The sequence below is a fragment of the Papio anubis genome, chromosome 1 (assembly GCF_008728515.1).
Source record: "Papio anubis isolate 15944 chromosome 1, Panubis1.0, whole genome shotgun sequence".
Classification (NCBI taxonomy): Eukaryota; Metazoa; Chordata; class Mammalia; order Primates; family Cercopithecidae; genus Papio; species Papio anubis.
Window position 1 is genome coordinate 26,227,255 of NC_044976.1, and position 288,358 is coordinate 26,515,612.

A 288,358-nucleotide genomic window follows, 5' to 3' on the forward strand; every position below is an offset into this window, starting at 1 on the left:
GCACAGAATCCCCAGGGGCTAGGGTGATGCGCAAAATGCCAATAGTTTTCACTTCCACATTTGCATTTACTCTTGGCACAAAATTGAGCAAGATGAGTAATAAAGCCACAAAAGCAGGGGTAAAAGAGGGCTACCAGTTCCTATAAAATGGGCTCAATAGGCTGGGTGCAGTCGCTTACGCCTGTAATCCCAGCACTTTGGGAGGCCAAGGCAGGCAGATCATGAGGTCAAGAGATTGAGATCATCCTGGCCAACATGGTGAAACCCCATCTCTACTTTTAAAAATACAAAAAAATTAGCTGGGTGTAGTGGCACACACCTGTACTCCCAGCTACTCGGGAGGCTGAGGCAGAAGAATCGCTTGAACCAGGGAGGTGAAGTTGCAGTGAGCGGGGATCACACCACTGGTGAAAGAGCGAGACTCCGTCTCAAAAAAAAAAAAAAAGGGCTGAGTAGCCAAATGCTGCAGTGAGAAAAATTTCACAGCAGCAAAAGCTGGGCTTGAAAGCCACACCTGTGAATGTTTTCTCGTTTCTTGTTTTTTTGAGATGGAGTCTCTGTGGCCCAGGCTGCAGTGCAGTGGCACCATCTTGGCTCACTGCAACCTCCGCCTCCCAGGTTCAAGCGATTCTGACTACCAAGTAGCTAGGACTACAGGTATGTACCATATCCAGTTAATTTTTGTATTTTTACTAGAGACGGGGTTTCACCATGTTGGCCAGGCTAGTTTCTTTTTTCTTTTTTTTGAGACGGAGTCTTGCTCTGTCCCCCAGGCTGGAGTGCAGTGGTACCATCTCGGCTCACTGCAAGCTCCACCTCTTGGGTTCACGCCATTCTCCTGCCTCAGCCTCCCGAGTAGCTGGGACTACAGGCACCCGCTACCACGCCCGGCTAATTTTTTGTATTTTTAGTAGAGATGGGGTTTCACCGTGTTAGCCGGGATGGTCTCGATCTCCTGACCTCGTGATCCACCCGCCTCGGCCTCCCAAAGTGCTGGGATTACAGGCGTGAGCCACCGCGCCTAGCCCTTTTTTTTTTCTTTTGAGACTGAATTTTGAGCCCAGGCTGGAGTGCAATGGCACAATCTCAGCTCACTGCAACATCCGCCTCCCAGGTTTAAGCAATTCTCCTGCCTCAGTCTCCCGAGTAGCTGGGATTACAGGCATGCACCACCACGCCCCGCTCATTTTGTATTTTTAGTAGACATGGAGTTTCTCTATATTGGTCAGGCTAGTCTCGAACTCCTTTCACATTTATTATTTAGAGATGGCGGGTCTTGTTATGTTGCCCAGGCTGGTCTCAAACTCTTGGCCTCAAGTGATCCTGCTACTTTAGCCTCTCAAAGTACTGAGATTATAGGTGTGAGCCACTGTGCCCAACCCCATATTGATTTTTAATATTCTTTCTCATTTCTTTGAATCATTATATTTAACATACCAATACAGTAGTAGACATAATTGCTATACAAATGACTATAACCTGGAGATGGATGCTCAAAAACTTATCAATGGGTTGGACTTCTGCCAACTGCATTTTTAAAATCAAATCTATTAATCCACACCAGACACTAATTCTTAGTGGTTTTCCTCTAGTTAAACCCAATAAAGTAGTACGATTCTCCAAGGAGTCTCATTTCCCACCTGTATATGTAGGGATTCTTCCATGAGCAGGCTGGCCCCATTGCAACCTGGGTCACATGGCTATCTCAACAATGGGCCAAGAGAACACTGTACATTTGACCTATCAGGTGGATCACAAATGCCCAAGATGCAAGTTTGTCCTGCCTGAGCAGAGCAGAAGCTCTACAAAGGCTAGAGTTTCATTCTGAGAAGTGGCAGGCTCTCCTGGCTGTGCTCATCCCACAGGTCCCAGCAGCGGTCAGAAATCACACAACTCCGGTGAGACTGGAAATGGCGAGATGGCAGGGAATCCAGCACTGCCGAGCAACTACTCTGTGCTGCTGGGAATGCTGAACCAGCCGGTCCCGTGACGCCAATCTCTTATTGTGCTTGATATTCCTAGTACCTGACCTACAGGTTGATACAGCAGGTGTCCAACAAGCACTAAATTAACAAGCAGTTGCTAACTGCTAAGTTGTCATCAGATTTTTATAAAAATATAACCAGTCAGGCGCGGTGGCTCATGCCAGTAATCCCAGCACTTTGAGAGGCCAAGGCAGGCGGATCATGAGGTCAGGAGATCGAGACCCATCCTGGCTAACACGGTGAAACCCCGTCTCTACTAAAAATACAAAAATTATCCGGGCATGGTGGCGGGCGCCTGTAGTCCCAGCTACTTGGGAGACTGAGGCAGGAGAATCACTTGAACACGGGAGGCAGAGCTTGCAGTGAGCTGAGATCCGGCCACTGCACTCCAGCCTGGGCGATAGAGCGAGACTCCGTCTCAAAAAAAATAAATAAATAAAATAGAAAACCACTTCCACCTATAGAAGTACTGCTACTGCTTTGCCCATTTGAGGGCACCAGCTTGATAACTAGAAAGAGAAGTTTACCAGCCATGAAAGTATCCTGTCATACATTCCAAATTCAAATATATATGATTTTACTTGTTTTTAGCCATTGTTCTTTCTTTGAGAAAATAACCAAGAACGAACACACTTGCAAATGAACTGCTGCTGCGTTTCACACATTTGCATAGTTCCGCAGATGTTAACAACTCTGCATGTATAGAAAACAACCACACATTTATTCACTCTTAGAAACCAAGTAGGTGGGGCCTTCTCTACACAGCTGCTAGATCTCATTTAGAAAGAGTTAAAGCAGAGAATTCTTTTTTTGTGTGTGTGTGTGAGACAGAGTCTCACTCTGTCGCCAGGCTGGAGTGCAGTGGTGTGATCTCCGATCACTGCAACCTCTGCCTCCCGGGTTCAAGTGATTCTCCTGCCTCAGCCTCCCGAGTAGCTGGGACTACAGGCAAGCGCCACCACGCCCGGCTAATTTTTGTACTTTTAGTAGAGACAGGGTTTCACCGTGCTGGCCAGAATGGTCTCGATCTCTTGATCCGCCCGCCTCCGCCTCCCAAAGTGCTGGAATTACACGTGTGAGCCACTGCGCCCAGCCTAAAGCAGAGAATTCTTATTTGGATGTTACACCTTGCTAACTTTATCTCAAAATTGGTTCTTTTATTCAAGATGTAGATTACTTTCAGGAGTTGTCAAAAACATCTTTGAACTAGTTTCTTTTTCTGTAAGAAACAGCCGATCAAGTTGGCCAAAAAATGACTATAGGCTCATCTTGAGGCCAAATGGGTAGCTATTTGATTCAGTTACATGATCACACACTGCCAAAGAGTTCACATTAAGGTCCATTCTCTAATCCCTTTAAGTGGCAATGCCAGATGTAGACGCTTTACAGACTATGTGTTTTATTCAATCTTCATAACAAACCCAGGGGAAATGACGTTGTTTTCTTTTTGTAAACGAGGAAATGGAGGTTCTCAGAGCTGACATAGCCTGCTCAAGATTCTAACTAAAAAGTGGGAAAGCCAGAATTCAAATCCAAGTTTCACTATGTTACACTGCCTCAGATGATATAGTCATTACACTGCTCAGAAAGAAAAAATGAGAACATTTTTACAAGTTGCTATAATAGAACTGTTTTATTAAACATACGAATGTACTTATTTTGTACAAAACGCAGTAACACTTCTTCCTTTCCTCTGCCCCTGGAGGCCACCACTGCAGCACTTCATGTTCACAGAAACACACGTCATGACAAGTGTGTCAAGCAGTCATGACAAGCAGGAAAGTGCAACTCTGAAAGTAATGCCACACAACCAAAGTGGGAAACAAAAACAGGCAGAGGCCAGCAGGTTTCTCAGCTAGGGCTCTGCCTACAAGGCCCTGGTCCTGCTCATCTTTCAGCAGCAAACATTTTAAGAAGAGAAACTCCCGAGCACTGTGTAAGTACTCTCCTGGTAGCATCCTTCCAATTCCACCTATCTTGCTGTGGTAACAAGCTTATTTGTAACTTCCTCAAGAAACCCCACCCTGGATTGCATCCCTGTCAATTGCCCATCTCCCTCTGAGCTTCAAACAAAACAAAACAAAACAGAAGAGCAGTAAGTTTCAAAAGGATGTCAGAGGAGACCTTTAGATAGATGAAACCTACTTCCTAGAAGCCACGTGGCCAAACATATGCAGAGCCGGAGACAACAGATTGTGAAACTAGGTCCAGCTGTAAAATATCTCAGGTACCCAATTAGATCCAGTTATTCTGCATCTGTGGATTTAAAATGGTCATCATCCACAGTAGAATAGATGTGCCCCTCATTGCTCAGAAAATCCACAGCTTGCCTAGAAAGAAAGAAAAAAAGTCATTTTCAGGCCAATTCAGAAGGAAATTGCCTTTTGGATATGGCCAAATATGCAAACTTTGCTTATCTCCCAACTCTCTACCTTAGCTAAGAATTCACAAGTATTTTGTACATAGAAAGCTCTCACAGGGAGAAATGCCAGTAAAATAGCAAAATAGAGCTTATTCATGGAGACACTAGCTATTAGGGCTATCTTGGATCCCTCTCCCAAACTGTGTAAAGGAAAGACAACAGGGCCTCACTTAAACACAGTCTAAGCAGGAAATCGAGGATCTAAAGCTGTAGTCACACTTGCACACAAAATCTCCTGGTAAAAAGAGCTGTCTTTAAAAGTTCCCCTTTTCCAGCCACACAGTGAAATCCCTTTGGTCCCCTCTGGGAAGTAAAGTTGTGGGAAGCAAAGGAAACACTGAAACCTTCAAACTCTTCAAGGTCCTCAGGGTTAGTGTCAGTAACGTATTTAATAGCCACAATCTACAGAGCACCTAAGTGACAGCAGTTCTCTACCTCATCAGCACAGTAACTCTGAGATAGGAATTATTATCCTTATTTTACAGGACAGGAAATGGAATTAGTCCTGAGTATTCCTTTTCTATCTAGGCCTGGCAGGTCAATTGATTTATAGTAACAAATAACTATCACAAGCACCATCACCATAAGTCAGTGTGTTTGACTGGTTTACTACACTGGAATCAGGAGGCTGCTTGTCTAAGATGGAATCAGGATAAGGGTGTTGGAAGGACTGGTTGTTTCATAAGGTCCAGATAGTCTAATACACTCATGTCCACAATGGGGACAGTAACAGCAACAGGACTGTACACCTGAGGACCAGGAGCTAAGGACTTCCCTCCTCCAGTCTAAATCCCATAAGGAAATCAGGTCAACTTTTTGCTCAGAATTATTATATATCCCTTACATATAACGGTCCTTAGTGTCTGCTGAATGAAAAAATTTGCTGAATAAGTGATGTGATGGGTAGCACCATTTTGGTGCATAGTCTTTTTCCTGTTTTTCCATAGCTGAACAATTTCCATTCTGCCACCAGGGTTGCAGTTAAGTTGTTTTTGTGTGACAGTCTCATTCTGTCATTCAGGATGGAGTGCAGTGGCACAATGATGGCTCACTGCAGCCTCGACTTTCTGGGCTCAAGTGATCCTCCCACCTCAGCCTCCTGGGTAGCTGGGACTACAGGCATGCGCCACTGTGCCCAGCTAATTTGTTTTTATTGTTTTTGTAGAGACAAGGTTTTGCCACGTTGCCCAGGCTGGTCTTGAACTCCTGAGTTTAAGCAATCTGCCCACCTCAGCCTCCCAAAGTGCTAGAACTATAGGCATGAGCTAGTGCCTGGCGAACTTTTACTTTTTTTTGAGATGGAATCTCACTCTGTCACCCAGGCTGGAGCGCAGCGGTGCGATCATTGAGTGCCACCACGCCTGGCTAATTTTTGTATTTTTAGTAGAGACAGGGTTTTCACCATGTTTGCCAGGCTGGTCTCAAACTGCTGACTTCAGGTGATCCACCCGCCTCGGCCTCCCAAAGTGCTGAGATTACGGGCGTGAGCTACCATGCCCGGCCGCCAAGTTTTACTTTTAAAACTCACTTCTCACTATCAGGAAACCCTTGTGAGGTGAAACAGGTACAATTCCAGAGCCTGAGCTCATGAAAATCAAATACTTACTTGATTGAAGATACAGACATGTGTTTCAGCTGGTTCTTGAGATCCTGAAAGTTCAACCCTTCAGGTCTTGGACAAGCCTTAATCAAATTCAACACCTGAAGATTCAAATCAGAAAGATTTTTGCAATTATTTTGGATCAGCCACCCCTTTGCAAACCTGAGTCCCTTTATAGGAAAGAAATAAACCAGGTATTCAAACAATCTTAGCTCATCAAAGAAATAACAAAATTTAAGACTGTCTGTGTTTTGTATTTCTGAAGCCACTCTGGTGGAGTTTACCTGGTTTTGGGCCACAGTGAGGCCATTTGCTGGCATGAAGCTATTCCCACCGAAGTTCCCTGCTTCACTCATTCCTGGATTGCTGATAGGTGCTCTCCCTGCTGAGGGCTGAATTAAGAAATAAGTTAACAATATTAGAAAATCCATCAAGTTAAACAGTCTTTACAACTTCAAAGAGCTCGGTAAGCAGCTTACAAAAAACAATTTATAAACAGTTTCCCAGTAACATTGCTTACATTGGAATGGACAGCTATTATCTAAAGAGTATTTCATAGGAAGATAAAGTAACTCCCCGAAGCACATAAATATCAAAAAGAGACAGATCCTCTTGGCTCCTTTTGTTTCTGATGTGAGAGGAACCAGAGAAGAGTAGCAGTGAGAAGAAAATTACCCAGAGTCTGCTATTTTGGTATCCGTGTGGCCCAATCACTCAAGCATTCACTGAGTGTCTATAGGCATGAAGCACCACAGGCAGAGAAAAGGAGACACAGTCCCTATCGTCCTCTCTCTTTCTTTTTTTTAAAACAAATTCTTAAAATGCTCTGCAATCACTATTTTCATTTCCTTTCTCCCCAGTCACTCCTCAGCCCACCATATTTGGGTTCTCCCCAAGTACACCTCTGAAACTCTTTTCACCAAAGTCACCAAAGACTCTTCAACCAATTATCAAAAAGTCTCTTTCAGTCCTCCTAATACTTGACCTCTCAGAAGCAGACACTGCTGACCACACTCCTCTTGAAATGTGTTCCTCCCTGGGCTTCTTGACACCACATTCTTCTGCTTCTCCATCTGACTCTCAAACTGAACCTTCTCAGTATCCCTCATTAGCCTCTTCTATCTGTCTCCCAAAAGGCTGACAGAGTCCCCAGGATTTCATCCCAGACTGCCTCCTAGGCCACAAATCCTCACTGCCAGCCGGATTGCTAACTGGACGCCAACATGGTGAAACCCTGTCTCTACTAAAACTACAAAAATTAGCTGGGTGTGGTAGTGCGCACCTGTAATCCCAGATACTGGGGAGGCTGAGACAGGAGAATCGCTTGAACCCGAGAAGCGGAGGCAGCAGTGAGCTGAGATCACATCATTGCACTCCAGCCTGGGTGACAGAATGAGACTCTGTCTCAAAAAAAAAAAAAAAAAAAAAGGCTGGGCGCAGTGACTCATCACTTTGGGAGGCTGAGGCGGGCAGATCACGAGGTCAGGAGATTGAGATCATCCTGGCTAACACGGTGAAACCCCTTCTCTACTAAAAATACAAAAATTAGCCAAGCATGGTGGTGGACGCCTGTGGTCCCAGCTACTCGGGAGGTTGAGGCAGGAGAATGGCGTGAACCCGGGAGGTGGAGCTTGCAGTGAGCTGAGATTGCGCTACTGCACTCCAGCCTGGGCGAAAGAGTGAGACTCCATCTCAAAAAAAACAAAAACAAAAACAAAAAAACCCCCAAATAAACAAAATTTTTAAAATTTGAATAAAGGCAATCTTTACTATGGCCTCCAAAGCCCCACATAATCTGGGCCCTGCCTCCTTGCCTACAACCCTCTCCCTCTCCCCTGTCATTTGCTTCACTCCAGACTCTGGCCTTGCTGGTTTCAGAGATGTCACGCTTACTCCACACTCCTGCTTCTTGCACTTCCTAGTCCCTCTGGTTTGGAATGTTCTTCCCCATCTAAAATTGTACCATTCTTGGTTCCCTCCATCACCCTCTTCTCCTATTTTGCTTTATTTACTTCAAAGCACCTATATAACTACCTAAAATTATATATATTTTTTGTTTATTGCTTCTTTCTCCCAAGAATATAAGTATATCGTGTTCACTGCTATACTAGAATGATTGGGACTATCAAATCAAAGTAGGCGCAATACATATTTTTCTTTTTCTTTATTTATTTTTTTGAGACAAAGTTGCTCTGTTGCCTAGGCTGCAGTGAGTAGCACAATCACAGCTCAATGCAGCCCTGACCTCCTGGACTTAAGTGATCTCCCAAACTCAGCCTCCCAAGTAGCCCATCGAATTCTTTAATTTTTTTTGTAGAGACAGGGTCTCCCTATGTTACCCAGGGTGGTGTCTCGAACTGGGCTCAAGTGATGCCCCCATACCAGCCTCCCAAAGTGCTGGGATTTCAGGCCATGAACCACCACACCCGGCCCTGAGGGCTTTCTTTCTTTTTTTTTTTTTTTGAGAAGGAGTCTCGCTCTGTCGCCCAGGCTGGAGTGCAGTGGCCGGATCTCAGCTCACTGCAAGCTCCGCCTCCCGGGTTTACGCCATTCTCCTGCCTCAGCCTCCCAAGTAGCTGGGACTACAGGCGCCCGCCACCTCACCCGGCTAGTTTTTTGTATTTTTTAGTAGAGATGGGGTTTCACCGTGTTAGCCAGGATGGTCTCGATCTCCTGACCTCGTGATCCGCCCGTCTCGGCCTCCCAAAGTGCTGGGATTACAGGCTTGAGCCACCGCGCCTGGCCTCTGAGGGCTTTCTAATACTAGAGTCAACAAACCTTTTGTGTGGTCCTAGATGGACTTGCCAAAGTCAATTCACACAATGGAAAATACTATGAAGAAATTTCAATATGAATCAATAAATATAATTTCAGGGAAAAAATAATAGTACATAATTATCCCTACTTAGCCAGTAAGTTAGAAGGAAGACAGCAAAATGCTGTCCTGAAGGGGGCTACTCTCTGAATATGCACTGACAATCCTTGGAGCTAAGAGCTCAGCCTATAATTACATGTCTGCACCTAAGGGTTGTCACAGGCCCCAGCTGTCCAGGCCAGTGTCAGAGGAACTCTTAATTCTGAGAGAAACATCAGTGTTTCATCTGAAATAAAATACGGTGACAAAGCTAATGAAGAAAGTGTTCTGAGGACTTAGTGATGTCTTTCTCTGGCTCGGCCTTCAAAATGTCAAGGAAATCAAAGCTGGAACACAAAAGTAACCTGTGTTCTTCCAAGGAAGAGAAAAAGCTAGGAAAGTGAGGCTACTCACCTGGCTGTTGGCTTTGCTTAGTACCATGTGTGCATTGATCACTTCCAGAATATGTGTGGTGAACTCATTCATATCCTCCAGGGGCATGATCTTAAAGGCTACCAGGCTCTTTTTGTTCTATCAAAATGAAGAAAAAAATGTGAATAAAATATGAACATACATTAATTTCAGGTCAACAATGTGGCTCTTTTCTTGGTTATAATATTAATATTTTGCCAATATGAGAAAAATGTTATATACTCTCAGAAGTAATCCAAATATGGTCAAACATGAGAAAAACACTAAAATTAATAGCTAAGGGACATTAATAATTTTCCCAAGGTTGCATAACGGAGCAAAATCTAGACTCCTGACTCCGAATCTAGTGTTCTCCTTTCTCCAACTAATGAACGCCACAGATGGCAATTGTAGGAGATTCTGTTCTTTCTTTACTATTCTGTCAATTTCATGTTAAGGTAAAAAAAAAAAAAAAAAAAGAAAGAAAAGAAAGAAAGAAGAGTTATTTCCTTTTGAAGAAGAGAGTAAGAAATAACTTCCCATTAAACAGGGGGACTTAAGTATTTTAACTATCCAAAAGCCATGACATGAATCTAGAAACTGCTTCATGCAAAAACACTTTAACTGCTATTTTATTCTGACTTTACCTGAAAAGATCTCAGGTGGCCTGCCACTTTCACATATGTTTCTGGAGGAACCACAGTGTTTTCACTGCTGGTGTCCTAACATAAAATACAAACATGTCATTAAGGTTTTAGTGATGCTGGTGAAAGCCTCTTTAACATTTCTATATTATGTAGAGAAAGAGAAAGTTACAAAGTAGAAGAGTTAAAGGATCCTAAAATGGCATTAAGGAGTTTGCCCTGCCTTTTACAACTTACTTTTTTGTAAAACCAGGAATTAGAATAAAAATATCTCTAAAGGTAATTCTCGGTTCCAGAGTTCTGTAGCACATCATAAAAAAGCAAACAATTATGACACTCTCATTCAAGCTCTTAGGCACACAGTTTTCTTTTTTTTTTTTGTGAGGGAGTCTTGCTCTGTCGCCCAGACTGGAGTGCAGTGGCATGATCTTGGCTGGCTGCAACCTCCCCCTCCCAAGGGAGGGTTTGAGTGATTCTCCTGCCTCAGCTTCCCCCGTAGCTGGGATTACAGGCGCCCGCCACCACGCCCCGCAGGCACACAATTTTCTGGTGGATATACTTATTGGCAAAGCAATTCTACTTTTGGGAATTTAAGGAAGTAATTAAGAACAGGCATTAAGATTTAGATTTATCATAGTACAGAATATTAAAAATTTTAAAACAACCTAAATATCCAACATAAAGTACACATTTCTATATAATAGGATACTCCACACTGTTGCAAATGACAACACAGAATTCTATTTACTGTCTGGAAAAACAAGTCATGACACATGGAAAAAAGCTGATTTCCCATTTGGGACAATATACACTAAACTGTTTAATGGTTGACTAGCATAATTACAAACTATTTTAATATTTATCAGTTTCCTAGAACATGCACACATTATTTATAAGAAAAATACATTAGCTGATTTTTTTTTTGAGACGAAGTGTCTTGCTCTGTCACCCAGCCTGGAGTGCAGTGGCACGATTTCAGCTCATTGCAACCTCTGCCTCACGGGTTCAAGCAATTCTCCTGCCTCAGCCTCCCGAGTAGCTGGGGCTACAGGCACGCACCACCATGCCAGGCTAATTTTTAAATTTTTAGTAGAGATGGGGTTTCACCATGTTGGCCAGGCTGGTCTCAAACTCCTGACCTCAGGTGATCCACTCATCTTGGCCTCCCCAAAGTCCCGGGATTACAGGCATGAGCCACCGCACCTGGTCAAAAAGACTATTTTTTAAAACAACTATCATACTGGCAAAAATTTAAGACAAAAACCCATTGTTAGGCCGGGTGTGGTGGCTCACGCCTGTAATCCCAGCACTTTGGGAGGCTGAGGCAGGAGGATCACCTGAGGTCAGGAGTTAGAGACCAGCCTCAACATGGAGAAACCCCATCTCTACTAAAAATACAAAATTAGCCGGGCATGGTGGTACACCCCTGTAATCCCAGCTACTCAGGAGGCTGACGCAGGAGAATTGCTTGAACCTGGGAGGTGGAGGTTGCAGTGAGCTGAGATTGCACCATTGCACTCTAGCCTAGGCAACAAGAGCGAAACTCCGTCTCAAAACAAAACAAAACAAAACAACAACAAACAAAAAAACCCATTGTTAGAAAGGGTATGGAGGATGGGCACAGTGGCTCACACCTGTAATCCCAGCATGTTGGGAGGCTGAGGTGGGAGGACTGCTTGAACCCAGGAGTTTGAGACCAACCTGGGCAACACAGTGAGATCCTATTTCTTTAAAAAAAAAAAAAAAAAAAAAAAAAAAAAAGGTTAAGGGTATGGAAACTAACTGGGCACTCTCATGCATGATTGAAGTGTAAACTGGTACCTTTATAGAAGACAGTACAAAAATGCAAAAATTAAGATGTTAAAAAAAAAAGTGAAGTGTGTATTTCCCCCCAGAAAACCTACTTTCAGGAATATATCTTATGATTATTTTATTTTTTTGAGATGCAGTTTTGCTCTTGTTGCCCAGGCTGAATGCAATGGCACGATCTTGGCTCACTGCAATGTCTGCCTCCCGGGTTCAAGCGATTCTCCTGACTCAGTCTCCCGAGTAGCTGGGATTATAGGTGTGCGCCACCATGCCTGGCTAATTTTGTATTTTTAGTAGAGATGGGGTTTCACCATGTTGGCCGGGCTGGTCTTGAGCTCCTGATGTCAGGTGATCTGCCTGTCTTGGCCTCCCAAAGTGCTGGAATTACAGGCGTGAGCCATGGCGTCCAGCCTTATGATTATTTTATAATCATGAAGAAATGTATGCAAAGATACTCACTGGTGCATTGTGTATAATGGCGAACGACTGAAAAGAAGCTAAATGCTGTTCCCTGATTGGGTCTACTGTTAAGTAAGAAACGATGTATTCTTACAATGGAATAGGTGGTCATTTAAAATGATAGATGTAAATCTTTACAGATAACATTAAAAAATCAGTTCCTGGCTGGGCCATGGTGGCTCAAGCCTGTAATCCCAGGACTTTGGGAGGCCGAGGCAGGTGGTTCACCTGAGGTCAGGAGTTCGAGACCAGTCTGGCCAACATGTTGAAACTCCGTCTCTACTAAAAATACAGAAATTAGCCAGGTGTGGTGGTGCACGCCTGTAATCCCAGCTATTCGGGAGGCTGAGGCAGGAGAATCGCTTGAACCCGAGAAGCAGAGGTTGCAGTGAGCCAAGATTGCGCCAATGCACTCCAGCCTGGATGACAGAGTGAGACTCAGTCTGAAAAAAAAAAAAAAAAAAAAAAAAAAAAATTGGTTCCTCACCAGGCATGGTGGCATCAGTCTATAGTTCAGCTACGTGGGAGGTTAAGGTCAAAGGATCACTTGAGCCCAGCTTTGAGGCCAGTCTAGGCAGCAAGCCAAGACCCTGTCTCTATTTAAAAAAAAGGCCTGTGGCTCATGCTTATAATCCTAGCCCTCTGGGAGGCTGAGGCGGGCGATCACCTGAGGTTGGGAGTTTGAGACCATCCTGACAAACATGGAGAAACCCCATCTCTACAAAATACAAAATTAGCTGGGTGTGGTGGCACATGCCTGTAATCCCAGCTACTCGGGAGGCTGAGGCAGGAGAATCACTTGAACCCGGGAGGCAGAGGGTGCGGTGAGTCGGAGATCGTGCCATCGCAACAAGCCTGGCAACTCCAGCCTGGGCAACAAGAGCAAAACCCCGTTTCAAAAAAAAAAAAATCAGTTCCACAACATAATTTTTAGTGAAAAGAGCAAATTACTTAGCAGATGCATAGCATATTATCCCTTTTACAGTAAAAGAGGTATGTGGACATCTGTATGTACGTATAGGCAGAGACAGATGTCTGAAAGGATATTTCCCAAAATGTGTTATAACAGTTCTTTAAGGGACATGAGATTTCAGGTGATTTTTAAAATGCTTGATGGCAGGGACTGTGTCTACTTCATTCTTTTTATACCTGGAATCAGGCACAGTCTGGTTCAGAATTGGTACTCCAACAATAACTGCTGAATGAATTATCCTTTATTTTTCTGAGAGGCAAAAAATTAAAAAATTACATAACTACCAAGTTATTTCTCTATGGTAACTTGTGGTTTTTGAAGGAAAAGTCTTTTTTTTTGAGTCAGAGTCTCACTCTGTTGCCCAGGCTGCAGTGCAGTGGCGCGATCTTGGCTCACTGCAACCTCTGCCTCCTAGGTTCAAGCAATTTTCCTGCCTCAGCTTCTGCGTAGCTGGGATTACAGGTGCCCGCCTCATTTTTGTATTATTAGTAGGGACGGAGTTTCACCATGTTGGCCAGGCTGGTTTCAAACTTCTGACTTCAGGTGACCCGCCCGCACTGGCCTCCCAAAGTGCAGGGATTATGGGTGTGAGCCACCGTGCCCAGCCTAAAACAGTCTTTATTATCCAAATTTTGTGTAATGAATGTATTTCAAAAACAAAATACAAAACACCAAGAGGCCTTCTGCACAATTAAAAATATAAAAGGATAAAAAGTATATACTGTATTTCAATCTATTTTATCCATGTTTATAAAGACACTTATATACACATGCTACTGTGTAAAAATTGGGTCAAATCCTGCATACCATATTGTAATATGCTTTTTTCAACAATTTATGGCAAACACTTATTTGTGACAATACATGCTTTTCTATATCATTTGTAGTATGTTATAAATATGTCATGGTTTACTTAGTAATCCTTTATTGCTAGTATTTTGAGATTATTTTTATTTATTTATTTTGAGACAGAGTGTTGCTCTGTTGCCCAGACTAGAGTGCAGTAGCATGATCTCGGCTTACTGCAACCTCCGCCTCCCAGGTTCAAGTAATTCTCCTGCCTCAGCCTCCTGAGTCGAGTAGCTGGGATTACAGGTACGCACAACCACGCCCGGCTAATTTTTGTATTTTTAGAAGACAGTTTCACCATGTTGGCCAGGCTGGATTTGAACTCCTGACCTCAGGTGATCTGCCTGCCTTGGCTTCCCAAAGTGCTGGGATTACAGGCGTGACCACTTCACTGGTCTAAATCTTTGTACGTGTCTGTAATTCTTTCCTTGATGTAAACTCCTAAGCCATGGAGTTTTGCTAGGTCACCACTGTTTTGTTTTGTTTTTTTTTTTTTTTTTTTTTAGACAGAGTCTTGCTCTGTCTCCCAGGCTGGAGTGCAGTGGCACGATCTTGGCTCACTGTAAGCTCTGCCTCCTGGGTTCACGCCATTCTCCTGCCTCAGCCTCCCGAGTAGCTGGGACTACAGGTACCTGCCACCATGCTCGGCTAATTTTTTGTATTTTTAGTAGAGACGGGGTTTTACTGTGTTAGCCAGGATGGTCTCGATCTCCTGACCTCGTCATCCATCCACCTCAGCCTCCCAAAGTGCTGGGATTACAGGCGTGAGCACCCGGCCGTTAGGTCACCATTTTTATGACTGATGCTTTTGATACAAGCTGATGTTTGAGAAAGGTTATACCAATTTATACTCACACTATAAGCCTACTTTCTTGGACAATAACAAATCACTCAATATTTATTAAGTGCCTACTACTAAGCTAGGGCACTGTGTGGTAGCTGCTGCTCTTACTAGAACTAGACATTGTCATTCTTTGTTTTCTTTGCAAACTTAAGCTAAAAATGATATCTCAATGTTTGTTAAGCCTGCTTTAGTTACTGCCACTACCATTTCTACTGTCTTTTATGAATTATCTGTGCATCCTGTTTGGTCATTTTTCTAAGGTGCAGTGGTTTTCTGGTTTTATAAGAGCTTTTTGGCTGGACGCAGTGGCTCAAGCCTGTAATCCCAGAACTTTGGGAGGCCAAGGTGAGCAGATGACTTGAAGTCAGGAGTTTGAGACCAGCTTGGCCAACAGGGTAAAACCCTCTCTCTAGTAAAAATATAAAAATTAGCCAGGCATGATGCCACAAGCTTGTAATCTCAGCTACTCAGGAAGGTGAGGCGGGAGGGTTGCCTGAACCAAAAAGGTGGAGGTTGCAGTGAGCTGATACTGAGCTACTGCACTCCAGTCTTGGAGACAAAGTGAGACTCTTTCTCAAACAACAACAACAACAACAACAACAACAAACAAAACAAAACTCAAAACCAGAAACAACAAAAAAGAGCTTATTTTGTTGTTGAGACAGTCTCAGTGTGTCACCCAGGCTGGAGTACAGTGGCACAATCTCAGTTTCACTGCAACCCCTGCCTCCCGGTTCAAGCAATTCTCTTGCCTCAGCCTCCCGAGTAGTTGGAATTACAGGCGCCCACCACCACGCCTGGCTAAGTTTTTATATTTTTTAGTAGAGATGGGTTTCACCATGTTGGCCAGACTGGTCTCGAACTCCTGACCTCTAGTGATCCACCATGCCAGGCCAAAAAGGAGCGTTTTATTAATTAAAAATTTAAATGTTTGTAATATGTTGCAAATATTTTCCGCACTCATTTAAACAATATTTATTCTAGGACCACTGTGTGACTAGCACTGCTCTAGGTGCTAAGGCTACAGTGGTGACCAAGATAAAAATCTTTGCTCTAGGCCGGGCGTGAGGGTTCAAGCCTGTAATCCGATCACTTTGAGAGGCTGAAGTGGGTGGATCACCTGAGGTCAGGAGTTTGAAACTAGCCTGGCCAACATGGCGAAACCCCATCTCTACTAAAAATACAAAAAATTAGTCAGGTGTGGTTGCAGGTGCCTGTAATCCCAGCTACTTGGGAGGCTAAGGCAGGAGAATTGCTTGAACCTGGGGCACAGAGGTTGCAGTGAGCTGAGATTGCGCCACTGCACTCCAGCCTGGGCAACAGCGCAAGATTCTCTCAACAACAACAAAAAAAGCAGGGGCCGGGCGCGGTGGCTCAAGCCTGTAATCCCACTGCTTTGGGAGGCCAAGGCGGGTGGATCACAAGGTCAGGAGTTCAAGACCAGCCTGACCAAGATGGTGAAACCCCGTCTCTACTAAAAATACAAAAATTAGCCAGGCATGGTGGCAGGTGCCTGTAATCCCAGCTACTTGGGAAGCTGAGGCAGAGAATCGCTTGAGCCTGGGAGGCGGAGGTTGTAGTGAGCCGAGATCCCACCACTGTACTGTACTGCCTGGGCGACAGAGTGAGACTGTCTCAAAAAAAAAACCAAAAAAACAAAAAAAAGCCTTTGTTCTATTGGAACTTAACATTCTACTGTCTCCTGTCATTTGACTTTTAATTCTATTTTTGGTATATCCGGAAGGTATATAATCAAATCTATTAACCTTTCACTTTACAGTATCTGTCTTTGATGTCTTTTTGTATTATTTTTATAAGAAAAAACTTTAAAAAGACTAAAAAAGTTCAACATCTCTACAGTTCCAAAGTAACCCCATCATGATTCAAAAACAGCCACTTACATCTGTGTCAACCCACTGGCGAACGTCCATGGGTGCAGCTGTCATGTCATCTATTTTGTAAACAATGTTGGTTGGAGCCTTCTCTGCATGTCTAATGATCCCCACAATAGTGACCTAGGTTAGAAGAAAGAAAAAAAAAAAGGCTGTTTCCCCCGAAACCAAGGCTACATTTTTGTATTTTTAAACATAGTCTTATTTCATTCTTTATTATGAGTAAGTGATTCCTTTACAAATTATTTGACATACCTGTGAAATCTCAACATTCCCAATTCTGAACACTTCATCAACCAAAGTGGCAGAAAGCAGCTGAGATATAGTACAGGGTACAATGTGCTGGGCTCGGGCTCTCTAAAAAGAAAAAGCATGCAAAATTCAATTAAGAAAGTAATAACTACCACTCATTTGACACCTGCCATGTGCCAAGTACTTTAAATGTATTAGAACACTGAATTTCAAAACAAATCTCATTATCTTTGCTTCAGAGAGATGGAAACCAAGGCCATATAGCAAACCAATACCACACTTTTAGACTCCAAACCCAGGTTTGTCTAACTCGAGTTCCTGCTGAATACATGTGTTGCCCCGAGAATTCACCAAAATGAGTAGGTCAGAGTGGGGGACAGGATAAGGAAGAACGACCTGCTGCTGCCAGAACAGACCTTCAAGAGGAAACCCCAGCTTTAGGGTGTAGACAGGCTGGTGCTGCTGTTCAGGTCACTGACAAAATGAGATGGTATGGGGAAAAGGTTTGAGAAATGACTAATGGAGACAGAACTCTGGGATTGCTTGTAGGTCTTGTGATGAACTATAAAAGGTAGAACAGCTTCTTGTAGGACAGATTTTTTGACAATCAAATGGAGCTCCTGGGGAAATGGAATAAGAGCTTGGACATGTTGGACATCTTTTAAAAAAATTTTTTTTTTTTCTTTTGAGACAGAGTTTCGCTCCTGTTGCCCAGGCTGGCGTGCAATAGTGCAATCTCAGCTCACCGCAACCTCTGCCTCCCAGGCTCAAGTGATTCTCCTGGCTCAGCCTCCTGAGTAGCTGGGACTATATGTGTGTGCCAGCATTTTGCATTTGTAGTAGAGACGGGGTTTCTCCATGTTGGCCAGGCTGGTCTGGAACTCTTGACCTCAGGTGATCTGCCCACCTCAGTCTCCCAAAGTGCTGGGATTACAGGTGTGAGCCACTGCCCTTGGCCACATTTTATGTTTTGAGATGGGGTCTTGTTCTGTCACTCAGGCTGGAGTGCAGAGGCATGATTATAGCTCACTGCAGCCTCAAACTCACGGGCTCAAGCAATCTTCCTGCAACAGTCTCCTGAGAAGACGGGACTACAGGCATACCACCACACCCAGTCAATTAAAAAAACATTTTTTTTTGTAGAGATGGGGCTTTGCTATGTTTCCCAGGCTGGTCTTAAACTCTTGGTCTCAAGTGATCCTCCCACCTTAGCCTCCCAAAGTATTAGGATTACAGGCATAAGCCACTGTGCTGGACTCATGTTGGACATCTTAGGGGGAAGAGGCAGGATAGGGTAGGCAGAACAGTATCTAGTGAGTACACTCAAATCATATCCTTTTTTTCGAGATGGAGTCTTACTCTGTTGCCCAGGCTGGAGTGTGATGGAGCGATCTTGGCTCACTTCCGTCTCCTGGGTTCAAGCAAGTCTCCTGTCTCAGTTCCCCAGGTAGTTGGGATTATAGGTGCATGCCACCACACCCAGCTAATTTTTGTATTTTTTCTAGAGATGGGGTTTTGCCATGTTGGCCAGGCTGGTTTCGAACTCCTGACCTCAGGCAATCTGCCCACCTTGGCCTCCCAAAATGTTGGGATTACAGGCATGAGCCACTGCACCAGGCCCAAATCATATCTTAAACCAGCCACACAACAGTGTAAACTTATTTTTGCCTACCAGTGGCAAGAGGTAGTCTGGGTGACATAAAGATGAATACAATGGGACAGGATTTACCCTCAACATATTCCTAATCTAGGGGAGGTACAAAGGTAAACAATAAACCTGATCTTGATATACCATAAAATGAAATGTGCCATGTGGGACCTCAGAAAAACTTATTGGCAAAAGAGGGAGGCTTTAGGCTGAACTCCGAAGCACGAGAATTTCAACAGTGAAAAAGTAGCAGGTAACAGGCTGAGGGCAAGTACGTACTCCCAGTCTCCCAGAGGGAATATGTACAAGGCGGAAAAACAATGAGAGCTCTTCCTGTCAGAAGCCAAGAGGAAGTGGACCAATACCTGTACTGCATGGAAGACTTAGAACACAGTAGACTCTTGGCCTTCATGGATTTATCAGTTGCAACTCTGACCTGAACATCCATGACACTGCCATGCTGAAGCATGATTTTAAACGGTTAGTATTGCCACAAAGGGATAAAGCAAGCTCAGTCAACCGCTGGCATATATGCCACAAAAGGCAGCAGCCAAGCTTGAGGGTTAAGACTGTGGCTCTATTCTCAAGAGCAGTTGCTCGGCCAGGCGTGGTGGCTAACGCCTGTAATCCCAAGGCCGAGGCGGGCGGATCATTTGAGGTCAGGAGTTTAAGATCAAGCCTGGCCAACATGGGGAAACCCTGTCTCTACTAAAAATTAAAAAAAAAAATTAGCCGGGTGTGGTGGCGTGTCCTGTAATCTCAGCTACTGGGGAGGCTGAGGCAGGAGAATCACTTGAACTCGGGAGGTGAAGGTTGCAGTGAGCCGAGATCTTGCCACTGCACTCCAGTCTGGGCAACAGAGACTCTCCTCAAAGAAAGGAAAAAAAAAAAAAAAAAAAAAAAGAGCAGTTGCTCTTGGTCACATTTATTAACTCATTTGTACCTTGGTTTCCTCATCTGCAAAACTAGGAATGATAAATTATAAAAACTAACTACATGGTAAAGGCTCAGAATACTACCCAGCACACAGTACTCAATAACAAATGTTAGCTATTATTATATTAGCTATTGTTCCTCATTTTTTACATCTGCAATAGCTTTTAATAACAATGTGATGGGATCAACTGTTTTTCAATTTTACTTTATGATATTTTATAGGTAAAGTTACATGCTATGTTAATATTTATAGTTTTAAAATTTGCAGGGGTCCCAGGATTTACCTCTCACAAACTACTATATTTCTGTTTTTACCTATCACAGCTGAGATTTTCATTGTATCTTCAGCATAAGAAAACTTAAGAACCAGTAAGGTAAAGTGGCAAGAACATGAGGTTTGGAGCCAGAGAGTCCTATAGACCCATGCTCAAATCCCAGCTCCAAAGCCCTGGACACAGGACCACCTTTTCTGAAAACTGGGGATATATACCTCTTCAGTTGTAAATGAGACACATAATATATACGAAGTGCTAATACTAACCTCTGCATGCAGTGGATGTTTGACAAGTATTATTACCTCTCAGGTAAAAAAGTTATATATGGATAACAATTGAGATGTTAACAATGCCTTCAAATTCATCTCAAATCAAGTATCTAGTTTTTATTGAGCACATATTTTATGTAGGAATTGATCGCAAGGAATTCCTAGTTTGCTCCGAAGAGATTCACAGAGTGTCAATACAAGTATGCTTAATTTTGGGGGAAAAAAAACCATTTTCAGACTAAAAAAATTTTCATAGCTGACTATGAACTACAGGCTATTCTGACAGTACTTCATGAAGGTACCATTATTACAGATTAAAAATGGGTCACTATTTGAAACTTCACATGGTTCAATCACATTGAACAAATATATAATCAACAGGAAACATTTTGGATAGTTTTTATCAACCAGGGATGGTGCTGCACACCTGTAATCCTAGCTACGTGGGAGGATCCCTTGACCCCTGGAGTTAAGAGTCTGCAGTAAGCTATGACTGCACCACTGCACTCCAGTGGGGGTGAAAGTGAGACTCTGTCTCAATTTTAAAAGAAAAAAAGAATAGGGTGTTTACCTAACTTTTAACTGTGGAAAATACTAGATTTAAAAACAAAACAAGGCCAGGTGCAGTGTCTCATACCTGTAATCTCAACACTTTGGGAGGCCAAGAAGAGCGGATCGTCTGACATCAGGAGTTTGAGACCAGCCTGACCAACGTGGCAAAACCCCATCTTGACTGAAAATACAAAAATCGGCCAGGCATGGTGGCATGCGCCTGTAGTCCCAGCTACTTGGGGGGCTGAGGCAGGAGAATCGCTTGAACCCAGGAGGTGGAGGTTGCAGTGAGCTGAGATCGTTCCACTGCACTCCAGCCTGGGCAACAGAGCAAGACTCTGTCTCAAAAAAATAAAAAATAAAAATAAAAACAAAAAGACTGTCCAGGCATGGTCGCTCATGCCTGTAATACTACCACCATGGGAGGCAGGGGTGGGAGGATTGCTTTAGCCCAAGAGTTTGAGACCAGCCTGGGCAACATAGTGAGACCCTGTCTCCACGAAAAGAAAAAAAAATCCAGAGACTGGGATTGAGTCTCCAACTTACAAGCATTCTTCTCTGAAAAGCTATCTTAATACCCAGCTTTTAGGAATTATGAGATAAAAATTCTAACAATCAGAATGGAGAAAAATAGTTAAGCTTGGGAAGAAAAGATGAGAACCAATCATCTACCTTGTTTTCTCCTGCACGACCTCAAGAAAATCAAAATAGAAAATTAAAATCCCTTGAGATCTTCTAGGACAGAGAAAACTACAACAGGGAGAAGTTGTTGCTCATCAGATGTTGGATTTGTTCAGCATCATGTGTGTACTGTCTGATTCTAGTTCCTTATTAGCTATGTAAGCTTAGGCAGTCCCTTAATATACCTGAGTCTTTGCTGTATGCTGGAATAAACAATAAATTCCTTACAGAATTACGTAAAATAATTTATATGAAAGTTATAAAGTGGCCAGGCGCAGTGGCTCACGCATGTAATCCCAGCACTTTGGGAGGCCGCGACGGGCGGATCACAAGGTCAGGAGATCGAGACCATCCTGGCTAACATGGCACAACACCGTCTCTAATAAAAAAATACAAAAAATTAGCCAGGCATGGTGGCGGGTGCCTGTAGTCTCAGCTACTTGGGAGGCTGAAGCAGGAGAATGGCGTGAACCCGGGAGGCGGGGGTTGCAGTGAGCGGAGATCGCGCCACTACACTCCAGCCTGGGCGACAGAGCGAGACTCCGTCTCAAAAAAAAAGAAAGAAAGTTATAAAGCAATGTTCAAATATACCAGAATATCAATGAATGTTTTAACCTGCTCACACTGAATCTTAACACATCTGAGTGACTCCTAAAGAGAAGTCAAATTAACCCCACATTTATAGAATGAAATTGCAGTTGTTAAATGCAAACTCAGCTGGGAGTGGTGGCTCACACCTGTAATCTCAGCACTTTGGGAGGCTGAGGCGGGTGGATTGAGGCTAGGAGTTTGAGACCAGCCTGGCCAACATGGCCAAACCCTAACTCTAAAAAAAACCACAAAAATTAGCCTGACACGGCAGTGCACATATGTAGTCCGAGCTGCTAGGGAGGCTGAGGTGGGATGATCACTTGAGGCTGGAGGTCCAAGCTGCCATTAGCTGTGATCACGCATCACTGCTCTCCAGCCTGGCAGACAGAGACCCTGTCTCAAAAAAAAAGAAAAAAGGCAAACTCATTTCTGAGTGACTAATCAACGTTTAGACAGCTTTCTATAGATTGTTTTCCTACACAATGCCTTACTTGTCAATTCTCAGAACCACCCTATGACATGAGTACTACTAGTATCATCAGATGAGAAAAACCAAGGGCCACAGCCTTCAAGCTGCTTTCCTGAAATCACAATGGCAGTTAAAAGGCAAAATGGATTCTGGAGTCCCCGTGTTCTGGCTCCATAGCCTGTATTCTTTGTATATAATATAAGTCTCACATGACATTTTAAGGTATGTTAGCCCCTCTTCATAGGTGCAAAACTGACTCCCAAGCCAGTTACGAAATGTGTCCAGTGACACCCTGCAAGTAAAGCAGCATTGCAATAGCAGAACACGTCTATGACTTCAAAGACCACATTTCTTTTTTTGAGACAGAGTCTACTTCTGCTCTATTGCCCAGGCTGGAGTGCAGTAGCACCATCTTGGCTCACTGCAATCTGTCTCCCGAGTTCAAGTGGTTCCCTTGCCTCAGCCTCCCTAATAGCTGGGATTATAGGCACCCACACCACGCCTGGCTAATTTTTGTATTTTTAGTAGAGACGAGGTTTCACCATGTTGGCAAGGCTGGTCAAGAACTCCTGATCTCAGGTGATCCACCCGCCTCAGCCTCCCAAAGTGCTGGGATTACGGGGTGAGAAACCGCGGCCGGCCCAAAGATCACACACTTTTTTTTTTTTTTTTTTGAGACAGAGGAGTGCAGTGGTCCGATCTCAGTTCACTGCAAGCTCCGCCTCCCGGGTTTACGCCATTCTCCTACCTCAGCCTCCCAAGTAGCTGGGACTACAGGTGCCCGCCACTTCGCCTGGCTAATTTTTTTTGTATTTTTTAGTAGAGACGGGGTTTCACCGTGTTAGCCAGGATGGTCTCGATCTCCTGACCTCGTGATCCGCCCGTCTCGGCCTCCCAAAGTGCTGGGATTACAGGCTTGAGCCACCGCGCCCGGCCAAGACCACACTCTTGATGTCGCCTCACATTTAATTTAAAAGCGACTTTGGGCCGGGCTCGGCGGCTCATGCCTGTAATCCCAACACTTTGGGAGGTCGAGGCAGGCGGATCACCTCAGGTCAGGAGTTGGAGACAAGCCTGACCAACATGGAGAAACCCCGTCTCTACTAAAAGCACAAAGTTAGCCGGGCATGGTGGCGCATGCCTGTAATTCCAGCTACTCGTGAGGCTGAAGCAGGAGAATCCCTTGAACCCGGGAGGCGGAGGTTGCGGTGAGCCAAGATCAGGCCACTGCACTCCAGCCTGGGCGATAGAGCGAGATTCCAGCTCAAAAAAAAAAAAAAAAAAAAAAAAAAAAAAAGTAAAAGAGACTATTAATACAAGTACAGGCCAGGAGCAGTGGCTCATACCTGTTACCCCAGCACTTTGAGAGGCTGAGGTGGGAGGATGGTTGAGCTCAGGGGTTCGAGACCAGCCTGGGCAACCCCCAGGTGAGACCCATAGTGAGACCCCCATCTCTATTTTTAATAAAAATAAAAAAAAACAAGTTGAGAGCGTTCACACAAGACTGATTCATTGGCTACACTAATCAATTTCAAAATAAAGCCAATGAGGGGAAAAGCCAGGGCAACAGGAGGTGCAAAATTTGGCAAGATTTCATTTCTGAAACTTACAGCACTTAATTATGAGAGATGCGGATAATAATAGATCATTATCGCATCAGTTCATGTTGAAATCTTCCTTCAAAGCATAAAGTTTCTGTCATAGATGACTTAGGGACTTCAGGACAGGATAAAACAAAACCAAATACTCCTTTCAACCTACTGATTTCTTTTCGGCCTGAGAAGGTGCGGGCGATCCAAAGCCCCCCGGGGACTGCGTGTAGCCGCCGGCTCCCCCATATGAGGAGCTGCCATAGCTTTCGAATCCACCTGTTTTGAACAACAGGATTAGTGCCTGTGCCACGTCCCGCGCCTCCGAGAAACCTGCAGGCTCCCCGAGGCTTCGCCCCTCCAAATACTGCCCGCGTCTCCCTAACCTTCCTCGCCGCCTTCCTGCGACCCCCAAACGCCCCAGCTCCGCTCCCGCCCTTCCTCTCCGGCTGCCACACGCCTCTCGGACCCCAGGCTCTCCCTCTTGCTAAAACCTCCTGCGATTCTCTTCCTCCTCCACCCCGCACCCCCATCATTACTGTTCCACATCTTGGTCGCGATTTTCCGCAAAGAGGCCGAGAAGGTTCGGGTCTGGGGGAATCACGGAAAACCACAGAACGCGGCCCCTACTGCGCCGCTCTAGCTACTTTTCTCTGGCGCCACAAACTCCTTCGCGCGAATGACGGAGCCAGTCAGCTCCCGGGGAGCTTCTCGCTTCAGCCAATCGGTGCTCACGAATGCTACGCTTGTTCCTGTCTTCTCTGCCTATGCTCCGGAAAACGCACACCGCGCTCCCAGTTGGCTCCAAAAGCCTCCGCGGCCATCTTTACGAAGGGCAAAACCCTCCGCACTAGCGGAAGCAAGGAGCTGGCAGGGCGGTATCGCAAGAAATCAACCAATCAGAGCAATACTACCGCGACGCAGCGCCGCATGATTCCACCTTCGTCAAGTGCGCGACTTCTGACGTCACTTCCTTTGTTCGGCGTGCTCGGGTTCCCGCCAAACTATCACCAATCAGACGACGCCTTCAGCTAAAGGGCCGTAGTGGGGTTTTTGGCTTCGGTGTTCCCACGCGCGGTCGCGCGGGAATTGCGCACCTCAGGGACTCGCAGCACTAGCCGCACAGCACCGCGTGGAGTTGCTTATTCTTTTACATAGGAAGTCCCATTCTCTTCGTGTAATGCCACCAATGGTCCCGATTCTCCCCAGTGGGGCTGTGAGACTCCTACGCCCTTTTGCCTATGACGGACTTGTAAAGATCTGAGGGTGGCACCCCTCGTCCCCCAGCTGTCCCCACCCCAGTCTCATCCAGGCTTGGCCTCTCCAGTCATTTCTACCATTTTTCTTAATTCTTCATATGACGTGCTGGTCTTTTCCTCCCATAGGGAGTGGAACCTTTTGTCAGTTCCTTCCTCAAAATATTAATGCATTGTTAGAATTTTATGTTCATTTATGTATTTAAGAAAAATTAGCAGGTGCTGTGGCTCATGCCTGTAAACCCAGCAAATGGGGTCTGAGGTGGGAGGACCTCTTGAAGCCAGAAGTTTGAGACCAGCCTGGGCAATATAGTGAGACCTCCTCCCAAAAAATGTTTTTTAAAATGTCTGATGTGGTGACCAGTGTCTGGGGTCCCAGCTACTGGGGTGGCTAAGGTGGGAGGATCACCTGGGCCTGGGGTGTCCAGGCTGCAGTGAGCTGTGATGCAGCCACTGCACTTCAGCCTGGGTGACAGAGACTGCGACTCAAAAAAAAAAAAAAAAAATTGCTGATGCTTTCTTTGTTCCTGGCCCTGTGCTGATGCCTGGGTTTCACTGTGATAAGAAAGAAACGGGCCCTTGGGGCCCCCACTGTGTGTTTTTTCTTCTCTTTTTTTTTTTTTTTTTTTTTTTTTTTTTTTGGAAATGGAGTTTTGCCCTTGTTGCCCAGGCTGGAGTGCAATGGCGTGATCTTGCCTCACTGCAACCTCCGCCTCCTGGGTTCAAGCGATTCTCCTGCCTCAGCCTGCCGAGTAGCTGGGATTACAGGGATGCGCCACCACGCCCGGCTATTTTTTTTTTTTGTATTTTTAGTAGAGACGGGGTTTCTCCATGTTGGTCAGGCTGGTCTTGAACTCCCGACCTCAGGTGATCCACCGCCTCGGTCTCCTAAAGTGCTGGGATTACAGGCATAAGCCTCCGTGCCTGACTTTTTTGTTGTTGTTTTGTTGTTAAAAACAGGGTTTCTCTCTGTCACCAAGGCTGGAGTGCAATGGCGCAACCTCTGGGATTACAGGCCCAACTCCCTTCCCCTTCCTTCTTTTTTTCTCCACCTCTCTCCTCCTCCTCCTCCTCCTCTTTCCCCCTTCTGCCTCCTCCTCTTTGCTCCTCCACCCTCCTCCTCCTCTCCTCTTCCTCCTTTCTCCTGCCTCAGCCTCCTTCGTAATCCTTCTGGGATTACAAACCCAACTCCCTCCCTCCCTCCCTCCCTCCCTCCCTCCCTTCCTTCCTTCCTTCCTTCCTTCCTTCCTTCCTTCCTCCCTCTCCTCCCTCTCCTCCTTCTCCTTCTTCTTCTCCTCCTTGTCCTCCTTCTCCTTCTCCTCCTTGTCCTCCTTCTCCTTCCTCCTTCCTCTTCCTCCTTCCTCTTTAAAAATAAATCAGATGGTGGCGGGCCCCTGTAGTCCCAGCTACTCCGGAGGCTGAGGCAGGAGAATAGCATGATCCCGGGAGGCAGAGCTTGCAGTGAACCAAGATCATATCATTGCACTCCAGCCTGGGCGTCAGAGTGATACTCCATCTAAATAAATAAATAAATAAATAAATAAGAAAGAGCCAAGTGCAGTGGCACACCATGCAGTCCCAACTACTTGGGAGGCTGAGGCTGGAGGATCGCTTGAGCCCAGGAGTACAAGGCTACAGTGTATGATGATCTTGCCTGTGAATGGCCAGTGCACTCCAGCCTGGACAAAGGAGCAAGATCCTATCTCTTAACAAAATAAAAAAGAGAAAGAATTTAAAATGTCTTAAAATATAACACATTGCCAAACATCAAAATCAGATTTTTGCCCAGAATTTCAAGACCTGGGTGATCTGGTAAATCAAATGGAGGAGTCAGTTCCCAATAAATGCGAAAGTAATTGGTATTTACTGTGTGTGTGGATGTGGTAGTAAATTCATCTCTTAATTTAGCTTTGTCGAGTTGAAGTCTTCCTGTCACGTAAAAGGAATTTCTGGGAGGTCTTCCACTTCCCTCTCCAGGTAGGTTGTACACTTTATTCCCAGACTGGGGGCTGTCAGGGAAATCTAAAGTAAGACTGAGAAGAAGAGAAATCGTCATCTTTTTTTTTTTTCTGAGTCAGGGTCTTGCTGTGTTGTCCAGGCTAGAATGTAGTGGCACGATCACAGCTCACCACAGCCTTGACTCAACCTCTCTGGTCTCAGGTGAACCTCCCACCTCAGCCTCCTGTAGTCAGCTGGGACTACAGGTGTGCGCCACCACACCTGGCTAATTTTTGTATTTTTTGTAGAAACGGGGTTTTGCCATGTTGCCCAGGCTGATCTCGACCCCCTGGGCTCAAGTGATCCACCCAGCTCGGCCTCCCAAAGTGCTAGGATTACAGTTGTGGTCCAGCCGAAATCATCCTTTAAGACCAATCTGGTGACACGCCCATTAGGATTGCCACTCTCAAACAAAATAGAAAATAACAAACGTTGGTGAGGATGTGGAAAATCAAAACTTTCGTGCACTGTTACTGGGAATGTAAAATGGCACAGCAACTATGGAAAACAGTATGGTGGTTCCTCAAAAAATTACAAATAGAATTACCATATGACCCGGCAATTCAACTTCTGTGTCTATACCCAAAAGAACTGAAAGGGAGGACTTGGAAATATTTGAACACCTGCGTGCATAGCCGCATTATTCATGATATCCAAAGATGGAAGCAGCCCAAGTGTCCATTGACACATAAAAGGATAAGCAAAACAAAATGTGGTATAGATATATAGTGAATTAATGTTCAGCCTTAAAAAGGAAGGAAATTCTGAGACATGTTACAACGTGGAGAACCTCAAAAACTGCAAAGTTAAATAAGCCAGTTACAAAAGGACAAATATTATTTGATTCCACTTATATGTGGTACCTTGAGTAGTCTAATTCATATGCACAGAAAGTCAAAGGGGCACAAAAATTAACCAGCCATGGTAGTGCCCACTTGTAATCTCAGCTACTTGGGAGACCTGAGGTGGGAAGATGGCTTGAGCCCGGGAGGTGGAGGGATAATGCCACTGCTCTCCAGCCTGGTTGACAGAGCGACCCTGTCTCAAAACAACAATGACAACAACAAAAGAGTCAAATAGTGGCTGTAGAGGGCAATAGAGAATTAGTATTTAATGAGTACAGAATTTCGGTTTGGGAAGATGGAAAAGTCCCAGAGTTGGATAGTGGTGATGGTTGTACAGCAATGTGAATATATTTATTGCCACTGAACTGTACACTTGAAATGGTTGAAGTCCTAAATATTATGTATATTTTACCACAATTAGAAACATTATTTTTTAAAGAGAGAGGAAAAAATAGCCCAATCTGCTATTTGTTCAGTACATACCACCTGCCAGGTGCCTGCATTATGTGCTCCGCTAAGTGTTTGATATATGTCTCAATGTTTTGGACCTGCCATTTTAACCTCCAGTATCATTTTGCCTCCATTTCCTAAATATACATATTTTAATCGGATATGACCCAATATTGGTCAATTTCCATTTATACTTGATTCTCTGTTCAATATTCGGTACAGTGTAAGTTACCCATTTCCAATTTTTGCCATTTTAATTCTGCAGAAATCATTTTTGTGTAGTACTTCCTGGGCAGAGTTTACAGCGAAGATTTATTTTGTCAATAAAAATTAGATCCCGATCAAATTTTACAAATTTTTTACATCTGCCACTGTCACTTTATGGGTGCTCCTTATTTGTATCAAGTATAATTTGATTTGGAGTGATTTTTTCTTTTTTTCTTTTTTTTTTTTGAGACAGGGTCTCACTCTGTCACCCAGACTGGATATCAGTGGCACAATCTTGGCTCACCCCGCCTCTCATGCTCAAGCAATTTTCCTGCCTCAGCCTCCCGAGTAGCTGTGAGTACAGGTGTGTGCCACCACGCCCAGGTATTTTTAATAGAGATGGGGGTTTCACCATGTTGGCCAGGCTGGTCTCAAATTCCTGACTTCAAATGATCTACCCATCTCGGCCTCCCAAAGTGCTGGGATTACAGGTGTGAGCCACCATGCCCGCCTGACTTTTTTTTTTTTTTTGAGAGGGAGTCTCATTCTGTGCAACACAGGCTGGAGTGCAGTGGCATGATCTCAGCTCACTGCAACCTCTGTCTCCTGGATGCAAGCGCTTATCCCACCCCAGTCTCCCAAGTAGCTGGGATTACAGATGCCTGCCACCACGCCTAGCTAACTTTTTGTAGTTTTAGTAGACGCGGGGTTTCACCACATTGGCTGGTCTCGCACTCCCAACCTCAGGCAATACACCTGCTTTGGCCTCCCAAAGTGCTGGGATTACAGGTGTGACCCACCGCACCTGGCCTGGGGTGATTTTTTAAAATAATTTTCAGTGTTAAACACATGTGATTTTCCAAAAATTTTTTTGGTCTAAGATAATTTTACTAGATGGAGTTTTAGCTGTTTTCAGTTTTAAATGACACTGATTATTTCTACCAGTAATACTCATTACAAATGGATAATACTGATAGAATTACTTTCAGTATCAGAGAGGCCTTTCTATGTGGAGCAGAACATTTCATTCACAACTACATTTGTTCCTCAGTATACACAAGGGATCAGTTCCAGGACCACCAGTATACCAAAATCTGCCCATATTCAAGTCCCATAGTTGGCCCTGTGGAACCCACTAATATGCAAAGTCAGCCCTCCTATACTGGGTTTCGCGTTCTGAAAATACTATATTTTCAATCTGTGATTGGTTGAAAAAAATCCGTAAAAGTGGATTGGGGCTGGGAAAGGTGGCTTACGCCTATAATCCCAGTACTTTGGGAGGCTGAGATGGGCAGATCATGAGGTCAGAAGTTCAAGACCAGCCTGGCCAACATGGTGAAACCTCGTCTCTACTAAAAATACAAAAGATTATCCAGATGTGGTGGCAGACACCTGTAATCCCAGCTACTCGGGAGGCTGAGGGAGGAGAATTGCTTGAACCCAGGAGGCGGAGGTTGCAGTGAGTGGAGATCCTGTCATTACACTCCAGCCTGCGCCACAGAGCAAGATTCTGTCTCAAAAGAAGAAGAAGAAGAAGGAGAGGGAGAAGGAGAGGGAGAAGGAGAGGGAGAGGGAAAGGGAGAGGGAGAGGGAAGAGGAGGGGAAGGGGGAGGGGGAAGAGGGGAAGAGGAGGAGGCGGCCAGGCGCGGTGACTCATACCTGTAATCCCAGCACTTTGGGAGGCCAAGGCTGGAGGATCACTTGGGGTCAGGAGCTTGAAACCAGCCTGGCCAACATGGTGAAACCCCGTCTCTACTAAAAATACAAAAAACTAGCCAAGCGTGGTGGTGGGCGCCTGTAATCCCAGCTACTTTGGAGGCTGAGGCAGGAGAATCGCTTGAACCAGGAGGCAGAGGTTGCAGTGAGCCGAGATTTCGCCACTGTACTCCAGCCTGGGTGACACAGCGAGACTCCATCTCAAAAAAAAAAAAAAAAAAAAAACCATGTAAGTGGACCCGTGCAGTTCAAACCTGTGTTGTTCAAGAGTCAACTTATTGTTCAGTGCTGAATTTATTAAACTCTAATAGCTAATAAAACTTGAAATCAAACCTTTGGGTATTTAAACATTGCTTACACATTTAATTAAATACGCTTAAAATTTTAAAGTGCAATTAAAGTTTTAGGATGGCTCATTCTTATGAATACTTCACATATCTTAAAGAGCAGACAAAACATACAGAAACAATGGTTTACTGGGAAGCTGGTGAGGTTTAAGCTTCAGGGCCCCTCACTTGCACAGCCTCTTCCAAGGGTCTACATTCATACTTACATTTGTATCTTATTTTGCGTTCTTTTTCTTAAAGAAAGCTGCCCAAATTATGTAATCTTCCAGCCCCACAAAATCTAGGTCCTCATGTCCCATTCTTCTTTGAATCCTTGCTTTATTTATTTTGTTATCCTCCTGAGGCTTCTGTACCATTATTTATTTATTTATTTTGAGACTCAGTTGCCCAGGCTGGAGGTGCAGTGGCATAATCTCAGCTCACTGCAGCCTCAACCTCCCAGTCTCAAGCCATCCTCCCACCTCAGCCTCCCAAGTAATTAGGACAACAGGTGTGCACCACCATGCCCAGCTAATTTTTGTATTTTTTTGTAGAGATGGGATTTCACCATGTTGCCCAGGCTGGTCTGGGACTTCTGGGCTCAAGCATTCTGCCCACCTTGGCCTCCCAAAGGGCTGGAATTACAGGCATGAGCCACCACACCCCGGTGAAAATATTGTATTTATTTATTTATTTATTTATTTATTTATTTATTTATTTTGAGACAGAGTCTCACTCTCTCGCCCAGACTGGAGTGTAGTGGTGCAATCTCGGCTCACTGCAACCTCCACTTCCCGGGTTCAAGCGATTCTCCTGCCTCAGCCTCCTGAGTAGGTGGGATTACAGGCACCCGCCACCATGCCTGGCTAATTTTTGTATTTTTAATAGAGACAGGGTTTCACCATGTTGGCAAGTCTGGTCTTGAACTCCTGACCTCATGATCTGCCAGCCTCAACCTCCCGAAGTGCTGTGATTACAGGTGTGAGCCACTGCGCTCGGCCGAAAATACTTATTTTTTAAGGTTAGATGCAGATGTCCTGCCTGCCCCTGCACTTTACCTGTGGACAGCAGCCAAGGACACGCTAGGGCTGGCTGGGTAGGACGTGGCCACTCCCCACCTTGTCCTTCTCTCATGGTGAGAGGGGGCCTTGTAGAACGCCCCCAGGAACCAAATGTGGAGTAACCACTGCTTCCCATTTACGGTGTTCTGTTCATCATCTCACATTTCTCATTTTAATTCTCATGAGGGCCCCAAGGGGTAGGGGGCGCTGTTATCTTGATTTTACAGAAGAGGAAACAGGCCCGGGGGAAGGTTCCGCTGTTCACACAGCTATGGGGTGGTGCAGCAGGATTCCTCCCAGGTCTGTGGCCTCAGCTACTCACTGTACTCAAGATCAAATTGATTTATCTTCTCAGTAATAAATGAATAACAATGATAGCGGAGATTGGTATACCTTTCTAGAAAACTGAAGTTACAGATGAATACTGTCTTGATGTGAAAGGTCCAAGCAGTGCGAATGTAGAAAGCCTCTTAGCTTTAATGAGATCCCCAGTGAAGCATCTGGACAGTAACATTTGAGAAGTTCTGGTCTAAACGGTAAAGCATTAAAGCGCCCAGGCCCCCACACCTCCCCAGTCTCACTCCTGGCCCCAGGGGTAATTGCAGGTAATGGTGTGGTGTGTTGGGATTGTCCTGTATAAGCCCTTTCTCCTTCACTATCTTATCTGATGCTCACTGAGAGGCAGGCCAGATGTCAACATCCTGTGGCTCAGTGAGGCCTGGTGGCTTGCCCAGAGCCCCTAGGCAAACACATGGAAGAGCCTGGATTAGAAACCAGATCTCCCACCTCCCCATCCATGGTCCCGACATGCTAATTAGAGCTTAATTATTTTGATGTAGGGCCTGGAAGCTGGTGGATCCCATATTCTTACGGAAAACATGTATTATTACAGCCACCTTCTGGAGGGGGAGTTCCAAGTCAACAGGCATGACAACATTGTGTCGCAGCTTTGGGGTCAGAGAGGTCTGGGTTTGAGCCTTAGTTTGCTCATCTATGCAGTGGGCATAAGAATCCCCATCTCACAGACTGGTTGCCAGGATGAAATGAGATCAGTGTATGAAAGCCTGGGCACCTAGCCAACATGGTTTGAGTGCCTACAGTTCTAACTGGCCTCCCCACAGCCTTGTTCATTCATTGAATGTGCATTTGCACGTCTTCCACGTCCCAGACACCCTTCTAGGCACTGAGAACATAGAGATAAACAAGATGGGCTTGGTGCTCTCATGGAACTGACATTGTAAACAGGGAAGATGGACAATAAGCAAGCCAACAAGGTAAGTTCACATGTGAGAGTGCTCTGAGGAAAAGGAAGCTGGGGGAAGCAATAGCTAGTGACCAGACAGGCAGGGGAGGTGGCACTTGAGGTGGTCAGGGGAGCCTTCTGAGGAGTGACCTTGGGGCAGAGGCCTGAATGAGGAGGAGACAGTCGCATGATGATGTGGGAAGATTGGGTAATGCCATGGCGTAGTCAGGAAAGAGGCCCTGTGAGGAGAAGCAGCTTGGCTGAGGGTGGTGGGTTGGGCTGAGCTGACAAGGTCGCTGGGATCTGCACCCCCACAATGAGGAGGCTGGACCCCAAGGAGGTGGAGCTGCCCGCCTGGACCTCTAGCTCTCTCCACCATTCTGTCCACTAGCCTGGCCTCTCCTGGAGTCAGCACACGTACACACACAGACACACATGCACACACACATAAACACACATGCACGTACACACACCTTTCAGTAGGATGTGCCAGAGAGGCTGGAAAGTAGTTTCAGTTCTACACACTGGCTAGAAAACGACAACTGACACGTGAGATGAGGAGTTTCTGGAGTGTAGAAATGTTCCTGAATACTATGGGGGCTGACGTCAAAGGGGCCAAACTGCTCAGTGTTTGTAGTTAACTGAGAAAGAGCCAGCTTGAGGTAGGGGAATAGCCTCTTTCTCTGTCTGCAGAGGAAGCGTGAAGACCATGTGCCTGAGAGAAAGGCAAAGGGTCTCCCACCACATCCATCCTGGCCAGCCTGGCTCTGGGCTTGGAAGCAGGTGAGAGCCAATCACAGTCTCAGCTTAGGGACTTGGGATGCCCACCAACTCTGCCCAACTCTGCCCCCCAACTAACTGGTATGAGGCAGTTCATTCCTTTACTCTGGCTTGGGTTTTTGTCACTACAGGAATTATTTCTGTTCCTGTTTTTTCCTTTTTTTTTTTTTTTTGGGACAGAGTCTTGCCATGTCACCCAGGCAGGAGTGCAGTGATGCAATCTCGGCTCATTGCAACCTCCGCCTCCTGGGTTCAAGTGATTCTCCTGCCTCAGCCTCCCAAGTAGCTGTAGCTGGGATTACAGGAGTGCACCATAGTGCCCAGCTACTTTTTGGTTTTGTTGTTGTTGTTGTTGTTGAGACGGAGTCTTGCTCTGTCGCCAGGCTGGAGTGCAGTGGCTCAATCTCGGCTCACTGCAACCTCCGCCTCCTGGGTTCAAGTGATTCTCCTGCCTCAGCCTCCTGAGTAGCTAGGGCTACAGGCGTGTGGCACCACACCTAGCTAATTTTTGTGTTCGTAGTAGAGACAGGATTTCACCATGTTGGCCAGGATGGTCTTGATCTCTTGACTTTGTGATCCACGTGCCTTGGCCTCCCAAAGTGCTGGGATTACAGGCATGAGCCACCATACCTGGCCTTATTTTTTGTATTTTTAGTAGAGATGGGGTTTCACCATATTAGCCAGGCTGGTCTCGAACTCCTGACCTCAAGTCATCCACCCACCTTGGCCGCCCAAATTGCTGGGATTACAGGCATGAGCCACTCTGCCCAGCTGAATTTTATTTTCCGTACAGATGAAGTCTTGCTTTGTTGCCCCTGCTAGTCTTGAACTCCTGGCCTCAAGCAATCTTCCTGCCTTAGCCTCCCAAAGTGCTGAGATTACAGGTGTGAGCCACCATGCCACCGTGCCTGGCAGGAATATATTAGTGATCACAATATGTGTGGAAAGGTTAAATTTTCCCCATTGTAAACAAAGACTCACTTTGGATAAAAAATAAAAATGTGGGAATATGCTGTCAGCAAAAAGACCCATCTAAAATAGAAAGGCACTGGTTTTAACCCCTTTGGCCATCACATCTTTCTGGGAGGGATTGGAGCCCGGAGACCCCCATCATTTACCATGTGATCTTAGCCATGTTAACCTCCAGACCTTAGTTTCCTTATCTGTAAAGTAGGGATAATGTTCCCAGGGCTGTGCGGAGAACACTGTAACAATGCATGTGGGAGGGATAATGATTTGCTTCATCAGTCATTTACACTTTAGTATGAACATGTTTCAGATCCTTTCCTGAGACTCAGTTTAGATCAAGAGAGGTGGGGAAAAGCTCAAGAGCATCTGGGAGGGAAAGTCAAGGAGTGAGGGTCAGCGGCCAGCCTTTATCTGCAGGCCATTGTCCACTAAATGTCCTGTGGCCTGAGTGGGACCCTGGCTATCCCACCCTGAGATCAAAAGAAGTCCAGTCTCCCAGGCCCAGACACAGCTTCCTGGGGCCAGTGATGTTGACTTGTGGCTCTAAGTGACACAAGAAATGGAGGAGGAAGTGATTGCAACAGCAGAGGGTGAGGAAATCCTGGGCCTCACTCTTGTTTTAGTGAGAAACAGGATGAACAGAGGCCAGATCTTCTCAACTCTCCTTCAGTAAAGTCATTGAAACAACTTGTGCCGGCCAGGTGCGGTGGTTCATGCCTGTAATGCCAGCACTTTGGGAAGCTGAGGTGGGTGGATCACCTGAGGTTGGGAGTTCGAGATAGCCTGGCTAACATGGAGAAACCCTGTTTCTTTTTTTTTTTTTTTTTTTGAGTCGGAGTCTCGCTCTGTTGCCCACGCTGGAGTGCAGTGGCGCAATCTCGGCTCACTGCAAGCTCCGCCTCCCGGGTTCACGCCATTCTCCTGCCTCAGCCTCCTGAGTAGCTGGGACTACAGGCGCCCGCCACCGCGCCCGGCTAATTTTTTGTATTTTTAGTAGAAACGGGGTTTCACCGTGGTCTCGATCTCCTGACCTTGTGATCCGCCCGCCTCGGCCTCCCAAAGTGCTGGGATTACAGGCGTGAGCCACCGCGCCCGGCGAGAAACCCTGTTTCTACTAAAAATACAAATACAAAAAAAAAAAAATTAGCTGGGCCTGGGGGTACGTATCTGTAATCCCAGCTACTTGGGAGGCAGAGGCAGGAGAATCGCTTGAACCCAGGAGGCAGAGACTGCAGTCAGTCCAGATCACACCATTGCACTCCAGCTTGGGCAATAGAGGGAAACTCTGTCTCAAAAAAAAAAAAAAGAAAGAAAGAAAAAGAAAAGAAACTACTTGTGCCAGGCCCCACATGGGGTTCGCATGAGAAGTCTAGTCCATCTCACCTGTCTCTCTGGATTCCTTTCTCTTTATTACACCGTAAAGTTTTTTGCCACTTCAGCCTCCTTTGGTTGGAAGCTGAGTCTAGCTTTTGGTCAATCACTTCAGCAAGTAGGACCACTCCCAGCTGCTTGAGCCACACCCCGGATCCAGAATCACCAGCAAGTATACCTACCGGAGGAGGTCAGCCCAATCTGAAGTGGCGTTCCTTTTTCCCTGGTCTAGTACTCTTACACTCACTTCCACATGTAGTCCCCAGTTTTTGCTGTTTTTTTGTTTTGTTTTGGAGACAGGGTCTTGCTCTGTCATCCAGGCTGGAGTGCAGTGGCATGATCATGGCTCACTACAGCCTCCACCTCCTGGGCTCAAGAGATCCTCTCACCTTAGCCTCCTGAGTAGCTGGGACCACAGGTACATGACCCCATACCCGACTAATTTTCTAAATTTTTTGTAGAGATGAGGTCTCCCTATGTAGCCCAGGCTGGTCTTGAACTCCTGGCCGCAAGGAATCCTCTTACCTTGGCCTCCCAAAGTACTGGGATTACAGGCATGAACCACTGCACCCAGGCTTTGCTGGTATCGCTTAGCAAGGTTTTCCAGCTCATTTGGTGTGTAAACCTTCTCCATCCAGGTCAGACTTTTTTCTTTCTTTCTTTCTTTTTTAAATTTTGGAAGACATTCCAGGACAGGTCAGATTTTCATATGTAGTTATATTTCCCTGCAGCTCGAGAGGATCTAGCTCTAGTTAATGGGCTTAGAAAAGTGACATAGCCCAGATTACACAGCTCCTAAGTGGCTCAGAGCCTGAGCACTTAACCCATACCCTCTCCTGCCTTTGCTTTAAAGCAAGCCCCCTCATTAGAATGCCTGAGCTCTAATGCTGTGGCTGCCCATCAAACGTGGGGAGAAGGACGGGGCCTTGCCAAAGGTCAGGGGTCAGGGATGGAGCTGAGCCTGTTCTCTGCTCTGTTCAATGTGTCCCTGGGCAGAGCCAGGCCTGTGGGCCTTTCTCTGAACCCGGGGTGCTCAGAGAAGACTTCCGTTTGCCTGTGTAATGCCCCTGCCCCAGCCCAGGGCTGGCCTGGACTTCCTTGCTTCCAGGCTGAGAGAGAGACCAGCTTGAAGGAGGATGTCTTTTCTCCTGCAGGGAAGTTCTGGCACATCACTGACCTGCACCTTGACCCTCACTACAAGGTATCCAAATACCCCTTCCAGGTGTGCCCATCAGCTGGATTCCAGTCAGTGCCCAACGCAGGCCCCTGGGGTGACTACCTCTGTGATTCTCCCTGGGCCCTCATCAACTCCTCCATCTATGCCATGAAGGAGATTGAGCCGGAGCCAGACTTCATTCTCTGGACTGGGTGAGTACAGTCGAGGCGGCAGCTACCCTTTGCCGGGCATCTTCTATGTGCTACATACCAGATGGCCCTTTGCCCACATCATCTCCTTTAATCCTCACATCAGTCTCACGTGAGGCTGAGGAACCTAAAGCTCAAAGGAGTTTTGTAACTTGCCTGGGGATCCCTGAGTCCAAAGATTCCAAAGTCTGTGTCCTCAACCTCCATGTCTCCTGGCTGTGGCAGAACGCAGCTCTCACTCAGGCTTTGGTTGTGGTCCTGGCATGCCTGGGCACCTGGAGAGTGCCCGGGTTTTAAGCTACGGGTGGACACTGGAGCCCTTCCCCCTGGGGCTTAGGGACTCTAAGTCTGAGAGGTCCAAGTGCAGGGAGGGAAGAAGTTATGAGGGCTGAAGGTGGCCCAGCCTGTGGTCCTAGTGTCCTGGCCGGCTGCTGGCCACCCCTGGGCTGCCCAGTGGCCCTGGAATGTCCTCACCGGTCAGAACTCTGCTCTACACAGTGACAGCTTGAGGGCTGCTCCCAGTCATCGCAGAGACCCAGTTTCTGCTTCCTGTCCAATGTTGCTGCTCTAATTCCTTCAACTTTCCTGGGAACTTGCCTCCTTATCACTCAAGATCCCCCGATTCTGGCCGGGCATGGTGGCTCATGCCTGTAATTCTAGCACTTTGGGAGGCTAAGGTGGGTGGATCACCTGAGGTCAGGAGTTTGAGACCATCCTGGCCAACATGGTGAAACCCCGTCTCTACTAAAAATACAAAAATTAGCCTGGCGTGGTAGTGCATGCCTGTGGTCCCAGCTACTCAGGAGGCTGAGGCAGGAGAATCGCTTGAATTCTTGAGACGGAGGTTGCAGTGAGCCGAGATCACACCACTACATTCCAGCCTAAGTGACACAGCAAGACTCTGTCTCAAAAAAAAAAAAAAAAAAAAAAAAAGAAAGAAAGAAAAGAAAGAAAAAAAGATACCCCAATTCCCTCACTTGCTCCCTCACTTGGCAGGGCAACAAGTCATGCTCAGTTGTGGGGTAGATGCTAGGGATCTGAGATGATGGACACCCACACTTGGCTCCAAGGAGCTCATGGTCTTGTGGGCAATGCAGACAAACTCATTGACCTTACATCCCAGCAAGGAGAGAGGGTCACCTGGGGGGATGTGGGAGCTTCACAGAGCACATGATCCCATCTGGCAGGATTAGGGGAAGGACATCCTGCAGGAACTGGTGGAGCAAGGGAGCTCTCGAGGAAGGCTGGAAGGAATTCTGACTTTGCGCTCCCTCTACCAGCCTCAGTAGATGCTTCTATAAGGCAGGGTGAAACCCATGACGCCCCTAGCTGTGATGTGGTTTGTGGGTGTGACCAGGAAAGATCTTCAGATGAACCTGCCAGGCTGGACACATAAGACACATGACATCGTCTCAGAAGGAGCCTGGACGGCTCTGGCTTCCTTGGGCTCAGGAATCAATCTAAGAAGAGAGTGAGCTTTGGTCCATGACCTTGGGCCTGCTCCCTCGAGGGGCCTCGCTGGGGGAGCTTCTGATTTCTCTGAGAAGGGAGAGCATATGTAGCATTCTGACAGATGACAGATGGGATCCCTCGGGAAATTCATGACCCTTTAGCAGATGCACATTTTTTTTTTTTTTTGAGACGGAGTTTCGCTCTTTTTGCCCAGGTTGGAGTGCAATGGCGCGATCTTGGCTCACCGCAATCTCCGCCTCCTGGGTTCAAGCGATTCTCCTGCCTCAGCCTCCCGAGTAGCTGGGATTACAGGCATGCGCTACTACGCCTGGCTAATTTTGTATTTTTAGTAGAGATGGGGTTTCACCATGTTGGCCAGGCTGGTCTCAAACTCCGGACCTCAGGTGATCTGCCCGCCTCAGCCTCTCAAAGTGCTGGGATTGCAGGTGTGAGCCACCGTGCTTGGCCACAGATGCACATTTTTTTCCTGGGGAATCTCTGAAACCTTGAAGAGGTCTACAGCATCAGATAAGAAGATCTTTAGGACCCTTTACAATTCTTCAATTATAATGAAATTTGACTTCCTTTTTTTTTTTTTTTTTTTTTTTTGAGATGGAGTCTCACTCTGTTGCCCAGGCTGGAGTGCAGTGGTGTGATCTCGGCTCACTGCAAGCTCTGCATCCTGGGTTCACGCCATTCTCCTGCCTCAGCCTCCTGAGTAGCTGGGACTACTGGCACCCGCCACCATGCCCAGCTAATTTTTTTGTATTTTTAGTAGAGACGGGGTTTCACCATGTTAGCCAGGATGGTCTCAATCTCCTGACCTTGTGATCCACCGACCTTGGCCTCCCAAAGTGCTGAGATTACAGGTGTGAGCCACCACGCCCGGCCGAAATTTGACTTCTAAGAGAGCTGCAGTCCCTTTGAGGATGGCCATTAGAAATTAGGTGTGTTTTGCTACTCAGGAGGCTGAAGCAGGAGAATCGCTTGAACCTGGGAGACGGAGGTTGCAGTGAGCCAAGATCCCGCCACTGCACCCCACCCTGGGCGACAGAGTGAGACTCCATCTCAACAAAAAAAGCACCTAAAAAAATTAAAAATGCACCTGGTGTGTTTTTTATCAGACAGAATTAGATTATCCAATCTAGAAATAAAAAATGTGAAATTTTGTCCCTTTGTCTTTGGGTTTCTGGCCTGTCCCCAGGGAGTTTTCAGGGCAAAACAGCCCCTCTTGCTGCCCTCATGTAGGTATCAGAGACACTGATAGGAGGCAATGGCTGTGAGCATAGACTCTGGGGCCAGGCTGACTGGGTTCAAATCTTGGCCCCACCACTTTCTAGTGGTGTACACTTAGCCACAAATTTTTTCTCCCCTGTCTCTGGTGCTTGATTTAGGATAGGCACAATTCTTAATTTTTCTGTGTCTTGGTTTCTTTATCTGTCAAACAATAAAATCTAACAATAGAATTTACATTGCAGTGTTATAGTGGGGAAAAAATTAGTGGCTATGGCAACAACACACAGAAAGTACCTGGCAGAAAGTCAGCCAGTGTGAGCTTCTAGCGGCAGTATCAATATTATTATGCTAATTAGTTTCACTGGGGGAGTACCTGGGCAGCAGAGGCCTCAGGATTTTGATTGTCTGGACATCTCCCCATCCCTACACCCCACTGCCACCGTTTTCCTCCCCTTGCCGAGCATTTCTAAGGTGGACCCAAGAATTTAGATTCATGGCATGGGGGGCACAATGGTCCCAGGGCAGAATCAGTACCTGCCCTGGAAAAGATCTGAACCCTAGACTCTGAAGCCAGCTTCAAACTCTTTTGAACTCTTCGGGAAAGGAACATAATTCAGAGATGGCTTCTCAACCCTGAGCTCTCTTGGGGTTTGCAGATGGGACTGGAACTCCAGAGCTTTCCTCTTTAAATAATAATATTAATTACAACCTAGCAGCTACTCTTACTGTACTACATTATGTATATAATTTTCCTCCTTGATGGATACCTAACAAGCACTCTGCAAGAACTGTATTATCCCAACATTACAGATGAGTTAATAGAGGCTCAGAGAGGTTAAACAACCAGTCAAGGGACCCATAGCAGGAAAATGGTGAAGCCTAGCTCTCAGCTCTGTCCCATCTGACTCCACTCTAGCCTGGCCATTCCCCCTCAAGGGGACATCTGAGGCCCAGGTCCACAGGTTTTCCTCTCACTGCAGAGCTGTCCCTTCCTTTTCTTCTGCCTCTTCCTGAGTTGTCTGCCCCAAATTGGCTTGGTGGTGTTTCGTAGTGATGACATGCCTCACGTGCCCGATGAGAAACTGGGAGAGGCAGCTGTACTGGAAATTGTGGAATGCCTGACCCAGCTCATCAGAGAGGTCTTTCTAGGTAAGACTGTGCCATTGGTCCCTCCACAGTGTTCTCTGAACTCCAGGCACTGTCTGGCACAGTGGGACAACAGCAGCAGCGAGTGTCCTGGTGACCTTCATCCATGGACAGCGATGGCTGTTGGCCAGGTCTTCATGGTGACCATTTCTCACCTTCCTAACAAGCCGGAAGGCAACATGCAAGCCCATGGGCCTGTGGATACACACAGAATCCTTTCAAAGGAAATGCCCTGCATTTCACTATCTTCTGCTCCTGCCTATCACCAGACCCATGAACCCTTCTCCAGGTGTCTAGAGCTGCACACAGCAACTGGGTGAGTCTCACACACAGCCCATGTCCTGCTCTGGAGTTGGCATCCATCACCCTCAAACTGTCCTGGCTGCCAGGGTCTCTGGGAAATGCTAATTTCTAGCCAAGGTGCTGCTTCCTGTTGCTTCCAAGGACTTCAGAGCCTGGCAGAGCAGGCAGGGACTGGGGGTGAGTGAGGCAGCAGCCCTACAGGACAGTGTAGGGTGAATAGGGTCTGCGTGCCCCATCTAATGGCCCTTGCAAATGTTTTAAAGCAGTCTGCACCGAAAACAACATCCTGGAGGCTAAATCAGGCTGCCAGGCTGCCAACTGGGCACCTGAGAAAGCAGCCCACAGCCCCCAGCCCACCTTTTTCGGGTTCCAGTACATCTGCCCCCTCTACAGATCTTCATCATGTGCTCCCAGGACACAGATATGGAGTAATAATCGAAATAAATAACAGCACTAGCAGCAGTCACTCTGTGTCAAGTGTGAAGGGTCAGGCTGGCTCGAAGAATTTTCAAACCTTAGCTGCTTCACTGTCACCATAAGCCTCGGGGGAGGTGCTGTGACCTCAATTTTACTGATGAGGGAGGTGAGCCTTAGGGTTAAGCAAAGTAGTGAAGGTCACATTTACTTAAGGGGTCCAAATCCTGGTGTGGGCACTGCCCTTACTGTCTGTTCCCGCTGCTTCCTTCCCTCAACACAAGTCAATCTAGGCAAAGAGATGCCTGGATGCTTCCAGCTTATCTAACCCAGCCCAACCCAAGTCAGGCTGCTTGGTTTCCTTTGTCTTCCAGTAGGGGTCACTAGTTAGGGTCAAACCAGGACATTCCCCCGACCCCAACAGCAGGCACCATTTTTCCCAATATATACAAAAGGAACCTATGGCTCCAAGCTAGTCATTTCCTAGGGAGGGACTCAAACTCAGATCCAACTGGGAGTACTTCTCCTTTGCTTCACATGGGACTTATGGAACACAAGTCAAATACTGGGTAAGAAAATGCTTCACTGACTGTTTTGTTTTTTGAGAGAAGGTCTTGCTGTCACCCAGCCTGGAGTACAGTGGCACGATCAAGGGTCACTGCTGCCTTCATCTCCCAGGCTCAAGCAATCCTTCCATCTCACTCTCTTACGTAGTTGGGATTAGAGGCACACGCCACCACTCCCTGCTAATTATTTTTATTTTCATTTTTATTTATTTATTTATTTTTAAGACTGAGTCTTGCTCTGTCACCCAGGCTAAAGTGCAGTGGTGTGATCTTGGCTCACTGCAACCTGCACCCCCATGGGTTCAAGTGATTCTCTTGCCTCAGTCTCCCAAGTAGCTGGACTACAGGCGTCCGCCACCACGGCCCACTAATTTTTGTATTTTTAGTAGAGATGGTGTTTCACTATGTTGGCCAGGCTGGTCTCAAAGTCCTGACCTCAAGTGATCCGCACGCCTTGGCCTCCCAAAGTGCTGGGATTACAGGCGTGTGCCACTGCGCCTGGCCTGTTTTCAATTTTTGTAAAGATAGAGGTCTTGCTGTGTTGTGTAGGCTGGTCTTGAACTCCTGGGCTCAAGTAATTCTCTCCCTCAACCTCCCAAAATGTAGGGATTACAGGCATGAGCCACCATGCCTGGCCTATTGACTATGATTTAACACACAAATGTAAATTATAAGATTTTGTAGTTTCTACCACACTTGCCCATTTATTGAATTTCCTAATATCCAAGATGCCATTGACTGAAAGATGCATCATTTTGTATAACTAAGAAAAAACAGCTACCAATTATAATCTGACACAGCACTTTCTCATGGCCACACCTCACTTTTAGAGATGGTGCTATGAGAACAAATGGGAAGGGATGAAATGAAGGTGTTATCTAACTGACAATTCTAAAAACACAAGTCAAGCAGAACACTCCCATTTTATAGATAATTAAACCAAAGTACAGAGAGGTCGAGGAAGTGGCCTAAGAAGAGGAAGGGACTGAAACTCGAGATTCAGGGTTCCACATCATGTGTTCTTCCTGCTGTGTTCAACTTTACCCACCAGAGTCGGCCATGAACACTGGTCCCCGCTCATCAGCACAGTCAAGTGGTTGACAACACAGGCATGCAAAGCAAACAAATCCAGGGCCCTGGGCCAGGTGCAGTGATCATATGCCTGCAAACCCAGCACTTTGAGAAGCTAAGGCTGGAGGATTGCTTGAGGTCAGGAGTTTGAGACTGGCCTGGGCAACATAGTAAGACCCTGCTTCTACAAAAAATAAAAAAAAAATAGCCATGTATGGTGGTGTGTATCTATACTCTTAGCTACTTGGGAGGCTGAGACAGGAGGATCACTTGAGCCCAGGAATTTGAGGTTACAGTGAGCTATGATTGTGCCACTGCACTGCCGCCTGGGCGGCAAAGCAAGACCCTGTCATGTAGGGCCCAGTTCTAGCTCTGCTATAGTTTAGCTGGGTAATCTCATAAAGACTCAGTCTGCTGCCTGTGAAAAAGGAAAGTCATGGTACCTGTCCATAGGGTTGTTATGAGGATTAAATAAGGTAATTCATTCACTCATTTAGTCAATCAACTAGTAGTTATTGAGCATTGACTATGGTAGAGACACCATTCCAGGAGTAGAAGACGTGGCAATGAACAAGACACCAGGTCGCACCCCCGTGGAGCTTATGTTTGCGAGGAGCTGGGCACACAGAAGCAGTGAAAACACAGGAGTGAGTCCCTCCCTTCTCAAATGCCCTTGGGATTCAGGGATTTTTTTTTTTTTTTTTTCTTAAATGGATTCTTAATGGCTGCTGGCATTTACTTTAGAGAGGTGAGGTTTTTCCAGGCAGTTACAGTGATGCATTTCACAACCTCCTACTTTGGCAGAATTCTCAGCATTTCCAGGTCTTGTAGGCTGTACCAGGCAAAGGGTGTGTTAGAGATATTTCCCAACCGGAATGGGAGACTCCAGCCTCCCTCATTTGTTCCAGGTCACGCCCTGTGATAGACCAAGCTCATATAAGGGCCCGGCCCTGTTCTGAGTCCAAGAGTTTTTGTGGAGTGTCAAATATTTATTGAGCACCGATTAGGTACCAGACACTGAGCATAAAATAAAAACAGAAATGAGGCTGTTCATGTGGAGGAAATGAGTCTAATGGGTTTCCCTACACCTCCAGGCCTCATTCAGAGGCCCCTTCCTCAGGGAGGCCTCCCCAAACCCACTCCTACCGTCTGTTGTTACTCCCCATAGCAAGTGGCCATTCCCTTTTTGTGACATCCCTTACACCTCTACTCAATACCTGTCAACCCTATCGAACTGCAGGACCTCTGGGGCTGGAAGCCTGGTTTCCAGCTCTGTGCATTGGCTCATAGTAGGTGCTCAATAAAACATTTGCTGACTGCATGGATGACTGAAACTCCTAAGGCCTCCTAGAGTGAAGCAGACCCTTTCCCTAACAGTAAGATGGATCTGGAATCACCAGGAATTGGGAACACTAAATTACCAAGTGGCTGACAGTGATCGGAATCATTTAGACCTAGTTCTCCCCTTCTCATCATCTGCTGCTTTCCTTCTAACCAGGAAACTTCCTGCTGGGAATGGGTTTAGGGACTGCGATGAAAGCAGCCACTGCTCTTCCTCCCAAAGCCTAAGCAAAGTTCAGTCAGATTCTATCAAATGTGGGTTTCCTATCTGCGTCTTTTCCTCATCTGTGCTATCGCTCTTCCCCTTGAGCTCTGCTGGCCAGTGGCCAACAGAAAATGATTAACTCCCCCGAGTGCTTTTGCATATATATTTTGATGTTTCACCCTTGCTTCCCAGATACTAAAGTCTATGCTGCTTTGGGAAATCATGACTTTCACCCCAAAAACCAGTTCCCAGCTGGAATTAACAAGATCGACAATCAGATAGCAGAACTATGGAAACCCTGGCTTAGTAACGAGTCCATTGCTCTCTTCAAAAAAGGTACCAGCACCATCTGCTCATATCAGGAGCACTTACTGTATGCCAGGGTCTGATCTTCGTCTTCACAACAACCCCTTGAAATAAGTACTGATTTTATCTCCAATTTACAGATAAGGAAGCCAGGGTCATACAACTTAGAAAAGGGAGTCTTGGGAGCAGAATCCAGAACTAACTCCAAAGCCCTTGCTCTAAACCCCACGGCACTCATGATGCTCCTAAGTTCATATCTACTGAGCCTTTACTGTGTGCCAGGCATTACCCTCAGCCTGGTCCTAGACACTTCACAACAGCCCTTGGAAGGAGTGGTTTCGCTTCCAGCAGGTGTGAACCTTGCCACCACTGACAGCATGGGCTGGATGATTCTGTCGCAGAGGACTGCCACGTGTGTTGCAGAATGTTGCAAACACCCACTAGAGTGATACCCTCAGGAACACCCCCAGTTGTGACAACCAGAAATGTCTCAGACATTGCCCAGTGTTCCCTGGGGCCAGAAGCACCTGGTTGAGAATGACTGGTCCAGAAACACAGCCAGCCCAAGGTAACTGTGACCCTACTCTTCCCTTTCCTCGGTCTCCTGCTGTTGGGACTCCCCAGTGGTCAAAGCCAACCAGAAGCCTGTGGCACAGAGGCCTGTTGATTTAATCCACGTAGATCAGCTCTTGGAAAAGACAGCTGAGCGGTGAAGGGTGGACAGTGGATCTGGATGGGCAAACACACATCACTGTTATTCTCACTATACAGATAAGGAAACCGAAGTACAGAGAGGTGAAGTTACTCTCCCAAGTTGCACAGCGAATGAGTTCCAGAGCCAGGATTTCAATCCAGGCCTTCTGGCTCCAGAACCTCTGACCTTCCAGATTGAGGTCCCACCCATGGGAAAGATGGGAGGGGAAGATGCAAGGGAAAAAGAAAGTGGGACAGTGAAGTGGAAGGGGCAGAAGCCTGTCTGGCCAGAGGTGGGGGCCTCCTTCATATTGTCCCTGGCTGTGACAGGTGCCTTCTACTCTGAGAAGCTGCCAGGTCCCAGTGGGGCTGGGCAAATTGTGGTGCTCAACACCAATCTGTACTACCAGCAATGAGCTGACAGCAGACATGGTGGACCCTGGCCAGCAGTTCCAGTGGCTGGAAGATGTGCTGACCAATGCCTCCAAAGCTGGGGACATGGTAAGAGGTCCTGCTTCTTTCTTTTCTCATCTAGGGTTATTTTCTGCACAAGTCTCCCGCTTGGCACAAACTCACCCACCCACCCAAAGATGCCCACATCCCAGAGGGTCCTTCATCAGCCTGGCACCAGCAGAGGGCTTCCTCCATCCTCACCACAGCCCTGTGTGCTGGGATCCGGAGCCCACTGCAGATGAGGACCCTGAGGCTCATAAAGAGTGGTGACAGTCCCAAGTCATATAATAAGTGATGAAGCCCAGACTAGAAGACCAGTTTCCAGACTCCAAGTCCAGTGCAGTTTCTACTCCCACCACATGTGCAGCTGCAGCCAGGACTGTGTGCCAGACCTCCAGGGGATGCCCTGCCCTTGAGTGTGTCCAGCTAGTCTGCTGGCCTGACAACTCCTCAAGAACTGGCTCAGTGTCCCATTTGCCCAAGTCCTCCCACTGACTAGCCTCTCCCAAGAGGATCTCACAGCTGGTGCCCATGAGCACGCACTATGTCAACATTGGGCACGTTGTTTAGGACATTATACAGATGATCTCAGGTAGCAGAACTATGGAAACCCTGGCTCAGTAACGAGTCCATCATTCTCAAAACCCCACCAGCTAGGTATTATTCTGGATGAGAAAACAGCAGCTCAGAGAGGTGACACACAGCTGGTGTCTAAACTGCAGTCTGACTCCAAAACCCATAGAGTTAACCCTGTCCCCTGTTCTAACTCCTGCCATGGTGGCCAAGTGCCCAGGTGTTGTCAGCTGAGTGACTCAAGGAATGTAAGAAACGAATGCACATTACCGTGTAGCATATGAACACAACCATGCAAGAATGGTGTTGTTGCAGTGTTCAAGCTCTCCAAGAGAGGAGTAGTCTTGGAAGGATTAGGAAGGCTTCATTGAGGAGGTGCTCTTTGAGTTAGGTTTTGAAGTATGGGGAGGATTTACAGAAGTGAAAAGGAGAAGGGTACTCCAGGTGGCAGGCATGGAGGTGGGAAGGTATGTGGTGCATTCATTGCAGGGCACAGGGAGAATGCCTGAGTCTGCCTGGTAGATGGAATCCGGGAGGCTTTCAGGGAGGAGATACATTTGGGCCCATCTACCTGTCTTTGGGGCAATTTGCAGGTTTTGAGAAGTAGAAATGAGGGTCTGGAGAGGGTATCTGTGAGCCTTTTCTGCGAACCCCTCCCTTGTAGGTGTACATTGTTGGCAACATGCCCCCAGGGTTCTTTGAGAAGACACAAAACAAGGTATGGTCCCAGGAGGGCTTCAACGAAAAATACCTGAAGGTGGTCCGGAAGCATGGTTGCGTCATAGCAGGGCAGTTCTTCAGGCACCACCACACTGACAGCTTTCAGATGCTCTATGATGACGCAGGTATTCAACCTGGAGGGCAACTGCCAGCTCCGTCCCTCCTTCTCTCCCCAGACCCTCTCTGTCCTGCTGCTCTTTCCTGACAGGTGCCCCCATAAGTGCCATGTTCATCACACCTGGAGTCACCCCATGGAAAACCACGTTACCCGGAGTGATCAATGGGGCCAACAATCCAGCCATCCGGGTGTTCGAATATGACCGAGCCACACTGAGCCTGAAGGTCAAGAGTCCTGTGGAGGCCAGAGGAGGAGGGTGGCAGGGGCTTAAATGCATCACCACCTCCCCTAACGCTCAGCTTATCCACCCTCCCCTGACCACTGAGCCTCAGGAAGGTTGATCTCCTTCCACCCTTCTCCAGCTCAGGATCAGAACCCTGGCGGCACCTGCCACCAAGTCAGGGCAGTGCTTCCCCAAGTCTCCTTTTCCCCTGGATGACTGGCACAGCCTCATACCTGGTCTCCCTGCCTCTGGCCCTGCCCTGCTGTGGTCCATCTGCTACACAACAGAGAAGAAACTAATCTCCTATAGCACCACTTTCATCTTGTCTCTGTCCTGCTCAAAAAATTTCAATAGCTCCCCAGTGCCTTCAAGATAAAGTTGTGTCTTCTTGGCCTAGTACTCAAGGCTTTCCACAGTCTGACTTCAAGCCCATTGTCCACCTTTTCCATACACAGACAAGGCTCCAGCCCCTAATTCTTTGAGCAATTCCTCACCTGGTAGGATGAGCTTGTGGTTGTTGAGATGAAAAATAGTATTCCTTTATTTATCCATCAAAATGCATAAGTCTGTGCCATGGGCCAGGCCCTGTTCTAATCTCATGAGATACGTAAATGTACAAAAAAAAGTCACCCCTCTCCTGGACCTGACATCTCACAAGAGAGGGACAATAAATATGTAGAATTAATTCTAGTACTGAGAGAAGGGCTAAGGAGAAAATGAAAACAGTGAGGTGACAGAGTGATGGCTATGGGAGGTGTGTACTGTGTTAAATAAGTGGGAAGGGGAAGTGTCCACATAAGGTGCCATTTGAGTTCTGAGTGTATTGAGGGAGTGAGCCATGTGGGTATCTCAGGGAGGTGGAGGGAAGAGCAAGTCAAAGGCCGGGGTGGGAATGTGCTTGGTGGGTCAGGGGAAGAGCACGGAGGCCAGGTGGCCACAGGGAGAGGCCCAAGGGGAGAGTGGGAGGGGAGGTCCGATCTTGGAGGCATCAATGAGGACTTTGGATTTGGAGGGTTTGGCGCAGAAGAATGAAGTCCTGTGACTTAAAATTTTATGGAATCATCACGTCTGCTGTGCAGGGAACAGGCTATAGGGGCAGGTGGGGAAGGAGTGAGGCCATTTGGAGGGAAGGACAAACCCCGGATGACAGGATGGTGGCTTGGCCAGGGAGGAGGCAGTGAGGTGGTAAAAAGTGCCAGGTCCTGGATGAATTTTGGATGCAGAATTTGCTAGAGTGGATGTGGGCTGTGAGGGAAAGGGACGAATCCAGGAGGCTTCCAAGGCTTTTGGCCTGCGCAATGGATAGGCTGTGGCTGCCGGTTATTAAGAAGAGTGGCAGGGTGATCAGGCTTCGGGGGGTGAGTCAGAGGTCTGGTTTTGGACCTGCTAACTTTGGGATGGCTGAATGGCATCAAGTGAAAGTGGTCAGGGAAGGGGCAAGTTGGAGCTTGAAGAGGTGGCGATAGAAATGTGATCTGGGAGTGGAGAGAGGACATTTAGAACCAACGACTGGATGAGCTAACCCAGGTCCTTGATTCTAATGAATGTAGATTAAGAAGAGGTCTGAGGGGTTTTAAGAGTGGCCCGTTGTCCACATGGGCACTCTGAGGGTCTGAGCAAGGGGAATGGCAGGCTGAGGGACCCCCACCATCACCCGCGAACGGGCCCTACATTGTCCTCAGGGAAGGAGTCAGCCCTGAGCTTGAATCCTGACTCCACCACTCAAGCTTTTTGATCTTTTGACCTCTGTGTCTCACTTGCTTCACCTGTAAAATGGGAGTAACAGAACCTCACAGGGTTTGAGGAGGACTCCGTGAAATAATGGAATGTGCCTGGCACAGAGTGGCCATGCATACGGGCAGCTCGTCTTACCCCATCTGCAGTGGCCTGAAGCAGGTTCATAAATGTACCTGGAACCTGTTGGACTGATGAACCCCGCAGAGCCTAGCCGTGAACATGCACCTGGGTCCTAGGAGTCTATAGTTCATGATCTCTCTTATGCTTAATGTCGCTCTTTTTATGTTGCTTTTGTCTATTCATTATGTAAATATTTACTGAGCATCTTCTGTGTGTACCCTAGCATGGTGGGACCTGGGTAAACAACCTGGGGGCCAATCCTGCTACCACTGAATACCTGTATGACTACCTGTATGACTACCTGTATGAATACCTGTATGAGTACCTGTATCAATACCTGTATGAGTACCTGTATGTATGAATATCTGTATGACTACCTGTATGAGGACCTGTATGACTACCTGTATCAATACCTTTATGACTACCTGTATGAGTACCTGTATGAATACCTGTATGAGTACCTGTATGAGTACCTGTATGAGTACCTGTATGAATACCTGTATGACGCTGGCCAAGTGAATTAACCTCTTTAGGCCTCAGTTTCCTCATTTGTGAAACCAGGGTAATAAGCGCAGTTACCTCATTCAATTCAGAGGATGTCTGCCAAGCACACTGGGTGCACAGCTAAGTGCTCAATAACTACTAGTGGTCATGATCACTACTCTAAAGAACGTGGGGGCAAATGCAAGGTGCAGGATGGGGATGGAAGCAGACAGCTGCTCACAGCCGGCCTACCCCAAACCCTTTCTCCAGGACATGGTGACCTACTTCATGAACCTGAGCCAGGTGAATGCTCAGGGGATGCGGTGCTGGGAGCTCGAGTACCAGCTGACTAAAGCCTACTGGGTTCCCGACACCAGTGCCCACTCTGTGCAGGCAGTGTTGGACCGCATCGCTGGCGACCAGGGCGCACTACAGCACTACTACGTCTATAACTCAGTCAGCTACTATGCTGGGGTCTGCGACGAGGCAGCAGGTGTGTGCCATGCGCCAGGTGGAGGTTGACGCCTACACCACCTGTCTGTATGCCTCTGGGGACCACACCTGCGCCCCAGCTCCCGCTGCTGCTGATGGCCCTGCTGGGCCTGTGCACGCTCGTGCTGTGACCCGCCAGGCTCACCTTCTTCCTGGTAACGGGTAACGGGGGTAGTGCCCGGGATCACCCAGAACTGGGCTTTCCACCATTTCCTCCGCGCCTGAGGAGTGAACTGAAATAGGACAACCGAATCGGGAAGTGAAGCCCCAGGACCTGCAGTGATCCGTGATCGCGCCACTGCACTCCAGCCTGGGCGACAAAACCAGACTCTCTCCAAAAACAAACCAGAAACAGAAAACAAATGATGACCCAAGACCCCCCACAGCATATTTCTTTTGCGTTTTATGTTTCGTTCACAAAACAAAGCTCATGGTGCGTTTGATTCTTTGTTGTATTCCTTTTCTTTTCTTTTGAGACGGAATCTCGCTCTGTCGCGCAGGCCGGAGTGCAGTGGCGACATCTCGGCTCATTGCAACCTCTGCCTCCCGGGTTCATGCGATTCTCCTGCCTCAGCCGCCTAGGTGGGATTACAGACGCGCGCCAGCACGCCCGACTAATTTGTATTTTTGGTAGAGACGGGGTTTCGCCATGTTTGCCAGGCTGGTCTCGAACTCCTGACCGCAGGTGATCCTCCCGCCTGAGCCTCCCAAAGTGTTGGGATCACAGGCGTGAGTCACTGCGCCCGGCCTCTATTCCTTTTCGTATGGAAATGAGGTTAACTCATTTGCAGGGACCTAACGCCCGCCCTCCCCCAACTCGGATCGCCGGCGTGAACCCAGCCGCCCCGTGCTCTCCGTGTATCCCCGGATCGAGGCGCACGCATTGTTGCAAAGTCCTGTACTTAGGGATGAGATGTGCCTTTGCGTTTCGTTGTTTTGTTTTGCAACAATGCAGGTGTGAGGGATCGCAGCCCCAGTCCAGGCTCCAGTCTCCCCGCCCTCTCGCTTTCTTGGGCCTCCGGGCGCCTCAAACTTAAAACTAGGCCATTTGAAGTCTGCGAAGCGAAGGGCAGTCAGTCTTCAGGCCTAGCGGACTTGGCTAGGCTGGGTCGGGGGACCCCTGGGCTGGCGGTGGGAGCAGAGTATCGAGCGCCATTTAGGTCACGGGAGGGTTCGGGTGGGGGACCGGGGACACCGCAGGCCTCGCTCCTCCCCGGACGGGGCGGGACGGCGAAGTCCCGCCCAGCAGGTCCCCGCCCCGGGCCGCCCCGAGGGCTGCGCCCGCCTCCTTCCTGCTTCGGCAACCCCGGGCCCTGAGGGCAGGCCCCAACCGCAGAGGAGCAGGAGAGGGCAGAGGCTGGAGGGCCATGCCCTGGTCGTCCCGCGCCGCCCTCCTTCGGGACCTGGTCCTGTGCGTGCTGGGCACCGCCGCCTTCCTGCTCGACCTGGGCGCAGACCTTTGGGCCGCCGTCCAGTATGCGCTCGACGGCTGCTACCTGTGGGCGGCGCTGGTGCTGGCGCTGTTGGGCCTGGCCTCGGTGGCGCTGCAGCTCTTCAGCTGGCTCTGGCTGCGCGCTGACCCTGCCGGCCTGCATGGGTCACAGCCACCGCGCCGCTGCCTGGCGCTGCTGCATCTCCTGCAGCTGGGTTACCTGTACAGGTAAGTGCTTCGCCCCGGGAGGGGAGGAGTGTCGGAGCTCAGCACCTGCGTCAGCTGGTCACCTGTACAGATGACACGTCATATGCCGGGAAGGGGACTGGGAGAGGGAACCAAGTCCTGTGGGCGCCTGGCCTACAGGTGAGCCTGCAGCCCTTTATGGAAAGGGAATCCAGGTAGACTGCCTTCATCCTAGCCCTAGCTTTCCTGGCACAGGCGAAGAAACTGAGGCCCAGGGAAGAAAGGGAGGTGCATGGGCTTTGAAGTCAGACCTCTCAGGGATCCACTTCTGGCTTTGCCCTCTCTCACCTCACTTCTGCATTTCTCTGAGCCTCAGTTTCCTCCTCCATAGAAAGGCGGTAGTCACCCTGAGACAGGTGTGACGAGCAGGCCTATTGTGAGGAGTGAGCGAAAGAGTGAGAAAGTGCCTCGCACAGTGCCTGGCCTGTAATGGCAGGGGCTGCGGACTCAGTTCAGCACCCCATGTTTCAGCACGGGCGGGGCCTTGGGAAGGCACTGACCTCTCAGTGGGGCTGTTTGGTTGCTGTTCCCGTTGGGATGGGGATAGTGCCTGCCTCTTTGGTGAAGATGAAGTGAAATGACAACTGTCCACTGCCCTGGCTCGGAGTGAGCACTCAGCAACCTCAGCTCGCTTCGTGATGACCTGGGCCTCCCTGCGAGTTTCAGCAGCCCTGACCCCACGACAGCGCTTGTCCCTCACAGAGGCCACCTCTCACCCTGTCTGCCTGGTTATATTCTTCCCCTGAACCTTGGCTTCCCACCCCAGACCCAGCAAGAGGGCAGAGATGGCCTCTGACTCATCCACGCCTGTGGAGCCAACCAGGGTTGGGCACAGGCTGGGTCTTGGAAAATGTGTGTGGATTCTGCTCCTGTTTGGACCTGGTGGAGCCTCGTAGAGATGGGGAAACAAACCCAGGGGTCGAAGGCATGTGATGAAGTCAGGGCAGAGGGTGGTGTGGGTTGGGAGGGGGTGGCCAGGGCCAGGATCCGCTCTTGAATCCGTTTTTACAAACTCTTGAGATCTTGCTTTGACAAAGTTGCACGGGGTCTCCAGGAGTGGAGCTTTGAATGTGGCAGTTTTGCCTGAGGGATTGTAGAGATATCAGAAAACCTTGGGTGGGCATGAAGGGGTGCAGTTGTTAAGTCCTGGGCAGGCCTCCACGAGCTGTGCATCTTCGCTGCCTGTATTTCTGCTGAGCTTCAGTCAGGCAGACTGGACTGGCTTTGGCTTTGGAAACGGGGTCTCTGTTCCTGCATGTGAATAGGCCGAGGCCGGGGCCTCTGCCAGGTCACTGGGGGACCACAGGCAAAGGCTCCCGCTGAGGGAGAAGCCCGGTCCGCCCTGCCTGCCTGCTCCTCAGTGTGTTCCTGGGCCCTTCCAGGGGAAGTGACAGTACATGGCTGGTGAATGAGCTTGTAATGAGTGAACGGGATTCCCTCCCAATAGGCAACTGAGAGCAGAGTTCTGGGTGGAGGGTCCTTGGTGCATCCTCCACTTACTCTTCATGCCAGTCAGTACCCCAGGCCTGTCTGTCCAACCTCTGGACTCTCTTAACTCTGCCTCAATCTCCATCCTTAACCACTCAGGGCCAGCCTCTTAAATGGGATCCCTCCTTCCAATCTAACCCTCCTCCAGCCCCTCCCCTGTGTGGCTGGGGCAAGGCAGAGTCTGATTCCAACTGGCCTGTGCCCAGAAGTGCCCAAGAGGCAAATGTCATCTTGCCCACAGGATCCCAGGAGATCTTGGGCACGCTAAAGTTTGAGAACTACTGCCTCAGGCAACTTTAGAGCATGCCTTTCCAATTCAGGTTTGGATCCAAATCCTCATTCCAGTACTTATTAGCTGCTTATAATTTTTTGTTTGCTTTTTTTTTTTTTTTTAAAAGAGGCAGGGTCTGCTCAGGCTTGGTGGCTCATGCCTGTAATCCTAGCAGTCTGGGAAGCAAGATCACTTGAAGTCAGGAGTTTGAGACCAGCCTGCCGAATATGGCAAAAGCTCATCTGTACTAAAAATACAAAAATTAGCCAGGTGTGGTGGCGCATGCCTGTAATCCCAGCATCTCAGCTATTCTGGAGGCCGAGGCAGGAGAATTGCTTGAACCTGGGCGGTGGAGGTTGCAGTGAGCCGAGTTTGTGCCACTGCAATCTAGCCTGGGCGACAGGCGACAGAAGCAGACTCTATCTCCAAAAAAAAAAAAAAAAAAAAAGAAAGAGAAAGGGCCTCTGTTGCCTGGGCTGAAGTGCAGTAGCACAGTCATGGCTCACAGTGGCCTTGAACTCCTGGACTCAAACAATCCTCCTGCGTCAGCCTCCTGAGTAGCTTGGACTACAGGCTTGTACCACCATGCCTAACTAATTAAAAAAAATTCTTCGTAGAGATGGGGTGTGCTGTGTTGCCCAGGGTGGTCTCAAACTCCTGGCCTCCAGTGATCCTCTTGCCTTGGCCTTCCAAAGTGTTGGGATTACAGGCGCGAGCCACTGCCCCCAGACCTTATTAGCTTCTTGATCCTGTTTCCCCATTTGTAAAATGGGCTTTCGTGAGAAGTAAACAGGACAAGGTTTGTGATGAGCTTAGGACAGTGCTTAGCCAGCCGGAGTAGAAGGTGTATTGATCCCCATTTTTTTTTTTTTTTTTTTTTTGAGACGGAGTCTCGCTCTGTCGCCCAGGCTGGAGTGCAGTGGCCGGATCTCAGCTCACTGCAAGCTCTGCCTCCCGGGTTCCCGCCATTCTCCTGCCTCAGCCTCCCGAGTAGCTGGGACTACAGGCGCTTGCCACCTCGCCCGGCTAGTTTTTTGTATTTTTTTAGTAGAGATGGGATTTCACCGTGTTAGCCAGGATGGTCTCGATCTCCTGCCCTCGTGATCAGCCCACCTTGGCCTCCCAAAGTGCTGGAATTAGAGGCGTGAGCCACCGCGCCCAGCCTCAATCCCCATTTTCCAGATGAAACAAGTTCAGTGAGGTTAGGACATGGCCGACGGTCCCATAGCATGGATGCGAGGAGCCAGGTTGGGGCCTGTGTCCATTCATTAGATGGGTGGGAGGCTGAGGAATTCACAGGACACTAACCTGGCCCTCGGGACATTTGTGTATGGTGCCTAGGTGCATGCAGGAGCTGCGCCAGGGGCTGCTGGTGTGGCAGCAGGAGGAGCCCTCTGAGTTTGACTTGGCCTACGCTGACTTCCTCTCCCTGGACATCAGCATGCTGCGGCTCTTCGAGACCTTCTTGGAGACGGCACCACAGCTCACGCTGGTGCTGGCCATCATGCTGCAGAGCGGCCGGGCTGAGTACTACCAGTGTGAGTGAAGGCCAGTGGCTGGCCCCCCTGTCGTGGCTTGGGGGGGTCTCTCTCAAATGTCGGAACTGTTTTTATTCTTTTATAGAGGCTGCTTAGAAAACAGGAGAACAGGCTTTAGTCAGGCAGATCTGGCTTGAGACCTAAAGTCACTCTGTAGCTGTTTGAGTTTGGACAAATGCCTTGACCTCTCTGAGTATGTTTGTTCTCATTTGAAAAATGGACTTAAATCCTTCTGCCTCATAAGGTTGATGAAAGGATTGAGTGAGGTGATGCAAAGAAAGCCCATTTCCTGGTACACAAGTTCCTGGTACAGTCTCACTCTGTCATCGCCCATAGTGGAGTACAGCGGCCTGATCATGGTTCACTGCAGCCTCGACCTCCCAGGCTCAGGTGATCCTTCTGTCTCAGCCTCCTGAGTAGCTGGGACTACAGGTGTATGTCACTATGCTGGCTAATTTTTCTTTCTTTCTTTCTTTTTTTTTTTTTTTTGTAGAGACGAGGTCCCACTTTGTTACCCAGGCTGGTCTTGAACTCCTGAGCTCAAGTAACCTGCAACCTCAGCCTCCTAAGGGCTGGGATTACAGGTGTTGGCCATTGTGCCTGGCCCAGAAGTCTTAATTATAATTTTTATAATTTTGAAGATAATAAAGTGTGTAAGGTGCCTGATGCAGCGTAGGTAACTTTTTAGTTAAGAAACAATTTAATACGTTGGGAGGCCAAGGTGCACAGGTGGCTTGAGGCCAGAGTTGGAGACCATCCTGGGTAACATAGTGAGACCTCATCTCTTCAAAATTTTAAAAAAGAAACAAGAAACAACATATTGAATGCCTTCATCCAGTCAGGTTTTCATTGCGCATCTCTTCTGTGCCTGTTACTGTGCTGGGGACACAGCAGTGAACAAGATGAACCCAGCCCCTGCCCTGCCAGGGTAATAGACTAAAACAAGTAGCTAGGGTACAACGTGCTGAGTGACTGGAAAAGGGAGAGGCAGGTGGCGGAGGCTCACAGGGCCCCCTAAGCAAGGGTGAAGTTTATAGTGAGGAGCTTTGGGAGGGTTTTTGTCCATAAAAGGAAAGTGACTTGCCCATTTTCACAGACCCAGACAGTGGCCAAGCTGAATAGGGCCCCGACTCACATCCAATTCAGGGTCCAAGCCTTCCCCTTTGCCTTCCTCCACCCCTGCCATAAATGCCACAGTCTCTCAAGGAAGCAGTCCTCACTCTACCGTCACTCACTGTGTGACCCGGAGAGCCTTCCTGTGCAAGATGGAGGTTGGATTCGATCTCCAAGGGCCCTTTCGTCTTGCTAGTCTGAGTCTATATATTGATTGAAAAAACAGCCGGGCGCGGTGGCTCAAGCCTGTAATCCCAGCACTTTGGGAGGCCGAGACGGGTGGATCACGAGGTCAGAAGATCGAGACCATCCTGGCGAACACGGTGAAACCCCGTCTCTACTAAAAAATACAAAAAACTAGCCGGGCGAGATGGCGGGCGCCTGTAGTCCCAGTTACTTGGGAGGCTGAGGCAGGAGAATGGCATAAACCCGGGAGGCGGAGCTTGCAGTGAGCTGAGATCCGGCCACTGCACTCCAGCCCGGGCGACAGAGCGAGACTCCGTCTCAAAAAAAAAAAAAAAAAAAGAAAAAACAATAATAGCGGTTGTCACAATCGAGGGCCAGCTATTAGCTGGGCCCTGTGGGAAGCACTTACAGTCATCATTGCTCAAGTTCACAGCAGCCCTGTAGGTCTGTGCTATATTGATCTCCATTTTTAGGGAGGTGCAGAAAGGTGAGTGACTTGCCCTGGGTCACTGGGCACTCACTGGGCACGTGTTTTTGTCTGTTGAGGGTTGGGGGTGTCTAGAACCAGGGCCAAGTGCAGACAGTCTGCACTGCGAGTGTGGCAGGGGGTAAGGGGGAAAGACAGATTTTCCCTACTTTTTATTTAGCAAACATCTCTTTCGCTGCTGTTATGTGCCAGGTACTGGGCTGCTGGGGGATCCCAAGTGAGCAGAGTCTGTTTTCTACCCTGGAGGAGCTCAGAGATAAGGAAATAGATAATTACTGTGTGATGAGACTCCAGACAGAGGTGGGTGGCATGTGACAGGGATACCTGACACAGCTGAGTGGGTGGCGTGGGGCCAGGGTGGGTGACTCCAGGGGCTCTTCAAGCTGGGGCCTGTGGGGTAATGGAGGAGTAGGCCGGGGAAGTGGGGCATGTGCTTCTGGCTACCTAACAGCCTGGGCAGAGCTTGTCAAGGTCACAGAAGGTGGCATGCTGGGCAAACTGGAAAAACATCAGCCCTGCTGAGACCTGGGCGAGGCTAATGGGCACAGATCTGTTTCCAGGCTAGGAGTGGGTTCTGGGCACCTAATAGATTCCCAGTAAACATCTGCCGGATGACTGCGGTGGACAGGAACAGGGGAGGAAGCAGTCGGGAGACGTGCTGGTGCCACTTCCATCCCTCCCTGGAGGCCCTTGTGCCTCTGCTCCAGGACTGGCAACCAGGAGGTGGGATAGGACCCTAGGACCCCTGTTGTAAACTTCTGGATCTTGGAAAATCAAGACTAGGGGTCAGTCTAATGGCCTCTGGTCTTGGAGGAGAGGGGAGGGAAGTGGGGAGACTTTCTGTTCACACAGCAGGGACCTCTCTCCTGGCCCTGAGGGCAGCTTTAGCCAGAGCCTGTGGCCACCCCATGGGATTTTCTACTCCCTTTTTGAGACTAAGAAAGAGGGAATTGAGGCTGTTGATTTTCAGACACAAGAAAGGCTTGTGTTCTTCCCAGAAAGGGTTATGGGGCCCTGGAAGATGCCCAGGGTGCAGCCAAGGCCCAGGGGTGCTGAGTGCTGGGTGGGCCAGAAGTCACACCCTCTCACCTTTGACAAATACCACCTGTGCAGCAAAGCACTGTGGTGAGGGGCAGGCTCTATATTAGGAGTCAGAGCTTTGCTTTTGGTTATGGGAACTCACTGGCTCTTCTCCAGCTGCAGATTTGCTTTCAGCAAATGAGGGATTCTGATACCTACTCCAGGGTTGCTGGGAGGGGCCCCACGGTACCTGCGACCCCTGGGGAATGCCAAGCAGGCTGGCCCCAGGACTCACGGTTCTGTCCTACTCTTTGCAGGGTTTGGCATCTGCACGTCCTTCCTGGGCATCTCGTGGGCACTGCTCGACTACCACCGGGCCTTGCGCACCTGCCTCCCCTCCAAGCCCCTCCTGGGCCTGGGTTCCTCCGTGATCTACTTCCTGTGGAACCTGCTGCTGCTGTGGCCCCGAGTCCTGGCTGTGGCCCTGTTCTCAGCCCTCTTCCCCAGCTATGTGGCCCTGCACTTCCTGGGCCTGTGGCTGGTACTGCTGCTCTGGGTCTGGCTTCAGGGCACAGACTTTATGCCAGACCCCAGCTCCGAGTGGCTGTACCGGGTGACGGTGGCCACCATCCTCTATTTCTCCTGGTTCAACGTGGCTGAGGGCCACACCCTAGGCCGGGCCACCATCCACTTCGCCTTCCTCCTGACTGACAGCATTCTCCTGGTGGTCACCTGGATGACTCATAGCTCCTGGCTGCCCAGCGGGATTCCCCTGCAGCTGTGGCTGCCTGTGGGCTGCGGCTGCTTCTTTCTGGGCCTGGCTCTGCGGCTTGTGTACTACCGCTGGCTGCACCCTAGCTGCTGCTGGAAGCCCGACCCTGACCAGGTAGACGGGGCCCGGAGTCTGCTTTCCCCAGAGGGGTATCAGCTGCCTCAGAACAGGCGCATGACACGGTTAGCACAGAACTTTTTCCCCAAGGCTAAGGATGAAGCTGCTTCGCCAGTAAAGGGAGAGGTGAATGGCGTCCTTTGAAGCAGGATCAGACCCAGCTGGCAGAGATGGAGAGTGACTCTGCTGGCAGAAGGCAGGTGAGGATAAGCTAATGATGCTGCTGGGGCCTCCATGCACTCAGCAATAATGGGACACCTGTGCTGGGCCGGGCACCAGGGATGGTGCTGAGTGGGGCAGAGGCCTGCCTTAAAGGAGTTCACAGTGAACAAGATGAGAAAGGCTGGGCTCTGCAGGGTCAAGAGCCCCAATTATGTACAAGACACTTTGGGAGGAAATAAGACTACCTTTTCTTTTCCCCCTGCCATTGGTATAGCTGGTGCCCCAAAACTTCCACCTCCCTGGCCACTTCTAAAATGACTGGTATAGGTGCTGCCCCACTCCTTAGCTCCCCTATCCTGGGCTAGAAGGCCACAGGGGCTGTCCTCTAGAATTCTTCCTCCCCTCCCCCACACCATTCATTCAATTCATGAAAGAAATCTTCGTGGAGAGCAGTTTATGTGCCAGGAACATCATTCTGTCCTTGCAACCTGGAAGAAGACCAGCTACCACCCCAGCTTCATCCCCTACTTGCACCAACCAGTCCTGGGTTAGATCTCAAATGCCAGAAGCCAGGGATGCCCAACTCTCGGTGGCCCCAGTTAGAACCTCTGGGATCTCAGTGAAGCTGGCCTGGCCTCTGCTCCTGCTCTCAAGGGGCTGCTTTTCAACCGAGAGCCTTGTGAGCCTGGTCTGAGCCTTGTACAACCACTGAGTATTTTTTATTCCTTAGCCAGTGTACCTCCTACCTCAGAGTCTGTGTGAGAGGAAGAGAATGTGTGTCCCTGTGGGTGTCCACAAGTGTCAGACGTGTTGTTTTTAACAGTATTACTAGGTTATGATTAAAGCCTCATGAAATCCTCCAACCTAGTCTGTGTCATCAAATGAAATCTCTTTTTTTTTTTTTTTTTTTTGAGACAGAGTCTCGCTCTGTCGCCCAGGCTGGAGTGCAGTGGCCGGATCTCAGCTCACTGCAAGCTCTGCCTCCCGGGTTCACGCCATTCTCCTGCCTCAGCCTCCCATGTAGCTGGAACTACAGGCGCCCGCCACCTCGCCCGGCTAATTTTTTGTATTTTTAGTAGAGACGGGGTTTCACCGTGTTAGCCAGGATGGTCTCGATCTCCTGACCTCGTGATCCGCCCATCTCGGCCTCCCAAAGTGCTGGGATTACAGGCTTGAGCCACCGCACCTGGCCTCAAATGAAATCTCTTATGGAGTTCAGAGCCTGAACTGGAAGAGGTCAGGGGCATAAAATCTACCTCTCAAAATTAGTCAGCGTCCATGAACAGAGAGGTCTGGCTTAGGTGGGGCTTCTCAACCTCGTGTTTGAAGTTTCAGGAGCTGGTGAGCCAGCATGGGGTTGACAGCTCAGCTGGAGATAAGAATCCAGATCTGGGCTGACTTAGTGCATCCCTCTTCACCACCAGCTCTGCTGCTGGGCCCAGCAGGAGTGGCCACAAACACATTTAGGGCCAGGAAGTGAATATAGGAGCCTGGTGAAGAAAGGTCTTGCTGGGACCTCTGAGACGTTAAGTAATGAGATGCCTTAGGGGATGCGAATGTGGTGGGTGATGGTGCTGGGGAAGTGGAACCTTTTGCTGTTCTAGGAGGTCTGTGGTTTGGAGAAACAAGGGACAGAAACATCTCTTGAGATAGAGAAGAAAAGGTTCCAGTCACTGCTGTGATGGGATCCAGGATAGTCTCAGCTCTGTTACTATTCTGGTGGAGACACAAAAACCAGGATAAGTAAAACATTTAGTATATCAGATAGTGTTAAGTGCTGAAAGAAAAAGGGAAAGGGATAGGGAGAGAGAGTAGGTGTTTGTGTGTTGGGGGTGGGAATTACAACTTTATATAGAATGGCTGGGGAAGGCCTTCCTGCAAAACGGGTAAGCTAAGCTGGTTAGCAGTGACTTGGGGGTGGCCTATAAATGTCATGAGAAGGAGCAGAACCTGGAGTCACTGGTAGCTTGAACCACTGTGACGGAAGGAATGATGCAAACAGAATTCCACAGGATGAAGAAGCACTTGTAACCACTCTGTTGGCCCAGAGATGAAGGGTGGGGGCAGGAAGAGGATCTGGGAAGACGATGCTAGTGACTTTTACATACAAGCAATGGTTAGAGGCAGAAAGGATCCTGCAGATCATCCTGTCTAGTGATTTTCAGACTTTTGAATATCATGTACCTATAAAATGGCCAACATGGTTGAAAATTTTAACAAAGAAAGGGCATTAAAAACTACCACCATTTGGCTGGGCATGGTGGCCCGCACCTGTAATCCCAGTACTTTGGGAGGCCAAGGCGGGTGGATCACCTGAGGTTGGGAGATCGTGACCAGCCTGACCAACATGGAGAAACACCATCTCTACTAAAAATACAAAATTAGCCAGGCGTGGTGGCGCATGCCTGTAATCCCAGCTACTCGGGAGGCTGAGGCAGGAGAATCGCCTGAACCCGGGAGGCAGAGGTTGCGGTCAGCCAACATCGTGGCATTGGACTCCAGTCTGCTCAACAAAAGCAAAACTCCGTCTCAAAACAACAACAACAAAAAACTACCACCATTTATTTTCATCATCTCATAAAAGGATGTACCAATCTTAGAACAAAGGACCATTCTTCTAATTGAATACATGTAAACATACACACACACCTGAAATTGCAGGAAGAGATGGAGATGTTTATCTCCTCTGTGCTTGGAAATCAATACTTCTAGTATTTGTACTTATAACTGAGTAAGGATATAGCAGCTAACGGGTTTGCTAATGTGCACCTAACAACTAATGTGCACCTAATGAGGAAAACATTTAATTACTAGAATAGGCAACTTCCTCTTTTCTGGGGAATTTTTGGAGAAATACATCTTATAGTCTGACATTTATGGTACTTGGAAGCTAGAACCCAATTCTGTTTTCCTTCATTGACTAAAAGGCAGAAAGGCTTCGTGACTGTTTTCCAGACCAGAGGGATGCAGCCAGACCCAAATCAGAGAAATGAAATGAGAATAAGTAGTTGATGTGACATGAAATCAGGGCAAATCAAATGAGGTCTGATATCAGTTTGCTAGTTTTATCGCTTTTGTGGTTTAAGTGCAGTGCGGCAAGGTACTGATTTCTCTCCTTAATAATTAAATTTCAGCACATTTGGCAGCGAGTGAAATCTTTTCTCACTCCAGTTCTAAACTTTAAAAGCAAAATATATTTTAGAAACAATACATGCTCCCATGCAAATTACTATAAAACATTTTCCCATGTATATTTATACCAAATGGTTTTTTACTTTTTTGGTGAAATGACCCAGTTACTGAAAGGGTGACATCTTTCTAATGAACTCTTTAGAATTTTTATGAAGCCCTAATTAGGACCCCACATAGCTGGGCAACTATGCTGATCCTATTCAGAAAAGACACAGGAGCAAACTATAGAAAATAAAAACTTTATTTTTTCAAGTTTATAAGATAGTTCCCATTACATATAACATTATGGTCACGGATTCTACAGCCACAAATGCCCGCAGTCACATAAATATATCCAATCCGATCAATGCCTTTTCCTGCTAACAGAGGCATCTGAAGTCCAGAGGGAGAGTCGCATTTTGAGTAGAAGTCGTCCTTAATGGGAGGGCTCCTGTCAGTGCATTAGGAACTAGCCAAGGAGCCTTGCTTGCCAGAGCTGTCTGACTCAGGAGAGGAAGGGACAGATGGCCTGCTGACTGGGGCCGGGGCAGCACTACATTTTCTCTCTTGTGGTTTAAGATATTTTAGAATCTCGGAATTCAGACCCTATAGTGTGAATATCTGGGGAGTTCTAACTTCTGGATGAAAAAGGAAACCAATTTAGTGGTAAGAAATAGAAGCCTGCTTAAGAGGGACCCTAACTGCCTCCTTGAGGAGTAAGGAGTCAGAGGAAGACCCTAAGCTCACCACTTGTTAGCCTAGACCATTGCTCTACCCCATACTCCTCTCCCCCGTGGTTCAGTGACACTGACAATCATTCAAGATAGTAAACATCTAGAAGCTCCACATGCTGCAGCTAGAGTTTGTCAATCAGATTCTATTTGGAGCTTTAAAGCTGAGTTTGTGTAAACTGCGAACAAGCTGTGGCATCAGTCTCTTGGGACAACTCACTAGCTTTACGCTAGACAGGAACACCCCAAATCAAACAAAAGCCCAGATAGGCATCTAAATCTGGAGCAGGTGTCCATTCTTCTGGACACTACCAGCTGCCCCAGGGGCATTGGACAGGGTGATGCTAAGGCACAGTCAGTTTTACATTCGAAAGTCAAGCCACCTCCTCAACCCAAGACACACCTCACTCCAGACCTACTACTAGAGAGAGCCCTCACCGTGACATTACAGACCCATCTTGTGGAACCCACAGTGCCTGGCCGGGCGCAGTGGCTCATGCCTGTAATCCCAGCACTTTGGGAGGCCGAGGCGAGCAGATCACCTGAGGTCAGGAGTTTTGAGAACAGCCTGGTCAACATGGTGAAACCCCGTCTCTACTAAAAATACAAAAATTAGCTGGGTGTGGTGGTGGGTGCCTGTAATCTCAGCTACTCAGGAGGCTGAGGTAGGAGAATCGCTTGAACCTGGGAGGCAGAGGTTGCAGTGAGCCGAGAGATCATGCCACTGCACTCCAGCCTGGGTGACAGAGCGAGACTCCATCTCAAAAAAAAAAAAAAAAAAAAGAGAACCCACCATGCCCAGCTGGGGAAGGACTCATCATTTGGCTAATTTCATGAGGACTCTAATGAAGAGGGCCTTCCCCTTGATGAATGGACTCACAGTGTCCTTTGGCCCTCTACTTCCAACAGCTCTTAATCCTACCCACTTATTTTCCTTTCCAGATTTTTGTGTTGGGGTGGAGAAAAAGGCAGGGTAATTACAGACAGCACCGTGTTCCCTGGACAATTCATTTTGGCAAAAAGCCAAGAAGCTCCTGTTTTCTCTTCCATCTAAATGAGGGTGGCAACAACCAGGAATGAGCAGAGACTGCTCTGCTCAGCCTCCTTACCTCTCTTGGTCAAGTTCAAGTTACTTTTGGAAAGAGCTAAGCTAGGAAGTCAGAGCAAGAGGAAAAAAGCCATTGATAAAAGTGAGTCCAAGTGCTATTCTAAAATAAAGAGCTCCCATAAGGGTGGAGAGGGAAGTATCTGTGTGTGTGCTTGTGTGCATGGTGGGGGTACCACTCCGCAGCCTCACAAACCTGAAGCGCAGCACAACAGCTGTGGCCTTTGTCCAGGACAAAAACTCAACAGCTATACTGCATTAGGGGGAGGGTTTGAGGCTTCAAACCCTCTTAGGAAGTAGAGCTTCCTAAGATCAACCATCAAACAAGGCAGAGCAGCATCTAAGGAACTATGCTGAATACAGACCAAGGGAAGGCCTACCTCACACTACATCTCCCTCCTCCCAACCCCACAGGAAACAAGGCCAAAGAGGCAGCTAAGTAAAGGAGCACTGACTTCAGCTACTCAGCAAAAACTTACTCCTTTAAATCGTGAGTCATGAGCACTTTTCAATGAGTTCTGAAGGAATGTGTATACCAGCCTCTCTCTGTTGCTATCTGGGTGGCCTGGCATTGAAAGGAGTCTTGCCTCTTTGTGCTGCAACATCTTTGGAAATGGGTATGCAGAGTCTCTGGCGACAAGCAATTATAGCTGGGGTTGGTCAACGATGCCTCCTTCTGCGGACCAATCCTGCATCTCAATCTGAGATGCTTGTATCATCTGTCTCTTTGCAGCCTGGGAAAGGCTGAACTTCCTCAGCTCTAGGGAATTTTATCCTGCCTGAGCAGATGCCCAAATTGCTCTTGGAGGGATGGGGCATCCAACAATCATGGCTGGGCTGGAAGGCTGTGACTAGTGCCTGGGCACCCACCAATCTGCCCAGAGGTCGAGAGATGCTCCTGCATTTGGCCCAGGATTAAGTTTTGGGCCATGAAGTAGGGAATGATGCAGCACTCTCATTTAAATCAGGAAAGTCTGGCTGAGCACAGTGGCTCATGCCTAGAATCTCAACACTTTGAGAGGCCAAGGTGGGAGGATCGCTTGAGGCCAGGTGTTCGAGACCAGCCTTGGCAACAAAGTGAAACCCTGTCTGTACCTCCCCTCCCCCCACAATCAGCAAAGTCTTTCTGGCTTCCTACTTTAGAATGGGATTTGAGAAGCAGGGTTTTCCACGGGAAAATTTAAATACAGCAATCTGCTCTTCAGTTTCAGGCAGAGATCTGGATAAATATATACCTGGGACATCCTTCATATGGCTTAGGGCTTCCACAAAGGAAGTCAAATACACTGGCAGTTTTGGCCAAAATGTAGTTATAAGCATGTTTTTAGATTTGATTTGAATTCTTGGGTCTAATACCTGGGGACTGGCCAGAGCTGCCTGGAGGTGGACATGAGGTGCAGAGGGCAGGAAAGGGGTAAGAAACTAGCATTATGATGACTAAGAAGGAAGAAACTGCAGGGGCGAGCATCTGATGGGAAATGGGTACTTCTCTGCAGGAGGAACAGGTAGAACCTTTCGGTCTCAAGAGCCAAAGAAGCTGAAATTCATAAGACACTTTAGTTCCTTCTCTCCAGTTTGGAAGCTAAGCCTTCTGGGATACAGTCTGAATGAGAGTCAAGCTGAAAGAGTTTTTAGGGTTGTACCATTTGACTAACGGGAAAAGGGACTGGAAAGAAGACTAAGGCTTCTAGATGGGAAATGCCAAAGTTTAAAGTTACTCAGTGTTCAGTGCCCCACAGTTCACCAGCTAGAAGATGGAAGAACAGGAAAGGAATCGTCCTAGAGAACAGACCACTGGAGCAGCTACAGAGGTGCTACTGCCACAGAGAGGTATTTTAGATATTTCAATTACTATTTTCAAGACTTTACACACTTTCTTGCTAGAAAAAGAAAGTGGTGGAAACCTGTGTCAGAGATCAGACCCTTACCTATAAAAATAACATACACATTCGCTGGAAATAAGTGAGATTCTAAGCTAAGGAGACTCTAAGACTGCAAGAGATGTTATCATAAAAGTCTGCTGCATTTATCTGATCACCACAAGTTATGAGTAATTCTCAATCTTGTCATGGACTAAGAGTGCAACTCTGCCCCAGGAATTTCCTTTTCTTTTTCATTTTTTGAAAAAACAAAAACAAAAACAAAAAACAAAAAAACAAAAACAAAACACAGAAGAATTAAAAGCACTGTAGCTGCAGTGAGTCCATTGTTCTGTCTATCCAACTGTCTCCTGCTTCTGTATGGAGATGAACACGGGGCTGCAGCTCACTCTTAGCAAAAATTGCAGCTGTTGGTTCTGATTGTGTTCTCGCCAGCATTCCATGGATAAAGACAGACAGAGAAAGGGAAGGAGGGAGGGAGAGACAGAGAGAGAGAGAGGGAGAGACAGAGAGAGAGAGAGGGAGAGACAGAGAGAGAGGAAGAGACAGAGAGAGACAGAGAGAGAGGGAGAGAGAGAGAGACAGAGAGAGACAGAGAGAGAGACAGAGAAAGTTCTCAGTTGGTTCCAGTCTCCAGCTCCCTTCAGGAGTGAAAAGGAGCTCAAGGGGAAGGCTCCTCATTCCAGTTCTTAGAGAAAATCAAGCTCTAAAGCCTGGTGAAGGGATACAAGGTCTCCGTGGTTTGTGATCCTCCAGAAAGGCATGTTGTGCTGGAAAGAGAGTGGGGATAGCTGGTTAATCCAACTTCTTCTGAGAGCTTATATTAAATATTTGCCCATACGCTTTCCTTAGCACACCTCTCCCCAAGGTATATGGTAACCCTATCTATCCCTGCCTCACAGGGCTGTAATAATGATCAAATAGTCATATGTATAAGGACCTTGTACATTGCACACTTTATAAATGTGAGAAATTTTTAGTAAGTTTCAGTGGTACTTTGTGCTTTTGAGAGATTACCTGTTCTAGCTATTATTTTGAAGACAGGGTCTTGCTGTGTCACCCAGGCTGAAGGGCAGTGGTGTGATTATAGCTTACTGTGGCCTTGAATCTGGGCTCAAGCAATCCTCTTACCCCAGCATCCTGAGTAGCTGGAACTACAGGCATTCCAGTTATCATACAGGGTCTTAAGGATCAAATAAAATGGCCCAGGTGAAAAATTAGTATTTGATATAAGATTATATTGTCTTATGGATGGTTAATTTCTTGTAAGTTTCAGAACTACAAGACCTAAATCTTATCTATGTCCAAGACGGAGAATGTACAGATCTGGGAAATAATAATCTCATTATATTATGTAGTCAGAATCATGTCCAGAATACTGTGTGCTGTTCTGGAGGCCATATTTTACTTTTTTTTTTTTTTTTTTTTTGAGACGGAGTCTCGCTCTGTCACCCAGGCTGGAGTACAGTGGCTGGATCTCAGCTCACTGCAAGCTCTGTCTCCCAGGTTTATGCCATTTATTTTATTTTGAGACAGGGTCTCATTCTATCACCCAGGCTGGAGTGTAGTGGTATGAACATGGCTCACTGCAGCCTTGACCCCCTGAGCTCAAGTGATCCTCCCACCTCAGCCTCCCAAGTAGCTGGGACTGAAGGCATGTGCCACTACACCTGGCTAATACTTTATTTCTTGCAGAGATGAAGCCTCACTATATTGTCCAGGCTGGTCTTGAACTCCTGGGCTCAAGCAATCCTCCCACCGTGGCCTCCCAAAGTGCTAGCGAAAACAGGCACGAGTCACTGTGCCTGGAGGCCATATTTTTAAATTAAGTTAAATTTATTTTTTATATATTTTTTGAGACAGAGTCTCACTCTTTTGCCCAGGCTGGGGTGCAGTGGTGCTACCTTGGCTCACTGCAACCTCCACTCCCAGGTTTAAGTGATTCTCATGTGGAGGCCATATTTTAAAGGAGGGCTTTGATAAACCCAAGTGTTGGAAACCATGTTCTATGAAGCTGAGGAGATTAACGTTCCTATCATCTAGTTGAAACTGGTTCCAAATTACTCAGAATATTGAGGTCCTAGAACACAGTTGTTTTGGCATATACCCTAGTTGTTTTTTAAGCCAGCTGCTCACACATAATATTTAAAAGGCTATTAACATACAGAAGAGGAAACCGATTTGTTATGTTCAAGAATGCCAGACTAGAGGCCAGGTGCAGTGGCTCATGCCTGCAATCCCAGCACTTTGGGAGGCTAAGGTGGGTGGATCACTTGAGGTCAGGAGTTTGAGACCAGCCTGGCCAACATGGCAAAACGCTGTCTCTACTGAAAATATAAAAATTAGCTGGGAGTGGTGGTGTGCACCTATAGTCCCAGCTACTTGGGAGGCTGAGGCACGAGAATTGCTTGAACCCAGAGGCGGAGGCTGAAGTGAGCCAAGATCATACCACTGCACTCCAGCCTGGGCAACGGAGCGAGACTCTATCTCAAAAACAAAACAAAACAAAAAAAAAGAATGCCAGCCTAGTATATGAAGGTAGAGAAATTTTTGCTCAGTAGAAGGGGGAACACCCTAACAGTTTGGTTGACCCCTCAGTGGAACAGGCTACTGGGAACCAATGCCCTCATCCTTGGGCATATTCAAGCAAGGACTAGAGAGACTTCCGTCAGAAAGGCTGCAGAAAAGATCCTTCACAGAGTATAGCTTGAACTGGATAAAGTGGTAATGCATTTTCCAGTCGGTATATACTTTTTTTGTTTGTTTTTTTGAGACAAGAGTCTTGCTCTGCTGCCGAGGCTGGAGTGCAGTGGCGCAATCTCGGCTCACTGCAACCTCCGCCTTCAGGGTTCAAGCAATTCTCATGCCTCAGCCTCCCGAGTAGCTGGGATTACAGGAATGCACCACCATGCCCGGCTAACTTTTATATTTTTAGTAGAGACAGGATTTCATCATGTTGGCCAGGCTAGTTTCTAACTCCTGACCTCAGGTGATTTGCCTGCCTCGGCCTCCCCAAGTGTTAGGATTATCGGCGTGAGCCACTGTGCCCAGCCACAATGGTGTATTCTATTGTAGATGATTCTAGACATTGTCAGAGTTACCAACTCTGCTGATGACTTGAGTTGTTCTTTCTCTCCCCCATACCCTTCTTCAGACCAGGAAACACTGATGCGTACACCCACTAGTGTCTTTCCCAAAGAGGGCAACAAGAAGCACATTAGAATTAAAGCTTCATAACATATGCGAAAAAATAAGGATCCCTGAATTGCTACATAAAGTAGCAAACGGAAACGAGATAATAATGCTGACTGATTACCAATCTCATACTTTATTATAGTTGCTAAGATTTCTACTTAACTGGATGAAGAGTATCAGGGCAGTTGGTTCTAGCTGGCAACCCAATGCCTCCAGGTCTAAGAAATAAGAGTTGCTGGAAGAAAATAAATTGGGGTAGGGAGGGAAAGAACTTCTACAGATCCATTTAGCAGATGAGGATAATTGTTCAAAGTCATATAGCTGATACACAGATGGGATTTTAGGTTCTATAGCCAAGACTCTTTCATCTACTGTTTCGTATATCAAGAAGGGGTGACCTGGGTTGGGCGTGGTGGCTCAAGGCTGTAATCCCAGCACTCTGGGAGGCCGAGGCAGGTGGATCACAAAGTCAGGAGTTCGAGACTAGCCTGGCCAATATGGGAAACCCCGTCTCTACTAAAAATACAAAAATTAGTTGGGCACGGTGGCAGGTGCCTATAGTCCCAGCTACTTGGGAGGCTGAGGAAGGAGAATTGCTTGAATCCAGGAGGCAGAGGTTGCAGTGAGCCAAGGTCATGCCACTGCACTCCAGCCTGGGCGACAGAGTGAGACTCCGTCTCAAAAAAAGAAAATAAATAAATAAATAAATAAGGGGTGACCTGAAGTTGGGACCTGTATAGTGATGGGGTTAACATCAGAGCAATCTTTCCAGGGCTCAAAGGCAGGAAAGACGTTCTCTACAGAAAGAGCTATTGGTTGTACTGTCTGAGAACTTGAATAATGGAAAGGAAAGAAAGATTAGCCTTTTTGCAGTCAAGTCTGATGCTTGAGAAGGCACTGTCTTTGAAGATGGAAGATGGGGCACATCTCAGGTTGAATGATGGGATCCCTGTAGAACGGCTTAAAGATTTTAAGATTCTTGAGTGACAGGGAGGAAAAGGAAGGGATGGATCTAAAACTTAAAAGGAAAAACTCCATCTGGAGAAAAAAAGACCCTCTTTTTCTTTAAAGAAAAATGGGAAAGGAAGAAAGAGAAGATACTATAAATGCATAATAGATTGCTAAGATTTTGTAGTTTTTCTCATTTTTTCTAATTACTTGATGTACAACCACATAGACTATTTTTCTTTACCATGGTTACCTGTTTGGCTGCAATTTCTTCATCTCGTCCATCTCCAATCACTACATATGTGACTTTCTTTCCAAACCTTGACACAATCCTCTCAAAGCAGCTCTCCTTACCTGATGAGAAAAAGAAATTTCCTGTTAGAATACTCTTTTCAAAACCAAAGAAGAGGGCTGCTGCTAGGTTCACCTGCCTGTGCTTAGGTGGACTAAATGACAGCCCACGTAGTTTGCTTTCTGGGGAGTAGGGATGGGAGCTAGAGATCCAGTAGACCCTCTACCCAAAGAATGTGAAGTTGTGCCATTAAAACAACTTGGCCAGGCACGGTGGCTCAATGCCTGTAATCCCAGCACTTTGGGAAACCGAGGCAGGTGGATCACCTGAGGTCGGGAATTTGAGACCAGCCTGACCAACATGGAGAAACCATGTCTCTACTAAAAAACAAAATTAGCTGGGCGTGGTGGTACATGCCTGTAATCCCAGCTACTCAGGAGGCTGAGGCAGGAGAATCGCTTGAACCTGGGAGGCAGAGGTTGCAGTGGGCCAAGATCGCACCATTGCACTCCAGCCTGGGCAACAACAGTGAAACTCTGTCTCAACAAAACAAAACAAAACAAAACTTATTTTAACCTTCACATTGAGGGTGAAGTCCGTAAGATCTTAGTGGGAGGGAATTTCTATAAGTGGGAGGGATTCATAGGTTTAGTAACTTGCCCCTAGATCACAAACAAGCAAGTAGCTAGAAGTTGGGGCCCCTGACTCCAAATCTAGGCTCTGATCATTGTACCATAATGAATGAATGATTTGAGGTGAAATGTTTTAGGGTAGAAAAGAGAAATGAAAACACAAGGCTCTGATTTCTTGTCAGAAACAATAACAAACAAAAAGCCATTTCCTTCCAATTCTTCATTTCCCAGAAACAGTCCTGTGTAGGGGCCTTATGTCTTTCAGTGAGAGAAGAGCCCCAGAATAGAATTGAGAACAGTGACCAATAAATACGGCAGCAACATTTGTCATATCTGGAACCTCCTTACTTACTACACCTTGTAGTTGTAACCAAGATATTGCATCACTGAAACTGACCTTGGGAAATGGGTGATTTAAATCCATTTCTCAGAACTGCAGACGGTTTTGAGAAACATGGCAGTGTTGTATCAAAACTCAAATCCCATCTGCAATCAACAACTAAAACATGCACAGATCATACTGCTGTGGGAAAGATACTTTATTTGTATAAATAAAAGGAAGTTATATCCCTTGCTCTTTTTATCTCCCTGCTTCTGCCACCTTCTTCAGTTAAGCAAGGTCCTAACTTTGGCATTCTTCTTCATCCTGCTCTATCAACCTTCTTGTTCCTTCCCCTTGCCCAATACAGTGACTTAGCACCAGGGTTCCTGTGTAAATTAAGATAAAAGCTGCCTCTTCCTCAAGACACTTGACTGCCATCTGCTGGAAAATCATTATAATATATAAATACACAAATCTAAGATAACATAATTGGCCAGAACTTATATTTTCATACTCAGAAGTCCTACTTGGCACAGGAGAAGTCATGCAGATATATAACTGCAAATTTCTGACATCCTTACCCCAGTGGCACTTCAAAACAGATGGACTAGTCAACTGGACAAGATACTAGTCTACTCTGGGCTCAGCTGGCCACTTATAATACAAGGCTTGGCTTAGGCGCACTCGGGTCTCTCTTAGTGCTAACATTTTACATAGCATTCTCTTGCCTTACATTCATATGAGGGATTCAATCAATGTTTGCTGAGTAAATTCATATTAATCTCACAAATGATTCAGTAGAGGACTGTAGTACAGGTCTTATGCCTCAATTCAGTTCAAACTAATAATAAATTCTTATTATGTTCAAGGTGTTGAAGAATTCTTTAATTCCATTTCACCCATTACAGCTTTACAAACTAAGCCAACCTCCACCAGATGCACAGTCTACTAGGATCTGTCTGCAGCAAAAAAACTCTTTTAAGTGAGTCAGATTTGACTTTCTTGTAAGACTCAACAAAGGCAGTAACTCATATTTTGAGGGTAAGAACACAGACATTTTCATTGTCCTGGCATGCAATGATCCAGGATGAAACATACTCTGTAATGTCTCCTTTAAAGGGATTAAGAGGCCAAGAGAGTTATTAACAGCTCAAAGTAAAGCAGCAGCTCCATGAAAACAGGACTCACTCCAATACAGTTGGTAAAATACTTCCATTTATACTCTCAAAACAATTCTGAATACGAGCTTTCCTGTTCAGGAGGATGAGGCCAATGACTAATCAGTTAACCAAATGTCAAGCAATCGAAGCTGGTGAACTGTAAGATCAGCCAAGTCTTTGGAGAATATTAGTCCCTGGGTTGTCTCTATTAAAATATTTCTGGCCATGGGCAGTGGCTCATGTCTATAATCCTAGCACTTTGGGAGGCCTAAGGCAGGAGGATCACTTGAGCACAGGAGTTTGAGATTAGCTTGGGCAACACAGTGGGATCTTTTCCCTATAAAAAATTTAAAAATTAGCTGGGTATGGTGGTGAAGCACGCCGGAAGTTCTGGCTACTCAGGAGGCTGATGTGGGTAGATCGCTTGAGCATGGGAAGGTTAAGGTTGCAATGGGCTATGATCGTGCCACTGCACTCCAGCCTAGGTACCAGAGTGAGACCCTGTCTCAAGAAAACCCCCCAAAACAAAAAAAAACTTCTGACATTTTCAGAAATTATTTTGAGAGTTCTCTTTAATGTCCCCAAATCACAGAATGGCCATTAAGAGAACCATATTTTGCTATCATTTCAGAGGAAGTGAAAAAGTATTTCTTCTCCTTGCTCCCATTTCACAGTTCTGTGAAGAAAAGCCTCAAGCCTTGGTAACTGTGGTTACCATGGCACCAGATCCCACTGCAACCTTGCAAATTAGCTCTGGATGAACTGAGACTGAGGAAAATCACCAAATAAGCACACTGACTGACAGAGGGAATGAGATCATTTACATAAGCCTGATGAGCCTGCGGGTGCCAGGTCTCAATACAATAAGCACTACAGAAAATCTATCTTTCAGATGTGGGAGACTCAGTGAGGGCTCTGGGTTCCTATGATATACATAATGCAACCGGCAGCAGTAACAATATCTGAAGGGAGCTCTCATATATGTTCCCTTCCACCCAATCCCTAGGAAATGAAGTAATTCAACCATACAAAAAAGCATGGAGAATTACCAGCCTTGACAACAAAGTGAGACCCCATTTCTACAAAAAACAGGAAAAGTTAGGCATGGTGGTGTGCACCTATAGTCCCAAGCTACTTGAAAGGCTGAGGTGGGAGGGTTGCTTGAGCCAGGGAGGTCAAGGCTGTAGTGAGTCGTGATCACTGAACTCTAGCCTGGTGAGACCCTGTCTCAAAAAAAAAGAAAAAAATGCCTACCACCAATGAAGCTTTGTAAAATCTTAACACTTCATAGTTGCTGTATTTATTTACTTATTTATGAGACAAAGTCTTGCTATGTCATTCAGGCTGAAGTACAGTGGCACAATCATAGCTCACTGCAGTCTCAAACTTGTGGGCTGAAGTGCTCCTCCCACCTTAGCCTCCAGAGTACCTAGGATTGTAGGTACAAGCCATCACACCTGGCTAATTTTTTTTTTTTTTTTTTGAGACAGAGTCTTGCTCTGTTGCCCAGGCTGGAGTGCAGTGGCGTGATCTTGGCTCACTGCAACATCTGCCTCCCAGGCGCAAGCGATTCTCGTGCCTCAGCCTCCCAAGTAGCCGGGACTACAGGTGCCCCCTACCATGCCCAGCTGATTTTAGTAGAGACTGGGTTTCACCACATTGCCCAGGGTGGTCTTGACCTCCTGAGCTCAGGCAATCCGCCTGCCTCAGCCTCCCAAAGTGCTAGGATTACAGGCGTGAGCCACGGCTCCTGGCCACACTTGGCTAATTAAAAAATTTTTTTTGTAGAGATGGGGTCTATGTTGTCCAGGCTGGTCTCAAACTCCTGGTCTCTAGTGATTCTCCCACCTCAGCTACTCAAAGCCCTGGGATTACAGGCGTGAGCCACTCCACCTGACCCTTATAGTTGCTTTAGATTAAAAAAAAAAAAATCAAGACATTACAGAACTTCTCAAATACCCCTAAAATGTAAATATTTTAAATCTTTATATAAATATTACATACTGTACATTTATCTGTCTACAATGTTTTTTGTTCATCAGTTTCTTTTTTTTTGAGACAGAGTCTTGCTCTGTTGTCCAGGCTGGAGTGCAATGGTATGATCTCGGCTCACTATCATCTCTGCCTCCTGGGTTCAAGCGATTCTCCTGATTCAAGCGCCCGAGGAGCTGGGATAACAGGCGCACACCACCACACCCAGCTAATTTTTGTATTTTTTTTTTTTTTTGAGACGGAGTCTCACTCTGTTGCCCAGGCTAGAGTGCAGTGGCCAGATCCAGCTCACTGCACGCTCCGCCTCCCGGGTTCACACCATTCTCCTGCCTCAGCCTCCCGAGTAGCTGGGACTACAGGCGCCCGCCACCTTGCCCGGCTAGTTTTTTGTGTTTTTTTTTTAGTAGACACGGGGTTTCACCGTGTTAGCCAGGATGGTCTCGATCTCCTGACCTCGTGATCCGCCCGTCTTGGCCTCCCAAAGTGCTGGGATTACAGGCTTGAGCCACCGCGCCCGGCCTAATTTTTGTATTTTTAGCAGAGATGAGGTTTCACCATGTTGGCCAGGAAGGTGATCCACCCACCTTGGTCTCCCAAAGTGCTGGGATTACAGGCGTGAGCCACCGCACCCAGCCTACTGTTTTTCATATTAATCCTTATGAGTATATGTAATTTTACTTCATCCACTTTTAACTGCAATATAGCATTCTGTTGTTTGATTATATGTATCAATTTTCTGTTCATGGACACGTTTACAGACCAGTTATTTTCTATTATGAATAAGGGTGCATCAAAAAAATCCTTGTACATGTCTCCTTGTGCATGTGAGAATTACTCAAAGGTAGAGGTTAGCAAACTTTTTCCATAAAGAGTCAAACAGTATATAGTATATATTTCAGGCTTTGCAGGCCCTATGGTCCCTGTTGCAACTATTCAGCTCTGCTACTATAGTGTGAAAGCAGCTGTATAAAAAAGTGGGCATGGTTTCAATAAAAACTTACACAAACAGCCAGAGGGTAGGATTTAGCCCATGGACTGTAATTTGCAGACCCCTGTTCTAAAGTATATATATATATATATCTTAAAAGTGGAATTGCATGATCAAAGGGTTATATACACCTCAAACTTCATTAGACATTAACGTTCTCCAAAGCAGGTTATATCCATTTTCAATTCCATTTGCAGAGTCAGAGTTCCCATTACATTGTTAGATTTTTTTTGTCTATCTGATGGCTGGAAAATGTACCATATTTAAATTTGCATCTTCTTAATTTGCATTTCTTTAATTTGTGAGGTTAAGGACTTACTCATATATTTACTGACAGTCTTGTTTCCCTTTTCGGCAAACTGGTTGTTTCAAGGTTTTTACCTATTTTTCTATATTCAAAATTGTCTCTTGCTTACTGATTTGCAGGAGTTCTTTGTAGATTCTGCATTCTTTTTCTTTTTTTTTCTTTTGAGATGGAGTTTTGCTCTTGGTGCCCAGGCTGGAGTGCAATGGTGCAATCTTGCTTGGCTCACTGTAACCTCGGCCTCCCGGGTTCAAGCGATTCTCCTGCCTCAGCCTCCCGAGTAGCTGGGATTACAGGCATGTGCCACCACGCTCAGCTAATTTTGTATTTTTACTAGAGATGGGTTTTCACCATGTTGGTCAGGCTGGTCTTGAACTCCTCACCTCAGGTGATCCACGCACCTTAGCCTCCCAAAGTGCTGGGATTACAGGTGTGAGCCACTGAGCCCGGCAGGAGTTCTTTATAGACTCTGTATTCTAACTGCCAATTAAATGTGTTGTAAATACCTTCTCCCAAAACGTGGCTTGTCTGGTTACCTTTTTTCAAGAGACAAGGTCTCCTTTTGTTGCCCAGGCTAAAGTGCAGTGCAGTGGCACAGTCACAGCTCACTGCGGCCTCCTTGAACTCTTGGGTTCAAGTGATCCTCCTGCCTTAGCCTCTTGAGTAGCTGGGATTATAGGTACTCGCCACCACACCTGGCTAATTTTTATTTTTGTAGAGATGGGGCCTCACTATGTTACCCAGGATGGTCTTGAACTCCTGGCCTAAAGTGATGCCTTAGCCTCCCAAAGTGCTGGAATTAAAGGCATGAGTCACTGTGCCCAGTTTGTCACTTTATGTTATATTTAACGTATGTAAAAATAAAAGTTCCATGTAATCAATGATCTTTTTTTTTTTTTTGGCTTTTTATACTATCTTTTGATTCTTAAAAGAGGTCCATCCTCACCTTAAGATCATACAGATACTCTTCTATATTTTCTTCTAAAAATTAAAAAACTTACCTTTCATGGTAAGTTTTTAATCTACCTGTAATTTATTTTTGCATATAATGTAAAGAAGGAAAACAATTCTGCCTTATTTTTCTATATAGATAATCCAATTATCGTAGCATCACTGATTGAAGGTAAATTCCATGAGGACAGAGGATTTTTGTCACTGCTGTATTCCTACTGCCTTGGCGTTGCCTAGCACACAATAGGCACCATTATTATTTTTCCTCATCTAGTGGATCGTTTCCATTTGCATATAAAATAGATATATTTTCTCTTATGAATCTTATAAATCCTCTGAAGTCCATATACCTCTAGAGCCACTACTTCATTTTTTTGTTCTTCTCCAAACAAACCTCCTCTAAAGAGTTGTATAAAAGTTCCCTTCTCCAACTCTCTTTCCATTCTCTCGCATTTACTAATAAGTTAGTAAAAATATTAGAACAGGTCGAATAAAAATATTGTTATACCAGTTCTATAAAATTTCAATTCTCTTAAACTACTTCCAATTAGGGTTTAATCCTGGTCACTCCCCTAATCAAACTGCATGTCAAAGCTATTAATGACCTTCATGTAGCTAAAAATAGTCTTCAATTCAATTCTCAAGTCTTTTTTTTTTTTTTTTTTTGAGACAGGGTCTCACTCTGCTGCCCAGGCTGGAGAACAGTGGTGTAATCACGGCTCACTGCAGCTTTGACCACCTGGGCTCAAGCAATTGTCCCACCTCAGCGTCCCAAGTAGCTGGGACTACAGACATGCTCCACCACTCCCAGCTAATTAAAAAACAAACAAACAAACAAAACAACAACTATGTAGCCTAGGCTGGTCTTGAACCCCTGGGCTCAAGAAATCCTTCTGCCTCAGCCTCTCAAAGTGCTGGGATTACAGGCGTGAACCACTGTACCTGGCCCTTGGGTCTCATTTGACCCATCAACAACATTAGAATGAATCGATCAGTCTTCCTTCATTCTTTCAAGACACGATTCTTCTCATTCTCCTCCTGCCTGCCCAGGCGGGAATGCAGTAGCGTGATCTCGGCTCACTGCAACCTCCACCTCCCAGGCTCAAGCAATTTTCCTGCCTCAGCCTCCCAAGTAGGTGGGATTACAGGCTCACACCACCATGCCTGGCTAATTTTGTATTTCTGGTAGAGACAGCGTTTCACCATTGTGGCCAGGCTGCTCTTGAACTCCTGACCTCAAGTGATCCACCTGCCTCAGCCTCCCAAAGTGCTGGCATTACAGGTATGAGCCACTGCACCTGGCGTCTCTTAACAATTATTATTATTATTATTATTTTGAGATGGAGTCTCACTTCATCACCCACGCTGGAGTGCAGTGGCGCAATCTCGGCTCACTGCAACCTCTGCCTCCCAGGTTCAAGGGATTCTCCTGCCTCAGCCTCCTGAGTAGCTAGGACTACAGGCATGTGCCACCACACCCAGCTAATTTTTTGTATTTTCAGTAGAGATGGGGTTTCACTGTGTTAGCCAGGATGGTCTCGATCTCCTGACCTCGTGATTCACCTGCCTCAGCCTCCCAAAGTGCTGGGATTACAGGTGTGAGCCACTGCACCTGGCCTCTTAACAATTTTTAAGTGTAAAGTTCCGTCATGTTAACTATTGTATAACAGATGTCTGGAATGTTTTCATTTTGCATGACTGCAACTCTACATCTGTTGAACAACTCCCATTTCCCTTCCCTTCCAGCCTCTGGCAGTTATCATTCTACTTTCAGTTCTATGCATGTGATTACTTTACAAGTCTCATATAAATGTAATCACATAGTATTTGTCTTTTTGTGATTGTCTTATTTCACTTTTAGCATGTCTTCAAGGTTCATCCATGATGCTGCCTGTGACAGAATTTCCTTCCTTTTTAAGGTCAAATAATATTTCACTGTATGTGTATACCACAGTTTGTTTATCCATTCATCCACATTTGACATTTGATGTGCTTCTAAGCTCTGAACTATTGTGAATAATGCTGTTATAAACATGAGTGTGCAGATATCTCTTTGACACCCTGCTTTTGGATATTTGGATATATTTCAAGAATCTGAGACCCAATTCTTTTAGATATTTACCCAGAAGATTACCCTGGCTGACCTCAAACTCCTGGGCTCAAGTGAACCTCATGCCTCAGCCTCCCAAATACCTGGGACTACAGGTATGCACCACTGTGTCTATCAACAGTTGCATCATTTTACAATCTTACCAACAGTGCACAAAGGTTCCAATTTCTCCACATCCTTGTCAATACCTTTTATTTATTTATTTAGAGACGAAGTCTCGCTCTGTCACCCAGGCTGGAGTGTGGTGGCGCAATCTCGGCTTACTGCAAGCTCCGCCTCCTGAGTAGCTGGGACTACAGGCGCCTGACACCATGCCCAGCTAATTTTTTGGTCAATATCTGTTATTTTATTTAAGACACAGGGTCTCATTCTGTCAGCCAGGTTATAGCACAGTGGCAAGATCACATAGCTCACTGCAGCATTGAACTTCTGGCTCAAGTGACCCCCCCACCTTAACCTTCCAAGTAGTTAGGACTACAGCTGCGTGTCACCACGCCCAGCTAATTAAAAAAAACTTTTTTTGTAGAGACAGAGGTCTGCCATGTGGCTGAGGCTGGTGTTGAACTCCTGGCCTCAAGTGATCCTCCCGCCTCAGCCTCCCAAAGTGGTGGTAATACAGGTATGATTCATCTTGCCTGGCCACCATTTTTAGGTATACAGTTTAGGGCTTGCTTTTTAATCTAGTGCTTTTTCTATTATACTACATACTCTCTGTGAAAAAGAGAAATTTGAAATGAGGCAAAAATAGATTTCTAAGCTAGATATTATGTTCTTTCAAATATTATCAAAGAGCCTGCTTATGTAACTTACTACCTATGAGAACTTGAGCAAGCTATATAACTACTAAGCCTCAATTGCATTACCGAAAATATTAGAAGACTGTTGTGAGGATTATAGGTATTACATATAAAGTGTCTAACAGAGGGGCTAGAAAATAATAGGTGCATCATGAGTAGAAAGTTTTATTGCAAGGTCAGTAACAAGAAACAGCATAGAAACCATACCAATTTTGGTAGCACTATAGATGTTCTCAATAGGAAATATTTCTCCTAGTCCATATAGGAGAACCTTGGCCAGGGCTGGAACCAGCTGGGTGGTAGTAATCAGAACATTCACACAATTCTTTCTAGAAGGGAGTAAAAGGGAAAAGAAAAGGTGAAACTAAACCAACCTGGGAGCAAGAATTCATATGTGCCAACTCTTTAGAATTTAATTATTAAAAATTAACCTTAAAGGACCTGGTATGATACTGTTCAGAGCCAATGTTCAGCTACTACTCATTATTTCATGTTCATTTACTTTCTATACTAAAGGGCAGAGGTTCTACTCATTTTTGTCTCTTAGTGGACACAGAGCAGCAACTTAGTTAATTCTTGCCTTATTTCCCCTCTAACCATTCTAGTCACAAATACTTGTTGAAAAATACCACCAACCCATGTCACTGATGTCGTATTTTAGAAAACAACAAAAAGTTCTGAGCTGTACTCTTTCATCTTAATGCAAGTCAGTCCATGAGATATGATTTGTGTTTGCTTTGTTCTTTATACAATAGCAACACAGATTGCAGAATACACATTAATTTTACATGTCCTTTACCTTCACCAGATATCCACTCCTTGGTGTCAGTTTTACTGTTTACTACATTGTGGATCTGGAATTCCTGCTTTGAGGGAGGGAGCAATAGGGTATCGGTGCAGACACAGACTGGTGCATTTATTTCCCAGTCTAAGCTTCATGTTGAAATCTCCTTAATCTGCTTAATGTACCCTTTTTCTTTTGAATCTTGCCTTCTTGAGTGGGTTTGGATACACTTCTTGGAGCTTCCTGTACCTAGGATATTCATAATACATCTCCTCCATGTATTCTTTGACGTCACCAGGCCCAAATTCCAGACTAGAGATTATGGGTTACTGAAGTTTTAATTTCTTGAGCAAAAAGTAAGGAGAAAGAAAAAGGATTTCATATATAAATATTCTCTTAAAACTAGAAGGTGTGCTGTTAACATAAAATGACCTTGCTTCCCACCTAACACAAATACTTCCCTACATCATTTAAACTCCTCTCTACCCCATCTCAAACCCTGTTTTAGAGAATGGCTCATCCTGAACTGGAGTAAAAGAATATGTCTCTGAGAGGATGAGACCTAAAAGAACCATTTCCATACCTGGATTGGATGAGAAGTAAGGACTTTAATGCAGTTCCTAACCAGGAATCTGTTAAAACTTCAATTTCTGCTCTTAATCTCTGCAGTGCTTCCTTCCTCTGGGGACTGAGGAGGCCTTTAGGAATAAAAGCAAACACATTTATCATTTGACAACATACATTTGCTGATACTGAGAAAGCAACTTCTCAATTCAATTTAAAAAGTGTGAGTCACTGAAATACTCTACTGAGTTTATATATATACATATATATATACACACACACACATACATATATATATATATTTTTCCCATGAACACATGTGCTTTATTGAATTCCACTGTAGACAGGCGAATATAAACTGCTGTATATAGGGGTGGGGTCAAGAGGGCAGCACCAACAGCCCCAGGATGCAGGGTCATCAGTGGAGTACATGGGCTCTACTACTGGCCTTGGAGGTCCTTTATCTTCTGAGAAATTGCTTGGAAGATTATCACTGAGCTAGTGGTGAAAAGCATGAGTGCAATGACCACAGGGATGTTGAGGAACAGGGTACAGATGTTCAAGCACTTAGTGGTGGAAGCACAGGCCTGGGCCCTAGTCACGTCACCCACCATCTTCCTGTCCCTAGACTTCATGCAGTACGCTAATGCTATGAAGCCCATGAAGCACCAGTTCATGAAGAGCATTTTGAACAGGGTTCTGGCATGGAGATCTCACTGCGGATGTGGATCACAGAGGACATCGAGGGAGCAGAGCTATGGGGTGCCCCCAGCATGGCAACCTCGTGTTTCTCCTTGAACATCTCCTAATTTGGCGGGAGGCCAGTGTTGGCGTGAGTGAACAAGGATTTGGAAGTGTGGTTCTTGGTGTCAAGACAAGACCAGTTGCCTTTTTTGTTTGAGATGGAGTCTTGTTCTGTTGCCCCGGCTGGAGTGCAGTGGTGCAATCTCAGCTTACTGCAACCTCTGCCTCCCGGGTTCAAGCAATTCTCTGCCTCAGCCTCCCGAGTAGCTGGGATTATAGGCAGCTGCCACCACGCCCAGCTAATTTTTGTATTTTTAGTAGAAACAGGGTTTCATCATCTTGGCCAGGCTGGTCTTAAACTCCTGACCTCATGATCCACCCGCCTTGGCTTTCCAAACTGCTGGGATTACAGTGTGAGCCACTGTGCCCGGCATTTTTTTTTTTTTTTTTTTAATTTCTCTTCTTGGAGAAACCTTAGAGTAGTGCTACTCAGAATGCCATTTTTACTTTCTTTATCAGAGTGTTTTGGGGATGTTCAGGCAAAAATAAATTTTTAAAGAAGTGTTGTTACAGGGACACAATAACAACAATAAAATCAGCTGACAGAAATAAGAAGATTCTGGTGCAAGCTCCTTCTTTCATCACCAACCAATAGCATATCTTTGGCAGACTGGTGGACCACATTTTGAATTGCACTGCTTAGAATATGACATCAAGGACCAAAGTGTGAAAAATTAGTGTTACAGCTAGAAGAGTCCTCAGCATTTCTAATCTCTCTGTAAAGAAACCAAACCCAACGAAAAAAAGGGCCCTAAGATTACACAGTAAGTTCGTAGCTTTTGGTCTTAAGAAGTCTTTCCATTACTCCACACAACTTCTATGGTGACTACATGTCCGCTTGCTTCAGAACATGTTGACATGAAATTCCAGGTTGAATAACTAATTCTCTGTACTGTACTTCTGAAACAACTCCAACTGATAACACACTAAAACACTGCCCAAGACTAGATATCTAAGCACAAAAGAGAACTCATATGAATGGGAGCCTGCTCTCAGACACTTCAGTTAAAATATTCAAACAGTAAATCTGGATCTGAATTTTCTATAGTGAAGGTTAAAAAAAAAAATCCTGTATTCTATTAGTAATACTCCATAAAAGCAGATGGCATTTTTGTGAGGAGGAGAACTGGAGTATAATTTGTTTTCAGATTGATGGTTCCACAATGCAAGTCTAGAACTAGACGACTGTCTTAACATTTTAGATAAAACGACAACAAAACCAGTACCTATATATGATACACTCAACTAATACATGATGTGACACTTTCATCAATTCATATTGGTACAAAACATACAGCTGGCCATTATTTTAATCTGTTCTCCAAAGTAGGCTCAGAGGATTCTCACACAGGGTTACATCACTTTGTTCAGGAAACCAGGTCCAGGCATTGGGCAGGAAAAAATAAGAGACTCAGGCTGAATATGGAAACTAACAAAAGAAAGGCTAATGTTTGTGAGAAAGAAAGTGCAAAAAGACTTGGAGTTGCCAAAATAAGAAATACTGGCGTTGAATCATGAGAAAAAATAAGCAATAAAAAAGGGAATCTGAAAAAAGTAATTAGATTCCTAAAGTCTGGAAGCCCATGATTTTTATCTGGTATTAGAGAGCTGTTAACTGAAATGAACCAAATTGATCTTTAAAGTCTTGTCCCTACTTTCTGCACCATATTGTAAGGCAGCATATTATAGTACAAGGGCTCTTGACCTTGAGTAAAATACCTCTAGTCTAGCAGTCCTCAACCTTTTCAGCACTAGGGACCAGTTTCGTAGAGGACAATTTTTCCATGGACCCAGGTGGGGGGCAGGGGGTTTCAAGATGAAATTGTTCCATCTCAGATAATCAGGCATTAGATTTTCATAAGGAACATGCAACTAGATCCCTTGCATGTACAGTTCACAATTAAGATTTGTACTTCTATGAGAATCTAATGCCACCACTGATCTGACAGGAGGCCGAGCTCAGGCAGTAATACTCACTTGCCAGCCCGCTTACCTCCTGCTATGTGGCTGTGTGGCCTGGTTACCAACAGGTGGCTGACCAGTACCAGTCTGAGGCCTGGGAACTGGGGAACCCTGCTGTAGGCAGTCTATGTAATCTCTGAATCTTCGAGCGACATTTTGTATGTATGTATATCTTTGAGGGTGATGGTTTACAGTTTTAAATATTTTCTCAAAAGGGTACCTCACTAAAAAAGGAGCTGCATGAAAGTACACTGGACCAAAAAGTTAGGGAATGTGAATTTCAAACATGGTATGGTTACAAATCTGCAATGTGACCATGAATAAGCTGCCCCCACTACCCCTATGATGGACATCACTTTTCTCAACTGCAAAATGAGGAATTTAGATTAGACTTCTGTCTCTTTTAATTCAAACAATCTATGATTAATTAATTCTAAATAATAGAATTTTAGGCATAGTGGCATCTGGCATTTGAAATATTTCTGGTCAGAAAGAATTTCCAAGATCCTTCAAATCACAACACATTGATATTGCCAACCTACAATCCTGGACCTAGATTTCCATCCGCGAAAAGTTACTAGCTAGTTCTATTTGACTTGTCCTGATAGTTACATAAACCAGCCCAAAAAAAAATGTGGCACCCTATTACCTAGCATTGACAGTAGTTGTGATACATGTCATCAAACATAGTCTACAGAACACGTTTCCTTTAAAAAGGCATTTGTCCAAAGAGAACAAGAGAACTTTCCAAAATTATGCTTAGAGAAGCCCGTTAGAAATATAGAGCTTCCTCCCAAAAAGTTTCAACCAAACCTCTATTTTTTTAAATACAGAGTTTAACATGTTACTGTGGTATAATTTATAAGCAGTTATGGGGAATCTAAGGAATCCCTGGAAAGGAAAGGAAGAAACCAGGAAGAAACAGAGAATCAGACTGGTTAGATGCCACACTTACCACCCACGTTGCTTTTATGCTTATCATAGATTTCTCTCACTTTCCGGTAGCGGAAAGCTAGTTTCCTCATCCAGTCCACACCTCCCTGAACACCCACAGAGGAACCATGGCTGCCACTACCTCCTGAGCCACTGAAACCATCTGTTGAGAAACTGTAGTTGCTGCAAGGAGAGAAGACAATAAAAATTAAAATTTATACAGCATAAAGTTTTTGTTTGAGTGCTATTTGGTTGGGTTCTTGGTATCTGATAAATAAGGCCAATGGCTTTAAGGATCTTCTTCCTTGGTCTCTGTCAGAGTCTATCTTTCATTAGTTCTCTATCTCACACTTATTACTTTTATCAAAGAAAGGATTGAAATGAGAGAGGGAAGGAAAGGTAGAAACAATTCAAGCACCAGCATTCCTTAGAGGTTGACTTGGGATAAGGCATCTTTTTCACTAATGACAGAAAATAACCACACAGTGAAAAAAGCAGAATATAAAATTTTGTGAGTACACATACACACACAGTGATGGCAACTATGTAAAAAGGAGAAACATGAAAAAATAATGAAAGCAAATAGTCTAAAATGCTAACAAGGGTAAGATAATGGTAGATACTTTCTCAAGTGATCTGCTGGCTGGTTTATGTTCATAGGTCACTGTGGTAGCTTCAAAATATATCCACAAATTATCTGATATTCTTCTCTTCTAATTCTGCTCCCCTTGGGTATGGACTATACTTAGAATATAAATAGAATGTGATAAAAGTGATAGTGTTAGGCTTCAGAGACTAGGTTTCTTCTGCTCTCTCTTGGAGCACTTGCTCTGGAAGAAGCCAGCTGTCACGTGAGAACATTCAAGCAGCCCCATGGAGAGGCACGTGTAATGAGGAACTAAAGCCTTCTGTCATCAGCCACATGTCAGAGATTGGAAGCACATTCTGCAGCTCTAGTTAAGCTTTCAGATGATTAGAGTTCGAGCCAACATCTTGATTTCAACCCCAGAAACTCTAATTGAGAATTACCTCTGGGGCTGAAATGTGGTAGCTCACGCATGTAATCCCAGGCTTTGGGAGGCCGAGGTGGGTGGATCACCTAAGGTCAGGAGTTCCAGACCAGCCTGGCCAACATGGTGAAACCCTGTCTCTACTAAAAATACAAAAATTAGCTGGGTGTGGTGGCGCATGCCCGTAGTCCCAGCTACTCGGGAGAGTGAGGAAGGAGAATCGCTTGAGATTGGAAGGCAGAGGTTGCAGTGAGCCAAGATCGCACCACTGCACTCCAGCCAGGGGTGGGGAGGGAGGGGGTAAGAACTACCCCTGGCCAGATGCAGTGGTTGATGCCTGTAATTCCCAACTATTTGGGAGGCTGAAATGGGAGGATTGCTTGAGGCCAGGAGTTTGAGACCGGCCTGGGCAACATAGCAAGATCTCATCTCTAAGAAAAATTGTTTTTAATTAGTCGGGTACGGTAGCATGTACCTGTTGTCCTAGCTACTTAGGAAGCTGAAGTGAGAGGAACACTTGAGCCCAGGAGGCTACTGTGAACTATGATCGCACCATGGCACCTTAGCCTGGGCAACACAGCAGGCCCCGTTTCTTTGAAAAAAAAAAAAAAAAAAGAACCACTTCTGTACACTTAAAAAATGACAAAGATGGTAAATTCCATATGTATATTTTACCTTGACAAAATAAAATTTGTAAAAATAAATTAATAATAGATTTTCTAGATTTAAAATCCTTTAATTTAAGTAGGCTGAGTGTGGTGGCTCATGCCTGTAATCCCAGCACTTTGGGAGGCCAAGGAGGGGGCATCACTTGGGTCCAGGAGTTCGAGACTGGCCTGGGCAACACAGGGAGACTCTGTCTTTAAAAAAAAAAATGGAAAAATTAGCTGGGTGTGGTGGCATGTGCCTGTGGGCCCAGCTACTCAGAAGGCTGGGGTGGGAGAATCACTTGAGCCTGGGAGGTTGAGGCTACGGCAAGCTATGATCACAACACTGTACTCCAGAGCCTGGGTGCCAGAGCAAGACCCTATCTTTTTTTTTTTTTTTTTTTTTGAGACGGAGTCTCGCGCTGTGTCACCCAGGCTGGAGTACAGTGGCGCGATCTCGGCTCACTGCAAGCTCCGCCTCCCAGGTTCACGCCATTCTCCTGCCTCAGCCTCTGAGTAGCTGGGACTACAGGCGCCCGCCACCACGCCCGGCTAGTTTTTTATATTTTTAATAGAGACGGGGTTTCACCATGTTAGCCAGGATGGTCTCGATCTCCTGACCTCGTGATCCACCCGCCTCGGCCTCCCAAAGTGCTGGGATTACAGGCTTGAGCCACCGCGCCCGGCAGACCCTATCTTAAAAGGAAAAAAAATTTAAAAAAAGAAATTGAGTACAAGCCGGGTGTGGTGGCTCACACCTGTAATCCCAGCACTTTGAGGGGCTGAGGTGGGTGGATTGCTTAAGCTCAGGAGTTTGAGACAAGTGTGGGCAACATGGCACTCATCTCAAGAAAAATACAAAAAATTAGCCAGGAGTGGTGGTGTGTGCCTATCATCCCAGCTATTTTGGGGGCTAAGGTTGGAGGATCGCTTGAGGGAGGCGGGGACAGTGGTTACAATGAGCCGAGATGGTGCCATTGCACTCTAGCCAAAAATAAAAAAAGAAATTGTGTAAAGAGTAATAAAATTAATAAAATAAAATTAAAAATGTTAAGTATTTTTTTAAAAAGAAAAAACTAGCTAGGTCACTTTTAAGTTCCTCACCTACAGAAGCTGTGAGAGGATAAATGTTTCATTGTTTGTTTGTTTTTCAAGATGGAGTCTCACTCTGTCGTCCAGGCTGGAGTGCAGTGGCATGATCTCGACTCACTGCAACCTCTGCCTCACGGGTTCAAGCAATTTTCCTGCGTCAGTCTCCCGAGTAGCTGGGACTACAGGCACATGCCACCACGCCCAGCTAATGTTTGTATTTTTAATAGAGACAGGGTTTCGCCATGTTAGCCACATTGGTCTCAAACTCCTGACCTCAAGTGATCAGCCCGCCTTGGCCTCCTGAAGTGCTGGGATTACAGGCATGGGCCACTGCGTCTGGCCATTTAACTGTTTTAAGGTACTAAACTTTGGAGTAATTTGTTGCATAGCAACAGATAATACAATCATACAAACTAGGAAGGATTAATATTTCATAAGTAAAGATCTAAAAATGACTGAACAACTTGGTTCAATCAAAAGTTAAAATAGATCCCAATATGCTAAGAGTGAGATTCTGTGCTTAAGAAAATATAGCTGCTAAGATATGATAGGTTAGCCACACGTATAAGAGAAGAAAAAAACACAAAAAACTGGGATTCAGAGCAGAATATAAACTCTTCAGATCAGACCTTTCCCTGAAAAGAACAGTAAAGTGTCATAAGAATTATGCCCTCCATGACCATGTACCAACACAACATGTACAACTGGATGCTGCACCTGAAAGTGAAACCTTCCAATATTCTCAGCTCTACCTGACTTGGTCCTTATTAAGGTGGTATGTCCAGTTCTGCTCCGCATTTGAGAACTCATGGATGGAACACTGAATTTTGGGGTAGTTACTGGGAAGAACATTTTACTTATAAAAAGGAATAAACATTAAAACAAACTAATATGAAAAGATGTGACAGGTTTTTTCTTATAAGTCTTTAAGTTAGATAAATTTTTGGATCCTTCTTAGCTAAGGCTACTGGGTCAAAAGAAAGAGGAATGAGAAGCCTGAGCAAGCATTTTGCCACTGAGATCTCCTTGGTTTAGCTTTCACTATAATAAAATGTGGAAGACTGCCTTACAGAGATGAGGTCGCCCTATGCTATCCAGGCTGGTCTTGAACTCTGGGACTCAAGTGATCCTCCCACTTCCAAGATGCTGCAATTGCTGTGTGAGCCACCGTGCCTGGCTTGCTACCCATTCTTTAAGGTTCTGCTCTAATGCTACTCCACTGAGCAGGCCTCTCCAATGTTGGCACCACCCACTCCCTATCCCCACCAGAATTCTTTCTTCTCGTGCTCCACAGCATTTTCTATTGTCACCTTCTCACACTGTACATCATGGTTAATTGTGTTTGTTTCTGTCTCCTAACAGGTTGTGAGCTCTTTCAGAGATATATTCTATTTATCTTTGTTTTCCTCCAAACCTAGACAGATCTTGCACATAACAAGTGTACTGGTGTCCAAGAATCATTATGTTTATCACCTCAAGTCTTGGCCATTGTCATCAGAAGCCACATCTTCCACATGTACCTGGTCACACTCCTGTTAAAAGACAAAACACACTACTTCAGTCCAGGGAGTAGGAGTGGTATTACCATCATGACATACTATAAAAAGACTACATACAGTGTCAGGATAATGAAATGCCTTATGGAATCGCTTATGTGTGAGTGATCACTCTCATACCCCTTGCTGTCCAATTCCTTTAAGAACTGATTCACATCCCACAGTCTTCATGAATTCTGTAACTATCCCATCCCTTATTTCTACTCCTATTTCAATATTTCATTTCTCCAACAGCTCATGGGAATAAGCACAAGCTCCCTTACACTTCAAATGTTCTTATGTGCTACACTAGACTGTAAGTCCTATTACAGTGCAGGTCTCTTGGGGCAGGAGCCACATCTCACATCTCCTTTGCATCTCTCTGATCTAGTCCAGTATCCTTATGTAGGTTGTGCCCAGTAAATTTTTATAGACAAAACAGATGCTGGTAGAGTGTGGTATCAAAACCGAGAATGACTGAAATTTCTAACTTCAAAGTCAGGAGTTAGAAGAGGTCATCTAAGTCAATCTCCTCATGTTTTAAAAGTGAGGTGAAATTATTTTCTCAAAGTCATACAATTAGTGAGTGGTAGAAAGAGACTAGAAATAACCTAGGTGTTCTGCTTCTTTTTTTCCCCCTGCTTCTAATCCAAGGTTCTTTCCACCAAGCCCATTCTACTACTAACATAAAATGCCGCCCACTGCCTAATTGATGGATGTACTCCTCTGATACCACCTAGGGTACCTGCATCAGAATCCTCTGGGGAAGTTTTTTAAAAATGCATATTCTTGGGTCCATCCCAGACCTACTTGAATCAGAATTTCTGAGAGTGAAGTCCTAGAATCTCCACTTTTAAGAAGCTCCCCAGGTGATTCTTATGCCCCCTAAAGTTGAGAAGCACTGACCTGGGGGGCAGGAACACATTCAGGTCAAATTCTTCACAGAACTTTCAGTCCCTGAGTGAGGACTATGTCTAGAAAATCATTACAAATACAATTGGCAATAATTATTGGCATGTAGTAGGTTTTCAATAAATGTTTGCTGAATAAAAACTATGATGTCCTAATTTATCAACATATGAAGTTGAGGGAAGATTTAAGCATTATGGAGTTTAGACAAAAGTACTGGAACTTGGGGCACTACTGATTTATTGAAGAATTGTCTGTTGAGTAGAACAGACATTTATTTTAAAAGAGATGGGATTACTTTTGTTGGCTGGGTGCAGTGGCTCATGCCAGTAATCCCAGTACTTTGGGAGGCCAAGGTGGGAGGATCACTTGAGCTTAGGAGCTTGAGACCAGCCTGGGCAATACAGTGAAACCCCATCTCTATTACTAAAAAATAAAACAAAATAAAATAAAACATAAATTTAAAAAAAAGATTTAAAAAATGATTACTTTTCTTTTTCTTTCTCTTTTTTATTTTTAAAAAGACAAAGTCTCTCTCTGCTGCCCAGGCTGGAGTGCGGTAGTGCAATCTTTGCTCACTGCAACCTTCGCCTCCTAGGTTCAAGCAATTCTCCTGCCTCAGCCTCTTAAGTAGCTGGGATTACAGGTGTGCGCCACCATGCCCGGCTAATTTTTGTATTTTTGGTAGAGACGGGGTTTCAGCATGGTGCCCAGGCTTGTCTTGAACTCCTGACCTCAAGTCATCTGTCTGCCTCGGCCTCCCAAAGTGTTGGGATTACAGGCGTGAGCCACAATGCCCAGCCTATAAAATCCTATATTATTTTACTTGAAAATTTTCACTCTTTTTAAAACTAGGTAAATATGTAGTACACAGCTCAAAATTCAAAGGACATGAAGTGAAACATGTGCTCCCTCCCACCTTTGTGTCCTAGCAACTCATCCCTCTCCATAGATGGTAATCACTGTTGGTAGTTTCCTGTGTAGGATGATTGCTTAACTGAGGCCCAGAATGAGAACATAACTTTCCCTATGTGAGATTCACATTCTGGTCTTCTGACTCCCTGTCCTGTGCTCCTTCCACTACACCATGTTCACCTCAAAGGTGAACTCAAATGTCAAAGCCAAAAAATTTCACCATGAAGCTCTTAGTGTTTCCTGGTTTTTCCGGCACGTAACTATAAAATTATTCTGAATATCAAGGTTAACCTATATATGAACAACAAACATGTATAAAATATGATGGGTTAGAGACAAATCAGGAGGCTATCCTTTAAGAATGTAAAATGGAAGAAAAGTCAAAATATAATTGAGAGTACAAATAATCAAACTCACTTTATATATATTATTTAATATAGATTATTAAGTTAGAATATTGGTTTATATGTCAGTGTTTTGCCTGATGCGTTGGCCTTTCTCCTAGTACTAGATCACCTTCAAATAAACTAACAAAAATCAAATTTTTGAGCTAATAAAATTGAAGGTCAGAATCAAAACCGTGGTGACTCAACCACAAGTACTATTTCTCTAATACTATGTATGTATGCCTTAGTGGCCAGCTGGCCTCTCCATATCCACCCTATCTAACCACATATTTTCTAAATATAATAAGTAAAAGTTCTAAATAGTTATTGAATAAAATGTCTCACTGAAGCACAGAAACAATTTAAAATACTTACCTCTAAGTCATTGAAAAATAGATGAGTATCAGCCACTTCAAAAATCATTTCTTCCATTGTTAAACCTGAACCAATCACTACTGTTGGGTCCTAGAAGACAATAAGAAAAAATCAGCTTGACTTGGTAGTCACAGTCCTCATTCTAATCTTCAAATTTCAAAATTATTTTAGGTCAAGGCCAAAACACATGAGTTCCCAACTGTGCTTCAAACTATCATTGATGCAATTTCATTCACAGTTATGAGAATCTACAATTGTAAAATAGAGAAGGTATGGACACTTACAAATTTCAGGACCTTAGTTTCTAGAAATTAGTAGTTTCATAGAGATAAATGAGGACAGAAAATACGTTTTTTTTTTTTTTTTTTGAGATGGAGTCTCTCTCTGTCGCCCAGGCTGGAGTGCAGTGGCATGATCTGGGCTCACCGCAAGCTCTGCCTCCTGGGTTCACGCCATTCACCTGCTTCAGCCTCCTGAGTAGCTGGGACTATAGGTGCCCGCCACCATGCCCGGCTAGTTTTTGGTATTTTTAGTAGAGATGGGTTTCACCATGTTAGCCAGGATGGTCTCGATCTCTTGACCTTGTGATCCGCCCGCCTGGGCCTCCCAAAGTGCTGGGATTACAGGCGTGAGCCACTGTACCCAGCCAGAAAATATGTTTTTAAAAAGACACAATGCTGGCTATGCAAGGCAGCTAGCTCACACCTGTGATCTCAACACTTTGGGAGGTTGAGGTGGGAAGACTGTTTAAGGCTAGGAGTTCTAGACTAGCTGGGGCAACAAAGCAAGACCCCCGTCTCCACAAAAAATAAAATTTGGCTGGGTACAGTGGCTCACGCCTATAATCCTAGCACTTTTGGAGTCCAAGGCAGGAGGACTGCTCAAGCCCAGGAGTTTGAGACTAGCCCCAGCAACATGGTGAAACCATGTCTCTATAAAAGTTAAAACAGAAACAGCTGGGCATGGTGGTGCACACCTGTAGTCCAAGGTACTTGGAAAGCTGAGGTGGGAGAATCATTTGAACCCAGGAAGCGGAGGATGCAGTAAGCTGAGATTGCACCACTGCACTCCAGCCTGGGTGACACAGTGAGACTCTGTCTCAAAATGTTTGTGTGTGTGCACGTGTACTTATACACATATATATCACTGTATATATTTATATAAGATATATACATTATATATACAGTGATACATAATTTATATAAATTATATCACTATATAAGTAAATACATTCACATATATGAATATACTTATTACATTAATATATTATTTTAATATATATTTTATATAATGATACATATAATACAAGATATATATATTGTATTTTCACATTCTGGTCTTCTGACTCCCAGTCCTGTGCTCTTCCCATTATATCTTCTTCACCTCAAAGGTGAACTTAAATGTCAAAGCCAAAAATTTCACCATGAAGCTTAGTGTTTGTTTATAATGTAAAAAAAAAAGTTTTTCATGTAATGATATTATGTGTATATGTAAATACATAAAATTTTTTTTGGCCGGGCACAGTGGCTCACACCTGTAATCCCAGCACTTTGGGAGGCCAAGGCAGGTGGATCACGAGGCCAGGAGATCAAGACCATCCTGGTGAACATGGTGAAACCTCATCTCTACTAAAAATTCTAAAAATTAGCTGGGTGTGGTGGTGAGCACCTGTAGTCCCAGCCACTCGGGGGGCTGAGGCAGGAAAACGATGTGAACCTGGGAGGTGGAGCTTGCAGTGAGCCGAGATCGCACCATGGCACTCCAGCCTGGGTGACAGAGCGAGACTCCATATCAAAAAAAAAAAAGAAGTCTCGCTCTGTCACCCAGGCTGGAGTGCTGTGGTGCAATCTCAGCTCACTGCAACCTCCGCCTCCCGAGTTCAAGTGATCCTCCTGCCTCAGCCTCCCTAGTAGCTGGGATTACAGGCACGTGCCACCATGCCCAGCTAATTTTTGTATTTTCAGTAGAGACGAGGTTTCACCCTGTTGGCCAGGCTGGTCTCAAACTCCTGGCTTCAGGTGATCCACCCACCTTGGCCTCCCAAAGTGCCGGGATTACAGGCATGAGCTACCATGCCTGACCAATATATAAAATTTTTATGCACATTTGGGATTACAGACAAGAGCCACCATGCCTGGTCTCTCTCTCTCTCTCTCTCTATATATATATATATATATACACACACACACACACACACACATATATATATATATATTTTTTTTTTTTTGAGATGGAGTCTCACTCTGTCGCCCAGGCTGAAGTGCAGCAGCACGATCTCAGCTCACTGCAACCTCTGCCTCCCGGGTTCATGCCATTCTCCTGCCTCAGCCTCCCTAGCACCTGGGACTACAGGCACCCGCCACCATACCTGGCTAATTTTTTATATTTTTAGTAGAGACAGGGTTTCACCGTGTTAGCCAGGACAGTATCGATCTCCTGACCTCGTGATCCAACTGCCTCGGCCTCCCAAAGTGCTGGGATTATAGGTGTGAGCCACTGCGCCTGGCCTGTATATTTTTATAATCAGTTTAGTTATATAGCTTATCAGCTTATGTCAGCATGCCAGACTAGACACTAAAAGCCTGCAGAAAATACGAACAGAGGCTGGGTATAGAAGCTCATGCCTATAATCACAGCACTTTGGGAGGCCGAGGCAGGAGAATCACTTGAGCCTCAGATTTCAAGATGAGACTGGGCAACATAGCGAGATCCCATCTCTACAAAAATAAAACAAAATTAGCCAGGTATGGTGGCATGTGCCTGTAGTCCCAGATACCTGGGGGACTGAGACAGAAGGATTGCTTTAGCCCAGGAGATCGAAGCTGCAGTGAGCTGTGTTTGTGCCACTGTACTCCAGGTCTGCATGGCAGAGTGAGATACCATCTCAGGAGAAAAAAAAGAAAAAAAAAACCCTCCTGGCCGGGCACAGTGGTTCACACCTGTAATCCTGGCACTTTGGAAGACCGAGGCAGGCAGATCACTTGAGGCTGGAGTTTGAGTCCAGCCTTGCCAACATGGTAAAACCCCATCTCTACTAAAAGTACAAAAATTAAGGCTGGGTGTGGTGGCTCACGGCTGTAATCCCAGCATTTTGAGAGACCGAAGTGGGCGGATCATGAGGTCAGGAGATTGAGACCATCCTGGCTAACACAGTGAAACCCCATCTCTACTAAAAATACAAAAAAAAAAAAAAAAAAAATTAGCTGGGCATGGTGGTGGGTACCTGTAGTCCCAGCTACTCGGGAGGCTGAGGCAGGAGAATGGTGTGAACCCAGGACGCGGAGCTTGCAGTAAGCCGAGATCGCGCCATTGCACTCCAGCCCAGGCGACAGAGCGAGACTGCGTCTCAAAAAACAAAACAAAACAAAGCAAACAAAAAAAACCCCAAAAATTGGCCAGGCATGGCAGCAGGTGCCTGTAACCCAAGCTACTTGGGATGCTGAGGGAAGAGAATTATTTGAACCCAAGAGGCAGAGGTTGCAGTGAGCAGAGATCATGCCACTGTACTCCAGCCTGGGTGACAAGAGCAAGACTCCGTCTCAAAAACAAAAAACAAAAACAAAACAAACAAAAAAACACACCTCCTAACAAAAACATTAGTAACAATATGAAATAACTGGAAGTAATAGGACAGGCAAAGGAGGCAGATATTTTTATTTTTAGAGATGGGGTCTTATTAAGTTGCCCAAGCTGGATTCGAACTCCTAGGCTCAAGGAGTCTTCTCACCTCAGCCTCCTCAGTAGTTGAGACTACAGATGCATGCCACTGCACCTGGCTGGGGGGCAGATATTTGTATAAAGTTTATTCATAGAAACTGAAAAACATAAGCTTGGAGGTATTTAGTATAGAAATACACAGCCTAATAGTCTCAAAACAGCCCATCCTTCTGTTAAAACTCATATGTACACTGAAGATATAACAGGTTTTGTTTGGTGTATTTAGTTTAAAAAGGGATGTAATCTATTTTAGAAAGATATTTTATCTATATATTTTACTTATATATATCTGGCATATATTTAGCTAAATAAAATGCTCAATTTGGGCTGTTAAAAGTGTGTTAAGGAATAAGACATCAGTCTCTGGAATTTATTAATGTAATCTTGAGACTCTGCTCTGTTTTGAGCCTCATTTCTATACTTTAATCTTTACAAAATGCCATTCTCCTACAACTTCAGCTTTCAGCACTGGTTCTAGTAGTTTCTAGCTTTACCATCAATTCTGCCTAACCATGTAGCCTGCCTAATACAAGCTATTTGCAAGCCATTTGTTGAAGTTTTACATGGAAAGTAAAAAGCCAGCCAACAGGGGTAGCAGAGAAATAATTTCAGTTATGTGTCAGAAGAGGGACTGACTATATAGTCAGAAGAGGGACAGTTACAACAAAGAAGACTCAAATTACCTTTCCATATTTCTGGGCATAGGATCCAGTAAGAAGTGAGTGGAAGATGATGATGGTTTCATCCAAGTCCCACAGAAATACCCGCTGAGGAAAGAAAATATGAAAAAGAGTATATTTTCCAATTACAACAGAATGAAACTAGAAATCAGTAACAGAAAGAAAACTGGGAAATTCACAAATATGTAGGAATTAAACAATACAATCCTAAACAACCAATGGGTCAAAGAAGAAATCATAAGTGAAATTAGAATATACCTTGAGGTGAATGAAAACAGAAATAAAATATTAAATTCATGGAATACAGTGAAAGCAGTACTATGAGGAAAAATTATAGCTTATTTTATATATACAAATATATTATACATATATGTATTTTATATATACATTAAAAAAGACAAATGATCTCAAATCTATGGCCTAACTGCATATCTTAAGGAACTAGAAAAAGAGCAAAATAAACATAAAGCTAGCAGTAGGAAGGAAATAACAATGGTTAGAGCAGAGATAAATAAAAGAGAGACTATAAAAACAACAGAGAAAAATCAATGAATCAAAAAGTTGGTTCTTTGAAAATGTAAAATTCACCACCTTTAGCTAAATTGACTAAGGGGAAAAAAAAAGAGAAGATTCAAATGACTAAAATCAGAAATGAAAGTGGGGACATCACTACCAGTTTCACAGAAATAAGGATTACAAGAGAATACTATGAACAATTGTATACCAAAAGATTGGGAAACTCAGGTGAAATGGTCAAATTCCTAGAAATACATAGCATGAAGTACCAAAACTGTCTCAAGAAGGAATACAAAATCTGGTAAGAGCTGTAACTAGTAAGAAGATTGAATGCATAATTAAAAACATCCCAACAAAGAAAAGTCCAGGACAAGATGGTTTTAATGGTGAGTTCTTCTAAACATTTAAAGAATTAACACGAATCCTCCTTAAACTCTTACAAAAAATGGAAGAGGAGGGAATACTTCCTGACTAATGCAATGAGACTGGCATTATCCTGATACCAAAGTCACACTAAAGCACTGTAAGAAAACTATAGACCAACATCTCTTGTGAAAATCAATATAAAAATACTCAACAGGCCAGGCACAGTGGCTCACACCTGTAACCTTAGCACTGTGAGAGGCTGAAGCAGGCAGATCACTTGAGCCCAGGAGTTTGAGACCAGCCTGGGCAACATGGCAAAACACCATCTCTACAAAAAACACAAAAATTACCCAGTTCTGGTGGTGCATGCCAGTAGTCCCAGCTACTTGGGAGGCTGAGGCGTGAGGATCACTTGGGCATGGGAAGTCAAGGATACAGTGTGCAGGGATCACACCAATGCATTCCAGTCTGGGCAACAAAGTGAGACTCTGTCTCAAAAAAAAAAAAAAACCCAAAAACCAAAAAAAACCCCCAAAAACCACACAACTACAAAACTAAACAAAATAGAGGTAAACCAAATTCAGCAGCATATTAAAAGAATTAAACATCATGGCCGGGCATGGTGGCTCATGCCTATAATTCCAGCACTTTGTGAGGCTGAGGCAGGCGGATCACCTGAGGTCAGGAGTTTGAGACCAGCCAACATGGTGAAACCTTGTCTCTGCTTAAAATAAAAAAATTAGCCAGGTGTGGTGGTACACATGTGTAGTCTCAGCTACTTGGGAGGCTGAGGCAGGGAGGCTGAGGTAGGAGAATCACTTGAACCCAGGAGGCAGAGGTTGTAGTGAGCCGAGATTGTGCCACTGCACTCCAGCGTGGGCAACAGAGTGAGGTTCTGTCTCAAAAAAAGAAAAAAGAATTAAACATCATAACCAAGTGATATTAGTTCCCAGAACATAAGGATGTAAGGATAGTTCACTCAACATAAAAAATTAATTAGAAGTGCAAAAGGCTTATTGGAAAAAAAATTACACAAAGTAATGCATCACATTAATAGAACAGAGGGGAAAAAAGCTACATGATAATCTCAACTGACGGAGAAAATGCATTTAACAACATTCAACACCCTTTCTATTCCTAGCTTGAGTATTTTTTCAATCAACTAGGGATAGAAGTGAATGTTATCAATATGATAAAGGCCCTACATAAAAAATCCATAACCGGCTGGGCACGCTGGCTCACTCCTGTAATCCCAGCATTTTGAGAGACCGAAGTGGGCGGATCATAAGGTGAGGAGATCAAGACCATCCTGGCTAATATGGTGAAACCCTCTCTCTACTAAAAATACAAAAAATTAACCGTGTGTGGTGGCACGTGCCTGTAATCCCAGCTACTCGGGAGGTCGAGGCAGGAGAATTGCTAGAACCTGGGAGGCAGAGGTTGCAGTGAGCTGAGATCACGCCACTGCACTCCAGACTGGGCAATAGAGCGTGACTCCGTCTCCAAAAAAAAAAAGGTCCATATATAGTATCATACCTAGTGGTGAAAGACTGAAAGTTTTACTCCTGAGATCAAGAATAAGACAAGGATGTCTGGTTTTACCACTTCTATTCTTCTATTCAACATAGTACTGGAAGTTCTCGCCACAGAGATTTGGCAAGAAAGGGGAAAAAGACATCCAATTTGGAAAGGAAGAAGCAAAATTATCTCTCTTTGCTGATGACATAATCTTTTTTTCTTTTTCTGAGAAAGAGTGTCGCTCTGTCACCCAGGCTGAAGTGTAGTGGTGCAATCTGGGCTCACTGCAACCTCCACCTCCTAGGTTAAAGCGATTCTCCTGCCTCAGCCTCCCAAGTAGCTGGGATTATAGGTGTGCACCACCAGGCCGGGCTAATTTTTTTTTTATTTTTGTACTTTCAGTAGGGACAGGGTTTTGCCATGTTGACCAGGCTGGTCTCAAATTCCTGACCTCAGGTGATCTGCCCACAAAGTGCTGGGATTACAGGCGTGAGCCACCGCGCCTGGCTGGCTGACATAATCTTATATGTAGAAAACCTTAAATAACCCAGAGAAAATTGTTAAAGCTAATAAATAAATGCAGAAATCAGCTGTATTTCTTTATTCCACCCCCCCCCCCCCACAAGACAAGAGTCTTGCTCTGTTGCCCAGGCGGGAGTGCAGTGGCACAATCTCGGCTCACTGCAACCTCTGCCTCCCAGGTTGAAGCAATTCTCTTGCCTCAGCCTCCCGAGTAGCTGGGGTTACAGGCGCCTGCCACCATGCCCAACTAATTTTTGTGTTTTTACTAGAGACAGGGTTTCACCATGTTGGTCAGGCCAGTCTTGAACTCCTGACCTTGTGATCCACCCATCTCAGCCTCCCAAAGTGCTGGGATTACAGATTGCGCCACTGCGCCTGGCTAATCAGCTGTATTTCCATATACTTGCAATGAATAATTTGAAAAGTAAATTTAAAAACCAATTCCATTTGTGATAGCATCAAAAATAAAATACTTAGGAATAAATTTAGCCAAGGAGGCAAAAGACACATACACTGAAAACTATAAAAGATTGCTGAGGAAAATTAAAGAAGACATAGCTAAATAAATGGAAAGACATTCATGTTCACGGATTAGAAGACTTAATATTGTAAAGATGACACTACTACCCAAACCAATCTACAAATTCAATGCAATCCCTACCAAAATCCCAATAGTAGTTTTTAAAAATATAGAAAATTGCATTCTAAAATTCTTACGAAATCTAACCCCAAATAGCCAAAACTGTTTTGAAATAGAACAAAGTTGAAGGATTCACACTTTCTGATTTCAAAACTTACAGTAACCAAAACAGTGTGGTACTAGCGTAAGGACAGACATAGAGACGAATGGAATAAACTGAGAGTCTAGAAATGAAGCCTGAAAAATATGATCAATTTTTCTTTTTCTTTTTTTAGTTTAGTTTTTTTACTTTCTTTTAGTATTTAACCCACAGCCAACATCATAAGTTAATTTTTAATAGGATGCCAAAACCATTCAATAAGGAACGTCGTTTCAGCAAACAGTGCTGGGAAAACTGGATATCCACATGCAAAATAATAAAGTTAGACCATTATCTTACACCATATACAAAATTAACTCAAAATGGAGAACTTAAATTTAAGAGCTAAACGACGAAAATCTCAGAAAAAATACATAAATCTCCATAACCTTGTATTAAGTATTACACTAAGAAAAACAAAACAAAAAAGAAGTATTAGACCAAAAGCACAGCAATAATAGAAATCAGACTTCCTAAACATTAAAAATTTTTGTGCTTCAAAGGACAGTACTGAGAGTGAAAAGATGACCTACAGAATGGGAGAAAATATTTGAAGATTATATATCTGATTAATATAAGGGATTAATAATCTAGAATATTCTAGAATATTAATATAGAATATATAAAGAACTCCTACAACTCAACAGTGAAAAACCAAACAACCCAGTTTAAAACTGGGCAAAGGGCAGGGCGCAGTGGCTCATGCCTGTAATCCCAGCACTTTGGGAGAAAAGGATATATTTTCTGTGATTCCACTTATATGAGATACCTATATCCTGAGGTCAGGAGTTCAAGACCAGCCTGGCCAACATGGTGAAACCCCATCTCTACTAAAAATACAAAAATTAACCAGGCGTGGTGGCATGCGCCTGTAATCCCAGCTACTTGGGAGGCTGAGGCACAAGAATCGCTTGAACCTGGGAGGCAGAGGTTGCAGTGAGCCAAGATCGTGCCACTGCACTAGAGAAATGCAAATTAAAGCCACAATAAGATACCACTTCACATCCATTAGAATAGCTATTATCAAAAAAATGGGAAATAATGAATGTTGCTGAGGATGTGAACAAACTAGAACCTTTATGTATCACTGGTGAGAGTATAGAACCGTGCAGCCACAATGGAAAATAGTTTGGTGGTTTCTCAAAAAGTGGAGCACAGAATTACAACAGCATTCAGCAATTCCACTCCTACATATACACCAAAAAGAACTGATAAAATGCACTCAGATAGACAATTGTACACCAATGGTCAAAGAAGCATTACAATAGCACAAAGGTGAAAAACCCCAAGTGTCCATCAACAGATGAATGGATAAACAAAATGTTGTATACACATATAATAAAATATTCAGACATAAAAAGGAATGAAATTCTGATACGTGCTACAACATGGATGAACCTTAAAAACATTATGGTAGGCAGGGCGTGGTGGCTCACACCTGTAATCCCAGGACTTTGGGAGGCCAACGCGGGCGGATCATGAGGTCAGCAGTTTGAGACCAGACTGACCAACATGGTGAAACCCTGTCTCTACTAAAAACACAAAAATTAGCCAGGCGTGGTGGTGTGCACCTATAATCCCAGCTACTCTGGAGGCTGAGGCAGGAGAATCACTTGAACCTGGGAGGCAGAGGTTGCAGTAAGCCGAGATCGTGCCACTGCACTCCAGCCTGGGCGACAGAGCAAGACTCCATCCCAAAAACAAACAAACAAACAAACAAACAAACAAAGCCATTATGGTAAATGAAATAAGTCTGACACAAAAGGATACATTTTCTATGATTCCACTCATATGAGATATCTAGAATAGGCAGTCACAGACAGAAAGTAGAATAGAGGTTACCAGAGGTTAGAAGAAGGGGAGAATGGGGAGGTATTGCTTAACGGGTACAGAGTTTTCATTTGGAATCATGAAAAAGTTCTAGAAATACACAGTGGTGATGGTTATACAATATTGTGAATGTATAATGACACTAAATTGTATACTTAAAAACAGCTAAAATGGTAAATTTTATGTATATTTTAGACAATTAAAAAATGAGTTCTCAGTTTTTCCTAAGAAATATATCAGAAATTTACTTTCTTCTTCACTCCAAACCTCTGAAAAAAAGAGAAAGAGAGGCTTCAAATACAGCCTCAGTTCACCTATGTCTTAAGAGCATTTATCAATGGATTCATAGTTAAATATATATTTTCCCCTCATTAAATAATAGCACTATAGAAAAACTGAAAACAGAAAACAAAAATACAAAACTTCACTATTTTTAGCACTCTGCATGACCTTTATGTCTTTAATGATGAAGTCAAATGTATGTCCATAATAAACTCATATAGCACTTACACTACAGAATAAATCAGTGCTAGTCTCATTAATAAGTTACCAGATCTGTGTGTGTCTTACAGAAACTTGGCTAAAAGCACTCTAGTCCTTTCCTTTTAAATTTCTTTTCTTTTCTCTTTTCTTTCTGAGACAGAGTCTCATTCTGTTGCCCTGGTTGGAGTGCAGTGGCCCGATCATAGCTCACTGCAGCTTCAACCTGCCAGGCTCAAGTGATCCTCCCATCTCAGCCTCCCAAGCAGGTGGGACTACGGGTGTGCAGCTAATTTTTGTTAATATATATTTTTAGAGATGGGGGGTCTCACTATGTTGCCTAGGCTGATATCAAGCGATCCTCCTGCCTCGGCCTCCCAAAGTGCTGGGATTACAGGTGTGAGCCACCGCACCTGACCCTTTTACAATATTAGATAGAGAACAGTATGACATGACTTGTAATTCCCTCTGCTTTCTGAATATGATGAATTATTTCTGTTCTCTTCTGGAATATACAGAATAATTTGTTCTTTTTGCATTTTTCTTTTTACATGGCCAATTCAGTTTATTTTGCTCAGGAATTAAAGGGCACATAACATAGTCTACATTATCTCTGTGAGCTTCAAAAGCATTTTTGATAAACTTAAGAAGTGAGAAAAAACAAAGTAGGTAACTCAAATGGGTTTCTTCTCATACTTCTAATTCACTGTCTTGGGAAGAAGTGGCATCAGCTTTCCTCTTGCCCCGGTTCTTGCTAGTCATGTTTTTCCTGGACTGATCATCAGCATCTTTATTTGGTGTAGTCTGGGACAAAGATGGGCTTGTAGAAGGGTCTCCTGGAAAGAAAAAGTGAGACATATGCTGTCAGGAGTCATAGGCTATAAGAATCAGGGTAGGAAGAGGGTTAGCGGACTCTCTGCCCTTGTGAGTCATAATGCAGGGATAAAGGTTGGAAAGCTAAACCTTATGTAAGCAATTAGGAAGTGTACATCTAGGCACTGAGCATCAGCGCTGGCTAACATCAGAAAAATTATAACCAGACTTTATATCCTTACCCCATGATGGAAGAAAATATCAATGAAGTTGTTTTGTCAAGAAAAAGCTGAACCTGAATCTTCACGGTCAAACTTCGAGATCAGAGTTTCTCAACTTGGCACAACTAACATTTTGGATCAGATGATTATTTGTTGTGGGGGGGGTGTCTTGTATATTATAGGATGTTTGGTTAAGCAGTATCCTTAGCATCTACCCACTAGATGCCAGAAGCACCCCCCCACCTAGTGTAACAACCAAAAATGTTTCCATACATTGCTAACAGTTGAAAACAACTGTTTATTCACCAATTTAAAATAAAATACAGAAGGCAGCAGGACATGTTAAACCACCTTATGAGGATATAACTGTCAAAATTCAGACTGGGAAATGGTATAGGATCAACACTCCAGTTTCTTCAACAAACAAACTACAAGGGGGAGAAAAAGAGATGGGAGGATTTATAGGTTAAAATAGAGATGAAACACAAAATACCCATAACCACCAATCACAATTTATGGACCTTATTTGGATCCTAATTTCCCCCCCTCAAATTTTCTATTTATTTATTATTTCTATTTACTAATGAGATAAAAAGTGTATATGCTTTATGTTGTTTTGAAATATGTATACATTGTGGAATGGCTTGGATCCTACTTTAAGCAAAAAGAGAAACAAAACTCGTAACATTTATGAGAAAGCTGGAAATACAAATACATTTTGGTACTTGATAATAAAAAATTAAGATATTATTAGTATTGAACTTTCAAAGATGGGATAATGCCATTGTGGTTATGTTAACGAGTACCATACTTATTGTTTAGAGAACAATGCCTGGAATCTGGGGAGGGAACTAGATGATGTATACCTGAAACAAAATTGTCTATAAGTTGATATGTTGAAGATGAATGATGGATGTAAGTGTTCACCACACTAGCCTTGCAACTTTTCTCTATGTTTGAAATTCTCCATTATTCAAAAGTTAAAATTGTTAAAATAACAAAGATATTTAGAAAAATGACTTTAAAACCTTAGTTTTTAATCAACACTGGTAATTATTTCAAATTTATGTAAGTTTGAAGTAGCGACCATTTGTATGTCCACTTATTAGACTGGTAGGGTGAACAGCACAGAAAACTGTTCACTTGTTATATAGCACTGTTTCTAAACATGCATCAGTGCCAATGATAAACAGTGCTTTCCTTGAACCACATGATGTGAAAGCCAACTACCAAATTTTCATTAAATATAAAGTATGTATATATATGTTTATTAAATGTGTGTCTAAGCTTTTATGTCAAAGGTTTTTAAGTTGGACATTGTAATTCATTGATGCATTTCAGAGCTGTGAACCTCCTGAAATTGTAGGTTAAATTGTATGTATTTCTCTGAGGGAAAAGGACCTGCTTTCCTCAGAATCTTAAAGGGATCCAGGACATAGAAAGAACTATGGCTCTGAGGCCTTAGCAGCAGTTCAAAACCTGCACAAGACTAAAACTGGAGTCCTCCAACTTTTACAAAATATTACAACATGCTGAAGCTCCCTGTGACAAGTGGGTTAAAGCTACAGGGAGGGCAGAGTAAGAGTTAGAAACAGTCTTTTAGTTCTTGATACTTTTCTGTTCTGTTCTCAGCATCAGGTATACATTAAACCTACCAACGACTCATAGTCTGCTTCCAATACTCCTCGCCTGAGAGGGAAAGCCAACAGACTTAAGCCAGAACAAAATCATCCTTACCATTGCCTAAAAACACCTGTTGAATGAAGTGACCTTAAGCCAAATTTTTCAGAGCTGCAGTGCTTACCAGAGGAAAGTCTCTGTGCTGCAGGTGCAGGTACCATGACACTAGGCTTCTCCGACTGGTATGTGGTCGCTGCTAATGTGGTGCTCTCTGCATCAGTGTTAGTCTGACCCGTGACTCCAAAGCTGGAGCTGGGGTAGCAGGCCTGGTACTGATTCTGACCAAGGATAGTATAGGTGGGATAATCCTGCAGGCCAAAGGAAATAAGAAAACAAGACTCTTAGAGCATACATTAATCTCAACACAAGAGGTTTTCTTCTCCCTCTTTCTTATTCATAATTATTTTCCTAAAACATTAACTTGACTTCTCATCTACCTATCTAACAGTCTCCAATCTAAATTGATGATTTTCAAAATGCATTCTGTGGAAACCTAAGAGTCAAGAGATGTCCCAGGAGCAGGCTTGGAATGAGGAGAATGCTGAGAGGGAAGGGTCCTCTTTACTCTCATAAACATACACACAGTGTCCCTTTTTCTACTCTAACAGCCTCTTCCCCCAATTTTATGTACACATTTCTGCACAGAATTTGAGGGAAAGATTCTACTCTAAGGTTTACAAACTGTTGCACTAGATAATAGCACTTCTAAGGACAACAAAACAAAACTTAAACTTAAGCAAACAAAAAAAGCACATCTCCTACATTAAAGTGTCTTAATTTAAAACCTGATTATCAGCTGGGTGCAGTGGCTCATGCCTGTAATCCTAGCACTCTGGAAGGCCGAGGTGAGTGGATCACTTGAGGTCAGGGGTTCAAGACCAGCCTGGCCAACATGGTGAAACCCTGTCTCTACTAAAAACACAAAAATTAGTCAGGCGTGGTGGCACATGCCTGAAATCCCAGCTACTTGGGAGGCTAAGGCACGAGAATCGCTTGAACCTGGAAAGCGGACACTGCAGTGAGCTGAGATTGCACCACTGCACTCCAGCCTGGGTGACAGAGTGAGACCCTGTCTCAAAACAAAATGAACAAAAAACAATCTGATTATCTACCTAAAACAATCAGGTTTTCTTTAAAAATAGTTTCCTGGCTGGGCACGGTGGCTCACGCCTATAATCCCAGCACTTTGGGAGGACGAGGTGGGAGGATCTCATGAGCTCAGGAGTTCGAGACCAGCCTGGCCAAAATAGTGAGCCCTTCTCTCTACTAAAAATACAAAAACATAAAAAAAAAAAAAAAAAAAAATCCAGGCATGGTGATGCACACCGGTGGTCTCAGCTATTTGGGAGGCTGAGATGGGAGGATCTCATGAGCTCAGGAGTTCGAGACCAGCCTGGCCAAAATACTGAGACCTTCTTTCTACTAAAAATACAAAAACATTAAAAAAATAAAAAAAATCCAGGCATGGTGATGCACACGTGTGGTCTCAGCTATTTGGGAGGATGAGATGGGAGGATCACTTGAGCCGAGGGGGCCAAAAGTTGCAATGAGCCAAGATCGCGCCACTGCACTCCAGCCTAGGTGACACACTGTTTCAAAAAAAAAAAAAAAAAAAAGGCCAGGCACAGTGGCTCACGCCTGTAACTCCAGTACTTTTGGGAGGCTGAGGCAGGCAGATCACATGAGGTCAGGAGTTTGAGACCAGCCTGACCAACATGGCGAAACCCAGCCTCTACTAAAAATACAAAAATAAGCCAGGCATGGTGGCATGTGCCTGTAGTCCCAGCTACTAGGGAAGATGAGGCACGAGAATCGCTTGAACCTGGGAGACAAGAGGTTGCAGTGAGCTGAGATCATGCCACTGCATTCCAGATTGGGCAACAGAGCAAGACTCTGTCTCAAAAAAAAAAAAAAAGTTTTCTTAAAATATTGGGATAAAACTTTTGGTTTCATAGGCACATATATGGCAAAACTTTCTAAACTGTACAATTTAAATCTGTGTAGTTTGCTGTATGTCAACTACTCCCTAATAAAGCTATAAAAAAACTGGGTATGACAGCTCAAATACACACCTAATCCATTGACACTGATATTGGTGGCAAGTAAGAAAAAGCTAACTGATCAGATAAATTATTTCTAATTAGTCACTGGGTATCTCTACTTATAAACCAAATATAATTCTATGTATGTGTGTATTTGTGCATGGGCAGAAGAAGGAAATATTAAAGAAAAGAGTAAGTCACACTAGCAGAACTCAAGGGAGTTAAAAATCTAGCAGGAGAGAAGACAGACAACAAAATGTCAATAAAATATATCTCAAATGATTGAAATACAGAACAGACAACTATCACTGTAGAGTGTGATGGTGAAGAAGCTTTCTGAGATTAATAGGCAGAGGAAGTAAGAACATGAATAGGCTCTGAAGAGATTTTATTCAGAGACCACAGATGCTGAGTCTGGTTGAAACAAAGGACCTCTGTAGGCATGAATGATTGGTAAAGTAATGAGACTTGGATTCTTCAGGCAATAGTATATAGCTTGTGGGCTAGGGAATAGGGAATGGGGACTCTCAAATTCAAACCAACAAATAAAAACACGGAAAGAAGGAGAAAAGAAGGTGAACCCAGGAGGCGGAGCCTGCGGTGAGCAGAGATTGCGCAACTGTACTCCGGCCTGGGCCACAGAGCGAGACTCTGTCTCAAAACAAACAAACAAACAAACAAACACATGAAAAGATTCTGAGCAGGTCAGTAACATGATAAAAAGTAGAATTTAGAAAAAATTAATGAGAGTATTTTAGAGAATGAACAGGCACAAGGGGGAAAAAAACTAGAAATAAAATGAGCAATTAACCATGGTAATTCAGGATTAAAGGGGAAAATACCAAAACATGGGAGATGACAGCAAAAAGGAAAAGAAATTCTTCTCAAAGATTCTGAGAAATGACCAGACTGGGTAAGGTTGTAAGAAAAATAATGGAAGATATCTTGTCTGGTTTTAGGCCTATGTTTGTTAAGAAAAACATAGTATCACTGACGAGAATTAAGAAGTCAGGGAAAAGTGGTTTTACTTCTGGAAGACAAAGAGACATAAAAAGGGCTGCAATAAAAGTCTGATTTTAGATACGTTGAATTTAGGGAAACAGCAAGACATTAAAGAAAAAAATGTCAATCAGTTGGAAGCCTGTAAATATCATGAGGGAGGATTAGAATCTTCGGCAACAGTAAATGGACATTACGTGGTTAAACATTCCTGTGAATGAAGTAATTAACACGTGGAAAAACTAAATAGAGACCACCACGTTCAAAGACAGGGTCAAAAAGAAGAGCTACGAGAGGGAAAGAGACAGTCCTTAGAAAAATACCAGGTACACAGGTGGGAACTCAATAAATATTTGTGGACTAAAAGAAAAAACAGGGCTGGCCGCAGTGGCTCACACCTGTAATCCCAGCACTTTGGGAGGCTGAGGTGGGCAGATCTCTCTAAGTCAGGAGTTTGAAACCAACCTGGCCAACATGTGAAACCTCATCTCTACTAAAACCACAAAAATTAGCTGGGCATGATGGCACATGACTATAGTCCCAGCTACTTAGGAAGCTGAGGCAGGAGAATCACGTGAACCTGAGAGGTGGAGGTTGCAGTGAGCCAAGATCGCACCATTGTACTCCAGCCTGGGCGACAGAGTGAGTGAGACTCCATCTCAAAAAAAAAAAAAAAAAAAAAAAGCAAAAACAGTATAATACTAAAATAAGAACCAGAATAGTAATGTTAACTGTAGCCAGGAAAAGATCCAAGGAGACATTGGTGATGATAATTGCTGTAGAGAAAACAGCAAATCAAAACAAAAATAAAAAACTCTAGAACACTGAAGGTGTTACCAGTGATCTCCTAAGCATAGTTAATATAATGGTGATCAAGAATAGACCACAAAAAATTAATAATGAGTTGTTCATTCCATATATATTTATCAAGTGCCTTTGATGTAAGCGGCAGGCATTTTTCTATACTCTGGGAATATGTAAATGAACAAAATAGAAAAATAAATCCCTACTTTTATGCAGCTTACATTCTAGTAGAGGCAGAGTAGGAAGTGAAGACAAACACTTACAAGGAACAGACATAACCATATTCTAGAGAGACTCAGCAGAGGAACCACAAAAACTAGACAGTAGCCTAAGATACCATCCTGGCTCTGAGTTCTGAAGGTATCCAGAAAAAAGTCTCCACAGCCCATACTCTTCCTGGTTTTCTCTTAGATAGGCAAACTGACCATGGAAAGAAGAAAGAGTAAGCTAGATGAACTCTATTAAACAGGATGAACAAAAGTAGCATCATACCTGGTTTGAGATGCTGGCTACTGCTGCTGCTGGAATATTGGCAATTGTAGAAGAAGTAGATATCAGGCTGGCATTTGTGCTTGAAGCTAGAGGATTGATGGGGTTAAAAGATATTAAAGATATTACGTAAAAGGTTAGAAGAAACTGAAAATAGATGTGTTTTAAGTGAACAGATTTATAAGGAGATAAACAACACTGGCAAAGGAAGCAAACACTCATTTTGCTTTTTTGCATGGGGTAGCTACATTTATACTTGGTTAAAAACAAAACACTTGAAACATCTTTCTGTTTCAACTTGAGTCTTCAATTCTTCTTACTAAAGGCCTAAAAGGATAAATATACAATTCACAACTCATACTAATAATATCAATGAAATCACAGCTAAATCCAGTTCCTCCAGTCCATCTTCTCCAGAGGCTGAAAAATGACTCACCTGCAATGTGATCTACTGTGAAGCAGTAGAGCTCTGGTAAATCTTACACTGTGATCGTTTCCTGTCACTTGCCCCAAGTTATGCCTTTCCTAATACAACATAATTACTGGAGAAACAGAGCTGGTCCTCCAAATTCCAAAGCATTTAGAATTGTTTCTTGAGCTCTACTCAAATAATAGATTACTAATGTGGATCAATAAACACAATGATGTGGCATTTAGAGACTTTAGCAATGAGCCTGGAAAAACTCAGAAAATATTAAATATTACTCTGGTCAGGTAAAAATGTACCTTACATGCTACTTGGGCTGTCTTAAGACAAGTAATTTGAGGCTAGATGCGGTGGCTCATGCCTATAATCCCTGCACTTTGGGAGGCCGAGGTAGGCGGATCATTTGAGGCCAGGAGTTCGAGACCAGCCTTGCCAACATGGTGAAACCCCATCTTTACTAAAAATATAAAAATTAGCTGTGTATGGTGGGCATGGGCCTGTAATCCCAGTTACTCAGGAGGATGAGACACAAGAATCACTTGAACTCAGGAAGTGGAGGTTGCAATGAGCCAAAATCGCACCACTGCACTCCAGCCTGGGTGACACAGCAAGACTCTGTCTCAAAAAAAAAATTAAAAAAAAGAAAGAAAGAAAATGCTGATTCCCATTCATATAAAACAATAAAAATAAAAGACAAATAATTTGGGTTAAGTTTTAAGCTTCTATCATAGGTTCACTCTACTAGGGTTTTAATCAAAATCTCAATGAGCAGCATTAACCACAGTGACTTTTCTCAGGTGAACAATGTAACTGACATTATCAGTACTGTTCTCAAACTCCTTGTCCTCACTTATCATAAACACACTTAGACATGGTTCCTACAGGTAGACCTAACTGACTACCTGTCCCATTAACAACAAAGTCCCCCAGAGGGAAAATTAGTAAGAAAACTTCCATTGAGAACAGGGCAGGAGAACAAATGGAACAGAAACTTAAGTGCTCTCTGGTCAAAATGAGAGAATTTTCATCCCTTTCCCTAAGGGTACTCTGCTTAGAAGACAATCTAGAAGAGAGTAAGTTCAGTTATAGCTATTGCTGCAACCTCAGCTTTAAGATGAAGAACCTAGGACAAAGAAGAGTTAAAGTAACTTGTCCACAACAGCAAAACTAATGGAAGATAACCAAAATGACAACTTGGATCTCTCCCAATTCTTCATCCAGTGCTTCTTCCTCAGGGTCAGCAGCAAAGCTAGGGTTCAAATTTCCTAACTACAGCTAGGTGTGCGGTGGCTCACACTTGTAATCCCAGCACTTTGGGAGGCTGAAGTGGGCGGATCACCTGAGGTCAGGAGAGTTTGAGACCAGCCTGGCCAACATGGTGAAACCCCATCTCTACTAAAAATACAAAAATTAGCCAGGTGTGATGGTGCGTGCCTGTAATCCCAACTATGCAGGAGGCTGAGGCAGGAGAATCACTTGAACTCAGGAGGCAGAGGTTGCAGTGAGCTGAGATCACGCCACTGCACTCCAGCCTGGGTGACAGAGTGAGATTCCATCTCAAAAAATAAATTTAAAAAAATTTAAAAAACAAAACCAAAAACAAATTTCCTAATTACCCAGAATAACTTTATTTTCTACAGTACTCTTTGCTTCAGGGGAACTAAAGGACTCTTAAGGGCTTACTTTCTTAACCATAACAACTAAATGAAACAGGTTTTTTAACTTTACAGATGGTATTTTCTTTCAACCAATATTCACCTTCTTTCCTACTGTGGCTTAACCCATCCTTTTTTTTTCTAAGAGGAAGTGCCAAAACATGACAATACACAAGGTAACTGTCTCTGTAAATGGTTTTAATCATTCTTGTGGGAAAATAATTTTGAATAGTTTCCAGATGCTGTTATTGGTACATATCCTAGGCAGGCCTGCAATAAAACAGACTGAACATAGGTGATTTAAAGGTGGGAAATAAAATAAAGAATCAATTTAATATTTTAAGTTTATCTTCCCCAGCAAGTCCATTTTTAGTTCAGTTTTCTTCTGGCCCTGGTCCTGGCATACAATCCTCTTTTTCACCTACTGATCTTTAATTCTGTCCTACCCTCTCCATAACTTCTTTTTTTTCTTTTTTTTTTTTTTTTAGACAAGTATCACTCTTGTTGCCCAGGCTGGAGTGCGATGGTGTAATCTCGGCTCACTGCAACCTCTGCCTCCCGGGTTCAAGAATTCTCCTGCCTCAGTTTCCCAAGTAGCTGGGATTACAGGCATGTGCCACCAAGCCCGGCTAATTTTGTATTTTTTTTAGTAGAGATAGGTTTCACCATGTTGGTCAGGCTGGTCTTGAACTGCTGACCTCAGGTGATCCACCAGACTCAGCCTCCCAAAGTACTGGGATTACAGGCATGAGCCACCATGCCCGGCCACTTCTCCATAACTTAATAATGGTGGGAGGTACAACTCAGTCATATCTGATCTCTGTATAAATGGGGAAAAATGTACTCTGATTGACAAGGTGGTTTTAGAAATTCAACAATTTTCAAACCACTTAATGAATTGTACTGGAGGTAAAATGGTAGACCTTAAAAACAACTGGCCATGGACTCTTATTCCTGCTAGAAAGTTTAATGGCTTGATTAGCGTTGATAGAACTCTGAGTTTTTAACAAGTACTTTACTAAAATCAAAAATTTCTCTGAGCAATAGTTGGTTTCTATTATAGAGGATCTTGGTCTGCTGACCCAGAAAGTTCACAGGGCTTAATAACACCTTTTTTTCTCCAACTAAGCCAAACTATTTCTAACATGTGCCACTCATTCATTCAGCAAACCCATTAAGTATATCAGGGTCAACTATGTGCCTAGAACCCATTTCAGCCACTTAAGGATAAAATAGTAAGACAAAGTCCTGGCCCTCAAGGAGTTTAAATTCTAGTGAGGGAAGTTAGTCAATAATTAAGTAATTTTTTTAGGCCCTTATAACCACCACAGAACCCAAGACAAACTCACCTAAAAATGTACACAACCACTGCCTGCCCTACACCATATACAGCTATGACTAAAAAGCCAGGCACTTTTTAAAAAATATAGATCGTGTCTGTGTGTGTGTGTGTGTGTGTGCAAAAATAATATTCAATTGCAGGTTTAAAAACAAAAGCAGCAACAATGAACTATGCAACAAAAACAACAAATTTAGATAATCAAGTAAAACTCAAGTGGTGGCTCCTATTACTATATATTTAAAGGCTGCTAGGTCTCCAAATGCTAATGGCATGATCAACTGTTTTTGGACAGCCGTCACTCCTGTTTTGACAATGGAGCTGCAAAAACTTGAAAGACAACACTTTTGAGAACCAGGCCCCATTAAATGTCCACTTAATATAGACAATATACAGATATAGCTTTGAACAGAATACCACAGTTACAGAATGGTAAGTGACACAGCTGCACTAAGTGACAGTGCTACAAAGCTAAAAGGTTAATTCAAGCATTAATGGCACATAAAAGTTTGTGCAAGATTTAGTTTTTACCCACCTCTCTAATTTTAGATCATGTCACTCTACCTCTTTTGCTCATACTGGTTTTCTTTGAGTTACTTAAAACCAGACAAGCTCTTTATCATTTGAGGACTTTTGCAATATTGTTCTCTCTGCCTAGACTGTTCTCTCCACCCCTCTTGCCCTCCTAGCATGATGGCTCCTCAGTATGACTCACTCCCTCAAAGAGGGTCTCTTTGACCTCTCTATTAAAACCAAGACCTTTTCTGTTTTCTTAATCACAGCAATTTTTTTTTTCAGAGCACTGTTCAAAATCTGTTAGGTATTTACTTGCTTGTTTTCTCCTCCCACCCCACTAGTCTGTAAGCTCCAACAAGGCAGAATCCTGCTGTCTTATGATCTCCAGCATCTAGTAAAGCACCTGGCATACAGCAGGTGATGGTCAATAAATATTTGTGGGATTCATATATATCAATCTTGTGTGCACTAAGCATGAAGGGCAAAATCATTCTTCTCTCTCTCTTTTTTTTAGACGCACTCTCACTCTGTCACCCTGGCTGGAGTGCAGTGGTATGATCTCAGCTCACTGCAACCTCTGCCTCCTGGGTTCAGGCAATCCTCATGCCTCAGCCTCCCCGAGTAGCTGGGATTACAGGTGCCTGCCACTACTCCCAGATAATTTTTGTATTTTTAGTAGAAATGGGGTTTCACCTGTTGGCCAGGCTGGTCTCAAACTCCTGACCTCAAGTGATTCGCCCACCTCAGCCTCCCAAAGTGCTGGGATTACAGGCATGAGCCACCACGCCCAGCCTAAAATCATTATTTTCTGCTAAAGGTTGACAGGTGGGTTCCTAAAACTTACTCTCAGTATGTGACTAATATAAATGACAATTCCTGATCCAGTAGAAGCTGTACACATTTTGGTTAAAACTGATGGCCTAAGTGGGTCATTCATTCACTTAATCCTTTATCAAATATTTATTGAGTGCCTTCTATTTGCAAGCACTGCTCCCCACAAGGAGCTTAGTAAATCAAAGCAATAAAAATCTTCTAATAAAAGATTATTATTATTTTTTGAGACGAAGTCTGGCTCTGTCGCCCAGGCTGGAGTGCAGTGGTGCGATCTCGGCTCACTGCAAGCTCTGCCTCCCGGGTTCATGCCATTCTTCTGCCTCAGCCTCCCGAGTAGCTGGGACTACAAGCGCCCGCCACCATGCCCGGCTAATTTTTTGTATTTTCAGTAGAGACAGGGTTTCACCGTGTTAGCCAGGATGGTCTCGATCTCCTGACCTTGTGATCCACCCGCCTCCGCCTCCCAAAGTGCTGGGATTACAGGCGTGAGCACCGCGCCCGGCCTAAAAGATTTTTTTTTTTTTTTTGAGACGGAGTCTCGCTCTGTCGCCCAGGCTGGAGTGCAGTGGCCGGATCTCAGCTCACTGCAAGCTCCGCCTCCCGGGTTTACGCCATTCTCCTGCCTCAGCCTCCCGAGTAGCTGGGACTACAGGCGCCCACCACCTCGCCCGGCTAGTTTTTTGGTTTTTTTTAGTAGAGACGGGGTTTCGCCGTGTTAGCCAGGATGGTCTCGATCTCCTGACCTCATGATCCGCCCGTCTCGGCCTCCCAAAGTGCTGGGATTACAGGCTTGAGCCACCGCGCCCGGCCCCTAAAAGATTCTTATTGCTGGAGTGGAGATTTACAGATCAACAAGGGATCGGGTATAGAATTATCTATGTAATAATGAATCAGAGCTCAAGAAATCAGTAAGAACTCATGTTTAACTTAACACAGATACAGATTACAACATACAGAAATAGTTATAGATATGTGTATTTACATAGGTTAGTATATCCACATATATTTCTTTGCTCTGTCAGCTGAGAAAGCCTAAAATAAATGTCACTGACACCCCAGTAGCAATTAGCATCCCTCAAGCTCAGATCTTTTTTTTGAGACAGGGTCTCACTCTGTTACCCAGGCTGGAGTTCAGTGGCACAATCACAGCTCACTGCGGCCTCGACCTCCTAAGGCTCAGGCAATCCTCCCACCTCAGCCTCCCAAGTAGCTGGGACTACAGGCATGTACCACCACACTTGGCTAATTTTTATATTTTTTGTAGAGATGGGGTTTTGCCATGTAACCCAGGCTGGAAGCCCAGATCTTGGTTTTGAATACCATTCTTTCCAATAAAAGGAACCAGGACTCCTTAAAAAAAAATGGTTGATAATAGGGCTTGAATAGGTAATATACAAGATGAGCCTGGAGCATCTTGTAGTGCCAGGAAGTAAGGAAGTGCTGGGGGGAAAAAAAAAAACCAAAACCAACCAAAAACTAAAAATGGGAGTATGTCAAAAGGCATAGGAGCCAACTAAAGAGCTCCCAGCGGCCAAACTGGAACAAAATAAATAAAGTAGTATTGGATTATAACCCAAAGTATAAATTAAATATCTATGAGTCCATAAACAAATGAATGAAAAAATTAACCAATTGGGGAGAAGAGACAAATCTGGGCAGAAGAATTCCAAATACATTATGTAGATATTCTACCCTAAAGAAGGGGCAGCATGATTCCTTAACTGTGGGCTGCACATAGTGACTTCTATCTAAAGAATACAGTACAGAAAGCGAGGAAAGAATAACTTTATGGAGAAAACTGACAAACACTACTTCAACCAGATAATCAAGGTCAATGTCAAGAGTCATAAATGATGATGATAGTATGGCACCTTACCTTTGGGACCTTCCTCCTTAAAATCCATAACCCCATCATAATCATGAGAAAAAAATCAGACAAATTCTAAGAGTGGGTCATCTTAAAATATACCTGGACTCCTCAAAACTGTCAAGGTCATTAAAAGCAAGGAAAAGTCTGAGAAACTAAAGTCTAGAAGAGCCTAAGGAGACATGATAACTAAATGTAATGTAATATCCTGGATGAGATCCTGGAACAGAACAAGGACATCATATAAAAACACAGGAAATCCAAATAAACAACGGACTTAGTTAATAATAATATACTCATACTGGTTCATTAATTATAACAAGTTTAATATACTAACATAAGATGTTAATAACGGGAAACTGTGCAGGAGGAGGGATATATGGGAACTCTCTGCACTATCTGCTCAATTTTTCTGTAAACCTAAAATTATTAATACAAAATAAAGTCTAGGCCAGCCATGGTGGCTCAAACCTGTAATCCCAGCAGTTTGGGAAGCCGAGGCAGGCGGATCACTTGAGGTCAGGAATTTGAGACCAGCCTGGCCAACATGGTGAAACCCTGTCTCTACTAAATATACAAAAATTAGTCGGGCATGGTGGCATGTGCCTATAATCCCAGCTACTCAGGAGGCTGAGGCAGAAGATGCGCTTAAACTCGGGAGATGGAGGTTGCAGTAAGCTGAGATCGCTCCACTGCACTCCAGCCTGGGTGACAGAGCAAGACTCTGTCTCAAAAATAAATGAATAAATAAATAAATAAAACCTATTAATAAAAATTTTTTTAAAAAATCTCCTGGTCAAAGATAGATTATTGTGTGTTACCAATGATACTAGAGTACAAAGACATTCATTAAAAGATTGAATTAGGGCCAGGCGCAGTGGCTCACACCTGTAATCCCAGCACTTTGGGAGGCTGGGGTGGGCAGATCACGAAGTCAGGAGATCGAGACCATCCTGGCTAACACGGTGAAACCCCATCTCTACTAAAATTACAAAAAATTAGCCAGGCGTAGTGGTGGGCACCTGTGGTCCCAGCTACTCAGGAGGCTGAGGCAGGAGAATGGCGTGAACCCAGGAGGCAGAGCTTGCAGTGAGCTGAGATGGCGCCACTGCACTCCAGCCTGGGTGAGAGCGAGACTCCGTCTCAAAAAAAAAAAGATTGAATTACGCAGGGCGCAGTGGCTCATGCCTGTAATCCCAGCACTTTGGGAGGCTGAAGCAGGCAGATACTTGAGGTCAGGAGTTCAAGACCAGACTGGTCAACATGATGAAACCCTGTCTCTACTAAAAATACAAAAATTAGCTGGGCGTGGTGGTGGGTGCCTATAATCCCAGCTACTCGGAAGGCTGAGGCACAAGAATTCCTTGAACCCAGGAGGCAGAGGTTGTAGTGAGCCGAGATCACGCCACTGCACTCCAGCCTGGGCAAAAGAGCAAGACTCAATCTCAAAATATATATATATATATAATTAAAATTAATTTTGAAATTTCTGAAATTAATTTTGCCACTTGAATATTATTTAACCAATTAAAACATCTCAGCTGAAGAAAATGACCAAAGATAAGGCCACATAGTCAACAGATACTCTAGGAAAAGGATGATACTACAGAAGTCAGATCTACTCATTCAGAACATTTTTATGAGCAAACAAAGGCAGTCTCTTCTCATTATGGCACCACTGAAGTACAAACTAAAGAAAAGGTTCTGATTAGAGTTAATTAAGCCAGAAGCGGATTAGGTTTTTGAGATAATTTCCCTAACTCCCCCAGCGAGGATGGGCTGTTGTCAGTTGAAGAATGCTTGGGGTGTAAACTTAAAAAAATTGGGTAGTTATGCAGGGGGAAAGAAACAGCCCTGGATAGCTAACATGCATTATCCATGCTAAAAGGGAAGGGAAAAGTAGGAGCAAGGAGAGTAATACTGATAGTGGTGAACTTAAGTAATTTAATACCAATAATACACGTTTCATTTCAGCCAACTGTTTTTCTAACAATTTTTTCATCAGAATAAATGGTAAAAATTGATAACTTAATGGTTAACTTCTGCCTTAATTTCTACCCTGTGCTAATTAACCAGAAAATGGGCCAATAGATTAACCAGAAAACCGGAGGATAAGTGAATTTAGATATTTGTTAGTATAGGTTCTCAATTATGGGAGAGTTGATATTGATACCATTACCTCAATACTGAAAAGGAGAAATATTGTACTCATGCTCTGGGGTCAGAATGCCCAGCTAATGTCCTGCCTTCTTAATTACTTGCTAATTTTGGGACTATGGATAAGCTACTTAGCTTTTCTGTGCCTCAGGTTCCCCCTCTGTAAAATGAGGTTTGTGGTGTTGTGAGGATTACATGAGCAACATCTATCCACGGCTTAGAAAAACGTCAAGAGTATAGTAAGCACTTCATAAATACCTGCAATTGTCATTAATAGCAAAATGAAGGAAGTCAGGTTAGCCAATCCAAAGGAAAAAATCTTCTAATAGATAACAAATAAGAACAGTGGTTAGTGAAGTTTAAGGGATATTTTCACGACTCTCAATTTTTAAAATTTCTATTTATTTTTTCGAGACAGAGTCTCACTCTTGTTGCTCAGGCTGGAGTACAATGGTGCGATCTCGGCTCACTGCAACCTCCGCCTCATGGGTTCAAGTGATTCTCCTACCTGGGCCTCCTGAGTAGCTAGGATTACAGGCATGCGCCACCACACCCGGCTAATTTTGTATTTTTAGTACAGATGGGGTGTCTCCATGTTGGTCAGGCTGTTCTCCAACTCCTGACCTCAGGTGATCCGCCCGCCTCAGCCTCCCAAAGTGCTGGGGTTACAGGCATGAGCCATCGTGCCTGGCCTCATGACTGTTTTAAAGCAGTGGGTCCTAACAGACCCCAAAGAGGTGATTCCTCTTGTTTTATGAGGGAGAAATAAGCATAGCTACCACGGTCCTCAAATTCTAGACATAACTACAGAGGAATGGTGGTTTTACATTTTGGTAGAGCATTAAGAGAACCCTTGGTCTTCTTTGACAACCTAGGTGTAAGTTATCAGAGATACACCTGTTTAGAAGAGACTTGGCAACTAGACTTACCTGTGGTTGAACCCAAAAGGCCTATCAACATAGAGAAATACGAGGCCAAGTGTGGTAGCTCATATCTATAATCTCAACACTTTGGGAAGCTGGGGTAGGAGGATTGCTTGAGCCCAGGAGTTCAAGACCAGCCTGAGCAACATAGTGAGATCCCACCTCTAAAAAAAAAAAAGGAGAAAAAAATAGCTGGGTGTGGTGGTGCGCACCTGCAGTCCCAGCTACTGGAGAGGCTGAGGTGAGAGGATCACTTTAGCCCGGGAGGTGAAGGCTGCAGTGAGCCATGATCACTCCACTGCATTCCAGCTGGGCAACTGAGTGAGACTCTGTCACAAAACAAAACAAAAAACCATAGAGAAATACTCTATAAAAATGAAAGGGAGTGGTGGAGAAGACAGGCAAAGTCATTCTCTCCAGTTTTTCCCTCCTGGTTTGTTCCCATCTTAGAAAGAAAGAAGCGGGAGAGGACGAGGGGAGAAAGAAAAAAAAAAGAGGAGGAAACAAGTGAAGAAAAGAGGAGACTTGGTAAACAACAGGAGGTAAAGGTAGCTCAGAGGAAGGTCTCAGAACATAGAGACCAGTTCTGTTTCCACTGGACCAAGGAGAAGTAGTTTTCAAACATTTCTGAAAACAGTTAAAACTGAAAATCAAAATCTAATTAATCTACATTAAAACTTTTTTTATCACCAAAGCTTATACATTAAGAGTACCTCACATAGGTTTTTGAGGTCCTATACTAATCCCTCTACTATCCATTTTATAAGAAATAAAATTTAAAAGCTAGGAAATATCATGAGAAAAGAGGCAGATGAGAAGCCAGGTACAAGGATACTAGTCCCAGTCTGGAGCAATGACAAATTGCCTGCACTGGATTTGGAAGAATAGACAATTAATTCCACAGTGCCTTTTGAGTTTTTTGTCTTCTTTCCTAATAGTCCTGTCATAATTCTAACTCTGTTACAGGAAGAACTTGGAAGGTAAAGATGTTTAGAGCTTAAGCTTTAATACTATGCTTTTTATCCTGAAAGAGAAATAAGAATGAACTTCTTGAGCAAGAGAAATGCTCTCATCAAGTAGTAAACGGGATATAAGTGTGACAAAGACACAGCAGAAAAGCAGCACACACCTCACATACCACTATGACAATTCATACAGGTCAGCAAAATTCCAACCCACGGAGTCTTTTGCTCATTTATAGGACAAAATGTCAATGAAAATCGACTAGAACAAAATCAAGGGGTTTTCTGGACACCAACATGCAAAAGGGAAGGCTTCAATTCTATTAAGCAGCTCACATTCAAAGGCTAAACTACTTATAAAGCACACTCCTAAGCCGTGGTTTGCCTAACACAAAAAGCATGCACAAATCCAAGTATCACCCCCTTTCTATTTTAGAAGACAGAACTCCTATATTATCCAATTTGTTTGTTTGGAGATACAGGTAGGTTAAAAGCAAGAAACAATAATAATAATTTAAAAACACACACACAACCATGCCTATTTACCTTGAATGGGATAAGAATAATGTGCTGGGCTTGGCTGGCTTGTGGTTAACCCTGTAGTGCAGGTAAGAACACTGTGTTGACTTGGAGATGGAGTCTGAATTAAACCACTTTCAGGTTTCATACCTGGCCACAATGCACCTGAATCAGATAAATTGGACCAATTACAAACAATACACTGGGACTGAGGAGCATGGTTATGCTTTCAAATATCAGCCAGTAGGTTTAAAATCTAAATCTTAAAAATAAATTTGCTTGTAAGAGAAAATTATTGAATCTCCCACTTGTAATACACCACAAGCAAATAACACTTTCAAAGAATTAAGGGATAAGGGCAAAGAAACAAAAAGCTTGCCACAAATCCCAATATGTATATAAATTCATTTCATTTCAATGATTGGGGGAAACTGACCAGGATTCAGAAAAAAGAGTTATTGACACCCAACTGGAGTATCTGTTATGAAGACTGCCTGATGTCCAGGTACAGTGATAAATAATTTATCCAAACTGTCAAGGTAGGAGACATTCCATATAAGTTTAAAATCCACTTACCCATTAAACAGGGACCAAATTTTTCTAAAATATATTAAACACTTCTCTGCCTTCTTAAGCTGGTTATTTTGTTACTTTTGTTTCTTCTGATTAGGAAAGACATACCTGCTTATTTTGTAAATTAAAAGCATTACAGAAATACATAATTTAGAAAAAAATACAGTCATATATAATCCCATCATCCAGACTTAACCACTATTAACAGTTTGTAGAAGAGTCACCCAGATGATTTCTTCTTCCTTTTTTTTTTTTTTTTTTTAAATAAGATAGGGTTTTGCTCTGTTGCCCAGGCTGGTCTTGAACTCCAGGCCTCACACGATCCTTTTGCCCCAGCCTCCTTTAGTGCTGGGATAGGCATGAGCCACTACACTCAGTCCAGATTTCTTCTATGTATTCACTAATCATCTTTTTTAACAAAAATGGGATTGTCGTTTTTTGTTGTTGTTGCTGTTAAGAGACAGGGTCTTCCTCTGTCACCTAGGCTCAAACAATCCTCTTGCCTCAGCCACAGGAGTAGCTGAGACTATGGGCGTGTGCCACCTTACTTGGCTAATTTTTTGTAGAGGTGGGGCTCACCACATTGCCCAGGCCAGTCTTGAACTCCTGGCCTCAAGCAATCCTCCACCTTGGCTTTTTAAAGTGTTGGGATTATAGGTGTGAGCCACTGCCAGCCAACGACTGTTTTATACACAGTATACATAATTTGCTTTTCCACATAATACCTCAAGATTCATCTTTCCAAGTCAGAACATATAAGTCTATCTCATACTGACAAACATCACAGCTGTTCATTTTTACTTTCTTTTTATCATAATGTTCCTGAGTGACAATCTTTCTAAAATATATTTATATCCTTTCCTTCCTTCTTAGCAGGGAGGAAATAGCACACATACCTTTAGATTTTCTCAGTTACTGTTTCAAAAATAAAAACTGTGCTGTGCTATATATATTACAGAGATACCGCGGAGGCTATTGTGATGTGTAAAGACAATTGTTTAGTATTAAATAGAACTTAATTATAGTTCTGATTTTTAGGTTCTAATTTCACTGTTTTTCCTCAGTGGTCTGTCGCTTCTTGACTTCCTTGGCTATATCTGCCTTTTCATTTGCAATAAACTAGGCAACCATAAACAAAACTTTGCATCTGCATGAGAGCCCAAAGATATTCTTTATGAGCGAAACACTCTTAAGTGCATGGTTTTGGTGATAATTTTGGCTACACAAAAGCCTACTTTAAAAAAAAAAAAAAATCTTTTTTTTTTTTTTTTTTTGAGAGGGAGTTTTGCTTTTTTGCCCAGGCTAGACTGCAGTGGCATGATGATCTCAGCTTACTGCAATCTCCTCCTCCCGGGTTCAAGCAACTCTCCTGCCTCAGCCTCCCTAGTATCTGGGATTACAGGTATGCACCACCATGCCCAGCTAATTTTGTATTTTTAGTAAAGATGGGGTTTCACTATGTTGGTCAGGCTGGTCTCGAACTCCTGACCTCAGGTAATCCACCCACCTCAGCCTCCCAGTGTTGGGATTACAGGTGTGAGCCACCACGCCAGGCCCAAAAAATCTTAATGCCTGGTTGTTCACTGTGTTCTGAATAGCTATGGTTACTGGGTTAGTGTAGTTGAAGCTGATAATTAGGTCTAAGAAGGTTCATCAACCAAACACATTCCATGTATGACATAAGGTTAGCCATGACTTCAAACTCAACATTAACTCATATCATTTATTTGCTCCTACTCTGATAAACTAGGAGTGATTGAATTTATAGCCAATGAACAGATATATGCAATCAAAAATATAATACTTTGAGAATGAGAACCTCTGCTTCACCAGGGCACTGAGATACTTCAGTGCAGCAACTCAGATCTGTCCAATTTATTGATAAGTACATTTAGGAATAGTAAAGAGAAATGTGAAAGTCTTAAACAATAGTGGGATATGATAATCACTTTTTAAGTTTTTTGAGACAGGGTCTTGCTCTATTGCCCAGGCTGTAGGACAGTGGTGCAATCACAGCTCATTGCAGCCTCAACCTCCTGGGATCAAGGGATCCTCCTGCCTCAAACCCCCGAATAGCTGGGACCACAGGCATACAACGCCTGGCTACTTCTTGTATTTTTGCAGAGACGAGGTTTTGTCATATTGCCTAGGCTGGTTTCAAACTCCTGGCCTTAAATGATCCTCCTGACTTGACCTCCCAAAGTGCTGGGATTATAGGCATGAGTCACTGCACCCGGCTTTGCCCCAAACTCTTAATGCATAAAAAGAAAATGTAATATTTTTTTCTCATCTATTAATCACATGAAATAACTTATTTTAAGAGACTGAGGAATACTGACACCGGTAGCATGAATTAGAAGCATTTGCCCTATCATAATTCATGATCATTTAAATATGTCCTATGTCATTTAAATTTAATTAAGATTCTTGCTATGTTTGATTTTCAACAATAAAAATATTTGGGAATATCATTTTTTAAACATTTATGATGTAAAATGTGAGTATCAGTGATATGATTCCTGCTGCTTGTATATCACACTTTTTGGTAAACAAATTGCTATTTCAATGTCACAATAACTTTTCAGATTTATTGTCATCACTGTGATTTCTTTTTCCAAATAGGTTTTGACCCTAAGGGGTTAGATTTATAAACATATTTTTATACTATATGAAAATAATACCTTATTATTAACAATAGTATCAACTGAGAATGTTTTGACAGTGTCCCTCTTATAAGATCAAAAATTAGAACACAAATGTCCAAAATAAGTAGGAGATAGCTAGTTGTGAATATCTTTGGCCAGAAACACAAAGTAGATGTTTAACATATAATTATTTTATGAGGAATAAAAGACAATATGGACAGTGCCTCCAGCATCACTGTAGACCTGGCTCTTCAGACATGCAAATCATCTTCCTCTAAAAGCACCCCTCCCAGAATTCCAGATAACAGGCAGCATGACGACCCAGTAGTCTGACTCCACGGCACTACTGCTCATAGCAAACAAGGAAACCAAACCCTAATTACCTGACTCCCAGTCCACTGCTCTATACCAACAACTACCAACTTTCTTAAGTACTTTTAAGTATCAAGAGCCTGCTGTAGACAAACTGTCAGGTTAACAATGGGAAAGCAAGTCTGTCTCTGAGTGCTTTCCTGCTGCCCCCAGAGTGGGGTCTTATCACAAACTCTACCCAAGTTTCTCAGCACAAGTACTTCACTATTGATTACTCACTATCCAAACTAATCTCATCAGTTCAATTTATAGTAACGCATATAGTGATCTTTAGAGATTAGTCTGGTGAGGAACTAAAGTATACACCAATGCTAGAAAAAGCACATGAAAGGACATTTTGGCTTGCTGATTCAGCAGCTCATTTGGATAAGCTATTATAAATAGTAAGTAATTTAATGTAAGTACTTTTCCTGATTATAAACAAAGTATATGTATATATTTTTTGAAACATCTGTAGGAAAAACAGCCACTTTTTTTGCTTCCAATTATTCTTTATGCACAATTTTTTTTTTTTTTTTTTTTTTTTAGAGGCAGAGTCTCACTATATTGTCCGCACCAGAGTGCAGTGACTATTCACAGGCATGATCCCACTACTGATCAGCACTGGAGTTTTAACCTGCTGCTTCTAACCTGGGCCAGTTCACCCTTCCTTAGGCAACCTGGCGGTCCCCCACTCCCAGGAGGTCACCACATTGGTGCTGAACTTAGTGCAGATACCCAATCAGCATAGTGCACTGTAGCCCAGAACTGCTGGGCTCAAGCGATCCTCCTACCTCAGTCTCCCAAGTAGCTGGAACTACAGGCATGCACTACCATACCTGGGTATACACATATTTTGTAAAATACTAAATTGGTATTACAACATTGTGTTTTTGTTATTATATACTGCTTTTTTCAATTAATAATATACTGTTTTCTCAAGACCCTAAATATTTTTCAACAATATGATTTATAATGGCTATGCAGCAGTCATATAAAATTTAACACATACCTTAATATTCAATTTTTAGGTTTTCAATTTTTTCACATTATAAATAATGCTTCAATGAATATGTTTGTCAGCACATTTTTCTGGGTATCTCTAACTAGTTCCATAGGATACATTCCCAGAAGTGAAATTACTGAGGGAAATGAAATGAACATCCTTAAGGCTCTTAATGCATATCACCCACTCCTCCAACTCACATTAAAGTTCTTTTAAAAGAAATCAGAACAGTTGGCACCTAAAGGCATATTTTTTGAAACCCACTAACATTAAACAAGTACCCTTTTCCTTACACATACTCCTTCAGATTCCTAGAAGTTAAACTTCTAATCCCCTTTCTGCCATCCCACCCCATTTGTATACAGCTCTGGAAAGAATATGATCAGTATTTCTTTAAAAGATTATTCATCATATAGTCTTCTTAGATTTCTTCTAGTCTTTTCTCCTTTCTTCAAGAGGAGGAAGCTTTTTAATTTCAAACTCAACTCTGAGACCATCTTTTTGATATAGACCTAAAGTTATGAGCATTTCTGGAATGAAACAAACCGGGGTTCAATTATAATCCCAGGCGTTTACTAATTGTATGAACTTTGGGCACATGATTTAACTCTCAGTTTCTCCCCTATAAAAAGGGAAAGCACTTACCTCTTAGGACTGTTCTGAGGATTAAATGAGACAATACTATGAAGTGTGAAGTACTTATTCTTAGTACACAGCTTGTTATAGTAAATAATAGAGATAAGGTAATGTTATTATAATGAATTTTTCTGAAGCCCTATTTGCATCTGAAATAAAACAAATTAGCTAATCTGAAAACAGGCAGCACTAAGATGACACGACGTACCAAAATCTTGATTTCGAAAGAAAGAAATCAAGTGTTTTCTCCTACTTAATTTAACACATTACCAAAAAAAGCCACAAGATAAAACACAAGAAAACATCTTTTCAAAATACAGTCATTTTTAAAAGTTTTACAAACCTCTCTTACAATTTCTCTGGTAAATTGTGAGAATATGCCATCTCTATCATTCACATTACCCCAACCAAAATCTCTCTCCAATAAGTCTCATACATTACTTAAAGTCAAATTTAAGCTAATGATTATCTCTCTCTGAATTACTGATAGAAGAAATTATGAAACACAAGTCTTCCTTGCCCTCAAATATTAAACAAAACCTGATTATTAAAGGAGCCTGTTATTAACAATATTACCAACATACAATATAAACATGCATCCTTCAAGGTTTTAACAGAGATCTATTTACTTTACAGAATTTTTTTCTTTTTTAATGTATTATTATTATTATTATCATTATTATTATTATTATTTTTTGAGACAGTCTTGCTCTGTCACCCAGGCTGGAGTGCAGTGGCACCATCTCGGCTCACTGCAACCTCTGTCTCCCAGGTTCGAGTGATTCTCATGCCTCAGCCTCCTGAGTAGCTGGAATTACAGGTGCCCACCACCATGCCCGGCTAATTTTTAAAATATTTTTAATAGAGATGGGTTTCACCATGTTGGCCAGGCTAGTCTCGAACTCCTGGTCTCAAGTGACCTGTCCAAAGTGGGCTGGGCATGGTGGCTCAGGCCTGTAATCCCAGCATTTTGGCAGGCCGAGCTGGGTAGATCACTTGAGGCCAGGAGTTTGAGACCAGTTGGCCAACATGGTGAAACCCTGTCTCTACTAAAATACAAAAATTAGGCAGGCTTGGTGGTGCACAGAGCGAGACTCTGTCTCGAAATAATAATAATTTAAGGGAAATATAGTGATCATTTAAAAAATTAATTATATCTAGGATCCATATGCACACAGAATTATCTTAGGTATTCCATAAATCATGCTCAGAGATATAATAGGAGTAGTATTTAATATTGAACAGCAGGAATGATCAACTGTTGTAAACGGCTTGGGCTTGCTAATAATTCAAATCAAAACAGAAGATTTAAAAAACTATGTGAAAATAATTATAATTGCTAGCCTATTATTAGTCAACTGTTGAAAAATCAGCTTTAAATAACCAAAAAGAAATCAACACAAACATATTCACAGAGGGGTCTCCTTTCAAAAGGTCCATTCAGTGTTGGCTGGTTAATCATATCATAAATACAAGATCTGAGTACGCAGGCTGGTACTAACAGGCATGGAAACATGGATGTACAAATGAGGAAACAAGAGAATTTGTTTCCCATCTCACATGAAGTTATCAACCCCACTATTATTAAACATAACTCCCAATTCTTGTTTCTAGCAGTTACCAGGAACCAAAGAATTCTAACAAGCCTAAAAGTAAGAAGGCTGACAATATCATAAAAGAGTAGCCAAGCGGGTCAGGAGAAACAGGAATGTGGAAACTAGAAGCAGGTACATTAATACATCCAGAATCTGTGTGGTGATATGTCTGGAAAACTTTTCTAATTCATAGCTTGATTAAATAAAGTCTACAGAAATATAGTTTTGTTACATATTACATATTTTTAAATAATACAGTATTCTTTTAATTTTCTGACACCCATTTCAGGAAAGCAGGGAAGGAGCAATGAAGCACACTGCGTTTACACACACAGAAAAATAAGCACAGATATTAAGCACCCAAAGAACCTTAAAGGGACGTCTGATAAATCATTTTAATTTATAGTTCATGTCCAAGACACCTAAAACCAATGAAAATAACTCCCTAGGCACATAAGGCTATAAGAAAATTGGGGATTTCTGGCATTCTAAAATGACTTTTTGGTTCAGCAGAACAATATCTGATCAGTTTTAGGTGGGGTTAGGGGAGAAAGGAGAGAGAGAGATTGGCCAAAAAACAAAAACAAAAACAACACACAAAAACAAACAAACAAACAAAAAACCCCACAGAGCAAACTATGATACATATTCAGACTACCTGGTTTTAGCAAGAAATTGGCCACCTCGAAATATATTTATTAAGCTTTTCTAATGATAGTACCATATTATATTGTATATAAAGTAAGTCAAATCAATAGCAAATCCTCAAAGAATTTACCAAACACTTAAAGATTCCAAGCTTCAGGGTCAGGACTTAGAACACACAAAATAGATAAATGAGTACTAAAAAACTACGATTTTTTTATTACATACATCAAACATACTGTTGCAAAGTTGCATACCCAACCACATATGTAACTAAGTGCTCTTAAAGAATGATGCATGGCTGATCAAAGTTTCTGGGGAATAAAATCAACATTCTTAGAAATTGTTTACAATAGAGTACCTTACCAAAAGGAGGTAGTCCATACGTTTGGGTTGCCTGAGGGTAGACAGCATAGGGTTGAGTCTGCTGTAGTGTCTGGTATTGAGTCTGCCCAGGGTAAGCAGTTTCCGAAACAGGAACTGAGAGAATATGTGCATAAGGTCTAGAAAATTTCAAGAAAACAAAAACTTTTGTGTGATTTACTTTAGTAATGAAAAATAGGTAAAATAGCTACCACCACTAACGGCAAAGAATCTGCAACAAGGAGACTAATCTTCCACATAAAATGGCTCTTTTTAAAATTTTTTTATTTTTGAAACAGTCTTGCTCTGTTGCCCAGGCTGGAGTGCAGTGGCATGATCTCGGCTAATTGTAGCCTCCGCCTCCCCAGTTCAAGCTATTTTTCTGTCTCAGCCTCCCAAATACCTGGGATTGATTACAGGCACCTACCGCCACGTCTGGATAATTTTTGTATTTTTAGTAGAGATGGCATTTCATCCTTGTAGGCCAGGCTGGTCTCAAACTCTTGACCTCAAGTGATCCACCCGCCTCGGCCTCCCAAGGTGCTAGGATTACAGGGGTGAGCTACTGTGCCAACCTAAAATGGCTCTTATGATCAGAAAGTAGAAGCCTTTCCTCCTTTCCAGGTTCTACTATCATCAACCCGAAGAACAATTTTATGAAAAATTTAAGTTTCAAACATCCCTCCAAGTTCCAATTATCCTACAAACATTTCTAGTGTGCTACAATCATGGCCCTATGTGAGACACAAGGATGGATTAAACGTGTTCATGCTGTTAGCCTACATCTAGAATAAAATCCTAATATAATAGAAAACTAGATAGAACAAGATTGGCAATTGGTTTTCATTCTCCACTCTGCCCCTTGAACCAAACCAAAGTTCTGAGAGGGAAAGTAAGACTGGAAAAGAGGGTGAGGCTGGTGGAGAAAAGGCAAGCAAACACACCAAAAAAACGGAAGTAGAGATGGGTTCCAATATCCTTAAATCAAGCCTACAAAACAGAACCCAGGTAATTAACAAAGTCTGGGAAGTTCCAGACAGGACTCAATCTCCTCAATGATATTTAAGTCAGGGCATACTGCCACAAGTTGGTGCCACCATATCAGCGATAGCTAGAGATTTCAGCAGAGAAACTCCTGGGACTTTACAGTAGCTAGCAGATATAACCATTTCATCCATGATATTGCACTGAATTTTTAGATACCAATTATTTCATGTGGTGAGTTACACTGTATATATAACATAAAAAAGAAAATGCTATTCGTACCATGTAAGCATAATAAAATATGGCGGGGGCGGCAGGGGTGTTTTAAAGGGGAAATTTTTTTTTCACCTTTGGGGGAAGAGGAAAATGAAGAAAGGCCATAAAGAAGTGATATAGTAGATAAGAGGTACAGAATTGGGAGAGAAAGGGTGTTCTAGCACAAGAAAAAAGTCCTGCCAGGGAACAGAGGAAGGAAAGCAAGGGCTTCAGCCTGTAAAGAGCATAGATAACTGAGGGAAGTATATTAAGAGAAGTAGTGAGAGAAAGGAAGCAAAGACCTTGAATGCTAGGCTAAAAGGCAAATCTGAAACTGAGAGCCACTGAAATTATTGAGCAAAGAGTGACAAGATCAGAGCTGTTCTTTAATAAAGATTATTTTGACAATGCTTTGTAAATTGTTTAGAAAGGGAGGAGAAACTCGAAATGGAGATCCAGTTAAAAAAACAGTTCAGATAAGTAATAAAGAGGTCTGAATTAAGATAGATGGTATAGCTAATAAGGTATTCTGAATGTAGCAGGTATGCAAATACTTTCTGAATGAATAAATGAATTTGGAATCTGTAACATATCCACATTTCAGTAGATTCTAAAAAACTGAATTTAAAAATGTCTATTCTTCTTAGACAGATCTGAGTCCAGGAAATAGCTCAGGTTAGAGTTGTTACTCAAGTCTCATGGGAATGATTTACATCTTAGTGACCTTAAATGGATTAATCTCCAGATATGGTAAAGACCATAATGTCCTTTTTCATGCAGAGTCTTTGTAGCCCAAAGCTCAAATGTGTTTCCACATTTAGTATCTAATTTCTTCATAATAATCTCAGAGAATAGGTTCAGTCATTTCACAGAAGAAAGTCGCATGAAAATGATTAGCCCAAGCACACCATCAGTGTTAATACCAGATTAAAATTAGAAGAACTCATTGGGTTGACTTTTTAATTTATTTTTTAACTAATGCAAAATTCAAAAGGTAAAAATGGATATAACCAGGGAAAAGAAAGACAGTTTCCTTTTTATAACAGCCCCATAAAGTATCTCTTGCTTTTGTTACCAGTTTCTTTATGTATCCAGCAGCTGTAAGCACATAAGAATATATCCTGGCTTAATAAATGCACTTGTATGTGTCTTTGTATGCATAGGTCCACTCTTTATTATGCACAATAGGTAGCTTGGTATACACACTGTTCTGCACCTACCTACCCTGGAGATGAATAACTTGGCTGATATTAATGCTGATATTACCCCATGAAGGCCCAAAACATAACCTCTTAGTGACTTTCCCACCAAACCTATCTAACTTCAAGCCCAGTTCTACTCTGAGGACATTTTTCCTCAATCAAGAAACTGAACACAGGCCAGGCGTGGTGGCTCATGCCTGTAATCCCAGCACTTTGGTAGGTAGGCAGATCACCTGAGGTCAGCCGTTTGAAAACAGCCTGGCCAACATGGTGAAACCCCATCTCTACTAAAAAACACAAAAATTAGCTGGGCATGGTGGCATGCCGATAGTTCCAGCTATTCAGGAGGCTGAGGCAGGAGAATCACTTGAACCCGGGAGGTGGAGGTTGCAGTGAGCCACGATGGTGCCACTGCACTCCAGCCTGGATGACAGAGCGAGACTCTGTCTTCAAAAAAAGAAAAAAAAAAAAAAAAAAAAAACTGAACACAGATTGGACTGAGAAATCCAGTCTTGTTTTTATTAATCTGTATGCTATATGTCAAGGTACAGGACAGACAGAATGACCAGAAGTCAATCAATGATATGGTTAATCACTAACACTATTTTGCATGTTCAGTGCCTACTCATTTTAGAGTAAGCTTTTGTGTAAAATGATCCATTGCAGGCAACCATCTACTTTTTAAAAGGATACTACATAGATTATATTTAGAGGGAATTAAAAATTGGAATGATGATAGAATAAGAGATGTAAAAATAATTTAAATATCTATTATTTTAGAGGAAAAATAATATTAAATTTTGCAATGAATCTACAGAAAAAGCATATGCATTTTGGAAACAATTATTCAACTTACTTTGCAGAATACATCTGTGAGGTATAATCATTGGATGAGCGAGGGATGTAATCGGTGCATGTCATAACTGAAAGAAAGATAGTATCACCAGGTTAAAAAGTTAGAACATTTCAAAGATGGAATGGGAAAACTGCACATCTCACTGTATAGTCTTTCAAACTAATTAATAGAATACAGCTTGGACACCAGATAGAAAGACTACGTGGTAGAAAATATCTCTTTTTGTGTATACACCTGTTATAGACTTCCAGAGGCAGTAAAAAAAGAAGGGTGGGGTATGGAAAAGAGCTGAAGGTTGGTAGGGATCTCTACCTTTACCCATTACTGATCTAAAATAATAGATGAAGCAACCTCCTAAGCTCTCAGCTATGCTGATAGGCAAACAAAAAGCAAGCTCTGTGTCTAGAAAACCACATTATTCTACTTCAGCTTATTTGTTCTTTGAGTGCTTACTATATTGAGTAAAAGCCTTAAGAATGACTTTCAGGAAAAGATTTAGGGGAAGCATCCAATCTTATTTTAAAACCACTGCTACTGCTATGCATAATCAACAGCAGAGTAGATGCAAGTATATTTCTATACTACTATTTTTTCTGTTTTGTAGTGAAGGCTTTGATTTTGGCAAACCAGAGACAGATATGAGGAACTGATGTGATGCTCTGACAAACTCTCAAAGACTTTTCCAGCTATTGTCCTCTTGACCCCCATGACTTCATCTGGAATAGCTGCTATGAAGGCTTGACCCTCATGATTACTACTTCTGGTATGAACACTGTAAATATCTGATTAAAAACGAACCAATTAACTTTATGTCTAATTAGGTTCCCTGGAAGAGCACCTGATCCAAAAAGAGAACCTTGATCAAAAGCAGATGAGGGGCCAATTCAAATGCTCAAGAGTAAGACAAATCAACACCTGTGAGTTTATTACAGAAGAGCTTGTCCAATGCTACTGTTTGAGGTATTTAAAAATAATTATTGGAGATCACATTTATCTCTAATCATTTTGACAAAAATGAAGGAAATGTCAATTAGATCTAAAGTTCTGACAATCCATTGCAAAGAATGTAACGTAAGTTTATTTGAATTCTACACAATGGATCCTCCTCAGTTGACACATACATTAAAAAACCCAAACCCTTATCTTCCTCCCATTTAATTTAATTCTGGAAGGGATCAACAACATCCTAGAAGACTGAGGTCAATTTTCACTTCTCTAGAGAATGAATGAGCCTTGATCTTGGCAGTACTTGGGAACCACAAAACAATTATAAAGAGTCAAGGTATAATATCCTATTATACTATAGGAGAATCAAGTAAGTAATATGCTGGCTTGGACTAGAATACCAACAGTGGGGATGAGGCAAAGACTTTGAAATATATTCTGAAGGTAAAACGAACAGGACATTCTGATGGATTTGATGTAGAGAATGAGGAAAACGGGGAATACAAGATGGTTCCTAGGTTTTTAGTTTGAGCAACTAGAGGGAGAGTGATATCACTTCCTAAGATGGGCAAGTTTGGGAGAAGAGAGTATGTCATAGGGGCTAAAGGAATTGAAAGTTCTTTTTTGAACATCTTAGGTATGATTTTCCTTCCAGTAAAGATGTCAAACAGGCAGTTTGATACACAAATGAAAGCATGGGAGAAGTCAGACTGGAAATATCAATATGGAATTCATTAACCATGTATAAGATATTTAAAGTAACGTAATGGGAGAATCCAGAAAGAGGAAAAATGGTAGCCTAGACCTAAGGCCTGAGGCCCACCAAAGAAGGGCCATCAAAGGAGAAAGGTGGGAGGAAAAGTAATGACAGGCAGAATGTGAGGAGAAATGTATTCTAGAATTTGCAACATGAAAACAACTAATGGCCTTGACGACAGCAGTTTCATTGGAAGAGTGAGGATAGAAGCTAAATTTGAGAAGCTGGAAAAGTGAATGGGAGGTGAAAAAGCAAGTGAGAGCAACTCTTTCAGAAGTTCTGATATGTCACTTATGTGTCCATAACTAGTAGGAGATGTGGAGCCAAGGGTGGGGGTGCAGGGGGAGCAGTGTTTATGTTTTAAAATGGTAAGATGTTTCTTTACTGACAGGAAGGATAAAAAGAGAAGACCGTGATGACACACAAGTGGTGGCAGGAAAACTACAGTACCCAAGTCCTTGGGCAAGGTAAAAATAGATAGTATATGGAACACAAATAAAAGGCTCTACATCTGACAGGAGCAAGTATACTGCTTACATCCTGACAAGAAGGAAACGGCTGGATGGCTCATGCCTGTAATCCCAGCAGTTTGGGAGGCTGAGGCTGGCAGATCACTTGAGGTCAGGAGTTTGAGACAAGCCTGGCCAACATGGTGAAACCCTGTCTCTACTAAAAATACAAAAATTAGCCGGGGTGATAGCACGTGCCTGTAATTCCAGCTACTCGGAAGGCTGAGTCAGGAGAATGGCTTGAACCTGGGAGGCAGAGGTTGCAGTGAGCCGAGATCTCACCATTGCATTCCAGCCTTGGCAACAAGAGCGAAATTCCATCTCAAAAAAATACAAACAAACAAATAACAACAACAACAACAAAAATACAAAAAGTAGCTGGGCATGGTGGCATGCGCCTGTAATCCCAGCTACTTGGAAGGCTGAGACAGGAGAATCACTCAAACCTGGGAGGCGGAGGTTATAGTGAGTCGAGATTGTGCCACTGCACTCCGACCTGGGCAACAAAGCAAGACTCCATCTCAAAAAACATAAAAAAAACAAAATAAAGACCAGAATGAATAGGACGACAGTCTAAAGTAAAAACAGAAAGGTAGGGGAAGGTATAGATGTAGACTTCAAATGAACCAAAGTTTTTATTTATTTTATTTTATATTTTGTAGCGAGGAGGTCTCACTTTGTTGCCCAGGCTGATCTCAAACTCCTGGCCTCAGGTGATCCTCCTGCCTCAGACTCCCAAAGTGTTGGGATTACAGACAAGAGCCACCATGCCCAGCTGAACCAAAGTATTTGAAGGAAAAAAGGACATTATTTAGAGGGAGCAAGAATATTCAACTTACTTCCTGACCCAGAAGTATGTAAAGCTTAAGATTTTAGGGAACAGGTCTTTTTCTTGGGGAGAGGAGACGTTTTATTGATTAGAGTGGTTTTCTACAATATGGACAGTTTCCCATATGGACCAGAATCACCTGGCTAACCTGTCAAAACTGCAGATTCCCTATCCACATCAGATCTACTGAATGATAATCTTCGGAGGTGAAACTAGAATTCTACATTACAAACAAGTATTCCAGATGATTCTTATGTAGACTAAAAGTCTGAGAACCACCAGAATAGAATCACCTTTGAGGAAATACTATATAGAACTCAAGATACACCTTTTAAAAAAAAGTTACACCTTTTAAAAAAATATACATGGGAAGTATATATGGTTAAGTATAATTGTCTCTGATTTTCTATAAGACATTATTACCTTTAGAACACTCAATCTCAAAACGAAAATAAAATCACGGGGTGTGACTCCTTGGGTGAATGGATTCCATGTGATCTTTTCTCAGCTGCTCTGTCAATAAAGCTTACAGGAGGGCTCAAGGATAAACACCCACAAAAACAAGGATGGGAGAGCCTTCTGGATATTTTGGGACAAACAAGGCAATTATGAAAAACCAATTCTATAAGAAAAGCATTACTAGTTATAGGAATATCTGTTCAATCATGCACAGAATACGGTACTTACTTTCCTCTGATATGGGAAGGTTTGAAGTAAGGCTTGAAGTTTCAGGCTTCTGATCACTGACATCTGGATTGCTTACTTGACTGGGAGAACCAAAACGAACACATTAGCCCCTGATTGATTTGCTGCATTGCTAAAAGTGATGAGATCAAACCCATTTCCTCCTAGGCTATACAAGTAAGAGGCAAAGTAAATCTTCATGATATCCTTATTGTTGATTTTTAACAACTTGAAGAGAGCTCGGGCCAGGGCCAGTACCCTCAGCATTCTACAGTTCTTGTTTTTTTTTTTTTTTTTTGAGATGGAGTCTCCCTCTGTCACCCAGGCTCGAGTGCAGTGGCGCAATCTTGGCTCACTGCAACCTCTGCTTCCTGGGTTCAAGCGATTCTCCTGCCTCAGCCTCCTAAGTAGCTGGGATTACAGGTGCATGCCACCATGCCCGACCTACTGCTCTTTCTTATATCTCTAGATCCCTTTAGTTTTTATATAATTCAGAAATTCCAGCTAAGTCACTGGCACGTCAGATTTTTCTTTAACACCATATGGTAAAACAGTGCTCTGTCACTGTTTAAAAATTGTACATATTATATGTTTATGGGGTACAATGTGATTTTTGATATATAAAACACCTTTCACTTTTTTGTGAAAAAAAGTACATAAAAACACTTAAATTCTATGCTTTTAGCAATTTTGAAATATACAATGCTATATTATTTATGACAGTCACCATTCTGTGCAACAGTGCTCTGTTACCTTGCTCCCAAAGTACCACAGGAAGGTAGGGAGACGTTTGATTTCAGACAGCGGATCTCCATCAGCTACAAATCATAATCATATGAGAAGTGTTTTCAAATTACACGTTTGGGCCAGGTGCGGTGGCTCACTCCTGTAATCCCAGCACTTTGGGAAGCTGAGGCAGGTGGATCACTTGAGATCAGGAGTTTGAGACCAGCCTGGCCAACATGGTAAAACCCCGTCTCTACTAAAAACCAGGCGTTGTGGTGCACGCCTGTAGTCCCAGCTACTCGGGAGGTTGAGCCCTGAGAATCACCTGAACCTGGGAGGCAGAAGTTGTAGTGATTGGAGATGGCGCTACTGCACTCCTGCCTAGGTGACACAGCAAGACTCTGTCTCAAAAACGAAACAAACAAAAATTATACGTTTGTTTCCAAGTGGGGGTTCTAAACCCTTAAGATTCATTCTACCATATTTCTCTTCTCTCCTAGTTAAATAAAACACAAACACCTCATTTTCTATTTTTTATTATAGCCAGGACTAAGCAACATCTTTTTTTTTTTTTAACTTATAAGGGAAATTAAGAGAAATTGCGAATGATAAGTCACATAATCTGGGAGGACAAGTCATTATGTCAGATAGTTTAATGCTGGAGAGATTCCACAGAAATTCTGGAATGAAGATTGTTCTAACTTTAATTCTTCACAATGTTCTCCTTTTTCCATCTACTTTACTTTTCATTCTTCAGTTATTATCTCCCATTATAGCACAGTGGTTAGGAGTGTTGATTCTAGAGTCAGACTGTGCAAGTTCATATTCTACTCTGCCAATAACTAGCTCTATGACCTTGGACAAGTCACTGAACTTATCTGTCCCCCCTTTCTACATCCATCAACGAGAATAAAAATGAAACCTATTTCATAGGGCTGTTATGAGGACTGATAAGTTAATGTTTAGAGCAAAGCTAGAACATAGTAAGCACACTTTAACTGTAACTGTTATTATATTAAAACTTCTTCAAAGCCCAGGCATCATGCCTACATTCATGCACCCTAGAAAGAAACCTGCTTTGTTCTTCTACACTCTAGGGAGAGGTGGAAGACACTGTACCAGAGGCTCTATATATCTGGAAAGATAATGCTGACTAATCAAAGGTAAAAGTAGTTTCTACACAGCAAAATTGCAAAAAGAAATATTACTTATATAAAAAATACATAGCACCAAAATTTATAAAGTTCTTGTATCATTTTTGAAACTGGTTTCTAATATTCAAGCCTAAGAGTTTTCTTAAAAATTGTATATATGTTTTGTTTGGTTGGTTTTTGTTTTGTTTTGTTTGAGACAGGGTCTCACTCTGTCGCCCAGGATGGAGTGCAGTGGCTCCATCATGGCTCACTGCAGCTTTGACCTCCTGGGCTCAAGTGATCTTCCTACTTCATCCTCCCGAGTAGCTGGGACTACAGGCATGTGCCACCATGTCCAGCTAAATTTTGCAATTTTTGTAGAGATAGGGTTTCACCATATTGTCCAGGCTGGTCTCAAACTCCTGGTCTCAAGCAATCCGCCCACCTCAGCATCCCAAAGTGCTGGAATTACAGATGTGAGCCACAGTGTCCAGCTTTAATGGTATATTTTGAATGTTCAAATAATTTTTCCTCATTTGTAATTAATTTTAAAGCTAAATCCCCAAGTAAGGTTCATTTTTATCTTGTTACTCAAATGTTTATATTTTTGGAATAGAACTTAATGTACTAACTAAGATGTGATTATGGAAATTGAAGGGTAAGGGCAAGAAATTATATGGAGTAGTTGTGTCAGTTTCCCAAACTGGGTGATTTATTATAATTACCTAATAGTTAATAAAAATACAGACTTCTGGACCCCATCTCACACCTACTTACATAGAATTCCCAGGGGAAGGGCATAAAACTGAACCAGAACTTCACATTTCAGACATCAATAACTAGTTTGACTTCTACATGTACCTGGTTAAGTCTGGGGTTCACTGTTATACCCACTGTTGAAGACTATTTCTAGATCCTATATCTTAGAAGCTGGTGATATTTCTATGATTCAGTATACACTGGACCAGTTCCCAAAATCCAATGGTCCTAGAATATTATGTTATAGCAACATCTCCTACATACTCAACTGAGCATCTAGAGAATAAATAGAAACAACAGCACCAAGACAGTGAATTAACTCTAGCACTTGTTAAATATTTAAATTATTATCCTTAGAGAAATGACATACCGCCTCAAAATATAATTATTTTCAAAGTCATATAAACATAAATTTTGCTTAACAATGAATACACCATGAAAAAACAATTGTTCTAAAATAAAATGACCAAAAGAACCCAACAACATACAAGTCCATAAAGTGGCATGACAAATACCTCCTTCTCATTCAACAGAATTATTAACGACACAAACAACAGATAATGGATAAACAAAATGCGGAACAGACATAAAATGGAATATTATTGAGCCTTAAAAAGAGGAAATTCTGAAACATGCTACAAATGGATAAACCTTGAAGACATCATGATGAATCACAAAAAGACAAATACTGTATGATTCCATTTCTGTGAGGTACTCAGAGTAGTCACAATCATACAGACAGAAAGTAGAATGGTGGTTGCCAGGGGCTGGAGATGTGGGAATGAATAATATTGTTTAGTGAACATGGAATTTCAGTTTGGAAAGATGAATAAAGTTGTAGAGATGAATGGTAGTGATGGTTGCAAGACAAAGTGATTGTACTTAGTGCCACTAAACTGTACACTTAAAATGGTAAATCGTATATTGTGTGTATTTTATCATAGTAAAAAATTGCTGAAGGTAAAAGAAGAGATAATTGCAGGAAAAGATGAAGGTGATGGGTTCTTTCAAACAACTGGAGACGTTAGCCTTAGATAAGAGCAAAGGAATTTCAGAGGAAAGAGAAACAATATCCAAGAGAAGCAGATTAAGTAGGCAGATGTGGTGACAGAGAAGGGAGATGTTCCTAATCTCTTTGAACTAGGGAGCAAGATCCACAGCTGAGTGAATGAAAATAGCAGGAAAAGAAGGGAAAGGGGAGAAGGCAGGGGGCAAGGAGGGAGGGAATAAAGGAATTAAGATGATTTTAGAGGTTGGGAAATCAGACATACCAGGAAGGGGATTTAAGTGCCTGTTTTAGATCTAATCATGAATATAAATTAAGAATAGTTAGCACAATTTTGTGTTTTTCTCTCACAATGTACGAGTGATTGGGAATAAGTATAGAATAGGTGGATAGTTGGGTTTAATCAGGGTTGTGGTTTTGCTAGGCAAGTATGACAGAAAAAAGTGAGGAAGTTAAGAATGTTTGTAAGGAACTAATTACAATAGATCCTATAGTTAAGTTTCTTTTTCTTTCTTTTCTTTTTTTTTAAATGAGACAGTGTCTTGCTCTGCCACCGACCCAGGATGGAGTTCAGTGGCGCAATCTTGGCTCACCACAACTTTTGGCCCCTGGGCTCAAGCAATCCTCCTGCCTCAGCTCCGAGTAGCTGGGACTAAAGGTGTGCACCACAATTCCTGGAAATTTTTTTGTGTTTTTTATAGAGATGGGGTCTTGCTAAGTTGCCCAGGCTGGTCTCAAACTACTGAACTCAAGTGATCTGCCCACCTGGACCTCCAAAAGTGGAGCCACCACACCTGGACAGTTAAGTTTCTTTTTTTTTTTTTTTGAGACAGAGTCTTTCTCTGTCGCACAGGCTGGAGTGCAGTGGCACATTCTTAGCTCACTGTAACCTCTGCCTTGTGGGTTCAAGTTATTCTGCCTCAGTCTCCCAAGTAGCTGGGATTATAGGCTTGAGCCACCACGCCCAGCTAAGTTTTGTATTTTTAGTAGAGACAAGGTTCCGCCGTGTTGGCCAGGCTGGTCTCGATCTCCTGGCCTCATCGGCCTCCCAAACTGCTGGGATTACAGGCGTGAGCCACTGAGCCTGGTCAAGTTTCTTATAAGGAAGAAACTAAAGTTCTTTTTTAAGGGGTGAGGGTGAAAATATGACAGATCATTTACTTGATGGTTTAAGACATGGCTAGCATGGCAGTTCTAGAATAAAAGAGCTGGGATGATAGTGTGTGGAGGTAAAAGTGTAGGATTCTTGAAATTAATGTGGTAAAGGTGATGCAGTTACTGGCTCATATGGTTGGTGCACAAACGAAAGAAGGTAAGAACTGTGGAAAATTGAAAACCATGGTATGAGGAAGCCAAACTGTGAGGTGCAAACAAGCTGCCTCTTTTCTATAAGAGGAGTGGGGTTAATGACTAAGTCATTTCATAACCATCTGGTAATTAATACCAAATCACTTGGACTTTATTTATTTTGCTTATGCTTCCTATTCTGTATACTGTACGTTTGACTGAAGAATATGGTGCTTTTCATCTTTACCATTGAGTCTCCTCTATGTAGTACAGAGCCTAATATACAACATGAGTTTGGTACATATTGTGGAATAAATAATGAATGCATAAGAAAAAAATCAGTGCACATGTTTCAGGAAAAAACTATTTGGAAAAGAAATTTTAATCTTAAATCGAATAGTTTCAAAGTGTAACAGTTGATGGTAAGACCAAAAAGAGGGCAAAGCATGCCCATACACTAATCAGCATACGAAGGAAAAGAAAAAAAAACAAAACCTATGAGAAGTTCATTAAAAAGAAAGTGAACTTTACATACCTTATAGTTTGCTCTCCTGATTCCTGCATCTTGGCTTTTTTCACCTGCAAAAATAAATATACAAAGGTATCAATGTACTGATCTGTTTTTTAAATCATTTAGCTACTCAAAGAACAGGCTATTAACTATTACAGGGTAACTGTTTAATTTTGTTTAGTTTAGATTTAATTAACCCTTGTTATATTTTAGAGCTAGAAATGAAGTTTGTTTTTTAAATGGAGCTCTTCTTTTTAATGAAAGAAGTGTTCTTCTGATTTAAAAAAAAAAACTGCTTACCAGAATTTTTACTCAAGGTAGACAGAATGTTTACTAGGATAAAGTATCCAAGCTTTGATACAAACTATTTGGTTTTATACTGTAACAGGCAAATTACATTTAAACAAACAGCAAAGATGGCAATCTAAGTATCATCTACTCATTTATTTAACAAAAATGGCTTTATACTTAAGTTAGTTTAGTGTCAAAAATTAATATGAATTCTTATCAAGTTACCAGTAATTTAGAAAATACTGTTAACCCTGTATTTTTTTTTCATTTTTCACATTTTCTATTTCCTTCTGGGTAGAAGTCACTTCCATTGAAACAGTGTAAGAATCCACAAATGAAAGATCAATGGTTAACACTAATGGATTTTTCTGTTTTCATATTACAGGGAATCTGATTTTAGAGCTCTCTGATTAGAATTGGCTGTAGTAGAAACATGTTTAATATGCTTAGCCATTCAAACCACGAATATTTAAAAGTATTTCAAGCTAATAGAAGAAGGCAGAAACTCTAGATAATTTGAAGCAAATGTATCAGGTGGAATAACAGATATTTAATATTACATTGAATATTTCAGACAAGACAAATCATAAATGCAAGCCCCATAAAATTTCTCATGGCCATATACTCCTCATGAGAATACACAACCATGAAATAAATAAAACCAAACATTCTTGGTTCCTTGTTTATGGCATGTGAAAATGTGTTCCATTCAATGTTCTCTTAATTTTCATAGGTATCAAAAAGGAGAAAATAAAGAAACAAAGGCAATTTAAAAAAACGTTTCTAAATTTAAAATAAAAATTACATTAAAGCATTTGAAGCAAAAACAAAAAACAAAACCTTGAGGTGGGTAAATCCTGATTAAGCATGACATTAAATCCAAAAGCCATAAAAGAGAAAATAGATATGATTACACAAAAATCTTAAACTTCTATATGATAAAAGACACCATAAAACAACCAGGAGGTTGAGGGATTCCAGGATAGTATGCAGACTGTGACAAAAAAATCTAACTGTAGGCCGGGCGAGGTGGCTCACGCCTGTAATCCCAGCACTTTGGGAGGCTGAGATGGGCGGATCACGAGGTCAGGAGATTGAGACCATCCTGGCTAACACGGTGAAACCCCGTCTCTACTAAAAATACAAAAAATTAGCCGGGCGCGGTGGCGGGCGCCTATAGTCCCAGCTACACGGGAGGCTGAGGCAGGAGAATGGCGTGAACCTGGAGACAGAGCTTACAGTGAGTCGAGATCGCGCCACTGCACTCCAGCCTGTATGACAGAGCGAGACTCCATCTCAAAAAAAAAAAATCTAACTGTATTACCAATGTATATGACAATCTCACTGAAAGAGGGGAGGGAAATATGATCTGACCTAGATAATATAGGAAAATAGTGTTTTGCCTGGAAACTATAAGGCTAAAGACAAGAAAAATTCAACTATCTAGTTTATCTGCCTGCCATAATTTCACAAATGACAAAATATAGCCTCTTTTTGTAAAATATTCTGCCCTTCCTACCTAAAGATGATAGTAGTTACATATGGTCAGATAATAATGTACTCTTCCAATAGTGGAGATGAATTTATGCTTAGCTCATCCAAAGACCCTTTGCTATCAAAGAAATGTAATTATGAGCTGGTTAGCTGAGTAACTGAAACAGTCTATACCCTTCAAACAGTAATTTAAACAAAGAAAATTAAAGCACTGAGGAGTCTAATTTATCATAGTCTTCATTTATTAGAGGTATAGAGCAACAAATTTAGCTTATCACCTCCAAAAGAAAAAACGAAAAAAATAAAAAAGGTCCTGGAGCAACATTTTTAAATTTACTTATTATTATTATTATTATTATTTTATTTTTTTATTTTTTTTGAGACAAGGTCTCATTCTGTCACCCATGCTGGAGTGCCGTGGCATAATCTCGGCTCACTGCAACCTCTGCCTTTTGGGTTCAAGCAGTTCTTGTGCCTCAGCCTCTCGAGTAGCAGGGACAACAGGTGCACACCACCATGCCCAGCTAATTTTGCTAACTTGTCTATTTTTAGTAGAGACGGGGTTTCGCCATGTTGGCCAGGATGGTTTTGAACTCCCGGCCTCAAGTGATCCGCCCACCTTGGTCTCCCAAAGTGCTGGGATTACAGGCATGAGCCACTGCGCCTGGCCAAAAATGTATTTACTTTCAAGGAAGAACTATGCTTCTTTACGCTCCTTCACTTTTAATTTTTTTCAGTGCCAACCCAGTGCAGAGTACATATTCATAAATAGAAAGGGAGAAAATGTATCTTAAATCATATCTACCAAGCAGAAAAGTCTGGGGAAGGAAAAGCTGTTACAATGTTTTTTTTTTGTTTTTTTGTTTTTTTGTTTTATCTCATATGGCCCATTGTTTGTCTTGATTTGAGCAATTATGTCCCCCTCTAAGGCAGGGATATGAAGCATATACTAACCAGGCAGTAGAGGCAGGTAAATTTACTAAAGACAGACAGATTTTACTCAATTACAGAAGTGTCGGTTCAAACAATACAAGCCAGAAACTGACAGAAAATGATTCCTAGTTCTTAAGAGAAATAGCAAAGATTGAGCAACAATTTTCTGGAGAGTTTACAGAGTAATATAGTACTTGCAATAATGAATACTGAAAACGGCCGGGCGCGGTGGCTCAAGCCTGTAATCCCAGCACTTTGGGAGGCCGAGGCGGTGGATCACGCAGGTCAGGAGATCGACCATCCTGGCTAACATGGCGAAACCGGTCTCTACTAAAATACAAAAACTAGGGGCCGCTGGTGCAGGGAAGGGCCAGAACCCTGTAGCCATACCGGAGGCTGAGGCGGAAGAATGGCGAATCCCGGAGGTGGTGGTGTGAGTTTTGCAGTGAGCCAGACGCGCCACCGCACCCGTTGTTCGGCGATGAGCCGGTGGACTGGCCTCAAAAAAAAAAAAATAAATGAATACTGAAACTGTCACAGCAAAGCAAAGACCATAGCAACCGGTCCTATAGGGAACAATTTTCTTTAACAAAACCAGTATAGATTATTCAAGCAACTGGTATCCAAGGAATTAGGGCCATATCAGGACAGTAGTAGAAGGACAGTAATACAAGCTGCCAGTGAGTAAGAAAGCAATAAAGCTGAAAAAGCTCTGGTAGGGTTAAAAGTGAAAAAATCTGAATCTCTTTTTATATGACATGATTTTGTATACAGAAATCCTAACGAATCCATTAAGAAACCACTAGAACTGATAAACAAGTTCAGCAAGGCAGCAAAATACAAGACAAACATACAAAAATTAATTATATTTCTATATAACTTGCAATGAACAATTCAAAAATGAAAAACAAAATCCATTCACAGTAGCATCAAAAGGAATAAAATACATAGGAATATGGCCAGGTCCAGTGGCTCACGCTTGTAATCCCAGCACTTTGGGAGGTCGAGGCAGGTGGATCACCTGAGGTCGGGAGTCCAAGACCAGGCTGGCCAACATGGTGAAACCCTGTCTCTACTAAAAATACAAAAATTAGCTGGGTGTGGTGCTGCACACCTGCAATCCCAGCTACTCAGGAGGCTGAGGCAGGAGAATCGCCTGAACTTGGAAGGTGGAGGTTGCAGTGAGCTGAGATTGTGCCACTGCACTCCAGCCTGGGTGACAAGGTGAGACTTCGTCTTAAAAACAAAAACAAAAACAAAAACAAAAAAAACACTTAGGAATAAACCTAATAGAAGAAAAAGTACATGTTAAAAGAAATTTAAGAGTTAAATGCCAATCATCCCACATCCAGGGACAGAAGAATTCATCTTGTAAAGATGGTAATACTCCCCAAATTGGTCTACAGTCAATCCAATCAAAATCCCAGCTGGCTGCATTCAAGAAATTCACAGACTGATCCTAAATTTCATATGGAAATGAAAGTGACCCAGAATAGCTAAAACAATCTTGGGGAAAAAAAAAAAAAAAAGAACAAAGTTAAAGGACTCACATTTTTCCATTTCTTTTTTATTTTTATTTTTCAAGACAAGAGTCTCACTCTGTCACCCAGGCTGGAGTGCAGTGGCGTGATCTTGGCTCACTGCAACCTCCGCCTTCTGGGTTCAAGCATTTCTCACGCCTTGGCCTCCCAAGTAGCTGAGACCACAGGTGCGTGCCACCATGTTTGGCTAATTTTTTTGTACGTTTAATGGAGATGGGGTTTCACCATGTTGGCCAGGCAGGTCTCAGACCTCAGGTGATCCGCCCACATCGGCCTCCCAAATTGCTGGGATTACAGGCGTGAGCCACTGTGCCCAGCCCCATTTTTCAATTTCAAAACTTACTATAAAGCTAGAGTAATCAAGACGGTGTGGTACTGGCATAAGGATGGATACATGGATCACTAGAACAGAACTGAGAGTCCTGAAATAGACCTCTACATTTATTGAGTCAACTGATTTTCAACAAGGGTATCACATTTATAGTCAAATTATTTTCAACAAAAGTGCCACGACGATTCAACAAAAAAAGTTGAACTCGTACCTCAAGCCATATGCAAAAATAAACTCAAAATGGATCAAAGCACTAAAAGTAAAAGCTAAAGCAATAAAATTCTTAGGAGAATATGGATGCTCTCATCACTTGTAAAAATATAGGCGGGAGGCAGTGGCTCACACCTGTAATCCCAACACTTTGGGGGGCTAAGGCGGGTGGATCATGAGGTCAGGAGTTCAACACCAGCCTGGCCAAGACAGTGAAACCCCGTCTCTACTAAAAATACAAAAACTAGCCAGGTGTGATGGCGGGTGCCTGTGATCTCAGCTACTCGGGAGGCTGAGGTAGGGAACTGCTTGAATCTGGGAGGTGGAGGTTGCAGTGAGCCGAGATCACAACACTGTACTCCAGCCTGGGTGACAGAGTGAGACTCCATCTCAAAAAATTAGCTAGGTTTGGCAGCATGCACCTGTATATATATATATATATATATATATACACACACACACACACACACATACACATATAAAAATCTTCACCACCTGGATTAAACAATTTCTTAGATATGATAAAAGAAAAAATAAAAATGATTTCATTAGAATGAAAAACTTTTATGCTTCAGCTGGGCATGGTGGCTCACACACTTTGGGAGGCAGAGGTAGACAGATCACTTGAGCCCAGGAGTTTGAGACCAGCTTGGGCAACATAGTAAAAACCCCATCTCCACAAAAAGTACAAAAAATTAGCTAGGTTTGGCAGCATGCACCTGTAGTCTCAGCTACCCAGAAGGCTGGGGTGGAAGGATCACTTGGGCCTGGGAGGTCAAGGCTACAGTGAGCCATGATCGTGCCACTGCACTCCTGCCCAGGCGACAGAGTGAGACCATGTCTTAAACAAAAAAACCTTTTACACTTCAAAGAACAGTATCAAGAAAACGATAACCCACAGAATGGAAGAAAAATTTTGCAGATCATACGTCTCATAAGGGACTAGAATATATAAGGGACCAGAATACATAAAGAAGATAACTCAATTTAGAAATAGGCAAAAGATCTGAATAGACATTTCTTCAAAGATGTACAAATGACCAATAAGCATATGAAAAGGTGCTCAACATTATTAGTCATAAGAGAAATGCAAATCAAAACTACATTGAGATGCTACTTCCACCCAGACGGCTATAACAAAAAAGCTGAACAGTAACAAGTGTTGGCAAGGACGTGCAGAAACTGGAACTCTCACTGCACTGCTGGTGGAAATGTAAAATAGTGCAGCTGCTTTGAAAAACAACCTTGCAGTTCCTCAAAAAGTCAAACATAGAGTTATCATATGACTCGGCAATTCCACTCCTCACTATATACATGTCCCCACAAAACTTTTATATGAATGTTCATAACAGCAAAAAAGTAGAAACCACCCCAGTGTCTATCAACTGATTAACAGATCAATAAAATGCAGTAGTATATCTATATAATGAAATACGGGGCAATAAAAGGGAATTAAGTACTGATACACGCTGTAACATGGATGAACTTTAAAAACATTACGTTAAGTAAAAGAAACCAGTCACAAAGGACCATGGTTTGTATAACTCCAATTTCTGTTTGTTTTGTTTTGGAGACAGGGTCTCACTCTGTCGCCCAGGCTGGAGTGCACTAGCTTGATTTCGGCTCACTGCAGCCTCAACCTTCCCGACTCAAGCGATCCTTCCACCTCACCCTCCTGAGTAGCTGGGACTACAGGCATGCACCACCACACCTGGCTAATTTTTCTGTATTGTTTTTGGACAGATGGGGTTTCACCATGTTGTCTAGGCTGGTCTCAAATTCCTGAGTTCAACGGATCCACCTGCTTCAGCCTCCCAAAGTGCTGGGATTACAGGTGTGAGCCGCCATGCCTGACTTGTAGAATTCAATTTATATGAAATATCTACAAATTAGTAAATCTATAGACACAAAGTAAATTAATGGTTGCCTACAGCTGTGGAAGATAAATTGGGGGGTGACTGCTAATAGGTATGGAGTTTCTTTTTGGAGTGAGGAAAATGTTCCGCCTGGGCATGGTGGCTCACCTCTATAATCCCAGCACTTTGGGAAAGCCAAGGTCGGAGGACCACTTAAGGTCAGGAGTCTGAGACCAGCTGGGCAACAAAGCAAGACCCCATCTCGACAAAAAATTTAAAAAACAGTTGGGTGTGGTGGCTCACACCTATAATCCTAGGTACTCAGGAGGCTGAGATGGGAGGATTTGAGCCCAGGAGTTCAAGGACGCAGTGAGCCACGATTGTGCCACTGTACTCCAGTCTGGGTGACAAAATAAGACCCTGTCTCAAAAAAAAAAGAAAAAAAAAGAAAAAAGGAAGATGCCCTAAAATTTATTCTGGTAATGGTTACAAAACTATTTTAGAATAGACTAAAAACTACTGCACTGTATACGCTAAAAGGGTGAATTGTAGGATATGTGAATTACATGTCAATAAAGCTGGTATCTTAAAAAATGACATAATCCTATGGGCATATAATGGCTAATGATAACACAGAAAGAAGCACTGGCAAATTCATAAATCAGGGTTCTATTTTTGCTTCTGCTGTAATGTATAATCACATTTTAAATATAACACAACAAGGAAACAAAAAACCCAGTATACAAACTCAGAATATACAGGCTCCAGGCTAAGTTCTGACAGTTAATTCACTGCATGTCTTCTCTGTATCTGTTTCTTCATCTGTAAAAAAAAGATACAACTACCTACTTTACAGGGCTCATGTTCCAACAGCGGGAAACAGCAGGATTAACAGTACAAGGATGCTGGTTGAATAAAACTTAAGGATGTGTACTGTTAACATAGTATGTAAAGATGAAATTCAAAGATGAAAAGAGTGAGCTGCTTATGAAAAACAAAGTGCTATGTAATTGTTAAAGTTTAGTGTTATTACCATAGACAGCAAGAACAAAGTTGAATCCCAGAAATTTCAAGACAGGCTTAAGAAATAGGACTCTCTAGTTAAGAAAATTGTATTAAGCATCTCAAATGTCATTCTGAAATTACTCTGTGATGACTTACAAGTAATGACTCTGAAGGTTTAAACAAGAGGCAAAAGTATACTAGTGCCAGGTAAGTTGTAATCTTGGCAATAATAAATACAATGGTCGGGTAAGTCTTCATGGAGACTATAAAAAGGATGTTTATGTCAAGATTTATCCAACACTGTCCAGCAAAGAGAAGGACATTGTTCTGTTTACTAAAAAGTCATATTCCATATCCTAGAGGGGTAAAGGATTTGATCACAACCTAGATGAAATTTCACACAAAAAACAATTTAATGCTATTTTCATTGACCGTGCTTACTAATAGCTATCTAATTACTAATTTGACTTCAAGAACTTAACATAAGGAAAGCAGGACCTAGAGAGGGAGGCAAGCATTCCAAATTATTAGAGAGGTAAATATTTATAGCAGAGACAACTTCCTGTTCTACCACTGCATGTCAGGTGTGACTTGTGATGGAGGCAAAAAAATCTTTTTGTCTTCTCTATCAAGAAGAGTAATCTACAAACTGTAAACGATAGCATACCTAAATTTTTCAAAAAGAGTTTATTCGCATATTTATAAGCAAGCACCTCAATTATTTTAAATAAGTTCGAACCCTCCAGACTCATAGAAGCTTTATCCCATAGACCTGTAACTTAACAAACATGATTGCTAAACCAGTGTTTATCATCTCTGAAAAATCACAGAGAATTAGAGAGGTGCTTGAAACAGGGTTTGAGTCCAGGAGTTCAAGACCAGCCTGGGCAACAGGGCAAAACCCCGTGTCTACTAAAAATACAAAAAAATTAGTTGGGTGTGCTGGTAGTCCCCGCTACTTGGGAGGCTGAGATGGGAGGATTGCTTCAGCCTGGGAGGCAGAGGCTGCAGTGAGCCAAGATGGCACCACTGCACTCCAGTCTGGGCGACAGGGTGAAACCCTGTCTCAAACAAAACAAAACGAAAAGAAATGTTTCACTACTTGGTTTGTTTTAATTTAAAGGTGATGGCAGAGAGGAATTAGGTGCCGGAAACTATAAACTAGTGCTAATTCAATGCTGATTGATGACAGTGTTCTAAAACAGATTATTGAACAAACCTCTGTAGACACCTAGAAAGGATATGACAATCACCTGGAGCTATTATATATTTTTTCTAAGAACACTCAACATTTTTATTGATAGCTTAAAGATTTAGGCTATAAATAGGTAAAGTATATGACAGAAAGCTGGAAAGAATAAGATTTTTAATTAAGGTATCAAAGGATGATAATGTTACTTCTTCAGGGACTCTCAGTGTGTAAACTGTAGCGTGAAGTATTTCTTATTCTCAATCCACTGCTGTTCTTTATACTGTATTCTCCAAGTAGAGGCTGTACAATAATCAGTCAAAAGGATTCCTTCATCTGTGGATGAGATTCTTGCATTTTTGGAAGGTGATTTATAGTAATATAACACAGTTATTTACAACTCAGTTGAGGATTGATAAGCAATAAAGGGAAAATGAAAGAATCTGAAGTCAAAATTTACTGCATTGTGAGTTATCTAAACAAAATCTTTTTGTGTGTGTTTTTTTTTTTTTTTGGAGACAGAGCCTCACTCACTCTGTTGTCCAGGCTGGAGAGCACTGGCACAATTTCGGCTCACTGTAACCTCCACCTCCTGGGTTCAAGCGATTCTCCTGCCTCAGCTTCCCAAGTAGCTGGGATTACAGGCATGCGCCACCACACCTGGCTAATTTTTGTATTTTTAGTAGAGATGGGGTCTCCCCATGTTGGCCAGGCTGGTCTCAAATTCCTGGCCTCAAGTGATCCACCCACCTCCACCACCCACTGTGCCCAGCCGATCTGAACAAAATCTTGAGGTAGAGCAAGCAATTAGTGGAGAAATAAGAGAAGGGATAATTCAATAAGGAAAAGTCAAGAAGAGACAATGGGATTAAAATAACTTCAATAATAATGACTATCAGTAACATCTCCAGGGTTAAAAATACTGGCTTTATTTATCATCAACTTGGGATGGGACCATTCTCTCCACTCATATTTTAGATCTCCACTACAGCCTGTGAAAAGTTGTTTTTTTACCTCAAAGTGTGTCATTACTCTTCCTGTTCTATTTTAAACATTAATAAGTGTCATGTTTTTAGATTCTGTATTTGTCTGTTTGACGTCCATTAATCACAGAGCCAAACTCAATGCCAAAGTTGTATTCTATTTCCCCTGAGATCTGGTGCCCATACTCTGAACCACCTCCTTTATCTAATTCTCACACACTAAGCCCCTATTTCTCCTGCCCTAAATCATAAATCAACCCAGGACAAAGTACCACCAGATAACCAGGGACAGCCCATAGGCCACAAAGCCTGACAAAATTATTCAAACTAGTCAACCCTAAGCTGTTTACCCTGCCTACCTTGCTTTTCCTGTGGAAACCTCGATAAGTCTGTGGCCCGTGCATTCCTCTCACTCTTTTCTGCCTCCTGACCAACAGTGGTACTTCCCCCGTGTGGCATGCTATGCCTCTTGTTTCAAGGGGAACTATAAGTAAACACTCAACTTTTCTTTCAATGGCACTGACCTCTCTATGTCGTCACTCAATCACCTTTTTATATTAAGATCTGGGCACAAATCAATAAGGAAATAATGCCCTGTGACAACCATTTATAGTCAGCAGAAATTTTGGTTTTAAAGTGCTTCAATTTCTTACCTTTCTCTGAAGTAATAATCAGGTTTTGCACATCATGTTACAGAAGTTCAACAGAATGACAAGGAAATGAAGCAGGGCAGAAGAGATAGATGATTGTCAGCAGGTCAGCCTCACAATTCTCATTACCTTAAATAGGTAAGGAGTAACTAACAATATCCGTATTTCAACAGTATGTCAACACTTACATAAGTCTTTTGAAAATATGACTAGACCTTTGTCTTACCACATTCAAAACTCAATGGCATAATTTCCCCTGGTACATTTAGTATCTACAGTTCAGCTATCTGTTCCAAAAGTGTAAATCCTAAACACACTGCTCAAGATAATTTTTAACCCTACCATTTCCCTGACAATTAAAGTCCCACCAGGGATAGGGGATCACATCTCAAATGTTGCTAATGCCTTCCTAGTTTTATACTTACCTCAACTGAGGGGCCTAAAATAATAATGACAAAGCAATCATCAATATGCATTTATCAATATAAAGAAAAATATTAAAAATATATTAAAGGACTTTATCATTTAAATGGGAGCTAGTACACCTAAAGAATACAACTAGAACATGAAAAACATATCCTATTATTTGCTTTCAAAATTCAAATTTTTCTAGGTTAGATTTTCAGAAAGTAAACATGTACCATGCTGTATCCTCTCTTAATGTGAAAAGCAAGAGGCCCACTCAGGATAGCAAATTGAATCAGTATTTACCAAACTTCAGAAAAAGAAACTGAAGACAAAAGGAAAAGACCCTCTAGCATAAAAGTTATCTTAAAAGAATGACACTATTGCTTTTGTTTTTTAAATATTAAGGGCCAAAAACCAAAAAGAAGATAAACCCATATCATCTGGGGACATTTAAAATTATTTTATTATGTTAAATATTTAAAAGAAATTAAGAATTCAATATAGTCTCTATGGTTTTATCTGTTTTCAAGAATTAGCTAGTGGTCAAATTATACCTTCCTCACTACTACTACTTTTTAAAAAATTAACTCTCTTAGGGAAATTTAGGTAAAAACAAAACTAAATTTTCTGGTAGAAATGGTGATATACTGTCAGATCAGTAAAGAGATGTCCTATTTTCTAAAAACTGTAACACTAGCCACTTATTTTTTTAAATGACATTTCTAAATACAATATTCATTTTGTAATGCTAAATTTTCCTTAGACTCCTTAGAATTAAGTTGGAAAAATACAACATTGTTTTCTTGAAAGGAAACAATTAAGGAATCTTTTCCTTATTGTTATTTCTAATTTGGAATCTATAACTGAATAATAATTAAAATACCTTAAGATTAGCTCTTCCATAATCAACTTTAAACTGTTAAAGGAAATACTTACTGGTTGCTCTGGTAAATCTTGTTCTTCTTCCATGAGGACCAATATTTCTTTATTATGCTTATGTGACTGGATTACAAGTCTCTCTCAGCAGTTTTCACAATCTGTTTTTAAAAAGGAGGATTCAAAGCTTTATATACTCTTAAAGTATTACCATTGAGGCCATCAGATAATAATTTTTTAATATTTTGCTACCCCAAGCTTTCTACATGAGTTCCAATCACAAAATCTCAAACCTGCACGTGGCTCTTCAAAAATGACATGCTACACCAAATCAAGAGAGGTGTACACAATGACTTTTATAATACCTTGCAAAAGTCAACACGTGGAACCACTTCTGCTGGTTACTATGGTGCCTAATGCATTAAACATCTTACAATGAAAGCCATGTGCAGATAATAAAATAATTTTTTAAGGATTAGAGTTACATTAAAAATGATAGAGACTGGCCTAGCAAGTCAGCAAGTTATGATAACATCTAACCTGCTTTAATGTGGAGCATTTACATAACTGTTAACACAGACACACAGAATCACTTTAAATAGGACAAACCAGAATATCAACTAAATGCATTCACAACCAACTATCTGTCTATATGTCATCAATTTAAAGGAAAACTCAATTCTTCTACATCTCAATAATAAAAATAAGTATAGTGAAACCTTGACTTTTAGAACTAAAGAAAATAATCATTCAAAGATAGGACCTAATTTAATTCTGAAATAATGAGCTTCTACTAACTGTACTGCCCAGTCAATTATTTAAGCAAAATCTTTACGTTCTCAGACCCTGCTTTTTCTGTCCTGATTTTCAAACAAAAAAGGAAAAATAGGATTCTAAGTCCACCTTACCATGTCCTACTGACAGGAGACAAAGAGATAAAAATTAGAAAGCTGCATACATTATAAAAATAAAATACTCCATTTCTGTCTAACAAAAGTAAAACCAGCACTTCTCTCAAAAGATGTGATTGCTTGTACATTTAATTAAAGTCACAGCTGTTTTTAGTTTTTCTACCAACCACTGTACCTAACTCACATACAAAGGTAAAGTACATAATCTTATTACAGAAGTCCTGAAAATAGACAAATAACAAGAAAACAAAAAACTTGTTATGCCAGTATACTACCACTCTACTTCTATTACTCCATCGTGCTGCAATACAACACAACTTTAAGCCACACTCCAGAATGTGAAAAGGAGAGAAAACACACATAAGGTTACAATTAGATGCAAAGTTGTCCAACTCTAACACAGCTTTATTCCCTACCCCAATTTAGAATAGCAAAAGAAAAAAGTTTAAAGGTCAGAAGCACTTGATACTCAATGCACTCACGTGTAGCTCATACACAGAGCCTCAAAAGCTAAGTTCTCCTACATGACGCAGATAACTAGCAATACAGAATTACAGAGTGCAATAAGTAAAGCTCATAGGAGCTATCTTCCCTGCACTTATTTTGCTCAGCTTAGAACAGCACAATCAATGTGACTTAAAACGATTCACAACTATGAAAGATCAAACATTTTTTGTTTTACTAGTTTGAGTCTTAGTTTCAAATTGAAATATCTTTTCTTTAAGGGACAATCCTTTACATTTTATACTGTCTAAATGTACATTATGTACATATATTATTTCATCCCATTAGAAACTACAAAATAGGACCAAATCATTAGGGAAATGGAATACCTTTAATACCTCATTTGTTGAATTTCTTTTTTCTTTTTTTTTTTTTGAGATAGATTTCGCTGTGTCACCAAGGCTGGAGTGCAGTGGCGCAAACTTGGCTCACTGCAACCTCCGTCTCCCGGGTTCAAGCAATTTTCCTGACTCAGCCTCCCAAGTAGCTGGGACTACAGGCGCGCCACCAGGCCCAGCTAATTTTTGTATTTTTAGTAGAGATGGGTTTTTGCCATGTTGGCCAGCCTGGTCTTGAACTCCTGACCTCAGGTGATCTGCCTGCCTCAGTCTCCCAAAGTGCTGGGATTACAGGCATAAGCCCGGCTAATTTGTTTTTTTGTGTGTGACCAGTTCTCATCCATACAAAACTTACAACATTACATGTTTTCCCTAATTGAAGGCCATGGCTATAAAACTACAATCTCTAATATATTTTCAGCAAGGGAGATAAAAGGGATATCCGCTCCACCATGGGGGAAGAGTTATAAATTTCATCTCTGATAGGAGGAAGGTAAGAATAATTGTTAAAAAATATATATATATATGTGTGTGTGTGTGTGTGTATACACACTCAATAATGTGGTTTAATTTTGTTTTTAAACACAAAAATTAACTCATTTTAGAAATCTGAATTACACTAAAGGAGAACATAATACTATTTACAGGTTAAAAGGGGTCATTGGTTTTAAAAAGAAACAATACTCTATCAAGTTGAATAATGAAGAATCATTTTAAAAGAAAAAACATAGAAACATAAATGGTGGGGAAAGAATAATTTTAAAGGAAAAAACATAAAAACATAAATGGTGGGGAAATAAATTATCAATAAATGTTCAAATATTGAATTTTGCTTTTTAGAAATATGGTAATATTAAATTGATTTTATAATAGAAAAAGAAGAATCTATTATTTCTTGACATAAATTCTGTAAGCTGCAAGAAAACTTTCTTTAAGGGAAAAATTTAAAGACATTCCTTTCTACATCTCCTATTCTTTGAAAATAAGCACGCTTTGTTGTTTCCATCTTTAAAATTCCCTTTGTCTTCTCAGCTTTTCAATCTAGGAGAATAAAAAGGACACAAACAATTTCTGTATTTAGAAGAAAAGAACTGGCCAGGCATGGTGGCTCATGCCTGTAATCCCAGCACTTTGGGAGGCTGAGGCAGGTGGATCACAAGGTCAGGAGATCAAGATCATCCGGGCCAACATGGTGAAACCCTGTCTCTACTAAAAATACAAAAATTAGCTGGGCGTGGTGGTGCAAGCCTGTAGCCCCATTCTTGGGAGACTGAGGCAAGAGAATCACGTGAACCTGGGAGGCGGAGGTTTCAGTGAGCTGAGATCACGCCACTGCACTCCAGCCTGGCGACAGAGTGAGACTCTATCTCAAAAAAAAAAAAAAAAGAAAGAAAGAAAGAAAGAAAAGTAAAGTTTAAAAACCAGGCTTGCTATCTCAAAATAACTGGTCAATGACCATGAATAATTTTGATCATTTTAAAACAAAAAGCTGCCTACAAGTAAAGAATATGATATATTACAAAATCTGGGATTCTACTGTCAACACACGATGTGTGGGAAGTTTGCAAACATACATTCTGGTACATTGTGTATAAAATGCACTAATGACCACAAATTATGTAATTCTACCAAAACATTCATCTAAATACTACTTTCCATCAATACAGTATTCTCCTGCCTTGCAATAATTTGTACATTGAATGATCTGAAATATCAGAACATACTAAATATTAGAATGCAAGTATTCATCACAGTGCCAGCACCTATCAATGTTCTAAAACTTTTATTAAGACTTCATACCATTTTCCACAAGTGGTACATTCTAGACAATCAAAAGTCATACTTACCAGCAAGAGATGAAAGTACAGTATAACTAAGACACAATATTGCAAAACTTGGTAATAAAGGAAGTACAGAATTATTGTAAAAAATCTTAGTATTCATTTTCTTGTATTAGTTCTAGAACTTAACTTTTTGTTGTTGTTGTTTTTGTTTTTTGAGACGGAGTCTTGCTCTGTCGCCCAGGCTGGAGGGCAGTGGCATGATCTTGGCTTACTGCAAGCTTCGCCTCCCGGGTTCACGCCATTCTCCTGCCTCTGCCTCCCGAGTAGCTGGGACTACAGGCGTCCGCCACCACACCCAGCTAATTTTTTGTATTTTTAGTAGAGACGGGGTTTCACCGTGTTAGCCAGGATGGTCTCGATCTCCTGACCTCATGATCCGCCCTCCTCGACCTCCCAAAGTGCTGAGATTACAGATATGAGCCACTGCACCCGGCCAACGGTGTTTTTTTTTTGTTTGTTTGTTTTTTTACCATTAATGTAACCTGACATTATTTTACATTCAATGAGATTGATCTTTTAAAATATCAAGTAATACAACAGTTGTGACACAGAAAAGTGAATTTTTAATGTAATTAAAATAAATACAATTAAAACTTAGCCAAACAGCTGATGAAATTATAAGACAAGCCCCAAGTTAATCTAGAACATTTGGAAAGTAATGTCTTTTCACAATTTTCTAATTTCGATTCTTACTACTGGTTTCTAAATATACTTGTTTTATCACCTTTTTTGGAAATAGAGCTTGTCAGTATTCATTTGCCTTCATGGACAGAATTCTGAGAAAACTTAAAATTGAGAATAGAAATAGTATTTCCTAAGACCTTATACTTCTCTACCTGTGAATGCTGACAGTGAAAAAATAGAAACTTTGTTTTGATTCAAGAGCCACACAATTTTGAATACTATTGTGATTTTGCATGCTTAAAAATAAAAGCAGAATCTTTCTGTAATATGGTGGCCATAAATTTTATTTTTACTCTTCAGAAGTTAGAAGGGAAATAATTAATAACAAATATTTTATTTCAAAATTCGAATTAGATTCCTACCTCATAGTTTCTGTTTTGTCTCAAGTTCAATATACTACATACTCTGCAAATGTAAATGGCCACAAGCAAGAAATTAGGTTGCTTCAATGTGTTATTAAAGCTCTTAGGCTTAGGAAAAGAAATTAAATATATGTAGGGGTGTGTGTGTGTGTGTGTTTTGTTTGTTTAAAAGCACAGAATAGGCCAGGCGCGGTGGCTCACGCTTGTAATCCCAGCACTTTAGAAGGCCGAAGCGAGTGGATCACTTGAGGTCAGGAGTTTGAAACCAGCCTGGCCAACATGGTGAAACTCTGTCTCTCTTAAAAATACAAAAAATTAATCTGGCTTGGTGGCACACACCTGTAATCCCTGCTACTCAGGAGGCTGACGGAGGAAAACTGCTTGAACTCAGGAGGTGGAGGTCGCAGTGAGCCAAGATTGCACCGCTGCACTCCAGGCTGGGCGACAGGCAACAGAGTAAGACTCCATCTCAAAAAAAAAAAAAAGGGCACAGAATAAAGGCCAAATTGTTTTCCATGAAAACAAGGCATATATCAGTCTTAATTACAACTTCAAAAGAAGTGTGTAAGTAGGGCAAAAACAGTCTGATTTATAGGTCCTAGAAAGAGAACTTGCATGCAGCTATGTACAGAGATATTCAGGAGTTAACTGGATATCTATGACACAGTTCCACATAGAAAAAAGGTAGTCCATAGATTTAATCACTGACTACATTGTATTTTAAGTTTATTTACTACACTTCCCAAAGTGCCTTATATATATAATTTTTTATTTTTTATTTTTTTTTTGGGGGGGGAATACTAAAAACTTTTTTTCTTTTTTTTTGGAGACAGCACTTGCTCTGTCGCCCAGGCTGGAGCACAATGGTGTAATCTCGGCTCACCGCAACCTCTGCCTCCCCAGTTTAAGCAATTCTCACGCCTCAGCCTCCCAAGTAGCTGGGATTACAGGTGTGCACCACATACCTGGCTAATATTTGTAGCGATGGGGTTTTGCCATGTTGGCCAGGATGGTCACAAACTCCTGGTCTCAAATGATCCACTAGCCTCGGCCTCTCAAAGTGCTGGGATCACAGGTGTGAGCCACCGCACCCGGCCTAAAACCTGCATTAGATATGATTTTCCAATAACAATAATGTGCAAATTTGAACTATGAATTCAAACAGCAATGAAGTCTGAAATTTTAAAAGGTAGAATAGGTATTAGGGAACAAAAGGTAAAGGAAGATGAGAACATTTAATACTATTCATTATCTCCTCTCTGTACACAATGTTGCATACATACAACTATTTCATTTTTATCTTATTGATTTAATAATAGTGAAATCACCTTAAGGAACCTACAGTATATAGTTGGTGTCCAACTTTAGGGGGGAAGGTAGAAACACACATGATTAACAGTTTTCACCCACACATTTTAGACAATTTTTTTTTTTTTTGCCAAGATTTTAGTAGTAAATTCACAAATATAAGTACTTTCACTCCTTCAGTGTTAAAATAGAAAGCTAAATAATTAAGCAACAGTAGTGGCTTAATTATTGGTATACAAGAAAAACAAAACACCAATAGGTTTTCTTAATTACGCACTTTAAATATTAATATGTGCATTTATTTTTACAGTTACAAATTTTTCATGTTTTAGACAATAGCTTTTAATAGTTTCAAATCCATTGAGACGCTGCTTTCAATTTGAAATAATGTGTGCATACACGTATATAAAAAACAAAAACAACCCCGTGTATGACTCATCTGACAGATGTTTGAGATCAATAAATTCTTATTTTTCAACATGCAGTTAGGTAGAGAGGGAAGCAAGCCATCCTCTCTCTATATATATACATATATATATATAAATATATAGAGCCTGGGAGACAGCGTGACTGTCTCAAAAAAAAAAAAAAAAGTGAACAAAGGTTTACTCCAATACCTACAAATTTCTTATTGAAAATTAGACAAAATTAATAAAGAATATTTTGGGAGAAAGGAGAATAACAGAGGCCATTTAAGGAAAACGTATCTATACCACTCTTTAAAACCAATAATAGTAGAAAAGATAAGAGAACTGTCATTTACTGAGCTTATATAATACACAAAGTTTTTTTTGGTTTTTTTTTTTGTTTTTTAAGAGATAGGGGTCTTACTATGTTGCCCAAGCTGGTCTCAAACTCCTGGGCTCAAGCAATCCTCCCACCTCAGCCTCCCGAGTAGCTGGGACTACAGGCATGTGCCACTGCATCCAGCTCCAAGTAATTTTTATAGTCACCATCTCATCAAATTTTGTTTCCACAACTAAGACGCAGGTGGTATTACCATCCTCATGCTATAAACAAGGAAACTGGGATTCAGAGATTTAAACAATTTGTCCAAGAGTAACAGCAATAATGTTGCAGGCTGAAGTAAAAATACCTTAAATAAAGAGACCAGACGATAGTGATGATGACTGCAAATCACTGTAAATGTACTTAATTTCACTGAATTGTAAACAGTAGTCTCCCTTTCCAAGGGGGGGATATACTGCAAGATCCCCAGTTGACACCTGAACCCACAGATGGTACCCATATAGACTATCTTTTTTCCTATACATACATATCTATGATAAATTTTAACTCAGCAGTTTTCATGCACTGTGTGGCCAAAACCTGGAGTTTGAGGTGTGACAGCAAAACTAGCATGAATTTCTTCTCCTTCTTCAAAAGTTCACGGACAGAAGATTAGTTCTTACTGTAGATTTTTTTTTCTTTCTTTTTGAGATGGAGTCTCTCCCTGTCACCAGGCTGGAGTGCAGTGGTGCAATCTCGGCTCACCGTAACCTCCAACTGCTGTGTTCAAGCAATTCCCCTGCCTCAGCCTCCTGAGTAGCTGGGACTACAGGCGTGCACCACCACACCCAGCTAATTTTTGTATTTTTAGTAGAGATGGGGTTTCACTATGTTGACCAGGATAGTCTCGATCTCGACCTCATGATCCGCCCACCTCAGCCTCCCAAAGTGCTGGGATTACAAGTGTGAACCATCGCACCCAGCCCTACCGTAGATCTTAACAATCTCAGCATAGGATTTTTTTTCTTTCCTTATTTAGTAGAGAACTTTAACGTTTTCACTTAATGCACTTCTCTTTGGCATATCTGTATTGCCAGCAACACTACTCTTGCTCTTCAGGGCCATTATTAAGTAAAATGAGTTACTCGGGCTGGGCGCGGTGGCTCATGCTTGTAATCCCAGCACTTTGGGAGGCCGAGGCGGATGGATCACGAGGTCAGGAGTTCGAGACCAGCCTGGCCAACATGGTGAAACCCCGTCTCTACTAAAAATACAAAAATTAGTTGGGCATGGTGGCACATGCCTGTAATCCCAGATACTCAGGAGGCTGAGGCAAGAGAACTGCTTGAACCAGGACCTGGGAGGCGGAGATTATGGTGAGCCGAGATCACACCATTGCACGTCAGCCTGGGCAAGAGTGAAACTGTGTCTCAAAAAAAAAAAGTTACTCAAACACACAAGTACTGCAGACACCTCAACAAGTGATCTGATAACTAAGATGGCTCCTAAGTAACAGGCGGGAAGCGTCTACAACATGAATGTGTTGGATAAAGGGATAATTCATGACCCAGGCAGGAAAGAGCAAAATGGAGAGAGACTTCATCACACTACTCAGATCGGTGCACAATTTTAAACTGATGAATTGTTTGCTTGCGAAATTTTCCATTTAATATTTTCAGACCAAGGTTGATAGCAGGTAACTAAAACCGCCAAAAGCAAAACTACAGATAAGGGGGGTACTACTGTACTTAAAAATGGTTAAAACAGTTAATTTTATCTTACGTATATTTTACAATAAAAAATACAAAAAAAACCCTAACAGATTAGAAATGCCAAAAAAAGATCAAATCTATAAAGTATTTAAAATATGAAATAAATAGAGAAAAATCAGTATTTAGAAAACATTGTCAGAAAAACTGAATACCAATATGGAAAAAATATCCACATCATCATATGCTATAACTAATTATAAATATATTAAAAAACTAAGCATTCAAAAAACTTTGGAGAAAACAGAACAGTAACCTTATCTCACTATGGAAAAGAGATGAATTTATGGTCAATTCAAAGAAAGCATAAACGACAATTTGACAAATCCAATTACGTAAAATAAACTTTCAAGCAATAAAAAAATCTAACATTAAAATATGATAAATTCAGGCAATATCTGCAAGAATTATGATAAATAAAACTTAATGTTTATAACATACACCAAATCAATTCAACATTTCCCGATCATCTATTATTATGGAGCAAACAATGACTAACTCATAAACCTGTCAAAGAATAAAAACAGGCAGTTTAAACCACAGAGATTAAATCAGCACTTGAGAAAAAAGACTGTCTCACTACTAATTGGAGAAATATAAATTGTAATATTCTTGAAGATACGACTTCATACATATTAAGCTACCAAAAAAAATCTAAACAACAAAACCAAGTGTTATCTGGGTTATAAGAAGATAAAGACATATTCAGTCAGGCACAGCTGTAAAATCACATGTGTCTTCAAACTGTTCCTGGATAAAGTATAAAAGAGGTCATAAGATTGGCCATGGCCTAACCTGAATAATTTTTCTTCGGTGCTCACACAAGAATTACATATAGGGAGGAAGAAAGCAAACTCTACTTTTAAAAATAGTATACATTTGTTGTCTAAGAAACAAAAAATGTGAAACAACCAACACATGAAGAATAACTTTAACTATACCATAACTGTAAACTATTTCAATACAAGCTTACTTAAAAAGTGAAAAAATACATGTTTTTACGTTAGTTTAATAATAGCTTACATATAATTTGATAAGAATCAAAAGCAGATACAAAGTTACATTTAAAAGTATAGTAAAATGTTTAAATACATATTTTTAAATGCTTATATAAAAATGTTCAAGATATTAAGCTAAAATTAGACACAAGTTCTTCATTCTTGCCCCCAACTTTTTCCATTGGAAAAAAATTTCAGCTTTGAAGGAAAAGCAATTCAAATTGCAGTGATCCTCCCTTACCTAAAAAATCTTAAAGTTTGTGACAACAATATAGGCAGAAAGATTCATTTGATTTTCTGGCTGTGTCATCTCTTTCCTAAGAAGTTATTTAGACACTGTACATAAACTCAGGGTTGGTTCATTTTACAGCTCTAAGCAAAAGCAATGAACTTCCAATAGTTGAAGAATTTGCTATCGGAAAAGACTTCCCATTTGGTTTCACTCCATTGGACAGATACAATTTTCTCTTGGAAATGCGAGAAAATATATAACAAAAGATGCTACAAAGGATAAAAGGTCTTACAGATCATTAAATGTAATCCTTATTTTAAAATTGAGGAAATTAAACAAAAGAGAAGGCACTGCCTCATGAACCTGTAAGCAGCAGAAACAGTGGCGGAACTCAAAACTCTGAACTCCCTTGTCTGAAGTTTTTTGTCTCCTTTATGCAAAATTGAGCATAAAACCCTCCCTTTTAAAATTACATTCCTTCGTGCCTGTAATCCCAGCACTTTGGGAGGCTGAGGCGGGTGGATCACCTGAGGTCAGGAGTTCAAGACCAGCCTGGCCTACATGGTGAAACCCCATCTCTACTAAAAATTAAAAAAATTAGCGTGGTGGCAGGCACCTGTAATCTCAGCTACCCGGGAGGCTGAGGCAGGAGAATCGCTTGAACCCGGGAGGTGGAGGTTGCAGTGAGGAGCCGAGATTGCACCACTGCACTCCAGCCTGGGCAACAAGAGTGAGACTCCGTCTCAAACAACAAAAAAAATTACATTCCTAATATTATTACCTTAGGCTACTTATTCCTTTTCTTTCATTACATCTCTATCCTATGTTATATTACTTCGATCTTATGATATAATATCATGTTCTTAAAGTTTTAAAATATTTTAAATTTAAACTCAGAAATTCTTTTTCAATGTATGGACTGGCACTTTAAGGACCTCTGAAAAATCCAAAAATAACACTCCTTTTTTTTTCTTTAGAGGAATAAAGAGCTTAGTTGAACAAAGAGCTACTTCTGAATCTGGCAGCCCTCAGAATCAGAAGAGATTCAGACTCAGAGAGCTCCCTGATATTCTTTTTATGCTACTTATTAACTCCCTGTACAGGCTAGCAAAAAACCCCACAAAAACAAATAGATTTATCTTTATAACCGTAAGTCCTTAATTTACAATGTACAGACTTTGATTTACTGGTTTTTTTTGTTTTGTTTTTTGTTTTTTTGAGACAGGGTGGAGTGCAGTGTCATAATCTCACCTAGGCTGGAGTACAGTGGCACAATCCTGGGTCACTGCAACCTCCGCTTCCTAGGTTCAAGTGATTCTTATGCCTCAGCCTCTGGAGTAGCTAGGACTACAGGTGTCCACCACCATGCCCAGCTAATTTTTATATTTTTAGTAGAGACAAGGTTTCAACATGTTGGCCAGGCTGGTCTTGAACTCCTGGTCTCAAGTGATCTGCCCGCCTTGGCCTCCCAAAGTGGGATTACAGGCTTGAGCCACCGTGGCAGACTGATTTACTGTTAATTAAACAAGTTTTGTTTGTTTGTTTGTTTTGGAGACAGAGCAATGACACAATCTCGGCTCACTGCAACCTCCACCTCCTGGGTTCAAGCAATTCTCCGCCTCAGCCTCCCAAGTTGCTGGGACTACAGGCACATGCCACCACACCCGGCTACTTTTTCGTATTTTAGTAGAGACGGAGTCTCATCGTGTTGCCCAGGCTGGTCTCAAACTCCTGAGCTCAGGTGATCTACCCGCCTCGGCCTCCCAAACTGCTGGGATTATAGTCGTGAGCTACCATGGCAGGCCAAAACAAGTAATTTTAACTGGGGCTGGGCGTCAAAGTGGGAAGGGTCGGCTGAGGCAGGAGGATCCCTTGAGCCTAGGAGTAATCTGGTAATCTGGTATGTTGACCAGCCTGGACAACATAGCAAGAGACCCCATCTATTAAAAAAAAAAAAGAGAAGAATAAAAAGGAGGGTGGGGAGAAAAGAGAGAGGGAGGGAAGAGGAGAAGGAAGAAAGGGAAAAAGGGAGATAGAAAAGGAAGAGAGGAGGGGGGAAATCCCCTTCCCCAAACACATATACACACAGTTATCATGAAATAGATTTCTAGTCAAAGATAGGTCCATATCCTAATACCCAGATCCTGTGAATGTTCCCTTATTTGGAAAAACAGTCTTTGCATATGTAATTAAGGATTTTGAGATGAGATTATACATAGGCCCTAAACACCATCATAAATGTCCTTATAAGAGAAAAGCAGACATTTAACACACATACAGAGAAGAAGGCAATGTGAAAATGGAAGAAGAGACTGGAGGGTTATGGTCAAGGAATGTCAGCAGCCACCAGAAGCTGGGAGAGGCAAAGGATGATTGCCCCTAAAGCCTCTGGAGGAAGTTCAGCCCTGCCAATACCATGATTTCAGACTTCTGGCCTCCAGAAGTGAAAGAATAAATTTCTATTGTTTCAAGCCTCAAAGTCTGTTTGGGGTAATTTGTTATAGCAGCCACAGGAAATTAATACAAATAGCAAAGTTTATGTTTTTCGTTTGCTTGGTTTTGCTATTACCTCTCTGTTTGGGCCTGTTGACCATCTCCTGACCACTGAAAGAAACAGACAAACTGAAAACAAAAGTGGGAAATAAGAAAATGTAAATAAGGGGTTGGGAGTGGTGGCTCACACCTGTAATCCCTGCACTTTGGGAGGCTGAAGCAGGCAGATCACCTGAGGTCAGGAACTCGAGACCAGCCTGGCCAACGTGGTGAAACCACATTTCTACTAAAAAATACAAAAATTAGCCAGGCATGGTGGTGGGCACCTGTAATTCCAGCTACTCAGGAGGCTGAGGCAGGAGAATCACTTGAACCCAGGAGGCAGAGGTTGCAGTGAGCCGAGATCATGCCACTGCACTCTAGCCTGGGCTACAGAGTGAGACTCTGTCTCAAAAAAAAAAAAAAAGGAAATGTAAATAAGAGAACACAACTGTACATACAGATGAAAAAATGCTTCCAGACATTAAAAATAATAAACATAAAACACTTAAAAACTTTCCAAATAATTGTCAAGTTTGCCTCTCTAATGAAAGTGTTACATAACTTCAAAGTTAGCATTCTCCTGCTTTCACTCTGGGATAAACCTTAAATTTATGTCCAGGTAACAATAACACTGACAATCTCAGGTACTTCATGGATCTTGAGAAATCTTACAAGATCCTTCCAAAGCCTTAACAAACTCAACACTAGTATTTGTAAGACAGCACTTAAAGTCTGCATACATTCACTATACTGTTTTTTGTTTGTTTTGAGATGGAGTCTCCCTCTATCATCCAGGCTGGAGTGCAATGGCATGCTCTTAGCTCACTGCAACCTCGGCCTCCCAGGTTCAAGCAATTCTCCTACTTCAGCCTCCGTAGTAGCTGGGATTACAGGCGCCCACTACCATGCCCAGCTAATTTTTGTATTTTTTAGTAGAGATGGGGTTTCACCATATCAGCCAGGCTGGTCTCGAATTCTTGACCTCAAGTGATCTGCCTAGCTCAGCCCCCTAAAGTGTTGGGATTACAGGTGTGAGCCACTATGCCTGGCCTCACTATACTGTTTGATGTGTTCTGCTTAGGGAAAAAAATTACTGCTAGAGTTAAACCTGAAATATATCAAAGTCCTCCTTTCCAATTTATCTTAAATAACAATCTCAGGTAAATTATGCCTCAAGATTGAAGCTCTTATTTTTCTGTTTTGAAGTTCCTATTTTGCATTTCTCTTATGTAGCATAAATCATTTACTAAATATTTAATTTTTAACTTGGCAACACTGTGCTTAGCACTGTATCAAGAACACTGATAAACACATCATAAGATGGTACTAAATGATGAGAAATTTTTTTCATTGGAAAAACGTGACTTTTCTAATGCAATTATTTTTTTGCATGTATTTTTCTTTGGGATTTCTTTTTTGTGTGTCTTGAATAGAGCCCTGAAATTCTTTCTAAACATATTCATAGAACATTTCAAGCTGGAAGAAAAACACTGAAATAGAATCCAGTATAAAATATGCCAGGTATTAAAGACACATTCTGAAAGAAATCATAATTACTTTTAGCTGCTGTGTCAAAAGTTCATGTCAGTGTTGAAGATGCCATTTAACTACCCTTTACAAAAATGTATAGATCAAACAGAATGAAACTATAAAAGCTCAGCTAATTTAACCAAGTAAAGTTGTTAATTCCAACTTCAAGCAACAAAGTAAATAAGAATAAAATTTAGGAACTTAAACATTTCTTGATAAAGACTCATAATTGAAACAATTTCCCCAGGGGCTCTCTGTACTATTCTCTGCTTAGCCTAAATGAAAGGATCTAATCTACGGAGGTCAATAGTCCCAAACTTTTGGAATCTCCTCTGAATGCAACTCAAAATGATGACACACAAATTGAATTCATTCCTCAAAATAAAATTGTATGACATAAAAAGCATTTTGGGACAAATAGGAATTGAAAAAATAGTCCTGCAAAAAAACAGAACCAAAACTAGTAGCAGTATCTTATAAACCAGTAGCATGTTAGTTACAGCCAGAGATAAAAATTAAACTATATAAATGCAAAGTGGTATTCTGAACTGGATCCTAGAACAGAAAAAAAGATATTAGTAGAAAAAATAGTAAAATTTGAATAAAGTCTGGAATCTAGTAAACAGTAATGAGCTGCATTCAGAGGAGATTCCAAAAGTTTGGGACTGTTGGCCTCTGTAGATTTAGATCCTTTCATTTAGGCTAAGCAGAGACTAGGACAGAGAGCCCCTGGGGGAAGTGGGGGAATATATATATATATGATACCAACACACACTTACTAGAATGTCTAAAATAAAAATTTAAAAACTGGCCAAATGCTGGCAAGGATGCAGAACAACAAGAACTCTGTACAACTAGAACAATGTACAATAGAAATTGTAGGCCGGGGCCGGGCACGGTGGCTCAAGCCTGTAATCCCAGCACTTTGGGAGGCCGAGACAGGCGGATCACGAGGTCAGGAGATCGAGACCATCCTGGCTGACACGGTGAAACCCCGTCTCTACTAAAAAATACAAAAAACTAGCCGGGCGAGGTGGCGGGCGCCTGTAGTCCCAGCTACTCGGGAGGCTGAGGCAGGAGAATGGCATGAACCTGGGAGGCTGGAGTGCAGTGGCCAGATCTCAGCTCACTGCAAGCTCCGCCTCCCAGGTTCATGCCATTCTCCTGCCTCAGCCTCCCGAGTAGCTGGGACTACAGGCGCCCGCCACCTCGCCCGGCTAGTTTTTTGTATTTTTTACAACTAACATACTTACTAATATATTCACTCAGAATCCCTTGTACTCAGAGCCCTGCTAAAGTAGACACAAATATCCAGCAGACCTACACTCAGCTAACCTCTCTTAAGGCTCCCTTTAGTGTGATCCTAAGAGAGCCTTTCAGGTCTCACAACTTAGGCAACAGCACAAATCACACTTCTGTAACCGGAAAAAACTGCAACCACCTACACCTCCCTGATGGGACTTTCTGTAGACAGATAAAAACTATCACCATACTGGTCAATACCTTCCATAAATAAATAGTGCAGCCAACTGACTGCGGTAAAGTTGGGGAATTCTTCTGGCTACTTTGTTCCGGAGGCATGACTAACATATCATAGTATTATCCACTGTAGGACTATTTATAGTAACTTTACACTTAACAAAACACTACCAGAACTTACTGAGAAAGTTGCTTTTTAAAATATATACATATATTTAGGCTCTACCAAATTCTTAACAGAAAAAAATAATAGTTTACCAGAAACAGACTCTTGGCCAGGCGTGGTGGCTCACGCCTGTAATCCCAGCACTTTGGTAGGCCGAGGTGGGTGGATCACTTGAGGTCAGGAGTTCAAGACCAGCCTGGTCAACATGGTAAAACTCCATCTCTACTAAAAACACAAAAATTAGCCAGGCATGGTGGCACGTGCCTGTAGTCCCAGGCGGAGGTTGCAGTGAGCTGAGATTGCACCACTGCACTCCAGCCGGGGTGACAGAGCAAGACTTCTGCCTGTCTTAGCCTCCTGTGTAGCTGGGATTACGGGCATGCGCCACAAAGCATGGCTAATTTTGTATATTTTTAGTAGAGACAGGGTTCTCCACATTGGTCAGGCTGGCCTCGAACTCCCAACCTCAGGTGATTCACCCGCCTTGGCTTCCCAAAGTGCTGGGATTACAGGTGCGAGCTACTGCGCCCGGCCTGTTTTTATAATTTCTAATATTACTTCTTAACAAAAATCATCCTTTGAAGTTGTTTACAAAACAATCTTTTTTTTTTTTTTTTTTTTTCTGAGACAGAGTCTCATTCTGTCACCCAGACTGGAGTACAGTGGTACAATCTCGGCTCACTGCAACCTCCGCCTCCTGGGTTCAAGCGATTCTCCTCCCTCAGCCTCCAAAGTAGCTGGGATTACAGTTGTGCACGACCATACCCAGCTAATTTTTTTGTATTTTTAGTAGAGATGAGGTTTCACCAGGTTGGCCAGGCTGGTCTCGAACTCCTGACCTCAGGTGATCTGCCCACTTTGGTTTCCCAAAGTGCTGGGATTATAGGCAGGAGCCACCGTGCTTCCCCTGCAATCTCCTAATGAAACAGGCAGATGTGTTCCACAGGAAAAATTTCAAAACCATAGTAAAAGGTATTAAGGAGGAGGAGGTTAACCTGAATTAGCTGTATCAATGTGAGCTTAATAACAGTACAACGGTTTTACTATATTTCTTCCAACAGTCCTTGGATCTCTCTCCAGTTTTAGTAACTTATCAGAGAATGTAAGAATTTCTCTGTTTGTAGTGGGTGTTAACATGTGACATGAAAAAAAAAATAAACAAGAAATCAAAAAGAATAAGAATACGATAAAAGAAATTTAAAAAATTTTTGAAGATCTGGACTCAAAGACTCTAAAACTTTATCTTCATCCTTCTTTAATCTGTGCAGTTAACATTTCTGAGAATCACAACATGAATATTCTATAAATGTGCTGCTTCCAGTTATATAGACAAAGTTTGTACCCTATGTCATCAATCCTCTAACATTCTATATATCTGTATATCTCATCTATACACCAATCATATATTTCAGCTTGCCAGTGTTTGGATAACACTGACTATACACTATACTAACACAACTAAGTCTTTTGAAATCTATGTCTTTAGCTTTCAGAAGAACTGTAAAATCTAGGTTCAGTTTTTTTTATTAATGTTTTATTTCTCCAATTTTATTTATCCCTTCAAAACTCCATCAGACAGGATAATATAAGTGTTTGTTAAAGAAAAATAAAATAAATAAATAAATATCTTACACCTAAGATAAAAAGGAAAGAAATCTGGTCTTGAGTGAAAGTCAATTCACTAACTAGCTCCGCTTAGTATTCCCAAATAGCAAACCATTAGAACTATTAAGATTACAGCCCAAATAACAAGTGGTTCCTAAGAGAAATTAAACAAGTTGGGCCTGCATAACGTGTAGCCTTGATAACCTTTAGCTTTAAATCCAACACACTACACAAGAACTTTCCCTACAGGTCCTCAAGACAAGATATTTTCAAGTTCCTGAGCAATATAACATTAAATGTCAATCATGTCCTGTTACTCAGCAAATATACAGAACTCATCATAGCCACAAACACTCTCAGGAGATCCAACTGTGAGTTGATACTATTAATAGCAAACATTTATGGAATGCTTCTTATGGGTCAGGCACTGTTCTAAGTACTTTTAATATATTAACTATTTTTTTTCCTCTTCCTCTTCCCCTTCCTCTTCCTCTCCCTCCCCCTCCCCCTCCTTCTCCTTCTCCTCCTCCTCCTTCTTCTCTTTTAATTGAGACAGAGTCTCGCTCTGTTACCCAGGCTGGAGCACAGTGGCATGATCTCAGCTCACTGCAACCTCCACCTCCAAGGTCTAAGCAATTTTCATGCCTCAGCCTCCTGAGTAGCTGGGATTACAGGCATGCGCCACCATGCCCAGCTAATATATTAATTATTTTAATCTTTCAGTAAGTCTATAAAATAAAAGCTATTGTTATCACCATTTTACAGATGAGAAAACTAAGACACAGAGAGTAACTTGCCCAACGCTACACACATAGTAAGTCACCAACCTGGTATTCAAGCCCAAGCAGGCTAGCTTCAAAGCCTGAGTTCTCAAACCACAGCTATATGTCTCATAATGGAACAATGCAGACAGGACTGGTGATATTTAAAAGCTGACGGAGCTTAAAATGTATGATATGCCACACTATAGTCACCAACAGCCAGAACTCTCAAGCCAAGTAATGAGAACATACGAGAAGACAGCAAGTTTTCTTCTTTATCCTTTACCATTCTCATTTTTTTCCCCAGGGCTCCCAAGTATGAGTATGAGTATGAGTTAACACAAGTGAAATGCTTTAAATAGTGCCTGGCAAATAGTAAGTGCTCACTAAGTGTTAAGAATGGGTAGCAGTATAAAAATAGTAGAGTATGTCTGCTGACCCTGTTTCACTCTAACAGCTAGGATAGGCAAGGAACTGTTGATATTTCTACGCCCTTTCCCCCTTTGTGATTACAGGAAATGAATTGGGACAATACATAAATGTAATCCACTGTCGCAAACCCTAATGACTCTTCAATCATGTTATTTCACCTGACCATGTACACATGAGCAAACTGCTTCATTCCTCAATCCTCTTTTTTTGGTTTACAAAGACTGGACTGGGGCCAGAAGAGAGCAGAATAAAGCAGCTTTGTAACCTTTTGACTAGTTGCCAAGAACAGAAGCAAAGTTTGTGAAAACCAACTGAATGGACCTAAACTTTTGACTGTTAGATGGAAACTAGCAAAGGATTCTAATGATGGAAGCTCAGCATACAACTGAGCATTTTCAACCTCACGATTCCAGAATTAGTTTTTAAAATAATGTGCCTAGACACGGTAAAGAACAGAGATGATAGTAATGGTAATCAGGACAATAGGACCTCCCTCTCAGTGACTGTTCTGCGGCTATTTAGGTTAAAAGTTTTACAAAATCCAGGTACATCGCAGAGAAAAAAACTAGCAAACCTAAACATTTTCTTTTTTTTTTTTTTTTTTTTTTTTGTAGAGACAAGGTCTCGCTATGTTGCCCAAGCTAGTCTTGTCCTGCTGGGCTTCAGTGATTGACATTTAATGTTATATTGCTGAGGAGCTTGAAAAGTGCGGGGATTACAGGCATGAGCCACCACACCTGGCCCCAAACCGAAACTTTTTCCATTACAAAAAGACAATATTAGGGGAAAAATCTAGCAGTCACTAAAATTTTGCAAACTGCAGGTACATTGCATTAACAGGTTACCATATCAGCTTAGTGAATGGAAACTAGCAGTTTGTTTTAAATTAAAAACAATAAAACAAAATAGAGGCCAGGCACAGTGGCTCACACCTATAGTTCCAGCACTTTGGGAGGCCGAGGCAGAAGGATCACTTGAGCCCAGGAGTTCAAGACCAGCCTGGGCAATATGGTGAAACCCCATCTATAAAAAACAAAAAAAAAAAAAATTAGTGAGGCATGGTGGCACACACCTGTAGTCTCAGCTGCTCGGAAGGCTGAGGCGGGAGGATCACCTGAGCCCAGGAGGTCGAGGCTGCAGTGAGCCGTGATACTGTCACTACACTTCAGCCCAGGTGATACAGGGTGAGATCTTGTCTCAAAAAACAAGCAAACAAACCAAATAGAATAGAAAATATTAATATTACAATGCATCATCAGTAGTAAAAATATTGTTTCAAGAAACTTCTGTTTCGATTTCAAATATTAATATGTACACATATGTGTCTGAGTACTGGATAGCAATGTAAAATGTATTTTATAGTGGGTCACGATCAGAAAAGTTGGAAAACCACTTTACCAGAAACAAAAAACTGGCCAGTCAAAAACGGAAGAAAGTAACCACTTCACACTACATAGGAAACAACATTCAGAGTTTGATGGTTCTCTTTTTTGTTTGTTTTGAGACGGAGTTTTGCTCCTGTTGCCCAGGCTAGGGTGCAATGGCGTGGTCTCGGCTCACTGCAACCTCTGCCTCCCGGGTTCAAGCAATTCTCCTGCCTCAGCCTCCCAAATAGCTGGGATTATAGGCGTCTGCCACCACGCCCGGCTAAATTTGTATTTTTTTTTTAGTAGAGACAGGGTTTCACCATGTTGGCCAGGCTGGTCTTGAACTTCTGCCTCAGGTGATCCTCCTGCCTCGGCCTCCCAAAGTGCTGGGATTACAGGCATGAGCCACCACGCCCAGCCGATGGTTCTCTAAACTGTAGTTTTATATAAGCAAGCCTCTGAAAGAGAACAAAAAAGATAAAGGAAACCACTGAGTTACTTCCAAAATTTTTTTTGCACAGAATGTGAGGTACCTACAGTAAATAAATATATACTAACAGAAAATACATAGAAATGAAAACAAAAATTTTCAGTTTATCTAGCTATTAAATGCCTCACTAAATATGAGAGATGGCCTATTCTCTTTGCGAAGCTCTAGTTCTCACTCTCAAGAACATTATTCATTAGTGTTACCTAATTACTGCTTCCTAACCTATAGCAGAGGAACACCTGGTGAAAAGAAAAAGCCGATTTCAAAAATTCTTCTTTAAATTATCACAGATGTTTCCTAAATTTGACATTTTTAAATTTAAAAGACAAAAATTCAGTGATGTAATAAAACACTGATTTTTATAAGATATTTAGGCACTTTTTTTTTTACCCTATAATGTTCTCTTAAGTCTGAAATATTCCCCCAAAATTCATACATGTATATATTGGATTATTCTTTTGGTAAGAGAGTGAGATTATCATATTCATATCATCAATCTACTAGGAAAAATTAACATCATTGTGCTAAATTAAATGTTCCTCTTATTTTGAAAAGGGGGAGGGGCACAACAGGTGAAGTTGACCTAAATCATGTTCAATTACTATGGAAACTAAAGAAAAAATTCAACTCCACCTAAAAGCTAATCATTCTAATGTATTCCCGTAGTAACGGTGCTGATAGCAACTACCTACCAATTTTCCTAAATTCAGTAATTGCTACAATATTAAATTTCAGGTGAAAGAAAACTATTGAAATTTTTAAATACACTGATTATCAGACCCACATAATATAAAAGAGAATTGCTTTGAATCAAAAATTAAATGTTTAACTAAAACTAAAGAATATTCTAAACATCAACAAGTATTATCATCATAGCAAAAGCTTACTCTGTTCAGCTCCATAACAATACTTTTCCCACCAAGTGGAAAAAGGACAAAAGCTACTATAAAAAAAAGTATACTTAACGTCTTAATTAATAAGAAGAGTTAACATGAGAATTAAAATTAGTATTCCTAATCAAATGTCACTTCTTGCCAGAAATATTTATACTTTTCCTGTAAACCAGATTCTACGATTCTCAACTGTTTTCAAAATATTCAGAAAAATAATATCATTATCTGAGTACAAGACTCCTGCATTAAGGTGCACCTCAACTTACATAAAACAATCTCCTTCCCCCAGATATTTGATTAAGTTTTTAAATTTGGGCTTAATAAAGGCACAAAAGAATCATCTTAACATGATTAATAATACTCTAAATGACTATTATTTGCATCTTCTCATTTAGAAAGTAATTTGTGAAAGTTCTCATCTTTTCTAAAGTAAAAATAAAATCACTAATGTAAATATACTACTTTAAGCATGACAGTCCTAAAGAGATGAATGTACTCTAAACATGGTAATCCTGAAGAGTTGAATGTACTTAATTTTACACAAATTTCCAAATTTGGAAATGAGACCAGTGGTGAATCAGATGTTTCAGTTTTAGTCTTCTGTTTTATATTTCCATGTTGTTAAATTCATATGGGAATGGTAAGATTTAAGAATTTTAAGACTACTACATAAGTTTGTTTAATACTCTGAAGATAAAAGAAAAAAATTAACTTCGAGGGGCCATTTTATAAAAAATAGTGACTTATCTCCAAGTAACTCCAAAGTAATTCACTTCCATAAGATAATTTTTCTAACGGAGGAGGAATTTGATCCTGTATTGTCTTAATATATGGTTTTGCCATCTGAGAAACATCGGTAGTAAAAGGTTTGCAATTTGCCTTAAGCCATCATTAGTAAAAAGGCCAAATAAAACCCTCCCTTAAGGTTCCTAACCAAAAGCAGTACTCTTTTGTGTTATAGACAAACTAGATTTTAAACCTCAACCTATAAAGAGAGAAATCACTAAAGTAGCAGACCCTTGCACAAAAAAGATTAACTCAGGAGCCAAAAAGACTAAGTTCAAATCCAGCTCTTTGATAACTAGTTGTGTTACTTTGGGCAAGTTACATAACTTTTGTACCTCGGTTTCCTTATATGTAAAATGGAGATATTAATAGTACCCTTGGCTGGGCACGGTGGCTCACGCCTGTAATGTCAGCACTTTGGGAGGTTGAGGCGGGCGGATCACGAGGTCAGGAGTTCGAGACCAGCCTGACCAACATGGTGAAACTCCATCTGTACTAAAAATACAAAAATTAGCCGGGCATAGTGGTGCATGCCTGTAATCCCAGCTACTCAGGAAGCTGAGGCAGGAGAATCACTTGAACTCAGGAGGCGGAGGTTGTGGTGACCCGAGATTGTGCCACTGCACTCTAGCCTGGGCAACAGCACAAGGGCAAGACTCAAAAAAAAAAAAAAAAAAAAGAATAGTACCCTTATTTAATAGGGTTGTAAAGATTAAAGAGTTAATACATGTAAACTACTTAGAATAGTTCCTGGTACATAGTAAGTGCTATGTAAAGTTCACTTTTACTTTTACCATTTTACCACTACAGATTTTCATGGTTCAGTTATCAAAAAGTTCCCCAAGTGAAAATTATTTGATTGTATCTATAATGAAAGAACATGATTTTATGTCAATTCAGTTTATTTAATTCTAATTAAGTCTTACATTTAATTCAGAAATGTACAGATAAGATCAAATTCAGAATTTAAGTGTAAATATCAGCCAGATGCAATATTACCTAGTCACATAAATAGCCTAAATATGTACTACTGTAACTGCACACAGTAGGTGCCTCAACAATATTTGCTGAAATAAATGTATTACAAAGAGTATTGCTAATTATTTTCTAGGGAAGAAAATGAAAACCATCTAACTGCTACAAACATTAACCAAGCTAATAAGTTAAAGTGCATCCAACACAATCTATAGTAAGATCTTCATGATATGAAGCACTGACTGCCTTGGGCTGATCTGTTAACTTATTTACAGTAAGTTGGTACTATTTAAACTACACATTCCTTTTCTGATTCAAAATACTATTGCATACTTAAATGGGAAAACAGCAAAGACAAATTTTATGAAACCCATATTTTAAATGGCTGTTTTTAAATATACTACAAATAACAGAGAAAATGCCTAAATTACTTCTACATTTAATAATTAACTACCCTGGGACTTAGGTTGATGGAACTAAATAAAAATATCAAGGATGATATGTTCCATTATTTGCTATGTTCTCTGACAGTAAAAGATACCAATACCAACAGGGTAGTTTAGAGCTTAAACCATACACTTTGTAAAAGAATATGCACTTGTATTTTTAAGTCAATTACAAAATAGAAAGTACACCTATTTTCCACTTCACTATCAATATAACAATTCAACCTTTTGGTATAAACTAATTAGATGAATATACGGGAAGAACTGCCTATTCTTTATATATATGTGTGTGTGTATATATATACACATATATATATATATATATTTTTTGAGACCAGTCTCCCTCTGTTGCCCAGGGTGAAGTGCAGTAGCACGATCTCAGCTCACTGCAACCTCTGCCTCCCTGGTTCAAGCAATTCTCGTGCCTCAGCCTCCCAAGCAGCTGGGACTACAGGCGCACGCTGCCACACCCAGCTAATTTTTTGTATTTTAGTAGAGATGGGGTTTCACCATGTTGCCCAGGCTGTTCTCAAACTCCTGAACTCAGGCAATCCGCCCGCCTCAGCCTCCCAAAGTGCTGACTATTCCTAATATTTTAAAATACACATTCCTGTTTTGAACTATTCTTCCTCCATTTAAATCACACATGAGCTAAAGTATCCTGTTGTTACATGCAGAACAGAAATATCTTTTGAACAAACTGCTACCTAAAAAGAAGTTCCATGAGCCTTTTATTTATAATCAAAACAAAATAAATGAAGTCATGAAAAAGCTTTCGCAGAGCACAGAAACCACAACGCTACAAGGTACAAGTAACAAGGACTTGTTGGAGGTATATTTTGTTTCTTAAATTTTCAAAACTACATCAGCCGCCTGTGGGTGGTGGCTCACACCTTAATTCCAGCACTTTGAGAGGCCAAGGCAGGCGGATTGCTTGAGTCTAGGAGTTTGAGATCAGCCTGGGAAACATGGTGAAACCCTGCCTCTCCAAAAAAATTTAAAAATTAGCCAGGCGTGGTGGCATAAGCCTGTAGTCCCAGCTATCCTGGAGGCTGTGGGAGGATGGCTTCAGCCCAGGAGATCGAGGCTGCAGTGAGCCAAGATCACGCCACTGCACTATAGCCTGGCCAACAGAGCAAGGTTTTTTTTTTTTTTTTTGAGACAAACAAACAAACAAACAAACAAAAAACTACATCTCCTCAAACATAGGATTCAAGGACCAAAAAACAAACAAAAAAATGTAAGACAAAGTACACTAGCAAATAAAATGACAAAAAAGAACAAAAAATAATCAAACCAAACCAAAATAAGAAAACTTGATGAGCATAAAGCTAATATGCAGAAACATATTTTAAATTGAGCCCTTAGGGCTACAAACTAAAGTAGAAATTTTTATAGAAAATCAACAGTAATTTTTTTTCCTGAGCTTTAAAAACAAACACACATTAAGCTGTCTCTGGGTTTGTTTGTTTGTTTGTTTGGTTTGATTTCATTTGGCAGCTAGGTGGAGGGGCAGGCTTGAAGATCAGCAGCATGAACACAACTGCTCCAATGACAATACAGGACGCTCATTTAATTAATGGCTTCAATGCAGAATATACAGGCCAAAGTCATTTTAGAAGAACAAAAGAGACTCCTAAAACTTTTCAACTTCTACTTCTGCACAAAACAGTTTCTTTCTCTAGTCCCTCTTTGAAGGCAAAATAACTTCGGCTTTCATTTTAAAATCCGTGTCATAGATTTCTTATCCTAATAGTCTCATTCATACATGACATACATATACTGAAATGACCCACTAAATACTATATTGTGCTTTCCAGCCTATGGCTTTAATGGAATTAACACCCGCTACTCTGAGAGCATGTAAGGGACTTAAAAAAAATGACCTTGGAAAAATGATTAACTGTTTAAGTTGTAATTTATTTATTTATTTTTTAAGAGACAGGGTCTCACTCTGTTGCCCTGTGGAGTGCAGTGTCGTGATCACAGCTCACTGTAACCTCAAAATCTTGGGCTCAAGCGATCCTCCAACCTCAACCTCCTGAGTAGTTGGGACTACAGGTGCACACCACTACACCAGGCTAATTTTGTCTATGTTGCCCAGGCTGGTCTTGAACTCCTGGCCAATCCTCCCACCTTGGCCTTCCAAAGTGCTGGGGATTATAGGTGTGAGCCACCATGCCAGACTTAAACCCTAATTTCTTTATGCTTTGTAAATAAAAGTGCCACTTCTTACTAGTGACAATGGTATATAATCTTTAAAAGTAGATTTTGTTATTTTCTTTTTTTTTCAAGACAGAGTGATTTCCCATCATTTTTGGGGTTTAACGTTCTTATATTAATCTGCATTAATAAAGCTGGCATTCCCATGGCTTAAATGAAGCCCATAAACCTGAAGGTAAGGAAGCAGCTGGAGTAAGTCATACATATTGGGGTTAGTTTTGAAGGATGGAAAATAGTAAGGCCAGGTTGGACAGAAGCTAGAGCTAGGTAGTGGGGAGGAGGTACACATAAGAAACTTTCAAAGAGGCTTCGCTTAGCAGTTAGGTAAATCCTGAAAGCCAATTAGAAGGGTCCTTCTCTGTGGCTTCTAGGACTAACATGGCCAAACTCCAAAGTCCTTTGCTAAAAACAGCCGAAGAGAGCCCAATTATGGAATAAGCCAAGGTCTATACACTCTTATATGTATATGTATCATATAATGAAGGACATTTTTCTATAGCTATTTAGCCAAAAGATAAGCAGGTGCTCAGAGCTGTATTTAAGTTCATACTAAAGTACTACACTTTAAAGCACAATTTATAGATTACAGAAATCGATCACACAAAAACCTCTGCAATCAAGTGCTAGATATACACCATAAACATCGGGAAAAAATGAAGATTATCCAAGCCTATACTCTAGATCACGAAATTTGGGAAAGGGGGCACTAACCATTATTAAATGCAATTCTTTCATGTTATAAATGACTTTAAACCTCTAGGGAAATTTAAGAAAGGTGCCCTAAATCTCAAAATGAGAAAATGACAGTTTTACGACAAAGGTGGAAATGGTAAGGAAAAAAACCCACAAAAGTTAGAAGAATATTCTAAGCAATGTACTTCTGAGTAATGTAATTCTAAGTAATGTCTGGCTAATGAAGGAAGAGGAAGATAAGTAGAAAACTTAATAGGGTAAAAATGAAAAAACGCATATGTGCATACTAAGTTTAAAGAAGATTACTCTGAAATTACTATAGTGAACTCTTCAGCAGAACACTTTTCGGTAACAACACAATAAATTCATATATCTGGGGCTAATGACCTCCTCACAAACCCTGTCCTCTATCATCACAAGTGTCCTCTAAGAAACGTCCATGCCGAAAACAGAGCTGAACGTCCCAAAACATTGGCATTTTTGTCTCAGCTGTGCACATCCATTCTCATGGGAACACAAAACTGACAGAACGTCCTCATGACTTGTCAATTCACAAGATCGCGCCAGCCCAACCGCTAGCAGTACCGTGTGCCTGCCACCTGTTAGCTGCTCTTGAGAGAGCCCCAAAACTGAGGTAAAGCGAAGCACTAGGAACGCCTTTGTTGAACCCTAACTATGGAAGCTACCAGAGTTCAGTCTAACCCAGCGCCTTAAGGCAAAACTTCCCCCAGGCTAGGGAAGTCTTCCTATTTCGGGGCTTTGGCAAAGCCCTCCTCTAGCTAAGGACAGGCAGGAGAACCCTAGGAGAAGCACTGTCACCTACTGGTCCCAGGAGGAATGATCAAAGGTGAAGAAAGTTGGGGGACAGGGACCTAAGACCCTAGAGAGAGGCTCAGTTTCTCAGTGGTGAAGAGTGAGCACAATTAGAAGGTGGGCCGTGTCGCCGGGTGAAAGAACGCTGAGATCCCAGATCAGGGGTAGGGGAAAAGAGGTGCTAAAAGAAGGGAGAAGGAGAAAAAAGGAGAGGCAGCGGCTGAGAGAAGCTCTGAGGTGTAAGGCAAGAAACCGAGGTTGGAGAAGGGCTGATAAGGCTGAGGAAAAACAGCAAGGCGAGAGATGCACAGAAGCGCGAGAAGGCTAAGCTGAGGTGAATAAGGCGAGGCCAGCGTGAAGGAAAGGGCTGAGGTGAGTGAAGTACTGCAGGGACAAGGGACAGGCGAACAGACTCCCACACACAAGGACCGAGGCAGAACGCTAGACCTTTCAGGCCGTGCTCAATCGGCTGCGCTCAAACCCTGTCGGCAGCGGAGACTCACCCAAAGGCTGTAAAAGTCCCACAGCAGGACATGGAGACCAGTCCCGACCCACAGTAGAACCAAGCGAGCGGAGGAAACCGCGGCGTTAGTGTGACCCGGATGCGCATCCCTAGGAACCGGAAGTAAGCTGCCAGAGTCCCCTTACGATCCACACCTCGTTCCACCAGAAGCCTCTGGGCGCATGTGTTGAGTCTGACCGGGCGGGGAAGCGCCTAAGCTCCGCCCACTCTGCCGGCACGGCAAGCCCCGCCCATGGCCACGCCCCTCTCGATGCCACTAAGACGGCAGCTTCTGGGTGAGCCCCAGGCAGTCCCGACGGTGCTACCGCCTTCACTTTTAAGGAAGTCTTTAAAAATGCGCGTAATCCCTACCTCGGTAAAAGGAACGTGAGAAGTGCTAGGTGCATTTGGTAGATTTAGAAAAACTATGGGAAGGAGAATGAGTGGGAAGTTTTGGAAGACATTTGGGAGGCTAGCCCAAGGTGATCTTTTTTCTTTGTTCTTTTCTTTTCTTTTTCTTTTTTTTTTTTTTTTGAGATGGAGTTTCGCTCTTATTGCCCAGGCTGGAGTGCAATGGCGCGATCTTGGCTCACTGCAACCTCCACCTCCCGGGTTCAAGCGATCCTCCTGCCTCAGCCTTTCCAGTAGCTGGGATTACAGGCATGTGCCACCACGCCCGGCTGATTTTGTAGTTTTAGTAGAAAGGGGTTTCTCCATGTTGGTCAGGCTGGTCTCGAACTCCCGACCTCAGGTGATCCGCCTGCCTCGGCCTCCCAAAGTGCTAGGATTACAAGCGTGAACCACCGCGCCCAGCCTTTTTTTTTTTTTACTTTTGACACAGAGTCTAGCCCTGTCGCCCAGGCTGGAGTGCAGTGGCACCATCTCACTCACTCCAACCCCCGCCTCCCAGGTTCAAGTGATCCTCCCACCTCAGCCTCCCGAGTAGCTAAGACTACCGGTGCTCACCACCACGTCTGGCTAATTTTTGTATTTTTCGGTAAGAACAGGATTTTGCCATGTTGCCCAGGCTGGTCTCCAACTCTGGAGCTCAGTTGATCTGTCCCCCTCGGCCTCCCAAAGTGCTGGGATTACAGGCGTGAGCCGTTGCACCTGACCCCAAGGTGATCTTTTTATCCCCAAATTTAGTTTATTCTTAATATTATATGAAGCTTACAACTCACTTCGTGCACACTGTTTTCAGAAACAAAATTCTTAAATGTTTTGTTAATTTTAAATTACAACCCAAGTATGGGCTAGAAGCAAGGTTGAATTCAGGCTTTGTGGAGACTTGACGTTTATTCAATTTTGGGGCCTCTTTAAAATAATGAAGGCCAGGCGCAATGGCTCACGCCTGAAATCCTAGCGCTTTGGGAGGCCGAGGTCAGCGGGTTGCTTGAGCCCAGGAGTTGGAGATCACCCTGGACAACAAAGTTAGACCCTGTCTCTACGAAAGAAAGCAAAACAAAACAGAAAAATTATCCAGGTGTGGTGGCACGCATCTGACTGAGCCGGGGAGGTAGAGGCTGCCGTGAGTTACGGTTATGCTACTGCACTCCAGCCTGGGCAACAGAGCGAGACGCTGTCAAAAAAAAAAAAAAAATCCAAAATTACAAATACAATATTAGATATAAAAGTGAACCTTTTATAATGAGAAAAAATAAAAACATTTTTATTAGCTCACAAATACCACGAATAACAAAATCCAGAAAAAAACACTTTTTTCTACATTTTTTGACTGTATATTTGATCACCTCTTCCGATGACAACAATGTACTAAGCAATATCATTTTCTAAGATCCTTAACTCCTCTCTCACATCCCACATCTACTCCATCAGCAAGTTCTGCAAGATCTGCCTTCAAAATCTGTCCAGAATCTGACCATTTACTGCCTCCCTTGGTATAAACCAGTCAGTCAGTGACTGTGAGTGCCCTATTTATACCCTTGCCTTCCCACAATCTTTTTTTTTTTTTTTTCAGATGGAGTCTCCCTCTGTCACCCAGGCTGGAGTGTAGTGGCCTGATCTCGGCTCACTGCAACCTCCGCCTCCTGGGTTCTCCTGCCTCAGCCTCCTGAATAGCTGCGATTACAGGCGCCTGACAGCACACCCGGCTAATTGTTACATTTTTAGTAGAGATGGGGTTTTGCCATGTTGGCCAGGTTGGTCTTGAACTCCTGGCCTCAAGTGATCCGTCCGCCTCAGCCTCCCAAAGTGCTGGGATTACAGGCGTGAGCCTCCGTGTCCGGCCCCCACAATCTATTAATATGGTAGCAATGGGCTCCTATTAAAACCCTAATTAGATCATGTCCCTCCTCCAATGCATTCCTATTTCAGAGTGAAAACCAAAATCCTTATATTGGCCTACAGGACCCTCAAGATTTTACACCTCCAGTACAACTCTGCTCTAACCTCAACTCCTACTCCTTCTGTCATCCTTCCCCTTAAAGCACACTGGCCTCTGCCATTCCTCAAACCTGCAGGTAGGCTCAGGGCCTTTGTGCTTTTTTTTTTTTTTTTTTTTTTTTTTTTGAGACAGAGTCTTGCTCTGTCGCCCAGGCTAGAGTGCTGTGGCCGGATCTCAGCTCACTGCAAGCTCCGCCTCCCGGGTTCCCGCCATTCTCCTGCCTCAGCCTCCCGAGTAGCTGGGACTACAGGCGCCCGCCACCTCGCCCGGCTAGTTTTTTGTATTTTTTAGTAGAGACGGGGTTTCACCGTGTTAGCCAGGATGGTCTCGATCTCCTGACCTCGTGATCCGCCCGTCTCGGCCTCCCAAAGTGCTGGGATTACAGGCTTGAGCCACCGCGCCCGGCCAGCCTTTGTGCTTTTTAATCCGTCTGCCTGGAGTGCTCTTCCCCCAGATACCTGCATCATTCACCCGCTCACCTCATTTACATCTTTATTCACATGTCACTTTCTCAATGGGATCTTCCCTGACACTACATTTAAAATTGGAACACTACCATCCTCCTTGTACTTTCCCATCCCACAAGTTGCTTGTAAATTTGGCTTAGTATCTCTCTCCCCCTACCAGAATGTAAGCTCTATGAGTCCATGGATGTTTGTCCAATTTGTTCACGGATGTTTTTCAGCACCAGAATGGAGCCTGGTACATTGTAGGCACTCAGTAAATGTTTGTTGAATGGAAGGCTAAATTGCTCATTTACTTTGCTTTTCCTGATCTGAAAACCCTGCAAACTGAACCACCAACTCCACCAGAGGGAGCCCATGAGTAACCAATGCAATAGCCCCAGAAAGGTTATGCCTAAAGCATTTACATATATATACACGCTGTTTAAGGACAGGAATATGTGCTGAGAAATGCCTCATTAGGTAGTTTCATCATTGTACGAACATCGTAAAATGGACTTATACACACCTAAGCTATATGGTATAACCTATTGCTCCTAGGATACAAATCTGTACAGCATGTGACTGTACTAAATACTGTAGGCAATTGTAACACAATGGCATGTATTTGTGTATTTAAACATATAAAAAACATAGAAAAGGTATAGTAAAAATATTATATAATCTTATGGGACCACCATCATATATGTATTCTATCATTTACCAAAATATCATTATGTGGCAGCTATGATTCTAAAACACAGCTACAAGACAGCATGCAAATTCCTCCCCAGAGCAGAAGCTGTATCTTGCTAGCACTCCAGTGTCTTTACAGTCATTTAAGAATAAAATCCAGGCTGGGCGCGGTGGCTCACGCCTATAGTCCCAGCACTTTGGGAGGCCGAGGCAGGTGGATCATGAGGTCAGGAGATCGAGACCATCCTGGCTAACACGGTGAAACCCCGTTTCTACTAAAAATACAAAAAAATTATCCGGGCCTGGTAGCAGGCGCCTGCAGTCCCAGCTACTCGGGAGGCTGAGGCAGGAGAATGGCGTGAACCTGGGAGGCGGAGCTTGCAGTGAGCCAAGATCGTGCCACTACACTCCAGCCTGGGCAACAGAGCAGAGACTCTGTCTCAAAAAAAAAAAAAAAGAATAAAATCCAGGCTGGGCACGGTGGCTCACGCCTGTAATCCCAGCACTTTGGGAGGCCAAGGCAGGTGGATCACAATGTCAAGAGATCGAGACCATCCTGGCCAACATGGTGAAACCCTGTCTCTACTAAAAATACAAAAATTAGCTGGGCATGGTGGCGCATGCCTGTAATCCCAGCTTCTCGGGAGGCAAGAGAATCGCTTGAACCAGGACCCGGGAGACAGAGGTTGCAGTGAGCTGAGATCGTGCCAGTGCACTCCAGCCTGAGCTACAGAGCAAGATTCTATCTCAAAAAAAAAAAAAAAAAAAGAATAAAATCCAAAGGCTGGGCACGGTGGCTCCCACCTGTAATCCTAGCACTTTGGGAGGCTGAGGCAGGCAGATCACCTGAGGTCAGGAGTTCAAGATCAGCCTGGCCAATATGGTGAAACTTCATCTCTACAAAACATACAAAAATTAGCCAGGTGTGGTGGCAGGCACCTGTAGTCCCAGCTACTCAGGAGGCTAAGGCATGAGAATTGCAGGAGGCAGAGCTTGGAGTGAGCTGAGATGCACCACTGCACTGCAGCCTGGGCGACAGAGTGAGAGACTCCGTCTCGAAATATAAACAAATATATAAAAATAAAATAAAAATAAGACCTCTAATTTATATATTTCCATTTTGAAAAGACATGATGAATGTATGATCGATGTTTTATAAGAGTTATTAATTTAAACCCTCCTGATTGACGTATATGAAGTACAATGGTCTGGATTTTACTTCTGTTGATGTTCTATATTGTACTTGAGGCAATTTCTTATGATATATATGATCGTTGAGCTTCTAAAAGCAATCTGTAGTTGGTAGGATTGTAAAATGGCGCAACGTTATGGAAAGCAATATGGTGGTTCCTGAAAAAAATTGAAAATAGAACTAACATATGATCCAGCAATCCCCTTCTGGGTATATATCCCTAAGAATTGAAAGCAGGATCTCCAAGAGATATTTGCACACCCATGTTCACAGCAGCACTATTCACAATAGCTAAGAGATGGAAGCAACCCAAATGTCCATTGATGGTTGAATGTATAAACACATTTGGTATACATATAATGGAACACTATGCAACCTTAAAAAGGCAGGAAATTCTGTCTGGGTGCAGTGGCTCACGCCTGTAATCCCAACACTTTGGGAGGCTGAGGTGGGCAGATCACGAGGTCAAGAGATCGAGACCATCCTGGCCAACATGGTGAAACCTTGTCTCTACTAAAAATACAAAAATTAGCTGGACGTGGTGGCGGGCGCCTGTAGTCCCAGCTACTCGGGAGGCTGAGGCAGAAGAATTGATTGAACCTGGGAGGTGGAGGTTGCAGTGAGCTGAGATCAAGCCATTGCACTCCAGCAGCCTGGGCAACAAGAGCAAAACTCAAAAAAAAAAAAAAAAAGAAGAGTATCACCAATATCACCAGTACACATGCCTGTAGTCTCAGCTACTCAGGAGGCTGAGGTGGAAGAATTGCTTGACCCCAGGAGTTCGAGTCTGCAGTGACCTATGGTTGCGCCACTACACTCCAGCCTGGGTGACAGAGTGAGACCCTGTCTTAAAAATGAAACAAAACAAAAACACCACAAGTCAGGCTAAACTCTCTGCCTTCGTGGAGCTCACATTCTAATCAATCCATAGACAGAAATGTGTGTTGAATATGTTCAACTGGGACTTAACACTTTCCTACTTCATTCTAGTGAACCTTCTCATATTGCAGAGGTGGAATTTTATAAATGGCATTTCACAGGCTTCCATCCATGTAGGATTCTGGGTAAGAACTAGATATGGTCCATTAGATGTATTTAGGTAAGATTCGTAAGGGAGAAATGAGGAAGAAGCCATTTCCTGCACTTGGCTGTTTCTGTTGGCCAATATGATCATTGCTGGAGACATGAGTTTTTTCTGCAGCAGAATATCAGTTTGTTTTGTTTTGAGAAGAAGTTTCACTCTTGTCTCCCAGGCTGGAGTGTAATGACACGATCTCAGCTCACTGCAACCTCCACCTCCCAGGTTCAAGCGATTCTCCTGCCTCAGCCTCTGAAGTAACTGGGATTACAGGCACCTGCCACCACACCCGGCTAATTTTCATATTATTTGAGACGGAGTCTGTCTCTGTCCCCCAGGCTGGAGTGCGGTGGCGCGATCTGCAATCACTGCAAGCTCTGCCTCCCGGGTTCACGCCATTCTCCTGCCTCAGCCTCCCAAGTAGCTGGGACTACAGGCACCTGCCACTACACCCGGCTAATTTTTTGTATTTTTAGTAGAGACGGGGTTTCACCATGTTAGCCAGGATGGTCTTGATCTCCTGACCTCGTGATCCGCCCGCCTCGGCCTCCCCAAGTGCTGGGATTACAGACGTGAGCCACCGTGCCCGGCCAATTTTTATATTCTTAGTAGAGATGGGGTTTCACCATGTTGGCCAGGCTGGCCTTGAACTCCTGACCTCAAGTGATCCACCCTCCTCAGCCTCCCAAAGTGCTGGAATTACAGGTGTGAGCCACCACTCCCAGCCCAGAATTTCCGTTTCTAGTCTCTCTGAGTCTTGAAAAGTAGTAGCAGTAATAGACCGGGCGTGGTGGCTCACAACTGGAATCCCGGCACTTTGGATGGATCTCTTGAGGCCAGGAGTTCGAGACCAGCCTGGCCAACATGGCAAAACCCTGTCTCTACTAAAAATACAAAAATTAACCAGGCGTGGTGGCTGAGGAACAAGAATCACTTGAACCTGGGAGACAGATGTTGCAGTGAGCTGAGATAGCACCACTGCACTCCGGCCTGGATAACAGAGTAGGACTCTGTCTTCAAAAAAAAAAAAAAAAAAAAAGAATGAATGAAAGGTACTAGCAATGATGGCTTGCAACAACAGTACTTACCCAGTCCTAACTTTCTTCTTTTTTTTTTTTTTTTTTTGAGAGTCCCACTCTGTTTCCCAGGCTGGAGTGCAGTGGTGCAATCTTGGTTTACTGCAACCTCCACCTCCCAGGTTCAAGCAATTCTCCTGCCTCAGCCTCCTGAGTACCTGGGACTACAGGCATGCACCACCATGCCTTACTAATTTTTGTATTTTTAGTAGAGATGGGGTTTCACCATATTGGCCAGGCTGGTCTTGAACTCCTAACCTCACATGATCTGCCCGCCTCGCCTCCCAAAGTGCTAGGATTATGGGCGTGGGCCACTGCGCCCAGCCTACTATATATTATTTAGACCAGTAATTCTCAAAGTTTGGTCTGGGGACCTCCTGGAGACCTTCAAGACACTAACAGGGAGTAAGTGAAATCAAAACTACTTTAAAAATGATACTAATTCATTATTTGCCTTTTTCACTCTCATTCTTTCAAAGGTGTGGTGGAATATTCCAGGGACTGTGCTGACTCATTGCTAATGGCTAATGGAATGTGTGCTGGTGTATTCTTGCATTTTCAAGCTTCGTCAGTTTTAATTTCTAAAAGAGAAAATATAAATAGCTATAATCCATATAAACAAAAGCTCTTTGGGGTCACCAGTAATTTTTTTTTTTTTTTTTTTTTTTGATACGGAGTCTCTTTGTGTTGCCCAGGCTGGAGTGGAATGGCGCGATCTCAGCTCACTGCAACCTCTGCCTCCTGGGTTCAAGCGATTCTCATGCCTCAGTCTCCTAAGTAGCCAGGATTACAGGCACATGCCACCGCATCTGGCTTATTTTTTTGTTCTTGTTTTTCAGTAGGGATGGGGGGTTCACCATATTGGCCAGGCTGGTCTCGAACTTGTGACCTCAAGTGATCCACCCACCTCGGCCTCCCAAAGTGCTGGGATTACAGGCATGAGCCACCATGCCCGGCCATGGGGGTTACAAGTAATTTTTAACAGCATTAAGGGATCCTGATATCAAAACATTTGAGAACTACTGACCTAAGTCATTGTGTATATTCATTCTTGTACTATTTGCAGTGGCCCCACTTTGTCCATTTCTGGATGCCTGATTCCCACACATGGCTATACCCATGCCATGTTCAACACTCTCCTACCAGGATGCCTTTCATTTTGATTAACACGCTTCAGACAGTATCTTGCACACAACCAGTAACAGCTGTTTTGGCACAGCCCTGGGACTCCGCATAACTGAGAACTGTCCTCATGGCCAGCACAAGACCCACAGACCTGCTGGTGCTGGATTATCTTTTCTGGCTGACTCATCTGGGATACCTGGTTTCTACCCCTGCCTTTGCCCTATTGAGCACTAGACTGACCCAGCAGTTGTCAGCTGCCCACATTTAAGCTGAGTTAGCTGGGTTAGTGGGGGCCCGTATCCCTGTCCAATTCCAGAGAGTGAGTTGTGTCAAACTTAGGTTGCTTGGAAGTTTCCTGCCAACCAGATAATGGATTCATATTTGCTTTTAATCGTGGCTATACCGGCCGGGTGCCGTGGCTAATACCTGTAATCCCAGCACTTTGGGAGGCCAAGGTGGGTGGATCACTTGAGGTCAGGAGTTTGAGACCAACCTGGCCAACACAGTGAAACCCTGTCTCTACTAAAAATACAAAACCTAGCCAGGCATGGTGGCACATGCCTGTAGCGCCAGCTACTCTCTACTCGGGAGGCTGAGGCAAAAGAATCGCTTGAACCCGGGAGGCAGAGGTTGCAGTGAGCAGGATCATGCCAGTGCACTCCAGCCTGGGCAACAGAGCTAGATTCCATCTCAAAAAAAAATAAAAAATAAAAAAAATTTATGGCTATCCCTTCCCACAAGAATGCCATTATCTGTGTATTTGTACTCTATAATTAGATTTAAAGTTAAAACATAAACTGTTGGCCAGGCACGGTGGTTCACACCTGTTATCCCAGCACTTTGGGAGACTGAGGTGGGCGAATCACCTGAGATCAGGAGTTCAAGACCAGCCTGGCCAACATGGTGAAACCCCATCTCTACTAAAAATACAAAAACTAACCAGGCATGGTGGCACATGCTTGAACTCAGGAAGCAGAGGTTGCAGTGAGCCAAGATCGCACCATTGCACTCCAACTTGTGCAACACATCAAGACTCTGTCTCAAAAAAACAACAACAATAACAACAAAATTAACTGTTAATAATGGATGTTTCTTGTGGATAGAAGGGACCATGTCATACATTCTGTCAACTTCGCTTTTATTTTCTTTCTTTCTTCTTCTTCCCCCATAGTAAGAATGTATAGACTTTCAAGGACTCTGGAAACAGATTGCGTGTTTGAATCCTGGCTCTCCCACTTATAGTTGTGTGCATTTGGACAGGTCGAGTATTGCTCAGTGCCTCAGTTTTCACACATGTAAAATGGAGATTTAAAACAGCATGGGCTGTGCGCGGTGGCTCACGCCTGTAATCCCAGCACTTTGGGAGGCCAAGGCAGGTGGATCACATAAGGTGAGGAGTGGCCTGGCCAACATGGCGAAACTTCGTCTCTACTAAAAATACAAAAATTAGCTGGGTGTGGTGGTACATGCCTGTAATCCCAGCTACTCGGGAGGCTGAGGCACGAGAATCTCTTGAACCCAGGAGGCAGAGATTGCAGTGAACTGAGATCGCTCCACTGCACTCCAGCCTGAGCGACAGAGCAAAACTCTGCTCAAAAATAAATAAATAAAAATGAAATTTCAAATAAAATTTAAATGCACCAAAAAAAGAAGATTTTTTTAAAAGCCTTTATCTCGTAGAGTTAAATAACAAATATATGTAAAGTGTTTAGAATTATGACAGATACATACATATGTAAGTGATTAAAAATCGGAAAACAATGGACTTACAGAAGCTATACTATGAGCCAGACATGGTGGCTCACGCCTGTAATCCCAACAGTTTGGGAGGCCAAGACGGGTGGATGTCTTGAGGCCAGAAGTTCAAGACCAGCCTGGCCAACATGGTGAAATCCTGTCTCCACTAAAAATACAAAAATTAGCTGGGTGTTGTGGCAGGTGCCTGTAATCCCAGACTGAGGCAGGAGAATCGCTTGAACCTGGAAGGCAGAGGTTGCAGTGAGCCGAGATCGTACCATCGCACTCCAGCCTAGGCGACAAGAGCGAAACTCCGTCTCAACAACAACAAAATCTATACTATGAAGCTTTCGTGAGTATAGAGATGTAGAAAAAAATTATAATAAATCTCAAAGACCTGATCTTTATCAGGAAACTTGAGATGCTATTCGCCTAAGTGCTTTAGAGAATGCCAAGCACTTAATTATCCAGCCTGCTTTGTTTAGAAAGACAAACCCAAGGGTTAGTGAATTTCTGCATAAGAGTTACCATAAAATTTAAGATGCATCTAAAAGAATTCTGAACTATGTCATCATAAAAATAGACTAAGTCTTTTAATTAAAAAGACAAAGAGCTTTTCTATACTATTGAAATGCTTATTTTAATAATCCCAGGGAGTATTTACTTGTAATCCTGAGGCTATTAATTTTTATTATAGGAAACTACATTTTTAAAAGAATGTTTGTTAGAGGAAATGGTGGTTATTCATTCAAAGCTATAAACTATGTTCGTTTTGGAAGGTTAATTTTACTCCAACTTGGTGATAAATTAACCCACTTACTATGAGCTCACTAATCTAAATCTAATTAACTTGGCCAGCATAAAAGTCTAGACAGATTCTCTTAAATTTGGGAATACATCTAAATACATTCCTTCATGTTAAAAAAAAAAAAGTTAAAAAAGTTATAAGAAAATAAATATAAGACTCAAATAAATTAACTTTAAAGAGCAATGCAGGCCGGGTGCAGTGGCTCACACCTGTAATCCCAGCACCTCGGGAGGCCAAGGCAGGTGGGTCACTTGAGGTCAGGCATTCAAGACCAGCCTGGCCAACATGGTGAAACCCCATCTCTACTAAAAATACAAAAATTAGCTGGACGTGGTGGTGCATGCCTGTAGTCCCAGCTACTCGGGAGGCTGAGGCAGGAGAATGGCTTGAACCTGGGAGATAGAAGTTGCAGTGAGCCGAGATCACACCATTGCACTCCAGCCTGGGTGACAGATCAAGACTCTGTCTCAAAAAAAAAAAAAAGCAATGCAGAGAATGAAATTCTGTTACGTGCTAACAACATGGCTGAAACTTGAAAACATTATGCTAAGTGAAATAAGCCAAATACAAAGGGACAAATATTATATGATTCCACTTACACGAGGTTCCTAAAATAGGCAAATTAATAGATACAGATGGTAGAATAAAGGTTCCCAGGAGCTAGAGGTAGGAAGTAATGGAGGGTTATTGTTTAGTGGTACAGAGTTTTAGTTTGTGATGATAAAAAAGTTCCAGAAATTGGCCGGGCGCGGTGGCTCAAGCCTGTAATCCCGGCACTTTGGGAGGCCGAGGCAGGCAGATCACGAGGTCAAGAGGCTGAGACCATCCTGGCCAAGATGATGAAACCCTGTCTCTACTAAAAACACAAAAATTAGCTGTCTGTGGTGGTGCACGCCTATAGTCCCAGCTACTCAGGAGGCTGAGGCAGGAGAATTGCTTGAACCCGGGAGGTGGAGGTTGCGGTGAGCCGAGATCGCACCGTTGCACTCCAACCTGGCAACAGAGCGAGACTCCATCTCAAAAAAAAAAAAAAGTTCAGAAATTGATAGTAGTGATAGTTGTACAACATTGTAAATGTACCTAATGCCACAGATTTGTACACTTTAAAATAGTTAAAACTGTAATCTTATGCATATTTTACCACAATAAAAAATACTGTACCAAAAAAACATAAAATTTTTTACATGACAACTAGCCTGAACTCTGCAAAATGTCAACATCATGAAAAATCCACAAATGTAGGGGATTTAGACTAAAAGAGAGTAAAGAGACCCAATAACCAATCACAACGAGTGAACTTTGATACAATCCTGATTTGGGAAAAAGTCTACAAAATACATTCTTAGGCTGGGCATGATGGCTCACGCCTATAATCCCAGCACTTTGGGAGGGCGAGGCAGGTGGATCACGAGGCCAGGAGTTCGAGACCAGCCTGATCAACATGGTGAAACCCCATCTCTTCTATACAAAAATTAGCCAGGTGTGGTGGCGCATGCCTGTAATCCCAGCTACTCAAGAGGCTGAGGCAGGAGAATTGCTTGAACCCGGTAGGCAGAGGTTGCAGTGAGCCAAGATCGTGCCACTGCACTCCAGCCTGGGCGACAGAGTGAGACTCCATCTCAAAAAGAAAAAAAAAAATTCTTATAACAATCGAGGAAATTCGAAAATGAACTAGCAATTAGAAGGTATTATGAGGCAGGGTATGGTGGCTAACCCTCTAATCCCAGCATTTTTGGAGGCCAAGGCTGGAGGATTGCTTGAGCCTAGCAGTTCAAGACCAGCCTAGGCAACATAGCAAGACCCTGTCTCTACAAATAATACAAAATAAAAAAATTAGCTAGGCACGGTGGCATGCGCCTGTGGTCCCAGCTACTCAGGAGGCTGAGGCAGGAGGACCACCTGAACCTAGAGGTTGAGGCTGCAGTGAGTCATGATTGCACCACTGCACTTGCAGCCTGGGCAACAGAGTGAGACCCTGTTTCAAAACAAAACAAAACAAACAAACAAACAAAACTTCCTGCTACCTACATCCCTGGAGCTACCCTGTGTGCTCTTCTGAGGCTTGACTTTCAGCTTCCCTTTGGTAAGCTATCCCATATCTTTCCAATAAAATATTTTTGTTGTTGCTGTTATTAAGACCAGAATTGGTCACTGATGTTTTCAATCAATGAACCATGGCTGATCCAATGTTGTATCTATAAAAGACATAGAAAATCGGCATAGTGAAAATTCCTAGCATAAAAAAATCTATTGCTTTTACCTGACAGTTTAATATTCTCCAGGCAAGAGACAAATTACAACTTTGTGAAATGAGCTGTGAACAACAAAACTAATAAAAATCATTCAGAGGTGAAACGAATGAAAGGTGAGAGAGGCATTACATGTACTCTGCCTCTGGAATACAATTCCACTTCCCTACCAAAGAAGGCGATGGGGAGGCAAAGGAAGCAGAAAGTAGAAAAAGCTGCTTCAGCTCCCTTGAATAGGAATCTGGCAATAATCTGGCTGCTATTTACTAGCACGCACCATCCAAAGCACCATGTTAATCCTTCATATGCAGCGCCTCACTGATTTCTCCCAAGGGCACAATTATTATCTATCATTTGGCTATATATATTCTGATTCTCTCCACTTTACAGAAAACTGGGGCTCAAGATTGTTAAATCATTAAGTCGAAGTCCCAGAGGTGGGAAGGGCAGGATCCAAACACAACTGTGTGACTCCAGCGCTGGGGTAGGAGCACCTTGAAGGTGAAAGAGCCCAGAGAACTGCAGCTTCCTAGTCCAGCCTAACGTCAGCATCCCTGAGACCTAAGCTCCTCCCACTCAGATTCCTGAGCCAATCTGGAGAGAGGCCAATGGATATTGATAGACTCTGCATCTCTCCACCCTCTCTGGACCCAAGAGCTTTGTTTGCAAACTTCCTACAAAGCACTCAACTGCTAGCTTCTGAGATTCCCATGAGTCACCTCTGCTGCCTGAAGATCTGGGTCTGGATGAGCCCTAGCCACCCCTATGCCCCACCCTCCCAAGTTATCACACTTTGTAAGCCCTGCTTCTCCAGGTTTGTGTCATTTACCGGGGCTAGATTTCTCCCATTCCCATTCTCCGAGACTTAGGAAAGCCTAGTGGTTACATTTAACCAACTAGGCTTATACAACAACCCTACTAAAAAGGCATGGTTATCATTTCTATTTTTAGGTTGAGGAGCCTGAAGATGAAGAATCTTACACACAGAAGCATAGACTTTGGTCTGCTTCACCACTGCTTCTGTGTGTAAGATTTAGTTGGGGTTGCTGTGAGGACGAAATGCACTAACCTATATAACGTGTGTGTGTGTGTGTGTGTGTGTGTGTGTGTATTACAGTGCCTGGCACCTTGTAAGCACTCAGTAAACAATAGTTGCTATTCTCATTGCTTTCATTGTTCATTGTTATCCCCACACTATACTCTGTCCAGCCTAACTCTCATCCCCATCTTCTGATTTGGGGCCTAGATCTCCTGCCTTTTCTTGTCAATACATGTTTTTTTTCTCTCTAGAAGTGAATCCCAACCCTGGGAGGACTCCCAGGTCACTGATGAGTCTTCTTCTATTACACAGAACTCCCAGAATCAGGAGTTTGGCCTGCCTGACTTTTTCATTTATTAAACTTATTTCTGAGTGGATTTTTGTTGTGATGCTCACCAATTTTCATCTAGAACTTGAATGTAGGTAGTAGCCCCTGGGAGAATCAATAAAGGATGGGGGTTCATGGGCTGCAGTTAGAGGCTGGACTCTCAAGTTAGCTGGGCCTGACCTGGCCCTTGCTGGCTGTGCTTCAGTTTCCCCAGCTATAAAATGGGGAGTTTTCAGATGCAGGGGCTCACGCCTGTAATCCCAACACTTTGGGAGGCCAAGGCAGGCGGATCACTTGAGGTCAGGAGTTTGAGAGCAGCCTGACCAACACGGTGAAGACTTCTATCTCTACAAAAAATATTTTTTAAAAAATTAGCTGGGCATGGTGGCTGATGCCTGTAATCCCAGCTATTCGGGAGGCTGAGGCAGGAGAATCAGTTGAACCCGGGAGGCAGAGATTGCAGTGAGTCGAGATCGTGCCATTGCACTCCAGCCTGGGCAACAGACCGAGACTCCGTCTCAAAAATAAATAAAATAAAATAAAATGAAGAGTCTCTCTCTTTTAGGGATGTAGCAAGGATTCCATGATATAGTGTCTGGAAAGCCCAAGTGCCTGGCACAGAGTAGGTATGAGTGATGTCAGTTTCCTTCCCTCTTGGACCCATCAGCAGCTTGAGATGCCAAAAGCATCTTAAAAGAGAGGTCCCATCTCTAAGGAAGTTGCAGGGTGCCCCCTCTCCTATTGCCCCTTCTACTTTCTCCCCAGCCACTCCCTCCTTTCATCAGATGAAACTTTGTCATTCTAAAGTTGGGGGTGGGAGGTAGGGAAACAGTGGGCAGAGAGGCTGTTCTGAGGGCCCCATGTGGCCCTCCCTGCTTGAATGCCATCTGGTCAGGAACCAGGCTTGCCTTTTACAAAAACACATCCATTCTGGAAACTACCACTTAAGGAAAAACTTTTTTGAGTCTTCAAAAACAGCAGTAGAAGGCCGGGTGTGGTGGCTCACGCCTGTAATCCTAGCACTTTGGGAGGCCAAGGTGGGCAGATCACCTGAGGTCGGCAGTTAGAGACTATCCTGACCAACATGGAGAAACCCCATCTCTACTAAAAATACAAAATTAGCCTGGCGTGGTTGTGCATGCCTGTAATTCCACCTATTCAGGAAGGCTGAGGCAGGAGAATTGCTTGAACCCAGGAAGCGGAGGTTGCAGTGAGCCAAGATGGCGCCACTGCACTCCAGCCTGGGCAACAAGAGCAAAACTCCGTCTCAATAAAATAAATAAATAAAACAGAAACAGCAGTAAAGATGATTAAAGAGGTAGAGAACAGGGCCTGTAGGGAAAACTCCAGAACCTGGATTGTTTAGGTTAAGGAAGTAAAGGCTGAAGGGCTAGGGTGAGCTGCTGAGAAACAGTATTTGAGGAGGCAGAGCCAAAAAGGACTGGTAAGTATATGCTATAGATTGAGAGTGTTGAGGGGCAGGGCGTTAAAAGGGTCTTGGCAAGTCCACTGATGCAGGGGCCTAAATTAGGTGGCTCTCCTTAAGAAAAATAATGCAGAATTGTAAACACAACATTACTAGGACCCTTCTTGAGCTTTAAAAGGAGTTTATGCCGGTGAGTGGCCCTGGGGCTTAAACTCTGCTAACTTCACAGTGAATTTACCTCTAGCCAAGGGTGCAACAAGTGATCTGGTAATACAGGTTAGGGAAATGGTCTCAGAGCTTGATTGTTCTGGAAACTTCTTCTCTTTCCCTAACTAATGCCTTCTTAGCTTGCAAAATGCAATGTAAGCCTGCCCTCCACTCAGAACTCCTACCAGACATGGCCCTTCCCCACCATGGTGGTTTCATGCTTCTCCTTCATGCCTGTACCTATCACACACTCATTTGTACCACTCTGCTTGTGTATTAGTCATCTTTTGCTATGCAACAAATTCTCCAAAATGTAGGGGCTTAAGACTATACCCATTCATTCTCTCAGTTTTAATGGATCAGGCATCCAGGCATTGCTTAGCTAAGTCCTTGGTCAGCAAAGGCTCGGTGGAAAACATCTGCTTCCTAGCTCACATGATGGTTGGCAGAATTCAGTTCCTCACAGGCTGTTGGACTGAGGCCTCAGTTCCTCAAGAGCTGCTGGTGGGAGGCCTCCCTGGGTTCCCTGCCATGTAGGCCTCTCCATCAAGTAAGTGTGACAGCTGGCTTCATCAGACCAAGCAAATGAGAGGGCAAGAGAAAGAGAGAGAGAGCTATCAAGATGGAAGTCACAGTTATTTGTAACCTAATCACAGAAGTGACATCCTATCACTTTTGTCATATTCCATTCATCAGAAGCAATTCACTAGGTCCAGTCTATATTCATGGGTAGGGAATTACACAAGGGCATGAATATCGGGAGACAGGGATCACTGGAAACCTTGTCAAAAGCCACCTACCACAATTGTCACTCCTCATTGCCTGTTGCCCTGCCTGCCTCTGCCATTCCATTATGAGCTCCTTGAAGACAAGGACCACATTTTATTCTGTGCTTCTTGTGCCTGTTAAGTGAATGGATGATGAATAAATGAGTGATTACTCAAAGTAGCAGAAACAGAACCAAAAGCAAGTGCATCATTTTACTTAAAAGAGATTGCTATTTATTGTCTTCTGACCCAGCCATTTCACTTCTAGAAAGTTAAGAAAATAATCAAGAATGTAATTACAAGAGTATATTAAGAAACTTTAAGGTCAGGAGCAGTGGCTCACCACTGTAATCCCGGCACTTTGGGAGGCCGAAACAGGTGGATCACTTGAGGTCAGAGATTCGAGACTAGTCTGGTCAACATGGCAAAACCCCATCTCTACTAAAAATGCAAAAATTAGCTGGGCATGGTGGCACATTCCTGTAATCCAAGCTATACGGGAGGCTGAGGCCTGAGAATAGCTTGAACCCAGGAGAAGGAGGTTGCAGTGAACCGAGATTGTGCCCCTGCACTAAGCCTGGGCAACAGAGTGAGACTGTGTCTCAAAAAAAAAAAAAAAAAAAAAAAAAGTTAGTCCATTATAGCATTGTTTATAATAGCAAACTGCCCTCCCAAAAACAAAAATAAAAACAACTAAACTGTAAACTACCTAAATGTCCAATGATAAAGGATTGATTAGCTGCTAAGCTACACATACAGTGGATATTCTGCAGTCATTAAAATGATACTTTTTATTTACTTATTTATTTATTTTGAGTTGGAGTCTCACTCTGTCACCCAGGCTGGAATGCAATGGCGTGATCTCAGCTCACTGCAACCTCCACCTCCCAAGTTCAAGCAATTCTCCTGCCTCAGCCTCCTGAGTAGCTGGGATTGCAGGCGCACACCACCACACCTGGCTAACTTTTGTATTTTTAGTAGAAACAGGGTTTCACCATATTGGCCGGGCTGGTCTCTTGGCCAAGCTGGTCTCAAACTCCTGACCTTGTGATCCACCCACCTCGGCCTCCCAAGGTGCTAGGATTACAGGCATGAACCACACTGCGGCTGGCCACTTCTTTTTTTTTTTTTTTTAAGTTACAAAGCAGTGTATGCATTTCATCTTTTTACAAAGTGAATATACATGTTAAAATATCTGGGGCAGATACTACTTAGTCCGGGGCCTGATAGCTAGGCTGGTTCTCTCCTTTCGAATCAGCAATCTCTGCTGCAAACAAGCTCCAGCAGATCCTCAGTCAGGCCAAGAAGCATCTGAGCTTGATCCCTTCTTTTTATTTATTGGATTTGGAGATATTAGAACAGCATCGTATGCCTTAAGTTTGGCATTGTCCAATCCAGATGTTAGTTGGGACAGAAAGAATTACCCAGAGGCCTGGTGCAGTGGTTCACGTCTATAATCCCAGCATTTTGAGAGGCTGAGGTGAGCAGATCACTTGAGGCCAGGCATTCGAGACCAGCCTGGCCAACATGGTGAAACCTGTCTCTACTAAAAATACAAAAAAAATTAGCTGGATGTGGTGGCATATGCCTGTAATCCCAGCTACTCAGGAGGCTGAGGCAAGAGAACTGATTGAACTCTGGAGGCGGGGTTTGCAGTAAGTTTAGATCGGGACACTGTGCTCCTGCCTGGGTGATGAAGCAAGACTCAGTCTCAAAAAAAAAAAAAAAAAAGAAAGAAAGAAAGAAAGAGAAAAGAAAGAATAACCCAGAGCCCTGGAACAAACTGGGTCCCAACGATTCATCCAAGTTTTACTTGGTGAATATGGATTATAGCAAACTGAAGAAAGAAGGTCTAGATTTGTAAATGAAGTGTTTCACTATTAAAGCTGCTTTTGAATGAAGGTCTTCCTGAAGCCATCCGCACCATTTTCCGTTTAATCAGGAAATATTCAGGAAATACAAAAATTATTATATTTATTAATATAATTAGATTAATAAATAACTGAAACTTGAAAAAACCAAAAACCTGGAAGGATTAAATCAGTTTTGAGCAGCCATGAAGTTCAGATAAGCCATTTTTAAGTTGCATTAAATAGGTGTTTTGGTTTTTTGTCTTATTCACATGACAAGATGTCTGGAGTCAGGCAGATGCTGGCCCTCTTTCTTTCTAGCTCAGTGTCACCACAGTTCTTTTGCTTTTCCCCTCTTGCTTGCCACCCCATGGTCACAAGATGGCTGCCCTAGCTCCAGGCATCTCACCCACATTCAAAGCAGGAAGAACAGGTATCAGGAAGCTCCAGTCATGGCTGACTCTTTACTAGGAAAGCAAAAGCTTTACTAGAAGTCCCCCACCAGACTTCCTTAACTCTTCCACTGACCAAGTCATATGGAGATTCCCAGACACAGGGGAGGCTGAAGACACTAGAAACAGAATTTCATGATTGATATAGAAAATTATGATTTGTGCTCCAAGGCTGGGCACTCAAACAAGCTTGGAATTCTGTTAATGAAGAAGGGGAAGGGATCAAGTATCTGTTACCCCCTTTAGACAGGACACAGTGCTTCCTACTTTGTCGCAGTCACCTCACTCCTTTTAGATTGCTTTACTCAGTTAATCACCTGCCTAGCCCCTGTGAAGGCATTTGACCTTTCAACACTTGGATACAAGGCTCAGAGTCAGAAAGTGTGAAAAGATTGCTAACTGTCTCCATTATCCATTACTTCCCGCTTTCTTCTAGTAATAAAATAACTTTCTCCCCAAGATATAGCAGGGTATATGGCTGTCCAGATCCAGATCATAGTTCATGGTTACCGTTGCCATGGTAGCTAGCTGGGTGTGACCATGTAACTAAGTACTCACCACTGGAAAATGTATAGATTGATGTGATCATCACTTCTACATCATTTCCTAAAGTGAAATTGTTAGCCATTTACTTCCTCCTTCCCTCACTTACCACAGGCTTGTATATAGATGCTTCAGTGATGTCCTTGGAGACGGCAGAGCAACAAGATAGAAGGAACCTGTATCCCCGAATGACTACCTGGAGCAGAGCCCCTTACTCACCTCTGGACCCATCCTGAATCACCCGTATGCTTACAGGGATAAAACAACAACAGAAAACAAAATAAGAAAAACGAACAAAACCTGTAAAACAAGAGATTCAAAATAAATTTACTCTAGCTGGGGCATGGTGGCTCATGCCTGTAATCCCAATAATTTGGGAAGTGGAGGCAGGAGGATCACATGAGCCCAAATGTTCAAGACCAGCCTCTGCAACATAGTGAGACCCTAAAGTAACTAGGCATGGCGGCCCATGCTAATAGTCCCAGCTAATAGTCCCAGTGGAGGCTGAGGTGGGAGAATCACTTGAGCCTGGGAAGCTGAGGCTGCACTGAGACATGATCCAGGCATGGTGGCGAGCACCTGTAATCCTAGCTAGTCAGGAGGCTGAGGCAGGAGGATTCCTCACACCCAGGAGTTTGAGGTTACAGTGAGCTGTGATCACACCATGGTACTCCAGCATGGAAGACAGAATGAGATCCTCTCTCAGTAATAAGTAAATAAATAAATTTATTCTGTATTTTTGAGCCTCTTTACTAAAGCAGCTTATTCTGTTCCTTAACTCATATAGGAAAGAAAAAACAAACTTCATTATGCCATTGGTGTGTTGTTAAAAGTTAAAAAAGAAAAAAAAAAAAAAGGAGGTTGGGAGCTAAGATGAAAAAACAGAGAAGTCAAATAAATGGAGGAATAAAAGATGTTCTTAGAAAGACCTGCATTACTGGGGAGGCAGCTGAATAAATAGGCAGGACAGTGAAAGAGCCTAGTCAGATGCCCGCTGAGCTCTGCTTTGGAGTTAATATGGTTTGGCATTGAAGCAAAATACAAAGACCAGGGTGAAGTTAAGCCATTGTAGCCTACATATGGCAGGAAGGCCCATGGTTCAAGAAGGGTCTGTGTAGATATGAATTAGATGGGAGGACCATTAGTCAGGGTCCTTAGGTTGCAAGCAACAGAAAGCAACTCTGACTTGCTCAAACAAAACAAAGAATTTACTAGAAGGACATTGGAAAGACCAAAGAATCTAAGGAAGATCTCAACAGCCAAGGCCAAGGAAAGGATAAGATGCAGGTAAGCTCTGGGAATCCCACTTACAGAAACTTGTGGGTTCCCTAGTATGCAGCAGAATTACCTGGAGGGGTTTTTAAAACAGATTGCTGGGGCCTACCCCCAGAATTTATAATCCAGTAGGTGTGGGTTGGGGCCTTGGAATCTGTATTTCCAACAAGTTCCCAGATACTGTTGCTGCAGGTCAAAGGACCCTGTTATGAGAAGCACTGCTTTAGGGGAAACACATCAAATGACTCAGCTTCCATCCGTGAGTGTCTCCACGGTTCCAAAGTCCTGAGAAAGTCCAGTTGACCCAGGATTGAGTCACTCCTGTGGTCAGAGGAGGGGTTCTGTGATTGGCAGCCCTGTGAGTGTCACATGGGATGGGGGTGGGGAAGTTCCTCCAAGGAAGGAACACTGGACACAAAACTAGAAGATGTCCTCAAAATGGCAGTTGGGCAAGCTGAATGCACAACTCTCTCCATCTGGAGCAAGACCTGCGGCAGCAACTTCTCCTCTCAGGGCAGAAGTTCCAGAATAGAGAACTGGAGGGGGGTGGGGTGGTAGGGAGAGGCAGAAGGTAGACTCCTACAGACTATTATCTCTATTCTAACCTCATTTCGTTTCCTGTCAAGAGAGGACACTCCTGCCTCCTAGAGACCAGTGATCAATTCCACAGCGGCTTTGGTGGCTACCGAAGCCCTGAGGAGTCAGTAGAACTTGCGTTGAGACCCATTTTGACCAGTTAGGCCACAGCCCAGGACAACATTTCACCATGCATGTTGTAGCTTTTTTCAGCTGCAGAGCGATTAACAGAGATAGTTCCTGAAAAGCCTAAGCATCTCATTTTTGCATCATACTGTATGTGCTCCTGTAGGGGAGAAGAAATTTCCATATACCTTCTTAGGGTCTACGGCTGGCCTATTTTTTTTTTTTTTTTTTTTTTTTTTTTTTTTTTTTTTGAGACAGAGTCTCACGCTGTCACCGAGGCTGGGGTGCAGTGGCGCGATCTCGGCTCACCACAACCTCCACCTCCCGGATTCAAGAGATTCTGCCTCAGCCTCCCTTGTAGCTACAGGCACGCGCCATCATGCCCAGCTAATTTTTGTATTTTTAGTAGAGACAGGATTTCACCATGTTGGCCAGGCTGGTCTCAAACTCCTGACCTCAAGTGATCCACCTGCCTTGGCCTCTAAAAGTTCTGGGATTACAGGTGTGAGCCACTGCGCCTAGCCTGGCCTAAGTATTAATATTAAACAGACGTAAGACAGAATAACACGAGAAAAGCATACAAAGTTTTTAAATATTTTATGTATACAGAGGAGTTGTCAGAAGGAAAGTGAAAACCCAAAGAAGTAATTAAGCCCAAAAGCTTATATACCTTTTTACATAAAAAATAATAAATCAATGGGTGATGTGAACTGGAGTCTGAGCTGGCTATAAAGAGAACGACAACAACAAAAGAATGACAGGCCGTGTGTGGTGGCTGACACCTGTAATCCCAGCACTTTGGGAGACCGAGGCGGGTGGATCACCTGAGGTCAAGAGTTCAAGACTAGCCTGGCCAACATGAGGAAATCCTGTCTCTACTAAAAATACAAAAATTAGCTGGGCATGGTGGTGGGTGCCTGTAGTCTCAGCTCCTCGGGAGGCTGAGGCAGAAAAATCGCTTGAACCTGGGAGGCAGAGGTTGCGAGACTGTGCCACTGCACTCCAGCCTGGGCAACAGAGAGAGACTCTGTCTAAAAAAAAATGACAAATTGTGGGGATGTGACAAGACAAAGAGTCTTGGGCTAAGGGCAGTTAACTGTGGGACGATGACTAGGAAATATATGGGGTTATTTTAGTAGGTTCATTTGTACACGCCCACTGCGCCATCAACCCCCAGTCTCCGGGGGTGGGAATGTGCTTCTCTTCCTGATAAAGAGAGGGCACCTTTCTCAAGGGAAATCTTATGATCTGCTTTTAGGTAAAAAGATGGAGTTCAGAGGGCTTTTCCTGCACCTGCTGTTTCTCAAGTGGCTTCAGCTCAAAATAATATGCCAGGGTGGCATATTTTGGGGTGGCATGTCCTGAACCCCTTCACTAACAATGAATTTTCTTCTTCAGAAAAACCTGGTAGTGGTCAGGCACGATGGTTCACGGTTGTAATCCCGGCACTTTGGGAGGCTGAGGCAGGCAGATCACCTGAGGTCAGGTGTTCAAGACCAGCCTGGCCAACATGGTGAAACCCCATCTCTACTAAAAAAAATACAAAAATTAGCTCGGAGTGGTGGCACATGCCTGTAATCCCAGCTAGTTAGGAGGCTGAAGCAGGAGAATTGCGTGAACCTGGCAGGCAGAGGTTGCAGTGAGTCAAGATGGTGCCACTGCACTCTAGCCTGGGAGACAGGGCGAGACTTTGTCAGGGAAAAAAAAAAGAAAAAAGAAAAACTTAGTAGGGAAAAAAATATATATTAACTTAATTAAATAAGCCGAGAGTTGTGTACGCTGGATTGTCAGCTATCAAGTGTTTTTAAAATGTGGCTCACCTGAGCTTACAAATGAATATGATGATTGCAAGGAGTGTGTTAAAACCATTATGTTAATATTTACAAGGCAAACAATGTAATACACCATATTAATTGAATAAAGAACAAAAACCACCGCTTCAATAGATGCCTAAAAACATTTGACAAAATCTAACAGTTCAAAAACATTCAACAAACTATGGAGAGAAGGGGACTTTCTCAACCAGATAAAGGATGTCCACAAAAATCCCCAGCTAACATCACACTTCCCTGTGAAAGGCTAGACACTTTCCCCAGAGATCCCTTATTAAGATTAATGGTTGCAGGGGCTGGTGGCGGGGAACAGGAAGTGACTGCTAGTGGGTATGGGGTTTCTTTTTGAGGTGGTGAGATTAGTGGTGATTGTTGCACAACTTGGTCAATGAATATACTAAAAATCAGTAAGGGTACGGTGGCTCACACCTGTAATCCTAGCACTTTGGGAGGCTGAGGCAGGAGGCTCACTTGAGCCCAGGAGTTCAAGACCAGCCTGGGTAACATAATGAGATTTCATCTCTAATTTAAAAAAAAAAAATTTTTAACTGGGCATAGTGGTGCACATCTGTAGTCCTAGCTACTCAGGAGGCTGAAGGGGGAGGATCCCTGGAGCCCAGGAGGTCGAGGCTTCAGTGAGCCATGATTGCACCACTGCACTCCAGCCTGGGCAACAGAGTGAGACCCTATCTCAAAAAAAAAAAAAAAAAAAGCCACTGAAGTGTACACTTTAAAAGATACCTGAATTAAATCTCAAAACTGCTTTTTTTTTGAGTGGGGGACAGGGTCTCACTCTGTTGCCCATGCTGGAGTGCAGTGGCTGGATCTCGGCTCACTGCAACCTCCACGTGTGCAAGGATGACACAAATATTCATAAAGCAGTCCATATTTAATTTTTTAAATTAAAATTACCCAGTAAGGAAATATTCACATGAGAAGTCCTCAATTCAATGGGATCCAGAGTTAATTAATTCAGCAGCTGGCTGTTGTCATCAAGGACTCAAGTTCCTTTTCTTTTTTTCTTTTTCTTTTTTTTTTTTTTTTTTTGAGACAGAATCTTGCTCTGTCACCCAGGATGGAGTGCAGTGGCTTGATCTCGGCTCACTGAAACCTCCATCCCCCAGGTTCAAGTGATTCTCCTGCCTCAGCCTCCCCAGTAGCTGGGATTACAGGTCCCCACCACCACGGCCAGCTAATTTGTGTATTTGTAGTAGAGATAGGGTTTCACCATATTGACCAGGCTGGTTTTGAGCTCCTGACCTCAGGTGATCTGCCTGCCTCAGCCTCCTAAAGTGCTAGGATTACACGTGTGAGCCACTGTGCCCGGCCCAAGGGCCCAAGTTCTGTGCTCTTGCCACTCTACTATCCTCAACTTGTTGGCTTATCTTTAGGCCACCTTAGATCTAGCCATCCTGTTTGCTTTTTTTTTTTTTTTTTTTAGAAATATGGGTCTCACTATGTTGCCCAAGCTGGTCTCAAACTCCTGGCCTTAAGTGATCCTCCCATGTTGGCCTCTAGAGTAGCTAGAGTTACAGGTGGGAGCCACTACGCCAGTCCTGTTTACATATTAAAGTGAACCCATGTATTGGTCAGGATTCTTTTGGTTGCATATGTCAGAAATCTAACCCAGACTAGCTTTAAAAGAGTAGTTCAAAGGGACTTCAGGCATGTCTGGATCAAGGAGGGTGTCAGAACTCTCTTTCCATCTTTCAAGGTTTATTTGATTCTGTTTAGCTTCATTCTCAAACAGGTAGCGAGATGGCTGCTGGTAGTGCCAAGCCATCACTACTGTGTATCTTATAATGAGACAGAAAGAAAAAAACATGGTGAGAGGGAAGGAAAAGAGAGAGAGACCGTCTTTCTTCTAACGTCCATATAATAAACATGAAGGAACTTATTAACTCACAGGTCTATCCCTGGACCAATCACTGGGGCCAAAGGAATATAGACCTCGGATTGGCCAGTCTTGGGTCTTCTGCCAAGACCCAAACCACAGGGACTGAGCTGGACTGGGGAGAGGAGGAATAATTTCCCACAGGAAGACAGGTCAAGCAACGAAAATGTGCCTGCCACACCCTAGAAGGCTGCAGAACATGAGGACATGAGCCATGTAGGACATGAGGATGACACCAGGGTTCCAGTGCAAACTGAGGCTTAAGGGCGCCTTCCAAGAAATCAGGAGGAAAGAGTGCAAGGAACTGGAGTTTTTGGAGGGCCTAGTATGTGTTGACCCAAGAACCCAGAGCTACTTGGAAGTGGCAGAAGCTGGGCTTCTGTGTGTTTTAGTTCCAAAGTCCATGCTGTTAGCACTGGAAGGACTAATCAAAGACAGAAGGGCTGAGACAGAGAGGAGCTTTATTCTTGTAATAGTGAGAGATGTGCAGGAGGCACCATGGAGGGGGCACTTGTCCCAGCCTGGGAACAGAAATCAGAGAAGCCTTTCTGATCCCACTACTGGGTATCTATCCAGAGGAAAGGAAGTCATCATATGAAAAAGATACTTGCACACGCATGTTTATAGCAGCACAATTCGCAATTGCAAAAGTATGGAACCAGCCTAACGCCCATCAACTGATGAGTGGATAAAGAAAATGTGGTATATAGGCCAGGTGCGGTGGCTCATGCCTGCAATCCCATCACTTTGGGAGGCCAAGGCGGGTGAGTCACCTGAGGTTGGGAGTTCGAGACCAGCTTGACCACCATGGAGAAACCCCATCTCTACTAAAAAAACAAAATTAGCCAGGTGTAGTGGTGCATGCCTGTAATCCCAGCTATTCAGGAGGCTGAGGCAGGAGAATCGCTTGAACCTGGGAGGCAGAGGTTGCGGTGAGCTGAGATCACGCCATTGCACTCCAGCCTGGGCAACAAGAGGGAAACTCTGACTCAAAAAAAAAAGAAAGAAAGAAGAGAAAAGCAAATGTGGTATATATATAATCCCAGCACTTTGGGAGGTTGAGGCAGGAGGATCACTTGAGCCCAGGAGTTGGAGACCAGCACAGGCAATATGGTGAGACTCTGTCTCTGCAAAAAAAAAAAAAAAAAATGTTTTCTTTAGCTGGGTATAGAGGCTGTGCCAGTGGTCGCAGCTATAGGGGAGGCTGAGGCAGGAGGATCACTCGAGCCTGGGAGGTCAAGGCTGCAGTGAGCCATGTTCATGCCATTGCACTCCAGTCAGGGCGACAGAGTGAGATTCTGTCTCAAAAAAAAAAAAAAAAAATTGGAGTCAATCTTCTCAAACCTTGTTGGTGATTTATCAACTAAATGTATGTAATATTTTAAATTCTTCATTGTCCTTTCAACAGTGTTCACAGTATCTTCACCGGGAGTGGATTCTACCTTAAGAAACCACTTTCTGGCCAGGCGTGGTGGCTCATGCCTGTAATCCCAGCATTTTGGGGGGCTCAGGGGGGCAGATCACTTGAGGTCAGGAGTTCAAGACCAGCCTGGCCAACATGGTGAAATCCTGTCTCTACTGAAAATACAAAAAAATTAGCTTGGTGTGGTGGTGCATGTCTGCAGTCCCAGCTACTCAGCAGGCTGCGGTAGGAGAATCTTGAACCTGGGAGGCAGAGGAAGAAACCACTTTTTTTTTTTTGAGATGGAGTCTTGCTCTGTCGCCCAGGCTGGAGTGCTGTGGCACAATCCTAGCTCACTGCAACCTCCAGCTCCCAGGTTCAAGCGATTCTCCTGCCTCAGCCTTCTGAGTAGCTGGGACTACAGGCACGTGCCACCATGCCTGGCTAACTTTTTGTGTTTTTAGTATAGATGGGGTTTCACCATATTAGCCAGGATGGTCTTGATCTCCTGACCTCGTGATCTGCCTGCCTCGGCCTCCCAAAGTGCTGGGATTACAGGTGTGAGCCACTGTGCCCAGCCTAAGAAATCACTTTCTTTGTTCATCCATAAGAACCAATTCCTCAACTGCTCAAGTTTTACCATGAGATTTCAGCAATTCAGTTGCATCTCAGGCTGTACTTCTAGTTCTAGTGCTCTTACTATTTGTACCATATCTGCAGTTACTTCCTCCATTGAAGTCTTGAACCCCTTAAAATTATCCATGAATTGACACATAAAATTAACAACAAAAATCATCCATGAGGGCTGAATTCAACTTCTTCCAAAACTACTGTTTATGTTGATATTTTGACCTCCTCCCATGAATGACAAATATTCTTAATGGCATCTAGAATGGTGACTCCTTTCCAGAAGTTTTCAAATTTCCTTTTTTTCCCAGATCAGGGCAGGTATGGTGGCTCACGCCTATAATCCCAGCACTGTGGGAGGCTGAGGCCGGCGGATCACCTGAGGTCAGGAGTTCAAGACCAGCCTGGCCAATATGGGAACCCCCATCTCTACTAAAAATACAAAAATTAGCTGGGCATGGCCAGGCACGGTGGCTCATGCCTGTAATCCCAGCACTTTGGGAGGTCGAGGCAGGCAGATCACGAGGTCAGGAGATCCTGGCTAACACGGTGAAACCCCGTCTCTACTAAAAAAAAAAATACAAAAAATTAGCCGGGCATGGTGGTGGGTGCCTGTAGTCCCAGCTACTTCGGGAGGCTGAGACAGGAGAATGGCGTAAACCTGGGAGGCGGAGACTTGTAGTAAGCCGAGATTATGCCACTGCATTCCAGCCTGGGTGACAGAGTCAGATGAGTCAGACTCCGTCTCACAAAAAAAAATAAAAAATAAAAAAAGAAAGTCAAAATCACTTCTTGATCCATGGGTTACAGAATGGGTGTCACATTAGCAGGCATGTAATCACCAGCTAATCTCCTCAGACGGCTGAGGCAAGAGAATTGCTTGGATGACCCAGGAGGTGGAGGTTGTCAGTGAGCAGTGAGATTTTGACAGCCATCTTGCATTCTGCAGCCTGGGTCTAACGGTAAAGCTTAAGACCCTGACTCAGTAAACAAAACTATAAACAAACCCCCCCTCAAAGAAAACTAGATCCATTCAGAGAGCATAGTCAGACTATGTTATGGCATAATGCTATAAGGGCCCTAGGATTATGAGAATGATCAATGATTCTTAGGCTAATAAGACTTGAAAGTCTCATTGAGGCTGGGTGCGGTGGCTCATGCCTGTAATAGCATCCCAGCACTCTGGGAGGCCAAGGCTAGGTGGATGACTTAAGCTCAGGAGATTCAAGACCAGCCCGGGCAACATAGTGAGACCCTGTTTCTACTAAAAAATACAAAAATTAGCTGGGCGTGGTGGGGTGCACCCATAGTCCCGGCTACTCGGGAGGCTGAGGCAAGAGACTTGCTTAAACCCAGGAGGCAGAGGTTGCAGTGAGCCGAGATCGCGCTACTGCACTCCAGCCTGGGTGACAGAGAGACTCTGTCTCAAAAAAAATAAAATAACAAAATAAATAAAGTCTTGTTGATCAGGGTGGTTGTTACTAAAGGTTAAGGTGGCTGTGGCTTTTTTTTTTTTTTTTTTTTTTTGAAACAGAGTCTCGCTCTGTTGCCCAGCTTGGAGTGCAGTGGGGCAGTCTTAGCTCACTGTGAACTCCGCCTCCCAGGTCAAGCAATTCTCCTGCCTCAGCCTCCTGAGTAGCTGGGATTACTGGGATTACAGGTGCCTGCCACCACACTCAGCTAATTTTTTATTTTTAGTAGAGACAGGGTTTCACCATGTTGGCCAGGCTGATCTTGAACTCCTGGCCTACGGTGATCTGCCCGCCTCGGCCTCCCAAAGTGCTGTGATTATAGGTGTGAGCCACCGTACCCAGCTGGCTGTGGCTATTTAAAAAAATAAGGCAACAGTTGACTGGGCACAGTGGCTCATGCCTGTAATCCCAGCATTTTGGGAGGCCGAGGTGGGTGGATCACTTGAAGTCAGGAGTTCAAGACCAGCCTGGCCAACATGGTCAAACCTCATCTCTACCAGAAAAAAAAAAAAAAAAAATTAGCCGGGTGTCATTGTGCACGCTTGTAATCCCAGCTACTCTGGAGGCTGAAACAGGAGAATCTCTTGAACCCAGGAGGCGGAGGTTGCAGTGAATTGAGATCACAGAACTGCACTCCAGCCTAGGCAACAGAGGGAGACTCCATCTCAAACAAATAAATAAAAAAGAAAAATAAAGCAACAATGAGGTTTGCACCATTGTTGGTTTCTTCTTTTCACTTGAACACTTAGATAACATTGTAGGGTTATTCACTGGCCTAATTTCACTATTGTTATGTCTCAGGGAATAGGGAAGCTCCAGGAGTGGAGCAGTCAGAACACACACAACATTTATGGATGATGTTCACCGTCTTACATGGGTGTGGTTTGTGGCACCCCAAAACAATCCCCGTAGTAACGACAAAGATCACTGATAGTAGATTACCATAACAGATATCATAATAATGAAAAAGTCTGAAATATTGCAAGAATTACCAAAATGTGACATAGACACAGGAAGTGAACACATACTCTTGGTAAAATGGTGCCGATAAACTTGCTTCAGGCATGGTTTCCACTGAGGATCACACTCTGATATTTTTTCTCTCTTGCCTGAATTCCTATCTTAAGGAACCTGGGGAGTCACGCCCTACAAACAATAAAGTCTCTCAGATAAGTTTTATTTAACCCTATATAATGTGGCGTACTTTCCAACCTGATTGTGGCATAAGATCACATGATAGATAAAGGAAGAAATAAAAAATTTTACCCCAAAATAGTTTTTTGCCATATTTTGAAATGGTCCTGCAAAGCCATCTTTTATGGGGGAAAATTTGCATCTGTAAAAAATCTCTGAGGCTGGGCGTGGTGGCTCACACCTGTAATCCCAGCACTTTGGGAGGCTGAGGCAGCCAAATTGCTTGAGCCCAGGAGTTGGAGACCAGCCTGGGCAACATAGGGAGACCCTGTCTCCACAAAAAATACAAAACAATTAGCTGGGCAAGGTGGTACACACCTGCCACCTACTCAGGAGGCTAAGGTGGGAAGATTACTTGAGCCCAGGAGGTTGAGGCTGCAGTGAGCCGTGATCACACCAATGCACTCCAGACTGGACAACAAAGCAAGATCCTATCCCTAAAAAGAGCAATGACAACAAAAAATACCTTGTTTACACAACCAGATCTTTCCCCTTCCAGGCCCTCCCAATCCTGAAGAGATTAACTGAGAGTCCAGCACCTTTAAAAATCTGAATAGGAAATATTTGCCATCCAGTGCCTCTGAGGGCAGCCACCTGTGAAACTTCATCTACATAATAAGAACCTTGGTCTCCACAACCCCTTATTCTAACTCCAACACTCCTTCCCATTGATGACAGATTTTTAGGTAATAATTCTTTCAACCAATTGTCAATCAGAAAATCTTTGAATTTACCTATGACCTATAAGCCCCCCGCCATATGCCCCCTTCAAGTTGTCTCACCTTTCCCATCGAACCAATGTATATTGATGTCTTATGTCTCCCTAAAATGCATAAAACAAAGGTGTAACCCAACCATCTTCCACATGTGTTCTCAGGATCAGTTGAAGCTGTGCCTCGGGCCATGGTCACCAATGTTTGGCTTAGAATAAATATCTTCAAATATTTTACAATTGGGTTTTATTTTTGTCACATCACAAACCTTCAATTTGTTGTTGTTGTTGTTGTTGTTGTTGTTGTTGTTGTTGTTGTTTTTGGACATTTTAAAAGTTTCTTTTTTTTTTGAGACAGAGTCTCGCTCTATCACCAGGCTGGAGTACAGTGGTGCAATCTCAGCTCACTGCAAGCTCTGCCTCCCGGGTTCACACCATTCTCCTGCCTCAACCTCCCAAGTAGCTGGGACTATAGGTGCCTGCAACCACACCTGGCTAATTTTTTGTATTTTTAGTAGAGACGGGGTTTCACCATGTTAGCTAGGATGGTCTGGATCTCCTGACCTCGTGATCTGCCCGCCTCGGCCTCCCAAAGTGCTGGGATTACAGGCGTGAGCCACCGTGACCAGCCTAAAAAGTTTATTTCTATTTTAACTAGCCCAAAGACCCAATTATTTGAGGGCTGAGCTGATTTCTGACACATGGTCTACAGACCCTCCTCTTGGAACCTTACTTCTCTCCCCTTCCAAAAAAGTCTGCACCTTCCATCATGATGCACTTTTTAAGTTAAAATTGCCAATACAACCCTAAAAATGCAAGTTTATTGAATAAAGCTGAGAAGAGCAGTAAACAGACAAAAAATGCATCCACCTAAATAAAAAAAAAATTCACATAGTTCAGTAACTGTTAAAAGTTTTCACATGCAGAGGTTAATGCACAGGAAAATGTTGGGAATAGCATCCGGACGTCTTGAAATGCTGAAAGCAATGTACAGACACAAAAACACATTAAGATTTAGCTATAGGTCAATTAACAAACCTATGCAGTCCCCACGGAGTCACACATCCTAGTTTCGATTTCTCCTTTTAGGCACAAGCAAGTTGCCACACTCTTTGTAATGGCTCACATTGACCATTAATGGTGTTGAACAATAGTAGCAAGTTTAAATATCCCTTCATTTACAGAACCATCCATCCCATCAGGGAAATATGCAACATGCTTCAAAGAATAAGAAGAGAACTTTAAAAGCCCAGATTCTACTCATACAAAAATGAATGGAGAAAAGCAAGTAGTGTCTGTGCAACACAGTGCAGTATATTGTACAGAATATTTTTTAAGGCCATAGCAGTCTAGAAATTAAAACAGATATTCATTAAAAGAACTTACTGTTGACTACACTCTGAGTGCTCAACACATTTGGAAATGCAGTCTGCGTAAGTGCTGCTTAACAGAAGAAACAAAATCACACACAGTATGAACCAACATATAAGCAGGTGAACCATAGAGTTTTATCTACTACAGTGGCCTATATGAATAATAATTTACAAATGAACCAGTATGAATACGTCCCTTTATGTATATGGAAGTCACTAAACTACAAAACATGTTCATTTGAAGTTTTTAGACATCTCTATCATAGAAGCAAAGGAACAGCATGAGTTCCTCAGTTCTCTGTGTGACTGATTACTAAACAACCTGTAGACGTCGAGCATGATTACATTAGATAAAGCAGGCAGGTCTAGAGTTGTCACAATCATCAAGATGTCTAATGGCACCAGTCAAAAGAGTGCCAAATCTTACATCAGTAAGAGAAAAAAATAAATTTTTTTATTTGTTTATAAGTATCTTTTGTGCTGAAAGTCAACGTTATGACTGGATATAAAAAGTCAGGAGTTAGAGTGTCATGCAGCAGCACTGATTTAATGACTGGAGATAGAACAAACATATGTTTGAATAAAGCCTGACATTCTTAACAGGTTTTATTACACTGGGTGGAAAGATCTAAATTCATGAAAGCTTTTCAAAAAATCTTCAATTCTCAACCCCTTAAAAAAGTATGCTGAACCAGGAAGAAAAACGAAAGATAGAAATAATGACCTGGACAGATACAAAACAGCATGCTTTTAGTTTCTCCCATATCCTAACTGCCATCTGGCGGGAAAGAGTTCTCAGAAAGTAGAATATCTTTAATATTCATCAGAGAGAATCTCACCAGTGTAAAGAACCAATATTGATCTGCTGCCTCTGCTCACTGTCTGCAGACCATTTCGGATTCCTAAGATGTAATTATACATTTCACATGCATTTGTGAGATAAGATAAACATTATGTTTACATAAATCCCTCATGAATTATTCAGGCTTAAAGATTTTCTAAATACTGTATCTGGCACTAGAAACTTCATGCTGTATCAAGTCAGTGTCAGTATTAAGCTACTGGACTCTATAATGCAATATTACAGATAGATATTTTACTGAAAACCAATATAAAAATCTGGCCCAGAAAGACCACAACGGACATATGCAATTTTCTTGATTTAAGATGGTCAAAAGTGTGTGGGTTTTTGTTTTTCATGTTTTGTTTTTTAAAGCTCTACGCATGGCTTAAGACAGATATGTGTAAGAAACCTTTTTGTGTGTGCTGACTTTATCATGACAATTCCAGCTGATTCTTTATGAGGATTAGGGATACTCATATTCAGCAGTGCACATGAAAAATAAACTCTGAAAAAGGCAATGTCTTGGGTTTAGGAAGGACTGTATTCTGGGAATTACTTCAGAGGAACAGACAATAATTCTAGGATTAGAGTCAAGAAGGACTGGAAGACTTCAGGAGATGCTTCAGCTTCTTCCGGATTTTGAATGCTGAATAAGCCACTGAAGTGTGATATCTAGCTTATCCTTTTCTTTGCAAGAAATTGAGGCCAGGTGCAGTGGCTCACACCTGTAATCCCAGCAGTTTGGGAGACCGAGGCAGGTGGATCACTAGATCAAGAGATCAAGCCAACATGGTGAAACCCTGTCTCTACTAAAAATACAAAAATTAGCTGGGCGTGGTGGCGGGCGCCTGTAGTCCCAGCTACTCGGGAGGCTGAGGCAAGACAATCGCTTGAACCCGGGAGGCGGAGGTTGCAGTGAGCAGAGATCGTGCCATTGCACTCCAGCTTGGTGACAGAGCGAGACTCCGTCTCAAAACAAACAAACAAACAACAACAACAAAGAAATTGAATAGCGACAAACTTCTCCATCCTGAATAGCAGACAGATTCATTTTTTCAATTAGCTGTTTCTCATCCAAGGCATTAGGAAGATCTCCCTTGTTTCCAAGCACTTTGCACTGGAATTCCTTGCAACTGTGGTTTCTCTAGAAGATTATGTAGCTCATTTCGGGAAGCTTCTATCTTTTCACGATGTGCAGCATCTATCATGTAAACAATAGCATTGACTCCTCTGCAATACCGCTCCCACATGCTTCAAAATCGGGCTTGTCCTCCTATGTCCTAGATCTTTATTGTGACGTTACCTTGTTACTTTCCTCTTGTTGAAGCCCACTGTGGGTATCGTATCTTCACTGAATTGACCTGACGTGATGACATTGACAAAGGTGGTCTTGCCCGAGTACTGCAGCCCCAGGAGCATCAGCTCCATCTCCTTCTTCCAGAAGAGCGAACGGAACCAGTCCGGCAGGCAGGAGGCGAGTGCCAGCATGATGGCGGCCGGCAGCGAGGACGGACTGGGGGACGCAGAGTGGCGGCGACGACCACTTCCACAGGAGCAGGCCTCGGCCCAGACCCCCCAACGGCTCCTCCGGGCCCCAGCGCGACACGGGCGGACACCAGGGGGCGGCAGCGGCCCCGATTTGTTAAAAAAATAAAATCTAGGAGCCGGGCCCGGTGGCTCACGCTTGTAACCCAGCACTTTGGGAGGCCGAGGTGGGCGGATCACCAGAGGTCACGAGTTCGAGACCAGCCTGGCCAATATAGCGAAATCTCGTCTCTACTAAAAATACAAAAATTAGCCGGGTGTGTAGTGCATGCCTATAAGCCCAGCTACTCCAGAGGCTGAGGCGGGAATCGCCGGTACACAGGAGGCGGAGGTTGCAGTGAGCTGAGATTGTGCCACGGCACTCCAGCCTGGGTGACAGAGCGAGACTCCGTCTCAAAATAATAATAATAATAAATAAAATTTAAAAATTAAAAAAATAAAAATAAAATAAAATCTACAGGCTGAGCACGATGGCTCATGCCTGTAATCCCAGCACTCTGGGAGGCTGAGGCAGGAGGATTGATTCAGGCCAAGAGTTCAAGACAAATCTAGGCAACAAAGGGAGACTGTCTCTACAAAAAATAAAAAAATTAGCCAGGCGTAGTGGCATGCACCTGTAGTCCCACCTACTGGGGAGGCTGAGCTGAGAGGATCACTTGAGCCCAGGAAGTGAAGGCTGCAGTGAGCTGTGTTTGCACCACTGCGCTCCTGCCTGGGTGACAGAGCGAGACCCTATGTTAAGCAAACAAACAAACAAACAAACTCTACAAAGTGCAATAAAGCAAAACGCAATAAAACAAGGTATGCCTGTATACAGAAGGATGTGTGTCAGTTATATGCAAATATTGCACTATTTTACATAAGGGATTTCAGCATCCACATATTTTGGAATTGTGGAGGCGCTAGAATCAATCCCTGGTGGATATTGAGGGATGACTGTGTATTCATTCAAGCAACAAAAAGAAAGCCTCACGGCTGGAGTAAGAATCAGGGACAGTGATTGGGCAAGAGCCAAATCACTATGGGGCTCGGTAAGGAATTTGGATGTTATTTTAGGCATAATAAGAAACTGGAAACTACCAGAGGTTTTTATGTTTTGTTTTGAGACAAGGTCTCACTGTCACCCAGGCTGGAGTACAGTAGCACAATCACAGGCCACTGCAGCCTTCACCTCCTGGGCTCAAGTGATCCTCCCATCTCAGCCTCCTGAGTAGCTGGGATTACAAGCATGCACGACCACACCTGGCTAATTTTTGTATTTTTAGTAGAGACGGGGTTTCACCATGTTGGCCAGGCTGGTCTTGAACTCCTGGCCTCAAGTGACCTGCCTGCCTCGGCCTCCCAAAGTGCTGGGATTACAGGTGTGATCCACCATGCCCCACCATGGAAACTACCGAAAGGCTTTGTACAGAGAAACAACACAATATTTTTTACTTTTTTTTTTTTCTGGAGACAGGTTCTGGCTCTTGCACCCAAGCTAGAGTGCAGTTGTGTGTTCAAGGCTCACTGCAGCCTTATTCTCCAGGGCTCAAGCGATCCTTCCACCTCAGCCTCCCAAGTAGCTGGGACCACATGCATGTGCCACTGTGGCCCGCCAATTTTTTCTTTTTTATGGAGATGGGGTCTCACTGTGTTGCCCAGGCTTACAATCTATGATTTTTTCAAGACAGGGTCTCACTCTGGGCTGGAGTGTAGTCCCATGACCAAAGCTCACTGTGGCTGGGCACAGTGGCTCATGCCTGTAATCTCAGCACTTTGGGAGGCCAAGGTGGGCGGATCACGAGGGCAGGAGATCGAGACCATCCTGGCTAACATGGTGAAAGGCTGTCTCTACTAAAAATACAAAAAATTAGCCGGGCATGGTGGCAGGCGCCTGTAGTCACAGCTACTCGGGAGACTGAGGCAGGAGAATGGCATGAACCCGGGAGGTGGAGCTTGCAGTGAGCCGAGATCGTGGCACTGCACTCCAGCCTGGGTGACAGAGCGAGACTCTGTCTCAAAAACAAAACAAAACAAAAAAAAGCTCACTGCAACGTGGAATTCCTTGGCACAAGCAATCCTCTCGCCTCAGCCTCTGGAGCAGCTGGGGTAAGAGGCACAAGTCACTGTGCCTGGCTCAACAACACAATCTTATTACATTATTAAAAGATCACTCTAGCTCCTGTGCTAAGAATGGATTGCGTAGCGGGTAAGGGGAGAAGTGGAGAGAATGTTGCAATAGTCCAGGCGAGAGAGAATGATCGCTACAACCAGAGCAGCAGTGGAGGGGGTGGTGAGGAGGAGTAGAAGTCTGGATTTATTTGGAAGGTTCCGTTTCCTGGTTTTAGTTCCTCATCAGACCTGTCTACTTCCTGCCCGTGTGTTCATCCAAATTTCCCCCTTTTTCCTCCCTCTAAATGTCCTTTCTGCTCAGGCTAGTGTGTGGGAAGGATTCTGTTATTTGCAGCTACACTATCCTGACTAGACACTTTGGCTTTCCAGACTGATCTAATTCACCACTCCCCATGACATGACCTGGTTTCATGCTCCCTGTGTTAAGCCGTGTTTTCTCTTGTGAGTAATACGCTCAGGAATTAACAAACCTCCTGTGGGTAACATTTCTTCAGGAGAATTTTCAAAGGAAGCAATCCAAGATTTATTTTATGATGCGGGAAAAATGCTTAAATCGTATGTCATCTCCAGTTGCACCCACAACATCAGATAAGAGGTAGAGATAATAGTAAGAGGTACTGGCCGGGCATGGTGGCTCACACCTGTAATCCCAGTGCTTTGGGGGGCCGAGGTAGGTGGATCACCTGAGGTCAGGAGTTCAAGACCAACATGGCCAACATGGTGAAACCCTGTCTCTACTAAAAATACAAAAAATTCACCAGGTGTGGTGGTGCACGCCTATAATCCCAGCTACTCAGGAGGCTGAAGCAGGAGAATCTCTTGAACCCAGTGAGCTGAGATCCTGGCATTGTACTCCAGCCTGGGCTACGAAAACAAAACTCCATCTAAAAAAAAAAAAAAACACAAACAGTAAGAGGTGCTAAAATGTATAAATACTCAGGCCTCAAGGGATCCACTCCCCTCGGCCTCCCAAAGTGCTGAGATTACAGCAAAGTGCTTGGATCAGAGGCATGAGCCACCACACCCGGCCTCCATTAATCTCTCCCTTCCTTCCTTCCTTCCTTCCTTTCTTTCTTTCTTTCTTTCTTTCTTTCTTTCTTTCTTTCTTTCTTTCTTTCTTTTTCTTTCTTTCTTTCTTTCTTTCTTTCTTTCCTTCCTTCCTTCTTTCTTTCTCTCTCTCTCTCTTTCTTTTTCTTTCTTTCTTTCTTTCTTTCTTTTTCTTTCTTTTCTTTCCTTCCTTCCTTCCTTCCTTCCTTCCTTCCTTCCTTCCTTCCTTCCTTCCTTCCCTCTCTCTCTCTCTCTCTCTCTCTTTCTTTCTTTCTTTCTTTGTTTTCTGAGATGGAGTTTCACTCTTGTTGCCCAGGCTGGAGTGCAATGGCACGATCTTGGCTCACTGCAACCTCTGCCTCCCGAGTTCAAGTGATTCTCCTGCCTCAGCCTCCTGAGTAGATGGGATTACAAATGCCCGCCACCATGCCCAGCTAATTTTTGTATTTTTAGTAGAGACAGGGTTTCACCATGTTGGCTAGGCTGGTCTCAAACTCCTGACTCAGGTGATCCACCCACCTCGGCCTCCCAAAGTGCTGGGATTGCAGGCATGAGCCACCATGCCCGACCTAATATTTCTTAAACACCTAGCATCTGCCAGAAGCTAGGGATACAACAATGACGGAGACAGATGTGTTCCCTGCCTCCATGGAGTTCATATTTTAGTAAGAAAGACAGACAGTAGGCCGGGCGCGGTGGCTCAAGCCTGTAATCCCAGCACTTTGGGAGGCCGAGGCGGGTGGATCACGAGGTCAGGATATCGAGACCATCCTGGCTAACACGGTGAAACCCCATCTCTACTAAAAAAATACAAAAAACTAGCCGGGCGAGGTGGCGGGCGCCTGTAGTCCCAGCTACTCGGAGGCTGAGGCGGGAGAATGGCGTGAACCCGGGAGGCGGAGCTTGCAGTGAGCCGAGATTGCGCCACTGCACTCCAGCCTGGGTGACAGAGTGAGACTCCGTCTCAAAAGAAAGAAAGACAGACAGTAGCAAGTAAAAATGTCAAAGAAGAAAAATGCGAAGCAATGCAAGTGATAATCTAATGAAGGAAAAAAGCAAGGAGTTGCTAAGATGGAAAAAATACTAATTCTTGGGACGTTAAACACAATTAGCTTGAACTCACAGCCCCTGGAGAGTGAGAAGCAGAGTCCCTCCAGTATTTCAGCATGTAGTTGAGGATGGAGGGCAATGAATCTCTGGCTTCTGGTCTACTCTGGCTCCAGTTCCCTTCTCTTGGATTCTTAACTCCCTGCCATCAACCAGATTCCTGGGATGAACAAGCAGGACATTGAGAATCATGTAGTACCATGGTTCTGTACTCGAGCCCATGATCAGCATTTTTTTTTTTTCTGGCAGATCCTTTTACACCATTCCTTTCCACCAGAGTGGGCTTCCTAGGGTTGATGGCATACTGAATCCTCCCTAAGCCAGCCACACCCTCTTGTGTAGAACTGCCCTGAGTATGGGGCAGAATAGAATAGGGGTTAAGAATCCCCACCCTGGCCGGGCGCGGTGGCTCACGCCTGTAATCCCAGCACTTTGGGAGGCCGAGGAGGGCGGATCACAAGGTCAGGAGATGGAGACCATGGTGAAACCCCGTCTCTACTAAAAATAGAAAAAATTAGCCGGGCGCGGTGGTGGGCGCCTGTAGTCCCAGCTACTCGGGAGGCTGAGGCAGGAGAATGGCTTGAACCCGGGAGGCGGAGCTTGCAGTGAGCCGAGATTGTGCCACTGCACTCCAGCCTGGGCGACAGAGCGAGACTCCGTCTCAAAAAAAAAAAAAAAAAAAAAGAATCCCCACCCTGCCACTTACTATGTAACCAGAAGCAAGTGACTTAAGTCTCTCTATGCCCCAGTTTTCTAGTCTTTTTTTTTTTTTTTTGAAATGGGGTCTTGCTCTGTTACCCAGGCTGGAGTGTAATGGTGCGATCTCAGCTCACTGCAACCTCCACCTCCCAGGTTCAAGCAATTCTCTGCCTCAGCCTCCCGAGTAGCTGGGATTACAGGTGCCCATTACCACGCCTAGCTAATTTTTTTGTATTTTTAGTAGAGATGGGGTTTCACCATCTTGGCCAGGCTGGTCTTGAACTCCTGACCTCATGATCCATCCTCCTCAGCCTCCCAAAGTGCCCTGAGACCAGGAGATAATGAGAAACCACAGATCTCTAACCTCTAATCTTAAATGGGATTTTTTTTTTTTTTTTTTTTTTTTTTTTTTTTTTTTTGAGGAGCCCAGTCTGCAGCGCTGTAATCACCCAGGCTGGAGTGCAGTGGCTGGCGATCTCGGCTCACTGCAAGCTCCGCCTCCCAGGTTCAGGCCATTCTCACCTCAGCCTCAGGTAGCTGGGACTACAGCGCCCGCCTGCGCCGGCCCCAGTTTTGTATTTTTAGTAGAGACGGGGTTTCACCATGTTAGCCAGGATGGTCTCGATCTCCTGACCTCGTGATCCGCCCGCCTCGGCCTCCCAAAGTGCTGGGATTACAGGCTTGAGCCACCGCGCCCGGCAAAAATGGGATTTTTAATATTCCTAACCTCATAGAGTTAATAGATGTAAAGTACTTAGAGTCGTGTCTGGCTTATAACTGAATGTTAGCAATCATTCTTATTTAGCACTTTTCCATGACAGGCACTGCAATAGCTACCTTATGTACTATAAGTCACTGAATCTTCTCAAGGTCATGTAAGGCAAGTGGTATTACCCCATTTGCAGATTGGAACACTGAGGCTCAGAGTGGTCAAGGCATTGTTTTGCTCAAGTTTCCGTAACCAAGAAGTAGCTGACCTGGGATTTAAACCTGGGAAGGTGACACTGAATATTCCCCTCTCCTTCCTCTACATTATTCTGCCTCCCCACGAGACGAGTTTCACACCTCCTTTCCCCAGCCTCTCTTGGTCTTGGGTGAATTCACCCTCCTTCCAAGACATGTTTTGTCAGTAAAGTCCTTGCAGGTCCTTTCAGGTCCATGAAGCTGATTGCTTTTAAATGTAGGCCCCTTAGGAGATGACCTCATCTCAATCTTCCCATCCTCTCATTTTATATATAGAGAGAAACTTGGTCTCACCATCTTTTATAATTTTCTACAGAAATTAAAGTTTATCTTCTGAATTATGAAGTCATGATAAAACGTATCTTCCAAGGGACATAGAAATTGATCTGAAATTTCATCAAAAGTTTATCTCAAACGTTAAATCATGATAACTCTGGGCCACTTCCACATTCCAAATCTACAAGTGTCAGAGCTAAGGGAACTGAACAAGATATATAGAACTGTGTATCTCAGAAAAGAGAAGTAGCAGAAGTTAACAGGAAGAGCAACATCCTCAATTTTCAAGATATTTACAAAGTTTGTGTGTGTTTTTCTCTTCCTAAGTTCCCTCTTCAAAGAAAATTATTCCTCCCCAGTTCCAATAAACTTTTGCTGACCAGCACAACCTGTCTACCTTTGCTGTTAAAGGGACAAAAAGTAAGTCAGCTATATGGCACCTTTTATATTAGTAAAAACTAACAGTTAGTGCTGGCAAGGATATGACAAAACCAGTATTTACATAATTTGCTGGTGGTGTTGTCAGTGTCACAACCCTTTAAAAAGAACTTTGGCAACATATTTCACCAGGTGGTAATTCCTTTCCCAGAACTTTATTATAATTAAATTATAATAAAGGGGAAACAAAGTCACAAAAACCTGGAAATGACTTGCATGTCACAAGTGTTTCGAGCGTTTACTTTGTAGCAGGTTCTATGTTATACACTCAACACAATCTCATTTAATCCTCAAAACAATTCTAGGAGGTATATGCTATTTTACTCCTTGTATTCTGAATGGGGAAACTGGGACTACAGGAAATAAAGTAATTTCCCATGGCTCAACAGCTGTAGGGCAAGGGAGGGTTTAAATCATTGAGGAACAATGAAGATACAGCATTCTTCTTCCTTCTACAGTAGTGTATGGAGAAGGGGCATGGACAGCCACTTCTCAAGCCTCTACAATGCGCTAGGTACTGTAGATTGGTTGTCTCATTAAAGCCTCCCATCTTCAAGATAGGGGATCAATAGACTCTTTGACAAGTGTGGAAACTGATACTAAGAGAGGGGAAGTGGTCAACTCAAAGTCAGACAACAAGTGATCACTGTCCCAGAATCCCAGCCCAGCATGTCTGATTCTAGATTCCATGTTCCTTCCCCAGGCTATCTCTTTAAGAAATACTCAAAATATAGTAACTGAAGTCAATTCAGGCATGGAGAATGTTGGGCTGGTGGAGACGGAGAGGATGTTTGACCGCTGAGCCTAGAGGACACTGACCTAGCTCCAGAGGCACTTTCTGGGAAATCAGACAGCCCTAGGTTTAGGATCCAAGGAGGAGTGGGAACTTGGTATAGGCTTAGCAGGTCTTTAACTGAGGCAGCTAAGAGGCAGGTAATATACAAAGTCTGAGGCTATGTTCTCCAGTCACAGCTGGAGAACTAAATAGGAAAACTGTGGCAGAATCGCAGTCTAGGACCATAGCAGCGTGGGAGAAGAAGAAGATGGCAGCATTGTGATTTGTGGGTTGCCAGTAGTACCCTCCAATACTCCATGGCCTTTTCCTTTTTTTTTTTTTTTAAATGTAAGTTTAAGTTCTGGAGTACATGCGCAGGATGTGCAGGTTTGTTACACAGGTAAACGTGTGCCATGGTGGTTTGCTGCATAGATCAAGCCATCACCTAGGTATGAAGCACCCCATCCATTAGCTATTCTTCCTGGTACTCTCCCTCCCCACTCCATGGCCTTTTCTGTGTCCACAACTGCTTTCCCCACAGGAGAAAAGGGGCAAGGTCACAGACCATGACAATATCTGGTCCCTTTCTGGGGATCACTCCCCTCTCCACCAGACCAGAAGCAAATGGATACAGGAGGCAAAACTGGTCCTGGGGCCGGGCGCGGTGGCCCCCACCTGTAATCCCAGCACTTTGGGAGGCCAAGGCGGGCAGATCACGAGGTCAGGAGTTCAAGACCAGCCTGACCAACATGGTGAAACCCCGTGTCTACTAAAAATACAAAAAAAATTAGCTGGGTGTGGTGGCGGGCGCCTGTAATCCCAGCTACTCGGGAGGCTGAGGCAGGAGAATCGCTTGAACCTAGAAGGCGAAGGTTGCAGTGAGCTGAGATCGCACCACTGCACTTCAACCTGGGCAACAGAGTGAAACTCCATCTCAAAAAAAAAAATGGTCCTAGAATCTCCCACCCCACCTAACCACACCCCACACCCTTGCTAGGCTTGGTCCAGGATGTAAACTGGGTGGGCTGACAAGAGAGACTGCGAAGGAAGGGGCCGGAAAGGCTGAGGAAGCAGGCCCAGGGGAAGAAAACTCCTCATCACGGACTTGTTCTCTGCCCTGGGATGTTAGCACATGAAACAAGAGGCTCCATCCACATCCCCAAGACTCTTGCCCTCTGTTCCCTTAAGCCCATAACATACCTTTCCTTCCTTCCTGTGTAGATCACAAGGGGACCAGGGAAGGGATTGCACAGCAGGGTATAAATGAGGAAAACTGGGCTCAGGCTTCTGTTCCACCCACAAGGGCCACTATGCCCTAAGTCATGTTCCCAGCAACGAGAAAACCTAGAGTGCATCCGGGGTGAAATATTCCCGGGGAAAGGCACTCAAGATGGATGATTGACTCTCCTGAGTGCAGAATGAGGTGTCAAGGTGCGTGGTTCTAAGAACCTTGTCGGCCGGGCGCAGTGGCTCAAGCCTGTAATCCCAGCACTTTGGGAGGCCGAGGCGGGTGGATCACGAGGTCAGGAGATCGAGACCATCCTGGCTAACAATACATGGTGGAAACCGCTCTCACTAAAAATACAAAACTAGTCACAGGTGGCAGGCTTGTGTAGTCCCAGCTACTGGAGGCTGAGGCGGGAGAATGGTGCATGAACCCGGAGGCGGAGCGCCAGTGAGCTGCAAGATCAAGGCCACCGTGACTCCAGCCTACATGCATACAGCGACTCCTCCCAAAAAAAAAAAAAAAAAAAAAAAAAAAGAACCTTGTCAAATAGATCAGACTCACCTTGGAAAGATGGTGCCTCCACCCCAGAGGCACCATCTCCCACACTCAGCCCCAGCCCCAGCTCAGCCAAGGTGGGTGAAGATGACCAGATTCTGGGGAACAGAGGGCAAGAAGAATGGGAAGCATGAAAACACCCAGTACTGGCTGGGCGTGTTGGCTCACACCTGTAATCCCAGAACTTTGGGAGGCCAAGGGGGCAGATCACCTGAGGTCAGGAGTTCGAGACCAGCCTGGTCAACAAGGTGAAACCCCATCTCTACTAAAAATACAAAAATTAGCCAGGCGTAGGTAGCAGATGCCTGTAATCCCAGCTACTTGGGAGGCTGAGGCAGGAGAATCACTGGAACCCAGGAGGCTGAGGTTGCAGTGAGCCGAGACTGAGCCACTGCACTCCAGCCTGGGCAACAAGAGTGAAACTCCATTTTAAAAAAAGGAAAGAAAATGCCCAGTGCCTACAGTGGTGTCAAGAGCTGTACTCATCTCAAGTAACCCTCCGTGCCCCTCTAAGAACTTAGATTCTTCACTTTCACCATTTCACAGGTGAAGAAAGGTGAGTTCAGATTTTTTGAATTGGAATAAACAATTCTGTAAAGTGAGTTGTTTCCAAAACATGGGGGGAAAGGGGTGTTAATTTTTAAAATCAGAGAATGTGGCCTGGAATCCAGGGACATATATAATAATAACAGATAATGTGGCTGGGCTCGGTGGCTCATGCCCGTAATCCCAGCACTTTGGGAGGCCAAGGCAGGCGGATCATTTGAGGTCAGGAGTTCAAGACCAGCCTGGCCAACATGGTGAAGCCCCGTCTCTACTAAAAATACAAAAATTAGCCAGGCATGGTGGCGCATGCCTGTAATCCCAGCTACTCGGGAGACTGAGGCAGGAGAATTGCTTGAACCCGAGAGGCAGAGGTTGCAGTGAGCCAAGATCACACCACTGTACTCCAGCCTAGGTGACAGAGCCAGACTCCATCTCACAAAAAAACAAAAAAAGATAATGTTTACTTAGTACTCACTGTGCGTCAGGTATTATTCTATGCCTTTTACTTAATCCTTAGGGCAACCCCACGCAGTAGATGATAATGTCACTCCCATTTTACAGATGAGAACCAGGTCACAGAGAAAGTTCAATGACTCACCCAAGGTCACACAGCTACTAAGTGACAAGGCCAGAATCTGAACCAAGGTAATCTGGAGCCAGAGACTGTGCCTGTAACCATTTCACCAGTGGCTACCTAGCTACATGTCTAGCTGTCTGGGCTTAAGGAATAACCTGGAATGGGGGTTTTATCCTTCTCTCTTGCTGCATATCAGCACTCTGTGGCAACAAATGGTCATAGGTAGCTCCTGAGTTCCTATCTCCTCTATTTAAGACTGAACCTGGAATTCCAAATTCCCAGGAAAGGGACTCTGATGGGCCAATGCGAGTTAGATCCATACCCCTAATCCAATCAGTCAGGCAGGGTTGAGGGAGACAGATTCACGTGGTTATAGAAGCCCCATTGTATCAACCATGTGACGATGGCAGGGACGATTACTAGAAAGATGGGAAGGGTGCACTGAAAATTCACCGCAAGAGGTTTCCACTATGGGAAACTGAGGGTCAGGGAGGTTGAACAATTTGCTCAAGATCACCCAGAGTAAATGAAGCCCAGATTCTAACTCATTTTGTTTTTTTCCTCCAAATCTAGGTCCTTTCCTCCATACCACACAGCCTCCCCACAAAAAGGGAGCTACCTTGCTTAGATGCCTAAGGTAAGTTCACAAGTTAATTTTCATTTAACCAGTGTTCATTAAGTACCTGTTATGTATCAGGCACTGTTCTAGGCACTGAGGTTACATAATGAACAAAACAGAAAAAATCTTGTCTGAAATAAAGGCAAGGTAAAAAAAAAAAAAAAATTGCCAACAGAGAATGAAGGCCCCAGCTCTCATGGAGCTGCCATTCTGCTGAATCCCTGGAGTGAGGACAGAGGCCTGTCCTCAAGAACTGCTCCTTCAGCTGGGTCCCAGGTGGTGTGAAACATGGAAAGACCTTGGGTTTTGATGTCTGTTGTAGACACTGGCTCCTTTTATTGGCACGAACTATTCCCTTGTAGATTGCACAAGTGGCACCGATTCTTCACCTTTCTCTAGATCCACACCCTTTGTCACAAAACTTCACCGTGTTCCATCACTCTGATCCTGGGCTTAGTCATGTGACTTGCAGAGGCTCATGCCTGTAATCCCAACACTTTAGAAGGCTGAGGTGGGAGAATCTTTTCAGCCCAGGAGTTCAAGATCAACCTGAGCAACAAAGTGAGACCCAGTCTCTACATATAATAAAGTTAAAAAAACAATTAGCTGAGCATGGTGGTGTATGCCTGTAATCCTAGGTACTTGGGAGGCTTAGCCTGGGGTGATAGCAGTGGGCTAAGGGAGGTCCCCAAATGTCAGTGGGACCTCAACCCCGGCCAGTGTCCAGGTTCTTGACCCCATCACAAGAAAGAATTCAAAGATGAGTCAAAAAACAGTGAAAGTAGGCCGGGCATGGTGGCTCACTCCTGTAATCCCAGCACTTTGGGAGGCTGAGGCGGGCGGATCACTTGAGGCCAGGAGTTCAAGACCAGCCTGGTCCAGATGGCAAAACCCTGTCTCTACTAAAAATACAAAAATTAACTGGGTGTGGTGGTGCACGCCTGTGGTCCCAGCTACTCGGGAGGCTGAGGTGGGAGAATTGCTTGAACCCAGAAGGTGGAAATTGCAGTGAGCCAAGATAGCCCCACTGCCCTCCAGCCTGGGCAACAGAGGGAGACCTTATGTTTAAAAAAAAAAAAACAGTGAAAGTAGGGTGATTTATTGTAAAGCGAACAGTACACACTCAAGAGAGGGGAGTATGGGTGGACTCAAGAGAAAGTGTCACACAGTGGAGTTTGAGGTTTCTACTTTTATGGGTTTCTTAACCAAAAGGTTGAATATTCATTAAGATTCCTGGAAAAAGGTGAAGAGTTCTTGGAACTGTGGTACCGCTCATTTTTACACCAAATATGGGTGTTCTCAGAACTGTCGCAGCGCTGGTGGGTGTGTAATTTGTATGTTAATAAGCGTATAACGAGGTCCTGGGAGAAACCTAGGTCAAATCCAGTTTCACATTGGGTCCAGTTGGTCTCAGCCAGCTTGGCCCACACCCTGGTTTTTCAGGGTCTTATCCCTTAGCTTCTGCAGCTATTTCAACGGTTTCTTTTTGCTAGTCATGTGAAACTACTGCCTGGAATTTTATATTCTCCTGCGACCACCTTGTATTATTCGTGTCTCAGAAGGATTGCTTGAGCCTGGAAGGTCAAGGCTGCAGTGAACTGTAATCACACCACTGCACTCCTGTCTGGGCTACAGAGTAAGCAAGATCCTGTCTCAAAAAGAAAAAAAAGGCATGCAGTTCATATAGCATTTTTACTTAGCAGCCTCCACCTAGTGAAACCATCTTTGCAAAAATTATAACAGTGAAAGCGATCTGATCTAACCAACCCCCACATCTTGCCTTTAACCTCCAAACTGCCCTTGGTCATTCCTGGACTTGGGCCAAGCTACCTTGGGGAGAAATGTAGTTTATAGCTTAAATGATAATAGCCCTTCTCCCAAATAAAATCACCTTGGTAAAATGAATGAAAGACCACCAGGTTAGGAGGATGAGAGAAGCCTGAATTCTGCTAAGAAGCAGGCATAAATGATTTACCAGCTATAACTCCAGAGGTCACAAGATTTGCAACTTCCTCAATTACTCCTGCAGATAACATCATTATTGTGGAACCTAAGATTGACCTTTTGAGTTGTCTTTTCAGGCCTTTGCATTTCTTTTCTCTTCTTCTTCTTCTTTTTTCTTTTTTTTTTTTTTTTTTGTTGTTGTTGTTGAAACAGGGTCTTTCTCTGTTGTCCAGGCTGGAGTGCGGTGGCACGATCATGGTTCACAACAGCCTCAACCTCCTGGGCTCAAAGGATCCTCCTGCCTTAGCCTCCCCAGCTGGGACTATAGGCATGCACCACCACACTCCACTAATTTTTTTTTTATTTTTAGTAGAGATAAGGTCTCACTATGTTGCCCAGGTATGTCTTGAAGTTCTGAGCCCAAGCGATCCTCCCACCTTGGCCTCCCAAAGTGCTGGGATTCCAGGCATGAGCCGCTGCACCCAGCCGGCTTTCACATTCCTGATGACCCAATGGCCCCACTGGACCCACCAACTGGACTTTGGCCCCCACCCAGAAGCCGACTCAGCACGCTAGGACCATTTCCCACACCTCTGCCAAAGGTTATCTTTGAAAAACTTTAGCCTCCAAATTTTCAAGGATACTGCTTTGAGTAATGATAAAACTCTGGTGTCCTGTTTAGCCAGTTCTACATGTGTAAAACTCATCCTCTATTGCAGTTCCCCTATCTTGATAAATCAGCTCTATCTGGGCAGTGGGCAAGAAGAAACCACTGGGCAGTTAAACTAGCTACCTCCATTTAACCCAAAACAAAGGGCCTCCATCCCCCGTACTGTCTGTGTTCTAAGGGATGGGCCGGGGGTTTAGATGCCCTTGACAGATAATGAGTCAATCTCTGGGTTGGCCACTCTCAGATTCCTCTTGGATCATAGGGTAATTCTCAGGATATGCTTACGTTATGACTGTCAGGTGCGTCTGCCATACCACCCTGCTCATGCCTCTGCCATCACCCATGACAAAATGCCAGACTCTCCTACTGAAGGAACAGATCCAGATGCCCTAGTCTTCCCAGCCAAGGTCAGACTAAATCAACAGCCAGCCAACCTCCAGATATGTAGCATGTCCAAAACAGATCAGCAGAGCTGCCTAGCTGATCACCAGATGTATGAGTGATGAACGTTTAAATGCTTATTGTTGCATGCTTCCAAAGTATGTGATTATTTTCTATTTACCCCTGTTGTGGAAATATATAACTGAAATAATCTCCTCTATCGCAACAATGTATTAATTTCCTTTGTGGCCTTGATTGAAAAGTAACCCTAGATGACCCATTTCATTAAAGAATCCATGGAGGACAGGGCCAGAGTTGATTCCATCAGACGCCCTCTCCTGAGAATTTGAATTTTGAAACAGTGGGGGCAGGATAGGAGATCTTGTTGGAAGTCATTCATCATGGTGGCAGTGGCAGTACTCAGGTGAAAATGTGCCTGCAACCTGATCCTAGGCCTTCCAACTCTCCTTTGGTTCCTGTGTGTCCCCAAGCTTGCTTCTCCAGCTACCTACGACTTATTTGAGCCCCACCAACATCCTTCCAATAAATTCTATTTTGCTAAAAATAGGCAGAGGCAATGTCTGTTGCTTGCAACCAAGTATCCTAACTGCTACTCCACCATATAGACCATATAGACCCTAATTCAAGTCCCAGGCCTGCTATTACACTTAGCAACTGATCATTGTCCAGGAATTGTACCCCACCATCATCATGGGCCCAGATTCCTTGTATCACTTGTTCTACCATTGTGGTCCATAGCTTTCACCCTCAAAGTCACTTCAAGGCATAAGATGGCTGCAGGAACACCAAATTCCAGGCAAGGAAAAAAAAAAAGGAGGGAAGAACAGAAGGGGATTATAGCTGAGTAAGCTTCTTTGAAGCACTATTTCCAAATGAACTATCAACTCTTTCACTTTTAGGAGACCAGAATATTCTACCTCCCCACCTCCAAATATGCCTCTTTTGCATAAGGACTATTTTGAGCTGAAGGCAATTGAGAAGAAACAGATACAACAAAAGGTCTCTACCCTCTCCCATTAGCCTAAAAGCAGGACATAAGTTTAAAAAGGCAAAGGTGTCCTTCCTCCCCTCGCAAACACGAGAAACAGAGGTTGATCTCTGAAGACAACTTTAGACCCTCATTTGCCGGAAGAAGACACCAAAGGAATCTATGTGACAAACTTTACTAACTAGCCTTTACCTACTATTTATTTGCCTTCCCCAAATTTGCTGCCCCAGGAGACTCAAAAGTCCTTTTCTGGCCAGGCACGGTGGCTCATACCTGTAATCCCAGTACTTTGGGAGGCCAAGGTAGGTGGATCACCTGAGGTCAAGAGTTCCAGAGCAGCCTGGCCAACATGGCAAAACCTCGTCTCTACTAAAAATACAAAAAATTAGCCAGGCTTGGTGGCGGGTGCCTGTAATCCCAGCTACTCAGGAAGCTGAGGCAGGAGAATCACTTGAACTCGGGAGGCATAGGTTGCAGTGAACCAAGATCGCGCCACTGCACTCCAGCCTGGGCAACAAGAGCGAAACTCCGTCTCAAAAAAAAAAGTCCTTTTCCTTTGCCTTGTCACTTTTCCACAACTTTACTGTTCTTTGTTGAAAATTCTCCATAAGCCTGAATTCAAAGCCACCTCTTTGAGACTTACTCAACCCCTGGGTATCTCTCTTGTAAACATGAGGTATACATGTTAATAGATTTCTGTTTGTTTTTCTTGTCTTCTGTTACCAGGATGTGTCCTAGCTAAGAACTATGAAGGGTAAAGAGGAAGTTCTTTTTTCTCCCCTACAATTTACATCTCATTGACCATAACTTAGTCACAGGGCTACACCTAGCTATAAGGAATGTAATCTTTTGGCTAGGTGCATTGCTAGCACCTAGATTAAAAACAGGGATTCTTCTACTTAGGAAGAGAGAGACAATAGATATTAGGCAACACGCATTCTTGCTGCAGTTAATTGCTCATGTTCAATGGTATGTATAATAATCCTTGACAGATTATAAAATGATTTCCTCTCCATTACCTTCCCAAGCTGGGCGGTGGCTTGTCCCTGTAAATCCCAGCTACCCAGGAGGCTGAGGCAGGAGGATCACTTGAGGCCAGGAGTTTGAGTCCATTACCTCCCCAGAGCCTCCTAACATATCCGTGCAGTAGTTGCCATTATCTTCATTTTTACAACTGGGGAAACTGAGGTTCGGAGATAGACAATCAGTTACCTAAGGCCAAACAACTAGTGACATCAGAACTAGGAGACAAATCCAGCTCTAACTCCAAGGTCCATGGTCTTCCCCGTTGCCCCTCTTGCCCTCCTGAACTTATTTTGGCTGCTGCTGGAGTTAAAGGTCATTTGTTGTGAAACATCCCTGATGTTAGGAGCCATTAACAGGCCACACATAAGACCAAGTGTAAACAAATGGACTACGGAGAGCTGCCGTCTTCTCTTTCCTTTCTAGTCCTCCTCTCTCTCCCCAGTGCCCACAGAATACACGACTGTATGTGAAGTTACTTCTGGATTGCTGCCCTCTCCGGCCAACCCGTAGCCTGGGGCAACATTTGTGCCAACTGGGCCAATAGGAGAGTGGCATCAGCAGTTACCTAAGGAGAGGCAGGCTCTCTGTGATTCAAGAACAGTGACCCATCCCAAGTGTTAAATTTTCCACATCTTAGAAGAGTGAAGAGAAGGGAATTGACATTTATTATACCCATTGTACATATAAAGAAACTGAGGCAAATGCCCAGGATCACATAGCCAGCAAGTGTCAGGCCTGAGATTCAAACTATTATAGCCCTGATTTGTAGTTTTTGCTAATTCCTATGGTGTAAATACTACCACCATGGCTGATTTCAGGTTACCAGCATGACATCTCTGAACACAGAGTTGGGAAGAGTTGCTCACGATGGACTCTCACAAGCCCGGTGAGCATGAAACAGCAAATACAACACTCTTGCATATTTAACACATCTGCTACTTGCTAGAGTGTGAGTGCAGGGACCTTGTCTTTTTTTGACTTGTCCCCACAGCATATGGTGGATCTTTTGTGGAATGAAAGGATATCACATATATAGAATTGTATTGACTAAGCTCTTTCACACTTAGTAATTCAAGCAGAGTTTGATGCCTCAATGGCAGGAAACATCACCCTGAACATGAGAACCCACTGTGAGAAAGGTTCCTTTGGGAGTCTGAATCTCCCCCAGCTCAACCTGCTTCTTCTCATCCTCTAACAGCCCAGTGGGTTCACCTTGCCCGCTGCCTACACAGATCCTATTTCTCAAGACAGGGGAATTCCAATGGAGAAAGAATAATTCACGCAGAGCCGGGCGTGTGGGAGACCAGAGTTTTATTATTACTCATATCAGTCTCCTCGATCATTTGGGGACGAGAGTTTTTAAGGATAATTTAGTCAGTTGGGGAAGGTCAGTTTACTGAGAGTGCTGATTGGTGAGGTCAGAGATGAAATCACGGGAAGGTGAAGCTGTCCTCTTGCTCTGAGTCAGTTCCTGGGTGGGGGCCACAGATCAGATGAGCCAGTTTACAGATGTGGGTGGTGCCAGCTGATCCACCAAGTGCAGGGTCTGCAAAATATCTTAAGCACTGATCTCAGGAACAGTTTAGGGGAAGGTCAGAATCTTGTAGCCTACAGTCGCATGACTCCTAAACCCTCATTTCTAATCTTGTGGCTAATTTGTTAGTCCTACAAAGGCAGTCTAGTCTCCAGGCAAGAAGGAGGTTTGTTTTGGGAAAGGGCTGGTATTGTCTTTGTTTTAAACTATAAACTAAGTTCCTCCCAAAGTTAGTTCAGCCTATGCCCAGGAAGGAACAAGGACAGTTTAAAGATTAGAAGCAAGATGGAGTCGGTGAGGTTAGATCTCTCTCACTGTCTCAGTCATAATTTTGCACAGGCAGTTTCAATCCCCTCTTCTCTTTTTGTAAGTTTTTTTTTTAATTGAGGTAACATATAATGTACCATTTTAACCATTAAGTATATAGCTCAGCACATTAAGAAATATTCATATTGTTATGCAACCATCACCGCCATACATTTCCAGAACTTTGACCTTTCCAAATTTAAACTCTGGACCCATTAAACACTAACTCTCCATTTCCCCCTTCTCTCCATGGCAATCACCGTTCTACTTTTTGTCTCTACAAATTTGATTACTCTGGGTACTGTATATAAGTGGAATCATACAATATTTGTCCTTCTGTATCTGGTTTATATTATTTAACAAAATGTCTTCAAAGTTCTTCCATCTTTGTAGCATATGTCAGAATTTCTTTCCTTTTTAAAATGAATTAATTTTTGTTGTTGTTGTTGTTTTGTTTTTTTGTTTGTGAGAGTCGTGCTCTGTAGCCCAGGCTGAAATGCAATGGCGTGATCTTGGCTCATTGCAACCTCTGCCTCCTGGATTCAAACGATTCTCCTGCCTCAGCCTCCTGAGTAGCTGAGATTACAGTCACACGTCAGCATGCCCAGGTAATATTTTTGTATTTTTAGTAGAGATGGGGTATCTCCATGTTGGCCAGGCTGGTCTCAAACTCCTGACCTCAACTGATCCACCTACCTTGGCCTTCCAAAATGCTGGAATTACAGGCATGAGCCACAGCTCCCTGCCAATTTTTTTTTTTGACACAGGGTCTTGCTCTGTCACCCAGGCTGGAGTGCAGTGGCACAATCACAGCTCACTGCTGCCTGGATCTCCTGAGCTCAAGTGATCCTCCTGCCTCAGCCTCCTTGAGTAACTGGGACTACAGGTGCATGCCACTGTACCCAGCTAATTTTTTTTTAAGTAGAGATGAGGTCTTGCTATTTTGCCCAGGCTGATCTCAGACTCCTAGTCTCAAATGATCCTCCTGCCTTGGCCTCCCAAAGTGCTGGGATTACAGTCATGAGCCACCACTCATGGCCTGAATAATGTTTAATTGCATGTCAATGTCATATTTTGTTTATCCATTCATTCCTCAGTGGACATTTGCGTCACTCCCACCTTTTGGGTATTGTGAATAATGTTACTACGAATATCTGCTTGAGTTCCTGTTTTCAATACTTTGGGGTTTGTACTCAGAAGTGAATCACTAGATCAAATTAACTGGGTGTGGCAGTACACACTGTAATCCCAGCTACTGGGGAGGCTGAGGTGGGAGGATCCCCTGAGCCCAGAACTTTGAGGCTGCAGTGAACCGTGATGGTCGCACTCTGTTACTCCAGGCTTGAGGTGACAGTAGTGTAGACTCATTGCTCACTGCAGCCTAGATCTCCCGGGCTCCAGCAGTGCATCTGCCTTGGCCTCCTGAGTAGCTGGGACTACAGATGTGCACCACAACACCCAGCTTTTTTTCTTTAAATAGAGATAGGGTCTCCTTATGTTGCCCAAGCTGGTTTCGAAGTCCTGGGCTCAAGTAATACTCTTGCTTCAGCCTCCCAAAGTGTTAGGATTACAGGCATAAGCCACTGCACCCAGCCCATATAATGATTCTAGGTTTAATTTTTTGAGGAACTGACATTATTTTCTACAGCAGTTAACCATTTTACATTCTCACTAGCAAAGTGAGGATGCACAGTTTCCAATTTTTTGTTTTGTTTTGTTTTTTGTTTTTTAGGAAAGAGTCTCACTATGCTGCCCAGGCTGAAGTGCAGTGGTGTGATCTCGGCTCACGGCAGCCTCCATCTCCTGGATTCAAGCAATTCTCCTGCCTCAGCCTCCTGAGTAGCTGGGACTACAGGCACCTGCCACCACACCCAGCTAATTTTTTGCATTTTTAGTAGAGACGGGGTTTTCACCGTGTTAGCCAGGATGGTCTCGATCTCCTGACCTCGTAATCTGCCCGCCTCAGCCTCCCAAAGTGCTGGGATTACAAGCATGAGCCACTGTGCCCGGCCCACAGTTTCCAATTTTTAAACATCATTGCCAACACTTGTTTTGGGTTTTTATCTCATAGTGATTTTGATTTGCTTTTCTCTACAGATTAGTCGTATTGAGCATCTTTTCAAGTGTTCACTGGTCATTTGTAGGTCTTCTTTGGAGAAATGTATATTCAATTACTTGGCCCATTTTTACATTAAGTTGTTTGGTTTTCGTTGTGGAGTTATATATTCTAGGTGTCAATCTTGTATTAGATATATGATTTGCAAACATTTTCTTTCACTCCGTGGGTTGCATTTTCACTCTGTTGATGGTGTCCTTTGATGCCCCATCCTCCTTTTTGGGGAACTAACTCATCCTTTTCATTCCAGAGGCCAAAATTCCCTGACTCATGCATGTGGCAATTCTGGCTTCTTAAAAAACTCTCAGTGTGTTTTAGAATGGTCTGGGAAGTCAAATACAAGGAAAGCCTGATTAGTCCCACTGTGTTCCTCTCTGCTATGGTTTCAGGTTTCTAAGGAAAATACAGAGTTACACGACATGAACTTGGTGAAAAGGGGCAGGGGAATGGAATTATGGGCTGGAGTGAAAAGGGAGGTTATGGGCCAGGCACAGTGGCTCACACCTGTAATCCCAGCACTTTGGGAGGCCAAGGCAGGCAGATCATGAGGTCAAGAGATCAAGACCATCCTGGTCAACATGGTGAAGTTCCGTCTCTACTAAAAATACAAAAATTGCTGGGTGTGGTGGCATGTGTCTGTAGTCCCAGCTACTCAGGAGGCTGAAGCAGGAGAATCGTTTGAACCCGGGAGGCAGAAGTTGCAGTGAGCCGAGATCACACCACTACACTCCAGCCTGGCGACAGAGTGAGACTCTGTCAAAAAAAAAAAAAAAGAAAAGAAGAAGAAGAAAGGGAGGGAGGGAAGAAGGAAGGCAGGAAGGCAGGAGAAAGAAAGAAAGAAAGAAAGAAAGAAAGAAAGAAAGAAAGAAAGAAAGAAAGAAAGAAAGAAAGAAAGAAAGAAAGAAGGAAGGAAGGAAGGAAGGAAGGAAGGAAGGAAGGAAGGAAGGAAGGAAGGAAGGAAGGAAGGAAGGAAGGAAGGAAGGAAGGAAGGAAGGAAAGAGAGAGAGAGAAAGAAAGAAAGAAAAGGGAGGTTATGTGTGGAGAAAGACACACTCTGTCAGGACAGGACATAACACTTTTTTTTTGAGACAGAGTCTACTCTGTTGCCCAAGCTGGAATGCAGTGGTGTGATCACAGCTCACTGCAGCCTCCACCTCCTAGGCTCAAGCAATTCTCTCACCTCAGCTTCCCGAGTAGCTGGGACTACAGGTGTGTGCCATCACGCCCAGCTAGTTTTGGTACTTTTTTGTAGAGACAGAGTCTCCCTGTGTTGCCCAGGCTGGTCTCAAACTCCTGGGCTTAAGCGATCCTCCCACCTTGGCTTCCCAATGTGCTGGGATTACATGCATGAGCCACCGTGCCCAGCCAGGACATAATATTTACTAAGTTCATTTCATGGAAAGCACTGTCCTAACCACCAATTCTAAATCCTCAAAACCATCCTATTATGTCGTCAGTATTATTATTCCCATTTTACAGATGAAGAAAATGGCCCAGAGAGGTTAAGTCTGCCTAAAAATCACAGACTAGGAAGTGGCAGAGACAGAAATTAAACCCTGGCAATGTGACCCCAGAGATCACTTTACTGATCATTCTGTGACACTGTATGGACTTTGGAGTCAGAATTGTCTGAATTTAAACTCAAATGTCTAATGAGTACATGACTACAAACCTATTAGTAATGTGAGATTGCTGGGCTCAGTGACTTACCCCTGTAATGCCACCAATTTGGAAGGCCATGGATGGAGGATTGCTTAAGCTCAGGAGTTCGAGATCAGCCTGGCAAACAAAGAAAGAATTGGCCAAGCACAGTGGCTCACATCTATAATCCCAGCACTTTGGGAGGCTGAGGCGGGCAGATTAGTTGAGGTCAGGAGTTCGAGACCAGCTGGACAACATGCTGAAATCCCTGTCTCTACTAAAAATACAAAAATTAACTGGGTATGATGGCACGTGCCTGTAATCCCAGCTACTGGGGAGGCTGAGGCAGGAGAATTGCTTGAATCCAAGACACAGAGGTTGTGGTAAACCAAGATTGCACCACTGCACTCCAGCCTTGGCAACAGAGCGAAACTCCTTCAAAATAAATAAATAATTTAAAGTTAGCCAGGTGTGGTGGCATGCCTGCAGTCCCAGCTACTGGGGTAGCTGGGGCAGGAGGATCACTTGAGCCCCAGAGTTCAAGGCTGCAGTAAGTCATGTTCATGCCACTGCACTTCGGCCTGGGTGACAGAGTAAGAACCTGCCTTAAAAAAAAAAAAAAAAAGGAAGGCCGGGCGCGGTGGCTCAAGCCTGTAATCCCAGCACTTTGGGAGGCGGGAGGCAGGCGGATCGAGGTCAGGAGATGAGACCATCCTGGCTAACAGTGAAACCCGTCTCTACTAAAATACAAAAATTGGCCGAGCGTGGTGGTGAGCCTGTAGTCCCAACTGCACCAGGAGGCTGAAGGAGAATGGCGTGAGCCGGGGCCCAGGAGCTTGCAGTGAGCCGAGATGGCGCCACCGCACTCTCCAGCCTGGGAAGCATGAGACTCCGTCTCAAAAAAAAAAAAAAAAAAAAAAGTAATGTTAGAGAAATCCAAACCAAAAACAAGATTTTTATTTTACACCTACCTGCAACTTTAAAGTTGGACAGTGCCAAGTGTGGGTAGGAATGCACAGAAATAGACACAATTTGTGTAACTAGGGGTGGGAGTGTAGACTGGTACAGTCATTCCAGAAGCAATTTGGCAATTCTTTGCCAAATTAAATAAGTGTAGCCTATGACCTGGGAATGTCACTCCCAGGTATACATTCTAGAGAAATTCGTATATTGGTCCATAGGGAACACCTGGAAGAATCTCACAGCATTCGTTATAAAAAGGGAATGGGGCTGGGTAAGGTGGCTCACACCTGTAATCCCAGCACTTTGGGAGGCTGAGGCGGGCAGATCACTTGAGGTCAGGAGTTCAAGACCAGCCTGACCAACACGGTGAAACCCTGTCTCTTCTTTTTTTTTTTTTTTTTTTTTTTTTTTTTTTGAGGCGGAGTCTCACTCTGTGGCAGGCTGGGTGGTGGTGTGATCTTGGCTCACTGGCTACCTCCCAGGTTCAAGCAGTGATTCTCACTTCAGCCTCCTGAGTAGCTGGGACTACAGGCATATGCCACCACACCCAGCAAATTTTTGTATTTTTAGTAGAGACGGAACTTCACCATGTTGACCAGGATGGTCTCGATCTGAGGCACTCAGGGTGCCTTCTGTTCCGTTTACTTTTCTTTCTTTTTCTGGGTGGGGCATGGTGGGGGATAGAGTCTCACTCTGGCCCCAAGCCTGGAGTGCAGTGACGCGATCATGGCTCACTGCAACCTCTGCCTCCCAGATTCAAGCTATTCTCCTGTCTCAGGCTCCTGAGTAGCTGAGATTACAGATGCCCGCCATTGCACTGGGCTAATTTATGGATTTTTTAAAAGAGACAGCGTTTCAGCTGGGCGCGGTGGCTCAAGCCTGTAATCCCAGCCCTTTGGGAGGCCGAGACGGGCAGATCACCCGAGGTCGGGGGTTTGAGACCAGCCTGACCAACATGGAGAAATCCCATCTCTACTAAAAATACAAAATTAGCTGGGCGTGGTGGTACATGCTTGTAATTCCAGTTACTCGGGAGGCTGAGGCAGGAAAATCACTTGAACCTGAGTGGTGGAGGTTGCAGTGAGCCGAGGTTGCTCCATTGTACTCCAGCCTGGGCAATAAGAGCGAAAATCCATCTCAAAAAAAAAAAGAAAGAAAAGAAAAAAAAAGAAGGAAAATAACATGCATTCAGACAAAAATGTATGAGAAGCATCTTGCACAGTAGAGGTAAAATAAGGATCTCTGCATCCTGATTATTGCTGTGTGACCTTGGATGTAAGTCATTTCACCTGCTTGATGCTCGTCTTTCTTGTCCGGAAGATGGAAGATAGGGACCTTCACATTCTGTATCATGAAAGATGTCCGCAGGGGAAGGCAGTGTGGCAGAATGAGCTTTGGAGCTGGACGCACCCAGCTAGGCCAGCCATTCATTGTGTGACCTTGGGAATCACTTTACTCTCTAAGCCTCTGTATTTTGGGGGTGGGGATTTGGTTTTCATGTTTTAAAATTTATTTTAATTATATGGAATGCTTCTTGAATTTCTGTGTCATCCTTGTTCAGGGGCCATACCTGTATCTCTGTATTGTTCCAGTTTTAGTTATGAGCTGATGAAGCAAGCGCTGTTGTTATATTTTTAATTTTTTTTTCAGGAGGATACTGAGTCTAATGAAGCTACAGGGCCGTGAAACCCTGCACACTTGCTACCCAAGCCTCCTTTTTTTTTTTTTTTTTTTTTTTTTGAGACGGAGTCTTGCTCTGTTGCCCAAGCCGGAGTGCAGTGGCACGATCTCAGCTCACTACAATCTCCGCCTCCCAGGTTCAAGTGATTCTCCTTCCTCAGCCTCCTCAGCCTCCTGAGTAGATGGGATTACAGGTGCCTGACACCACCCCTGGCTAATTTTTTTATGTTTAGTAAAGACAGGGTTTTGTCATGTTGGCCAGGCTGGCCTCGAACTCCCGACTTCAGGTGATCCACCCACCTCTGCCACCCAAAGTGCTGGGATTAAAAGCGTCAGCCACTGCGCCAGGCCCCAAGCCTCCATTTTTAAGAGAGGTAGTCAAGCAGGCCTCACCAAGAAAGGGACGTTTGAGCAAAGCCTTGAAGGAAGCAAGGGAGTGAGCCGTGTGGCTATATCAAGGATGCTGTAGGTATACTCCCATCAAGACCCATCTCAGGCAGAGGGAAGAGGCAGTTCTACCCATAGGTATTTGGGAGGAGTAAATGATGTAAAGTTCCCCTTGTAGTAAGTGGTCAGCAAATGTTGAGTGGCCACCTCTGTCCCTCCCCTTACAGAGCTGTCAGGATCCAGGTGACATCTAAGAGCACCTTCTAGCTCCAGTGACAATGACCACTCTGGCTTCCGAGGGTCTCTGGAACACTGTGTTCATGGATGCCATCCATCCTCAGGAGTACCCTCCCTAGCTGAGCACAGCGGCCTGAGCCCAGGGAAGAGTTATTGTTGCTGGGGCTTCAACATGCATGGAGAGCACAGAGGCCTCAAAGAGGAAGCCAGAAACAGCAAGGCGGAGGCCCTCACGTTCCACTGGAGGCCTCTTGGCTCATTCCCCTATGACAGTCCTGTCCCAGCGCTTAGGAGACTGTGCCTAGAGAGAGGGGCTTGGGCGAGGGTACAGCCACATGGTGGAGAGGGAGGAGAGAAGGAAAGGGACCCGTGCCTACTAAGGCAGATCCGGCTTTGAATATTATTATGCCACTTAGTAGCTCTTTTACCTTTATAAATCTCTGAACCCTTCTGAGTCTCGATTTCCCTATCTGTAAAATGGGCATGAAATGTTCTATTCTGTGGGGTGGTTGTGAGGACTCAATGACATAAGATAGGTGAAAGTGGCAAGCTAATAGCTGGGTCCCTCTTCCTTCTGTACCAAGGACCTGAGAGGCAGCCACTACATCTTATTCAGTCAGCTTGGGTCCTTATTTACTTTATTCATTTCTTTTTTTTTCCTTCTTTTGTAATGGGCTTTCTGGCAAAAACTGAAAAGCCTGCTAGACAAATTCTAAAAGAGCTGTAACACTTGTTTTATTCATTTCTGTGGGGATAAAACCACCCATGTTTCAGGGAGAGTATGAGGTTTTAGTGAGATAACAGATCAAAATTGTGCTTAGCATAGTTACTGGACCAAAATAGGCACTCCCATAGGTGTTTGCTGGGTACCTAAAGGGATGGAGGGAGGGAGGGATGGATGGATGGATGGATAGATCGATCGATAGAAGGATGGTGGGATGGAGGGATGGATAGGTGGATAGACGGATGGGTATGTGGGAGGATGGCTTGCTTGCAGGATATCAAAGGGAACAGGATTTTTTATACAGAAATACCAAGTCTACACAAAAACCAGGTGCTTTACAAGAAGGTCTTATTATATCTCTTTGTGGCCTTAGGTCTTGAGCACAGATATAACACAGATGAGTAAAAACAGGATAAACATATCCAGGTCTAGTCAACTGTGACCTCCACTTACCACTCTTGGGTCTATGACTCATCTCAATGAGGCCAGATCTTACATAAGCCAGCATTCTCCAGCTGAGATCACTGGTGGTTCCCTGAGGCGAAAGCTGAGATCAGGGCAAATGCAAGGTGAGGCTTTCCTGATACACAGGATGCCTTGGAAATTCTAATCAGTGATGTTTCATCAAAAGAGTTACAACTCAACTTTTCCCATAATCCCTGTTACCGTTGCAAGAGCGGAGAGATGCAGGTGAACAGCCAGCCCTGCATCCGCCGCAGCTCCACCCTGTGTAACTTCGGCAATCAGTTAGCCCCTCTGAGCCCCATGATGTCCTTAGTAAGACGAAGGGGTTGAACCCTCCCAGCTCCAAAATGTACTGATTCTCTGAAAACTCTCTACATCTTCCTTTAGAATATGGACCTAGAACTTTGGAAGAACATGTATTACATTTCTTTTCCATCTGTCTCTATAGGGTCTCCTCAAAACCTTTCAAAATATTTGCATGTATATGTCAACATGTCTGTTTATACTAAACCCTGGGGAAGCTGTACAATTTGGAGACAGACAGATCTCAATTCCAGGCTATATGTGAGAAACTGGAGACAGATTATTAAGATCCGGTTCCTGCCCCCCAGAATAGGAAAGACAGGCATCGAAATGACTTAATGTCACAGTAATGACTTAATGGTCACAGTAACGCTGCCTGGATTCAGAAGGCTACCTATTGGAGTATTCTGGGATATGTCAAAAAGAAGAGGGGAGCTGCAATGGCTCAGGCCAGTTGTCCTGACCCTTGGGGAGGCAAGGCTACACGTTTGAGGCCAACCTGGTCAACGCTGACCAAAAAAAAAAAAAAAAAAATTTGGCCAGGCAGTGAAACCCCGTCTCTACTAAAAATACAAAAAAATTAGCCAGGCGTGGTGGCAGGCGCCTGTAAGCCCAGCTACTCAGGAGGCTGAGGCAGAAGAATGGCGTGAACTCAGGAGGCAGAGCTTGCAGTGAGCTGAGATCACGCCACTGCACTCCAGCCTGGGCAACAGAGCGAGACTCCATCTCAAAAAAAATAATAAGACAAAACAAAATTAAAAAAAAGAGAAGGGCTGGATACAGTGACCCACTCCTGTAGTCCCAGCTCCTGGGGAGGCTCATGTAAGAGGATCCCTTAAAGCCAGAAGTTTGACCCTGTAGTGTGCAATAGGCGTGCCAGTAAATAGCCATTGCATGCCAGCCTGGGCAATACAGCAAGACCCCACCTCCAGAAAAAAAAGTTTAGAAAACAAGAGAAGAGATAGAGGATACAGGAGGAGTAATGCTGGCTGTATTCGGGTGGTGAGGAGATCAACAAGGCTGGAGCATGTGCTACAACCTAATATACTCCTCCCACCCCCCTGATCCCCATGAGAGCATGGTCTATGTGTTGGGGCGACATCCTGGAAGAAGTAAGGAGGTAATCACAAGTCACTGTCTCAGAACTGTCAGTTACTCTTGTTTTTTTTCCAATTAGAGACAGAGTCTCGCTACGTTGCCCAGGCTGGTCTCAAACTCCTGAGCTTAAGTGATCCTCCTGCCTCGGCCTCTCAAAGTGCTGGGATTACAGGCATGGCCCAGAGTTATTCTTTATTGAGACCCTGTGCACTTTATACCCATCACAGTAGAGTTTCCTGAAGTGTGCTACACAAGTCACTGAGACATGTCAAGTGACTTTAGATAGAACACAGAAAAACTTTTTTTTTTTTTTGAGACAGGGTCTTGTTCTATCACCCAGGTCAGTGTGGCATGATGATCACAACTCACGGAAACCTCAACCTCCTGGCTCAAGCAATCCTCGCACTTCAGCCTCCCAAGTAGCTGGAACTACAGACACACACCACCATGCCTGGCTAATTTTTTTAAATTTTTTTTTTTTTTTTTTTTTTTAAGGCAGAGTCTCGCTTTGTCACCCAGGCTGGAGTGCAGTGGTGCAATCTCGGCTCACTGCAACCTCCGACTCCCAGGTTCATGCAATTCTCCTGCCTCAGCCTCCCAAGTAGCTGGGATTACAGGCACCCACCATCACGACCAGCTAATTTTGTATTTTTAGTAGAGACAGGGTTTCGCTATGTTGACCAGACTGGTCTTGAACGCATGACCTCAGGTAATCTGCCCTCCTTGGCCTCCCAAAGTGCTGGGATTACAGGTGGGAGCCACCACAACCACAAATTTTTTGTAGAGGCATTTTGCCATGTTTCTCAGGCTGGTCTCGAACTCCTGGGCTCAAGCAATCCACCCTCCTCAGCCTCCCAAAATGTTGGGATTACGGGTGTGAGTCACCTCACCCGGGTGAGAAACATTTTTATAGTTACGGTTTTATGTTTATGTCTACCTTCTATTTGTGGCAGGTAGTGTTAGTTTTCATTTACAATTATGTTATAATGTTTTCTTTCAAATAAATGTAAGTTTTTAAAAGTGACTTAATTTAAAGAAAAAGTATTTATTAAGTAAACAGACAGTTGGTACATGGATATTGCAAAAATTTCAAGGCGGGTACACGAATGACTGAAATTCAGGAGACACGGGGAGTTAACACAGAAGCACTTCCCTCATTCAGAGCTCTTTTGACTATGAGAAATAGACACCCAATCAAATCAGCTTCGGCAAAATGAGAGAATGTATCCTGACAAGGGACGCTCACAGGGCCCACAGGAAAGAGTGCTGGGCCCCTGGAGGACTGAGGGAAGCCAGCAGGTCCCTGGAGGCGGTGCCTGGCTGCTCTCCGGGCGCCTGTGATTCCTCTGGTCCCTGCCTTGCTATGCGTATCTTCTCTCTAAGCAGAGCCATTTTCTCTACCACATTCATGCAGGCGCCCATCCCCCGATACGCACAGACACACACACACACACACGGACACAGTCACAGCTCTAGGGTTTATATGTGTTCAGGTAAGAGACCTGCAAAGCCTGAACAGCCTCCCTGAATCTAGATGCCCACCTCTCATCCTTTCAGCTCCCATCAGAGGATCAAGGGGCCCAAATTTGCAGAAAAGGGGAGGGTCTAAGATGAGCAGTCACCCTGACCAAGAGGGGTCTGCCCCAACATTAGCCGCGTACAACAATCCCATGAGGTAGCTTTAACCTCATAGGTAACGACCCTAAGAGGTAGGAAATTCAGTGCCTGGTCCCTCAGCAGGAAATGACACAGCCAAGACTTGACCCAGGCCTGTGTGATGCTGCACTAGTCGCCCGGTCATACCACCAGCCAAGTCTAGCCCACAGCTACCATCCCAGACTCCAGCAGGTTCCTGGTCCATCGGGAGGCATTTCTCAAAATCAGCAATCTGATGATTGCCCGGTACACAGGAAATGAGTGTCCCAGCTCCACAGGGACACTGACTGTAAGGAAGGAAGACTTCTCTACAGGAGCACAGAGCTCTAGAAACCAGAGAAGTTTCCTCTGAGCCCCTTGGGTCTGAGGCTGCCAGGTTCACACTTCGGATACTTGTCTCAGGGCAGGAGAGGAGGCTCATTTGCATAAACTTGCCAAAAATCACAAGCAGACATCTAGAGATCCTCAAGAGAAGCTGACACCTGGCTGACACCTGCTGACAGTAACTGCTCCTCCCACCTCCTGGAAGCTATGTTAGGAGGAGCCTCCCAGAGGGCAAGGGAGGGGAGAACTGACAGACCCTTCTACCCAGGGGCCTCATGCACTTCCCAGCCCATGTGCCTGTTCATATGGAAGCCCCTGGACATCGAGGTGTCCTGGCCTGCACAGCTCCAATTTTGGCTTTTTTTTTTTTGAGACAGTCTCACTCTGTCACTCAGGCTGGAGAGCGGTGGCACAATCTCGGCTCGCTGCAACCTCTGCCTCCTCCTAGTAGCTACAGGCTATGGGACTACAGGCATGCACCACCACGCCAAGCTAATATTTTTGTATTCTTAGTGGAGATGGGGTTTCACCATGTTGGCCAGGCTGGTCTTGAACTCCGGACCTCAGGTGATCTGCTTGCCTTGGCGTCCCAAAGTGCTGGGATTACCAGCATGAGCCACTGCGCCCAGCCCCAATTTTGCTTTCAAGGGGCCTTTGCCCATCCTCAGTGGGTGGCTGCCCCACAGAAGGTACTTAATTAGAGACTGTTGTTGAGACAGAAAGATGGAGGAGGTGGGCATCTCTCTCCCGCTCCCCCAGAGCTGACCAGGCTAGAGGCAAGGCCTTTGCAGACAGACGCATCTGTCTTGGGAAGCAAGCTCTTGTCCTAGCTTTTGGTCTGTTCATGTTTTATCTTCTTTAGTCACCATTAGGGACAGGTTGCCGGAGGAGTCAGAGAAGGTTCCATCAAGCCACTTCCCCTGAGAAAGGTCACAAAGACCTTTTGCCTGAGGGTGGAGAGAGGATGGCACCGTCCTAGCTCAAAAGTCTGCCCCAAGGTAGTGCCACTCTGTGAGGGCAGTGTCCCTTTCCCAACCCTTTCTGCCTGTATCACTTGAGAGTATTTGTCCAAAGCTTGTATTCATTTATTTATTTATTTATTTAATTTTATTTTTTTGAGACGGAATCTCGCTCTGTTGCCAGGCTAGAGTGCAATGGTGAAATCTAGGCTCACTGCAACCTCTGCCTCCCAGGTTCAAGCGATTCTCCTGCCTCAGCCTCCTGAGCCACCAAGCCCAGCTAATTTTTGTATTTTTTAGTAGAGACGGGGTTTTACAATGCTGGCCAGGATGGTCTCGATCTCTCGACCTCATGATCTGCCCACCTCGGCCTCCCAAAGTGCTGGGATTATAGGTGTGAGCCACTGCGCCTGGCCCTCCAAAGCTTTAGACCGACACCCCATCGGGGAGAACTAGGTGGTTTAAAGTCTTCCCCCAAGGTCTGCACCTGGCCCTGACATTCCTTCCAGCCCTATAAGATTAAGGGACTCAGGATGAGGTCATCAGTCACAGTTACTGTAGCATGCACCCACAGGCAGATGAAGGGACTCATTTGAGTTCTGGATTTTCCAACAGCCTGGCTCTGCCATCATCCCTGCCCAGGTGAGGTAGCCTCCAAATCTAATGGCCCACCAGTGCCCACGGAGGTGGTGCCCAGACCACAGCAGATATCCCTTCTTCCCCCAGCTCAGTCCATGATGTCCATGGAGGAGAAGACTTCAGGCCTGGCACCAACAAGCAGGGACTAATTTTTGAGGGAATTGACAGGGATCTGGTTGAAAGGCACAACCACTTCAGTGACCGTATCCGTGGTGGCCCGGGAGCATTTCCGGCTACTGCGCATGCTGTAGAACTTTTCGGTGAGGTGCTTGCGGAACTTCTTGGTGAGGAAACAGTAGATAACAGGGTCTAAGACACAGTTGGTGCTAAGGAGGCAGAGGGTGACCTGATGTGCATCGTTAATAGCCTGGTGGAATTTGCTGTTCTGGAAGCCCAGCTCAGCAAGGGTCCAGGGCAGCTGCACCATGTGGTGTGGCACGAAGCAGATGATGAACACCGCCAAGACCGTGCACACCATCCACAGCGCCCGGCGCTTGACTTCAGCGTTGCGCTGCTGCTGCACTGGCTGCATGAGCAAGGTACGGATGATGACCAGGTTGCAGAAGAGGATGATGAGGAAGACCAGGAAGAAGCTGAACACAATGAAGATGTGGATGATGAGGACTGGCACGCTGCCCTTCTCGTAATGCTCAAAGCAGCGGGTGATGTTTCCTGAGCCAGCACTGTTGGGCACTGTGTTGGTGGAGTCCAGGATGAGGAAGTAGGATGCAGCGCCCACAATGGCCACCCAGATGACCAGAGACAAAGAGATGCCACGCTTGCGGGTGTTGGCTTGAGCAGTCTTGATGGGGCGAGTTACTGCCTGGAAGCGGTTATAAGTGATGACGCCCAGGAAGGCCACAGAGCAGTAGGTGTTGATGAAGAAGAGGCAGCCAGCCAGGTTGCACAGGAATTTGGGGAGTATCCAGTTGCCCCTGTTTTGGTAGTACATAATCCACAGTGGCAGGGTGATCAAGAAGAGCATGTCCGCCATGGTAAGGTTCACCATGAAGATCTTTATCTCATTGAATTTCTTGGAAGGGTACAGGCGGGCAAAGACCCACAGCACGTAGCCATTAGCAATGACCCCAAGCACAAAGATGATGCTGTAAACGATCGGGAAGAGGGTGTATCGGAACTCAGAGTCCACGTGGGAGGAGTCATGTGCCTCCATTGCTGTGGGCTAGAATGATCAGCTGGTCCTGGTGGTTCCTGGAAGATCACACAAAAATTCTGGTTAATAAAGGGACAAGAAGGGACTGTTCTATTTCATCAATTCCAAGACTCCTTGCCATGGTTAGAGTGATGATGTTCCCTCTGAAGTTCATGTGGAATCTTTTTTTTTTTTAGATGGAGTTTCGCTTTTGTTGCCCAGGCTGGAGTGCAGTGGCGTGATCTCGGTTCACTGCAACCTCTGACTCCCAGGGTCAAGCGATCCTCCTGCCTCAGCCTCCCGAGTAGCTGGGATTACAGGTATGCACCACCATGCCCAGCTAGTTTTGCATTTTTAGTAGAGATGGGGTTTCTCCATGTTGGTCAGGCTGGTCTTGAACTCCTAACCTCAGGTGATCCGCCCGCCTCGGCCTCCCAAAGTGCTGAGATTACAGGGGTGAGCCACCGTGCCCGGCCTCATATTGAATCTTAATCCCCAGTGCAGAGGTGTGGCCTATGGAAGGTGATTAACTCAGGGTGGAATGGGATTAGCACGTTTAGAAAGGGGCTCCAGGTTGCCCAGGGAGGTCAAGGTTGAAGTGAGCCAGTGATTGTGCCACTGCACTCCTGCCTGGGTGACAAAGTGAGACCCTGTCTCACACACACAAAAATAATAATTCTGTAAAAAGGGGCTCAAGTTTGAAGAAAGCGCTTAATCTTGCCCTTTTTGTCTTTCCATCCATTTTGCCATGTGAGATAACAGCTTTCAAGGTGCCATCTTGGAAGCAGATAAGCAGGCATCAGACACTAAACCTGCTGGTGCCTTGATCGTGAACATCCTCTAGAACTGTGAGAAATACACTTATTTTCCTTTTTTCTCCTCTTTTCTTTGTTTTTTGCTTTTTATAGACAAGGTCTTGCTCTGTCACTTAGGCTAGAGTGCAGTGGTGCAATCACAGCTCACTGCAGCCTCAACCTCCTGGGCTCAAGCAATCTTCCCACCTCAGCCTCCTGAGTAGCTGGGACTACAGGTATGTGTGTGACACCACACCTAGATAATTTTTGTATTTTTTGTAGGGAAGGGGTTTTGCTATGTTGCCCATGCTGGTCTGGAACTCCTGGCCTCAAACACTTCTCCCGCCTCAGCCTCCCAAGGTGCTGGGATTACAGGTGTGAGCCACCACGCCTGCCCAGAGATAAATTTCTTGTGCTTTATAAATTAGTGTCAACACTAATGGACTGAGACACGCCTATTTTACACATTTTTAAAATTCTAAAATTGATGGCATCTTTCAATTAATTGACAGTGTTTTTTATTTTTGTTTTTGTTTTTCTTTCTTTCTTTCTTTTTTTGGAGACAGAGTTTCACTTTGTCACTCAGGCTGGAGTACAGTAGCATGATCTTGGCTCACTACCACCTCCGCCTCCCAAGTTTAAGCAATTCTCTTGCCTCAGCCTCCTGAGTAGCTGGGACAACAGGCATACAACACCACATCCAGCTGATTTTTGTGTTTTAGTACAGACAGGGGTTTCACCATGTTGGTCAGGCTGGTCTCAAACTCCTGACCTCAGGCGATCTGCCCACCTCGGCCTCCCGAAGTACTTGGATTATAGGCGTGAGCCACCGCGCCCAGCCAGTTATATTTTAAAATGGAATAAAAGAAGAGAAACAGAACTGCCATTGATTGTATTGACTATCAGGTGCTACTCATTGTAAAAACACACCATTATTTTATGTAGAGAAAAAACACTGCATGGTCAGACGTGGTGCCTCTCACCTGTAATCCCAGCACTTTGGAGGCCGAGGCTGGCAGATTGCTTGAGCTCAGGAGTTCGAGACCAGCCTGACTAACATGGTAAAACCCTGTCTCTACTAAAAATACAAAAATTAGCTGGGTGTGGTGGTGCGAGCCTGTAGTCCCAGCTACTCAGGAGGCTGAGGCAGGAGAATCGCCTGAACCCAGGAGCGGGAGGTTGCAGTGAGCTGAGATTCTGCCACTGCATTCCAGCCTGGGCGACCGAGCGAGACTCTGTCTCAAAAAAATTAAAATAAAAAAGTAAAAAATAAAATGAAATATAACTTTATCTTCTCTGGCTTATTTTGACTTAAAATTTTAGATAATCTGTTTCTAGTGATAAATATACATAAATTCAAATTATAAAAATTTTATTTTTCTGACAAAATTTGAATATTTTTCTATCAATGAGATTTTAAATAAAAATTTTCATGGTAAAACGCCCTATATTTTAAAATAATTTAGGCCGGGTGTGGTGGCTCACACCTATAATCCCAGCACTTTGGGAGGCCAAGGTAGGCGGATCACGAGGTCAGGAGATGGAGACCATCCTGGCTAACACGGTGAAACCTCGTCTCTACTAAAAATACAAAAAATTAGCCGGGCGTGGTGGCATGAGCCTTGTAGTCTCAGCTACTTGGGAGGCTGAGGCAGGAGAATCATTTGAACCATAGAGGTGGAGGTTGCAGTGAGCAGAGATTGTGCCACTGCACTCCAGCTTAGATGACAGAGTTAGACTCAGTCTCAAAAAAAAAAAAAAAAAAATTATGTGCTCATCAAAAGTCTGGAAAATATAGAAATATAATATTGGGGTCACCCAGAGAATAAAATAGTAGCCATCATTTAAAAGGATGTGTTAGATCTGACTGTACTGATTTGGAAAAGTGTCCTTGGATAACAGTGTTAATTAAAAACAAAACAAAACTGGCTGGCTGTGGTGGCTCGCACCTGTAATCCCAGCACTTTGGGAGGCCAAGGCGGGTGGATCTCCTGAGGTCAAGAGTTTGAGACCAGCCTGGCCAACATTTAGAAACTCTGTCTCTACTAAAAATACAAAAATTAGTTGGGCATGGTGGTGCGCACCTGTAATCCCAGCTACTTGGGAGGCTGAGGCAGGAGAATTGCTTGAACCCAGGAGGTGGAGGTTGCAGTGAGCTGAGATCGTGCCACTGCACTCCAGTCTGGGCAACAAGAGCAAGACTCTGTCTCAAAAAAATAAATAAGTAATAAATAAAAATAAAAACAAAACAAAAAAATTGCAGAAAATGTTTGGTATGACCCAGTTATACATGTGTATTTGAACAGAAGATCTAGAAGGATACACCTCAAACAGCTGACAGTGGTAAGTAGCCTCTGGGAGGGTGAGGTAGCTTAGTGGGAAGTTTATTTGCTTTATACTTTTATGTGTTTGTTTGAATTTTTAAAGGGCACTTATTGTCTTAATAATTTAAAATTCTGAAAATACAATGTAAGGACATGCACACTGGCTCATGCCTGTAATCCAAGCATTTGGGAGGCTGAGGTGGGAGGATCGAGTGAGCCCAGGAGTTCAAGACCAGTCTGGGCAACACAGTGAGACCCCCGTCTCTAAAAAATAAAACACAAAACAATTAGCCAGACATGGTGGTGCACACCTGTAGTCTCAGCTACTCAGGGGACTGAGGCAGAAGGATCACTTGACCCTCAGAGTTTGAGACCAGCCTAGACAACATAGCGAGACACCACGTCAAACAAAACAAAACAGTTGCTCCCTTCCCTCTTGTTCTTTCCACTATTACTGTCATTGCAAGCTGCTAGGAACTAACTGCCCTGTTGTTTACGCTGCAGTGGGCATGACTCAGGGAAGCAGCAGGCAGGGAGGAGGATGGGAAGCAAGAACTCAGCTGGGACTAAGCAAGGTCCAGCTCATCATATCTAATAGTGTAGTAAAAAGAGCACAATAGTCCAGGTGCGGTGGCTCACGCCTGTAATCCCAACACTTTGTGGGGCAGACGGATGCTTGAGCCCAGGAGTTTGAGACCAGGCTGGGCAACATAGTGAAACTCTGTCTCTACAGAAAAAAAAAAAAAAAAATACAGGCCGGGCGCGGTGGCTCACACCTGTAATCCCAGCATTTTGGGAGGCCGAGGCAGGCAGATCATAAGGTCAGGAGTTCGAGACCAGCCTGGCCAATATGGTGAAACCCCGTCTCTACTAAAAACACAAAAATCAGCTGGGCGTGGTGGTGGGTCCCTGTAGTCCCAGCCACTCGGGAGGCTGAGGCAGGAGAATCGCTTGAATCCAGGAGGCAGAGGTTGCAGTGAGCCGAGATCACGCCACTGCACTCCAGACTGGGCGACAGAGTGAGACTTCATCTCAAAAAAAAAAAAAAAATTGGCCAGGCATGGTGCTGCTTGCCTGTAGTCGTAGCTACTTGGGAGGCTGAAGTGGAAGGATCGCTTGAGCCCAGGAGGCAGAGGTTGCAGTGAGCAGAGATTGTGCCACTGACGTTCCAGCCTGGATGATGGGGTGAGACCTTGTCTCAGAAAAAAAAAAAAAGGGAGTGAGATACAAGGAGGACAATACTTGGAGCACCTTCTTTGGAGCCAGGTACTCTGCTAGGTGCTTCCACGTGTACTGCCTCATTTGAGTCTCACACAAGCACTTTGCCATAGAAAGTAAAATCCCATGTTACAGACTAGGAAACTGACTACAGGGTGGTTATATGACTTGTGCAAGGTCACACAGCTATTAAGGAATGGTGCCAGGATCTCAGACCCAGCTCTGTTCTTTCTCACATCTGTCCAACAAATATTTCTGAGCGTGTAAGGTACACGGCTAAGCACAGGAGCTATAGGGCGAACACCCAGCAAGGGGGCCCTGCCCTCAGAGAACTTACATCTCTTGGGGTAGACAGACAAAAGCAATTTAAACAAACACCGTTGTTATACAAATAAAAAGGAGTGCTGATTGGGCCGGCCGCGGTGGCTCACGCCTGTAATCCTAGCACTTTGGGAGGCCGAGGTGGGTGGACTGCCTGAGCTCAGGAGTTGGAGACCAGCCTGGGCAATACGGTGAAACCCTGTGTCTACTAAAATACAAAAAATTAACCGGGCGTGGTGGCGGGAACCTGTAATCCCAGTTACTCGGGAGGCTGAGACAGGAGAATCGCTTGAACTTGGGAGGCAGAGGTTGCAGTGAGCCTATATTGTGCCATTGCACTCCAGCCTGGGTGACAGAGCAAGACTCTGTCTCAAAAATAAAATAAAATAAAATAAAATAAAGGGTGGGGGACAGTGCGGATATGGAGAACAAAAAGAGAACTACTTAGAAAGGACGTGACGTTTCAGTTGAGGCCTGAAGGAGGAACAAGGGCAGAACATTCCAGGCAGAGAACTCTGCGTGGGTCCAAAACTGAGGCAAGAGCTTGGTGGTTTCCAGGAACGGAAATAAGCTTACCAGATGGCCCTTGCCCTGACCTCCAGCTGCCACTCCACCCTCACCTCATGCCACCTTAGCATCAGGCTCTGGCCAGAACGGACTTCCCAGGCAGACCTTCGAACCTGTCCAGACATTTCCTGCCTGGGAGCCTCCACAATACCCATCCTGCCACGTGAATGCTCTTCCCTACCCACTCCCTACTCCGCACTTTCCTTTTTTTTTTTTTTTTTGAGATGGAGTCTTACTCTGTCATCCAGGCTGGAGCACAGTGGCACGACCTTGGCTCACTGCAACCTCCGCCTCCCAGGTTCAAGCGATTCTCCTGCCTCAGCCTCCTGAGTAGCTGGGATTACAGGCGTGTGCCATCACACCTGGCCAGTTTTTGTATTTTTAGTAGAGACGGTGTTTCACCATGTTGGTCAGGCTGATCTCGAACTCCTGACCTTGTGATCTGCCTGCCTCGGTCTCCCAAAGTACTGGGATTACAGGCGTGAGCCACCTCGCCCGGCTCCACTCCCCACTTTCACCTGGCCAACTGCAACTCATGCTTCAGACCTCAGCTGAATTTCACTGCTTTAGGGAGGTCTTCACTGGACTTGGGACCAAGTCAGCATCTTCCACCCCCCACCCCTGCAAACTCCCTGTACTTCATAAATCTTAGCACAGTTGTAATCATATTGATATTTGTGTGGTTATTGAACATTTCCTCACTTGACTGTGAACACCAAGAGAGCTCGGACCTTGTCTATCTATTCAATACTGTGTATTTCCAGCACTAAGATGAAGGAATGGGTGATTGCCTTGTTAATTCACCCACCCCTTCAGGAACCACACCAATGGAAACACTTGAAGAAGCCTAAAGATACTTACAGGTATGTTTAAAGAAGCAATTGACTCTAATTGGAATTTTGTTCATTGAGAACATTTTTGTGCTTTGCTCCATTGAGTGTGGTGATAGTTTATCTGCCTTAAATATAAACAATATAAACATAGATTTCATTATTTCCAATAAATCGTTGTTATTCTTTTTTTATTTTATTTTATTTTTTGAAACAGGGTCTCACTCTGTCATCCAGGCTGGAGAGCAGTGGCACCATCTTGGCTCACTGCAACGTCAACCTCTCAGGCTCAAGTGATCCTCCTGCCTCAGCCTCCTGAATAGCTGGGACTACAGGCGTGAGCCACCACGCTCAGCTATGTTGCAGCTCTTTTAGAATTTGTCTGGCAGGTTTTCTGGTTTTTACTGGAAAATACCATCCCCCCCACCAAAAACATTGCTAGGTTCCACTCTGCTGGGACCTTTCCATCCCAAAGGTAGTACTGCCATCTGATTCCAAAGCCCCAGGACAATAGTTCTCAGAGGGTGGCCTATGGAACTGGGGGGTTGGGAGTTTACGAAGTCAAAACTATTTTCATAATAATACCAAAACATTATTTTCCTTTCCCACTGTATTGACATTTGCACCAATGGTGCAAAAGCAAGGCTGAACAAAAGCACTGGCTCCTTAGCAGAAATGAAGGCAGCAACACCAAACTGTGCCAGGAGTCATTGTATCCTTCGCAGCTCAGACTGAGCGTGGGGGGAAAACGGTCAACTTCCCTTTAAAATGTCTTCGATAAAGCAAGGAAATTAATAATTTTATTAAATCTTGAATACACATCTTTTTAATATTCTGAGTGTAAAACAGGAAATATACATGAAACCCTTCTGCTGCAAACCAAAGTACAATGTCTTTAGGAAAAGCACCACTGAGATTGTTAGAGCTGTGAGCTAAACTTTTTTTCTGGGTCGCAATTAGAAAAAAATGACTGACCAGCAGGGCACAGTGGCTCATGCCTGTAATCCCAGCACTTTGGGAGGCCAAGGCAGGTGGATCACCTGAGGTCAGGAGTTCGAGACCAGCCTGGCCAACATGGTGAAACCCCATCTCTACTAAAAATACAAAATAAAAATTAGCTGGGCATGGTGGTGTGCGCCTGTAATCCCAGCTACTCCGGAGGCTAAGGCAGGAGAATTGCTTAAACCCAGGAGGCAGAGGTTGCAGTGAACCGAGATTGCGCCACTGCACTCCAGCCTGGGCAACAGAGCAAAGCTCCCATCGTCTCAAAAAAAAAAAAAAAAAAAAGCTGGGTGCAGTGACACCTGTAATCCCAGCACTTTGGGAGGTTGAGAGGGGCAGATCATGAGGTAAGGAGTTCGAGACCAGCCTGGCCAACATGGTGAAATCCCACCTCTACTAAAAACACACACAAAAAAATTAGCTGGGCGTGGTGGTGCACGCCTCTAATCCCAGCTACTCGGGAGGCTGAGGCAGGAGAATTGCTTAAACCCAGGAGGCAGAGGTTGCAGTGAGCCGAGATCGCGCCACTGCACTCCAGCCTGTGTGAGCAAGACTCTGTCTCAGGGAAGAAGAAAAAAAAAAAAAGACTGACTGACAAACTATGGTTTTTCAGACTTGGGTATCTGGCAGACATTTCCTTAAATATGAGTGAAGAGAACCTGTTGCTTCAAGGGAAACAAATGATGAGATTTGTTGCCGATGATAAAATTTGAGCTTTCAGCCACTCACGGTGGCTCACGGTTGTAATCTCAACACTCTGGGAGGCCAAGGCAGGCAGATTGCTGGAGCCCAGGAGTTTGAGACCAGCCTGGTCAACATGGCAAAATCCCCTCTCTACAAAAGAAAAAATTTAAATTAGCCAGGCGTGGTGGTGCACTCCTGTAGTCCCAGCTACTCAGGAGGCTGAGGTGGAAGGATCAATTGAGCCTGGAAGGTCAAGGCTGCAGAGAGCCGTGATTTCACCACTGCACTCCAACCTGGGCAACACAGCAAGACCCTGTCTCAAAAAGTAAAACAATGAAAAAGTCCACTGATATGATTTACGTTCTACATTACAGTGAACCTTTAAGAAACTACTATATGCGGGGCTTTGATATCATATCAAAGGAGTATCGATCGGCCAGGCGTGGTGGCTCATGCCTGTAATCCCAGCACTTTGAGAGGCCAAGACGGGTGGATCACCTGAGGTCAGGAGTTCGAGACCAACCTGGACAACATGGTAAAACCCCACCTCTACTAAAAATACAAAAAATTAGCCGGGCCCTGTGGTGGTGGGCACCTATAATCCCAGCTATTCGGGAGGCTAAGGCAGGAGAATCGCTTGAACCCAGTAGGCGGAGGTTGCAGTGAGCCGAGATCATGCCATTGCATTCCAGCAGCCTGGGCAACGAGAGCAAAACTCAAAAAAAAAGAAAAAAAGAAAAAAAGAAGAAGAAGAAGAGTATCACCAATTATCTGAAAAAGCCACTAAAAGATCCCTCCCTTTATAAGTACATATCTGTGTGAAGGCAAATTGTCTTCAACCCAAACAACATATCACAGCAGCCTAAGTGCAAAAGCAGATATGAGAATCCAACTGTCTTCTATTTAGCCCAACATTAAAGAGATGTGTAAAAAATGTAAATCAATCCACTTCTCTCCCTAAATTGTTTATGTTTTAGAAAATCTAGTTATTTTTACAAGAATGTGCTATTTATGTTAACATGGAAGGAGTTTATTATTGGGTGTTTTTGTTTAAAAATGAAGATTTTTAGAATATCTAAGTTTTCATTTTTAATACAACAAATATTGCTGGAGATAGCTTATGTAAACAAAAGCTTTTTGGCACCCTCAACAATCTTTAAGGAAATAAAGGGACCCTGAGACCAGAAGATTTGAATACTGCTGCTCCACAGTCTCAGCACCCCTGCGCTTCCTTTGAACCCAAGATGCCCAGTTCATCCAGGACCGGCCTTGTTTCTCTCTCAGGCTACACTGGCTATACCTTCTTGCCTTGGGGGTCCTGTTTCCAGGGCATGGAGGCATATTGCCCTGTGTGGTGGCTGGGGGCAGCACAGCAGCTGGGCAGGGCGTGGTGCTTACTCTGGGTCTTTGGGGAAGTCAGGTCCATAGCTCCCTGCCACCCCTACCCCCTTGCCCAACACGAAATGCCTTCCTCTTTTGGGTTTGGGCTTTCCAGAAACTCTCCAGCCAGAGGACTCAACCCAGGACATTCTAAGCCCTGCACCCTGCCTGCCTACGCCTGTTGAGAAAGCCTTTCCGCCAGAGCCAGGACTAGAGCGAAACATGTGAGGCACTCACTGGGTGCCAAATTTAAGGAGACACCAAACCTCAGCAATTAAGACAAATAATATTTTATTTTGTTTATTTATTTTTGAGACAGGGCTTGGCTCTGTCACCCAGACTGAAGTGCAGCAGTGCAATCTCGGCTTACCGCAACCTCCACCTCCCAGGCTCAAGCCAACCTCCTACCTCAGCCTCCCAAGTAGCTGGGATTACAGGCACACGCTACCGCACCGGCTAATTTTTGTATTTTTTGGTAGAGATGAGGCATGCCTACCACGGCCAGCTAATTTTTGTAATTTTAGTTGGCCAGGCTGGTCTCGAACTCCGGACCTCAAGTGATCTGCCCGCCTCGGCCTCCTACAGTGCTGGGATTACAGGTGTGAGCCACTGTGCCTGGCCGCCAATGAATAATATTTTAATGCAATATTTTTTTTAATCAAAAGGAGTATTACTGATTCTTCCTCTTGCCTCAGGCTCTAACATAACTCTGCCTGGCACTATTATGATACTGTCTTCATCTAACATTTTGGTACTTTGTTTATCATAATTTTTTTTGCATTAATTTTGATTTTGTTTTGTTTTGTTTGAGATGGAGTCTCGCTCTGTCGCCCAGGCTAGAGTGCAGTGGCATGATCTCAACTCACTGCAAGCTCCGCCTCCTGGGTTCACGCCATTCTCCTGCCTCAGCCTCCCGAGTGGCTGGGACTACAGGTGCCTGCCACAATGCTCGGCTAACTTTTTTGTATTTTTAGTAGAGACAGGGTTTCACCACGTTAGCCAAGATGGTCTTGATCTCCTGACCTTGTGATCCACCCAGCTCAGCCTCCCAAAGTGCTGAGATTACAGGCGTGATCCACCGTGCCCAGCAATTTTGATTTTTTAAAAACACCTTCTCACCATGTGAACAGAACACACACACAGACTAGCCCAGTTCACTCATTCAGTTGCTCATTCATGTATTCATCGGACAAGCACTCACAGCTCCAGGAGCTGAGCAGTGCACTAAGGCCTCAGAGAACAGACCCAGCCCTTGAGCGGCTCACAAGCCATTTTGCAAGAGAGAGATTCAGAAGTAGATAAGCAGGCAGTGCTATGATGATGGACGTATCAGGTGTAATGGGGTTTCAGAGAAGCTGCCTCTAGCCTAGACTTGAGGGTGAGGAGAGACCTCCTGCCTATGCTGAAGGAGTTAACTTGATATTGCAAGGAGAGAGGAATAGCAGGCACAGGGGACTGCAGGGCAGAGGCCTAGAAGAATAGGCAAAGGCCCTTGTTCTAAAGGAATGTGAGACATTTGGTTTGGCCAAAACTTTAAGGAGTTGAGAAGAGACAAGGCTTAAAAAATAAGCATCAGGGCCAGGTGCGGTGGCTTACGCCTATAATCTCGCCCTTTGGGAGGCCAAAGCAGGCGGATCATCGGGTCAGGAGTTCAAGACCAGCCTGACCAACATGGTGAAACCCTGTCTCTACTAAAAATACAAGAAGTAGTCGGGCGTGGTGGCATGTGTCTGTAATTCCAGCTACTCGGGAGGCTGAGGCAGGAGAATCGCTTGAACCCAGTAGGTGGAAGTTGCAGTGAGCCAAGATCATGCCACTGCACTCCAGCCTGGGCAACAGAGTGAGACTCCATCTCAAAAAAAAAAAAAAAAAAAAGCATCAGTCAACTCAAGATGGGTCCTGGAGGTCAGTCTAAGGAGTCTGGACTTTATTCTGCAGACAATGGGAGCTGTTAAAGGATCTTGAGCTTGGAAGGGACAAGATTGGATTTGGGGAAGACGGCTTTGATCACTGTGCACAGAATGAACTGGAGGTGATCAGACCAGAGTCAGGGAGACAGCAAAGAGACATGGGCAATCATCTGGAGGGCCTCAAGAGGATTGCACCAGGGCAGAGCTGATGGAGGGAAACGATGGTTGTGAGAGTTATTTGGGAAATCAGATGGACAGAACTTGGTAATGGATGGGATATTGGTTGAAAGTAAGGGAGGAATCAAAGAGAACTGCCAGGTTTCTGGGCCAGATGATTGAGGATGTGGTGGCGTCTGTCTTCATGGAGAAGACACTGATGAGGAGGAACAGCATGAGGGCAGGGAGGATGAATTCATATGAGGACATATCCCATTTGAGGTGCCTGTGAAACACCCACGAGGACCAGGGTTAAACCCTAAAGAACCCAACATCAAGGAAGAAGTCAGAGGAGGACAAACCTGTGAAGGAGGCAGAGACAGGGCAGTCAGAGACAGGTAGGGTTCCATGCTGGAGGCCTAAGGGAAGAAAGTTGCAAGAGCTTGGGAAGACCTGGGCAACAGTGTGAAAAGTCACAGGGAGATGAATGACAATGCAGACAGAAAAGCAAACACTGGATGTGGCAACATGGAAATCAATCTCATGTGAGCAGATCATGTGATCAGAGGGAGAACAGTTGCCCAGGCATGGGTTGAGGAGTGAGTGATAGGAGAGAAAGGGGAATGTCAAATCCTCATTCAAGAAGTTCGATCGAGCCAGGCACAGTGGCTCACACCTGTAATCCCAGCACTTTGGGAGGCCGAGGCGGGAGGATCACTTTAGGTCAGGAGTTCCAGACCAGCCTGGCCAACATGGTGAAATCCCATCTCTACTAAAAATACAAAAATTCGTGGGGCGCCTATAATCCCAGCTACTGGGGAGGCTGAGGCAGGAGAATCGCTGGAACCAGGGAGGTAGAGGTTGCAGTGAGCCGAGATAGCACCACTGCACTCCAGCCTGGGCAACAAGAACGAAACTAAAAAAAGAAAGAAAGAAAGAAATTTGATTGAGCAACAAAATGCTGTGTGCAGACCTTGTTTGGATCCTGATTCAAATAAACCAACTGCAAAAAATATTTTCTAGACAATTGGGCCAGCTGTGGTGGCTCATGCCTGAGTTCCTGGCACTTTGGGGAGGCCAAGGCAGGATAATTGCTTGAGTTCAGGAGTTTGGGATCAGCCTGGGCAATATAGCAAGACCCCATCACTACTAAAAATTTTTTTAAATTAGCTGGGTGTGGTGCACACCCCTAGTCCCACTTACTCAGGAAGCTGAGGCAGAAGGATTGCTTGAGCCCAGGAGTTCAAGGCTGCAGTGAGCTGCGATTATGCCGCTCCACTCCAGCCTGGGCAACAGAGCCTCAAGACCCTGTCACACACACACAAAAAGAATTTAAAAAAAAGACATTTGGGAAAACTCAAACACAGATAGTATTAAAAAAAATAATGTTTATTTATCTGGGTAGGATAATGATACGGTGGTTATATTGTCAAATTCTTTAGCTATTAGATGTGCACTGCAACCCGGGCAACAGAGCAAGTCTTCATCTAAAAAAATAAAAATAAAAATTCCAGGAAGACCAGGTGTTGTGGCTCATGCCTGTAATACCAGCAGATTGGGGAAACTGAGGAAGGAGGATGGGTCAGGAATTCAAGACCAGCCTGGGCAACATAGCAAGACCTCATCTCTACACTCGCCCCCACCTCCCCCTCCCCCACCAACACACGAGAATAAAATATTCCAGGAAAATTGTGCCTGCATGCTAATCACTATTTCAAAGTTGGCTTCCCAGGAACCCAACCGTCAAGATTGTATACTCGGGTCTATCTGACTTCAGAGCCTCCCCAGTCCACACAGCCCCCACAGGAGGCCCAGCAAGAGTTGGCCTCCTCCTTCCAGGTATAGGACCAGAATCAGTGAGGGGAGTCCTGGTGGAGCCCCTGCTTGACTCAAAGCCATTGCCCTTGGTGCCGCCAGTACCTGTCATCCTGGCTTTTCCTATTTCTGCTGCCTTCTGTTCAGTCCCAGGCTCCTGGTCCCCATGTGACTCCCACTCCCTTGGCCCCAACCCAAACTTAGTGCCTATTGCTGTATCTTTGCATGAGTAGAACCCTTGAAATCACCCAAAATGTAACCAGCTGATTCTCCTCTGGGCCTGAGAGCTTGTACTTTCATTACTTTATTCATGCTGTTTCCTCTGCCAAGAAATCCTTCCTTCCTTATCATTGCCTGGATGTTTACTAGAACATTCTTTAAGATTGCTCAGACCTCATTTCCTCCAAGTAGCTCTTTCTAAGCCTCCTGGCCTGCTGCACACCCGGCTCCGCCCCTGGTCTGGTTAAGTGCCCATTCTTTGGACTTCCGTAGCTCATGGCTCTTTATTCCACTGACATGGCCTCTGTGTGTCCTCTCTGCCATCCAGAGGCAGGGACAATGTCCATTCATTTACCTCACAGTTACTGACATCCTTCTGGGTGTTGGACCCTATGCTGGGGAGACTGCAGAAACAAAACGAAGTTCCTGCTCTCAAAGAACTTACATTCTAGGTGGGGAAACAGTCAAAAATAAGTGGAGCAACAAATAAGATAATTTCAAATTGTGATGAATTTAGTAAAGGAAATAAAAACAGTAACATGAAGATAGGGTAGATGGCTTTTTTTTTTTAATTTTTATTTTTTAATAAATAGAGACAAGGTCTCACTCTATTGCCCAGGCTGGTCTTGAACTCCTGAGCTCAAGCAATCCTGCTGCCTCAGCCTCCCAAAGTGCTAGGATTACAGGCATGAGCCACTGCACCCAGCTGGTGCCTGTTTTAAGTAGAATGACCAGGGAAGGCTTCTTGGAGGAGGTGACATATAAACAAAACCAGAGACAGTTTTACCATGAAGTCAATGAAGCTTAAGCTTTAAGGCCCTCTCCTAGGCCCTGTATCTAAGTGTATATTAGTAATTTGGTATCTCCAAAGGGGGGCCCTTCTAATTGTATAAGCTTTAGTAACCTATAAAATCTGTGTCTCCCCCTGGCTGAACTCTAAAAAAGAAAAAAGGAACAAGTAAGGGGAAGATCTGGATTATTCCGGCCAGAGAGTATCATGTGCAAAGGGCCTGTAATGGGAATAATTTCATCATGTTCTGAAGTAGGAACAAGAAACTGAAAGGTTGGTGTGGCCCTAGGGGAGTGAGAAATGGGAAGAGTGGGATGTGAGCAGAGGACACCAGGCTCCAGATCGCTCCTGAGCCACGGTAAGGAGTTAGGATTTTATTCTACGAGCCTCGGAGAGCTGCTTCAGTGTCGTTAAGCAAGCAAGTAACATGATCAGACTTGCTCTAGCTGTCAGGTAGAGAATAGATGGTAGGGAGCAAGTATGGAAACAGCAAGAGCATTTTGGAGGTCAGAGATGGTGGTGGCATGGACCAGAAAGTGGCATTTCCAATTCCTCTCCCCGTCCCCTGTACTCAGGGAGCTTGGCTGGGGCAAAAGCTTGGTAAACATTTGTCAGGTGAACAAACACCCAGCAACCAACAGGATTGCCTGCTCCCCAGACAGAGCAGCTGCCACACAAGGCAGAGTGAGTCCTCTACAAACTTAGGACTCAAACTGTGGTCCTTGGACCAGCAGCATTGGCACCATCTGCAAGCTTGTTAGAAATCAAGAATCTTGGGCCCCTCCCCAGATCTCCTGTATCAGAATCTGTATGTTGGCCGGGTGTCGTGGCTCATGCCTGTCATCCCAGCAGTTTGGGAGGCTGAGGCAGTCGGATCACTTGAGGTCAGGAGTTCGAGACCAGCCTGACCAACACAATGAAACCCCCTCTCTACTAAAAATACAAAAATTAGCCAGGCATGGTGATGGGCGCCTGTAATCCCAGCTGCTCTGGAGGCTGAAGCAGGAGAATAATTGCTTGAACCCAGGAGACAGAGGTTGCAGTGAGCCAAGATCACAACACTGCACTCCAGCCTGGGCAACAGAGCGAGACTTTGTCTCCAAAAATAAGACTCTGTATGTTAATAAGATTCCCAGGTGATTCATGCATGCACTGAAATCTGAGACATGTTGTACCCCAATAACTACCAGCCACATGCTTGCCTGGGCTAACATCTTCCATGGCTCCCCTGGCCCAGCGTCAAGTCCAGGCTCCTTTCCCACCTCATTTTCCACCATTCTCCGCTACTCATTTTCTACTCTTGCTGCACTGAATTTCCCACCGCTTCCCTAAAAACTCCATTTTTCCTCAAATCTCTTCGCCTTTCCACATGCCGCGACGCACTTTTGCCTGTTGCTTTACCTAGAAAAAACTTACTCACCTTTAAGACCTAATCTAAAAGAGTGCTTCCTCTGGGATGCCTTCCCCGATTGCCACAGGCAAAATGAGTTGCTTTCTTCTCTGGGTCCCCATGCACTGGGCACATTCCTCAGTCTAGCACCTGACACAATATATTTTAGGTGTTAATTTCTGTGGCTGTTTCCTTGTCAGATCGGGCACTTCTTGAGGGCAGGGACTAGATCTTTTTCATCTCTTTAATCCCAGTGTCGGGCACCAAGGAATCAGTCCATGAGTGACCGTGCCCTGATGATGGCTCCGAAATCCCCGGCACAAAGGAAATGTGCACTGTCTCCCCGGGGGAGCTGTACTAGGGTAGAGTGGGTTAGGGAGAACAAGGTCTCTGGAGTCAGAAAGGTCTATAGGTTCATACCTGGCTTACCATTTACTTGCTGTACGACCTGGGGCAAGTGACCTCACCTCTCTAAGCTTCAATGTCTTCATTTGCAAAATCTTACAATCCTAACAATGGTTTCAAAGATAAGTATGCAAAATAGCTGAAACAGGACCTGAGCCACAAATGACCAAGCCTCCCTCTCCCCACTGGCCCAGCTGCTTGGAGCCAGGGGAGGGGACTGTGGGCCACCACTGACCTAGGGGCTTTGACCTACACACTGACTTTCCTGCCAGCTCCAGATAGAGCCTCCAGCTAATGCCAACAAAGCTTTCAACAGCTCAGGAAGGGGATGAACATTTGGAAAGAAAAAAAGAAAGAGGCTCGGACCACTCAGTTTAACACATGGGCATAGTTTCCTGATGGATCAAGGCTGGGCAGCTGGCCCAGGCACGGCCCTCAGCCGGGGGTGGGGTAGAGAGGCCATAAATATTCATGGAGACAGAAGAATTCTGCTGTCTGGATCTCCCACCCTTTTCCCTGCGCAGCATTCGGCCCCCATCCCTGCTGGAAGCATTCCCAGTCCCTAGGGAACCTGGAGAAGGGATTCTCATCCACAGCTGGACAGCCAGAGAGGAGGGACCATCAGGAGATGGACGGAAGGAGGTATGTGCTGGTTGATTCCCCAGGCCAGATTGTGGGTTGGGAAGTTGGGTTCACCAGTCATGCTAGTCCCTAACATTTGTGGGGCCAGTTGAGGTCAAAAGTACAAAATTCTAAATATTTATAAGCTATAAATAAGATACATCCAAGTTCATCCATAGCTCCTGCACCAGCAGTTCCTTGCAGCCCGGCAGGCCTGAGGGTGCATTCACCAACAGGGCAAGGACTAGAAGTGGTCAAGGCGGGGGAAAACCACATTCCAAGTGGGCACACTCTCTTGGATCCAAGTATTCCTTGCTCTATGGGGAGCATGAGGCTGGAGCCTCCCTAATTTCAAGGCACTGGGCACCATTTACTGGTGTACAGTACATCTTGCCTATGATCATATTTCCTCCTCAGATCATCTTCTTGAGGCTGGTTTTACAAGATACCCAATTTTCCAGGGGTAAAAAGTGAGACTAGAGAAGAAAACAGATTTGTCCACAGTCACCCAGCGGGGAAGTGGCAGACTTGGGATTCTGAACTCCAAGGTCCATCGTGACTCTCCTAGAACAAGCTGTGGCCCCTGCTGGAAGCAAACTGTTCCTCAGCCAACCTGTCCACTCACAGGCCTGTCCTACAACCTGAGAATGGGAGCTCCAGATGCTGTGAGGTCCCAGGAAGAGATGCCTTTGACCTGAGTCCCTGCTTTTACCTTTGCTCCTCAAAGCTGGGAAACGAATGGGACAAAGGGATGGCATGACCTGCTCTGTATCCATCTGACTCCCACCTGGTAGGGCGAGAGCTGGGTCAGATCCTGGTTCAACCACTAAACTCATCCTGTGACTCTGACTCTCTGTTTCCTCATTTGTAAAATGAAGATTTTTATATGGGACTAAGAGAAAAGAATATTAAGAAAACAATCTCATTTACAACAGTATTCAAAAAAATAAAATACTTAGAAATAAACTTAACCAGCTGAGCACAATGGCTCATGCCTATAATCCCAGCACCCTGGGAGGCCAAGGCAGGCAGATCACTTGAGCTCAGGAATTTGAGACCAGCCTGGCCAACATGGTGAAACCCCACCTCTACTAAAAATACAAAAATTAGCTGGCCATGGTGGCGTGTGCCTGTAGTCCCAGCTACTCAGAAGGCTGAGCCAGGAGAATCACTTGAACCGGGAGGCGGTGAGTGAGCCAAGATCATGCCACTGCACTCCAGCCTGGGCGATACAGCAAGACTCTGTCTCAAAAAAAAAAAAAAAAAAAAAAGAAAGAAAGAAACTTAACCAAGGAGGCAAAAGACTTGTACATTGAAAACTACAAAACATTGCTGAAGGTTGGGCACGGTGGCTCACGCCTATAATCCCAGCACTTTGGGAGGCCAAGATGGGCAGATCACATGGTCAGGAGATTGAGACCATCCTGGCTAACATGGTGAAACCCTGTCTCTACTAAAAATACAAAAAAATTAGCCAGGCGTGGTGGCAGGCGCCTGTAGTCCCAGCTACTCGGGAGGCTGAGGCAGGAGAATGGCATGAACCTGGGAAGCGAAGCTTGCAGTGAGACGAGATCGCGCCACTGTACTCCAACCTGGGCAACAGAGCAAGACTCCATCTCAAAAAAAAAAAAAAAAAATTGTTGAAAGAAATGAAGATGACACAAATAAGTGGAAAGACATACCAAGTTCATGGATTGGAGGACTTAATATTATTAAAATGTCCATACCACCCAATGTGATCTACAGATTCAATGCCATTCTATCAAACTCCCAATGTAATTTTTACAGAAATTTTTTTAAAATTGTAAAATTCATATGAAACCTCAAAGGACACCAAGTAGTCCAAACAATCTTGAGAAAGAAGAACAAAACTGAAAGACAACTCCTGATTTCAAAACATATTACAAAGCTACAGTAATCAAAATGGTTTGGACTGGCATAAAGACAGACACGTAGATCAATGGGACAGAACAGAGAGACCCAAAATAAACCCTCACATAGTCAAATAATCTTTGACAAGAGGACCACGACTACACAATGGGGAAAGGATAGTCCCTTCAACTAAAGGTGCTGGGAAAGATGGATATCCACATGCAGAAGAATAAAGATGGGCTCTTATGTTACACCATGTATCATACAAAAATTAACTCAAAATGGATTAAAGACCTAAACATAAGACCTGAAACTATAAAACTCCTCAAAGACAACATAGGATAAAAGCTACACAGCTGTGCACAGTGGCTTACACCTGTAATCCCAGCACTTTGGGAGGCTAAGGTGGGCAGATCACCTGAAGTCAGGAGTTCAAGACCAGCCTGACCAACATGGTGAAATCCCATCTCTACAAAAATACCAAAATTAGCCAGGCATGATGGCAGGTGCCTGTAATCCCAGCTACTCAGGAGGTTGAGGCATGAGAATCACTTGAACCCGGGAGGCAGAGCAGAGGTTGCAGTGAGCCCAAGCTCGTGCCATTGCACTCCAGCCTGGGAAACAGAGTAAGATTCCATCTCAAAAAAAAAAAAAAAAAAAAAAGGTTCACAACAGGCCAGGTACCATGGTTCATGCCTGTAATCCCAGAACTTTAGGAGGCCTAGGTAGGAGGATTGCTTGAAGCCAGGACTTCGGGACCAGCCTGGGCAACATAGCAAGATCTTGTTTCTACACAAAATTTTAAAAATTAGCTGAGCATGATGACATGCACCTGTAGTCCCAGCTACTCAGAGGCTGAGGCAGGAGGATACCTTGAGCCCAGGAGCTCAAGGCTGAAGTGAGCTATGATCGTGCCACTGTACTCCAGCCTAGGCAACAGAGGGAGACTCTGTCTCTAAAAAAACAAACAAACAAAAATCATTAATTAATTATTTAAATTAAAAACAAATGGCCGGGCGCGGTGGCTCAAGCCTGTAATCCCAGCACTTTGGGAGGCCGAGACGGGTGGATCACGGGGTCAGGAGATCGAGACCATCCTGGCTAACACGGTGAAACCCCGTCTCTACTAAAAAAAAATACAAAAAACTAGCCGGGCGCGGTGGTGGGCGCCTGTAGTCCCAGCTACTCAGGAGGCTGAGGCAGGAGAATGGCGTGAACCCGGGAGGCGGAGCTTGCAGTGAGCTGAGATCCCGCCACTGCACTCCAGCCTGGGCGGCAGAGCGAGACTCCGTCTCAAAAACAAAAAAAACAAAAACAAAGAAAGCCTCATAACATTGGAATGGGTCATAATTTCTTGGCTATGACACCAAAAGCACGGGCAACGAAAGCAGAAATAAACGAATTTTTGGCAAACTTTAAATAATCTCCATGAAGCAAAGGAAAACAATTAGCAGAGTGGAAAGGCAACCTGTGGATGGGAGAAAAGGCAACCTTTGGGATGGAACCAGATATCAGACAAGGGGTTAATAAGCAGAACTCCTACAACTCAGTAACAACAACAACAACAAAATTCAGTTTAAAAATGGGCAAAGAACTTGAATAGACATTTCTGCAAAGAAGATACACCAGTGACCACAAACACATGAAAAGGTGGTTCAATATCACTGATCATCAGAGAAATGCAAATTGAAACCATAATGCAATATCACTTCATACCCACTGGGATGGCCATTGTCAATAAAACAGAAATGTGTGAACAAGGATGTGAGAAATGGGAACCTTTGCACAGTGTTGATGGGATTCTAAAATGGTGCAGCCACTATGGAAAAGAATATAGAAGCTCCTCAAAAAACTAAAATTAGAATGATTATATGACCCAGCAATTCTACTCTGGGTACACTATATATTCAAAAGAACTGAAAACAGGTTTTTGTTGTTGTTTTTTTTTTTTTTGAGATGGAGCCTCACTCTGTTGCCCAGGCTGGAGTGCAGTGGCACGATTTTGGTTCACTGCAACCTCTGCCTCCCAGGTTCAAGTGGTTCTCAGCCACCCTAGTAGCTGGGACTACGGGCACCCACCACCTTGCCTGGTTAATTTTTGTATGTTTAGTAGAGATGAGGTTTGGCCATGTTTGCCAGGCTGGTCTCTAACTCCTGACCTCAAGTGATCCTCCCGCCTTGGCCTCCCAAAGTGCTGGGATTACAGGCGTGAACCACTGCGCCAGCTGAAAACAGGATCTTGAAAAGACATTTGCACATTCATATTCACAGCAACATTATTCACAATCGTCAAGCATGGAAACACCTAACATGTCCATGGACAGATGAATGGATAAGCAAAATGTGGTATATACACACAATGGAATATTATTCAGCCTTACAAAAGAAGAAAATTCTGGCACGTGTTACAACATGGATGAATCTTGAAGACATTTCTGCTAAGTGAAATAAGCCAGCCACAAGAAGACAAATACTACATGATTCCACTTATATGAGACATTTAAAGTAATCAAACGCATAGAACCAAAAGCAGAATGGTGGTTGCCACCAGGGGCTGGGGGAGGGGAAAATAGAGAGATGTTCAACAGATGTAGAGTTTCAGTCATGCAAGATGAAATCTTTTTTGAGATGAAGTCTCACTCTGTCACCCAGGCTGGAGTGCTATGGCATGATACTGGCTCAACGCAACCTCCGCCTCCCGGGTTCAAGCGATTTTCCTGCCTCAGGCTCCTGAGTAACTGGGATTACAGGTATGCACCACCACGCCCAGCTAATTTTTGTATTTTTAGTAGAGGCAGGGTTTCACCATGTTGGCCAGGCTAGTCTCGAACCCCTGACCTCAAGTGATCCACCTGCCTTGACCTCCCAAAGTGCTGGGATTACCAGCGTGAGCCACTGCGCCCAGCCAAGGTGAAAACATTCTATTGGCACTCACAGGATTTAAAAAGAAAATAAAACGTTCTAGAGATCTGTTATACAACAATGTGAACATAGTTAGCATGACTGCACTATACACTTTAAAAATGTTAAGAGGGACCAGGCACGTGGCTCATACCTGTAATTCCAGCACTTTGGGAGGCCAGAATGAGTGGATCACTTGAGCCCAGGAGTTTGAGACCAGCCTGGACAACATAGCAACACCCCAATCTCTATAAAATAAATTTTTAAATTTTTTAAAATGCACGCTAAGAGAGTAAATTTATGTTATGGTTTTCACCACCGTAAAAAAAAAAAAATTAATGGGCCTAAGAGATGGCAAATTTGAAAGTACGTTGTGTGTTTTTAAGTTAGAGTCATATGACTCAGTTTATGACTTAAAAGCTGTGCAACCTTTGGTAAAACTGCTTGCCTCCTTTGGGCCTCATTTGTAAAATACAAATAGTAACACGTCTCTTTCATAGGGCTTTTGTAAGCATCAAGCAAAATAAAGGATGTATAGTATTTAGAGAACAGTGGTTAAGAGCACAGACTCTGGAGTCAGACAAACCTGGGTTCAAATCCTGCCTCTTTCACTTCCTACCACAGGACCACAGCCAAGCCTGTTCTCCCTCTGAGTCTCAGGTCCCTTCCTGAAAATGGAGCTGATAATACCCAGGCACATACCTCTCCAGAGTGGTGTGAAGAGTCAATGAAATAACGTGTATGGCCGGGCGCGGTGGCTCACGCCTGTAATCCCAGCACTTTGGGAGGCCGAGGCAGGCGGATCACGAGGTCAGGAGATCGAGACCATCCTGGCTAACATGGCGAAACCCCATCTCTACTAAAAATACAAAAAATTAGCCAGGCATGGTGGTGGGCGCCTGTAGCCCCAGCTACTCGGGAGACTGAGGCAGGAGAATGCCGTGAACCCAGGAGGTGGAGCTTACAGTGAGCCGAGATTGCGCCACTGCATTCCAGCCTGGGCCACAGAGCGAGACTCTGTCTCAAAAAAAAAAAAGAAAGAAAGAAAGAAATAATGTATATAAAGTCCTTATCAGGGCCGGGCGCAGTGGCTCACGCCTGTAATCCCAGCACTTTGGGAGGCCAAGGCGGGCAGATCACTTGAGGTCAGGAGTTCGAGACCAACCTAGCCAACATGGTGAAACCCTATCCCTACTAAAAATACAAAAATTAGCCAGGCGTGGTGGCGCATGCCTGTAATCCCAGCTACTTGGGAGGCCGAGGCAGGGGAATCGCTTGAACCCAGGAGGCAGAGATTGCAGTGAGCCAAGATGACGCCATTGCACTCCAGCTGGACGACAGAGCAAGACTCCATCTCAGAAAAAAAAAGAAGATGCCTGGTCTGGTCTATAGTGAGAGCTCATTGAATGTTGGCTATCATTCCTCTTACTTCCTTACCCCAGACAGAGTTGGAAGTTCCACCTCAAGTTCCCATAATAATACATCACATTGCATTATCATAGCTCTTGATTTCTCTCTCCTTTTGGACTGTGAACTCCCCAGGGCCAAGGCTTCTGACATATCACCAATACCCATCACAGGGCCTCCTACATAGCACACACATGAGAAATATTGACTAAATAGACAGGTGAGCCTCCGTACACACACAGTCACAGTGTCCCTCACTCTTCATTTCCAAACCCTCATGCCCCAGCTCTAGCCAATCCCAGCTCTTAGATTCCCTGGGACCAGTCCCGGTTTCCTCATCTATAAAACAGGAATAACATCAACATTGAGGCTGGAAAGGTGGCTCACACCTATAATGCCAGCACTTTGAGAGGCTGAGGTAAGAGGATTGCTTGAGGCCAGGAGTTTAAGACCAGTCTGAGCAACATAACCAAATTTTGTCTCTACAAAATTAAAAAAAAAAAAAAAAAATTAGCCAGGCGTGGTGGCACATGCCTGCAGTCCTAGCTACTATGGAGGCTGAGGCTGCGGATCACTTGGGTCCATTACAGTGAGCTATGATCATACCACTGCACTCCAGCCTGGGCAACACAGCAAGACCCTATCTCTTAAAAATAAAAATTAGGCTAGATGGGGTGGCTCACACCTGTAATCCCAGCACTCTGGGAGGCCAAGGCAGGTAGATCATCTGAGGTCAGGAGTTTGAGACCAGCCTGGCCAACATAACGAAACCCCATATCTACTAAAAATACAAAAATTGGCTGGGCGTGGTGGCACACATCTGTAATCCCAGCTATGTGGGAGGCTGAGGCAGGAGAACCACTTGAATCCGGGAGGGGGAAGTTTCAGTGAGCTGAGATTGTGCCACTGCACTCTAGCCTGGGTGACAGACCGAGACTCCATCTCAAAAAAAAAAAAAAAAAAGACCTCACAGCGTAGCCCTGATGTTGAAGACAGACAACCTCTACAGTACTAGGCATATAGAAGGTGCTCAATACATGAGTTACTTCCTTTTCTGACATGCTCTGTTGCTTGACATTTGTGCCCTGGTCTGGCCGTGCCGGCCACACCCTCTAATGATACCTCTCACAGAGTGGTTTCAATACCATTTCTCCAAGATGCAGAAGGATTTGAGGGATGAATTAAGGGAGCAGAAATCCTGACCTCTGGGGAATTCTGTGCCAGGCTCCCACAATTCCCAGTGCAAGGGACCATGCACATTTATTGGCTGATGAATGGAGCACCCTGTCTGGGAGAGGTTAAGGACAGGGTCTAGGGCACCCGGGATGATGATGATCTGGGTGCCAGTCAGAGTTACCCAGTGTTCCTTCTCACTGGGGACCTCACCCTGGCCCCAGATATGTATATAACATTGATGAGACTCAGCCTCTGCTCAGCTGGCCTAGGAAACCCCAAGTCTGGCCTGGGTCTCTCCTCCTGGCTCCCAGATACCCAGGTGGTATCTGTCTGAGTTACCCTACCCAATTTTGCTTCCAGGACAGGGCCAGGGCCAGGAAGAGGGAGGGAGGAACCACCTCCTCTGGGCTGCCCCAGCACTGGGCACATCATGCCTCTGTTATGCCTCTGGTTTTTGTTTGTGTGTGGGTGGGTTGTTTTTGAGACTGAGTCTCACTCTGTCACCCAGGTTGGAGTGCAATGACGCAATCTCAGCTTACTGCAACCTCCGCCTCCCAGATTCAAGCGATCCTCATGTCTCAGCCTTCCAAGTAGCTGGGATTACAAGCGCACGCCACCATGCCTGGCTAATTTATATATATATATATATATATATACACATATTTTTTTTTTTTTTTTTTGAGGCGAGGTCTGGCTCTGTCACCCAGGCTGGAGTGCTGTGGCGGATCTCCAGCTCACTGCCAACTTTAACCTCGATTTCGCATTCTCCTGCCTCAGCCTCGAGTAGCTCCAGGACTACGAAGCCCGCCACCTGTGGCTAGTTTTTTTTTTTTTGTATTTTTTAGTAGAGAGGGGGTTTCACGGTGATAACCAGGATGGTCTCGATCTCCTGACCTCGTGATCCACCGTCTCGGCCTCCCAAAGTTCCTGGGATTACGAAGCAAACCACAGCGCCCTGACTTTAATTTTTATTTTTTTTCAATAGAAGATAGGGTTTCACCCACTCGATGGCCAGGCTGGTCTCCGGGCACTCTGACCTCAGGTGATCCTCCCACCTCGACATCCCAAAGTGCTGGATTACAGGCATGAGCCACCGCACCTGGCCATGCCTCTGTTATACCAGGAATCACGCTGACTTCTTCCCAGCCTAGGAGTTCCTGAGTCCTGCTGGTGTCCTCGTGGCCAGTCCAGGACCCCGTATAGGGAAAAAAGCAGGGCTGGGCACAGGCCCTGGAGTCACACAGACCTGAGTCTGCACCTGGGTCTGCTTTTCCTTGCTATGTGATCCTTGGCTCTCCCAGCCTCCCTTTCTTCATCTGCAAAATGATGGTAATAAAACCTTCCTCACAGGGTGATTGTGAGAGCAGAGTGAAGCAATTTACTCAGTAACTGTGAACTCCCTTCTCTGCTGTCCTCAGAAAATGTTTGTTGAATAAGTGAATAAAGAAGCAACTGAATTGGCCATGCACCAAGCCAGCTACACATTGTCTCCTAGAAGCAATCGAGGTTAGCCAGAGAGAAAGCATAGGAACCGAAACCAGGGGATGTGGGCTCTGGCCTCAGCTGTGCCAATCACCCACATAACTTGAGTGAGCCTCATTCCAGCTCTGAGCCTTGGGTTTTTATCTGCAAAATGCGGTGTCTGTGCCTTGCTTATCTCAACACATTGTTGTAAAAAAAAAAAGGAAGTGAGATTATTGGTAGTGACAGTTTTTGGTAAACAGTAAAGCACTTGATACATTGAAATGGACTTTATGAACTGTAAAAGGTAATGTAGGCTGGGTGCAGTGGCTCGTGCCTGTAATCCCAGCACTTTGGGAAGCCAAGGTGGGAGATGGCTTGAGGCCAGAAGTTCAAGACCAGCCTGGGAAACATAGCAAGATCCCGTTTCCAAAAAAAAAAAAAAAAAAAAAAATTGTTTTTTAAATTAGCCAGTCATGGTGGCATGCGCCTGTAGTCCTGGCTACTTGGGCAGCTAAAGCAGGAGGATGGCTTGAGACCAGAAGTTCAAGGCTGCAGTGAGTCATGATCATGCCACTGCTCTTCAGCCTGGGTGACAGAGCAAGACTGTGTCTCTTAAAAAACAAAAGGGGGGGGTGGGGAGGGCCAGGCATGGTGGCCCACACCTGTAGTCCCAGCACTTTGGGAAGCCGAGGCAGGCAGATTGCTTGAGCATAGGAGTTCAAGACCAGCCTGGGCATCATGTCAAACCCTACCTCTACAAAAAAAAAAAAAAAAAAACCACAAACCTTAGCCAGGCAAGATGGTGTGCACCTATGGTACCAGCTACTTGAGAGACTGAGGTGGGAGGATTGCTTGAGCCCAGGAGATCGAGGCTGCAGTGAGCTGTGATCATGCTACTGCACTCCAGCCTTCATGACAGAGCAAGATCTTGTCTCAAAAGAAAAAAAAAAGCGGGGCGGGGTGGGTGGCGCAGGGTATGCACAAATTTGATTTTGACGTGCTTCTCCCGTTAGCCAGTCGGGCTCAACACCAAACCCAGGCCCTGATGATCCCCCTCCTGCAGAACCAAGGGAGTGGGGAGGGGCGGCTGAGTGGTGATCCTCCCCTGCATATTCTGTTTCTTTCTCTCACACACAAACACACAAACAAATACACACACAGAATCTGGCTGTGATTCCCCTCGGCTGAAGACACACAGAGGCATATCAGCCTCTCAGCTGGCTTTGTGGGCCATCTGCTCCTGGGAGGGGAGCTGTCTGGCTGAAGCAGGCCACATGCAGCCTGGCTATGCTCCCAGCCCATCATTCCAGATACACGCAGACATAGCCAGACACCCCACATAACCACAGACACACATGCACACACATTCACACACAAAGACACACCAGAGGCTTCTCGCTCTCATCGTGTTGTCAAAGAACCCAAGAGGGGCTGGTCAGAGAGGGGGCTGCAGCAGGGTCCCAGCATTTGCCCTTCGGGAGCTGGCTCCACTCCTGCCCCAGACACACACCTCTAGGCCCGTCAAGGGGTGCTACCAGGCTCCTGCTCCACTGTTGCCCTCGGAGGCCCAAGCCTCTACCCACCTAGGGGATCAGAACAGGAAAGTGGGGGATGCCACCAGGAAAGAGAATGCCGTCCTCTTCAACAAGGCCTCCTTTATAGGCCTGGGGTGGGACGGGGATCCCTGTAAAAGGACAACAAGATCCCAACCTCTCCTCATACCCGCTTCCCACCACCAATCAGAGAAAACTCAGTCCTGTAGGCGCATTTTGTCACTGATAACATAAACTGTGAATTCCTTACTCCTTCAATGACCAGATGGGGAAACTGAGGCCCAGAGATGAGAAGGGATTTTCCCAAGGTGAACACAGTGTCGGGGGCAGAGCTGGGACCAGATACTGGACCTCTGGTTCACCATCCATTCCCTTCCAACTGCAAAAACCGCTTCGTCATTCATCTGTCCTGTGCATATTCTAAGCATATGCTATGTTGCAAACCCTGTGCTAAGGATAAAGGATACAACAGTGAACAAAACAGGTTCCTCATCCGTAAGGCGTTTACAGCAGGCATCACAGAGTCAGCATTAGAGGGAATGCATCGGTCCCCTTTGTGCAGCATTTTCCAATTGACAAAGCACTTCCCCACCCCACCTCTTACTTCATCCTCCCCTCAAACTCACAGGTCAGTATTTTGTTTTGTTTTGTTTTGTTTTTTGAGACGGAGTTTCGCTCTGTCACCCAGCCTGGAGTGCAGTGGCACCATCTCAGCTCACTGCAACCTCCACCTCCCAGGTTCAAGCAATTCTCCTGCCTCAGCCTCCTGAGTAGCTGGGATTATAGGCACCTGCCACCACGCCCAGCTAATTTTTGTATTTCTAGTAGAGATGGGGTTTCACCATGTTGGCCAGGATGGTCTCCATCTCTTGACCTCGTGATCTGCCAGCCTCAGCCTCCTAAAGTGCTGGGATTACAGGCGTGAGCCACCACGCCTGGCCCACAGAGGTCAGTATTTTAACCTGCAATCTGCAAAGGAGGAAAGTGCCACTTCTGAACGACTCAATGCCCCAGCTTGTCAGCAGGAGCTGAGATCGAAACCCCGGATGCCCACTTCAGGCCCAGGACCCAGTCATCTAAGGGGCTGACCTCTTTCTCTGGCTGGTTTGTCAGGACCTAAAGATAGTGGTGTCTCTTTTGCTTCCCTAGCATTCCCCAACACACCTCCCACCCCTACCGCCTCCCCCAACACACACACACACCCCGCCCCAAACACCTGAACACAGCTGGGTATTCAGTCAGAGCTAAAGGAGAGCAGCCGGAGGTGTGGGGAGAGAGCCTGCCGGTTCTGTCATATTTCACAAGTAAGCGAGTACACAGCCCCACGTCGGGACCTCCTGCCAGCGGAGGACGGCGGGTGCCAGCCTGGGCCCTGTCCCTAGCACCTGGGACCTGATAGGGGCCATTGGTTGTGGGCTTGGCCCTGTGTATAAGAACATGGTTATTTTCAGCACCCCCTTCCCCACCCCGCAAACCTAGCATTTAGTGAGTTCCTAAGTACCCCGCCCTGTAGTAGATCCTTTGTATGTCCCGACAGTTCTGTGGGGGAGATGGCATTATCCTTATTTGACAATTTAGAAAACTGCACAGAGATGGAGCGTAACTTGGCCAAGACCACACAGCTAGTCAAGTAGATGTCATTTCGCTCCCTGAGATCCAAGCTGCCCCCATCACCACCATCACCACCTCCCAGTGGGGTCTCTGGGTCAGCACTGTCCCAGCCTCGGAAAAGCCAAACTTGGGTGTTGGGTTCTCCAGGAATGTTTGGACACTAGAAGTTATTTCTAAACATGAGACTCTGGGCCTGAGAAAGGTGCCAGAACAATCCCTTAAAAACAGAAGCAGCCGAGCACAGTGACTCACGCCTACAATCCCAGCACTTTGGGAGGCCAAGGCAGGCTGATTGCTTGAGCCCAGGAGTTGGAGACTAGTCTGGACAACAAGGTAAGACCTTGTCTCCACAAAAAAATACAAAAATTAGCCAGGCATGGTAGAGCACGCCTGTAGTCCCAGATACTCGGGAGGCTGAAGTGGGAGGATCACCTGAGCCTGGCAGGTCCAGGCTGCAGCGAGCCGTGATCACGCCACTGCACTTTTGCCTGGGCAACAGAGTGAGAGACCCTGTGAAAAGAAAATAAAAGAAAAGAAAAGAGAAAAGAAAAGAAAAATAGAAGCGCCCATCTGCTTAGGTGCAGCCTGGGGGCATGACCTTGGTTTGCCTCCTAAGGATATTTTTCTATGCCTCCCCCTTGCCCAGCAGGGGCCAGGAGTCCCCCTTACCTGTAGCAGGGGCAGCGGCTTCAGCTGCAGGAACTGTGTGTCTCTGTCTGGGTCCTGGCCCCAGCTTCAGCCTCTGTGCTGTCTGGCAATTGCAGAAGTGAGGAAACAGCGTATCACTACCAAGTCACCCCTGGGAGGAAATGCTATGGCCCTAGGGCCTCTCAAGGGGTGCCACAGGAACTTCCAAGCTGGGCCGCCAGGACCTGGGCACTGCACAGAGGCTTCTCGTAAAGAGCGAGGGACGCCGACTGTAGGCAGCGCCCAAGGCCAGGGAGCTGAGGTGAGAAAGAGGAAAAGCAAGAGAGAGAAAGCAAGTGCATGCACTCAAGAGAGCGAGAAAGGGAGCATGAGAGTGAGGAAGAGGAGAGAGGAGAGATGAGGGACCAGGAAAATCAAAGGAGAAAGGGAGGAGGGGGGAGGGAGTCAGGGAAAAAAAATGAGAGGGCGGAGGAATGGATGGAGGGAGCGAGGCTCAGGGAAAAAGACAGATGTAAACGCCAGGAGAGATGAGAGGAACAAGGAGACTCAGGCACAAAGACAAGGGAAGATCCAAGACAAAAGACGAGATGAGGAGACACAGGCGGCGAGCATGTGCCAGTGCGCATTTGGGTCTGTGTGTCTCTGGATGGGAGTGAGAGAGAAAATAAAAGAAAGGGAGTGGAGGAAAGAGAATGCCCGCTGGGATATGAAGTGGAGGGAGAAGAGAGGAGCTCAGAAGAGTCACTGTGGTCAGCGGCATGACTGGGCAGGGCATCCCTGGAGACCAAGAAGCATTGAGCCCAGAAACCCCATGGGAACAGAGCTGTGGGGGTGGACGTGGAAGCTCCCTGAGACCTTGAGCCTGGGTTGGGCAGCGTGTGAGTTCGTGGGAGCGTGTGGGTGAAGAGGGGTGGGCAATCGAGGGTGAATACACATGAATGTGTGAGTGTGGGTGTGGGGGTATGTGTGAAAGTGAGCTGGTGGGGGCATCCCATGTGCATAAGTGAGAGGTGAGCCAGAGTCTCTGCCTCGGTTTCCAGTCCATTTACCCACTCATTCCTTCAACCAACCAACAAGCACCATCTGAGCACCCCCAGGCACCAGGCACTGGGATGGACCCTGTCTAAAGAAGCAAGTCCCTCAGATACATCAGCCGACCCAACAACCTCCTACACAGAGAGGGAAACTGAGGTCCCGACAGGACCAGGGTCCCACAGCAAGGCAGGTGTAAGCAGAGTCGGCGGCCTGCATCAGCATCCAGCCTCAGCTCCACTCTGGGTATCTGGGCCAGGCTCCGCCTCCTAATGTCCCTTATCAAAGCCAAAAATGGCTCTCAAAGGACAAAATACTTTTTTTTTTTTTTTGAGACAGAGTCTCACTCTGTCCCCCAAACTGGAGTGCAGTGACTCAATCTCAGCTCACTGCAACCTCTGCCTCCCAGTTTCAAGCGATTCTTCTGCCTCAGCCTCTGAAGTAGCTAGGATTACAGGCATGTACTGCCATGCCCGGCTAATTTTTGTCTTTTTAGTAGAGATGGGGTTTCACCATGTTAGCCATGCTGGTTTTGAACTCCTGACTTCAAGTGATCCACCCGCCTCGGCCTCCCAAGGTGCTGGGATTACAGGCATGAGCCACTGCGCCTGGCCAGGACAAACCACTTGTAACATTTGCCTCAGTCATATAGAACTAGAGCCAACCATCTGCCCCCTCCTCCATCTCCAGCCCCACATCACACACAGGCAGACACACTCAGACCACATAACACTTGCACACTCATATACACTCAGTGCCTACTCTCATGCAGAGATGCCCACTCTCACTGTGTTCCTCCAGATACCTGCACACTCATGCCCAGTTTCCCCTCACTCACACCTGCCAGGCTCACCTCCTTCCTCAAGTTCATGCGTCCATACTGCTCCATGCTCCCCCACCACACACACTCTCCCAGTCCCCAAAATGCAGCCCAGACCTCCTGCCAGGCACATGGAAACAGGCTCAGGCCAAGCACTTTGGGAGACCAAGGCAGGAGGATTGCCTGAGCCCAGGAGTTCGAGACCAGCCTGGGCAATATAATGAGACCCCATCTTTATATTTTTTTAAAAAAAAAGAAAGAAAAGAAACAGACTCAGTTTGATCGTTTCTTCTTATCTCCCTTAGAGGCCTTTTGAGCCTCGAGTGCCCTGAAATATGAGGCCATGGTCTGTACATGAACTTAGCCTTCATGCAAACTGCTCACCTGAAAGGCAAGGCCTCAACTCTGCTCCCCAGCCCAGATCCTTGGTTCCAAAACAGTTTCACCTCAGCCCTCCTCCAGCCACCACCCTCCAGGAGGGACAGCAAGCCTGGGAGGGACCTCCGGGATCAACCAGCCTCCATTGCCCAGAGTCTCCAGGACACCTGGCTCAAGGTCCAGGACTGTTGGCTCGGCCTGCCTTCCAGTATAGTCCCTTCCACGCGCACACGTGGCAGCTGCAGATCAGCACCTCTTTTGAGATTATCGATAAGCAGAGTAGGTAGGCAGGTATTACTATCAATATTTTACAAATGAGGAAACTGAGTCCTAAGCCTTCTCTCACACCCCACATCCATTCTGTTAGCAAACTATGATGGCTCCACTTGAAAATATGTCCAAATTTGGTTGGGCACAGTGACTCATGCCTGTAATTCCTGCACTTTGGGAGGCCGAGGCGGACAGATCAGTTGAGGTCAGGAATTCGAGACCAGCCTGGCCAACATGGTGAAACCCCGTCTCTACTAAAAAAAATACGATCTAAAAAAAAAAAACACCAGCCGCCAGGCATGGTGGCACACACCTGCTGATTACCACTGGTAATCCCAGCAACTTGGGAGGTTGCGGCATGAGAATTGCTTGAACCCAGGAGGCGGAGGTTGCAGTGAGCTGAGATGGTGCCGTTGTACTCCAGCCTGGGTGGAAAAAAAAAAAAAACAAGCAAATATGTCCAAATTTGAATCTAATAAAGCCTTTAGGTCTAACCTCAGTTTTCAGAAAATACAGGGGACAGAGGAATAAATTAAAGGACCTCACAAGGAAGAAATCAGCCAATTCCAGAATATAGAACATTCTACTGGACAACGAAGCCAGTTCTCTCCCGAAATCAACCGTATGAACACAGAAACAAACACAGGGCCAGGCTCAGTGGCTCATGCCTGTAATCCCAACACTTTGGGAAGCTGAGGCGGACGGATCCCTTGAGCCCAGGAGTTTGAGACCAACCTGGGCAAAACAGGGAGACCCTGTCTCTATAACACAAAACAAAACAAAAAAAAGTTAAAAATAAAATGAAATAAAAGCACACAAGAAACAGGGAGGAGATTCTTCCAGATTAAAAGAGATTTCAGAGGCCAAACATGGTGGCTCATGCCTGTAATCCCAGCACTTTGGGAGGCCGAGGCAGGCAGATCACTTGAGGTCAGGAGTTTGAGACCAGCCTGGCCAAATGGTGAAACCCTGTTTCTACTAAAAATATAAAAATCAGCCGGGCGTGGTGGCACACGCCTGTAATCCCAGCTTCCTGGGAGGCTGAGGCAGGAGAATTGCTTGAACGTGGGAGGCAGAGGTTGCAGTGAGCTGAGATCAAGCCACTGCTCTCCAGCCTGGGCGACAGAGCGAGATTCTGTCTCAAAAAAAAAAAAAAAAAAAAAAAAAAAAAAGAAGTTGCAGCTGATCCTGCAACTGGCAGGGAGGGAACCAGGAAATAAATACTCAAACCTTTCTCTTCTCCCATCCTCTGATGTCTTATCGTCTTATCGGCACCACCAGTTGGCTGAGCCCAACCAGAAACAAAGGAACCATTAATGTGGTCCATACAGGGCAGCCTCCGGGGCACAGAGGTGAGTGAAGAAGGGTGGAGTGTACTCTGGCCATGCACCACCATTCCCAGAGTGGGTCTGGAGGAGAAAACAGAAAATATCCAGGACAGACATATCAGAAAATCACAGAAACTGGTATATAGATAATTCTAAGGGATTCTTGATAATAGTATTAGGAGATAATGGTGTTACAGTTATATAACAAAATGTCCATATATGTGGAATTTGCTTTAAAATATTACAGCAAAATAAGAAGAAAGGAAGGAGAAAGAGAGAAAGTAAGAAAAACAAAGAGAAGAAATAAAGAAGGATGGATACAGAGTATGAAGAAAAAAGAAAGGAAGAGGAATGAAGGGAGAGAGGGGAGAAATAGAGAATGTGGCAAAATATTTATTTGATTGATTGATTGATTTTTATTTATTTATTTATTTTGAGATGGAGTCTCGCTCTGTCTCCCAGGTTGGAGTGCAGTGGCGCAATCTCAGTCTCACGATGTTGTCCAGGCTGATCTCAAACTCCTGACCTCGAGCAATCCGCCCGCCTCAGCCTTCCAAAGTGCTGGGATTACAGGCATGAGCCACCGCGCCCGGTCGTGTGTTATTTTAAACCACTAAGTTTGTGGTAACTTCTTATAGCAGCCATAGGAAACTACCACAAGGATTTCTTGTACTCTTCCTTCTCTTTTTGTGTATGTTTGAAAACTTTTCTGATGAAGTTGTGTTTGAGCGTGCACAATTCACAACACCACCTATAAAACAGTCTTGCCAAGGAAACCAAAATAGAATCAGCAAGTTTAACCACCGGTTTACTCCTGTTACAGAAGGAAATAAAATCACAGGGATGCACTCAACTAACGCACATGATTAGAAACATACAGAACACACGACCTGCTTTCTTCAATAAATAAATTCTAAACAAGAAAAAAAAAATATAGGGAGAAACTATTGATTAAGAGAGAATTAAGAGGTCGAGCGTAGGAGCTCACTCCTGTAATCCCAGCACCTTGAGAGGCTGAGGTGAGAGGATCACTTGACATGGGAGTTTGAGACCAGCCTGGGCAACACAGTGAGAACTCACCTCAAAGTAAATTAATTACTTAAATAAAGAGAAGTAAGAGACATAGCAACCAATTGCTACATGAATCTTCTTGGATCCTGATTCAAACAAGAGGGGAAAAAAAGAAAGAAATTGGGCTGGGCGCGGTGGCTCATGCCTGTAATCTCAGCACTTTGGGAGGCCGAGGCAGGCTGATCACTGGAGGTCAGGAGTTTGAGACCAGCCTGGCCAACATGGTGAAACCCCGTCTCTACTAAACATACTAAAATTAGCTTAGTGTAGTGGCACATGCTTGTAATTCCAGCTACTCAGGAGGGTGAGGCAAGAGAATCGCTTGAACCCAGGAGGCAGAGATTTCAGTGAGCCAAGATTGCACCACTGCACTCAGTCTGGGTGACAGAGTGAGACCCAGTCAAAAAAAAAAAAGAAAGAGAGAGAGAAGGAAGAAAGGAAGGAAGGAAGGAAGGAAGGAGGAAGAGAAATTGAGGATTGCCAGGCATGGTGGCTTATACCTATAATCCCAGCGCTTTGGGAGGTCCAGGTGGTCCTCACTGGAGGACAGGAGTTTGAGACCAGCCTGGACAACATAGCCAGACTCCACCTCTACAAAAACTTTAAAAAATTCACTGCAGTGGCCGGGCGCGGTGGCTCAAGTCTGTAATCCCAGCACTTTGGGAGGCTGAGACGGGCGGATCACGAGGTCAGGAGATCGAGACCATTCTGGCTAACACGGTGAAACCCTGTCTCTACTAAAAAATATAAAAAACTAGCTGGGCGAGGTGGCGGGTGCCTGTAGTCCCAGCTACACGGGAGGCTGAGGCAGGAGAACGGCGTAAACCTGGGAGGCGGAGCTTGCAGTGAGCTGAGATCCGGCCACTGCACTCCAGCCCAGGCGACAGAGCATGACTCCAACTCAAAAAAAAAAAAAAAAAAAAAAAAAAATTCACTGCAGTGAGCCATGATCATGCCACTGCACTCCAGCCTATGTGGCAGACTGAGATCCTGTCTCTTAAAAAAAAAAAAAAGTGTGCTGGTAATTGTTGAAGCTGGCCAAAGGTACATGAGGATCCATTATATCTTTAAACGTAATGTTGCACTTGTTTTCTTTTCTTTTTTTTTTGAGACGGGGTCTCGCTTTTGTCACCCAGGCTGGAGTGCAATGGCACGATATCGGCTCCCTGCAACCTCCGTCTTCTGCATTCAAGCGAGTCTCCTGCCTCAACCTCCCGAGTAGTTGGGATTACAGGCACCTGCCACCATGCCTGGCTAACTTTTGTATTTTTAGTAGAGATGGGGTTTTACCTTGTTGGCCAGGCTAGTCTCGAACTCCTGACCTCAAGTGATCCACCCACTTCAGCCTCCCAAAGTGCTGGGATTACAGGCGTGAGCCACCAGGCCCAGTGGTTTTCAATTTTTTATAAATAAGAAAGGGTTTTTTGCTGTTTGTTTTTAAAAGAAATTCAATTTTGTGTTTGTTTTTTAAAGCAATACTTGTTCAGCTTTTGAGATCAGAACAGCAGTGAAAAAGAAAACTGTCCCAATATTATGTAGTGGATAATTGTGTCTTGGGATGTAATTTTCCTGTGATAGCATCTTATTGGGATGTTAAGTGCTGCATCTCATTCAATGTAGACAGAAGTGAAAATGATGCAGCTTGGAAAGCTCTGTTAAATGACAGAAAAGGGTCTACAACAACAATGAAGATGCTGGCATAAAAGATGCCTATACATTTGTTTTGTGAAATTTGAGTGCAAAAAAGTCGTATTTATAAAATAACGAGCTATTGCCCAAAATATTTAAGTATATAAGTAATTAAAAGAATAAATTAAATATTATAAGTAAGGCTGGGCACAGTGTCTCATGCCAGTAAAACCATGTCTCTACAAGAAATACAGAAAAAATTAGCTGGGCATGGTGATGCACGCCTGTAGTCCTAGCTACTCGGGAGGCTGAGGTGGGAGGATCACTTGAGCCCAGCAGGTTGAGGCTGCAGTGAGCTGTGACTACACCACTGCCACTCCAGCCTGGGTGACAGAGTGAGATCTTGTCTCCAAAATATGTGTGTGTGTAATAGGTAGGAATTTTACTATATCAGAGGTTCTCAACCAGGAGCTATTTTGCCCTCTAGGGGACAACTGTCCATGACTAGAGACATTTTTGGTGGTGACAACTGGCAGATGGGATGGGAGTGGGGTTGTGCTGCTGGCATCTAGTAGGGAGAGGCTAGGGATGGGGCTAAAAATACTACAACGCACAGAACAGCCCCTGCAACAACAAAAAAATCATTTGGCTCCAAATGTTAATAGTGCTGGGACTGAAAAACTCTAGTGTATTAGCTATGTTCCTGATAGTTTGTATATATTCAAGTTGGCCTTTAAAAAATCTCTTCTGGCCGGGTGAGGTGGCTCACGCCTGTAATCCCAGCACTTTGGGAGGCTGCGGTGGGCGGATCACGAGGTCAAGAGATCGAGACCCTCCTGGTTAACACAGTGAAACCCCGTCTCTACTAAAAATACAAAAAATTAGCCGGGTGTGGTGGCGGGCGCCTGTAGTCCCAGCTACTTGGGAGGCTGAGGCAGGAGGATGGCATGGACCCAGGAGGTGGAACTTGCAGTGAGCCGAGACCATGCCACTGCACTCCAGCCTGGGCGACAGAGCGAGACTCCGTCTCAGGGGGAAAAAAAAAAATCTCTTTTGACATCTTATTGTCAGGAAAGTAGGAGACTGCTTATTTTAGGGGTTGCTTTATTTTTTATTTATTTTTATTTTTTTGAGATGGAGTTTTGCTCTTGTTGCCCAGGCTGGAGTGCAATGGTGCGATCTTAGCTCACTGAAACCTCTGCCTTCCAGGTTCAAATGATCCTCCTGCCTCAGTCTCCAAGTAGCTTGGATTACAGGCATGTGCCACCATGCCCAGCTAATTTTATATTTTTAGTAGAGACGTGTTTCACTATGTTGGTCAGGCTGGTCTCGAACTCCTAACCTCAGACGATCCACCCACCTTGACCTCCCAAAGTGCTGGGATTACAGATCTGAACCACCATGCCAGGCCAGGGGTTGCTTTATGTTTGTGTTTATAAGACATTTTAAAAATTCGTTCATCAAACCTATTTTAAATTTTAAAATAAATAAATTTACTTTAAATTTTAAATGATGGGCTGGGCGCAGTGGCTCACGCCTGTAATCCCAGCACTTTGGGAGGCCAAGGAAGGCAGATCACGAAGTCAGGAGTTCGAGACCAGCCTGGCCAACATGGTGAAACCCTGTCTCTACTAAAAATATAAAAATTAGCTGGGCATGGTGGCACGTGCCTGTTAATTCCAGCTACTCAGGAGGCTGAGGCAGGAGAATGGCGTGAACCCAGGAGGCAGAGGTTGCAGTGAGCCAAAATCACCCCACTGCACTCTAGCCTGGGCAACAGAGCGAGACTCCATCTCAAAAAAAAAAAAAAAAAAACTTTAAATGATGGATGGATAGATAGATAGATAGATAATAGATCCAAAATCTTGCCACTTCTCACTACCTCCACTGCTACAGCCCCGGTCCAAGTCCCTCTACCTCCCCGCTGGATTGCAGCCTCCCCACTGTCTCCCTGCTTCCATACTCACATCCCGTTAGTCTTTTTTTTTTTTTTTTTTTTGAGATGGAGTCTCACTTTTGTCACCCAGGCTGGAGTGCAGTAGCGTGATCTCAGCTCACTCCAACCTCCACCTCCTGGGTTCAAGTGATTCTCCTGCCTCAGCCTCCCAAGTAGCTGGGATTACAGGTGTGCACCACCACACCCAGCTGATTTTTTTATTTTTAGTAGAGACGGGTTTTCACCATGTTGGCCAGGCTGGTCTCGAACACCTGACCTCATGTGATCTGCCGACCTCGGCTTCCCAAAGTGCTGGGATTACAGGCGTGAGCCACCATACCCGGCCTAGTCTGTTCTTAACACAGCAATGTGGTTGAACTATTAAACATCAGTCACAGCACATCACTCCTCTGCTCAAAGCGCCCCAGGGCCTTCCATCTCACTTACAGGAGAGGTTAAAGTCCTTTAAAGCACCTGCAAGACCCTGTAAGACCTCACCTCATCCCCTACATCTCGCTCCCTCCACTGTAGTTGTTCTGGTCTTCCTGCCCTTCCTCAACACACTCTCACCTCACCCTCTTGTTTTCCTTTTTTGTTTTTTTGTTTGTTTTTGAGACAGAGTCTCGCTCTGTCGCCCAGGCTGGAGTTCAATAGTGCCATCTCAGCTCACTGCAACTTCCTCCTCCTGGGTTCCAGTGATACTCCTTCCTCAGCCTCTCAAGTAGCTGGCATTGGCCGGGCGCGGTGGCTCAAGCCTGTAATCCCAGCACTTTGGGAGGCCGAGGCGGGTGGATCATGAGGTCAGGAGATCGAGACCATCCTGGCTAACATGGTGAAACCCCGTCTCTACTAAAAATACAAAAAACTAGCCGGGCGTGGTGGCGGGCGCCTGTAGTCCCAGCTACTCGGAGGCTGAGGCAGGAGAATGGCCTGAACCTGGGAGGCGGAGCTTGCAGTGAGCCGAGATCGCGCTACTGCACTCCAGCCTGGGTGACACAGCACGAGACTCCGTCTCAAAAAAAAAAAAAAAAAAAAGTAGCTGGCATTACAGGCACACGCCACCACGCCTGGCTAATTTTTGTATTTTTAGTAGAGACGGGGTTTCACCATGTTGGCCAGGCTGGTCTCGAACTCCTAACCTCAAGTGATCCACCCACCTTGGCCTTTCAAAGTGCTGGGATTACAGGCGTGAGCCACCGTGCCTGGCCTCACCTCACCCTTTTGCACCTGCTGTTCTCTCTGCCTGGACCACTCTTCCTCAGACACTCAAAGTTAGGTCTTTCCTCAAATGCCACTTTCTCACTGGGGCCTTTCCTGACCACCCTAATAAGTTGCAGCCATCCCCCCACATTCCCAGGCTCTCATCCTGCTTTCCTTTTCTCCACAGCACCTATCACATCTAATATAACATGTATTTTATTTATTTATTTACTTTGCTCATTATCTTCTCCCCAACTAGACTGTAATCTCCTTGAGTTTATTGCCAAGATCTGGAACATTGCCTGGCACATTGCAGGTGCTGGATAAAGCTTATTGAATGAATGAATGACATTAGAGAGAGGAAGTGATTTATCCAAGTAACATAGCTAGTAGGTAACAGAGCTGGAATTAGGACCCAGATACACTAAACTAGGGCAGTGCTGCACAACTATTATAAAGGGGTTGTTCGGTTCTTTCTGCTCTCAAAACCTGTCCTTTGCCAAGAGTGTTGTGGACAGTTCCTTGCTGTGAGTATCGCTTTTCTCATCAGCAAATGGAGGATAATGTGGGGGAAAGAATACCATAAGGAAAAGGGTACGGGTTTTAGAATCAGAGACTTGAGTTCAAATCTTGATGCTACCTGCTTTCTGTGTGAACTTGAAAAAGCCAAATTACCTCTTCAAGCCTGTTTTCTAATTTGCAAATGGGAATAATCATATAGGAATAATCACAACCTTATTATGTTGTGAAGACTATCAGATCAAAGGAAAAAAAGGTTATGGCCAGGCTCAGTGGCTCGCACCTGTAATCCCAGCACTTCGGGAGGCCGAGGTGGGCAGATCACGAGCTCAGGAGATCAAGACCACCCAGGCCAACTCGGTGAAACCCCGTCTCTACTAAAAATAGAAAAAAATTAGCTGAGCATGGTGATGGGAGCCTGTAGTCCCAGCCACTCGTGAGGCTGAGGCAGGAGAATGGCGTGAACCCAGGAGGCGGAGCTTGCAGTGAGCCGAGATCACGCCACTGAACTCCAGCCTGGGCGACAGAGCAAGACTTCGTCTTAAAAAAAAAAAAAAAGATTACAAAGATTGGTAAGGAAAAGCAAAACTGTTATCTTCACAGACAGTATGACCATTTACGTAGAAAAATTGCAGCAATTCCATAGAAAAATTATTAGAACCAAAACAGCACTTAAACAAGATTTCTAGATATAAAATCAACATGCAGAAAGCAATCATGCTCCTATAAACAAGCAATTAAACAGAAAATGATATTTTTAAGAAGACACAACTTATAACAGCAAGAAAACTATTTTGGCTTTTTTTGTTTTTTCTTTTTTTGGCCAAAGATATGCAAGATCTTTGAGATGGAGCCTTATCCTGTCACCAAGGCTTGAGTGCAATGGCACCGTCTCAGCTCACTGCAACCTCTCCCTCCTGGGTTCAAGTAATTCTGCCCCAGCCTCCCCAGTAGCTGGGATTACAGGTGCACACCACCATACCTGGTTAATTTTTTTTTTTTTTTTTTTGGTGGAGACAGGGTTTCACCATGTTGGTCAGGCTGGTCTGGGACTCCTGACCTCAGGTGATCTGCCCTCCTCGGCCTCCCAAAGTGCTGGGATTACAGGTGTGAGCCACTGTGCCCAGCCCCAAGATGTGCAAGATCTTGATGAAGGAAATTACAAAAATTATTTTAAAAAAAAAATTAAATAAACAGGTAGATGTACTATATTCATGCTTGAGGCTGTCAATATCATCAAAATACAAATTCTTTCCAATTTAATCTATAAATTCAGAGCTAGTGCAATCAAAATCCCAATAGTTTTCCCAGAAGATTTACAGGCTAATTCTAAAATTCCAAATGAAAAAGCAAAGCGCCAAGAGTAGCTGAGAAGTTTTTGAAGAACAAGGGCATATATATGAACAACAAGGATACCTGAAAGGACTTGTCATATTACATGTCAAGTCTTACTTTGAAGTCACAGTATTAAGACAGAGTGGGGCTGGGCGTGGTGGCACACACCTGTAATCCCAGCATTTTTGGTAGGCTGAGGCGGGCGGGTCGCCTGAGGTCAGTAGTTCAAGATCAGCCTGGGCAACATGGTGAAACCGTATCTCTAATAAAAATACAAAAATGAACCCAGGGTGGTGGCACACACCTGTAATCCTTGCTTCTGCAGAGGCTGAGGCAGGAGGATTGCCTGAACCTGGGAGGCAGAGATTGCAGTGAGCCGAGATCGTGCCATTGCACTCCAGCCTGGGTGACAGAGGGAGACTCCATGTCAATCAATCAATAAATAAACAAATAATAAATAAAATACAGGGTGGTATTTTTTTCTTTTGTACAGACGGGGTCTCGCTATGTTGCCCAGGCTGGTCTTGAACTCCTGAGTTCAAGTGATCTGCCCGCCTCGGCCTCCCAAAGTGCTGGGATTACAGGCGTGAGCCACCTCGCCTGGCCCTCAGAGTGATATTATCATAGCGATTCCAAAACCCATGCTCTTTTCCCTGTGGTATTCTTCCACCCACACTATCCTCCATTTACTAATGAGAAAAGGGCTACTC

General features: G+C 44.0%; 5 protein-coding genes, 1 long non-coding RNA gene, 3 other non-coding genes and 1 pseudogene across 23 annotated transcripts; 4 read left to right on the forward strand and 6 right to left on the reverse strand.

Annotated features, from left to right (window-relative positions):
• Positions 1 to 3,589: 3,589 nt before the first annotated feature.
• Positions 3,590 to 24,903, reverse strand: RPA2 (replication protein A2). 2 transcript variants are annotated; one of them, XM_021938324.1, is made up of 9 exons: positions 24,740 to 24,903; positions 24,177 to 24,283; positions 16,998 to 17,099; positions 16,752 to 16,865; positions 9,920 to 9,994; positions 9,276 to 9,392; positions 6,292 to 6,399; positions 6,014 to 6,108; positions 3,590 to 4,315 (listed from the first exon to the last, which is right to left on the reverse strand). In XM_021938324.1, exons 4-9 carry the CDS (start codon positions 16,794 to 16,796, stop codon positions 4,231 to 4,233), a joined length of 525 nt encoding a protein of 174 aa, XP_021794016.1. In that variant the 5' UTR covers positions 16,797 to 16,865; positions 16,998 to 17,099; positions 24,177 to 24,283; positions 24,740 to 24,903; the 3' UTR covers positions 3,590 to 4,230. The 2 variants fall into 2 exon arrangements, with proteins under 2 accessions (XP_021794016.1, XP_003891479.1); XM_003891430.2 differs by having other exon boundaries at positions 24,544 to 24,903.
• An 11,809-nt stretch (positions 24,904 to 36,712) lies between these two features.
• On the forward strand, positions 36,713 to 51,789 carry SMPDL3B (sphingomyelin phosphodiesterase acid like 3B). Its single transcript, XM_003891439.5, is given in 10 exon segments — positions 36,713 to 37,594; positions 41,331 to 41,428; positions 45,518 to 45,661; positions 46,655 to 46,730; positions 46,732 to 46,825; positions 48,015 to 48,195; positions 48,279 to 48,412; positions 51,022 to 51,236; positions 51,238 to 51,301; positions 51,303 to 51,789. Coding segments are annotated over 10 exon segments (1,497 nt in total). The 5' UTR covers positions 36,713 to 37,175; the 3' UTR covers positions 51,375 to 51,789.
• Positions 51,790 to 52,000: 211 nt separating this feature from the next.
• XKR8 (XK related 8) lies at positions 52,001 to 139,875 on the forward strand. Of its 7 annotated transcripts, none has more exons than XR_004183681.1 (7): positions 52,001 to 52,903; positions 56,022 to 56,218; positions 59,342 to 60,113; positions 133,157 to 134,292; positions 134,429 to 134,504; positions 137,883 to 137,948; positions 139,211 to 139,875. XR_004183681.1 is itself a non-coding variant. In XM_003891431.4 (3 exons), the coding sequence occupies exons 1-3, from the start codon at positions 52,611 to 52,613 to the stop codon at positions 60,055 to 60,057; spliced, it is 1,206 nt and encodes a 401-aa protein (XP_003891480.1). In that variant the 5' UTR covers positions 52,001 to 52,610; the 3' UTR covers positions 60,058 to 60,938. The 7 variants fall into 7 exon arrangements, 1 of the variants encoding a protein (XP_003891480.1); XR_004183683.1 differs by having other exon boundaries at positions 133,157 to 133,295; XR_004183678.1 differs by having other exon boundaries at positions 133,157 to 134,504.
• On the reverse strand, positions 63,491 to 180,798 carry EYA3 (EYA transcriptional coactivator and phosphatase 3). Of its 8 annotated transcripts, none has more exons than XM_009203045.4 (19): positions 180,625 to 180,796; positions 153,309 to 153,409; positions 151,968 to 151,973; positions 141,506 to 141,549; positions 136,063 to 136,142; positions 132,336 to 132,402; positions 129,042 to 129,178; positions 121,252 to 121,389; positions 110,029 to 110,114; positions 105,816 to 105,999; positions 103,674 to 103,813; positions 96,970 to 97,053; positions 92,570 to 92,659; positions 89,923 to 89,981; positions 85,723 to 85,883; positions 82,021 to 82,135; positions 80,861 to 80,982; positions 71,359 to 71,459; positions 63,491 to 67,732 (listed from the first exon to the last, which is right to left on the reverse strand). In XM_009203045.4, exons 2-19 carry the CDS (start codon positions 153,339 to 153,341, stop codon positions 67,652 to 67,654), a joined length of 1,728 nt encoding a protein of 575 aa, XP_009201309.1. In that variant the 5' UTR covers positions 153,342 to 153,409; positions 180,625 to 180,796; the 3' UTR covers positions 63,491 to 67,651. The 8 variants fall into 8 exon arrangements, with proteins under 8 accessions (XP_009201309.1, XP_003891481.1, XP_009201326.1 ...); XM_009203051.4 differs by lacking the exon at positions 63,491 to 67,732 and adding an exon at positions 69,926 to 70,392 and having other exon boundaries at positions 180,625 to 180,798; XM_003891432.4 differs by lacking the exon at positions 151,968 to 151,973 and having other exon boundaries at positions 180,625 to 180,795.
• A 31,157-nt stretch (positions 180,799 to 211,955) lies between these two features.
• LOC101008551 lies at positions 211,956 to 215,084 on the reverse strand (annotated as a pseudogene).
• Positions 215,085 to 238,963: 23,879 nt separating this feature from the next.
• On the reverse strand, positions 238,964 to 239,066 carry LOC116272046. Its single transcript, XR_004180779.1, has one exon. It is a non-coding gene; the product is annotated as a U6 spliceosomal RNA (small nuclear RNA).
• A 1,355-nt stretch (positions 239,067 to 240,421) lies between these two features.
• On the reverse strand, positions 240,422 to 240,483 carry LOC116272096. Its single transcript, XR_004180809.1, has one exon. It is a non-coding gene; the product is annotated as a U7 small nuclear RNA (small nuclear RNA).
• A 2,883-nt stretch (positions 240,484 to 243,366) lies between these two features.
• Positions 243,367 to 276,742, reverse strand: PTAFR (platelet activating factor receptor). The gene is made up of 2 exons (XM_021938345.2): positions 276,152 to 276,742; positions 243,367 to 247,131 (listed from the first exon to the last, which is right to left on the reverse strand). Exon 2 carries the CDS (start codon positions 247,091 to 247,093, stop codon positions 246,065 to 246,067), a length of 1,029 nt encoding a protein of 342 aa, XP_021794037.2. The 5' UTR covers positions 247,094 to 247,131; positions 276,152 to 276,742; the 3' UTR covers positions 243,367 to 246,064.
• On the forward strand, positions 253,482 to 253,545 carry LOC116272105. Its single transcript, XR_004180819.1, has one exon. It is a non-coding gene; the product is annotated as a U7 small nuclear RNA (small nuclear RNA).
• Positions 263,364 to 264,347, forward strand: LOC110743250. Its single transcript, XR_002522002.2, has 2 exons — positions 263,364 to 263,519; positions 263,916 to 264,347. It is a non-coding gene; the product is annotated as an uncharacterized LOC110743250 (long non-coding RNA).
• Positions 276,743 to 288,358: the final 11,616 nt, after the last annotated feature.

Bases quoted from the DNA above. Each gene is read 5' to 3' on its own strand.
- RPA2 (XM_003891430.2), bottom strand. The intron at 17,100-24,176 runs GTAGGTTGAAAG...TTTTCTTTTTAG, and splicing joins CTCAGGCCGAAAAGAAATCA to AGAGCCCGAGCCCAGCACAT. The intron at 16,866-16,997 runs GTATGTCAAATA...CTTCTAACCTAG, and splicing joins GGAATGTTGAGATTTCACAG to GTCACTATTGTGGGGATCAT.
- XKR8 (XM_003891431.4), top strand. From the start codon at position 52,611: ATGCCCTGGTCGTCCCGCGCCGCCCTCCTTCGGGACCTGGTCCTGTGC. The intron at 52,904-56,021 runs GTAAGTGCTTCG...TATGGTGCCTAG, and splicing joins CAGCTGGGTTACCTGTACAG to GTGCATGCAGGAGCTGCGCC. The intron at 56,219-59,341 runs GTGAGTGAAGGC...TACTCTTTGCAG, and splicing joins CCGGGCTGAGTACTACCAGT to GGTTTGGCATCTGCACGTCC.
- EYA3 (XM_009203045.4), bottom strand. From the start codon at position 153,341: ATGGAAGAAGAACAAGATTTACCAGAGCAACCA. The intron at 129,179-132,335 runs GTAAGTTGAATA...GAAATTTTCTAG, and splicing joins TCACAGATGTATTCTGCAAA to ACCTTATGCACATATTCTCT. The intron at 106,000-110,028 runs GTATGATGCTAC...TTTGGCCTGCAG, and splicing joins TAGCCAGCATCTCAAACCAG to GATTATCCCACCTATACTAT.
- PTAFR (XM_021938345.2), bottom strand. From the start codon at position 247,093: ATGGAGGCACATGACTCCTCCCACGTGGACTCTGAGTTCCGATACACC.